The 228,468-nt window shown below is 44.4% G+C and overlaps 2 protein-coding genes across 2 annotated transcripts; one reads left to right on the forward strand and one right to left on the reverse strand.

Annotated features, from left to right (window-relative positions):
- The first annotated feature begins 869 nt into the window (after positions 1–869).
- On the forward strand, positions 870–68,767 carry LOC146059945 (amine oxidase [flavin-containing] B-like). The gene is made up of 15 exons (XM_083172663.1): positions 870–1,027; positions 8,127–8,221; positions 19,107–19,244; positions 21,517–21,621; positions 23,645–23,736; positions 26,713–26,854; positions 38,219–38,368; positions 40,402–40,561; positions 43,889–43,985; positions 45,896–45,949; positions 53,051–53,108; positions 56,681–56,778; positions 59,976–60,087; positions 62,325–62,387; positions 68,503–68,767. The coding sequence occupies exons 1-15, from the start codon at positions 982–984 to the stop codon at positions 68,680–68,682; spliced, it is 1,590 nt and encodes a 529-aa protein (XP_083028789.1). The 5' UTR covers positions 870–981; the 3' UTR covers positions 68,683–68,767.
- A 20,840-nt stretch (positions 68,768–89,607) lies between these two features.
- LOC146059946 (amine oxidase [flavin-containing]-like) lies at positions 89,608–198,108 on the reverse strand. The gene is made up of 15 exons (XM_083172664.1): positions 197,821–198,108; positions 164,522–164,616; positions 161,045–161,182; positions 154,188–154,292; positions 151,614–151,705; positions 148,492–148,633; positions 142,265–142,414; positions 135,743–135,902; positions 132,104–132,200; positions 129,390–129,443; positions 121,477–121,534; positions 117,964–118,061; positions 114,631–114,742; positions 109,630–109,692; positions 89,608–96,247 (listed from the first exon to the last, which is right to left on the reverse strand). Exons 1-15 carry the CDS (start codon positions 197,909–197,911, stop codon positions 96,092–96,094), a joined length of 1,611 nt encoding a protein of 536 aa, XP_083028790.1. The 5' UTR covers positions 197,912–198,108; the 3' UTR covers positions 89,608–96,091.
- Between the last annotated feature and the right edge of the window lie 30,360 nt (positions 198,109–228,468).

Genomic DNA, 228,468 nt, shown 5'->3' on the forward strand with positions numbered 1-228,468 from the left:
GGGACTGTTCTGCGAAAATCGGGACAGTTTGGAGGTATGATGACTCCAACACATTTGTTGCACTTGCAAATTAAGTGTGGGATGCACTAAAATGAAAATGCGGTAAAAACTCTGTTCTCTAGCGGGGGGGGTTACTGCATTTTTAAATGCACCAAAACCGCCTGGGTATCACTGTGGGGGATATCGCCTGCAAGAGCCTATAGAAGCCTATGGGCTTCTCTCTGCATCGCTGTTTGAGGGATCTGTCACAGATCCCTCCCAGCATGCCCACGCGTCCGTCACCGTCACTCTGCGTATGCGCTTAGGGACTCCCGGGTCTCAGACCCAGAAGTCTAAGGCCAGAGCCGCATCGCAACAGACAGCTCTTATCACAAGTGCATTAATAATTACATAAGTTATGCATATGCAATTATTAGGAATGCCGGTAGTCTGCAAATGCCGGCTGTGTGCGGCGGTGGATATTAGTGCATCCCCCCCTAAGAAGGGAAACCAGGATCTGAGCATTTTGTACCTGATGAAAGCAGTCATGTTTGAGGGCTGCATGTAGTATTTGTGAGCATTTTTTAATTGTAAGAAATAAAGAATCTAACAAGACAGTATAAAGCTGAGCATTCTTTAGTGGAGTATAAACTACAATAATCTCCTGTTCTGCAATAGAAGCGGAGAGAAAGTAAAGACAATGCAAACAAAGGAAGATAACATCTTTACCAGAATATACTGTGCTACTCATAGGATATAATGTTACATAAAATAAACCCTGTTACTTTAAAACAACTGAGCAGGCATAACATAAAGAACATCCTAATTCCAGGTTCCTCCACCCCCGCACCACTCCAGCCAATCCCGGCGCACTCTGGTCTTATACAGTGTAACCAGCAGCAGCGTCCCTGTCACGCTGTCACATACACACCAGCAGTCTCCCTCACACACTGAACATACTGAAAATACCAGCAAGGCTCCTTGGAAGAAGACAGAAGAACCATGGCAGACACTTACGATGTGATTGTCATTGGTGGAGGCATTTCAGGTCTGTCCTTGTGTAGCAGCATACATGCAAATGTAATCGTTGTAGAGACAGCAACAAATATATTTAACTACATTTACAGCCTAAGGAAACGGGTTGCAGTTAAGTTTGGCTATTGCGTGAGAAAACTAGTTTTATACAGAAGTGATGCCAATTTAGAAGGGAGGGGGTGTGCCGGCAGGTCTGAGTAAAAACCAGACTGCTGCTGACAGTTGCAGTTGAGATCCATCGTGTGTGATCTATTTTAAATATTGCATTTGCTTTGGGTCCGGAGGCTGCTCCATGTCTATCTGCACACATGTGATTATGGTTGTTACTATATTTGATCTTGTTTCTGTACAATTGTTACATTGTCATGGTTACTGGCAGCTGCTGCTGGCATAGTGTATAATGTCATGTGTGCATTGATGGAATAACGTATATAACATACTGTATACTGTGATATTGAGACCAGAACATAATGTAAACACAGAGGCGTACCTAGATAATCGTGGGCCCCATAGCAAAAGTTTGTAAGGGCCCCCTATTTATCAACTGATGGTGATAAATGTATGTAAAACATATACTTAGACAGCAAAGATGGGCCCCCTTCAGCTCTGGGCCCCATAGCAGCTGCACCCCCTGCACCTATGGTAGTTACGCCCTTGTGTAAACAAGTTTGTGGAAAGTATGTATAGCACGATAGATACTAGAGAGATTCATCCATATTTGGATAGGATGTTGCACTAGTACTTCTGAAGAGAGCACTCATTTACCAGCTGTGAGTATATTACTTATCAGAATAAATACATTGCACATAGGGGCCAATTCAGACCGACCCCGTTTTTAATGCGCAAGATTTTCACTCACCGGGCGGTTTGCAATAGAATGGCAGCCAGGAGGTGTTCCGCGGTGGACACTGTGCGTTTTATGAGTGTGCCCTGTAGATTTATCTGTCCAATCTGTCTGGTGTGTACTCAGGGTTTGGGAAACACTGGTTTAAGCACAAGACCCATATAGCCAGTGCTATTTTTCAGCAGGAACCAGCAGGAACTCTGGGTCTTATTCAGCTTGGTACGGTGGGACCGTATACGAACGGATCAGGGTTTTTTTTTATCTGCGCATGCGTAGCTTTCGCTATGCGTATGTGCGGCGACCTTACACCGCTCACGGACGGGTCTCTCTGTGCGAAAATACCTGTCCGCAAGAGTACGGTCATTGTGGGCGGTATGGGGGGCGTTTTTATGGGAGCGGACGGAAAACTGGGCGTAAACATGGGCGTACACGGGGGGTGCACCAAAAATGTACGATGCTACAACCGCTCGATCGGCGAACGCACCATGCATTTTGGGCCAAAAACAGGCGGACGCCAAAGATACCTCCAGACCACCCCTAGAGATACCGTATGAGAGCGGACGCCTGGGTCTGCTAATTAACGCTGATTACTACACCTGAATGTAATAAGCAATGCTGCAGCCTAATAAGTGAAAACCATGATTTCACTACCTGCAAGCCACAAACAGCCCTCAAACACATTGGAAGCATATATTTCTACACTTCTCTACATGTAAAGGTTGTTTTAATTTTAAGTAAGATTCATTCTAAAGGTGGGCATACATCAAGCCAATTTAGTCCGATTGCGATCAATCGGCCCGATAAATCGGACCAAATCGGTTCTTCGTGACATGGGGTCGGGTCCGATGCGCGGTCCCGTGCGTATCGGACCCGGCCCCAGGGGTCGGACCGGCGGGACATACGATGTCAGATCAGTCGGGGGCGGTTAGGAGCAGTGGGGGCGGGCGGCTGGGGAGGAAGCAGTGGGGCAGCAGCACGTTACCAGATCAGTGCTGGGGCGGGCGGCGGTGACCATCAGTCTCACTCTCCACTGTCCGTGTCCAGTGCTGTAGCAGGCGGGCAGCCGAGGCTATTACATCTTTAAAATAACACAAGCAGGAAAAAAACATTTAAAATTACATTGGGTGAAACGGGTTGAATCTGAAGGTACAAAAACGGTATTGAAACTGCAATATACTTTTACAACATGCAATATGAAAGGGATTTAACTGTCTTTTGACCCGTTTTAACTTTAAGACACGTTTACAAAAAAACGGGTTGAAAGCAGGTTTTTGCAATGTGAAACCAGCTTTAGTGATTGGCAACACTGCTGATATCATTATTGGTAACGGCGGTGCTCCCAGGACAAACTATATAAGGTAGGCACACTGAACGATATCATAAACGATATCGTTCACTAATGTGATCGGGCCCTGCACCATACATGCAGTCCATGTAGTCCAAAATGAGATATATCGCTTACAATTAAAATTAATGCAGCAAGCAGGTTACACATAAGCAGCCCATACACGGTCCTTTTAACGGATCCGTTTGGGACTTAATTAGCACACATCGGATCGGATCCCTAGTGCATGCAGTGTGCATGCACTGCGATCCGATCCGATGTGTACCTAGTACAAAAAGTATGTGCAGCACATACTTTTTGTACCGTACTATGTGATGCGTGGGAGCGCGCATCGCATAGTACAGAACGGAGCCATACACAACGGACCGTGTATGGGCTCCTATACTATAAAATGTGCTGTAAAATGTGTTGTGTGTAAGTACTGTATGTGCCAGTATACTGCAACCTTAAGGTCATTACCCTAAAGTCCCACATTTGAATTTTAGAAGCAAGTGTACACACATGTAAACATAGAACTATTTCTGTAGGACAGATCCAATGTGAAGCAGTGTTCAGCTATGAATATTGCTCAGAATTATGGCAGACCACCTTACGTGTGTGACTCTTTTGGCATGCCATGTAAAATTAGCAACAATGTGGTCACAACGTACTGTCCTAAAAAGTATGCTGACACCAATTCCTATATCTAATCTTTACCATACTGTTGTGTCAGGTTAGTTTTGGTATGTCTTATTGGCCTATCACACTATTCCTACGCACTTTATGTATTTAATTAAAACCAGCAAAAAATACATGACAGGTTTCAAGATTTTATTATGCACCTATATTTACAAAAAAGTACCTGGTGTTATCACTTTTACAAAATTAATTAATACATGAAAATTGGGGCCAAATGTAGTGAGGGCAATTTTCCCCTTGAGCATAACCATCTTTTGATTATGGAAGAATAAACCTGTATCGGAATCAAGGAAATTGGATGATATTTTTGAATGAAGGAACATCTTATTCACAAATATGTTTTGCTTATATTGGCTTTTCAATAACAAGGACAATAGAGAACTCATTGAGTGATTCATTTTCATGATTTTGAGGTGGTTCCAGGTATTTATTTTACTTGCAGTGCTTTAGCTATTGTTATGGATTTGGTAAACCTTTTTACATTTTTTTATATATAGATCTTGGAGAGTCCTGTTTACTGGCCATAATGGGATCAACCGTTTCTCAAGCCACATACTGTAAATTCTCAAAGCCAGTCTATAAGAAAAACCTCCTGCCATGAATAAGCCACAGGTTTACTTGCCTCGTGGTCATTCTGAGGCATACGGCGGACATCTACTAGTGCGATATGGCCACTTTTTATGTGATGGATCGCATGTAAAGTGACACATCGCATGTCATTTTACTCCGATTGCGATATGAGGCGCATTCCGGTGCAGATCGCAGTCGCAGATCCTATATAAATATTTTCCGCAGCCCGTAGTAGACCCTGCTAGGATCACCTAAGATCAGGGCTTAACGTGGTCATACAGAGGTGGGGGAACTAATTTCTCTATGCCACCTAATTGCCCCCCTCCCCTACCCCCATTTGGCAGAGACAGGGCCAGTGGTAAGGTTTTTGGAATCCCCTGCATACTAGAATGCTTTTCTGTCAGAATTACTGTGCAGGGCCAATGTGGAGGTTAAAATGTTCCACCTAACCAACTCAGTTCCAACCCATTCTCCTCACTTTAACCCCTGCCTAAGATACATTGGGGCAAGCCTGGTGAAGAGATAAAGGGGAGATAAAGTAGAGAGTTGATTGGCTGGTGCGTTATCACCTTCCACTTTCCATAATATCTCCATATCATCTCCAGTTTACCTCTTCACCTGGCTTAATAAATCTGCCCCATTTGTATGCTAAATGAATGCAGACAATGTATCACATGTGATCATGCAGCCCAGTAGCTGTGGGGTAAGTTGGTGGGGTATTGCATGCGAGGTACTGCATGCAATACCTCATCCTAATGGATGGGGGCCTTTAGAAGATACCCGTACAGCTCTTCTCGGTCAGAGTATTGGACTGAGTACATGAGATGGATATATTGTAGAGGTACTTTGTTTTGAGCAGAATGCTGAGTCATCATCGCTGCCTAGTGTGCCTCAGTGATTACTGAGTTTTCTGCTGAATCTCTGCTAGCGCTTACTTAATCTTTGCTTTATCATGTATCAGTCCAAAGATTACCCTGGACCACACACCTTGCTTTATTGTGCTAACTTAACAGTTTCGTTACCTGACTATAATACAGTATATTGCTGCCAGCTTAACCCATCTTTATACTGTGTTGCAGATCTTTAGTTGTGACGTTCTACTTTTGCTACCAAATCCAGGCTGTAGCTCTTTAGCCCCGTCTGCATTGTTTTAGGCAGCAAATTTACTACACTACTGTGATTTCTATCAGTCCTTGTGAATAAGTCTGACACAGAAGTATGAACGCTTCCAGTGTTTCTAATGATGCACAGAGTGGCCAGCAGGCACTAGGGTCCGATATCACATATAAGTACAGCAGCGCTGGCTTAAAAAAAATTTAATGGCCTGGGACAGATGACATACAGTAGGATGGGTGCCCTTACCCCCTCCCCACATCTACCAGAAAAAAATGAAAAACAACCTAAAGCCCCCCAAACGGAGCACATGACCCACACCACTGCCAATATAGCAAATGATATTGGCCGTGGGTGGACAAATTGAGCATACACACTGGATGGTATTGGTAAACAATATCGTTCAGTGACATCATTTGGGACCAGCTGAGTATTAAGGTCTTTAGCTATACAGCCAAAATCGACCTGCATGTTCAGCCAATGGGCGGGGTCATTAACAATGCGCTGGAGCGAGCATCGTTAATGATATTGATATTGAGTGTTCAGACATTGTTTTTAAAGATATCTAGTGTTTGTATGGGGCTTTACACTATGTTCATTTAGGAAACAATGATGGAGAATAAAATTCTGTTTACACTGAAAAGCATATTTCTCATTCTTATCTATATTATTATATAATGAAAGAGGGGTGTTGGCACAGCGCAGGGAAGCCTAGACTAAGGGTTAGTCACAGGGCAGTTACACTGGACTTTAGGGGCACAGAGCAGGGAGGACAGGGCTAGGGGGCACAGGACAAGGAAACCAGGGCTAGGGGGGCACAGGGATGGGAGGACAGGGCAAAGGGGGCACAGAGCAGGGAAGGCAAGGTTAGGAGGGCATAGGGCAGGGAAAGCAGGGCTAGGGGGGCACAGGATAGGGAGGAAAGGGCTAGGGGGCACAGGACAGGGAAGGCAGGGCTAGGGGGCACACAGAAGGGAAGGCAGGAATAGGGGGCACAGGGTAGGAAATGCAGGGCTAGGGGGGGCACAGGGCAGGGAACACTGGACTAAAGTAAGGCTTTAAGAGGATATTGCATTGAAGTGCTATTTTTTCAACAGCCACTTCAGCCAACTTACCTATTTCTCTTGTTTCCGTGGGGGCTCCTCCTGCAGCAGAGATATCATGAAGCAGCTTGCAGGCGCACACGCTGAGAGCTCTTCCCTGTTCCCAGCAGTGCTTTTCTGGAGGCGGGTCTCAAACACACACAGCAGCACTGCCGGTATGGAGAAGCGAGGGGGAGAGGCAGCTGAGCTCTCTCCTCCCTCTGCAATCTGCTGCTTCCTCTCCCTGGCGGTGTCTCACTCTGTTAGGGCAGGGAATAATGTTCCCACACTGCACACAGCAGCATCAGGGAGCTGTGTGTTACTAGCGATCATCGTGCCTCCCCGGGACAGGACAGTATGTAACCTGACCTCCTTCCCATCAATGTTTGTGACCAGGACCTACATCTGTACTCTCTGGGGCCCCCTCTGAGCCCTGGCAAGGGACAGTGGTACCGGCAGTACCCCCCTGATGGTGGCCCTGAAGTACAGCAATTCTTTGTTCACTGGGAATACTGCAGGCCTGCCCAAACTCTGGTATGGTTTCAGTAGTGTAGGCCTGACCAATCTGTGGCTCTTCAGGTGTTGTGAAACCACATATCCCAGCATGCCCTGCCACAGATATAGCATTCCCACAACAGCTGGAGAGCATCCATGCAGACTTTTAATGTATCCTCTCTGGGAGAAGCCCAAAGAGGAGATGCAGCCTGTCACTATGGAGGGTTGTGCCGGACTGCCATGTCATCAGACCCCATGCCCAAGATGGGGTAAAAATGGAACTGATGCATTAAGCCCCACCCCCTTTACATCACTGCTAGTATGTTTACAATGCTTTTATCCTCATCCTGCCTGCTATACTAGGAAGCAGGCAGGGTGGAGGAGAGTCACCTACCTCTGGAACTACAAGGGACTACCCTAAACACCAAGAACTTCCCACAGAAACTATGCTGTAAAGGTGCCACTTTTACAGCTTCACTTTACTGCATCGGGGGTCACAGGAGCAGCAGAGAGCCCAGTGATAGGCAACCCTCATTGGAGCACCAGACCCCAGCGAGCTGAGTATAATTTGGCTGGCGTTATCACAGGGCTCACTGCATTTTTTTTTTTATTAAATTTTTTTTCCCGTAAATTTTCCCAGAACACATTTCCCATTCTAAGTATGGGAAATGCAATCTGCTTACTTAGAAAAAAAAATTAAATAATGAAAGGGCTTGGACACATTTTTAAAGAAAACTGCCCGAAAAGTCCCTTAATACATTCAGGTGATACTAAAATAACATGAAATAATGTTAATAAATGGGCCCCTAAGCCACATGTTTGAATCCTCTGCAGGATTATCTCTATGTAATTTAATACATACTGTAGAATGATGTGCGCTTGTATGTTCTTCTAATAATGAATTTCTCTCGATATTTTTTTATTTGCATCTATTTGAAAAAGAGAATTACTACATATTAAAATTTTGCGCTTTTTTAAATTTTAGGCCTTTCCGCAGCTAAACTGCTCAATGAATCTGGACTTAATGTTGTGGTTTTGGAGGCTCAGGACAGAGTTGGTGGACGGACGCATACTGTACGAGTGAGTATTGTTGTATTATGCTGTAGACTTCATAATTACATCTATTGCTACTTACTGTAACTTCAATGTCTCCTGCAGTGTTGCCTACCCTCCCGCATTGGCCAGCAGGGTGCCGGAAATCGGGTCCTCCTCCCAGCTCCCCCTGAAAGGTGGACAAACCTCCCAGATTCTGCCAGGCCCACCCATTTACCCTCATTCCCCATATTAAATACTGCAACTCATGGCTTTTTGGGGAGGGGCGTGGCTAAAAAGACATAATTTTAGCCCTGCTTCCTCCTCAGAGACCTGCAAATCCCTGTATTTGCCAGACTGGGGCGGGGATTGATGATGCTGATATCATGCCCCACCCCCCGCAGTTCTGCTGACAGTCTCCTCTCCGGGCTTCTCCAGGAGAGGAGACTGTAAAAGTAGGCAAACCTGGTCTCCTTTCTCTTCAGTTGATCTACTTACACTCAGAAAGTATCAGTGCAGAAGTGGAGTTTCACCGTTATAGTGTGAACAGAATACAGAGTGTCATCTGTGTTGAATGCTTCTGAAACTTAACGTGTAGGTGAGAATTAGGCAGCATTCTACTGTTTTCCTGTTTTCCACACAATATTCCTTCTTATCTGTATGACTATCAAGGTCAGTGCAGTGAGTCATGCTCAAAATGTATTGTTTGTTTTCATTAATATATTTTCAGCATTCATCAATGTGATAACTGCCTGGGGCTTCCATTACCATCTTTTGGCATACAGTAATTGTTACTTTCCCTGCCATCTAACGGGTCTACTGCAATTTTAAGGGCTTAACTCACCCCAACAGTACTCTAAACTTCATGCCTTCTTTAAGAATTTGAGAGTGGATCCCAATATTGTTCAGTAGACCCACTTTATACAGCTCTCAACCAAAAATCAAATTCAAAGGGTTTCCCTTCACTTTGATGTTTGTGATCATGTAGCAAAAATATGTGGTGGCTATCCTTTTTGCCCACATTACCTTTTGACCCCCATGAATCACAACAGTGACACTGTATCACATCAATTATGCCCTATATTTTCTTCACATAAGAGAAAGCAGCATGTGTTGTCCCTAGGCCCCCACTGCTTCATTGCTTCTCCTATAAAACATTCTAGTCTACCAATTCTGCAACCTCTCTAATTTCTTCTACTGTGGTCTAATGTTGGTTAGAAACTTGGATTATGATTGTCCTCAAGGAGGCAAGGATATTCTTAGCTGTTTTAGCTATTGTTTGTTCTTTGCTTTGTACCAACCTTAGTCATTATACTACTCTTCTAGATTCAACACAGTTCTTATAACCGGTTGGCTTTTGTTCCTAGTAGGCACCTAAGGGACAACACCATGAGGACAATTTACCTTTTCCATGTGCTGAACTCAGAAACTCCTCTTGATTGTTCTCACTCTGGGTGGGAAGAATACATTAGACCAGGTCTTGGGGTACTTTATATTTCAGCCATTGCAGTGTTTTGGGTTGTATGGAAGTTTTCAATATATTAAATATTGATTTATTCCCTTTCCATAGTGAAGATTATAGTTATTGGTTTTCCTTATAACACTGTTTCCATTAGAAATGGAGTGAGCCAGGACTGCCCCATTACTTCTCTTCTCTGCCCTAGTCAGATAGACCCTAGTGACTATCTATAGAGCCTCCTCTATCAATCAGGGAATTGTCACTAGGGACCCAGAAATGAAATTCTATTATATCTATTATGAACAATCAGAGAAGGGTTTCCCTTCTCTGATTGTTCAAAGTAATGTACCAATGGTAAACTCTTGGACTACAAAATTTGTGAAAGTCAAAAATCACTCCAAAACACTGTGCAAACCAAATGTCGGAATTCAATGTTCCTGCTGTTGAGTGTTGGAAAGTCTGTGGATCGGCGAAAAAAACTGTGGCTTGTCGAACAATGGCCATGAATTTAACAATCCGCAGCCTTTTCCGCCAAAATAGATGGATCTGACACCCTTCAATGCTGTCATTAATGGCAGCATTGAATAGCTGAGTGCCTATATTTCCTCTGTTGGGAAATATCAGCAGTATTGAATACCCCCTTAAACCTGCTCTAAGGATACCTTAACAGACCTAAACAGTATGGTAGAAACATTCCATAACAAACTTAACCCTTTGAGTGCCAAGTGAATTTGTCAAAATAGGTGTGAAAATTGCCAATCAAACATTTATATTCATCATAATGACCTATAATGTTTACCTTATATAGGAAATATAATCTTTTTTTACACAACAATTTTTATATGTATTTATATAACATTATATGTGAGCGATGCTGGAATTTTTTGCAGATCTTTTGCACATCTCTCACAGAGATGTTGGCACTCAAAGGGTTAAACTGTTTAGACATGAACCCTACCAGACAAATAGAGCTAAAATTGGTTTTATCAAGTCTTAGTCACTATTTTTTAAATGGATTAAAACACTGACCGATTAATAAATTATTCATTTGAAAAAGTCCTTATTGGTTTGCAATAAAAATATCGAACAAGCTGTGTGTTAGGCTCCCTGCGCGCAGCTCCGATGCTGGCGCAGGGAAGCCGCGGCGAGACGTCCCGGCTGTTGCTAGGCAGCCGAGACGCCGCCGCGTCACTGAGCGACGCCGCGTCGGACGGGGGCACGTCGGTGACGCGCATCCCACGTCCGACGTCACGGACGGCCGGGGAGCGCACTCCCGGCCGCTTCCGCAACGCCCAGGTTGCCTAGGCGATGGGGACGCCAGGCGCCTGGGGCGGGAAATTCAATTAATTAAGCAGCCTTTATTAGTGCAGACGCCGGGACACTCAGGGCCGGTTATAGTTCAGTGCTCCGTGTCCTGAGTGTTCCCGGTCCCTGGATCTGTCTGCCTGCTGGTAATCTGTCACCTCGCTGTGGGTCCAGTCTGCCTGCCTCCAGTACCAGTCCGTTGCCGCTTTCTGTTCCAGCTAAGTGTATCTATATTCATTTATACTGCATTGCTGCTGGTTATCTTATTGGATCATCTTGTGTGTATTGTTACACTGGTTATCTTATTGGGTCATCTTGTGTGTATTGTTACACTGGTTGTTTTATTGAATCATCTTGTGTGTATTGTTACACTGGTCATCTTATTGAGTCATCTTATGTGTATTGTTACATGATAGGGTTTGTGTATCATCTTCCGCGTATTGTTACCCCCATCGCCCGGGGCCAGGGCAGGCGACAGGGGGGGTCAAAGGGGTCACTCGTACCGGGCCCCGACCAGTTGAGGGGCCCCAAAGCTTTGAGGGACTCAGGGTCTGTAAGCATGACTGCCTAATCACCTGTCTGGCTACCCGTACTAATGAGTTTAATGACACAACACACCAAACCACACAGCGCACAATGCTGTGCCCTCCCATCTGCCCTTCCCTATTATATTGCATTGTGAATATTAATTATCTGTTTATTTCTATTAATTAAAAAAATACATTCAATATGCAATGTAATAACAATCCGCATTCGGTGTTGGGGGGCCTCAGAGATATCAGTGTTCCGGGCCCCAAGATTTCTGTTGCCGGCCCTGCCCGGGGCCAGTTAGGTGCCACTTCACATCTTCACTAGTGGTCCCCCACTCCAGAGACCTGTCAGGGACCTCGCCTGGGAGGGTTCTCAGTTAGCTTCTCCCCTTGCTCATCTCTGGCCTTGACGTGAGAGTTGTATACCCGTAAGACCAGGTGGCATCGAGGTGGGAGCCTGACTAACGGGCTCCCACGAACGCGGCTATTAGTGGTGAAGCTTAGCCTCGCACACTCTCGTCAATTACAGCCGATAGCAACGGAGTCAGGTTGGCGAGGCTGCCCTGGTCCTGTCAGTATCTCCTTCCAGCCAGTGCCACGTGGTGTCTCGCCAGACAGCGTGGCACAGGAGATCCTAACATTATAACCGGCCTCAACAAATATTCACTTAGCCGCTGTTCTGATCAGTCATGGATCCCTCTCAGCAGGCCACAGGCCATGCCCTAGTGGGCCAGATGCATAACCTTACACAGAAGCTCCAGGAGCTCACACTCAGGGTTAACTCACAAGAAGAACAGGTCCATGGGGTCCTTTCCTCTTCTAGACGCCCTGAGCCTAAACTCAATCTCCCAGATCGTTTTTCTGGAGATCGTTCCCAATTTTACAACTTTAGGGAGTCCTGTAAACTCTACTTTAAGTTACGCCCCATTTCCTCTGGTTCCGAGACTCAACGGGTAGGAATTATTATTTCCCTTTTACAGGGAGACCCCCAGACTTGGGCTTTTGGACTTCCCTCTGGGGATGAAGCCCTCTCCTCCGTTAATGCCTTTTTTACGGCCATGGGGTTATTATATGACGATCCCGATAGATCCGCTTCGGCCGAGGCCAATCTTCGGGCTCTCAGGCAGGGGCAAGGAACTGCAGAAGGGTACTGTATGCAATTTAGGAGGTGGGCTAACGATTCTGGGTGGAATGACCCCGCTTTACGCAGCCAATTTAGAATTGGTCTTTCAGATAGTCTGAAGGACGCTCTGGTCCATTACCCATCTCCCAGCTCATTGGATGAAATCATGCAGTTGGCCATCAAGGTGGACCGACGCTTTAGGGAACGTCAGAGAGAAAGGGAGTCTGGAGTCTTTCCCTCATCTTCCCCGGGAGAGTCTGCAGACCCATTAGGGGAAGAACCCATGCAGGTCGGGGCCACTCGTCTCTCCGCCTCCGAAAAGAATCGGAGAAGACTTAAGGGGTTGTGTTTGTATTGCGGGGGTTCAGGCCATCGGGCTTTGCTGTGTCCCCTTAAGGCGGGAAAAGACAGGGCCTAAGTGGTTTCGGGGGAGTTCACTTGGGCCTTACTCACTTTTCTCCCATTGACTCTATTTATATTAAGACCACGGTCTCTTTTGAAGGACTATCCCTGGAGGTCTCTGCCTTTTTGGATTGTGGGGCGGCCGGTAATTTCATCGATGCCGCTCTGGCTGACTCTTTCGGGTTTCAGCCTGTGCCTCTCGAGGGGTCATTGTCGGTGTGCGGTTTAGATGGCTCTCCACTTTCCAACGGCAGCATCTCCTTCCGCACTCCTTCCTTAGGATTGACCATTGGAGCCTTGCATTCGGAAACGATTTCCTTTTTTATTTTCCATTGTCCTTTTTCTCCCCTTGTCCTGGGACTTCCATGGTTAAAACAGCATAATCCCGATATTGACTGGGTTACGGGGGAGATCACCCGATGGGGGTCATCTTGTCATGATAATTGTTTGTCCTTACCTCTGCGGGCCGTTTCTCCTCTTCCTTCTTCATTGCCTGTACCCTATCAAAGTTACGCGGACGTTTTTTCCAAGAAAGAGGCTGAAACATTGCCGCCTCATCGGTCATTCGATTGCACCATAGACCTAGTTCCCAACCCTAGGTTACCCAAAGGGCGCCTGTATGCTTTATCCGCTCCTGAATCTCAAGCTATGGATAATTACATCAAGGAAAGCCTGGAAAAAGGCTTCATTCGGCCTTCCAAGTCTCCGGTAGGGGCGGGTTTTTTCTTTGTGGAGAAGAAAGACGGGTCCTTGCGGCCCTGTATTGATTATCGTGCTTTAAACCAAATTACCATCAAGAACTCTTATCCGTTACCTCTTATCTCGGTTTTATTTGATCAGATCCGAGAGGCCGTCATCTTCACTAAGATCGATTTAAGAGGGGCATATAATCTCATCAGGATCAGACAAGGAGACGAATGGAAGACTGCCTTCAATACCCACTCTGGTCACTATGAGTATCTTGTGATGCCGTTTGGCTTGGCCAACGCCCCAGCAGTCTTCCAAGATTTTATTAACGAGGTACTCCGGCCGTTTTTAGGGGTTTTTGTTGTTGTCTATCTGGACGATATTTTGATTTTTTCTCGGTCTCTGTCTGAACATAGGCTACATGTCTGTATGGTTCTCCAAGAACTTCGTAAAAATCATCTGTATGCCAAACTGGAGAAATGCGAATTCGAGGTACCTCAAGTCTCGTTCCTAGGGTATATCATTTCCCCAAGGGGATTTTCCATGGATCCCAGTAAGGTCCAAGCCATTTTGTCGTGGGCCCGTCCCGCTAATCTCAAAGCAGTCCAGAGGTTCCTTGGATTCGCCAATTACTATCGCAAATTTATCCGGTCGTTCTCAGATATAGTAGCCCCGATTGTGGAGCTCACTCGCAAAGGAGCTGATCCACAAAACTGGTCCCAGCAGGCCATCACATCTTTTGAACGGTTGAAGAAAGCTTTTTGTTCGGCTCCTATTCTTCATCACCCGGATCCTAGGGTTCCCTTCTTAGTAGAAGTTGATGCCTCTGATGTCGGGGCTGGGGCGGTACTCTCCCAGACCCAGAGCTTGGACAATAAGCTCCACCCTTGTGCCTATTTCTCACGTAAATTCTCCTCCGCTGAAAGGAATTAAGATGTTGGAAATTGAGAGTTACTAGCCATCAAGTGGGCCTTCGAGGAATGGCGTCAATGGCTAGAGGGAGCGCGGCATCAAGTTACCGTCATCACGGATCACAAAAATTTGGCATATATTCAGTTGGCCAAGCGACTCAACCCACGGCAGGCCAGGTGGGCCTTATTCTTTACCAGATTTCAGTTTGTCATTACCTATAGGCCCGGGCCTAAGAACACCAAGGCCGATGCCCTCTCCCGAAGTTTTCAGCCCTCTCAAAGCCCAGGATCAATGGATGAACCCATCATTCCACCTGATATCATTCTGGCTGGGTTAACCCAGGATCTGGCTTCTCGAGTACTCGCCGCTCAGTCCTCGGCGCCTCAGTTGACCCCTCAGGATCGGCTTTTTGTCCCCCAGATCTTACGAGATCTTGTCCTCAAAGACTTCCATGCGAGCAAGATAGCGGGACATCCTGGCATCATCAAGACATTGAAAAGTATGTCTAGAACGGTTTGGTGGCCCTCCATGAAACGGGATGTCACCCGTTTTGTTTCAGCCTGTCCAGTCTGTACCCGACAGAAGACACCCAGAGTTTCTCCCACGGGCCAACTTCTTCCACTAACCATTCCAGTAAGACCTTGGTCCCATATTTCGATGGATTTTATTGTCGATCTTCCCCTGTCTTCCCATTTTTCCACCATTTGGGTCACGGTCGATCGATTCAGTAAGATGGCTCATTTTGTACCTTTACGTAAGCTTCCTTCGGCTCAAGAGTTGGCTCGGCTTTTCATCATTCATATCTTCAGATTACACGGCCTCCCCACAGATATAGTCTCGGACAGAGGATCTCAATTTATTGCCAGTTTTTGGAGGAGCTTTTGTTCTGACCTAGGTATTCAACTCAGCTTGTCCTCTGGATATCATCCTCAGTCTAACGGACAAACAGAAAGGATCAACCAGGCCTTGGAACAATATCTGCGCTGCTTCGTGTCCAAATGTCAGACTGATTGGGCAGATTTGGTGCCGTTAGCTGAATTTTCTTACAATAATGCTTTTCATGTGTCTACCAAGTCTTCTCCTTTCCTCTGCAACTTCGGATTCCATCCTAAATGTAGTTCTTTTGATAATCCAGTATAGGTCCCTCAATCACCTTCTTCAGCAGTAACTACCCTTAGGAAGTCCTGGAAAAAGGTACATCATGCTTTGAATCTGGCTTCAGCCCGATCCAAGACATTCTATGACAGACATAAGAGACCTTGTTCATTTAAAGTCGGTCAGAAGGTCTTTCTTTCCACTCGTCATATCAAGTTGCGCCAGAGATGTCCTAAACTGGGTCCTAAATTTATTGGCCCTTTCCTCATCACCAAACAAATCAACCCGGTAGCCTTCCAATTACTATTACCCAAATCCTTGAGGATCAACAATGTCTTCCATTGTTCTCTTCTCAAACCAGTTTCCCCTTTTTTCCGTTTAAGGAACTCCAGTAGACCTGTGATGGTCAAGGGTCACAAGGAATTCCTGGTAGAACGGATCCTCGACTCCAAACTCGTCCGAGGTCAACTTAAATTTCTTGTACATTGGAAGGGATTTGGGGACGAAGAAAGGTCATGGGTACCAGACAGATTCCTGCATGCACCCAGGTTAAGGACAGAATTTTTCAAGAAGTCTCCGCTTAAACCTGGGAATAAGGGTTCGGTGACCCCTCCTCAAGGGGGGGGTACTGTTAGGCTCCCTGCGCGCAGCTCCGATGCTGGCGCAGGGAAGCCGCGGCGAGACGTCCCGGCTGTTGCTAGGCAGCCGAGACGCCGCCGCGTCACTGAGCGACGCCGCGTCGGACGGGGGCACGTCGGTGACGCGCATCCCACGTCCGACGTCACGGACGGCCGGGGAGCGCACTCCCGGCCGCTTCCGCAACGCCCGCCCAGGTTGCCTAGGCGATGGGGACGCCAGGCGCCTGGGGCGGGAAATTCAATTAATTAAGCAGCCTTTATTAGTGCAGACGCCGGGACACTCAGGGCCGGTTATAGTTCAGTGCTCCGTGTCCTGAGTGTTCCCGGTCCCTGGATCTGTCTGCCTGCTGGTAATCTGTCACCTCGCTGTGGGTCCAGTCTGCCTGCCTCCAGTACCAGTCCGTTGCCGCTTTCTGTTCCAGCTAAGTGTATCTATATTCATTTATACTGCATTGCTGCTGGTTATCTTATTGGATCATCTTGTGTGTATTGTTACACTGGTTATCTTATTGGGTCATCTTGTGTGTATTGTTACACTGGTTGTTTTATTGAATCATCTTGTGTGTATTGTTACACTGGTCATCTTATTGAGTCATCTTATGTGTATTGTTACATGATAGGGTTTGTGTATCATCTTCCGCGTATTGTTACCCCCATCGCCCGGGGCCAGTTAGGTGCCACTTCACATCTTCACTAGTGGTCCCCCACTCCAGAGACCTGTCAGGGACCTCGCCTGGGAGGGTTCTCCCCTTGCTCATCTCTGGCCTTGACGTGAGAGTTGTATACCCGTAAGACCAGGTGGCATCGAGGTGGGAGCCTGACTAACGGGCTCCCACGAACGCGGCTATTAGTGGTGAAGCTTAGCCTCGCACACTCTCGTCAATTACAGCCGATAGCAACGGAGTCAGGTTGGCGAGGCTGCCCTGGTCCTGTCAGTATCTCCTTCCAGCCAGTGCCACGTGGTGTCTCGCCAGACAGCGTGGCACAGGAGATCCTAACACTGTGTAAGTGTAATTTCTAATAAAGACAAATCTTTTGACTTCTCAGGGTGTAGAATACTTTTGCAGGTCACTGTACTGTACATGTAATAATCTTCCTTGCCCAACAAGCCTATTCCACAAATGTGTAGCCCTAGACTCTTCTGCTCTGTTAACCACTCCCTCTCAGTTTAGTTATGTAGTCCATATTATTATAAGATATACGGTATGCTACTGTATGTCCTCTTTATAGAGCTGATGAAAAAAAAATGGGTACTTATGTAGTATCTGGGCTGCCGATTTTTTGATTGTATGCCTTAAGTTAAGGCATACAATCAGATGCGATGCGATGCGATATCGCGTCGCATCGCATACGATGCGATGCGATGCGATGCGATGACCCGATTTTTCCATAGGATTCAATGTTAAAATGGACTGAGTCCATTTTAACATGGAATTCAATGGGAAAAAGGGGTCCTTTTCATACCCCTACTATCCAAGTGGGCATGGAGTTGGATATAAACCTGTGGCGAGCGTAGCGAGCCACCGAGCCCGAAGCGTGGCGAGCGAAGCGAGCCCCGCGAGGGGACGGTATTCTGTGTCCCCTCGCGGGGCTCGCTACGCTCGCCACGCTTCGGGCTCGGTGGCTCGCTACGCTCGCCACAGGTTTATATCCAACTCCATGCCCACTTGGATAGTAGGGGTATGAAAAGGACCCCTTTTTCCCATTGAATTCCATGTTAAAATGGACTCAGTCCATTTTAACATTGAATCCTATGGAAAAATCGGGTCCATCGCATCGCATCGCATCGCATCGCATGCGATTTGGTCGGGTGCGATGCGATGCGATGGACCCGATTTCAAAATCGGCAGCCCAGTTACTACATAAGTACCAAAAAATGTTCTGGAATATGATTTACAACTCAACTTTTTGTGGTCTTCCAAATTTTGAGGCTAAATGGATATAATTAATAAGCATAGAGTCACGACGCACTAGGATTTGGATTACACACACACTTTTATTAAAGTAAATGACCGTACTTCATTTTTGTTTTGTCTTTATCTTCTAATGCAAAAAATGGCAAGACTATGTAGTCTGTGTTCGTTGGTACAGTTTGGGTAACAGGCATTTTGTACATTTTGGGGTCCACTATAAAGCTGCCAATACATTGTGAGGAGCATTGGTGTTGCAGTTTTTGTGATAACTCATGTTGGAATGAGCTTGAATTGGTATGCAGTCTAAAATCAGAACATTCAAAGAATCCTGGTCCAGATCTTTGGAACATTCAAATAATTCACCAGGTCCTGATGAAGCTGGTAGCGACACGCACGTCATTACATTTTATTATTGGTCCTTATTTTCTCCAGGTGCACCACACTCATGACAATCTTTTCTTTAATAAAAATGTATGCTTTAATAGTCTGAGCCAGTGGCAACAAGAAAGGTGCCCATACACTAGTAAGATTTATCTTCAGATCTCGCTGGTTGGAACAAAAACATGGTTATGGATGAGTGTCAGTTTGTCAGTTTTCCAGCATTTCCAAGCAAATGGTCAACTGTCATTTGCTCTCATCCATAACCATGTTTTTGTTCCAACCAGCCAGATCTGAAGATAAATCTGCGTGTGTATGGCCACCTGAACAGTGTAAGTACGACGGGCCTCTAATACAATATCAATAATGTCATAAAAAGGGATTACATTGTGATGAGCAATGTAGATGCAAATGTCTAATGTATTCATTCATGAAAAAAGAAAGAAGAGCATGGATGCTTTGTTCTTATTTCTTTATTTTTCTTTCTAAAGAACAAAGAAGTTAAATATGTGGACCTCGGTGGTGCATATGTGGGGCCAACTCAGAATCGCCTGTTACGGATGGCAAAAGAATTAGGTGTACAGACTTACAAAGTGTACTTAAGCGGCCACCTTATCCAGCATTCAAAGGTAAGAAAGTTATTGGTGAAGACACCATAGAGTAAATGTGACACCTTCTCCTGGATAGAATATAGGAAACTGTTCTTCTGTATAGTACAGTAAGATGAATCTTTTTATATATTATTGGTGATTTAGATGTTAATATCAGAATTATAGGGCCAAATGTAATAGGGTGAGAGTTTCAGAAAGTGAGAGATTTTGGGAGAGTTTTCCCATATTTTTTAAAGCAGAAATCAATTACATGGCAAAATCAACCTGGTTTTGCAATGTAATTGATTGCTGCTTTAAAAAAACATGGGAAAACTCTCCCAAAATCTCTCACTTTCTGAAACTCTCACCCTATTACATTTGGCCCTGAGTAGTGGACAAAATGACAATAACTTAGCATTATACAAACAGGTGACTTTATGAATATCATATCAAATCAGTGTAAGATAATACGTGCTAATGAAGATACTGATTTCTCACCGCATTGTGACATCATATAACCGCATACAGAATCTCCTGTCCCAGCGCTACAGAGGCTGGGCCAATCAGGGCTGAGCAATGCGTCTCCATGGAGACGCATCGGCCAATCACACTATCAGCCTCTGTAACGCTGGAACAGCACTACAGAAGGTGTTAGCTGCGCAGGAGAAAGCTGGCTCACCCCGCTGTCAGTGCGGGGTGAGCTGGCTATGCAGGAGACAGACCAGCGCTGGATCCTGGATTGGTATATTGGTGTAAAAGTGAGGTGTGTGTGAAATAAAGTTATACTTTTCTGTGTGGGGGGGGGGTGTTTTATTTAAAAATTCTTTTTACAGGTGGACTACAAGTCCCAGCGGGCCCATTAAGGCCCCGCATGCTGGGACTTGTGGTTCTCCAAGTCTCAGCATGCGGGGAGGTCTGCTGGCACTTGTAGTTCTCCTGCATAAAGCAATGTTAGGTATGTGAGATTTAATCCTATCAGACCAGCGTCCACTGGCCACGGAGGCCGGTGACAGCCCCAGGCTTAAGCCCTGGACAGGTGAAGCCTGGGGGGGGGGCCCTTTATTGGGGGGTCCCCACTCCTCCAGGTACCCCATCCAAGGCTGACCAGCCACGGTGCTCATGTTTCGGCCCAAGATAAAAGATTTTGCCTGAAGATTTGCCTGGACCATATGCTTCCTGCTAGCCTTAGATAAGCGGGAAATTAAGAGGTACAGTTCATGACCATATATGTAGTCATCATTTGTAGCTGTGATGAATATTCGTACTTACACCATTTTTACTAACATCAAAATTACCAGCCAGTGGTCTGTCCCAAGCAGGGGCGTAACTTACAATGTTTTGCCACCAAGCCCAAAAAAATCTCTGGCGCAGCCCACGCAGATTCTGGCAGCGCTTGCTCCTCCAAGCAGTGGCGGGGGCTGCCTCATGGTGGCTACGCCACTGGTCCCAAGCTAAAAGATTTTGCCCGAAGATTTGCCTGGACCATATGCTTCCTGTTAGCCTTAGATAAGCGTCCCACAGTAAATTAAAAGGTAGTGGCTAAAGTTTCTCCATTTTGACCTTCAGATGTTATGCAATGTGTCCAGGATAGAGAGAACCCATACCAAGTTATTCTTGGCTGGTTGGGCTTTGCTTAGTGTTCTCAGTGGACACACTTGTGCAGATGGTAATTGTATCTACAGTAGTAGGCATGTAACCCACTGACCCAGTCGGTGCATGGGGATATGGATATACAGTAAGCGAGCATAATTGTGTCTAGTAGGTACATGCACTGAGGAAAGTGGTGTAGGTAAGCTTGGTAGGAGAAGGTGCATATGTCCATTAAAAATATATGTGGTTTAAAGAAAATGACCCTTTGCTCTACTCCAGGGGTAACCAAACCAGTCCTTGAGATCTACCAACGGTCCACATTTTCCACATCACCTAGCTGGTGCACAGCTGCAGTCATTACTAACTGTCACATTTTCAAACATGCTGCATTCATTCCTACTATAGATCCACAGGTTACCTGCAAAACATGCACCGTTGGTAGATCTTGAGGACAGGTTTTGCCACCCCTGCTCTACTCTCTCCAAACTCTGGTAACATCATTGCATACATACATAGAACCAAATGCATCCAGGCAATACAGCTTCAGTGCCATTGTAAAGTGCTCATTGGTCATTTGCCTCGGCTGTTCTCTGGTAGACAGTGCTGAGTAGATAACTATTTTTTTTCCTACAAATTATGGATTCCAATGAATTGCTGCACATACAGTATTATAGAACAGTATTATAGAACACTTTTAATGAACACAACTTTTATATTACAGGGTAAATCAAACAAATTTTATGGAGCATTCCCACCTGCATATAATCCACTAGTGTTCCTGGATTATAACAACTTTATGAGGACTATGGATCAGTGGGGCAGTGAGGTAAAGTATAATATGATTATTTTTGGATCTGTTTGGAATGCGGGAAATAGTAAACACAATTTATTGAATGCATGTATAGTTCCTGAGTAAGACATATCTGTCGGTCTCTGTCTATCTCTGTCTGTTAGTTAGTCTCTATCTCTCTCTGTCTCTTTCTGTCTGTCTCTGTCTGTCTGTTTGTCTTTGTATGTTTCATCTCACCAAATTGAATTAAAGGCTATTAAATCGTTAATTCTCAGGGATTACTTTCATGCTCGTCACTTCCAGTGGAGCACAATATTCAGTATGTAGAAGTGTTTCCTCATCACTCATGTGAGTGATGTGCTGCTTTGTTGGGCTACATATATTCCAATCAGCACCAGTATATTCAGGGCCTGATTAAAGGTTCCAGGTGCCCTAGGCTAATACACAAGTATCTCACCTTGTATATCTGCTAACACAGATATATGGGCTCTCAGGGACTCACCATTCATACTGCACATGTGCATGCAACAAAGGTTATACATCTGGCATGTAGGATCTAATGCTTGTGGCGTGTGAAGGAGACTTTGACTTTAAGCTGACCAGCCGGCACTGTAGCACAATGTACATAAAGTAATGGTTCCATCAGTAAGTTACACTGGCACAGCCATCTGGCAGTCACTTTAAGAACTTTACCCCCTCCGTACATCGGGACAGGTGATATATAAAAAGCATGGAATAAATTAGGCCTTGATTTTATTCCTCAGCTGTCACCTGCAAGGTGTCCCCCATCCTGGCACCCTAGGCTGCAGCCTAATCAGCGTATTGGTTAATCAGGCACTGAGTATGTTACATGATATGACCACTGACCTTACTGAGTCCAGCAGCTGAAATGAAATATTAATTCAGTAATTGTTTGAACCAAACTCATCCTTGGTGTACTTATTTCCAGTTGAGTAAATTGTACATACAGTAGTTCTTAAACTGACTACACACAGGCAGATCCTGGTGCTCCTTCCAAGTGCTGAGTTGCAGATTAATCATCAGAGACAGTGTCTAATTTAAACATGGGATGCGTCAGGATCCCAAAATTCATACTGCAGCACCCCGACAGTCAATATCTTGACAGTAAGTACTACTGCAGTAGGGGGAGGGTTAGGATTACACTGTGGGAGGGGAGCAGAAGTACCTCCACATCAGTGGAAACACTCTGCCCAAATACAGGAAAATCTGGCATCGCTGGATTGAACTTTTTCCCGAGACAGAGATATAAAATCTGATTAATTAAGCGCCCCATAAATAGTGAGAACCCCAAATAGAATTGGCTCACATTAGTCCAAAGATACTTGAGGATATACGGAATACTTAATTTCCCTTAAATCGCTTGCCACTTTGCAGTATTCTTACAATACTGCCGTAAAACAACACTCTACATTGTGTAAATAGATAGTAACAATAAATATGTTAGTAAATTACACTCTCAACTAGGGAGAAAATTCCCTATTTCGCAATATGCACTTTATTCCTCTTTAAAAATCTCGATTTTTACAATACACGATTATCACCTTCCAATTATAAACGGGGGGGGGGGAAGGGAGGGGAAAAAAAAAAAAATAACAACTTTATTTATGAGTAATTCCAAATTGGCAGAAGATGTAAATGTCCTTAAGAAAACTGGGACATATGGGGGTCGTTGGCAAGGCTTCTAGAACTTTGTAGACTGATTGTTTATTTGTAGCAGCTGCCAATATGACTGATGCATATTAAAATCAAAGTTGTTGACATTTCTATTCCAATAACAATAATATCCAGCTGTGCCATCAGTTGCCTGCATAAAATGCAAAGTAACATTGTAAAGAGAAAGAGCCCAGGATAATTCCTTCTCCATCTTCTGAATATTGTCATGCTGGAGCAAGTACTATTGTTAAAATGACCAGTAAGGCATAGGCATCGTTGTTATAAGTATTATGGGAAAATGCTGAAATCATTATTTTCTAACATTGATTTTTTTCAGTATCATTATATTTATGCATAGAAGTGAAATTAATGTTGTTATTGCCAGATTCAAGCAGATGCTCCATGGAAAGCTCCTCACGCTTTAGAATGGGACAAAATGTCAATGAAAGAATTCATAGACAAAGTGTGCTGGACAAGGTAAGCCGTTAATTCACATTCTAAGTGCATTAAATTAATTACACAGTAACTGAAGATGATGTTAAGGGGCAGTAACAAAGGTCAGAATACATAAAAAAAAGTGTGCCTGCATTTATGTATTGGGTACAGCATGCATCATGCATTGGCTTTCTCTGACTCATTAAGCAGCCATTGCTTTTGTACTAAAATGTGTTCCTCGGTCACGACTGATAGTGCTTTTTAACTATTTGGAGTACTTTTGTTTGTGCACAATATGGGAATTGTGCTCTTCAGTTATAAAAAAATGTGTGTACCCTAGTTCAAATTGGTACCAGATAAAAATGTTGAGTCTATGGCATTATGAAAGCACAACTGAATTACCTTCCAACAAGCATAATTCAAATGTTGTGAAATAGATTCTCACTTTGCCCAAACTGTATTAGGTTATTTAATTAGTATTTATAGTTGTTATCAATTGACTTGGGGTGCTGTTATAGTAGTTAGCATTTAACTAAATTTGCTCTCATAGCAGTAAACAGTTGACTAAGGGTTCCCTCATAGTTGTAATCAGTTGACTAAGAATGACCTCATAGTAGTTATCAGTTCACTAAGTATTGTCTCATTGTAGTTATCAGTTCACTAAGGGCCTTATTTTGGTTCACTCTTTCTGACAAAATCCTTCTTAGATGGACAAAACCATGTGCACTGCAGGGGGGCAGATGTAAAATGTGCAGAGAGAATTAGATTTGGGTGAGTTATTTTGTTTCTGTGAAGGGAAAATACTGGCTGCTTTATTTTTACACTGCAATATAGATCTCACTTTGAAGTAAACCCCACCCAAATCTCAGAAATGAACCAAAGGTGATATGTTGGAAAGCTTTAGTAAATTATACACTTAAGCATGAAAAGTACCTCCACATCAGTGGAAACACTCTGCCCAAATACAGGAAAATCTGGCATCGCTGGATTGAACTTTTTCCCGAGACAGAGATATAAAATCTGATTAATTAAGCGCCCCATAAATAGTGAGAACCCCAAATAGAATTGGCTCACATTAGTCCAAAGATACTTGAGGATATACGGAATACTTAATTTCCCTTAAATCGCTTGCCACTTTGCAGTATTCTTACAATACTGCCGTAAAACAACACTCTACATTGTGTAAATAGATAGTAACAATAAATATGTTAGTAAATTACACTCTCAACTAGGGAGAAAATTCCCTATTTCGCAATATGCACTTTATTCCTCTTTAAAAATCTCGATTTTTACAATACACGATTATCACCTTCCAATTATAAACGGGGGGGGGGGAAGGGAGGGGGAAAAAAAAAAAAAAAAAATAACAACTTTATTTATTTTTCTCTGTTTCACTTCTTCTCACTACTTTGCACGGCACAACTAAAACACTTTAATAAACACAATGCGGACCAATAGTCTGTTAATGGCGAACTTAGTATCAGAAACAGGAAGGAGGCACTCTGCAGGGGAAAAATAAAAACATATGACATGGTAAACAAGAATAGCAATTAAATAAAACATACAGAACTACAACATAAATACCAAGCGGGGGGGGGGGGGGGTTGGGAAGGGGGGGGGAACCAGGTGCAGTTTTTTAAATAACAAGACACCGAACGTTTTGCACGTAGTAACATGAAAGTATGCACTATCAAACATTTTCTATATATTATGATCTGTACTGTTTAAAATTTATATGTACGTGCCATGAACACTCCCTTTTCTTTTATGTATGCATATATGTGTCGGATCTATGTTTTGCTTCAGTAAAAAAAAAAAAACAATAAAGAATATTTATAAAAAAAAAAAAAAAACCCACCCAAATCTAATTATATCTGCACAAGTTACATCTGCCCCACCTGCAGTGCACATGGTTTTGTCCATCTAAGAAGGATTTTGTCAGAAAGAGTGAACTAAAATAAGGCCCTAAGTATTGTCTCATAGTAGTTATCAGTTGAATAAAGGTAAACTCATAGTAGTTATCAGATAACTAAAGGTGAGCTCATAGTAGTTATCAGTTGAATAAAGGTGAGCTCATAGTAGTTATCAGATAACTAAAGGTGAGCTCATAGTAGTGATCAGTTGACTAAAGGTTAGCTCATAGTAGTTATCAGATAACTAAAGGTGAGCTCATAGTAGTGATCAGTTGACTAAAGGTGGCTAAGGTTCCCCTAATAGTAGTTATCAGTTGGCTAAGGGTGAGCTCATAGTAGTTATCAGTTGGCTAAAGGTGAGCTCATAGTAGTTATCAGTTGGCTAAAGGTGAGCTCATAGTAGGTATCAGTTGGCTAAGGGTCCCCTAATAGTAGTTATCAGTTGGCTAAAGGTGAGCTCATAGTAGTTATCAGTTGGCTAAGGGTGAGCTCATAGTAGTTATCAGTTGGCTAAAGGTGAGCTCATAGTAGGTATCAGTTGGCTAAGGGTCCCCTAATAGTAGTTATCAGTTGACTTACGGTGCTCTCATAGTAGTTATCAGTTGACTAAGATGTGATTTAGTGTGCTCTCTCTTATGGTAGGGTGAACAAGCTGTGAAACCACTCAGCCAAAGGAAAAAAGTACCTATTTTAATGACAGAAAGGTCCTGACATCTACAGTAGTAACCATTCCAAAATGGGCATTATAATAAAAATCTACTTATAACTCTCTTGTACGTGATCAATGATGTCTTTATGACACAAAGGTTACATGAAACATGAAGGTATAGTGGCACCGACCAGCTTCTGCTGAAAAGCTTTATATTCTTAAATACAATAATTATAATTTATTTGTAACACTTCTCCAACACATCACAGAAAGCAGTGTTTTTGATCAACACAAAAACAAGTTTACAGTAATAGTTTTATTTCTACAATTAAATTTCCCTCCCAATTCCCAGATAAAATATCATCCAAACTGCCCACACAGATTCAGAAGACTTCCGCCCTCTGGCTGTATTTGGCAAGCTAAATAAATTTTTGTGCCTAAATGTATGTTTTTCAGTGCTGCAAGGCGGTTTGCAGAGCTGTTTGTGAATTTAGTTGTAACTACGGAGACACAACAAGTTTCTACACTGTGGTTCATCTGGTATGTAAAGATTTGTGGCGGAACAACAAGGATTTTCTCAACAGACAATGGAGGACAGGTGAATAAAATGTAATACTGAATGAAAGTGCTGTATTTTAAAATAACGTGTAATTAATAAATAAAGGAAATTAATATAGAACACTAAAAAAAATATATGTCTATATATATATATATATATATAGTTCGTGGGAAAGACCGCACTCGCACTATGTCTTAATACATCAATCTGGGGTGCCAGACAAGGGAAAATGTGTTTTAACACACAATCCCAATTGTAGTCCGAGGGTATCCTCTACAGTTGTTTGCAGAGGATGTCGGGCACTCGCCTTTATAATTCAGATAGAAGACTGATTATAAAATCCAATTTGGGTATTTTTAATTTCATCCAAAGAATTTTCAATCAATTAAACAGCAATCATTTTGTTTATACATCCACATATGCCCCGACGTTTCGGTCCATATAGCGGACCTTTATCAAGGAGCTTGGTTATGTAGAGGTTATAGCCATCAACGATGCAGCAGCAGGAGACCCATGGAGCTGCTGCTCCTCTCACCATGGGTCTCCTGCTGCTGCATCGTTGATGGCTATAACCTCTACATAACCAAGCTCCTTGATAAAGGTCCGCTATATGGACCGAAACGTCGGGGCATATGTGGATGTATAAACAAAATGATTGCTGTTTAATTGATTGAAAATTCTTTGGATGAAATTAAAAATACCCAAATTGGATTTTATAATCAGTCTTCTATCTGAATTATAAAGGCGAGTGCCCGACATCCTATATATATATATATATATATATATATATATATATGTGCAAATACAAAAAAAAATGCGCACTAGAGATAGATAGCAGCACCTCTGAGTGTCCCCTGTTAGCCGGGACCAAAGGAGATTGAAGATAGAAATGAAAGGTCAGAGTGCACTATGAATGAAAACACAATTTATAAAAAATAATACACAATATTTATAAAATAGTGCCTCAAGGGCTACATGATATACATAATAAAACATTCAATATACAGAATGAATGGTTTTTCAAAGATTTGGTCTCTCCAATGAAGTAACAGGCCCAACACGTTTCGTCAAAAAGGTGACTTCATCAGGGGCATTGGAAGTATTGCATTTAGTAAGGCAGATTTGTAATGTCGCCGAAAATCAGATAATTGATTTTAGATAGGGCCAAAGACTGCCCGAAGGAACTCAGTTTTTTGGATTAGATGAGGGTACTGTCAAACCTAGGACCAGGGAACCATCAGTATTTAAAATGATAGCCCATATAAATTTAGATGACAGGTGGGGTCCCACATACAAGAGTCAGCAGACGGTGGCACTCCCAGAAAAAATGCAATATAACGCAGGTATGTAGAGATAATGTTTTGAGGCCCTTTTAATGCCTCTTCATCAGATCTGATGAAGAAGCATTAAAAGAGCCTCGAAATGTTATCTCTACATACCTGCGTTATATTGCATTTTTTCTGGGAGTGCCGCAGTGTGCTGACTCTTGTATGTGGGACCCCACCGGGGATCTTTGGATGTGCACCCTAAAAAGTATTTGTTCTTGGCAGTTTAGTGCTGCTCCTGTGGATTGTGTGTATGTATGTATATGTGTGTGTATGTGTATGTGTATATATATATATATATATATATATATATATATACACACACAAACCAAGGTTTCGTACACCTTGAAAAAGGGGCAGTTTGGAGCCCCGAAACGTTGGAAATTATAAACCATATTTGACTTTTTCACAAATCCTGTTGAGTGCCATTGCTTGAATTCTTGCCGTTCCCTATACAAAATTGACTGAGGAGGCACCCAAGTATTTGAAGACATCGATCCATGGCCCAGTTGCTGTGGCTGCAGTTGTCACCTTGCCAGCATGGTGCGATCTGCTAATCAGTATCTGGCGGCTGCTGGCGGGACGGTATAAAGTTATATTTTAAGTAAAATAACTTTATACCTAATGAGGACTGTCAGCCATACTTAAGCTAGGAATGATATGGTCTATTATGACTTTGGACAGAGCCGAATTTCCCATTAAGCACGTGAGGCACGTCCCTAGGGGCGGCACATGTTTGGGGGCGGCACTTGGATGCCTGTGATAGTACTGTCAGCCCAAAATGTACCAATAACTGCAAAATATCCACTATACTGTACTATATTCCATCTTAAATAGAGTGTAAATGGATGGGACACGCAGATACTGCCCCTGTAACTGTCCTACTTAGTAATATGTTTACATAATAAAAGAACATGTCACAGTTAGTGGCTTTTTTTATAAATCCATTAAATTGGCTATTATCAAATGAGGGCTTATAAGTAAACAATAAAAATAATAGACAGGGGGTGGGGGCGGCGTTATTGTTGTGCCTAGGGGCGCCGTCATCCCGAAATCCACCCCTGTCTTTGGGAGCCAAATATATAAACATAAAAATATTTATGCATGTACTATGTTCTTAGTCTAATACAATAATACAGAACTAGTATCTTGCTGAAAATATAAAATACTTCAGAAGTATAAATAATGTAATTTATCATTTTAAGTTTCTGTCCATAGTGGGATTTGAACCTACTTCCTGCATCTGGAAGTCTATCTCATGTGAGCCTGAACACATAGCCACTAGGATATGTAGGACAGACAATGGTCAGAATAAACTTAACTATACAGTACTTGGAGGATTTAAGGGCTAAAAGCCTAATTAAATGATTAATGGATACACCGGTCTCTGCACATTCTTTTTGAAGTGCACGGTCGTATATTTATATTATATTTTAGTGATGCCATGGTTCTTTTATATTTATTTATTTATTTATTTTTTATATTTTTGTTTTCTTTATTCATGCACTTTTATATTTTGTGTAATGTATTGTTTATATACTAAGTATCAACAAACCACGCTGATGAATGTATCTCAATCACATCTGGTGATTTTATTGAGACTAATTACCAACAAATCCGGATAGGCTACTTGGCCTTTATAAACCTCACTAGCTGACCACAGAGTAAACCACCTGAAGAAACCGCCAGGACCTAGGGCGGAGAAACGCATTGATAGTGGTCCACACGTGGTGATCTGGTGCCCGCTAATCCACTTACTGCATGCCTCAGACCCTGCCCATCCCTCTTCTTCATAACTTCACCTGACACGCAGGACTCCCGAGCCGCCTGCTCACGACGGCTCTCCACTGCATGGTAGCCGATGCCCTCTGACACCGAGATCCCTCTTAAGTGAGGTCGATCAGCTGGACACTGCACAGATTTCCGGCCTGTGCAGAGGCTCATGCGTCTGGGACCAGTCAGGGATGGGTGAGCGGCATCGCTACTCATGCTAGAAATATTATAGCACATTCCCAAGTTCATGCGAACTGTTCCTAATTAATTCCAATTAACTGTGCTAGCTGAAAGCACATTTGTCTGGAGAGACTCCCTTTACAGTCAATTTGGGACACAATACAAGGTTATCCTGAGGACTATACAATATATGATATGCTATTTTGAATTGCGACTCAAATTGGATACCAATTACAGCACTTGGGCAAGTATATTTGAGTGAAACCCTGCAGGCTATGTTATCTAAAATACTAACTAAATGCAGACTATGATCCTCCTTTTTTTGGGCTATATATTCACCAGACCAGATTGTGTGGTTTTAAATATTTTGCTTTATTTCTAATATATGTGTTGTTGTTTTATTTAAAAAAAAAATCTGATTAAATTTGAATATTTATTTTAATCTTAAAGCGCTCTCTTCTTAACTATTCACATTTCCCAGTCTGACATTGCCCTCAGGACATCCTTTCCAGGATCTACAGCAACAATTTTGTCAAGCATTAATACAAGTAATATATAGGGAAGGTTTTTAAATGTTGTATGGTTCTACCTAGAAGCAACTTGTGATTATCATGATACCATGGCAGTTATTACATTGTTTCATCGCGCACAATCTCGATCAAATGTTATTGTTGGTTTTTTTCTTGTTTGTTTTCTGCTGATTGCACCCATAACTAAAATGAATGTAAAACAGCTAAAAACTGGACCAAAGTGCTGGGCACAATGCAAAAAGTGCTATTTGGGTGCCCATTTTCAAATTTCTACTTGCCAGCACAGGGGCCTGCAAGCTGAAATGTGTCTCCCATGGCTAATCACGCCCATAAGGAGAAACAATTGAATTTCTTCATTGAGTGAAAGAGTGGAAAACTACAGTACATACTCCAAAATCCTGTAACTTCATTTTTAATAGTTCCCATAAGGAATTCCAAAATAGTGTACAGAGCTGTTAATTAGAACACAACAGTATAATTTATGAGTTAGCTGGCACAGATAGAACAGAGAACGCATTAACTGTGCTGTTACTGTACAGCATTTCGCAACAAGAGATTTTGAAATATTTCAGAGCTATATAAACAAACTTTGTAAACCTTTCGCTTAAGAACATAAAACAGGAGCTATTCATTTACTTGTCTTATCTCTCAGACATCAGTAACTGATCAATGTTTTCACCTAGCACTATGGAATTTGTGCTCACTACAAACTATTTTAATTGGCACCAGGACAATGGCAATTACATAACAGTGTCAAAGTTCAACCCAATAGAGTTTGGGGTTTGGGGAGAGACATAAAAAAAATGTATGGGTTAAATAAATAGATTAAAGCCCCATACACACACTAGGCCATATTGTTTGCAAAATTGCTCAGAAAGGGCGATATGGTGAACAATATCACCTAGCGTGTACACACCATGTCATTAACAATGCGCGCTCCCACACATCATTAACAATCTTCTCCCTTGCTCACATTTGGATGAGGGAGTGCTTATTAAGGACGGTCTTGATACAGCCACAGCATGACTGTCACTCACCCCGCCATCACCACCCTCGTTCCCGGCACTCGCCAATGCGGTCCCCCCGCTAGGTCCCCGCTGCCGCAATCCAACTTTGTTGATAAAAAAACACAAAGACAATATTGCTCTACTGCAATTCTCTTTGGAGGATGCTCATTCTCCAAAGGCAAGCTTCTTTTCCTTGTTCACTGCATGAATTTTTTTTTTCACGATTGTCATTAGCTGCGTGCGTTTCCAACACTCAGTCAGCACAGTGAAAGCAAATGTTTTATTACCTTGATGTTTCTAGTTACGATCCTAGTATATTTCTAAAGCTATAATTGTAAATAAAAAATATAAAAAAAAAACTAATCTCCTGTTCCACCGTGCTGTGGAGTCGCACGTGTGTTTTACTCTTGCAGCTCCTCCCATGATGTCATTCACTGGGTCCTGCCCCAGCCAATCAGCAGCAGGCGCCAGAGGAGCTCCGCACCTCTTTGGCTCTACACAGCCCCATAGAAGCCCATGTTATGAAGTTAACATTGGCATCTATGGAGCCACGCAGAGCCAATCAGCTTCCCCAGAGCCCGCTCCTGATTGGCTGGTGGAGGACCTGGAGAATGACATTCCGTCATTCTCGTGGAAGAGCTGGAAGTGTAAACATTGAGAGCTTCTGGCCATGCCCCCAGCTGCACAGCATGAATAGAGAGGGGCAGCACAGCAGAGCATGGGGGACTCCTAACTCCCACAACGGGATACTGCCAGCCCCTGGTGGGACGATCAAGCAGAAATTAGTACAGTTGGTAGGTATGGTCTATGGCAGTGGTAGCCAACTCCAGTCCTCGAGAGCTACCAACATATCACATTTTCCAGACCACCTAGCTGCTGCACAGGTGCACTCATTACTCACTGACACATTTGAAAAGATCCACAGTTGGAGCCAATTACTTCACTTGTGATTCTGTGAGGAGAACTGGAAAAGGTTAACTGTTGGTAGCTCTCGAGGACTGGAGTTGGCTACCCCAGGTCGAGGGTGTAAGGGGCTTAAGCTTGAGTCTATATGCAGATTCAGTCACATGCAACATAAAGATGGCTCCCTACGTTTACAGAAGCAGAATTGAGGTGAGGAGGGCGGTTAGGCTGAGTACAATAGGAATATATTTACCAAAATGTGACAAGTTTGGACAAAGAGGTATATATATATACTGTATGCTAGTAAGCCTGCTCTAAGCAAATGCTTCGAAAGCTAGTCTGCTACCTTGTGATTGCCTCTGTGTTTGTGAGAAAGATGTAGTTTTGCTTGCTGCCAACAGATGGCAGTGTTTTAGAGACACACAAACTGACACTAGACATATATCTAGATGATATACCGTATACTGTATATATCTGTCAGGAGGAATATCTGTTCCTGCCATATAGTATGGTTATGGTGTAAATCCTAGATAGACTCATCATAGACAGTCATATGGTTGACCACTAATGGTCGACAGTCACAAGGTCGACAGTGTTAAAAGTCGACATGTAAAAGGTCGACATTTTTAAATGGTCGACATGAAAACATTCAACATGGTCAAAATGTCGACATGGTTAAAAGGTCGACATGAAAAAGTTTGACATGGTCAAAAGGTTAACATTGAAAAAGGTCGACATGAGTTTTTGATGTTTTTAGGGTGTCTATGTCGTCATGAACACTAAGTGTAACGCGTCCCCTCACATGGGACGCGTTACACTTAGGGCTCGGGCTCGAAGCATGGCTATTTTAATACTCCCTCCACGCCTTAGTGAATGGTAGGGCATGAAATACCTCCTGTCGGCACATGTCGGCTGAAAATTTAGGGTACTTGTTTCCTATCTGGGCGCCCACGATTTTGATCGTGGGCATCGCAAGCAAAAAAATTGCGTCGGTCGCGTCGTGTGCTGACAAAAAAACGCATGCGATACGACCGACGCGATTACCGCGATTTTACATAGGGAACAATGTTAAATGTCCCAATTGACCCGATTTTACATAGGGAACAATGTTAAATGTCCCAATTGACCCGATTTCACATAGGGAACAATGTTAAATGCCCCCCCCAATTGTTAACGCCACTCCACGATCAACGTCAACCCGAAGCGTGGCGAGCGCAGCGAGCCCGCGAGGGGCGGCGGTACGCGTCCTCCGACCTTTTCATACCCCTACTATCCACTAGGGCGTGGAGTGAGAATAGAATAGTGTGGCGAGCGCAGCGAGCCACCGAGCGCGAAGCGTGGCGAGAGGACGCGGATACCTTCACAGGTATCCACATCCCCTTGCGGGCTTCACAGGTGTCCGAGTCCCCTCGTGGGGCTCGCTGCGCTCGCCACGCTACGGGCTCGGTGGCTCGCTGCGCTCGCCACACTATTCTATTCTCACTCCACGCCCTAGTGGATAGTAGGGGTATGAAAAGGTCGGAGGACACGTACCGCCGCCCCTCGCGGGCTCGCTGCGCTCGCCACGCTTCGGCTTGACGTTGATCGTGGAGTGGCGTTAACAATTGGGGGGGGGGCCATTTAACATTGTTCCCTATGTGAAATCGGGTCAATTGGGACATTTAACATTGTTCCCTATGTAAAATCGCGGTAATCGCGTCGGTCGCATCGCATGTCATTATAATGGCATGCGATGTACACGCGATGCCCGCGATGGGCGCCCAGATAGGAAACAAGTACCAAATTTAGTAACAAAAAAAAAGGCATGTCGATATTTTAACCATGTCGACCTTTTGACCATATTGACCTATTGCCTGTCAACATTTAAAGCCTGTCAACCATTTCCATGTCGACCTTTAGACCCTGTCGACCTATTGTTTGTCAACCTTTAAACCCTGTCGACCTTTTGACTGTTGACCTTTTGACCCTGTCGACCTTTTGACTGTCAACCATTAGTGGTCGACCATATGAATGTCTATGATGAGTCAGTCTATGATCAGTCCAGATACCATATATTATATTCCCATTATATACAGCTGTCATGTCTTCCTCAAAGGAAGAGGGGGGGGGAGCTGTGAAAGGGTGTCTGTGCCCCAACACCAGAGAGAGACCCCCAGTGTGCGGTAATGTGTCACAGTATAGTTGGCATAGTGATTACGGTCGCTGTTAAGACCCGCAGCCACTACCATAGCCATGTGGTGGGCCTAATAGCAGCACTGACAATGATACTCCTTTCACACCTGTGATAGGCTGGTCCCTGCGTTCTGCCTGTCTTCAGGGGATTAAACAGGTTGACTGATGTGAATGGTATTTAAACAGTATTTAAAACGGTAATTTACTGCAATGTGAAGGCTCAGACCCGTTTTAAATACTGTTTCAAAATACCTTTTTTAAAACCGTTAGGCAGTGTGAAAGTGGTATGACTAGTAGTTCCAGTTTAACACTGATCGCATTGCTGTGAATAAAAAGGTTTACAGAGCATTTGCTGTGTGTACCATAATGCAATAATACAATAAAAATACAGGCAGTCATGTCAGCTGGTTTTTTAAACATAGTAACCTTTGTACAGAACTTAATGGGTAATACATGCACAAACTAGGTCATAAAATGTTACAGTATTCAAGTTTAATTTAAGAATAACTGACTTGCAAAAACATGTACTGTATGTTCTGTGTGTGGGTGGAGGGAACTGGAGAAGCTACAGTAGCATAATACAACGTACAGTATAACATTGCAGGCCACACTTCCTACTGTGGCAACAGAGTACATACATAGTTACATAGTAGTTTAGGAAAAAGACATTCATCCATCAAGTTTAACCATTGGTTAGAGCAGGCATGTCCAAAGTCCGGCCCGGGGGCCAATTGCGGCCCGTGCTGTCATTTCAAGTGGCCCACTGCCTCCAGCCAGAAGCAGGTGGAGCATCAGATGCGGGACACACAGCACTAAAGGTGGGGCCCCAGGGAGCGTGCCTTTACCTTGCGGTCTGCAGCAGTGAGGAGGTGCCGGCCGCCACAGTGAAATGTGTTTGGCGTCTTTCAGGTGAGTATGCATCCAACCCCTGCAGCTGCAAATGTATATCACCCTCCTCCGCAATCACAGTGACAGCAGTGTGTGGGGAGGGGGTGCAGCAAGGGGGAAGCTTGCTCCCATAACATGCAGAGTGGAGGAGGGAGGCAGTGGGAGCCCAAGCATCTCCTGTCCTTACAGTTCCTGCTTTGCTTCTTCGTCCTCTGGCTTAAACAAGGGGCTGGGAAACATACAGAGATGGGAGGGGTCAGGCAGGGGGACATACATCAATGGGGGCAGAGAAAGAATGTTAGGCTGAATGGTCAGTCCCCCACATTTTCACCTTACCAAAACTGGCCCTCGTCGCGAAAAGTTTGGACACCCCTGGGTTAGAGGGTATGGTCTATTTGTTATAACCCCAGATATTAATTGTGTATTTTGCTTTAATTTTGGACAAATTACGATTGTTGGTTGTCCCCCTGGATGTTTTTAACCAATAAATGTCTATCCAACCCTATTTTAAATGTATTTATTGTGTCTGCTGACACCACCTCTCAAGGAAGAGAGTTCCATCATTTCTAATTGCTCTGACTGTAAAAAGTTTTTCCTTCTAAGGATAAGAAATCTTATCTCCTCTAGACTGAACGCAAGCCCAAATGTCCTAGACTCCTTCCTTAAATCAAAAAGGAATGAAAACTTCTCTGTGTAATCCAACCCTATATCGTTAATGAACATGTTAAATAAAAGGGGCCCTAGCACCGAACCTTGTGGTACTCCACTTAATACTGGTATCCAACCTGACACTACACCATTTATAACCACTCTCTGTTCACTATCTTGCAGACAGTTTCTTACCCATCTACAATTTTTTTAACCCTAAACCCAATTCCTCCATTTTAATGATCACAGTATCAAAAGCCTTAGTAGAATCCAGGAAGACTACAGAATTTCCATTATCTAAACTCTTGCTCACTTCTTCATAAAAGCTTATTAGGTTTGTTTGCACAAGCGATTTTTTACAAATCCATGTTGGTTATTACTGATTATACTATGCATCGCTGAATATTTTACCATCCCTTAAAATTTCCTCAAATAATTTCCACACTATTGATGTTAAGCTCACTGGTCTAAAATTTGTTGGGTAGTCACTTTTTTTTCTGTTTTGAATATTGGTACTACTTCTGCTATTTTTCAGTCTTTTGGCACTGTACCATATGAAAATGATTTAACAAAAATGTAATAAAGAGGGTTTGCTAATTCCTCCATCAATTTCATTAGAACTGGTGATTTGTTTGTTTTGATTATGCTGAGCCTCTTATTGATCTCTTTTGTAGTGAATTCAATATTAAGTTCTAGTGGTGCCTGTGGGTTCCACTTTCTGCTCCTCCCCACTAAAGAGAGATGAAACAATTATATTGAACAGTTCTGCTTTGTTCTTATCCGCAGTAAAGCTATTTCCGATAATATAAGTTAAGGGGCCTTTGCTCTCTTTTATTATTCTTTTGCTATTTATGTATTTGAAAAACTTATTGGAATTGATTTTATTTTCAGTGGCTATGCACTCTTCATTTTCCCTTTTAGCTAATTTGATTACCCCTTTACAAATTTTATTTCATTCTTTGTACTTATTGAATTCCACCTCGTCCCTGTTAGCCTTGTATATTTTAAATGCTCTTTTCTTATTGTTTATTGCTATTTTTTTTACTTTTTTGTTCAACCATGGTGGCTTTTTCCTTTTGATATTACCCTTATTTCCTTTTGGGATATATTTAATTGTTAGTGTATCTAGCAAATTTTTGAAAATTTCCCACATCTCTGGATTTCCCCCCTCAAATAACACATCCCACTCAATTTATTTTAAAGATTCCCTGAAAAGTTCAATGTTAGCTTTCCTAAACTTTTATATTTTAGATGGTCCCTTATATTGTTGTTTATAGAAGTTGATTTTCAGTGAAACCATTTTGTGGTCAGTGTGTCCCAGATGTTCTATTACTTTGGTATTTGATAGTAAATGTATATTATTTGTTAATACTAAATCCAATAGTTCCCCATTATGAGTTAATGTAATATACTGGTACTTCAGTAAGTTTAGGTATCCCCCACATTTAGCTGACGTACCAGTCTCATTTGACCAGTCCATTTCTGGAAAGTTAAAATCTCTTATAAATTAATATCTCCCCTTGATCTGCCGATTATTTGGACTAAAATCATTCCTTTCATCAATGTTAGGTGGTCTGTAACATACACTTATTAGAAGTTTGTTTTACTGTATTTTTATTATTTTCAGTTATCTCTGCTCACACGGTCTCTGTTATATCCTCAGCTATCCCCGAGCCCATTTCCTTTATACATGGTTTTAGGATTTTCTTTACATGTGGTTTTAGAAGCAGTGGTTGAATGGATGCGTGTTTAGCATCACTTAAGAGCCACCAAAAACTGGGTAACTGTACTAACCCATGGAAAATTCTCGCAAATGGAGTACACTCCTGCAAACTGTAGAAGAAACAAGTTAACCCTAGAACAGCTGGATTTATATTTTAGGTTTACAAGTCATACATTACAGTGGCATATTTATAATTGGTGCAGTGTGTGTGTGAATGTCGCAATAACTGTTGTTGTTTTTTTGTATGTTCTCAGGAGAGAAAATTTGTTGGGGGGTCTGGTCAGATAAGTGAGAAGATAATGGAGCGCCTTCAGGGTCGGGTTAAGTTACAAAGCCCAGTAATCAGACTTGATCAGACAGGTGAAACGGTCATCGTGGAAACCTTAGACCATGAAATCTACAAGGTAAACTGACAACGCAGAATAAACAGCAAAAAGCATAATTTTATAATCTGTCTATCCTGTATAGATGCTTTTAAAATCTGATGTTCAATGCAGCATTAAAGGAACAGGTGTATGGGTTAAAGGCCCCAATAACAGTATGATTCGGGCAGGTCACTGATCCCCTAACGCCTGATTGGATTGGAAAATGTAGGGAATATTAGCATGCCAAATTTCCCAGATGGATTATTGAGCATCGATGTCTGCCGTCCAGCGCCTTCAATTGGCGGATCTTCAAAATGGAGTGGATTCGAAAATTGGGGAAAGCCATCACAGATTTACAGTATGGGGGCCTAAAACTTCATAAGTAATTAGCTGAAGAATCAGATTTGTACTTGGTTTCTTTACATTTGTATATAGCAACTAAAGCAAACATAATTTGATTTGCTTCACAGAAAGGGTTTATTGGATATTTGTGAATATCGATAAGTAGTTCACAATCGCCTCTTTTCATTATACTTTTTCACAATCTGGAATATATTCATGGGTGTTTGTCCAGTTTTTGTTAGTGATCTTTTTAATAAGTAATGTATAATATTATTCTATATAATAAAAGGCTAATTCTGCTCCTCACCTCTATGGGGGAAGCCAAGTGTTGCTCCACCGGTACTGCCATTACTTTCATGTTGTGCCTTCATTATGACAGAGAGAAGGTAGTATGGTTTTCTTTATGACATTGGGCCTAATTCATTCCTGATCACACGGCTGTTATTTCGCAGGCCGGGCAATTATCGATAGACTTCACATGCGTACGGCCCTTACTACACATGTGCGACACAGTCCTGTGATAAAATCCTGCTACTTTTTTATCGCTGGCCATAGGCAATTTGACTGACAGGAAGACAGCATTTTGGGGTGGCAAATGGCTGTTTTCTTGGAGTGTCAGGGAAAATGCAGGAGTGCCCAGGCATTTGAGGGGAAGGCATGTGACATCCATTCTGCCCTCCATTCAGCCTGCTTCTATTGGAGTGCTGAGTAAGTTCTGGGCTACGCACAGGTTGCACACACTAGAAAAATCGGTACTTGTTTCCTAGCACGGCGCCCACGATTTTCATTTTATGCCATTGTATCGATCGCATCACATCACATGCGACCTGATCGCATGCGATGCGATCTGACCCGATTTTTAATTGTACAGGCAATTGTGAAGTAATCCGCGTCCCCTCAGCACGCTTCGGACTCGGTGGCTCGCTGCGCTCGCCACACTATATAGAATCAACTCCACGCCGACGTGGATAGTGGGGGTATGAAAAGGTCGGAAGACGCGTACCGCCGCCGCTCGCCACGCTTCGGGTTGGCGTTGAAAGTGGGGGTGGCGTTAACTGTGGGGGTACATTTGACATAGTAATCACCCATCAGGGTGACTGTACAATTAAAAATCGGTCTGATCGCATCGCATGCCATTGTAATGGCATGCGATGCGACGCGATATTAAAATTGTACAGTGCGGGTCTTAAGACCCGAAAATCAGCTCCCATCGCATCCCATCGATGGCATACGATGGGCGCCATGCTAGGAAATAAGTACTGAAAAATCATTTGATGGTGATCAGCAAATTTTCGCAAGCCCTGCAAAGCAAATTGCAGGTTAGCATGGGGTGGGATTACACTCTGGTGGGGCGGAGTATACCTGATCGTAGGGCTCCAAAAATTAGCAGCTCATTGATCTGGTCTGAATTAGGCCCATTGTCTTATACATGGTATTTGTCCTAATAATCTTGCATTATAATTAATCTTTTACTGAAAGTGTCTAAACTCCATAGCCATTTCTTTTTAAGGGCGATAAGCTACAAAGGTGACTGAGTGTTTCATCTCCGTTGTTTCTGTCTATGTTTATAAAGAGATTTTGTTAAAATTTTTATTTATATTCAGCTTTTCACCAAAAAGGACTAATGGCAATCAGGGAACCTGTTGTAACTATAGGAATGGGCAAGTGTGGGTTTGTACTGATAGTTATTTATATACTTTTAGTAACAGAAATAACATTTGTACTTTCAGAGCAACTATGTTATTAGTGCTATTCCACCAGTACTGACTACAAAGATCCACTTTGACCCAGAGCTGCCTTCAGTCAGAAATCAGCTTATACATCGCCTTCCAATGGGATCTGTTATCAAGTGCATGGTGTATTACAAGGAAGCCTTCTGGAGGAAAATGGGTAAGTGGTATATCAGAGCAGGGTAATCATTACAGATTGTGCTAACATCACATGCACATATGGCCAGGGGCGGATTTAGGGAGGAGGGCGCCCCTAGGCACTACAATAATGTTTACTAAGTAGGACAGTTTATAGGGGCAGTATCTGCATGTCCTATCCATTTACACTCTATTTAAGATGGAATATAGTACAGTACAGTGGATATTTTGCAGTTATTGGTACATTTTGGGCTGACAGTACTATCACAGGCATCCAAGTGCTGCCCCCAAACATGTGCCGCCCCTAGGCTGGTGCCTCACGTGCCTAATGGGAAATTCGGCTCTGCATATGGCATTCACTATGAAAGTCACTGATTTTGATAATGAGCCTGCAGCAGTCACAGTCCTTACTCTGTAGAGTATATGGTAGTGGTGTCCTATAGGAATGTACAGTACATAGTACACTATTTTGCAAAAGCAAAGATCAATGACCTTCTGGTTTTCAGTACTCATGTACATGTAGCAGTATACTGAAGTATGAAATCCTTAAATGAGGTTTTATTTCCACTTGGATAAAACATAAGCTAGTGTGACAGAGACAGCATATCTCCACATCAGAGTAATGTGGAGGATCCAGACCAGAAGCAAGGTTGGGTAATCAGCAGCACTTGTGTCCTGATATAAGGCTTTCCAGGGCAAAGGGTAAAGGCTCTTGATGGTGGATTAGCTGCCCAAGTGATAGGATGGGGTGTGGGCTATGGCAGGGACCACTGGAGTATTTTAAAGAGTCTATTATAAGCTGTGATTACCTGTATGCTGCTGCCTGTAACTACACTTGCCTGTAGAAATGAACTGGTATGTTGTGACCTGCTTTTCAAAATAAAGACCCAAAGACTTAAGGGCCCCACACACAGCGCGATATACAGGCATATTCTGAGCGATTTTAACAAATCACTCAGAAAATGACTGAAAACGCATGTAAATCGCTGTGTGTATAGCCCACACAGCGATTTACATGCGCGCCCCCGCCGTTCTGAATCTGTCCAAGATTCAGAACGGACCCGCCGTACAATTCAGAGCAGTCGCTCAGAAAGCTCCTTTTTTTGCTCCCACTGCACCACCAGCGATTGTTTGCAGGGGATGGGGGGCAAGGGGGATTCCACTAGCCACCATTAATTTAAAAGTTTTTTTTTGGGGGGGGGGGGGGGGGGTGCCACTGGCCACCAATGATTTAAAAGGGTTTTTTGGGGGGCCACTGGCCACCAATGATTTGAAAGGTTGGGGTTTTTTTTTGGGGGGGGGGGGGGGGGGGGCACTGGCCACCAATGATTAAATAGTTTTATTTGCCACTAACCGTTATTTGCTTGGGGGGGGAGGGACATTATGCCGCCAATGTTTATTTACTAAGGAAATGTATTTTATTAAGTGTATTTAGGAATTGCCATATAACATTATTTTTGTGATGAAGTGCAGTATTTAACGTCACTTTCTGTGACAGTTGTAACAGATTTTAAATCTCCCGTGCTAAATCTCCCGTGCTGAATCTCCCGTTATGAATCTCTGACACATATCTCACTGTATGTGGCCCATTATCTGAAAGAGTGAAATCTCTTGTGCTAAATCTCCCGTTATGTATCTCTGGCACAAATCTCTGCGTAATTTGTGTGATCCTTTTAACACGAGCCCCGAAACGTCGGAAACTGCATTACTTGTTAATGCCTTAAATACACGTATTTGAAAGTCCTCAGAGTGCCGCAGCTTGTTTGTCCTTTGAAGAAATATATATATATACATACCCCAGCCCTCTGACGAAGTCCTAGTGACAAAACGCGTTGGGGCGTGGCCTGGCGACGGAGAAAGACTGAGAGTGTAACCGCTCCAACTTGATCACTGCGTGAAGCAGATCGTGTATGCTGTAAATCACCAGCGGTTTTGCTAACCGCCGCTTGCAGTACGTGATATTTTATCCAGTTCATTCCTGGAAGGATTTTTAAAACAATAAACCTTTTATCAAATGATGCTGTGCACTATGGAGCGCTTCTTTGTTTTGTTGTTCTAGGATATATATATATATATATATATATATATATATATATATATATATATATATATATATAGGAAGAAGGAAGGTGGCACTCGGAGACGGTAATCAATCACAAAGATGCTGCTTTATTGCAGGTTTAGGTGTAAGCACCAACACAGTGTTTCGAGCCGCAGCTCGTCGTCAGGGTACAGACGACGAGTACCCTGACGACGAGCTGCGGCTCGAAACACTGTGTTGGTGCTTACACCTAAACCTGCAATAAAGCAGCATCTTTGTGATTGATTACCGTCTCCGAGTGCCACCTTCCTTCTTCCTTATTGAGGACCTTGTGGTTTGTGGAGGGCACCGGGGCAAGCTGCCATTTGTTTCTATTGTGGAGTGCCGGATCTACATCTCTGTCTATATATATATATATATATATATATGACACAATCCTGTAGAATGCAGTTTTGCTTGATTGCCTTTTGGTATAGTAACACCAGTGCTAGAATGCTATATGTATTTCCTTGTAATAGACCAGTGGTTCCCAAACTTTTTTGATTCATGGCACCCTAGAGTATCAGAGTATTTTTCAGGGCACCCCTAGGTCAAAAGTTTGTTACCAAGAAAAAAATAAAATAATAATTAAATTAAATAAGTTGTGCCTAAATGTCATCCTTAAGTCCAGTTATGTGGTGAGGAACATGATTCACTTCTATTTATCCACATATTTGCCCATTACATTGACCATAAACAATTTGAATTGGTTCTGGACCAGCAACCTGAGGCACCCCTGCAAGTGCTCCGAGGCACCCCAGGGAGCCTAGGTGCACAGTTTGGGAACCACTGTAATAGACAATTAACCTGTCTCCTCTAGTAATTCAGATAAAACATTATGGGTGAGATTTAGTAGGATGAGAGATTCAGAAAGTGAGAGATTTGGTAAGAAATCTCCAGTTTTTTTTTAAAGCGGCAATCAGTTACACTGCAAAACCAGTATGATTTTGCAGTGTAAATGATTGCTGCTTTAAAAAAACTGAAGATTTCTTACCAAATCTCTCACTTTCTGAATCTCTCATCCTAGTACATTTCACCCTATGTCCGCTAACTACTTAAAAATCTTTAGTTTAATGGAAAGGGAGTTATTTTAACTGAAATATACATATATATATATATATATATATATATATATATATATATATATATATATATATATATATATATATATATATACGAAACGAATTGCAGCTCTCCAGCCAGTGCAAGTATTTTCCTCTTACAGTATATCTTATGCGTGATACTTTTCTATTTTGCTACATTTAAAAGGTTACTGTGGATGTATGATAATGGAAGATGAAGACACACCAATTGGATATACATTGGATGACACTAAACCTGATGGTTCTGTACCTGCTCTCATAGGGTAAGACGGGATTAAACGAAGGATTACATTTTCACAATTCATTAATATAACATGGCCCATCTGTGGGCTAAATCCACCGACCCATTGTCACTGCTTTTCCCACTGACTTGATGTGCTTATCGGCTGTTAGCAATGATCAGCAATCCACATGGAGATAGGGGATAGTTAGCATTAGGGTGGCCATCCCGGGATTGGGATCGGCGGGATCCTGGGATTTGGCCCCAAAATGTCCGGGATTTCAATCTCAGGATTGGAGTATCCAATCCTGGGATTTCGTGATTAGACTGCGCATGCGCAGTCTAATGCCGGGCAGCGTCTGAGCACTCGCTCAGACGCTGCCCGGCTGTCCCCGACCTGGCGTGCGGCCTGCGCAGCATGATTAGGTCACAGGTCACACTGCGCAGGCTGTAGCACTACACCCCCACCGTCGGAACCCAATCGCCGCCGGACCTTCCCCAGCCGCCTGCCTCCTCGCCGAAGCCGCCTGCTTCCCAAAAGTAAGTGTGTGGCCCCGGCACCTGCCTCCCGCCAGGCCACCCACATAATACCCGCCGCCTGTCTCCGCATCGCTGCCACCTGCCCCCCTCCCCAAAAGTAAGTTAGTGTGGGGGGCACAGGGGCAATTTTCTTTTAGGCATGCCAATCCTGGGATCGAGCATTTTTCAATCCCAATTCCCGCGATTGAAAAAATGCCCCTGGATTGGCATTCCTAGTTAGCATGTTGAAAAGTCCAGATTAAATGATCCCCACAGGGATCGGGGAATCAGGATTCTTAAGCATGTTTAATATCCCTGATTGCCCAGCACGACTGTCAGTAGATCTGAGATTGCTTCCATAAACCCCAGGTGTATGGGCCACTTAAATCAATAGGGTCATTTTCAATGGGATACGGTCACTAGGTCTACAAGCATTATGTCGACAAGCATTATGTCTACATGCATTAAGGTAGACATGACTGAAGGTTGACAGATCATTATGTCGACACAAGCATTAGGGCGACATGGGGAAGGTCGACAGTCAAAGATCGACATGGGTTTTTTTACCCTTTTTTTGAGCTGTTATATGCCAACAGGTATTTCATGCCCTACCATCCACTAGGGCATGGTGGGAGAATAAAATAGTGTGCTGAGCATAGTGAGGCACCGTGCCAGAAGCTCGGCGAGCGAGGGGACGCGGTGCTACGTTCAGTGTCCATGTTGACCCCATGTTGAAAAACCTCATGTCGACCTTCCCCATGTCGACCTAATGCTTGTGTCGACCTCTTGACCTGTCGACCTATCCCATGTTGACCTCCAGTCATGTCGACCTAACCCATGTTGACCATCAGTCATGTTGACATTCCTGCATGTCGACCTTCAGTTACGCCAACCTTAATGCATGTCGACCTATTGGTGTTGACCTAGTGCTTATTGACCTAGTTGCTGTCTGTCCAATGATCCATACCCTATTTCAATTAGTCATGGGGTTTATCGTGAGGTAAATACAGTGGGGATTAACATTATACCTTTAATAATTTATTTTTCCTTGCAACTATTCTATGGTCTATATCAGGGATGGGGAACCTTTGGACCACCAGCTGTTGTTGAAGTACACATCCCAGCATGCTTTGCTAGTTTTGCTATTTGGCTCTGCTAAAATTGTTGCAAGGAATGCTGGGATATGTCTAAAATTGTTGCAAGGAATGCTGGGATATGTAGTTCAACAACAGCTGGAGGGCCGGAGGTTCCCCATCCCTGGTCTACATGGAATCACTGAGTTTCCATGCATTAACCCTGAGTTTGCCAAGGGGGAAAGGCTATTTAATTGAATACACCCCCCCCCCCCCATACATTTTTCATTTTATGCACCTGTTTCTAATGCTGCTTGCATAGGTACATATTTTATTGAAAGTGTTATTTCTTTTACTTTAGATTCATTTTGTCCAGGAAAGCAACTTCATTGGCAAATCTGAGCAAGGAAGAAAGGTATTTGGATTAAGTTTAGTGCTCATGTATGTTTGGCATTTACAACATTTACAACAGCAACATAAACATTTGCTTTTGAAAATACATATATTTTTTTATGTATAAATGTAGAATGAGTATAATCGTGGCATCACTAGGAGAGTTCAGGGCACACCTGGATGTCACTCTACAAAGGAAATTTGTAGAAAGATGGCAACTTTACCTCAGTTACAGGTGCCAGGTGCCATTATGTGCATCACTCGCCTCCAGTCACAGGGTAGAAGCCAGCAGTGCAGTCAGACGGGTCTACAGGTGCATGTTGGACATACCTGCAGAGTATTAAAAAAGGAGTCCAGGCCATACTCCTTGCGATGAGACCACACCCCTTCTTCAGGCATTGGAGCCATTGGTGTGCTTTGGTGGTGTGATTAAGTTATACAAGATGTCACGCCCCCTCTAGAAAGAAAGCGCTTAAATATTCTTCCCTCTCTGACATCACAAAACTTACCTGGAAAGACAACACATCTCAAAATGTATAGCAGAGAAAGGGAAAAGGGGACATGATAGAAACTTTCAAATATATCAAGGATTTTAACAAGATCCTGGAAGGAAACATTCTTAAATGAAAAGAAGTATTAGAACACAAGGACATGCACTACAACTGGGGGAGGGTGGTTTAGGGGAAATCTGAGGAAATATCACTTAAGCAGAATGGGTAGTGGACAATTGGAATTACCTCCTATCAGAGGTGGTAGTGGTAAAGACAGTATAGCAGGGCTGACCAAACCAGTTCTCGATATATACCAACGGTCTATGTTTTCAAAATTACCTAGCTGGCGCACAGCTGTAGTCATTACTAACTGTCACATTTTCAAACATGCTGCTTTCATTCCTACTATAGATCCACAGGTTGCCTGAAAAATATGAACTCTTGGTAGATCTTGACAGCTCTAGGTTTGTCACCCCTGCAGTAGAACAATGTAACCAAGCATGGGATATAAATAAATATCAAATAGGATTTGATGTATATACTGTAGGCTACACTCCACAGTTTACTAGGAGAGGAATCTGTAGGATCATTCATTACTTGCATGCAGATGGAGCAGCTCACATTGGAGCTGCTCCTGGCGATTCCATTGCCAGCCGCCAGCCGACAGAAGGGGGCTCACGCGCCACATTATAACGGAGCCCACCGCCGCCCTCCACCAGCTCCTTGTTGCTCACCCGTAGCTGCCCCCACTTGCCCCCCTACTTGCCCTGCCCGTCTTTCTGAAGTGGAGAGGGGCAGGGAATCCACTTCCCGCCACCGTGCTGATGGGGAACGCGAGCATGTGAGACGCTCACGTGTCTCCATCAGATTGAGCTCCTATTCGCCAGCCTGTGCCAGCTCAGGAGATCTGGCGATACTTCAGGTTGGCTGACAGGTGCTCCATCTGTATGTGTGGCCAGCAAAACCACATTGGATTCCCTAAGGATAAGCGACACACCTCAAAGGGAGGCTCTTATGGGGCCTACACACGTAGCGATTTTAGCTTATTTTCTAAGTGATCTGACTAGATTTGAAGAGATGACTTAGAAATTAAGCACAAATAGCTGTGTGTGTAGAGCCCATAGCCATAATGATGCATGGACCTGCACATCACTATCACCGGGCTAGATATTTCAAGCATGCTTGAAATATCTAGTCATCGCCCCTGATCTCTCTGTTGAGAAAACGTGCAGTGACAGATCGCTCAGCACACATCGCTGGTGCTTTCGGCGAACAGTGAACATTGAATGGAGTGAATCAGATTTCCAGGGGAAAAGATTCACCACAGAGAGTGAAAACAGCCCGATTCGCCGAAAAAAACGGTGAATCGGGAGCATTGAATACTGCCCTAAGTATATTTGAACATACAACCTAAGCTGGAAATAAAGGAGTCCAATAGGGTAACATGAGATAATATTTGATTTTATCAGTTCCGTCTCCACATAGCTTTTATCTCAGATAGAGGTGGAATTTTACCCTATTGGACTCATTTATATAATTTATATCTGACTATAGTCTGTTAGTTCACAAATATGTGTTTGCAATTTTATCAATATACAGTAATGTTTTATATTAGTAATAGAAGTAGTCTTGTGATCTCTTGTAATCTCAAACCATTAATTTGTCAATTTTACTTAATATTTAATTTATCACAATTGCGACAACACTCCTTGGCAGGTATTCAATGCTGTTTGCAAGTGGTGACAGCGAGCAGGGCTTCCTGCTCGCTGTCACCACTCACCCTGACAGCATTCAACACAGCCTCCACATCCGCCAATTCCCCCTCGCTCCGTTTTTTTAAACGAGGGGGAATTGGCGGATGCGGCTCCAGAAGCAGCGAGACCCGCGGCTAAAAACTGCAAGTTTTCTGCAGCAGCCGTGGGTCTCGCTGTTTTGGGGAATTCTCGCCGTCCTGTGACGGCGAGGATTTCCCCAGTACGTGGAATAGAGCGAGCGGCCGGCGCGGGGGTTAAACAGCGAGGATCGCTGGTTTTCAGCAATCCTCGCTGTTTAACCCCCTCGCCGGCCGCTCGCTGCGGCATTGAATACCCCACCTTGTCTCTCTTTTTTTTTTTTTTATTGTTGTACTTTTTAAACTTCTATCAGGGGCATATGTAGGAGTAAATTTACTAATGCTCGATTTGAAATTGATTTCAGATCAATTAAAATGAATGCTGGGCTTCCAGGGTTAAAGCACACAGTTACTAGCAGATATATATATATATATATATATATATATATATATTATTTTTTTTTTTTTCATTTTAATCGTTAAATGTAAGCAAATGTGTGTTTTAGCCCTGGGAGCCCAACATCAATTAAGACTGATTTTGATTGATGTGATTTAGACAATACTAAAGTTATACAATTTCAGAGAGTTTGAATGCGCCTATATTCTTTCCTTTTTATTAATTTTCTCATAACTGCTTACATTTATCATTTGTACTATATAGGTTATTTGCTGAACTTGAAATATTTCTATTAACTGGTAAATGGGGGTGTTCTAAAAGGTTTACCATTAACTAATGCACTTAATTCAGTGTTGATGATGTGTCTGTCTGTGTGTGTGAGTGGGTGGGGGTGGGGTTAGGGGAGGGGGGGGGGCATATAACATTATATTTCCCCCAGAATGTGAAAATAAACGATATCCCAATTTGTTGTTGTGGACACCGACTCCTATTTTTTGATTTTAGAAGGCCTCCTCCTAAGACCCTGAGCCTATGCTAAATAAATGTAGTGTAGTAATGGAAAATGTATTTAATAAACAAGCATACACATCCATTAAAATAAAATATAGCTATATATATGTTCATTAGCGTTCAAGAAAAAGCGTTGTAAGCTGAACTGAAAATTATTGCAAATGTCATAGTAACAAGGGAAAAACACTCCAAGTGCCAGAAATGCCCATAGACACATTAACCCTTTGAGTTCCAATATGTGAGAGATGTTCAAAATATCTGCTAAAAATTCCACCGTCTCTCACATTTGTTATATACATTCAAATAAAAAATGTTATGTAAAAATAGATTGTATTTCCTATATAAGGTAAACATTACAGGTCATTATGATGAATAAAAACATTTGCTTTACAATTTTCACACCTATTTTGACAAATTCACTTGCCACTCAAAGGGTTAATAAATTGAATGCCAATGGGTCAAAAGGAGCGTAGCTGGATTTTTGTGGGCCCCATTGCAAAAGTTTGATGGGGCCCCCATACTGTAGATTCTAGAGGCAGATAACTGGTGCTGTGCTGAGTAGGGTTATAATCTAAGGAAACCGGAAAAGTAAGCTAGGAAATAAACATGTGCATATAAATATTAATGTATTTAAACAATATTTATTTCAATAGATGTGATTATAACCATAACAAAATAATACTTTTTTAAATTCCAAAGAAGAAGGGAATATGTAATATTTGTAAAACACAATACAGTATTCTACGTAGAACATATAATACTTTAGATGGAGTGTGTATCAAATCAACCAGCAATAGGTACAGTATATACTTCATTCACTGGCTACCAATAAAAGTATAAAATATGCATACATATAGGGTGTGTGTAAAATTGTCTATACAGCTTTGTGTCACTATCAAATTCAAATGGAAGAAATGAGTACTGTTAAAAAAGGGTGGGTTGTTTAAAACCATTAGTGGCAATAGTACATTTCACTTCCTGGAAGTTTTATCTGGATTACCCTTTCTCACAGTGTCACGTGTTCAAGAGATATGGGGGTCGATCCTATTGGGTGCAGTTTAGGGTGGCCAATCCCAGGATCAGGATAGGCAGGATCCTGGAATTTGGCCCCTAAAATGCTGGGATTTCAATCCCGGGATTGGGGTTTCCAATCCCGGGATTTCGGGATTAGACTGCACAGTCTAATGCCGGGCAGCATCTAAGCGGGTGCTCAAACACTGCCCAAATTCTAGATTGGCATCCCTAGTGCGGATGATCACAGCACCAGGCACACTTTACGGCGGGTTGAATTTGCTTAAAAGCACTCACACCTCCATAGGGGTGCAAGCAATTTTAAGAGAGTTTGTCCCAGCGAAGAGTGCGAGATCGGGCTAAATCGTTTCCGGCATTTAAATGCATGAAAATGGCACCTGAATGGCATCTCGCACCCTTCGGACCTAAAAGGATCTACCCCATGGAAGTTAACAATAAGCTGTTGCATTATTATTAATATTAAAAAGCCTTAAAAAAAAGAATGACCTTTTACTTTAATTATTATTCCTCATATCCATACATTTAAAATACACGTACTTGGAGCCACATTGACATTAAAAAAATTAGTAACCAATACCTTTAACTTTCTGTCTATGCTATAAGCTACCATTTATTTTAATTTGTTCCTTTGCAAAAATAGTCTTTTTTTTTCCCACTGGGAAAATACACAAGGTTCAAAAAAATTTCAAATTCTGAATAAATCTACATTGACTACATTAGACTTTTTTTGTAAATAAAAAAATATATTTGGTACTCTTTACTTAGAAGGGCGCCCATCTCGGCCATCTCGGGCATTGAATGCACTAAAAAATCAGGTGCGATGCGACAGACGAGATGCCCAAGATTTCCCATAGGGAACAATGTTAAATGTCTCAATTGACCCGATTTTCCTGTTCAATGCCTCAATTGACCCAATTTTTCCATAGGAAACAATGTTAAATGGGCCACAGAGGCCAAATAGGCACCCTGAAGTGAATAATGGCCACCCGAATTGTTAACGCCACCCCACGATCAACGTCAACCCGAAGCGTGGCGAGCGCAGCGAGCCCGCGAGGGGCGGCGGTACGCGTCCTACGACCTTTTCATACCCCCACTATCCACGTCGGCGTGGAGTTGAGAATAGAAAGTGTGGCGAGCGCAGCGAGCCACCGAGCCCGAAGCGTGGCGAGTGCAGCGAGCCTCGCGAGGGGACGCGGATACCTTCACAGGTATCCGCGTCCCCTCGCGGGCTTCACAGCTGTCCGCGTACCCTCGCGGGGCTCGCTGCGCTCGCCACGCTTCGGGCTCGGTGGCTCGCTGCGCTCGCCACACTTTCTATTCTCAACTCCACGCCGACGTGGATAGTGGGGGTATGAAAAGGTCGTAGGACGCGTACCGCCGCCCCTTGCGGGCTCGCTGCGCTCGCCACGCATCGGGTTGACGTTGATCGTGGGGTGGCGTTAACAATTCGGGTGGCCATTATACACTTCAGGGTGCCTATTTGGCCTCTGTGGCCCATTTAACATTGTTTCCTATGGAAAAATCGGGTCAATTGAGGCATTGAACAGGAAAATTGGGTCAATTGAGACATTTAACATTGTTCCCTATGGGAAATCTCGGGCATCTCGTCGGTTGATCGCACCCGATTTTTTAGTGCATTCAATGACCGAGATGCCCGAGATTTTTTACTAACGATGCCCACGATCAAAATCGTGGGCGCCCTTCTAAGTAAAGAGTACCATATATTTTTGGAAACAGATTATTATGAATATATTATTAGATTATTATGAATATATTTAAACTCCCAGATCCTTATAAAAATATAAAACATTGCAAATGTTAGCAAGAAGACTGTGACCATTGAACACAAATCACTCAGAAAAAAGGGTCTAATTAATAACTGAAAAGTAAAAAAAATATATAAAACATCAACTGGAAGATTAAATTCATGTGCCCTACTTTAATTCTAAAAATGATCTGTGCCTACTGATATATGTATAAACGAAATATCTGTAAATATGCTGAGTGAAAATTTAAGTATTTCAATCATATGAGTAGCTGTCAGCTATTTACTGTACATGCAAGGCCTGTAACTAGTTTGCACGCTTGCTGGTGTGCTCTCCTTTATATTAATACATAAGGTGAAAAGAGTGTTATGGGGAATACACATGGGGCAATTGTAGACCTTTTTCTAAGTGATGTAATGCCTGATTCTGGTTCACTCGCAAAAGCAAATTCTCTCTCTAATAGACAAAACCATGTGCACTGCCGGGTTCAGATGTAACATGTGCATTGAGAGTTAGATTTGGGTGTTATTTTGTTTCTGTGCAGGTAAATACTGTACTGGCTGCTTTACTTTTACACTGCAATATAGATACTGTATCAGTTTGAAGTACATGTTACATCTGACCCCCTCCCAGCCCCCCCCCCCTCAGTACACATTGTTTTGTCCATTAGAGAGAGAATTTTCTTTTGCAAGTGAACCAGAATCAGGCTCTAGATTTCTTAGAAAATAAGCACGAATCGCTCCGTATGTAGGCCCCCCAGCTCCGGCTATGCAGGTTCCTGAGCTTCGCAATCGCTGGCTAGATTTAAAATGCATTATAGTATAAATCTAGTCATCACAAGTGTTCTTTTCACCAGAGAACACTGGCCATGCCAGATTGCTCATCACACATCACTGGTGCATCGCATGTGTTCCGGCAATGTGTGCTGAGCAATCTGTGCTACACTACATTGCTCAACTCGGAGGTTCCGTCGCTCCGTGTGTATGCCGCATTAGACTTGAATTTCTACAACCTTACATATATAAGCACTGCCTTTTCACATTAATTCAATCTAATTGCATATAAATTAATGTTATCATTTGACCAATGTTAACAGAAAAAGAAAAATATGTGAATACTACGCCAAAGTCATGGGAACTGACGATGCATTACATGTAAGTAATTATTGTAGCATTATTGTAATATTTCTGAACATTTGCTAAATATTGGTCAGTAAAGCGAAAAAAGATCTATAATCATCTACAGTATCCATCCTGATGTACAGTTATCATATTAGGGTGATGTGCACATGATCAGTGCTACCTCATTTAGTAGTTTTGGTACTTGTTTCCTAGCATGGCCACAATCGTTGGGATCGTGTACCTTTAAGTTAAGGTACACGATCCCAACGATGGACCCGATTTCCTTTGAAATCAGGTCCATTTTGCCGGCAAAGGTAAAAAATCGGGGGCATCGCGTCGGTCGGGACCATTAACATTGGTCCCGACGCGACCGACGCGATGCCCCCGATTTTGCCATAGGCTTCAATGTTAAAATATTTTTTAACATTGAAATCTTGAGCATCGCGTCGGTCTTGTGCCATTATAATGGCACAAGATGAGATGGACTTGATTAAGTCCATCTCACATTGAAAAAAATGTGAAAAATGTGAAATTGGCCAATATGACCCATTTCACATTATATATGGCCCCGTCGTCACCCCACGATAGACGCCAACCCGAAGCGTGGCGAGCGCAGCGAGCCCTCGAGGGGCGGCGGTGCGCGTCCTCCGACCTTTTCATTCCCCTACTATCCACGTCGGCGTGGAGTTGAGAATATATAGTGTGGCGAGCGCAGCGAGCCACCGATCCCGAAGCGTGGCGAGCACAATGAGCCCCGTGAGGGTATACCTGTGAAGTTATACACGTCACCTCGCGGGGCTCGCTGCGCTCGCCACGCTTCGGGCTCGGTGGCTCGCTGCGCTCGCCACACTATATATTCTCAACTCCACGCCGACGTGGATAGTAGGGGAATGAAAAGGTCGGAGGACGCGCACACCCATAGAGGGACAAAGTGTCGGGATTTTGGCTGTCGGGATTCCGGCGTTGGGATTTTGACCACCGAGATTTGAAATGCATCCCGTTCAGCACTACTGTTGATGCCTTTCAATCCTAAAATTTACATTGACAATGGGGTTCACAGGGGGAGGGCTTTCTCCCTAGGATAATGCACTCAGTACTACTCAGGGTCAAGCACCAGTTCCTTAAATGTTCTGTCCAGGTGTAAACCTGCGGGAGCAGAGTTGCGGTCAGTGGCAGCCCTGTCGGAGCCCGTAGCTTCAGCAGTAGTGAAGGAGCGCTAGACCTAATGGTGCCTACACACAGAGCAAGTTGAAGGACAATGTGGGCGTTCCCGATCGATTGGAATGACCAATCGTTCAAATCTTTCCATGCCTTGTTAACGATGGGCGTACCAGCTGATCGTTAACGATGGTCTATGATCTTCCGTGCATGCAGGAAGATCATAGACCAATCTTTTGTGAAGTGTATCAAATCGTTCCGTGTACACGCATGATGAACAATTTGATACACTCGTGAACGCTGTCGACATCGTGTATGCACCTTTAGAGTAGATCTTATGGTGTAATGTGGCATTATACAGGTGGGTGGCAGCACTACAGTGCTAGGGAATGTGTAGCTCGGCTCCTGCTGCTATTATGGAAAATCTCCCTAACAAAATGTCCACCCCCTTACAGCAGACCCTTTTTTGTGATGCTAGAGGAGGCCACATTTTGTGAGGGAGATTTTTCATAATAGCAGCAGGAACCGAGCCAGGAGGAACGTCGGGACCGCAGACAAGTAGATCTGCATGTCCTGGTTACAGAAGTGGCTGCAAGCGGCAACGGGGGTAAGGCAGGCAGCAGCGGAATAGCCCCCACAGACCCCCAGCACCCACACTTTACTCAGCGCCTCCCTGCTGCCGCTGGTTCTGCGGGGCTATTGTTACACCACTGATTATATTGTGTTGCAGCCAGCTTTGGCCCGTGACAAAGGTGGTTTGTCTCGACCTCTCAGGATATAAATAGAAACATGAGGAAGGTGGGCCAAAGTAATTGTAGGGCATGTTCTGTGATATTGTCTATAGTTTATATTACAGTATAATGTGTGTGATTCCACTTACCAAGCTGTCATTTTCATGTATCTCCAATGTACAGATAGACAATTACCATGTAAAATGTTGTATATAATTAACGGTACTGTAAAATCTAAATTGTGCTTTTCATAAATTATCCTTTTTGTCGTTTCTTTATATATACAATTAAAAATATTAATGTTGTGGATAATGCAATTTAGCCTATACACCCTAGGTATACTGCAGAGTGTAACATACTCCTGTTGGCATTGTCTTGTCCGTAGTGCACGCAAGTACAGGAGACACATTTGTACACATTTTGATTGCATATACACTTCAGACTGAAGGGGCATAGCTGGGCTTTAGTAGGGCATTCTCAAATTTGCCATATCAGTGTAGTTGTGGTGACAGAACCGCGGTCTATGCAGTGTTTGATGTAAGTGAGCATACACCTGTTTATAGGCATATCTTTTGCACGTATTATTAGGTAGGTGCAAGTGTGCATACTTACTGACCTTTCTGTTGCCAACTCCAGGAGGGAGCATCAGGTTGTCACTGCAGGGGACAGGAAGTGTCAGAATAAGGCGGTGCTTGGGGTGTGATCATGTCCTCTTGGCCCCGTCCCCACTTGGCAATGCTGAGATTATTCTGGCATTGTGAAGCAGGGATGGAGTCACATCATCATCATCTGCATGTACCACCAACTTTCAAGAGCCTCCCAGCTATTAGGTTAGTATTATGTGCATTGGTGAATGATGGTTAGTGCCAAGCCGAGTGTATGCACACCAGGTGGGTGTATTGCAAAATATTTATAACTCTGCACAAGGGGCCTTATTTTGGTTCACTCTTTCTGACAAAATCCTTCTTAGATGGACAAAACCATGTGCACTGCAGGGGAGCATATGCAAAATGTGCAGAGAGAGTTAGATTTGGGTGGGGTTTTTCTTCAAAGTGAGATCTATATTGAAGTGTAAAAATAAATCAGTCAGTATTTACCCTGCACAGAAACAAAATTACTCACCCAAATCTAATTCTCTCTGCACATGTTACATCTGCCCCCCTGCAGTGCACATGGTTTTGTCCATCTAAGAAGTATTTTGTCAGAAAGAGTGAACCAAAATAAGGCCCAAGGTTATAATATACTTCCACCCCAAGCATACATCTGGCCATCTATGTCCAATATTATACACAGTTTGGTTGTTTCATTCTGTAGATACTAGTTAAATTAAACTGGAAGCTTCAACTGTGAATGACATTATCGATGCTTGTCTTATTGGTGAGGCATGCCTCATATCATAGTTGCCGACTTTGTTGCCACTTTTTCTGAAAGATTACTGGAAATATGCAGCAGGGGGCGTGGCTATGATGACATGATTCAGTGAGGAACATTTCATTGGCTAGCCAGATTGCCCACTTTTCTAGCTAAGTCGACAACAGGACAGGATTTCAAGTTGAAATCAGGAGACTTGCCCACTATTCCTGGGACCAGGAGGACCACTTGATTTCTACCTATAAGTATTATATTACTGTGCAGATATAATGAAAAGAAAGGCCAAAGGACTGTACATTGGTAGTTGCTTCTCTTTTGAACACATATTAACCTTTGTTTTAATAGCCAGTACATTACGAGGAGAAGGACTGGTGTAAAGAACAATACTCAGGTGGATGTTACACAGCATATTTTCCTCCAGGAATCATGACACAGTTTGGAAGGTACAGTATGTACTGAAAACAATCTATACTGTAGGTAAAACACACCCACTATTTTGTAGACTGTGCTGTCCGGTAAATGTCATGCTGCCGTTTCCCATAGCATGTTTTGCATTAGATATGTTGCATGTTCATGTACTTAAGTAACAATGCAACATGTGATCACATACAGATGGAGCACCTGCCATCCTTGGCTGGGGCTCGCCAGACCCTCCCCGCTGGCAAGCGCTGGCGGCAGGGGCTACACTGAACTGGGACGTGCGTGCGTCTCACACGCACGCGCGTCCCAGTCTCTCGGCGGGGACACTGCGTGTCCCTGCCCGTCTCCGCTTCAGGGAGATGGGCAGGGTTAGGGGGTCACTCGGAGCGGGGAGGGCGACAGGCGTCGACGGCGGGGAGGCTCCGTTGCCCAGGGGGCACGCGAGCATCTCGTCCGCGCGCGTCCCCTGGCGGGGCTGGCGTGATGAAGCCAGCCCCATCTGTAAACATTTGTATCTCTGCATGGGGGTGCTGGCGTGATGAAGCCAGCCCCATCTGTAAACATTTATATCTCTGCATGAATGCAACTCCCTCCCTTGTCATCCCTGATTGAGAAAACACAATACGGCTAAAGGTGTGATGTGATTTTCTTTGTCACTAAAATCCACTGAGTGCAGTACAGTGCTGCCAGTGTGAAACTATCTACTGTTTTGGACCAGTGAATGTAACTTGGAGGGCACCAGATTGACATTGTGATATATTGTTCTGGTGTACCAGTAGTATGACTTGGAATGTCTTTTTTGCCATTAAAATGCATATTATTCCCAAAGCAATGAAAATAGAATACACAAGCAACATATGCTGATTAAAATGGCATGTGAAATCAGGACCATCTTAGCGCATGGGCTTACTGGGTGGCTGCTCTAATGCCCCACAATACTAGGGGCTTTTGAGCAGGGGTTTGCCGGTGCCTCTGGAGTTTCTTGTAAGCAGGGCCAGAGGGGCCGATGGCCAGATGGGTTGATTTCTTCTTGTAAATGGAGGCTCCGCCTCCTGATCGGCACACAGAGAGACGCTGGCGGGTCCGGCGGCTCTCTCTGTGTGCTGTTGGGGTCCAGGAGAAAGGGGGGCATCACACACCGCTATTCCCCTCTCTCCTGTAAGCCAGGAGAGGCAGCACATGCATGCACAGTGCAGGCGTGCACGTGCAAACGTGTGTTCGGTGTGTGCACTCACGTGACAAAGGTCGCTTACGCGCACAAATGCCTGGGCCGATTCGGTGGCCCAGTCCATTGCTGCTAGTGAGGCTAGTCTAGAATGTCCCCTGGCTGTTTTGGTTGTGAATTCCACAAAATCAGAGCTGCTGGAAAACATTCCCTACCGGCCTGTAGCAAAACAGTTACTGGCTTTAAACATGCTAATTGCTGGGTGGCAGATAGTAGGTGGAGAGACACCGCAGGAAGTTGTTATATTTTATTTACTAAAGTAGGGGCCCCAGTGCATTGCTTTGCCTAGGGCCCACAATGATTTAAGACTGCTATGTGTGACATGCATATATTCTTTGTGTAACCGTGGCTGTGCATGCATAAATGGTCACGGTTACACTCAGAATATGAGCATGTCACATATAATTTTAATCAGCATAGGCTGCTACTGTGTTCTGTTTGCGAATGTATTTTAATGGAAAAAATTGCCTGAAATAGTACCCAGCACTGCCAACTCATGCCACAGCATGGCGGGACCAGAAGAGCTGTTTTAATTACATCTATCTAATAATACTATTTAAACATTTTGGGCTTTATTCAGAGTGAGTTGTAGATTAGCAAAGATTGACTAGACTAAAACTCCCAGCACTAGGCTGTGGGGGGGCACCCAGTAGGCATATCTGGAGCACTCCCAAAAAATGCAGAATTACCATTTTTATGAGAAGCATCAGGTCTGAATCGGGCCCTGTGTCACCTGGCTGCATTGTAACGTTTGCAGGTCGGAAAATTGAAAAAGGTTAGGTAAAGTACCGTAATTATTACTTTGACATGAAGTTACTGTTTTATGCTAAGACCTTAGTAAATCCTTGATTCCGTGCTGCTTTATTGCAGTTAATCAAACTGTACTATTTGTAAATCTGCAGGAGTCACAACCAGTGGTGGCTCTAGAGGTCAAAGTTCACATTTCAAAGTTCAAATAGGGGAAATAGAACAGCCACCAACTGCCATTCCAAATTGACTCACTGTCAGCTGGTGCGGCTCCCCTATTTGAATTTTGAACTTCTCTGGAGCATCCCCTGGTCACAACATAAAGTCAGGGTTGCCGACTTTCTTATTCTCCTCTCCGGGAGAAGCCCGGAGAGGAGAGTTTCAGTAGCCGCTCAGGGGGCGAGGCTTAAGCGTGACATCACTAAGCCCCGCCCCATGCTGTTAAACCAGCGAATTCAGGGATCTCCGTGGAGGGGGCGGGGCTAAAATGACGCGATTGTGACATTTTAGCTCCGCCCCCTCCCTCTGAGACCCGAGGATTGCGGCATTTTAATGCCGCAATCCGGCGGACAGCGGGGGTCCCCCCTGAATCCGGGAGGGTTGCCCACCCTTCCGGGGGGCCGGGAGGGGGACCCGATTTTCGGAAGACTCCCGGAAATTCCGGGAGGGTCGGCAACCCTGCATAAAGTCAGTTAGATTTATGTTGTTTCATTTGGAACAAAGTATTCAATATGTGTACTGTAAGTGGGACCTTCTATTCCCTGGAAGCCTTTTTCATCTAAATTATCCCCTCTGAATTATAAAGACATTCATATAACCAAAGCAGAAAATATTGTCTCTTTAGGAATTATGTGTAATCGTACAGTATATAAACTTCAATAAAGTTCATAAAATGTATTTTTGCAATGGGACTTCTTTTTATCCCCTATTTTATAATACTCACAAAACATAAACATATTAGATAGGGAAAAGATCTCATGTGTAATTGTATTAATAATTAAATTGTTTAGTATCGAATCTGCCAGGATAAAATAGTAAATACCAAATTTTACTTCACTGAAAATGATTCCCTCAAGAGTGATTTCCAGAAGGCAACTGACACATACAGTATGTCAGACCAGAGCCTTAGCTGCCTGTGACATAACTAGGATGACTTCTTGTTACTGCATTATGACATAATGAAAACATTTGTATGAATATCATAAGAAATACCAATTTTATTGTTGATTTATGTTTATTCTCCTACAGTGTGATCCGAAAGCCTGAAGGAAAACTATACTTTGCTGGAACAGAGACAGCGACATCATGGAGTGGATACATGGAAGGGGCTATAGAAGCTGGGGAAAGAGCAGCCCGAGAGGTAAAGAGAGAAGCATGTAGAGGGTGATTCAGGTTGGTTTGCAAAAGCAAACTCTTCTTTAATGGACAAAACCATGTGCACTGCAGGTGGGGCAGATGTAACATGTGCAGAGAGAGTTACATTTGGGTGAGTTAATTTGTTGGTACTTGTTTCCTATCTGGGCGCCCGCTAAGTTAATTGCGCACCATGCTATTCTCCGTATCAAAATCGGATCGAATCGCATCGGATACCACAAATGCACATACACGATATTGAACGATGTGATGCGATCCGATCCGATTTCGTTCCCGCTTTTATGGTTGGCCCATAGGATGGGCCATCTGTAACACTACTGTATTTATTAACCCTTCAAGGCCCTCCCCTTGTCACATCTGCACAGAAACACAGTATTGCCGTCAACCCGAAGCGTGGCGAGCGGCGGCGGTACGCGTCCTCCGACTTTTTCATACCCCCACTATCCACGTCGGCGTGGAGTTAAGAATAGAATAGTGTGGCGAGCGCAGCGAGCCACCGAGCCCGAAGCGTGGCGAGCCCCGCGAGGGGACGCGGATACTTCACAGGTGTCCGTGTCCCCTCGCGGGCTTCACAGGTATCCGCGTCCCCTCGCGGTGCTCGCTGCGCTCGCCACGCTTCGGGCTCGGTGGCTCGCTGCGCTCGCCACACTATTCTATTCTTAACTCCACGCCGACGTGGATAGTGGGGGTATGAAAAAGTCGGAGGACGCGTACCGCCGCCCCTCGCGGGGCTCGCTGCGCTCGCCACGCTTCGGGTTGACGTCAATACTGGGGTGGCGTTAACAATGGAGGCGCATTTTAAAGCATCAGGGGGGGTTTCCTATACAAATCGTGGGTTTGCGGGGTTATTACATTGAAATCAATGTAAAATCGGGTCTCAGGGACCATTTAACATTGATTCCAATGTAAAAATCGGGGTTGATTGCGTCACCGCATGCGATGCGATCCGATTTTAAAATGAAATCGGATCGGATCGGATAGCATCGTATGCCATCGTACATCATCGAGTACCGAATCCGATGCGATCCGATTTCATTACGGTGCCGTACGTAGAAAACCTGGGCGCCCAGATAGGAAACAAGTACCAATTTGTTTCTGTGATGAGTAAAGGCCCCCATACACTAGTCTAACTTGGCATATGGACAAGTTGGACCCGTTTGGACATGAGAGCCCCCCCCCGGTAGCTCCCCGGGAGGCTAACTTACGATTTGGCCAGACACTGATTGGCTGATTTGGCACCTGACTGAATTCTCTCAGCCAATCAGGTACTTATGTATTATCTGGGCGCCCGATTTTTTTCATTGCACGCCACTACTTAAGGCATGCGATGCAATGCGATTTTTCATTGTAAAGACCCGATTTTTAATTATATAGTCAAACATGGGTGATTTCATACCCCCACTATCCAACTACGCATGGAGTTGATTTTATATAGTGTGGCGAGCGGACGCGGATTACTTTACATGTATTCTGCGTACGCTCGCCACGCTTCGGGCTCGGTGGCTCACTGCGCTCGCCACACTATATCAACTCCATGCATAGTTGGACACTGGGGGTATGAAATCACCCATGGGTGACTATACAATTAAAAATCGGGTCTTTACAATGAAAAATCGCATTGCATGTATTGTATGCCACTATATTGCAAAAATCGGGCCCCCAGATATTACATAAGTACCGCCAATCAGCATCCATCCAGTCCTTTCAAAATATGTTTTTAAATTTAACAGCGCTTCCTGCCCGGCAAATAGCACTACAAGCTCCAAGCCGCTGCTGCCTGGACCCCGCTGCCTGGATGTTGCTTCCTAGACGCCGCTGCTGCACATAGGTGTGTGCCAGCGATGCTTCTCCACTGGCACACACCTACAGATCGGACCGACATATCGTGGGTGCTAAAAAGTACCTGAGATGTGCCACTGATGAATCCGATAGATTTAATGTACAGCCAGTCCGAGCTCGCCACTCCGACGTGATGCACGCAGGACAACTCATAGGGTCGGAGGGGATGTCAAACACATCCGATATGGCTGCTAAACCTGAATATTAATGAGTGATATATAAATTAAAGATTCAAACATAAATGATTATGCTCAATGGCTCTGTAATATTGTACTTTAGAGTTGTATCAAGTACACATTGTAATATTTTTAATCATACAGTACTGGCATTTTTCAGGATTTCACTTTAACAGTTGATGATCTTGGATTTATTATATAATTGCAGATAATGTGCAAGATGGGACTAATCACAGAGCATCAGATATGGGTACCTGAGCCTGAATCTACGGTATGTTTTAAGAACAAAAATAATGTATCAGCAATTTGTGTTATGAAACAAACCAAATGACTGAGGTAATTGGATTTGATCTCTCCTCCAACTCTATCTCTAAATGTAACTATCTTAGATTACCCCGGCAGATTACGGTATCTTTTATGATAGATTGCTTATGCATTTGATGGGTTGTTAATAAACTGGAATGTTTGCTATCTTCTGACTTTTGGAAGAGGGCATGAGCCTTTGCTAAATCATAGTTGGTATGATTTAGTATGCGCAATTAATGTGGGGACAGTAAATTCACAATCACTGTGGAGTAGGATACTGGCAGATAATACATACCTGCTGGAGTGTCCATACCAACCCCTTCGATACTGTTTCCCCGTGACTCTGCCACATAATCTCTCCTACAATAAGCAGCAAATACATTTATTTGAGGGAAACCGGATAACACTGATTGATATACTTACCTCTAAAATTGTGTGAGCCTGTAGACAATATCTGTACAATCTAGCCAAGGTCCTAGCATCACTTATATATAACAGAGCCTAGAGCTGTGTAACCAATCTGTACGTTTGATACACTCCATATAATCTTTATAATTGTTGCCAATTATCCTTTGAGTTACAGAACACAATGTTACCAGTGCTTATTCAGCCAACAATATAATAAAAGTGTCTGTTCAAGGGAATCTTATAAATTCCCAGGTTGAGCCACAGCCAGGACTTGAGCTTGTCCAATCTCCAAGATGTATATGAACCTCTGTTTACACCAAGATGCTAGCTAAATGTACATGATTTTAATTGCATTGTACCAAGTGAATAGATTGACAGTCTGCACGCAACTTACAGCTGAATACGTGCAACATTCTGCCTTTTTGCAGTCACAGCCGCACAGGCTCTAGACCAGGCATGTCCAACCTGCGGCCCTCCAGATGTGCTGAAACTACACATCCCAGCATGCATTGCCATCATTCTAGCATTCCCTAATAGCCAAATTGTGGCAAGGCATGCTGGGATGTGTAGTTTCAGCACATCTGGAGGGCCGCAGGTTGGACATGACTGCTCTAGACTGAGATAATATCTAGTCTGTGCTTATAGTCATCCAATATCTGTAAAAACTGTGCAAACTATGTGGGGACAGTAAATTAACAATCACTGTGGAGTAGGATACTGGCAGAGAATACATAGCTGCTGCAGTGTCCATACCAACTCCATTGAGACTGTTTTCCCGTGACTCTGCCACACAATCTCTGCTACACTAAGCAGCAATCACATTTATTCGAGGGAACCCAGATAACAATTACTTATACACTTACCTATAAAATTGTGTGAACTTGTAGACAATATCTGTACAATCTACCCAAGGTCCTAGCACTATTTATATATAACAGAGCCTAGAGCTGTGTAACCAATCTGTACGTTTGATACACTCCGTACAATCTTCACAATTGTTGCCAATATCCTTTGAATTACAGAACACAATGTTACAAGTGCTTATTCAGCCAACAATATAATAAAAGTGTCTGTTCAAGGGAATCTCACAAATTCCTAAATTGAGTCACATCCGGAACTTGAGCTAGTCCAATTTCCAAGATTGTATATGAACCAGTGGAGCACACACGACACGCCCGCACGTGCCTAGTTTTAATACACACTATCTGTCCTTTGTATGTTTATTCGTGTTTTTTAATACATTTTTCGCTTGCTTCTAATAAAAATAAAATTAAAAGTTACGTTTTATGTATGAAAATTCTTGTTGGTGCACCACACCAGGACAAATCCTTTCTTTCCTTGTTTTCATTGTTGATATTTATTCTGCTCATTGTACAAACCTTTCATTGCACATAATACCCGTAAGTCATTTTGCTTTAGACAACATTAAGGAAAGGTAATGAACTAATATTGGTACTTATGTAGTATCTGGGCGCCCGATTTAGAAATCGGGTCGGATCGGGCACATCGCATCGCATGCGACCAAATCGGATGCGATGCGATGCGATGGACCCGATTTTTCCATAGGATTCAATGTTAAAATGGTCTGAGTCCATTTTAACATGGAATTCAATGGGAAAAGGGGTCCTTTTCATACCCCTACTATCCAAGTGGGCATGGAGTTGGATATAAACCTGTGGCGAGCGTGGCGAGCCACCGAGCCCGAAGCGTGGCGAGCGTAGCGAGCCCCGCGAGGGGACACAGAATACCGTCCCCTCGCCACGCTTCGGGCTCGGTGGCTCGCTACGCTCGCCACAGGTTTATATCCAACTCCATGCCCATGCTCCATTTAAACATTGAATCCTATGGAAAAATCGGGTCATCGCATCGCATGCGATATGGTCGTATGCGATGCGATGCGATGCGATATCGCATCTGATTGTATGCCTTAAGTTAAGGCATACAATCAAAAATCGGGCGCCCAGATAATACATAAGTACCCTAATATTACTTTTGCCTTCCAATATTAACTTTAGCTTTTTAGCTGACAGCATGCACTCCAAACTACTCTTTTTCATATAGTGTCATCGAATTATTTTAAAAATCTACTCATCCTACACTACCCCTACAACTATCCACTTTGTGCACATTTCTGCTTCCATTATTCACTCCCTACTCTTAACACATGAGCTTTTTACTTACTTCTCTACATGCAATTTAACAGAAATCTAGCTAACCTCATAAATATCACATGTATCCCATCACCCTCCAATTCACTAAAATGTGCCATATTGAATGCATGCTGTTTGCAACATATTAACATCAGTCCACGGCCTCTTCATCTCTGGCAACTTCAATCTGCTGGCTATTACTGAGACTTGGCTCACACAATCAGACATGGCCTCCTCTGCAGCACTATATCATGGTGGTTTCCACTTCACACACACATCCAGGCCTGGTAACAGTAAAGGAGGTGGGGTAGGTATATTGCAGTCCCAGTTGTGCAAATACACAGTCCTACCAATGGTTCCATCACTCACATTCACATCATTTGAAGTTCACTCTATCAAGGTTTTAACCCCTTTCTCTCTGCGTGTTGCAGCTATCACCCACCTGCATCCCAAACAACAAATTCTGGCAGATTTCTCTGCCTGGCTCCCACATTTCTTAACTTCTGACATCTCCACCATCATCGTGGGTGATTTTAATATTGCTATTGATAACCCACTTTCTCCTCATGCCTCTAAACTCCCCTTTCTAACTGCCTCTCTTGGTCTCACCCAATGGTTCTACTCACAAGTAGGGCCACTGCTTTGAACTTGTATTCACCAGGCTATGCTCTGTTTCTTAATTCATTAACACTCCATTCCCTCTCTCTGATCACAACCTTATCACCTTCTCAACCTCCTCCATTGCTCCAAATGCTATAAAACCAAAATCATTCAAGCCTCCTCTAACCCGCAGAAAACTAATGCTATTGATTTTCAACAACTTTCTACCTCTCTGCAACAACTGTTCTCACCCATTTCTACACTTGCCTGTCCTGACACAGCTGTATTCCACCTGAACCAGACTCTACAAACAGCCCTGGATGAAGTTGCTCAGCTACTCATCACAATCCACCTAGGCTTAGATGCCAACCATGGCACTCTAAATAAACAAGACATCTGCAAAACTGTCAAAACTTGCTTCTTTCTTCACGGACAAGAATGATAAAATCCAAAATTAAATGGCATGCACTTATTCAGCCACTAACTTGCTTACTTCCTTTCCTCAGCCACTTTCTCCTTATTTGACCCCACAATTGAGTTTGAAGTATCAACACTCTTCTCATCCTCCTACTCCACTAACTCCTCTCCATCCTATACCCTTACAAGTCAGTAAAGCTCTGTCTCCTGTGCTTATCCCAAACTTAACTAAAATCTGTAACCTCTCTCTCTACTGGTATCTTTGCTTCTCTGTTCAAGCATGCACTTACTACTTCCATTCTAAAAAAAATACAATTCTGATCCAAACTGTCTCTCTAACTACTGTCCTATCTCTCAGCTCCCATGCCTCTCCAAGCTACTTGAGAGACTTGTCTACACTCGCCTCACACACTTTCTTAACTCCTACAACATATTGGACCCACTTCAGTCAGGCTTTTGCTCTCAACACTCCACAGAGACAGCACTGACTAAAGTAGTAAATTATCTGGCCACTGCTAAATCTAAAGGCGATTTCTCTTTTCTTATTCTTCTAGATCTCTCGGCTGCTTTTGACACAGTTGACCACTCTCTTCTCATACAAACACTACAATCCCTAGGTCTTCAGAACACAGTCCTTTCTTGGTTCTCATCCTACCTATCCAATTGCTGTTTCAGTGTTCGCTTCTCGGATTCTACCTCCTCTTCACTACCTCTGTCAGTTGAGTCCACAAGGCTCAGTCTTAGGTCCTCTGCTTTTCTCAATCTACTGTATACCTCCTCTCTTGTCAAACTAATCAACTGTTTTGGATTTCAGTATCATTTGCACACTGATGATACTCAAATCTATCGATCCTCTCTTGAATTGTCACCATCAGTATTGCTCTGTGTCTCTGAATGCCTTTCTGCCATTTCATCTTGGATGTCATCTCGCCACCTCATACTCAATATTTCCAAAATAGAAATAATAATATTCCCACCAGCCAATAGCAGTTACCAACCTGATATCTCTATCACTGTTGAGAACACAACAATGAATCCTACTCCACAAGCTCGCTGCCTAGGCGTCATCCTTGACTCTGAACCTGTCCTTTATTCATCACATTCAATCTGTCTCTAAATCATGTTATATGCATCTAAAAAAACATATCCAAAATTTGGTCTGCTCTCATTATATCACGCGTTGATTATTGCAATAGCCTTCTTACCAGTTTTCCTAAGAAAAGACTCTCATCACTACAATCCATTTTGAATGCAGCTGCCAGGCTGATCTTCCTGGCTAGACGTTCAACGTCTGCTGATCCACTCGGTCAGTCCCTCCATTGGTTGCCAGTATTTTACAGCATTCATTATAAAATACTTCTACTTACATTCAAGGCCATTACTCTGACTACACTGACCTCTATCTCTTCACTTATCTCAAAATATATCCCCACCGACCTCTCCGCCCTGCACAAGATCTGCATCTCTCATCCACACTCATTACTCGCTTCCACTTCCACTTGCAGGATTTTTGGCGGGCAGCACCCACCCTATGCAATGCCCTTCCATGCACATTAAGACTCTCCTCTAGCCTCCAAACTTTCAAGCGTTCCCTGAAAACTCACCTCTTCAGGCAAGCTTATCATATTCCAGAACCCCCACATAACCTCCAGTAGCATGTCTAATTGCATTACATCAGGACTGTCTTGTAATCTGGTGGGACTGCCATGCTATGGAATTTTATCCTAACATATCTCTCCTATTATTCCTATAGATTGTAAGCTTGTGAACAGGGCCCTCCTACCTCTCTGTTAGTTTGTTTCTACCCAGTTTGTTTAATCACTGTTGTTTTCAATTGTAAAGTGCAACGGAATATGCTGTAAATAAATAATAAATAAATAAATGACTAAGGACGGGATGTACTAAAGAAAAAATATGGTTAAACCAGGGAAGGCTCCAGAGGAGGGGATGCAGTCCAGTTCAAAATTCAAATAGGGGAGGCACAGCAACTGCCATTCTAAACTAACTCACTGGTAGAGGGTGAAGCTCCCCTATTTGAAATTTGGACTGTGCTGCAGCCCCTCCTCTGGAGCCACAACTTGGTAAAACTCACATTTTGCGGTTTTTTAACACATTTTCCAAAGTTTAAGCTCCTTTGGTGGTGCTCCGATGCAGGCGATAAAGCCTAGCTGGATCTGGTACTACCGCACAGAAGCTGGTAGGCTCCTCTACTAAGCACTGCTTTGTAAAGGAATTTGACAAGGATCCCTCCCAGTATGCCCAGTGGCCACCGACGTCTCTATGCAGTGCAGACCCTGGGCCCCTCAGATCTTTAAAATAATTTTTTTTTTTACAAGCCCTACGTCACCTCACAAATGCTGCAGCATAACTGACTGGGGGCTGCAAGCGATATCATATGACCCTTTCTGCATTTGCACAGCATGTTTGCATACAAATATAAATCGGGTCCATTGTGAAATCAAATTAAATGAACAATGAACTAACTCATTTGTTTTATGCATCTAGGATGTTCCAGCTCTGCCAATCACAACCACCTTCTTGGAAAGAAATCTGCCCACATCTCAAGGCTTACTGCGGTTCTTTGGCTACTCTGCCGTCTTTGCAACAGCTGCTGCTGGAATTCTTGCTTTGAAAAAGGGCTATTTTACTATTGAATGCAAACATTTTAGCAGTTGGAAACTTTAACTTATTTTTATTTTATTTTTAAAGTCTATTAACTCATATGTGACTGTCAATTTACACTAGTAAATAAAGGTCTCTCTTAATCTGGTGTTTGGTATTAGTGTATAGCACTTTCAAACTATTTTAAAATACAGTAGAGTATTTATTAAGTAGAGCATGCATAATTGATCGAAGCCACCAGATTTATCTCATTTAGACACTTCCTACTGGGATTCTATTAGAATAAATTGTGTTTATAATAATGTCCATCTAAATGATACAACACTAACTTAAGATATCCAAAGAGTATTATAAGAAATAAATATATATATTACAGTTACTGCATATATACAGTATGAGCTGAATAAAGGGTTTTATTCTGTTAAAATTGCCAATGCACAGATAAACCATGGTAACTTATTTAGCAGTAGTTATCCTTATGCCGGTGATTTTGCTCTCAAACCATTAAGGCCCATACACACTTGAAGATTTTCATCTCAAAAGACTTTGCCAAAATCTTTGATAGATATATCTTTCACCAAAGTAGTGCGTACACACTGAGCTATTTTCCCCAAAGAGCAAGAGATTTTCAGGAGGCGAAAGACTGTGCTGAAAATCTTCCATTATAAATGGGCTGGGTTTGAATTCCAAGGGTTCCATATATACCGTACATTGGTGGCAGTGGGCACATAAATATATGAACAGTGGTGGGCAATGTTGGCGGTAATGGATACATTGCTGGCCTGTGCAATAATGTGGGCAGTGTTGGGGCAACTCCCCCCGCGTCCCCGGAGCGACTCGGCGGCCGCATCACACCCCCCTCCCCAGTGGAGCGAGTAAGCGCCAGAGCTTATTTTCAAATATAAATGTGTAAATTAATATCTGTGGCTCATTATATAGGCTCATTATATATTTAAATAAAAAATGTACCACCTAGTTATAATTAATAATTGTAGATGAAATGTATAAAGAGGTATGTAGGGGTTCTCTGATGGCATATAAGGGGGCATATGCAGGGCCATCTGAACAGCATTATGGGCCCCCGGGAAAATTAGTGCAGTGGTGCTCCTCCCTACTCAATCTCACCTCTCTCTGCGCTCCTCACTGATAACGTTGGACTGACATTCAGTGCAACCACTGGAGGAGGACAAAGGGAGGAGGGATGCCGGCCAGTGCTGGCCAGCACAAATGGCATTACTGCAACATTTTATTTTTCATTTTTTATTTGCCGTGCCTTAGGCTTCTCTGGGGCCCTATGCTTGTGGAGCCTCCATGCAGTAGCCCACCCAGCCAGGTGGAAAAGATGTTCCTGGGCATATGTCATATAAGGGGCATGTTGAGGCAGGCCCTTTTACACCGCACAAATAAACCCGGGTCCGACCTGGGTTGTGGCCGGGGTGAGCCGGGTCTCTGTACGGTGAGAAATCGCCAAAAGGAAAAACCCGGGTCCAGCAACCTGCATTCCATCCGGGGTTAAAAGAAGGGTTTTACCCAGGTCAGATGCAGGTTGCCGGACAGTGTAAACGGGTCCATTTACACTATAGAGAGAAGGGAGCATCAGCTCCAAGCGTTGCCTCCTTCCCGCCCCCGATGATGCGCTGCCCTTCCGCCCATCCCATGTGACATCAGCAACCCAGCTTTTTGATGAGGAGAGCGTCACTTCGCAAATGCTGGGTTGCTCCCGGGACAGACCCCGCCCAAATCCCAGGTGTGACCTGGCATTTGCAATGTGAAAGAAGCGTAAGGGGTAATTTTACTCTATTGCATCCTAGAAAAAGACAGAATCTGATTGGTTGCTATGAGCAATATCACCTCTCTTTTCGGTTTAGAAGCTTTAGTAAATCTACCATTAAATGTTTCTGGTATGGGGAGCTTAAGTGCTTAAGTGAGAAGACCACAATCTTCCTTTACCAAAACCACTGGCAACATGTTATAGATACATGCATTGGTGTGATGTGGAAAGCCTCTATATGAGTGTTTATAAAAAGGACATCCATGCAGTGAATACTTTTTAGAGATGGAAATAACCAACTAATTTATCAAATTCTTGCTCACACTGTTGAAATTAGTTTTTACCAGAGACTTCATTGGGTGCGATTCTACTTCTGGGTAAGAGGGTTGTCAGGTGCTGGACTGGGGCATGAAGGGCCCTCCGGGGAATAAAGTTATAGGGGCCCACTTTAGGGGTGTGACCAGTCTCCAGAGGGGGTGTGGCTAGCTGCCACAGATGTTTGGCTAACCAATAGATCCTAAATCCTATAGTAAAATATAGTAAATACTGCAAGTGCATGCATGATAATGTATCATATTAATAACAGTAATGCACTGTAGAAGATACACCATAGTCATTTGCAGTTATAATGTAACATATGTATAAAGTATAATTCATATACACAGCCTAGAACCTGATCATTATAATTGGAGGTGGGCCTTCAGGCAGTGGGGCCCACCGGGGGTTTCCTCTGTACCCCTGTGGTCCAGTCCAACACTGGAGGTGTCAATAGTGATCACATTGTCCCCAGCATACATGTACTTTACCTGGAGTGGCTAGTATGTGAGTATGTGTACTGTAAAAAAAAAAAATCTAAAATACCAAGAAGAACCTTTTTCTGCAATTCATTCAACAGTAAAACAAATTTATTAATCGCCTAATCAGAGATGAGTCAGGATAATTAATTTCCTAGACCTGACATAAAAATCAAAGAGAATGGAAATCTACACATACCTATTTCATAAGACAAACCCAAAAGCATATTACGTTCCAAAATCTCCCACTTCCCACTTCCCACTCCTACTGTACAATCAAAAGTGTCATCAAAGGAAATTGTTAAGAATAATATAAAATTGGGTACTTGTGTATTTTGGCGGCGCCCATCGCATCGCATACCATAACGCATACGATGGTATGCGATGCGACGCGATATCGTACGATAGTGCACGATGGCATACAATTTTGAAATTGTATGCCATTGTACATGGCATACGATGCCATGCGATGCGATTAAACATTGTGTAAGCACCCTAATGGGTGCTTATACAATGTAAAGCACCCAAATGGGTGCTTACAATGTTAAATGCACCCCCACGCCACCCCCCCACTATAAACGTGAACCCGAAGCGTGGCGAGCGCAGCGAGCCCGCGAGGGGCGGCGGTACGCGTCCTACGACCTTTTCATACCCCCACTATCCACGTCGGCGTGGAGTTGAGAATAGAATAGTGTGGCGAGCACAGCGAGCCCCCGAGCCCGAAGCGTGGCGAGCGCAGCGAGCCCCGCGAGGGGACGCGGATACCTGTGAAGCCCGCGAAGGGACGCGTTTACCTGTGAAGTCAAACACAACATGGCTAATTTTAGACACATAATTATTGACCATGTCCCTTTAAGTAAGAGACGAGGGGATAGACATTACCAGCTTCTTCGTCTGGAGTCAAAATGCAGCAGCAGGGGAAATCCCTGCACCTCCCTCACTGAGGTGCCGAGACAAAATCATTGCCCTTTTAAAGAAACCCCTACATTTTTTGTATTAGGATATTATTATATTTTTGCACAGGTTTATTTACCTGATTTTTTTTTTAGATCTATAGCTAGACCGGTATACAAAATGTGTACATTATTGCATTTCCTGTGGCTTATATCGCCGGTGCTATGGGAGAAGCATGGACTGTACACATTGGCCGATATTGTTCAGTATATCGGTCAGTGACATCAGCCACTCCCCGCTCCGTACATGCAGTCGCTGATGACATTGTCAGATTGAACTGTATGTACATGTTAAAGACCCGCTGCCAGGCATATAGTAGCAATATTGACCGTACTCGCTGCGCTCGCCACGCTTCGGGCTCGGTGGCTCGCTGGGGTTTTTTGAACACTGGATAATGCCTAAGTTAATTTGTTTAGATATATATTTTTGAACAACTCAGGTTAAAGTATTTATACTCCTGAAATATACTTATGTCGCTAGTTCAATGATAAATACTGTACTTATAGCTGGTTGACAGCCTATCAAAATAAAGGAACAACATAACAGTAATGTCAACACCGGCGGCTGTACCCGGTGGCTGAATGGAGGAGCACAAGAATGACTCCATTGCAGTATCTTAAGTATTGCCCAAAAGCAAGATAAATATTGGTGCCCCCCCATTTATTATAAAAATATTTTGAGATAACACCGAAGCAACACATTAAAATTATAACATGGAATAAAAATGTTGTGTCTGTTACAGTTATTTTGTTATAATTTTTAATAATTTTCCTTTTTAACCATCACAAATCATTATTTTTGGATATTCACTGGTAGTTTATATTTTATAGGAAATGTATAAAAGTTATATATTAATAATTTAACCATTTTTTGTGCACCACACCAGAGATAGCTTGCCTTTTCTTATTGCTATCTGTAGGTTCCTCACAGCAGGCCACGGTGCTTTCAACTCAGTAAATGGAGCACTGCTGTCCCCAATAGGAATCTGCCTTTGTATAACTAAAGAGCTCAGGGGTAGAAATATCCTGGATAATTCCAACATACAGTATGCACTTTGATTTAGACATATATGGGTGGGAAATAGCTGAGCATCAGTTACTATTATAGTAGCAAGGCTTTACCTTTCTTAGATTAAAATCTGCTCAATATTAATGTTTAATGATCAGTATAAGTTAGCAAGGAACTCTCAAAATGAGACTTCCATTTCTATAAATAGCTTTTTCTCAAGTCCTTAAATGCTGAATCTAATGTCTAACTTCAAAGTATACAACTGGAAATAAAACCCGCTAAATTAAGTAGAACCATACCATTTTGCTTTATTTTTGTACAGTCATATGTTAATGTTTCAGCAAGTTTTTTTTTACCCTGACCATTTCATGCTGCTTTCAGACCGCAAAACTGGCTTTGACCAGGTATTTTGAAACGTTTCTAAAAACGGGTCTGCCAGGTAAAACCGCTTGCACACCGCATCTCTTAAACGGGATATTACCTTTTAAGTGCCGTTTTTTGACACTGGCAGACCCGTTTTTGGAAACTTTCCAAATACCGGATCAAAGCCAGTGCGGTCCTCAGCCACCCCCCCCCCCTTGTAACACGCTGTGTGGCAGCGTGTTACAGTTAACACCCCCCCCCCCAACCAATAGGGCTAACACCCCCCCCCCACCCACCCAATGTGTTTAAGAAAGCCCCCGTGCAGCCAGTACCTCATGCCTTGCGGTATCCCAGCTGTGCAGACTCCTGCTGCTTATAAAAATGTGACTTTCGGAAAATGGCTGCCCCCATACCAAAGACAGTTTTTTAAACAATCTTTCCTATGGGGCAGCCATTCTCCGAAAGTCACTTTTTTTTATATAAGCAGCAGGAGCCGACAGGAGCAGGAGCCGACAGCAGGGATCGTAAGGCACGAGGCACGGGGGTTTTCTTAAACACATTGGGGGGGGGGGGGGGTCCCCTCTGAACTAGGTCCCCTCTGCACTGGTCCCTCTGAACCAGCGCAGTGCATATTTAACGAGCCGGCCGTGCATTACATATGCGCATATGTAATGAGCGGCTAATTACATATGCACATATGTAATTATCGGCTAATTACACAAGCGTATATGTAATAAGCGGCCGGCTCATTTGATATGCAGGCACTGGGGACCAATAGTGCTCACTGCTGCCTGGGTACCATTTCAGACCCGTTCAGACAAATTTATCCAATGTTTGGGGTTTTTTTGCCCATTTTCAAGCTTTTGGAAGCAAATGGTTATTTATCTGTTGCTCCCATACATTACCAGCATGTAACATTTCTTGCAAAGATTTTAAATGTTCTTCATTAGTAAACACTATCCATATATGCATATTTCAGTCAGTTTAATCCAACTGTAACAGAGTGCAAAAAAAAAATTCATATTATAAATGCTATTCCAGGACAATGTACTGTACTGTTCCTATAGGTATATGAATAATTATTGGTTAGGTTGATTGTAATGTAAATTGAGTGCTTGAGAAGCATTGTCAGAATACTGTGAGAATATAGCTGTGCACATTTATTCAGAGATTTATAACTGTATCTTTATATAATAAGTTGAAAAGTCTGTGTGCGTGTGTGCGTGTGTGTGTGCGTGTCCGTTGCATTGCGGGTACACCGTGGCACTCAGAGCTGCCAAATTTGGCAACAAGGTACCTCTGGACCTGGTGGTGTGCACCTCGAAGCCGTTTTTGTGAAATTTCACTTAGAAATTTAAAAAACACCAAGTTTAAATTTCCCTTCATTGATGATCTGGGGAAAAAGATTGACGATCGGGGAAACCGTAGTCGAAGGAACAACTCCACACCTGATATCATTGCTGTCATTAAGTATGAATGACACATTCTAACATTATGGTGAAGGGTTTAAAAAATTATTAGGAATAACTGAGGATATACATAGACCACACATCACACACACACGTACATATAGTACACGCACACACACACAGTACACCACATATATATAGGTAGCGCACCTCACACACTTACACATTGGACAGATACACACAACAAAACACACACATAACAAACCACATGCAGTACAACACAAACCCATATACACTACAACACACACCCAAAAACAGTACAACAAACACACAGAATACACACTTAAACATTGTGCAGATACAGAAACACACAGAACACACACACTTAAGCATTGTCAGGATACGCACAGCACACTACACGCACATATATATGTAGCGCACCTCACATTCAGCAGATACACATAACACAACACACACACATAACACACCACTCATGGTACAACACACATCCACATTCACTACAACACGCACCCAAAAACAGTACAATACAAAGAACACACACAAGCATTGCACAGATACAAAAAGCACACTACACACACACACACACACATTTATACGTAACACACCTTACGCACTTACACATTGGGCAGATACACACAACACACACATAACATACCTCTAACAGCACAACACACACCCACATTCACCACACTCACACACCCAAAAAACAGTACAACACACAAAACACATACTTAAACACTGCACAGATACACAAATGCACAACACACACATACACATACTGTATATACATAGCACACCTCACACACTTACGCATTGGAAAGATACATACAACACAACACACAACCACATACACTACAACACACACACAAAAACAGTAACACACACAAACACATAAAAAATTTATTTGCCATTTATTTAACAGTCTGTACCGGCTAATAAAAACTGTACCTAATGTACCAGCTTTTCTTTTTTTCCCATATCCATCTCTGCGCACCCCGGCCAGTTGCACTGAGAAATCTTTGTCCTGGCCAATGCACCCGTTGATCAATACAAAGTGGGTACACTGCACTCACCCTGTTAGTCAGTTGGATGTTAGGCACTGCTCTGCCTTAAGGGTTTCCCAGACTCTTTTGGTTCATAGATAATGTTTGGTCGATGGGCATGAGCGCTGCATGTATTTGTTTGAAGTTATGAGTGTAAGAAGTCGAAGAATAAGACTGAGATGAAGATTTGTCACGTTATAGTGTACAATTTACTCAATAAATCGTGAAATAAATATGTGTACATAGAAGTACAATCCAGAAATGAAAGTAGAATTAAAAAATAAATTCTGATTCAAACTGATAATTGTTTGGATGGGGTGGGTTGTGAAACAAATCTATAGGTGGAGGGGGTATGGATATTGTGGGCATAATTAGTGTTTTTTACACCCACAGGGGGTCCCCAGTTGATGAGAAATTTTCACTTCAGTGTCACCATAGGGGTATTTCCAATTGGGGTTCAGGTAGTCTTTTAGGGGTCCCTTTACAATCCCTTTGGTCTCTTCTCCTGGAGCCTACGGTCTCCCTCAGTGATTGACTACGGGATTGTAAAGGGACCCTAAAAGACCACCTGGACCCCAATTAGGAATCCCGCTATGGTGACACTGTGACCGTGACACTGTACTGAAAATCCCATCAATTGAGGACCCCCTGTAGGTGTACCAAACACCAATTATGCCCACAATATCCATACCCCCCCACCTATAGATTTGTTTCAAAACCCACCCCCATCCAAACAATTATCAGTTTGAATCAGAACTTATTTTATAATCCTACTGTCATTTTTTAATTGTACTTCTATGTACACGTATATATTTTTTCACAATTTATCGAGTAAATTGTACACTTTAACATGGCAAATCTTTATCTCAGTCTTATTCTTCAACTTTTTACACTCCAAACCTTATCAATGCACCCATTTATGATTGCGATGGCTGGATCGGTGTATTGGCCCGTGGGTGTAGGGAAGAATTTGGCCCATTGCACCCGTTCCCAGTGGTGCATTGCAGTGGTGCGGTTAGCGTGCATCGTGTCATAATGTCATGTGGCCAGGCCCGCGGACCTGCTCCCACACTCAGTGGCTGCCCCACTGTTTGGTAGAGATGCCCGGTGCATGTGCTTTATAGATCTCCAGACCTCAGAGACTGTTGCAGGCAGGATCGGTGAGGGGAGCGGCACTGGCAGGGAGCGTTGAATTTTTAATTAATTATGGCATGGTAAGTAATGCCCACCCCGGTCTCCACGCACTCAGCGCCTGTAATTACACACCCTAGAAACTGTACCATTAAAAGTATAGAAATGGAGGTGTGGCCACGTCCCTTTCTGATTTTGTACCAATTTCTGACCCTCAGATGTTGGAGGATATGTCATAGGTGCTAAATCTCATGAGTGGATGTGGAATTCATCAACACATACAAGTTATCAACTCAGGAGCATTGTGTTTCAAACAACAACACCACACCTGATTTCATTGCCATCATTGAGTATCAATGCAAACACATTCTAACATTATGGTGGAATCTATAACAAATTACAATCTTAGGTCTTTGGCACAGCATACTGTAAGATGACATTTTTCAGCAATTTTGGAAATAAAAAAACCCCAAGGTTTTCCCGGGCAACGCCGGGCGGGTCAGCTAGTTATAAATAATTTAGCATTAATAATAATTGTCCAGAACTTGTCTTCCGTGCATTTACTTTAGGCACATTGCATAAGTGTCTGCTCATGTTTTATTAATGGAGACGTATTGGGGTATAAGCCTCGTCTTCAACCCAACCTACAGCCTGGGCTTATACCACGAAATGTCCCCAATACATTTGCTTCATCTGTTTAACCATCTCCTGAGTGCCAGTTTGTCCTGTTTGGATTTGGATCTCTACAAATGTATTTATTGGCACCGGGGGCAAGATGCTTCATTTGAACTGAGAGTGCCAGCAGAATTGGACTAGTGTATATATATATATTAATATATATATATATATATATTTATATATATATATATATTTATATATATGTATATATGCCCCAAAGCGATCCAGTACTCCAACTAAACCAAGGGAAGAAAGGAGGGTGCCTTGGCGGGTCCTGTATAGTTTTCCTGCGGGATGTGACTCCCCGTGCCCGACACTCACAAGCAACCAATAAAGGAGACCTCACAACGGTCTTACGACAACGTTTCGGGAATTTTTATTGATTCCCTTCGTCAGGACAACAATGGTAGCAATGACAGTACAACAATAAATAAACTTACCACCTCCACCGTGATGAGCGCTCCCTGCCGCGCCGTTCCCCGGAGTCGCGATGACGTCATTCTCTTCCGACCACCTGACGTCTCACGACGGCTGACGTGGTTCTAGGCGCCGCTTGAGGTGCAGTATCTGACCAACACCTAAGTGACAGCAAAATGCATAGTGTGAAATACGTAAAACACACAATAACATAAACAAAAACAAACAGCGCAGCTGCAGCCAGTTGATGGGTGTTGTATGTACACAACTAAGGAGGCAAGTCAGACTATTATCAACATATGATTTAAGTGTCATGGCAATTTACTGCTGCAGGAGCTGGATAGAACATCCAGGATGTACTCCTGCATGGGGGTATTACCATATGCATGGGGGCACCATATAATGTACTGAGGTCTGACTCTTGCCCATCAGTGTTAAATCACTGAGGTGGTGTCAAATTGACATAAGGGTAAGTATGTGTCGCCAAGGCTGAAGGCACTGCTAGGGAAAATATATGTGTATATATATAATTATATAATATATAATGTCAGCAATCTAAACACAATTTAGCTGACTGATCATGTCCCAATTCGAACAGTGCAACAAACAGCAGCTTTCTTTAGTATTTCACAAGAAGCAACAAGGCAAAAAGAGTGAAATGGAGTGATGATCACATACTGGTGAAATGAAATGAAAAGAGGGGAAAAAATGAGAAGAAGGGAGAGTTTTTTTTTGGGAGGGTAAGGAGAGGGAATGGGGGGGGGCAAAAAGGGGGGGGGGGACATCAGATTAAGCCATAAGACTGCAAGAGATTATTCCAAGAGTTCACAAAAAGCATTTCAGTGACATTAGCTCGTTGAGGCCTAGGGGATGGACCGTTTGCAAGATGTGCATCCATTTCGCCTCTTTCTGTAGTAGGGCCTTATTTCTGTCACCTCCCCTGTAATTTGGGGGGACCCAGTCAATCATTTTATATTTTAGGGATGCCAGAGAGTGGTCCAGTTCCCTATGTCTGGCCACAGGCTGTTCAGATCCTCGTCCTTCCAGAGCCTGTCTTATGCTGGAGCGGTGCATTCCCATCCGCTCTTTGAAAGTCCTGGAAGTCTTCCCTATGTAGAATAGCCCACAAGGGCATCGGATGTAATATATGACGAAAGATGAGCTACATGTCAGGGGATAGTTGATCTTGTATCGTTTTCCGGATCTAGGATGTGCAAAGCTGTCTCCCGTTTCAAGGTAACCACAAGTGGTGCATCCGAGGCATTTAAAGTTACCCGGTTTACGTGAGAGGAAATTAGTCACTGTTTTGTTTTTAACTTGGTTAAATCGTTTTTGACAATCTTGTCTTTGATATTAGCTACCCTCCTGTAACCTGGGACCAGCCTTGAGTCTTTAAACATGGGCAGCAGTGGCCACTATAGACGTGGTAAGCTTGTATACAAGCATTCCCCACGAGCGGGGCTTGGAAGCCACAAGACTCCTGCTCCAGACGAGTGAACATTATAAGGGCCCAGATGTCGAGCTGTTCATAGAACTACTATCCTTAACATTAACAAGGAACTATTTCACCTTCAATGGTTCGCTGTTTCGGCAGAAGCAAGGGTGTGCCATGGGCTCTTCGGTGGCACCGAGCTTCGCCAAAGCGTTCATGTTCCTGGTAGAGAAGGAAGTATTCTTTGAAGACCCGAGCTGTGCACCTTTTCTCACCTTTTATTGTCGTTACATTGATGACATCTGCATCTTCTGGAGAGGCTCTGAGGAAAATCTCAAATTACTCCTTGCAAACATCAATCTGCAGGATGTCCACATTAAATTTACCTCAGAATACATCGAAACCTGCATACATTACCTAGATGTCCTAGTGACCTTGGACAACAACGTAATCAGCACTTCGGTCTTCCACAAAGATGTGGACAGGAATACCTACCTAAGTGCTTCAAGTCACCATCCAGCAGCTCTCAAATGCGGCCTTCCTTTTTCACAGTTTTTACGCATGATCCGTATATGTAGTGAGAGGAGAGATGCCAAAAGACAAATTGAAAATCTGGTGACAAAATTCCTACAGAGGGGCAATATGGCCTATGGAATTCACAATGGGTTCCAGCCATATCACAAAAAACAGCGAAAGATCTGTGGCCCAGTGTGACCAGTGACCCACTGCTGCCCATGTTTAAAGACTCAAGGCTGGTCCCAGGTTATAGGAGGGGAGCTAATATCAAAGACAAGATTGTCAAAAACGACTTAACCAAGTTTAAAAACAAAACAGTGACTAATTTCCTCTCACGTAAACCGGGTAACTTTAAATGCCTCGGATGCACCACTTGTGGTTACTTTGAAACGGGAGACAGCTTTGCACATCCTAGATCCGGAAAACAATACAAGATCAACTATCCCCTGACATGTAGCTCATCTTTCGTCATATATTACATCCGATGCCCTTGTAGGGAAGACTTCCAGGACTTTCAAAGAGCGGATGGGAATGCACCGCTCCAGCATAAGACAGGCTCTGGAAGGATGAGGATCTGAACAGCCTGTGGCCAGACATTTTAGGGAACTGGGCCACTCTCTCGCATCCCTAAAATATAAAATGATTGACTGGGTCCCCCCGAATTACAGGGGAGGTGACAGAAATAAGGCCCTACTACAGAAAGAGGCGAAATGGATGCACATCTTGCAAATGGTCCATCCCCTAGGCCTCAGCGAGCTAATGTCACTGAAATTCTTTTTGTGAACTCTTGGAATAATCTCTTGCAGTCTTATGGCTTATTCTGATGTCCCCCCCCCCCCCCCCGTTCCCTCTCCTTACCCTCCCCAAAAAAAACCTTCCCCTTCTTCTCATTTTTCCCCTCTTTTCATTTCATTTCACCAGTATGTGATCATCACTCCATTTCACTCTTTTTGCCTTGTTGCTTTTTGTGAAATACTAAAGAAAGCTGCTGTTTGTTGCACTGTTCGAATTGGGACATGATCAGTCAGCTAAATTGTGTTTAGATTGCTGACGTTATATATTATATAATTATATATATACACATATGTTTTCCCTAGCAGTGCCTTCAGCCTTGGCGACACATACTTACCCTTATGTCAATTTGACACCACCGCAGTGATTTAACACTGATGGGCAAGTCAGACCTCAGTACATTATATGGTGCTGTAATAACCCCATGCAGGAGTACATCCTGGATGTTCTATCCAGCTCCTGCAGCAGTAAATTGCCATGACACCTAAATCATATGTTGATAATAGTCTGACTTGCCTCCTTAGTTGTGTACATACAACACCCATCAACTGGCTGCAGCTGAGCTGCTTGTTTTTGTTTATGTTATTGTGTGTTACGTACTTCACACTATGCATTTTGCTGTCACTTAGGTGTTGGTCAGATACTGCGCCTGAAGCGGCGCCTAGTACCACGGCAGCCGACGTAAGACGTCAGGTGGTCGGAAGAGAATGACGTCATCGCGACTCCGGGGAACGCTGTGGCGGGGAGTGCTCATCACGGTGGAGGTGGTAAGTGTATTTAATGTTGTACTGTCATTGCTACCATTGTTGTCCTGACGAAGGGAATCAATAAAAATTCCCGAAACGTTGTCGTAAGACCGTGAGGTCTCCTTTATTGGTTGCTTGTGAGTGCCGGGCACGGGGAGTCACAAACTATATATATATATATATATATATATATATATATATATATATATATATATATATATATATATATATATAATTTTTTCTATTTAAAATAATCAGTTAGGAATGTTTTCATATATAGCTTAACTGGTATTACCACTTCTAGAGTTTCGTAAATGTGTATGTGATGTATATAAATTGATCAGATCAGGAATGAAACCTTAATTCCTGTCTAATCTACTATTTGAAATGTAACTCCACGGATCGCTGTTCAGCATGATATGTGAAATATTTGTTTACACATAAGATTTCTGCCTTCCTTCATATCGGAGTCATTTAAGAACTGCTGATCAAAAACATCTTTTCGCTATGTTGAGTTTCAATAAGTGGGCAAACTAACTGTTTTATGGTCACCAGTGTTTACACAATGCAAATAACATACTATAAAGCTGGGTACACATCTATACAATCCCTGTTTTCTTGCGACCGTTCGATCGACTGTAGACCCGTCCACAAACAACAGCCGATACGCACGTACGCACCTGTACAATTTTACTTGCGATGTCCGATGTACTCCCGTCCAAACAGTGCGAATGACCCGACGATTGTATATATGTGTACCCAGCTTTAGAGTAGTTTAAAGAAACAAATCACCAACTTTACCCTTTTGCAGGATCAGATTTCCAATGGAGTGAATGGAGCTACAGCAATCTCCCATCCTAGCCCTCTGTTTAGTGCCCACTGGCTTCCATTACTTATACTAGCTTCTACTCCATACTCCCTTCAATGGCACCTAAACCTTGGTTTCCACCACCCTGCTGCACTGATGCAACAATGTTTATTAACCATGTATTGCAAGTCACTGTTTTTCCTGAATGTACATTTGTACATGTTAGGTGCTATGGTTCCCTGGTGGTGTCCTATACATAAAGAATAATAAAATTATATTAAGACCTAAGACCGTTGACCTACACATTGTCAGTGGGCTACACCACACTATTTTTTATATTTGTAGGGAGACAGTGGGGCTTATAGTGTTGGGAGCAAACAAATCCATGTCTCTTGGGTCATACCTACACAACACTGACCTCAGCTCGACTTTTTGAACACCAGATCTCTTTATGGTTCATAATCTGGCTCTGACCTTTAGGCGCGTGCAGCACAGGGCAATACAGGAGACCTCCAATGAGAGAGCAGAAGAAGAAGAAATAAATGTCTATGTCTTAATTGCTAGACACATGCAGATCTGCACTGCTATTGTGGACAATTGTCTTTTTCTATTTTATAGGGGTGCGGACTGCACCTGTGTATCACTCTCTAAGGGAGTGACACCAAAATGCTGGCTCCTCGATAACGAGGAGTCAGGTGCTGCACTGTGATATTGTGAAGCTGTATCTGGCTCCTGTCACAGAGGAGGAGTCAGAGTGCAGCCCAGCATCTCCTGGAATGCTGGGCAGGGGCGTAGGGAGGGCGGAGCCACCGGAGCACGCGCTCCGGGCGCAGAGAGAGATAAATGGCGCCGGAGGCGTGCACTGGTAGCTGTGTTGCCGGCTCGCCCACTCGCTCCCCCGCCCGCTCCCTGCTCTGCCCGGCGGAGGCTGAGCTGCCCACATGAACGGCTGGTGAGCAGCCAGTGTCAGTTTATTACAGTCTATTGCTATTTCGCTCCAGCGCTCCCAGGGGAACCCAGTAGCTTTCATTACCGCTGCCGTGCAGACTAGAGCGCACTGCCACTGCATGTCATGTTGGCCTGGCAGTGGCACCTGCATAAACGGAAACTACTACCTTACAACGGGGAAGGGAGGGGGCGGAGTCCAAGCCGGGGGCGGAGCTACACGGCACTGTGCTCTATTGTGCTGCAGCATGGCGTGTGAGAAGAGGAGCTGCTGAATGTACACACCCAGTAACCACACAGCAGCCCAGCCAGGCCTGTTACTGTTAGAGGTAGGAGTGAGGCTGGCACACTCACTATATATGTGTAGAACTTAGAAGTGTAACAATATGTATTATGTGCTACATGTATATGTTTATAACTAATGTATGTGTGTGACATTATGTATGTATGTATGTATGTGTATAAGTGTGTATTTGTGGATGTGTGTGTGTGTGACAGTATGTATGTGTGTGACTGTGTGTACAGGCGTATGAAGAGAGGAGAAGACCCGTGTGCAACTGCTGGTCTCTGGGAACATTGCACTGATTGCGCTTGTTCCCGGGGACATATCCAGTGCGCCTGCGCAAATCACTCGGAAATGGCCGCGGCGGTTATTTTTGGAGTGATTTGCGGCTCCTGTGGGCTGGAGAAAAGGTAGGGAGAGAACACTGCTATCTGCTGTGTGTGTGAGGCTGGGGACAGCACAGCAGCTAAGGAAGTGATGTACATGCCCACAATGACATTTGTGGACATTGCCGCCCTTGTTATGTACATGCTGAAGGTTTGTGTACTATGGTCCTGGTTCAAGTATATACAATCAGGTAAATGCCACCACACTGACCGCACACCCCCCACCCCTGTGCAGGCTGTGAATGGGTTCGCATCCGTGCAGACTGGGGGAAATCACTCACCATCGAATGATTTCCCCCTGCTTGCAGTCTAGACTTACTGTGGGGAGAAGGAGGCCGCTGATGATGTCCGCAGCCCTCTCTCCCAACGGCCGCAGAGCGCATGCATTTTACAGGACACTCCCGGAAAATGCTACGTTTATGCCTCCAGAGCCCTGCAGGGCTAGCCATTGCAAGCTCCTGTCATATGAATGGCTCCTGCATGCGTACTGCGGGCAGTACACCTGCACGGGCACTTGATAATCGCCCATAAGATCATGCCTGAATTGGGCCCTATGGCCCATATTAAGATGAAGATGGAGTAGCGGCCCATACAGAAAAGTACGATGTTCTGTACTTTGCACATATCACGGACACATACTGCACATGTGCAATACGGGTCTATGATGGTGAATGCAGAACAGCATTGGACTTTCAGTGATTGACAATCTGATGCCGTTTGAGAGTAGCAACAGTCCATTTCTCCAAATGGAGGCCTCTACCATCCACCATTGCAGGGAAGGGCAGAGGCCAGGATCTTTATCAGAGGATGTAGATTCCTAACCTCTTGGTAGGTATTGTGGCAGCTGGCTTGCGCAACCCCATGGGCTGACTGCTACACCAGCCATAAAGTTGACAACCCGCACCTCAAGTGTACACAGATTGCATACAACGGGGTGGTGACTGTGCAGCTATTTGTAGCACAGAGAACTAATGGGCCCTACACACATGCCGATGTGTGCAGGGCTACCTAGCTATGCTAGGTCGGGCTGTGCTGCGCCGCAATCGCATAGCACACAGAGCTGACAGCCCACACACAGAGCGAGCGGTCAGCTCTGTGTGCTAAGCGAGCAGACAGCGCCAGTGTTCTCCGGTGGGAGAACCCTGCCGATGCCGAGATTGATGGACACTGTCCATCAATCTCGGCCAGCGATAAAGACGCGCGGGGACACGCACGGCTGCCGATACAGCCCCCACACATACACGATGTGAGGGCATTTGCTAAGCAACTTTGCCAAACTAAACAAAATCGCTTAGAAAATGCCTTAATATCGGCATGTGTGTAGGCCGTATAAGAGGCAATAGCTAAGGACAGGATAGGGTCAGTTTCTGTCTTCCCAGCACAGCTCACTCATGCACCTGCAATAAGCCATTTATATATAAACTTTGGTGGTTTTTTGTGTGTAGCTACCACTAAAAGGTGTTTTCATATTAACTTTTGATTGCATTTTTTCTTATATTTAAATTTACAATTTTTTGTCTTATTTTGTTTTTATTTTAATGATGCTTTGCTTCTATTTTTATTTATTTTACTTTTCTATTTGACACTCCCACATTTAATTATTTATTAATATGCTAGTCCTTTTTTAATCTTAATTTTATTTTAAGCTGCTTTCTACCCATTCCTGTGTGAATTACAGCGGGCAGTGCTGAGCATTCTGAGTCTTTCTCCCATATGCTCTGCAACCCCTTTTCCCTCTTTACCAACTTTTTCCGGGTACTGGAGCACAGCAGCACACAAGATTTTGTGTGAGTCTGCCTGTGTAATTAAAGTGGCAATAATTTACAAGGCCACTTTGGCACATGCTGTCCCCATTTAAAATATGCAGATGGGAGTGCTAATGCACTTGCTGGCACAGTGCACCAAAAATTTCTAAGTTATGAGTATTGCTATGGGTGAGGAGTGATGGGTGTTGCTGACTGCTGCGATCTGTGCTGCTGGGTTATGGGTGCTGTAATGTGACGGGGTGCTGTGCTGGTAGAGAGTTGCTGGGTCAGAGGCAGAAATAGCGTTGGCGTTAGGGGGCACCAGCCAAATCTTGCCTAGGGCATCAAATTAGTTAGGGCCGGCTCCGTATAAACTAGTGCGTCTTACTCATAAGAGATTCATAGGTCAACATATGTACATATAGATACAATTTGTAGCAGTGGTGAGTGTGTTGATACAATTTTCACTTTCCTTTATAATAGATAATACCACAATGGGACTGAAGTGATTTAAGTATCAAACTCGCAGTGGGCAAGCTCGTGTCAACTTTTGAAATTGAATTTTGATCTGTATAGTTTAACTTGGCGCGCCTCATTAAATTAGCTGTCTGCGTGAACCATGAGACAGGGACACATCTGCTCCGGTCCACAGACTATAAGGGAACCAGGTCACTCCATCTACCCAGAGCACACTTTACAGTGTCCGGGTAGTGGCAGACGGGAGATCACAGTGGCTGTACTACCGCTGCGTCTATCAGTGTTGCTAAGGGTAGAGACACCTATTTGACCCCGGAACTTACCATCTACTTGGAATCACAGCAGCGTAACCCACTTGTCCTCTGATCTGCCTTCATGGGAATCGGCTCTGTAGAAGGGAGAGATACCCAAACTTCCCAGGTGCCTGTCACCAACCCGAAGTCACAGCGGCATTATTGTACTGCCCGCTGAGAACCATCTGCTTATTCAAACATAAATACAATAGCCTCAAGTGACAGGACACCATTCATATGTATATGTTTGCCAGGGCCGGTGCTGGGGTGTCCGGCGCCCTCCTGCAAACCATAAATTTTGCGCCCTTTCACATTGACTTTTACATTGCCATTGCAGCAAGCGGCAGCTCGTCTGTGGGAGCGTATGCACTGTCCACCGTCCCTGCTGCCTATGGCAGAAGGACAAGATGGAAGAAGAGGGGAGGATAGATAGAGAAGTTTAGATGAGTGCAAGGCACGGCACTGGCTGCACAGGCTGTACAGAGACTGGGCAGGGGGTAGGAAATATAGCACTGCCACACCGCACGGCCACTGCCACTCTTTGTTATTACAGCTCTTCCTGCCACAGCACAAGAGTCCGACGACCTCCGTTGAGGAAGAGGGGGAAAGAGGAGGACTTTGGGGGACAGTGTGTGTGGTGTGTGCACTCGGGGTGAGGGAGCAGCTTTTCATACTGCCGCCCGCTGTTAGACAGGCGCTGCATGCAGTGACAGTGAGGGCTGAGGCAGCTTTAGCAGAGCAGCATGGCGCCTTTTCAGCATGGCGCCTCCCTGCTTTGCAGGAGCTGCTGAGTGGGTAGCGCCGGCCCTGATGTTTGCAAGTGTTACCTCAACATTATTATTGCCAGTCTGATCCTTGAATCACCTCAGTCTCATTGTGGTATAACTTATAATAAAGTAAAGTGAAATTGTATCAAGACAATCACCACTGCTACAAATTGTGTTTACATGTACATATGTTGTTATTGTCTAACCTGTGAATCCCTTATGAGTAAGATGCACTAGTTCATACACCAAACAATTCCTACAATAAACTGGTGACATTGGATGCTCACCACCAAGGATTTTTTTTATAATTTTTTAAGACACTCTTTCATATCTTGTTCACACTTCTTACTGTTCTTTTTTTTTAAAATATTGCAGAATTTTTAAACAAACATTTAATAAAAGTTCATTTTTATTCATTATGGTTCGTTATATAGTACGTAATAGGCATCATGTGTGTCCTTCTGTGTAATGGGCATTACGGTAAGTGGCTTTATGTGTAATGGGTATTACAAAGTTTGGTAAAATGTGCAATGGGCATTAGTGTGTGGTATAATGTTAGGCCATGCCCCCTTTTGCCGCACAAGAGCCCCGCCTACTACAATTCGGCGGGGGGGGGGGGCGTGAAACATGCCCTTGCTCCGGGCACCGTGGCACCTAGCTACACCACTGATGCTGGGCATGCCTCCAGCATGATAAAATTTGGGCAGGTCACAGGGACACACCCATCCCATGAGACAGTACCCCTTTTTATACCACATGCATTTGATGTACCCAGGGCATTGGTGCACTGGGTGTCACCAGCCACAGTGACACCACTGACATACTGTCATTAATATTACCACACAGCAAGTACCATGGGCCCATTTCAGACCTGCACGCTGGGCTGTGAGTTTTTGGAGCCCAGCGAGCAGGTAAACGCCACCTCACATGATTGAAATCCCACCCATGTGCATGGCTGCGAATGCGTTCTGAGCCGTGCACACATGGGGAAATACAATTACTCACCATCAAATGAATTCCCCCCCTGTTCGCAAGCGACAGGTAAGTCTAGACTTACTCAGTGCTGGGAAGGCCGTGGGGAGAAGGAGGCCACTGATAAAGTGAATGGCCCTCCCTCCCAATGGTCAGGGAACTTCTGCATTTTCGAGGGAAATCCCACAAAACGCAGAGTTTCCACCCCAAACAGTTGCAGGGTGTAAATCCCCTGCGAGCAGCCAGCCAAGGCTAGACTTGGCTGGCTGTGTTTGTATGGATGGCTTGTGCATACACACAGTGTACCATATACATGAGCGGTCGTCTGAGAATCGCACAGACATACTTCTTTCTGTTTAGCACTAGATTAAGTTTAAAATCTGTTGAGGAGAATGTCCTATCATGGGATGTATTTGCACTATTTCATCAGTATGGATTGTTTGCACATATCACGCTATGAGTACTCTTCCTTACTATTTTTTCAGATTAAATGCAGCAACTTCACAAATTTCTTGCATATGATATTTAATATATTTCATTAAACTGCTATGTATCTATATATCAATAGCAGAAGGAAAATTGTTATGAATGACATCTTTCTATGATGCATGTAAATAGGGCACCTCATATACCAAATGAAAGGTCTTGGTCTGTTGGCATTGTAATTGGCAGCTTTTGTATCGTAATTATGTGTAAAAAAATCTGCGTTCCATTTACAATTTACCATTGTGACAATTGGTGAACTCTCCTTGTGCACCTGCTGGCTGACCTGGGACATGCAACCTGCTGGGTGGTCTGGAAACAGTTATTTGCAGACACCCACTAAGCAGCACAGACAGTGCAATGGTTATCATTACCGCCTCTCAGCGCTGAGGTCATGGGTTCGATTCCCACCATGGCCCTAGAGTTGTATATTCTCCCTTTGCGTGCGTGGGTTTTCTCCGGGTACTTTGGTTTCCTCAGACAATCCAAAAATATACTGGTAGGTTTATGGCTTACAACAAAATTAACTCAAGAGTGAATGTCTGTGCATGTACATTTGGTAGAGAATATAGATGGTAAGCTCCACTGCTGCAGGGACTGATGTGAATATTCAAATATTCAAAGACTGCATGACATTATTAACAACGTTTGGCAAACATTTGGACCAAATCTTCTAGATTCTTCAGAAACGACATGATGTGGCTCTAAATTAAAAATGCTGTTAAAACAAAATTCAACAATAAAAAGACACAAGTTCATTTGTATTTTTTTTATTTCTAAATGCAAATTTGTTCACTTCTCAAAACTATAAATGACTATGCCCAACAGTACATTTGTTAACAAGTCAGTTTATAACACTGCCATAGAGGCACTTGAATAAAACACAATCCATTTAAGGCACAAGCTACTGTATCACAAAACAACTGAATACAAAGGGTGCGTGTATTAGAACAAATATTGTACAAATATGCTTAAAGTGGTTGTTTTCTTTCGATATGAGCTAAAGCTATATATTTATATAAACTTTTTATTTCAAAGAGACCCTGGCAGATTGCACTTTTATTAAGGGATTGATAGCAGTAGGCTGCAACAAATGCACTTTATAGCAAAAACAAATGCTCTCCTTGCCGTTTAATTCTCTCCTGCCTATGTCACCCTCAATCTCTCTATGTCATCCTCTGCCCTCACCTGCCTTACACTCTCGCCCACTGCCTCTCCTTGTCACCTACTGCTGTCTGGCATATGATGAACTTGGGTTCAGGGGGCCCAAATTATATACTTACACAAGGGGCCATCACTTACAAGTTCTACCACTGGTAAAGTCGGGGTTAGACATGTGCTAAACCAAATGCCTATAATCATTTATATTGTGGATGTGCATGTAACATAAAGTAAATTAGTACTACTGTATATACAGCATATGCTTTGTTTGGTAGCAAACAAAAATATTGCTATGGTGCTATAGCTTATAATTTCAAACTATATATTTACTACAAATAAATGATTGATGGCATGGATAACTCTATTGCAAAATATTTGTATCTGCCTAAATAAATAAATGACCTTGGCAACCAATGCTATATAATTAAAAAAAATAATGAAATGCATTTTAATTAGACATGTAGATTATATAGATCATGTAGATCATATAGCTATCGTTTTTGCTAAACAACAATTATTTAGGTTTGAATATTTTCTCTCTTTTATATAGTATTAAATGGAAAATAGAATAGAAAAATTAAAATAATGTTAGAACGAATATCCAATTGTTACAGAAACCAACTGCATTCAATAGAGTAACTAAATTAACCTTTTGCAGTCCAATTTTTTCTTTTTTTGTAATTCGAACAGTCTGTTTTAAATGTTAAATGAATTGTAATTTTTTTTTTCAAAAGCGTCTACATTGAATGTTGAATGGTGTTAATGTTCTTATTCAAAGTGACTCGCCATTGGATCTGCTACTAGCGCTAGGGCTGTTGAGCCTGACTAGACACTGGACTTAAAAGGGTTAAAAGTTTAATATCGATTAGTAAATGCTAATAAGTTCTGGCTGCCTAGCGCTAGACAACTAAGTTTTCAGGCTAAAATACTGCTCTTTTACTGTGCTTGCTGACAATTCTGGGTATTGATGACTTTTTGTTTATACTGGTTCAGTGGGTGCAACAGGGTGTGTTTTGATATTTCTGTTTGAAAAGCAGGTGGGATGATTGCTGACCCAGCAACATAGATTACATTAAATGTGTAGGATTAGAGAAATCCACAAAACATGACCTGTTGGGGTAAATCAGAAGTGTAATTGAAAACCACTGGTGTATAGATCGCCACCGGAAGTACAGAGCCGAAAACCAGAAGTCATCGCAATTGTGGAGAGAGGAGAGCCGCAAGTGTATCACAGCGGCAGGACAGGACAGGACCGCTTACCACTACACCATCCTAGCAAGTAAGGGACAGTTAGTGTAAATGCTCCCCCAGTGCTGTTGCACCCACAACGGACTAATACTAATACTTTCAAGGGAAAAACATTGCTCCAACTCAGTCCAGGCCAACTCACATTACTGAAAGAGTGTAAACATACTATTGCATTTTTGTTTTATTTTTATTCTTATTTTTATTTTAATTTTTTATTTATTTATCCTCACTTATTTATTTTTTATTTATTTCTTATTATTTTTTATTTTATTATTTTTTCTTTTTCTTTCTTTCCTTTTCCTTCTCCCCTATTCCATCACGTTTGTCTTACCTCTCCCCCTTCCCCACCATCAGCACTTTGTATCCGTGCTTCCCAATATCTTTGTATGCTAACAGAGCAGCTCCACACGATCCCTAGGCGCACCAAGCATTATCTTTATGTGCTTTAAGAAGGTATCCATATAAACTTAACTTAAACTATACAGTTTTTTTTTCTTTTTGTGATAATTATATAAATTGTAATATTCAATGATCAATAAAACTAGAATATTAAAGTACACTCTATGAAAGAACACATGGATGTACTATTGTATGTAATGTATGCTTCAGTATTTATGCACATACAGTATGCGTTCACACTGCCAGTGTCACATAGGTCTGCACTAGTAGCAATAGCACTAGTAGCGTACAGATGGACACACTGCCAGTGTCACATAGGTCTGCACTAGTAGCAATAGCACTAGTAGCGTATAGATGGAGCCAGCCTCATTCTATCGCCATCTGTCAGAAGGGGGTGCAAGAGCATGAGATGCTCGCACGCCCTATTCCAACAGAGCTCCCCTTCAGTTTGCCGCCAGTCCCCATCGATCTCCGCACCTCCCCCCTCCAACCCTGCCCATCTCCCTGAAGTAGATATGGGCAGGGTCCCGCCGCCCAGCCGCCAAGTGACTGGGACATACATGCGTGTAAGACGCTCGCACATCTCAGTCTAATGGAGTCCCTCTCAGCCAGCGCTCGCCAGCGGGGATATTCTGGTGAGCGCCGGCGTTGAATGAGAGGGGCCCCATCTGTATGTGCCTTGGTTACAATATGCATTCATCACATAAACTTAAGGGGCATACACATGGAGCGATTTTCACCATATGGAGCAATGATCGCTTTGTGTGTATAGCCCTGAGTGACGGCAATGCACGGTCCCGCGCGTTGCCATCGTCTGCAGCGATAGGCAATATCTTGCACTGTCTTTTCTGCTAGATTGCGAGCTTTGCCTATAAACAATAGGTAAAGCCCCGCTCTGCACAGATCGCTCAGCACACATTGTGGTGTGCATCACTGGTAAATTGCAATGTGTGCTGAGCGATTGTGCTTTAGCCCGTCGCTCAGCACAGGTTCCCCAGTCGCCCCGTGTGTACGGGGCTTTACACTCATGTCTTTAGCAATTTGTATTACTTTTGAAATAATGATTTACTGTTAGGTTTCAAAAAAGCCTACATTTTCTCTAAAATTGCAGACATAATTCTATATTATTCTATTCTATATATGCTATTGCAGGCAAACAAAACATAATAAACTGGATGCATGCTTTAGGAAAAAAGTATCTATCAACAACAAAGATGAATTTACAATCAACCAATAGAAGCGGCTAGGTAGTGGCAGTACGGTTGTTTTACTGTCCCTGTCTCCATCTGTTTGCAATTAAGTGATAACAACTCTGCCATCCACAATCCCATTTCATCAACCCCAATGCTTGTGTCAGACTCACACAAATATGCATTCTCGCATATGCAGAGGCAGAACTACCAATAGTGCAGCAGGTGTATTGCACCAGGGCATATGAGAACTAAGGAGCCCACAGTTGTCCAGAACTGCAATGAGTTATCCCCTGACCCCCCATAGAGCATTTTAAGCAATATCAGAAGAATCCAGGGTACTTGTGTAGTTTCACGGTGCCAGCATGGCGCCGTGCTACTTCCGGGTGTACGCTCGCCACGAAATATGTCCAAAAAAGTAACTTAACTCCATGCCAACATGGATAGTTCATACCTCCACTATCCATGTTGGCATGGAGTTGATTTTAAATAGCGTGGCGAGCGTAGCGAGCCACCGAGCCCGCAAGGGGACTCAGACCCACAAGTACCGAATCCAGTGCAAAGAGCAGGGTCTACCTTACTGTCTGAAGGCCCTGCCCCTTACCTTAGGGCTGCAGAGCTGACCTTATGTGTTTCAGACTGATAGAGGAGCCCTGCCACCTCTCGGCACTGATGATCACAACCATATAATCCTCCTAATTACAGACCACCATACTTTTTTTAATAATCCACTGCTGTCTGTGAATTTACGGCAACTCAGTGTAACTGCGGCAGACAGTCAATCCAAGTGCCAAACTGATTAAAACACAAGGGGCTCCTGTCACAGAAAGAGCTGAAACTTCTGTGTTCCTGCCCCCACCAAGGTGCAATGCCCCTTGTTATCTGCACCAGGATATTGTGCTTGTACCATTGTCACCCACTGTCTCTCCCTGTCAAACTATGCCTCCCCCTGCCTTACCTTGTCACCCACTGCCATATGACATATTGGTTTGGGGTGGAGGAGGGGGCCAAATATATATTTTTTGCAAGTTCCTTTACTCTGCATACTGTATGTGTTAAGACCTAAATTTTAAAATAAAAACACACACACAAAAGGGCAGATTAAATAAATATGTAGGCTCCTCTCAATCATCCTATATTTCCACATTTCTATAAATTAAATTCATTAACTACTTTTGTAATTCATTAACTTTATAACCATATCCTTGTATGACTATTTTTGTTAGTGATGATTGAAATTTGAAATACTCTGCATAAAGTATAAAGTAATTCAATTTAGTTGTTTACACAAATAATTTAGTTTGTTTTTAAATAAAGTGCTTTACAGAATTTAAAGTCCATCTAATGTAATTGATTTTGCATACTTAAAATAAGTAAAATATTTGTTTTAATACATCTCCCAAGATAAATAGTTGTGCAACCTTTATTGTATTTCAGCCACAGGATCAGAACATATGTTACACTAATGCATCCAATACACTCTCTATTCATTAACATACTGTAGTATTTTATTATTTTGAAACATTTTTTCCACAAAGCTACATATTGTCCTATTGTGGAACATCAGTACATTTCACAATTAATAAACAGTACCCATCCAAAAATCCAATAATAAGAGATTCACCAATGTCATAATTATTTTCCTGAAGAATATTGTATTTTTTTTCTTTATTGTATTAAATGTTTTAAGCATCTAAGCACCAGTAAGTTCAGACAAGGAGTACTTGGATACAAAACTTGTCAAGGTACTGTAGTTACACAAAATTAATCTTTTGGATTTTTTGTTTATTACTTGTTTACAAAGTCCACTTCTTTAGATGTTACTTTTTTAATACCAAAAAATATTTCAAAGAAGCAATATTTAGATTTTTTGTTTATTACTCATTTACAATGTCCACTTCTTTAGATGTTACTTTTTTTAAACCAACAAATATTTCCAACAAGCAATATCAATCACAATCACTTTGTACTTGTATAAATGGGCCCTAGTAAATTGACCAAAAGATCTAAGACATTGTTAAATTTGAATAAAGCTGCCCATACACGGAGCCGTTCACCGGCATCCGTTCTGTACTATGCGATGCGCGCTCCCGCGCATCACATAGTACGGTACAAAAAGTATGTGCTGCACATACTTTTTGTACTAGGTACACATCGTATCGGATCGCAGTGCATGCACAATGCATGCACAAGGGATGCGATCCGATCCGATGTGTGCTGTTTAAGTCCCAAACGGATCCGTTAAACGGACCGTGTATGGGCAGCTTAAGAAAGAACTTATGTATAATAATATTCATATACTCCCCTCAGGACAATCCAAACAATATTACTTAATTGACTGTTTTACTAATTAATTTGCTACAGTATCTTCCTCTTTACAGTATTTTTTCCATTTTCACTCTTCCAAAGGAAATCTGGTTTATTAGGCAATGTCTTTCTTTGTATATGTTTTAAGTACAAATAATTGCGCTATGTTTACAGCTGTCTTATGTGATCATTTAGATTTGAAAACAAAAATAGAGATGATTAGTACTTAGAATGTTTTAAATAAAGACATTTGCAGTGCTATCAGGCAGGCTAATTAATATAATCATTGGCTCATTAACATGCTTGTGTGTCATGTAACCAAAACCCCTTTCTGTTGTTTCAACTGAAGTTAAATACAGTACACAATGGATATTTCGATCTCTTAAGGAATCAACCCAATTTATATTATTGGGTTTTGACAGAACAATATAGGCTGGGGTAATAGTGACCACTCTTTCCAATAAAAGAGTGGTTTCTGCTTTTTGTTGATCTGCATTTTGTTCAATAAAGTTATTGACAACATATGGTATGTCGATCTGTTATATCCTGAGGTAATATATAAATATAATAAAAATAAATATATAGATATATAAATACATTTTTATTTGTGGTTTGGTTGTTCAAACGTCCCTAAATGCATTAAGTTTGTTATATTACCAAATGTGTCACCTAAGTTACCTTACAAAATCAGTATTGAAAATAAAATAGCAAAATGAATAGTGTGTTATAAAAAGAGAAAATTGGAAACTATCAATTGCAATAAATTTAGAATGACATACAGTATGTCCAATTATTAAACTAAAAATGACATTTAAACTGCTAGGAGGTATTTTAATCATTAAATTGCACTGTACGTATATGCAATTTATTTGGAAATATTTCACAAACTTAGTTTTTAGATTAGATTGTAGGGATTGAGGCATACGGCAATGTTTACTTCCGAATGAGAAGTCCCTTTTGGTAAATCATTACACTTAATGTAGCTGTGGATGTAAGCAGTGCTGAAAATCCCAGAAGCTTTAGCAAACTCTCCACAGATGGTAGGTTTCTTTCCCAAAAAGTGGTAGTAATGGGAGTTGCTGGAATATCCTAAAATAACATCACAAGTATACAATTAAATTATACAAAGTTCATATATTGGTATAAAAAAAATTACTGTGACTTCTTTAAATAGCATAAAATATTACCAGTCATAAAACATATCTAAGCTACTATAAATTGTACTTGTTTTCCAATTTTATGTGAATCAGAAAAAGAGTCAGTGTCCTTCAGTCACTAAATGAATAGCTTTGACTTGCTACATAGCATAAGTAGAATAGTGGAAAAGTGATAGGAGCATGGCTCTGAAAGCACCCTTGGAACAATATGCAAATAAGTGTCTCTGAAAGAAAGATGAATTGCTAGGTACCATTATTTACACAGCAGCCATTTGCTGTCAATGTGACACCAACTTAGATTTATGTTAATGATGTAGGCTTGCGGTGACACAACACATCCATCTGGAGAAGGAAGTTTATTGCCGTTACTTAGGTGAAATCAGGACAAAAATAAGGCCACACTGGGGGATTGATTCAGGCCCAGATGCAATGGTGATTCAGTCACAATAAACCAATCGTAGTAGAACTGCACATGTGCATGTGCAGACCTGGTCCTCGATAATCAACAGTGCGGCAGCAGATGACTGTCTGCTGACATTTGATGTCGGAAGGGGTAAAATGTCTTCCTCATTTTTAAGGCATCCTGAAGCCAGTGGCTGTGTCTTCAGATGCAGAAACACTGGCATCAGCAGCTTAATTGTGGCAGGCATTCTGAGCTTCCGTAGGGTTGCTCAGACACTCTATAGTCCACCCACTGTTGCTAATGACGATCCGATACCGTGCCTTTGGACACATGCAACAGATCTGTGTAGCCAGCGCTGGGTGAACTTCTACAAAACATGCCCCCTTCTGAATTAACAGAACCTCTCAGATCCAGTGCTACCAAAGATGCAGCATCGACCCCATGTCATTTCTGATTAGGCCTTTTTCCAGAAAGTCCTCTTTTGAGATCTCCAAAGTGTGACTGGCCTCAAAAATTGGGTCATTTGGGAGGTACGGTATGAAAAGGCTTAAATGCATTGCTTGTATAGAATTTATAAGCTAGCCTGTATGGTTACTATAATGATTAATGCAAATTACAGTATGTTCCTAAATGACTGAGCAAATGTAATGTAATATCTTTATACAACACATCTCTTTATTTCCTTTTTTTCTATTATACTTTTTTGATAGGTGGCTCCAGGAGATGTTTTTGTTATTAAACACTTTTATGAGGTTGACCCATTAACCACTTACCTGCCATGGCTGCACGGGATGCAACTATCAACTGATGGGCTTTTACTGACAAGGTTGTTTTCCATAAGACCGTGCCTTCCTCCATACACTGCTATATTAGACAGAATATCTGTTCTGCAGATGAGCAGAACAGATTGCCTCTTGCTGGCTTGCCCTCCAGTCTCTGACCACCAACATCACATGTTCACGTTGTGTCCCACAATACTGGACAAATGGCATTCTGGTGTACATGCACCAAGTACAGAGAGCCACTGGGAAAATGTATTGGCATGGAGGTTGGGTAATGCCTCTGAAGTATTTATTGCCAATGGCATGAGGCATCTGTTGCCACAGAGAAATCTATTGTCAGTGTGGGTTCGGGGGTGTATTGTTTCTCTGGGGATTTATGAACAATAGAGGATGGGGGTAATGCCACAGGAAGAGCATGGGCTTGGGTGGGTGGATAATGCTACAGATTTAGAGGGAATATGCAACATGTATCAATACTATGGAGGCATCAATACTATAGGTTGGGAAAAAATGGGTATTGTATAGCTCACGGACAATGTCTAGGTAGAGAGCCAATAGGAAAAAGTTGACATGCACAAGGTTGACAATGACAAAAAGATCAACACAAGCAAAGGTCAACATGGAAAACGTTGACTCATGAAAAGGTTGAAATGAGTTTTTCACATTATTTTGAGTAGGTGGTCCCCCAATTAGGGTACCACATTCCCTTGCATGACTTGCTTCACTCCCCATGCTTCAGACCAGGTGCCTCACTCCACTATCACTGCTTTTGGCACACAGACAGCATCCGGTGGGGGCATCCTCGGCCCCTGGAGGAGAAGTAGTAGTGCAGAGGAGGTGGACGGAGAACGGAAGAGATCAGAGGAGGTGGACAGAGGCGGAGGATGCAGGCGGATAGAGGGCTGAAGTGCCGATGAGGACTGATGAGTGTTCCTGTGGTGCCGCCCCTTGGGACAGGCGACGTCATCAGCCACAGCCTGAGCAATGACCACCAGCGGATTACCATTGCCCCCCTCCCCCCGGTGAGTCCACCATGACCAGCAGGATCCCCTGGCTGCATCAACATTGTACCTGTGATATATATATATATATATAGAGAGAGAGAGAGAGAGAGAGAGAGAGAGAGAGAGAGAGACTGACTGAGTGAAGTTGCCACCCTGGAGTGAATCACTCGCACGGCACATCCAGGTCCACTGTGTGCTTGGCAACGGGTTGCAGCGTCCTTGGAGGTTACCTAGGTGATGCCAGATACCGGAAGTGAGTCAGCAAGCGTTCCCTGCCAGCGGCAACTTCCGGCTGGACACAGACGGCCGTGGATCTCCGGAACAGGGAGGTGCCTTCCATTACTACATGCACTTTAAAGGTAGGACCCTAATGTATTGTTTCTTGTTATGCTGTCTGCCTGAAGAAGGGGCTCACCCCCCGAAACTGTTGCACTAATAAATTGTGTGCCGTGCGAGTGATTCACCCTAGGGTGGCAACTTCACTCAGTGTCTATCTATAATTCCTGCAAAGGCACCCAGGTACATTGTGTCAGCACCGAGGGTTCTTGTGTACTCGGCTGTGACCGTGGTGGGCCAGTGGAGGGCGCTGGGTAGCAGGATATAGAAGGTTTGGTATGACCTACACAGGGAAAGCAGGGCACAGTAACTCAGTGTTGGCTACTGACAGTGAACAGTCTGGAAGCTGCGGGAGTTGTCGACGTAGGATGTCGACAGTCAGATGGGAGACGACTGGAGGCACAGGTATAGCAACTGGATGGATTCTCAGATGAGACTGGGAAGCCTGGAGTCTTGGGAGCCTCGCTGACACAGGAGGAACTCTGGGAGTAGATTTGAGCAAGAGACTTTATATCTGACATACACTGGGAACCCGAGCAGAGCGAACCAGAGGGTTGGCGGAGACCAGAAGCAGGGGCGCGGAGTCTAACTTACCAGCGGTGTTCACCAGGGAGTCCCGCAAGGAACTATGGGCTTGGCTGCGTCTGGCAAGCAGGTCGCGGCCCCCTGTCCTGGTCCTCTGGACGCGGGCTGGGAGTGAGGACACTGGAGAAATGAGGAAATGTCTTTGGAGACGGCCTGAGAGCCGGGGAAGATAGTTGACAGCCTGGAAGCTGTGAGACAGCCTGGGAGCCAGAGATGACAGTTGGCAGCCTGGGAGCTGCGGGATGGCCTGGGAGCTGGAGTTGTAGTTGGCAGCCTGGAAGCTGCGAGACGGCCTGGGAGCCGGAGATGACAGTTGGCAGCCTGGGAGCTGCGGGATGGCCTGGGAGCCGGAGTTGTAGTAGGCAGCCTGGAAGCTGCGAGACGGCCTGGAAGCCGGTGATGACAGTTGGCAGCCTGGGAGCTGCGGGATGGCCTGGGAGCTGGAGTTGTAGTTGGCAGCCTGGAAGCTGCGAGACGGCCTGGGAGCCGGAGATGACAGTTGGCAGCCTGGGAGCTGCGGGATGGCCTGGGAGCCGGAGTTGTAGTAGGCAGCCTGGAAGCTGCGAGACGGCCTGGAAGCCGGTGATGACAGTTGGCAGCCTGGGAGCTGCGGGATGGCCTGGGAGCCAGTGGTGATGACCTGGGCGTCGTCAGTACATGATGTAGATAACCTGGAGAGAGTGACAGAACCTCTGGAGACACTTGGGAAAACAGTTGACACAGGATGTCGACAACAGATGTAGGTGTGACAATGCTTGAATGCGGCAACTGGTGGACGTCGGAGATGACACGGATGTTGTTAGTCACCAGGAGATGACGGAAGCACAGAGTCTCTGGAGGCCCTTTGGGAAACAGTTGACACAATGTCGACAATAGATGATAACGTGACAATACTCAGATGCTGCAACTGATGGACGTCAGGGATGACACAGATGTTGTTAGTCAGGAATAGACGGCAGAAGCTGAGTGTCGACTGAGGTAGACAGTGCCTGTCGGCAGATCAGGACTGAGATGGAAGAAAGTCACTGATAGGTCTTGAAGGTAGTTTGGCCTGGGAGCCAAGGGGTCTAGCCTGGGAGCTAGTGGAGATTGCTGGCCAGTGCCAGTGGTATCCTCTGCAGGGAATAGCTTGCTCACTCAACCGCAGGATGGAATAGCAGGAGTCTCTGGAGATGACCGGAACCAGGTAAGTAGCAGCAGTAGCAGCAGCAGGACACTTGGAGATGGGATCACAGGAGACTGGATAACCAGGAGCCTTGGAACTCTCTGTCTCTGGGGTAACCACTCAGGAAGCAGAATGAACAGTTGTTCAAGGCAAGGAGGACTCTGGGAAGCTGGCTTATATTCCTCCAGGTGATTGCTAATTGTCTGCAGCTGCAGCAGCAGCCAGAACCAAGAATTATACCTTGAGTACCTGGAACATGTGACTGGTGCAGAACTCAGGAAGCTTCATTGGAGTTGATCACTGAGGAATGGAAAGCAGCTGCAACAGCAGCAGCTAGGAACCAGGCCAGCATCAGGAAATAAATGTGAATCAAGTCAGGTTTGTGACAGTACCCCCCCTTTTTAGGGTGGACTCCGGACACCCCAATGAACTTGGCAGGAGAACTAAAGAACTCACAAACTGAGTTTTTCACATATCTTCTTAGTCTTCATCTTCGGAACAGGTGGACCATCCATCATCAAAAAAAACTGAATTTATTGGAGTATCGTCCTGGAGAAAAACATGGTCGGGAAGAATAAAACCTCCTGGATAGGGAGTTTCATCATAAACTGGGTCATAATCGGAATCTGAGTCCAATTCTAGTGGACATATATGATCCTTTCTCTTGGAGATATCAGTTAGAGAGTCATGTGAATAATGTAAAGTAGAAAACCCAATACAGATTGCAGACTCTGAATGATCAGTATTCTTCTCTTTAGGGACCGAAGTGATGTTAGCTGGTACATCCATGGGGCTAGAATTCCTAAAAGGACCTGCCGAAGAACAGAGTGAAACTACACCCAACCTTAAGTCAGGAGAATGGGGTATAGAAACATCTTTATTTCTGGAGATATGATGACTGTTAATATATGGATCTTGTAGTGTCTGGTCTTGTTCAAGTTTGGACACTCCAGAAATTTGAGACTGCTGATATACCGTGGAGGCATTCCAATTTTTTAATTGAGAAATGTCTTGATTCAATATAACTTGATCTTGTTCGGAAAGTGATGGTGCAGTAGTGGATAAGCTCTTGGTGACCCTGGTGGAACCTTTCAAAGGTCCCAAAGGAGCTGGTTTTGGAGGGAATTCTCTTTGAACTGTTTTTAGAAATGCCGGGAGGTTATTGGGAAGACCATTACTAAGAGAATCAGACTGAAGTTCGACACTGGGAAAGGCGGAGTCCGGGCTGGACCCGGAACGGACAGAATCCGGGTATACAGATGGTCCGTCTTGGACCTGGACTACACAGGGTGTAGACATAATAGCACAGGAAGAAGGCTGACCTGGAGTAAATGGCTTGGGTGCCATTTCTGGAACTGGAGAAACAGAAACCTCTTCTGGGGTCAGAGCATCAGATGCCTCGCTGGAGGCTGATATTTTCAAAACACTTCCTTGGACTGTAGCTACAGATGTCCCAGCACAAGCTACAGGATCAGGTACCTCATCCGAGGCTACGGACACAGATGTTTTATTTGGGACTAAGGAATCGGAGACCCTTTGAGTGACGCGAGACTTGTACATCCTCTTCTGGTTCTCAAACTTGGAACTAGGAATATGCGTGACTGAGGCAGAGATGGCGGGAGCAGATGTTTCAGAAGTATTATGCAAAAGAGCAGTGCGGTATTGGGACTTGTCACCCCTCCTGGATGTACAGAGGTTACAGTCTCTAATAAGGTGACTAGCACTACCACAATAGAAGCATAGGTGGAGCTGTCTGCGACGCTGACGTTCAGCTTCCGAGCATTTGGAATGCGAGGACCTCCTGACTTTGTCTTCACACTGCATGGAAGAGAATAGATTATTTCTAAGAGAGTTTGTAACAGGAGATTGTTTCGTAGCAGTGGTTCGCACGGAACTTCTTGCGGTAACTTGTGTACTCTGAAGAATCTCTGGTATTAGCAGAATTATAGTGGACAGAAGACTTTGTAGCTGTTCCAACAATCTATGAAGAACGCTCAGAGGCTCAGAATCCCTTGGACAAGGGGACTGGGAAATCCGCGGACAATCCATAGGGGACCGGGGACAGGATACTGGAACAACCGGTGTTGAATTGGAATATGGACTAGAAGTACCCAGAAATTGCTGGAGATCATCCAAACTAGAAGTGGCAATAGGTGACGCAAAAAATTTTTTGGCAGTCGACGCAAGAGGTGCCAACGACTGCTGTATAGTATCCAATCGGGTGGATACTCCCTGGAGACTCTTCATTATCCCTTGCTGAGTGGCTTCTTGGATCTTCATACAGCCGGAGACACCTGGAAGAGCCGCTGGTCCCACACTTGGGTCGTGAGCCAAGTACATCAGCCTTGAACAATCTGTCAGCACCGAGGGTTCTTGTGTACTCGGCTGTGACCGTGGTGGGCCAGTGGAGGGCGCTGGGTAGCAGGATATAGAAGGTTTGGTATGACCTACACAGGGAAAGCAGGGCACAGTAACTCAGTGTTGGCTACTGACAGTGAACAGTCTGGAAGCTGCGGGAGTTGTCGACGTAGGATGTCGACAGTCAGATGGGAGACGACTGGAGGCACAGGTATAGCAACTGGATGGATTCTCAGATGAGACTGGGAAGCCTGGAGTCTTGGGAGCCTCGCTGACACAGGAGGAACTCTGGGAGTAGATTTGAGCAAGAGACTTTATATCTGACATACACTGGGAACCCGAGCAGAGCGAACCAGAGGGTTGGCGGAGACCAGAAGCAGGGGCGCGGAGTCTAACTTACCAGCGGTGTTCACCAGGGAGTCCCGCAAGGAACTATGGGCTTGGCTGCGTCTGGCAAGCAGGTCGCGGCCCCCTGTCCTGGTCCTCTGGACGCGGGCTGGGAGTGAGGACACTGGAGAAATGAGGAAATGTCTTTGGAGACGGCCTGAGAGCCGGGGAAGATAGTTGACAGCCTGGAAGCTGTGAGACAGCCTGGGAGCCAGAGATGACAGTTGGCAGCCTGGGAGCTGCGGGATGGCCTGGGAGCTGGAGTTGTAGTTGGCAGCCTGGAAGCTGCGAGACGGCCTGGGAGCCGGAGATGACAGTTGGCAGCCTGGGAGCTGCGGGATGGCCTGGGAGCCGGAGTTGTAGTAGGCAGCCTGGAAGCTGCGAGACGGCCTGGAAGCCGGTGATGACAGTTGGCAGCCTGGGAGCTGCGGGATGGCCTGGGAGCTGGAGTTGTAGTTGGCAGCCTGGAAGCTGCGAGACGGCCTGGGAGCCGGAGATGACAGTTGGCAGCCTGGGAGCTGCGGGATGGCCTGGGAGCCGGAGTTGTAGTAGGCAGCCTGGAAGCTGCGAGACGGCCTGGAAGCCGGTGATGACAGTTGGCAGCCTGGGAGCTGCGGGATGGCCTGGGAGCCAGTGGTGATGACCTGGGCGTCGTCAGTACATGATGTACTGTAGATAACCTGGAGAGAGTGACAGAACCTCTGGAGACACTTGGGAAAACAGTTGACACAGGATGTCGACAACAGATGTAGGTGTGACAATGCTTGAATGCGGCAACTGGTGGACGTCGGAGATGACACGGATGTTGTTAGTCACCAGGAGATGACGGAAGCACAGAGTCTCTGGAGGCCCTTTGGGAAACAGTTGACACAATGTCGACAATAGATGATAACGTGACAATACTCAGATGCTGCAACTGATGGACGTCAGGGATGACACAGATGTTGTTAGTCAGGAATAGACGGCAGAAGCTGAGTGTCGACTGAGGTAGACAGTGCCTGTCGGCAGATCAGGACTGAGATGGAAGAAAGTCACTGATAGGTCTTGAAGGTAGTTTGGCCTGGGAGCCAAGGGGTCTAGCCTGGGAGCTAGTGGAGATTGCTGGCCAGTGCCAGTGGTATCCTCTGCAGGGAATAGCTTGCTCACTCAACCGCAGGATGGAATAGCAGGAGTCTCTGGAGATGACCGGAACCAGGTAAGTAGCAGCAGTAGCAGCAGCAGGACACTTGGAGATGGGATCACAGGAGACTGGATAACCAGGAGCCTTGGAACTCTCTGTCTCTGGGGTAACCACTCAGGAAGCAGAATGAACAGTTGTTCAAGGCAAGGAGGACTCTGGGAAGCTGGCTTATATTCCTCCAGGTGATTGCTAATTGTCTGCAGCTGCAGCAGCAGCCAGAACCAAGAATTATACCTTGAGTACCTGGAACATGTGACTGGTGCAGAACTCAGGAAGCTTCATTGGAGTTGATCACTGAGGAATGGAAAGCAGCTGCAACAGCAGCAGCTAGGAACCAGGCCAGCATCAGGAAATAAATGTGAATCAAGTCAGGTTTGTGACAGTACCCCCCCTTTTTAGGGTGGACTCCGGACACCCCAATGAACTTGGCAGGAGAACTAAAGAACTCACAAACTGAGTTTTTCACATATCTTCTTAGTCTTCATCTTCGGAACAGGTGGACCATCCATCATCAAAAAAAACTGAATTTATTGGAGTATCGTCCTGGAGAAAAACATGGTCGGGAAGAATAAAACCTCCTGGATAGGGAGTTTCATCATAAACTGGGTCATAATCGGAATCTGAGTCCAATTCTAGTGGACATATATGATCCTTTCTCTTGGAGATATCAGTTAGAGAGTCATGTGAATAATGTAAAGTAGAAAACCCAATACAGATTGCAGACTCTGAATGATCAGTATTCTTCTCTTTAGGGACCGAAGTGATGTTAGCTGGTACATCCATGGGGCTAGAATTCCTAAAAGGACCTGCCGAAGAACAGAGTGAAACTACACCCAACCTTAAGTCAGGAGAATGGGGTATAGAAACATCTTTATTTCTGGAGATATGATGACTGTTAATATATGGATCTTGTAGTGTCTGGTCTTGTTCAAGTTTGGACACTCCAGAAATTTGAGACTGCTGATATACCGTGGAGGCATTCCAATTTTTTAATTGAGAAATGTCTTGATTCAATATAACTTGATCTTGTTCGGAAAGTGATGGTGCAGTAGTGGATAAGCTCTTGGTGACCCTGGTGGAACCTTTCAAAGGTCCCAAAGGAGCTGGTTTTGGAGGGAATTCTCTTTGAACTGTTTTTAGAAATGCCGGGAGGTTATTGGGAAGACCATTACTAAGAGAATCAGACTGAAGTTCGACACTGGGAAAGGCGGAGTCCGGGCTGGACCCGGAACGGACAGAATCCGGGTATACAGATGGTCCGTCTTGGACCTGGACTACACAGGGTGTAGACATAATAGCACAGGAAGAAGGCTGACCTGGAGTAAATGGCTTGGGTGCCATTTCTGGAACTGGAGAAACAGAAACCTCTTCTGGGGTCAGAGCATCAGATGCCTCGCTGGAGGCTGATATTTTCAAAACACTTCCTTGGACTGTAGCTACAGATGTCCCAGCACAAGCTACAGGATCAGGTACCTCATCCGAGGCTACGGACACAGATGTTTTATTTGGGACTAAGGAATCGGAGACCCTTTGAGTGACGCGAGACTTGTACATCCTCTTCTGGTTCTCAAACTTGGAACTAGGAATATGCGTGACTGAGGCAGAGATGGCGGGAGCAGATGTTTCAGAAGTATTATGCAAAAGAGCAGTGCGGTATTGGGACTTGTCACCCCTCCTGGATGTACAGAGGTTACAGTCTCTAATAAGGTGACTAGCACTACCACAATAGAAGCATAGGTGGAGCTGTCTGCGACGCTGACGTTCAGCTTCCGAGCATTTGGAATGCGAGGACCTCCTGACTTTGTCTTCACACTGCATGGAAGAGAATAGATTATTTCTAAGAGAGTTTGTAACAGGAGATTGTTTCGTAGCAGTGGTTCGCACGGAACTTCTTGCGGTAACTTGTGTACTCTGAAGAATCTCTGGTATTAGCAGAATTATAGTGGACAGAAGACTTTGTAGCTGTTCCAACAATCTATGAAGAACGCTCAGAGGCTCAGAATCCCTTGGACAAGGGGACTGGGAAATCCGCGGACAATCCATAGGGGACCGGGGACAGGATACTGGAACAACCGGTGTTGAATTGGAATATGGACTAGAAGTACCCAGAAATTGCTGGAGATCATCCAAACTAGAAGTGGCAATAGGTGACGCAAAAAATTTTTTGGCAGTCGACGCAAGAGGTGCCAACGACTGCTGTATAGTATCCAATCGGGTGGATACTCCCTGGAGACTCTTCATTATCCCTTGCTGAGTGGCTTCTTGGATCTTCATACAGCCGGAGACACCTGGAAGAGCCGCTGGTCCCACACTTGGGTCGTGAGCCAAGTACATCAGCCTTGAACAATCTGTCAGCACCGAGGGTTCTTGTGTACTCGGCTGTGACCGTGGTGGGCCAGTGGAGGGCGCTGGGTAGCAGGATATAGAAGGTTTGGTATGACCTACACAGGGAAAGCAGGGCACAGTAACTCAGTGTTGGCTACTGACAGTGAACAGTCTGGAAGCTGCGGGAGTTGTCGACGTAGGATGTCGACAGTCAGATGGGAGACGACTGGAGGCACAGGTATAGCAACTGGATGGATTCTCAGATGAGACTGGGAAGCCTGGAGTCTTGGGAGCCTCGCTGACACAGGAGGAACTCTGGGAGTAGATTTGAGCAAGAGACTTTATATCTGACATACACTGGGAACCCGAGCAGAGCGAACCAGAGGGTTGGCGGAGACCAGAAGCAGGGGCGCGGAGTCTAACTTACCAGCGGTGTTCACCAGGGAGTCCCGCAAGGAACTATGGGCTTGGCTGCGTCTGGCAAGCAGGTCGCGGCCCCCTGTCCTGGTCCTCTGGACGCGGGCTGGGAGTGAGGACACTGGAGAAATGAGGAAATGTCTTTGGAGACGGCCTGAGAGCCGGGGAAGATAGTTGACAGCCTGGAAGCTGTGAGACAGCCTGGGAGCCAGAGATGACAGTTGGCAGCCTGGGAGCTGCGGGATGGCCTGGGAGCTGGAGTTGTAGTTGGCAGCCTGGAAGCTGCGAGACGGCCTGGGAGCCGGAGATGACAGTTGGCAGCCTGGGAGCTGCGGGATGGCCTGGGAGCCGGAGTTGTAGTAGGCAGCCTGGAAGCTGCGAGACGGCCTGGAAGCCGGTGATGACAGTTGGCAGCCTGGGAGCTGCGGGATGGCCTGGGAGCTGGAGTTGTAGTTGGCAGCCTGGAAGCTGCGAGACGGCCTGGGAGCCGGAGATGACAGTTGGCAGCCTGGGAGCTGCGGGATGGCCTGGGAGCCGGAGTTGTAGTAGGCAGCCTGGAAGCTGCGAGACGGCCTGGAAGCCGGTGATGACAGTTGGCAGCCTGGGAGCTGCGGGATGGCCTGGGAGCCAGTGGTGATGACCTGGGCGTCGTCAGTACATGATGTAGATAACCTGGAGAGAGTGACAGAACCTCTGGAGACACTTGGGAAAACAGTTGACACAGGATGTCGACAACAGATGTAGGTGTGACAATGCTTGAATGCGGCAACTGGTGGACGTCGGAGATGACACGGATGTTGTTAGTCACCAGGAGATGACGGAAGCACAGAGTCTCTGGAGGCCCTTTGGGAAACAGTTGACACAATGTCGACAATAGATGATAACGTGACAATACTCAGATGCTGCAACTGATGGACGTCAGGGATGACACAGATGTTGTTAGTCAGGAATAGACGGCAGAAGCTGAGTGTCGACTGAGGTAGACAGTGCCTGTCGGCAGATCAGGACTGAGATGGAAGAAAGTCACTGATAGGTCTTGAAGGTAGTTTGGCCTGGGAGCCAAGGGGTCTAGCCTGGGAGCTAGTGGAGATTGCTGGCCAGTGCCAGTGGTATCCTCTGCAGGGAATAGCTTGCTCACTCAACCGCAGGATGGAATAGCAGGAGTCTCTGGAGATGACCGGAACCAGGTAAGTAGCAGCAGTAGCAGCAGCAGGACACTTGGAGATGGGATCACAGGAGACTGGATAACCAGGAGCCTTGGAACTCTCTGTCTCTGGGGTAACCACTCAGGAAGCAGAATGAACAGTTGTTCAAGGCAAGGAGGACTCTGGGAAGCTGGCTTATATTCCTCCAGGTGATTGCTAATTGTCTGCAGCTGCAGCAGCAGCCAGAACCAAGAATTATACCTTGAGTACCTGGAACATGTGACTGGTGCAGAACTCAGGAAGCTTCATTGGAGTTGATCACTGAGGAATGGAAAGCAGCTGCAACAGCAGCAGCTAGGAACCAGGCCAGCATCAGGAAATAAATGTGAATCAAGTCAGGTTTGTGACACATTGACAGAATTACAAGGAGTGCCAGGTCGCCAAACGTGTATATATATATATATATATATATATATATATATATGTGTGTACCGTCGCTGTTTTACTTGTTCCCATTCTGGCTGTTGCATATCAATCCAAATCTAACTCCTAGTATACGCACGTATACCTGGTCAATAACGCTGATTCTGATTCATGATTCTTCACCTTTCCTAAACATGTTTTAGCAAAAGTATGAAAAAAGGGTACTTATGTATTATCTGGACTCCCATGTTATATGCACCCCATTTTTTCATACCCCTACTATCCAACTACGCATGGAGTTGATTTTATATAGTGTAGCGAGCGCAGCGAGCCACCGTGCCCGAAGCGTGATGAGCGCAGCGAGCCCCGCGAGGGGATGCGGTCTCATAAGAAAAACGAGAGTCCAGATATTACATAAGTACCGAAAAAAGTTTATGAAATGAAAATACACCTCAATAAATCATGTTGGCCTTTTCATGTGTCGACCTTTTGCTTTTGTTGACCTTTTGTCAATGTCATCCTTGCGCAGAACAAACTTTTGTGTGTTACCAATTTACTGTTGACCTTAACATTGCCTGTCAGCCATCTGGATACCAAAAAAAATAAAACAGGGGTGTCAATTACTATGGTAGTCTATAAAAAAAGTTGTTCCATGTAGTTTGCATTCAAACAGACCAAAATTCCAGAAAATAAAAAACCCAGGGATTTACAAGTACAGTATGTATGTCAACAGCATATAATACAATTTCTTTGTCTATAGCTAAAAGTAGGTCATGGAATTCCTTAATATTCTGCAGCTCTTACCAATGACTGTGGTTCTGGCATCCAAATATCACTCTCTCGAATTTTGCCCAAATCAAATAAAATCTTAAAATGCAATAGAAATGCAATGTTATAAGCTTTGGTAACAAGTGTAAACAGGAACTTAATAAGAGATCATAAAATAAAAACATTATACATACATGGTACATTGAATGTAGGTTATACTGTACATAAAAAGTACATTCAACTTATAAACAAAGTAACCCTGGCACAGTGTGCTCAATAAGTATGGAATACATAAATTAATTAATTAGTAGAGACAGGATTATATGCATTTGCATATTTGCATATGCATTTGCATATTTTAACCCATTCTCACTGGTTGTTGCATATTTTACCTAAAATCTAGTGATGGTGCATATTTTAGGCCCAGCCCTCTTCCCACCCAGGGCCGGATTTGTGCCTAGACCCGTGAGGCACCGGCCTCAGGGCGGCACCAATTAAGGGCGGCATGCAGGCTGACATTCGGTTAAATGGCAGAGCGAGTGGACAGCAGCGAGTGACGAGCGCCGCCGCCGCAGACATGAATTATCATATGTCCGTGGCAGCGCCACTCATCACCCGCCACTGCCCACCCGCTCTGCCATGCACATTACATCACACGCTAGTACATTTTTATGAAATATATAAATAACAATGTATATACATATATGTTTACATTAAAATAGGGGGAGGGGGCGGACACAAAAATGTTGTGCCTAGGGGCGGCCTGACCCCTAAATTCGCCCCTGTTCCCACCCGAATCACAGCACTGCTTGCCCTGCTGCTGCTGGCCGGGTAGTGGTAGAGTGTGCAGGCTGGGGCAATATGTGCGCAGTGTGGGGAACGCTATGTCTGACACTGCTCTAGGCTGCCAATCCATGTTGATAAAAGTAACTTAGGACGGATGCCATTACAAAGCTCCTGAACCTTTGCCTGCCCCTGGCCTGGGACTTTACACCAAGAGATAGACTTCTTCAGCAGAGGAGGTGGGCAGAAGGGTTGTGACAACACACGGCGCGGAGGAAATGCCTTGTCATAGTGAGTATGCAGCGCAGGGAGGAAGCCTTCCACTGCGCCACCCTCTTACACTATGCTGACATTTGGTCCATCGTCGCTGGAGATGAGGGTCCATGTAGTTGATGCAAGAAGAGCTTTGGACGCTGCAGTCTGCTGTAGCAGCCAGGAAGAAAAGAAAAATCCTGTGTACAGCACTAGACATCTGCAGAACTAATTGTATGCTGATTTTTAAATAAATAAGTTAAAAATTACTTTTTTTATTATTTAATGTATCATATTTTAACACTTTTTATGCATATTTTAAGTATTTTTTATGCATATTTGCATGCATATTTCAAGCTTTTTATGTTGCATATAATCCTGTCTCTATTAATTAGTTGCAATCAGCAGCTGGTGTTCAAATTCGGGGCAAAATGTCTAAAGCAAACCAAAATACATTAAAACTTTAGCACAAAAAATATATATACACTCAGAGATGGAATAGTAAAGATTATAATTAATTATGTTTATAAGACATTAAAATACATATAAAACTGAAAATAAACATAATAAAAACACATGTAAATAAATAACTTCCAGTAAAGGTAAAGAAATGTTAGTACAATTATGACATTTTTATCATGCAAAAAGATGCATTTGTTACTAATGCTGCTGATAATAAATCATACAGTATATAAAGTGCAAAGTAAATTGGCAATGAGCATGTAAGTGCTTCAGTGTACAACTCTTTCAAGAATCCTGTACCTGATTCCTGCTGTCACTGAGTTCTGTTTTACCCAGGCATTTTTCTGTTCTGCTCCCATTTTATGTCCCTGTTCCAGAGTCTCCCATTTAGTCCTGACCCAGTCTGTCCACTCTACTACTATACACCTCACAGCTACATGTTCTTTCTACACTAGTCTATAGTAGTTTCATATTAAGGATCCAGACAGAGGGCCACAATCTGTGTGAAACACAAACTCCCTTGTGAGGGTCCCTGATGAAAACCACCAACATGTTAGACTTCTCTGTTCTCAAAGTATGTATCAGCAATATCCATCCATGAATTGTGACAGTGCACTTATGAAACTTGACTGGCCTTGTGCAAGTCTTAAACAGGGAATCTGGCTGAAGATTTTTATGTTGATACAACAAAAAAATATTGTCTTCAAGAGTTTAAGATACAGTAATGTGGTAGCAGAGAGAATGGGGTGTAGTTATTAGGTTGGCAGTAACAATTTTGACATTCATATTGTTGACACCATACCATACTGTCAGTTATTATTCTGACATTGGGGTCGATTGTGATTTAATCGGTCACCCGCAATTTCGCACAGGGGATCGATTTTTGGCGACTGCTCATGCGCATAGTTATTTATGCGCATGTGCAGCCACTGTGCGCGAGCGGCCACATCGCTCGCACACAGAAGTCCATGTGGGCGCATGGGGTGGTGGGTCGGGGGATTCGCCCATGGGAATGCCCAGCATTTCATGGGCATTCCCATGAAAATGCTGTGTGATCCAAAGGAAATTCCCTGATGACTCCAATGTGGGAAGCGGACAGCTGACATCAATGTCCGCCCACTTCCCACACAGGGCGCTCAGAGATCTGAGATACCACAGAGATTGCTGACCATCGAATGATTTCTTCCCTGCGGTGTGCGAGGGAAGGGTGGGTAGCCGTGCGGGCGGCGCCTGGGGTCTTGCAAGGCTGTGAATAAGGTCCACTGTTTAAATGTCAACAGCTAATACTAATGCCCACATTGCAAGAATGTCGACATTAGGTTTATGCTGTGGGACAGGAAAATCCGTCAAGATAGGTAATGTTACTGACAGGGGGACTGTACATATTGGAATGCTGGCACTTCAGATCGTTACACAGGAACTGATGGTTACATGACTGCAAGGACCTGGAAGCCTCCGCTGGACATGCTGCTGCTGGAGCCAGGTACAATAGTGCCTGATGCTGCACCCGGAACAATTTGTTGACATTCTATTATGTTGATCTATTATGTTGATCATCATGACCATGCTGACAATCTCATGTCAACATACAGTATCATATTGTGAGGTGATGATTTGAGGAAAAAGAGAGACACAGGGAGTGATGATGGAGAAGACACATGGGTGATGAGATTGAGAGCCACATATGGTAAGGTGATTTTATGAGTCACTTTAAGCCACTTTTAAATACTTTGGGGGGAAAAAAAACAAAGTAACTCCCAGCTGCTAGTGTAATAACTCCTGTCCCATGATTAATAATAAAAATAAAAAATAATTATAATAATATTAATAATAATATACAGATGTGTGGCTGCATAGTGTGGCTTTGCTGCGATGCATAGCACAGCCTTCTGCAGCCTCAGTTTTTCTAATGTGTGCTGTGGGAGAATACGTATGCATGCTCCTGGAACCACCACCTTGCAAACTCACCAGTCGTGGGAGCACAACAGCCTACTACCTATGCAAAGCCACCGCTAATGGATCCATTTATGAGCGGGCAGCTGTAGGATCGTTGCCTGCTACTCCATGCAGCTTCCCCTGCTTTTTATATATTTATGTTAACAGGAAAACGGGTCTGGGCGCTCATGCGATTATACGCTATTACGTGACTTTTAGTGTAACAGTGCTTAACAGATAGAATTAATACTGTATAATACAGTATTGAAGCACTGAAGTACAGGAAAGCTTTTCATAAAATACAGAATCAAAGGTACTTAAGACAAGTAAATAGGAAAGTCTTGCATTTGTTTTTGAAGGATTCTAGAGTGGGGGCCTCTCGAGCTGTGCAGGGAAGGGAGTTTGTTAGAATTGGTGACACGTGGCTAAAAGAATGACCCCCAGGCGAATAACAGATTAAAGTACTGCTACTGTAAATGTCCTTTACAGCTCTCAGTAACTGAGTGGGGCAATATCAAATCAGAAGCTCCTGCAGGCACCTTTGGCCCTGGTCATGTAGGAATTTAAAAGTCTGTAGCGATTTGCTATCTTACAGGCAGCTAGTGGACAGAGTAGAGAAAGGGTCTGGTTGGCTAGCAGCCTGGCAGCTGCATTTTTGAACCAGCTGTATGATCAAGAAAGATACCATTGCAGTAGTCTAATTGAGAAGATACAAATGCATGTATGACTTTTTACAGATGAGGAAATGAGGGGCTTGATTCTGGCTATGTTTCTCAGATAAAAGAATAAAGAATTGGTTGTCTAGAACCAATAGTTGTCTAGAGTTGGATATCTGATGTTTGAGTGTCATGCTGTTATAGCAACTAGGACATTGCCAAGAGTCTTCACATATGCAGTATTTGTAATTCTGAACCCCCAGTGTACTGTAAGTGCAAGTACAGTAGTAGACTAGGCCATGGTGAATGATTATTTCACCCATTGGTAGCATGTATACTGCAAAAAGCAGTGGGGATAGTATAGAACCTTGTGGCACACCACATGGCACTGGACATTAGTTTATTCCAGATGAATTCTCTGTGACCTACAGGTGAGAAATAATTTGAACCAGCCTAGAACTGTGAAAACACAGCTGCATTAACCAGCATAAACATGGTATCATGGTTAATTAGATCAGTACGGATGGTGTAATGGTAAGCATTACTGCCTCACAGCGCTGAGGTCATGCGTCCGATTCCCACCATGGTTCTAACGGTGCAGAGTTTGCACATTCTCCACGTGCTTCAGTGGGTTTCCTCCGGGTACTGGGGTTTCCTCCCACAATCCAAAAATATACTGGTAGGCTAATTGGCTCCCGACAAATTTAACCCTACAATGTCTGTGTGCGTGTATATGTGGTAGGGAATAAAGATTGTAAGCTCCACTGGGGCAGGGACTGAGGTAAATGTTCAAATATTCTCTGTAAAGCACTGTGGAATACTGTATGTGTGCGCTATATAAGAAACTGTTAATAAATAAATACAATAAATAATTAACTTCAGCTTAAGACTATGAAGCATTTATTACTAAATTAATATATATTTACTTAATTATAAATAATGTTGATACCTCTCTGACAGCTCTCTCTCCAGCCTGGATTGCTCCTTCAAGATATCCACTCCATTCTGTTGCTGTCTCGGTGCCAGCAAAGAAGATCCGACCATAAGGTTGGCGAAGAACTCTTTAATATAGCCCAAAGACTGATTAATGTACAGTACATAATTCTAGAACAATATATCTATATGCAGCAGTGTCCTTAGCCAAAATAGGGGGTATTCAATGTTGTTTGCTTATCGGACAATTTGCGCTGCGTGTTGCAGCGATGTATCGCCCACCTGGGCAGCCCACATGATTTCTGGAAGATTTTTCTTCCTGGCTCCCTCACTTCATTTCCTCTAAAATCTCAACCATCATCATGGGTGACTTCAATATTGCCCATATATTTAATATAGCCCAAAATCTGCTGCTCATGCCTCCAAACTACTATCTCTAACTTCCTCTCTCGGCCTCTCCTAATGGATTGACTCTTCTACTCAATGGGAGGGCCACTGACTTGTATCTTGTATTCACTAAGCTATGCACAATGTCTGAATTGCTATGCACAGTGTCTGAATTCACCAATACAACTTTCTCTCTCTCAGATCACAACCTTATGACCTGCATGCTCTCCTCTATTACTTCAAACTCTAAGACACTGAAATCCCTCAATCCACCTCAAGCCTGCAGAAATATTAATGATATTAAGGGGGAAATTTACTAAAGGAAATTTGTAAAATATAGGTGTATTTGTATCCAGAAATACACTTATTTTTGACATTTACTATCCCGAAAATACGGCAATTCGTATTCGTATTGATAGCACATCAATACGACTACGAATTGCCGTATTTTCGGGATAGTAAATGTCAAAAATAAGTGTATTTCTGGATACAAATACACATATTTTTTTTTACAGATTTCCTTTAGTAAACTTCCCTCTAATTGTCAAGAACTCCCCTCCTCTCTGCAATAACAGCTTGCACCTATTTCTGCATTCACTACTCCTGTGATGGCGGTATCACACCTGAAACTAACTCTCAAAACAACCCTTGAGGATGTGGCTCCAGTTACAAACCACACTCCACGTAGGCCTAGATGCCAACTGTGGCACTCGAAATTAACAAGACACCTACAAACTCTCTCACAGAAAGTTGAACGTAAATGGTGTAAATCTAAATCCAAACTCTCATTTCTGCTCAAGCTTCTAACCCAAAACATCTTTTAAATACATTAAAATCACTTCCCAACCCCCCCTCACCCAAGCCACCAGCCACTATACGTGCACAACATCTTGTTTTTTTACTGTACTTCAGGGATAAGATTGACAAGATCAGAGATGAATTAGCATACTCCACTCGGTCGGTGATCTGCTCAATTCCCTACCTGAGCCCTCTGACTCATTTACTTCATTTGATCCCGCAAATGAAGATGAAGTACTGTATCTGCACTTTTCTCTTCCTCCCACTCTACTACCTCTCCTCTTGACCGTATACCCTCACAAATAAGTAAATCCCTATCTCCTGTGCTCATCCCAACCTTACCTAAAATCTCTAACCTCTCTTTCTCTACTGGTATTTTTCCTTCATTGTTCAAACATGCAGTTATTACTCCAATTCTGCCCAGGTGTCATCCTTGACTCTCAACTTTCCTTTATTCCTCACATTCAATCTGTCTCAAAATCATGCCACATGCACCTAAAAAACATATTCAAAATTCACCCTTACCTTACACAAGACACTGCAAAAACTCTAATCCATGCTCTCATCATCTCACGCTTTGATTATTGCAATAGTCTCCTCACCACTACAGTCCATCATGATTGCAGCTGCGAGGCTAATCTTCCTAGCTAGATATTCATCGTCTGCATAGCTCCACTGTCAGTCACTTCATTGGTTACCTGTATTCTACCGTTTTTACTACAAAATTATTTTACTTACACACAAAGCCATAAACCAAACTACACCAACATACATATCTTCTCTTATCTCAAAATATCTCTCAACACGACCTCTATGCTCCTCCCAAGATCTATGTCTCTCGTCCACACTCATTACTTGCTCCCATTCCCTATTGCAGGACTTTCTTTGAGCTGCACCAACTTTGTGGAATGCCCTCCCAAGCACAATAAGACTCTCCTCCAGTCACCAAACCTACAAGCCTTCCCTGGAAACTCACCTCTTCAGACGATCTTATCAAAATCCAGAACCAGCCACTTAACCTTCATATACAGTTCCTATCTAATCACATCCCCACTATACAGTCCACACATATCCACTCTCTTATTTTTCACATTTTTCAACCTCCTGACCCATGGCCAAACTGCTGGGTCACCGTATCATACAGCACACCAGGAACCTTTGCATTCTGGTGGAATTATTGCAATAAAGAAATTATATCCTTGTGTATAAATGCCTATTTCCCTATAGATTGTAAGCTTGCGAGTAGGGCCCTCATTCCTTACCCAGTTTGTTGTACAGTATCACTGTCTCCTATTTTACAGTGCAAATCTATTGATTTCGGAAACTTTCCAACAGTCAGAGTATTTTGTCGAAAATGGACGCAGATTCTTCAATACAGTGTCGATTTTCAACAATGCAGATTTGACTTTTTAAAAAGTCAAATCTACACGGCTGTAAATGTAGTAAAAAAAGGCCACATTGAATAAATGTGTGGCTATTTATCCAACTGTCAGAAATATAGGCACACATTGAATACCCCCATAGCCTTTCCATCCATAACACAAAGTCAAACATTTGTTCATGTGTTACAGTCATTATTAGATTTACCAACAAATACCAATACTAGTTATTTATATATTTACTATTATATTATAATTAATACCAATTATTTTGCTGTTTCCTAAAGCCTGTTGCCTTATAGTGTGTACATGTGGCTTCCGATGTTGCCGATATAGTGAACATCGGAAGCCATATCGCATGCAGATCGCATGCTTTTTTAGGGCTAGCAAGCCCGATGCGCTGCCGATGCGCGCTCCCGTGTGAGTGCAAGGCGGCGGTCAAATAGAGAGGGCAATCAAGACTATATAGTGCAGATCTGCACTATATAGTCTAAATTGTGCCACTGCATGCATGCCGTGCGATGCGAGTCCCGAAGCTACCGTGTGTGCACACCATTAGACAGCTGTCTTGGATGCTTTATTGCTTTTTATAACAATAAAACATTAATTCCATTTTAATATAAAATAACATATTAATGATGATAAAAGGAAATACTAGAGAGATTAAAAACTAAATGAAGCATTATATATTGCTAACAGAATATAAAGTTGTTGATGTGTTTTTGAAACATTTTGTTTTGCACATTGTAATACATAAACTGCTTATTAATATATCATTTTCCTACCTTCCATACTGAGTCAAGATTCCGGGTGGAAAGTAAGCGGTGTAACATCCCCCAGAGTACTGCTCATCACACCAGTTCTTTTCTTCATAATGTATCGGCTGATGAAATTCTCACAATTAGCATTTTGCATTAACTTTTATATATACTCTAAATAAATAAATAAATATATATATATATATACACAGTATATACTAGTAAGCCCGCTTGAAGCTAATGCTTCGAAAACTAGTCTGGTACCTTGTACATACACTTGCCCCTGTGTTTGTGCATGTGTGAGAGAAAGAGATGAAGTTTCACTCACTGCCAACAGATGGCAGTGTTTCCTAGACACGCGGACACTAGACATATATATATATATATATATATATATCATCTATATATGTCTATTGTCCGTGAGTCTCCGAAACACTGCCATCTGCTGGCAGAGAGTGAAACTATATCTCTTTCTCTCACACATGCATAAACACAGAAGGCAGGAGAGTAGATTTTGAAGCTTTTGCTTCGAGCGGGCTTATTAGTATGTATATATATATATATTTATATACTGCATACAGTATATAGCTCATTCACTTCAATAAAAAGTGTGGCCATTTAATAATAAGACATGCTATAATTTTAATTTAATTATATTAAGTTCATTTTAGCTAAGTTTTCCATCTCTGTACTCTCTTTCTGCATCCACACTCTGCTACATTATTATTTTTCATTTGTCAAAGCCGTGCTATGGCTCATTATCTGGCAGCTGTCTCAACAGCTCTGTCGTTTTCTTCTTTACACAGTAACTAATGCAAATTAGGTTCCCTTAAATACAGATTTGACTTTTGAGAAAAGAAAGAATTTGCATGGTGCTAGGTCTGGGGAGTATGAAGGTTGTTCTAGTACTACAAGTATTTTCTCAGATGGTGTGTTGTCCACAACTACTGTATGTCCTTTTCTCTGACTCTTCCCAGCAAAGTTTCCACAACATTTTTTACAGCAATGCTGATTCACTGTTGACCTTCTGGTACCCAGTCTACCAAATTAACCCCCTTGATTAATAAATCAATTAACATGGCTTTGAATTTGGATTTGCTTTGTCATGCTTCCTTCATTCTTGGTGATAATTGTACTTGTCAGTGCATGGACAGCCATTTTGTCTCAGGATTATAATGAAAGATTTATGTTTCATCACATATAACTTTATCTATAACATGCAAATCCACTTGAAGTTGTTCAAAAATGTCTGTACAAATTCACTTCTAAAGTTCTTTTTGCTTAACAATGAGAAGCATTGGAATCATCTTAACAAAATTTTTTGACTTTTTTACATAATTATACAAAACTTGGCTATCAGTTTCTTTGTCAATGTTTACAATTTCTTCTATCATCCGGATAGATGGTCAATTGAAAAGTTTTTCTGAACTTTTCCCACATTTTCCTTTGTTTTTGATGTGCAAGGCTTTCTAGGATGTTCATCATCTTCAACATCCTAATGATCATCACTAAAGTGGCACTCAAATGCACATGGATGGGACATACAATCTTCACTGGAAAGCCTCAGATAGCATAAGGATAGACTAGATATACATTTTACACATGGCTCTACTGTTAGACTAAGCATTTTTACAACGTATGTGAGAAATACAACTTCTTTGAACGCTGGGCCACAGCAAGCTATCTGTGCAAAAAAAGGCTGAAACTTGCTAAACTGTTTTGGAATAGTCCAAGCTCAATGTTCCCCAGCTCCATTTTAACTTACACAGTAGGTTTTTTTTACAAGTAGTGGGGCAGATGTATTAAGCCTGGCGAAGAGATAAACTGGAGATAAAGTGAAAGGAGATAACGCACCGGCCAATCAACTTCCAACTGTCATATTTCAAACACAGCTGATTGGCCGGTGCGTTATCTCCTTCCACTTTATCTCCAGTTTATCTCTTCACCAGGCTTAATACATCTGACCCAATGTGTGGTTATTTAATAGCAACAAACATACACATACAAATATATATATGGATGGGAATTACTCTGGCTCAGATTTCATATACAGTACATCAGGGCTGGGCAATTGTGGCCCTCCAGATGTTGAGGAACTACACATCCGAGGATGCTTTGCATTAGTTTTGCTATGTGGCCATGCTGAAACTGATGCAAGGCATGCTGGGATGTGTAGTTCCTCAACATCTGGAGGGCCGCAATTGCCCAGCCCTGCAGTACATCAACACCTCAAGACTAGTAATAAGCTCAGATGATAATAAGAAGTGTTGGTAGGTCAATACTATAGAGACCAAGGCCTGCCCAACTTTGCTCAATAAGTAATAACAATAAGATGAGAAAATCAGAGTTTGTTCTATATGGGACATCTTACTTCATATAGTGCTTCATTCTGTTCAGTATTGGAGAAGGAGATGTAAAATATTTAAATATAGTAATGTAGAGCATTTCCAATTCAGTCATTTACTGTATATATTAAAGTGATATTTGCTGCACTTCTCACAGTGGCTGATGCAGATTATTTTGTACACAAATACGCTTTGTGGATGGATGTTGAAGTTTTTATCACTGTACATGCTGTGCACATAGTTAAGCAGATGCAAAGTTGTATGCATCATTGTTTCTGGGAAGTAATGGGGTGAGTAGATGCAATTGTGGGCTGTGAGGATTAGTACATACTATGGTTAGATTTGGGTGTTATTTTGTTTCTGTGCAGGGAAAATACTGACTGCTTTATTTTGACACTGCAATATAGATCTCACTTTGAAGTAAAACCCCACCCACATATAATTCTCTCTCCACAAGTTACATATGCCCCACCTGCAGTGCACATGGTTTTGTCTATTTGAGAAGGAATTTGTCTTTGCGAGTGAACCAGAATAAGGGCCTATATACGGGATGCAGTTAAAATCCCGGCGTTCAGAATCCCGACGCCGGAATCCCGACACATTCTCCCTCCGTGGGTGTCCACGACACCCCTGGAGGGAGAATAAATTAGTGTGCCGAGCGTAGCGAGGCACCGGGCCTGCTGCGTGGCGAGCGCAGCGAGCCCGCAAGGGGGGGGCGATCCACGTCCCCCCCTTGTCGGGATTTTGGCTGTCGGGATTCTGAACGCCGGGATCCCGACCGCCGGGATTCAGTACTGAATCCCTATATACAGTGATCAAATGCCTCGCAGTGTACCAAGGGTAGGGCTCGTAAGAGTGCACTAAAAATGTTGATGGCTATCGATAAGGGAAATGTGACTATATAAATTTGTTCAATTGGCATAGGAGAAAGTATCTACATGTAGTTCTGTGCATCTAACTTTCATACAAGCTTATTATAAAGAAATGTAACAACTAACTTTATTGTTTTATTTAAAAAGAAAACAAATGTTATTTAAAAAGTTTCACCATGATCTTGAAAAGTCCACATTGTAGTACCCAGATGTATATATTTTGGATTCTACAAATGACACAGTAGCATTTACAGTAGCTAGAATCGATATGATCATCCGTTAACATGTACTGTATACATATTTATTTGATAACATGATCTTACATGCAGAGCATCTTCAGAGTCCAATACTTTTGCATAAAGCTCACAGATTTTTTGCTTTCTAGGAGAAAACATAATTGTTAGTAGAGTAACTGAATGCTTTTTTCATCTCAATACTATAAAGATATGATTTATATGCATTTACAGCACTTTAAGGCTTTATTTCTAAACCTGTTAAATTGACATTGAATATAGTGCCTACATAGACCACAATGCTGTACAATCAGGAGAACCAATTGAAAATATTGTACTGTGAATAACAATAAAGTAAGAAACAATGAAGCAGAAAACTGTTTAGGATGCAGCCAGCTTCCCGACAGTCACAATACCGACAGTGGGATCCCGACTGCCTGAATCCTGACTCATTCCACTAGTAAATATTAGGGTCAGGCTGCGAGGGGAGGGTGAGGGATTAGGGTTAGGCGATGACATATTGAGGTTCGGGTTAGGTTGTGTTAAGGGGAGGTTGTGGTTGGACTGTAGGATGTGTGTGTTAGGGTGGAGGTTAAGAGTAATGCTTACATTAAATACCAACATGTGTCAGGATTATGACTGTCAGGATCCTGTACACAGCCCTGAAAGGAATGAGCATACTATGTAGCTAGTTTCTGTGCACATACAGGGTCTGATTCTGGTTGGTTTGCAAAAGCAAATTCACTCCCAACAAAATGAACTCTGTTGTTGTTCTGCATCATCTTTCTATTATATTTTGATAACAATGTTTACCACTACTTATTGATAAAAAAAAAAAGAAAGAAATGGAAACCTCCATAGGAGCATACAGCTTTTCTCATTCATTTCAATACACCATGTCATTCTAATAGGGTTACCGGGGGACTCGTGGTAACAACATTGAAATGAATGATCCCAGCACTTGTGTATAAAGTTTTTGACAAAAATGTATCTAAATTCAGTTGGTATAAACTTATTTTTATTGTATGATATTAATAAAATCATTTGAGTACAGAGGTAATACATAAAGGGGGTTATTCAGGTTGATTCGCAAGGCTGCGAATTCGCACCCTTGCGAGTCCACCAAACCCCGCCCGGCGAACGCACGCCTCCCCGCCGCCCCAGCAAAGTGCGGCTTTGCAGCGAATGGATGTTTTGCATAAACATCCATTCGCTTTGCTGGGGTGTCCGCCCACATCATTCGATGGTCGGTGACCATCGAATGATGTTTAGCGTGCACGCTTATATAAGTGACTTTTGAGTTACTTAGTTTAGCGTGCACACTGGCGTGATATGGGCGGGCAGCTGACATCCGGTGATGTCAGCTACCCGGCCCACACACCCGCGTCACTGCCTCATTACCATGAGAACGCCCAGCGTTCTCATGGAAACGCCCATGGAACGCTGGGCGTTCCCATATGGTAATGGAGCAGCCCGGCGCTCCCCGCCCATCTCCGCCCCCCCCTCGCTGCCCGAAAGGTCGCCGTGGGTGCACGCACCATGCGCCTGCACATGCGCAGAAACACGCCTGCGCATGCGCACAACATTGGTACTGCGTGCGAATGCGCGCAGTACCGATGAAATCTGAATAAGGCCCAAATTGTGGAAAGAAATGCAGAAATACTTTTATCTTGTGGATAAAGGGCAGAGACAAGAGTGATTTATAGTGGAGATTGGGGAAGTGCCAATATACCCATATAGGGGTACAGTAAACACTAGTAAAGACATGGGTGGGTTTCGAGAAAGCATTTAAAGACGTAGGTGCTAGGGGAGAAATTGAACAGGCGTAGTAGGGAATTTCGCAGGTGAGAAATCTTGAAGGTAATTATCAGAGAGGAGGAGAAGTGCAAATGAGTTAATCACATTGAAAATTGAGTATATACTGTATAATGCAAATGTGCGGAGATCCAGCAGAGAATGAGAAAGATCAGCCTTATCACGGTATTTAACCCTTTGAGTGACAAGTGAATTTGCCAAAATAGGTGTAAAAGTGGCTAAGCAAACATATTTATTCATCATAATGACATCATAATAAAGAAATATAAGGTGAAATGGATGAGAGATTCAGAAAGTGAGAGATTTGCTAAGAAACCTCCAGTTTTTTTAAAGCGACGTTCATTTACACTGCAAAACCAGTTTGATTTTGCAGTGTAAATGATTGCCGCTTTAAAAAAAATGTAGATTTCTTACCAAATCGCTCACTTTCTGAATCTCTCATCCATTTCACCTTATATTTCTTTATTATGATGTCATTATGATGAATAAATATGTTTGCTTAGCCACTTTCACACCTATTTTGGCAAATTCACTTGTCACTCAAAGGGTTAAATACCGTGATAAGGCTGATCTTTCTCATTCTCTGCTGGATCTCCGCACATTTGCATTATACAGTATATCCTCAATTTACATTTCACCCATAATCTTTTTTCCCCACATTTTTTATTTGAATTTATATAACAAATGCAGTGGCATAGCTATGCTGAGGCAGACCCCACGGCTGCTTGGGGGAGCCAGTTCTGCGGAGTCTGCCAGGCGCGCCGGGTGCCTGATGCTGCTGCGGCAAGTGGCAGTCGTGGGAGCTACTGTCACCTTTTTATGCAGCAGAGACCGAACTCTGTAGCTGTGCACCTGCTTCCATCTGCCTTCTCCCTCCAGACTGCACACCACGGGCATAGGCGTGCACACTGTAATGCGCACAGCCGCACACCTATCAGTGCCGAATTTTTGCTGCTCCGCCGCCAGGCCGTCCACTTTTGCTCACACATGGACATGCTGTTTCTAGCAGCCATCTGAGGGGCTGGCTCCTGGCGCTGGACTGCGGCCACTCTTCCTGGTTCCTGCCTGCCTCCCAGACACTGAGGAAATGCCAGCGCTCCTGCAGCTGCCCAGGCCCGCCTCCTGCTCTTCCCTCTGCTGTGGTTGCCTGCACACAGCCAGGGCTCCCACAGCACCTGTCAGTGACAGTGCTACCCCACAGGACCACCATAGTGTTTCATAAAAGGTCAGTCAGGCCAGCAGCTTCTCTAGTGGGTTCTAACGGCTGTCCACGAGATGGAGCATGTGGGGTTTGAGAAAGGGGGAACCCCATGGAGGGAGACGGTTTTAAAAGTTTAAATATTATTGGGAGAAAATAAATGTAGTGTGTAGTAGTAAGGGGGTGTAATGTAGTGTAGTGGTATAGTGCAGGGTGTAGGGGGATGTAGTGTGGCATTTAGTGTAGTGGTATAGTGCAGGGGCCATGTGACTGAGATGATTGCCTAAAGAATTGTTGCAACATTTCAAATGGCCGAGCGCCGCTGGAGGCCTTGTACCTGAAGCTCCATAAGTGCAGGTGGTACAGGCATGGTGTCTCCCCTCTGATGGATAACACTTGGGTGCGGACAGCACTCTGCTAGTCAGCGTCTCACAGAAAGCCAGTGGCCAGCAGCAGCGGTGGAGGTCGGCCCAAGAGGAAGGGGGGGGGGGGGGTCATTTATTGTAAAGGTAATGATGGGGGCACTGGTGGAACATTACAGTGTGTGTCATAATGTGTGAGGGGCATTATGGTGTGTGGCATAATATGAATAGTCATTATGGCGTGTGGAATAATGTGTAATGGGCATTACGGTGTATGACAATGTGTAGAGGGCATTACGGTATGTGGCATAATGTGTAATGAGCATTACAGTGTGGGGCAAGGCGAGGGGGGCACACATGTTTACTGTTCGCACTGGTAGCCAAATTGCCAAGAAACAGCCCTGTTTCTATTGCCAAAATGTGTGTGAGCAGGAGGGGGGGGGGGGGGGGGGGCGACGCCAGAGACTTTTTTGGGAGAGGGGAGCAAAATTTCTAGTTACGCCACTGAACAAATGTGAGCGACGCTGGCATTGATAGCGGATATTTTGCACATCTCTCACAGAGATGTTGGCACTCAAAGGGTTAAGAAAGATAGAAACACTGAATGATGTATGTGGGAATAGGTGAAAGGAGAATATTGCAAAATGCAGAACAGAAGATGATAAAAGCAAAAATAGATAGTTTTTGTTGCATGATGAATAAGAAAATTTGATTATTAGCTAATTATTAAATGATAATAGGTGAAGGCTTCTGCATTGTGATAAAGTGGACGTGAGACATGTAAAGCAGAGAGTGGAATCAAAGGTGACACAAAGTCAGCAAGCTTCAGAGATTGAGGAAATTGCTGTGTTGTTGAGGGTGAGAGAAATATCAATGGATGTTGTTACTGGCGGAAGGGAAGATAAGTGGTGTTTTTAAAATGTTGGTCTTTGGTAAGAATTTAGATATCCATCTGGAAATAGCGGAGGCTTTTAGTCATGCAGGTTGATGGAGAGTTCAGGGAAATGAAGATGTTCAGTACGTGAGTCATTCAGTACATACAGTGTGTGGTACAGGAAGCTGCGGCTGATGCTTAGTTGAGATGGAATGCAGTCATTAGGGTGACACTGTCTAGGTTGACAGTCATTAGGTCGACCACTACTGGTTGATAGCCTTTAGGTCGACACATGAAAAAGGTTGACCTGCATTACGTCGACATGTTCAAAAGGTCAACACAAGCAAAAGGTTGACATGAAAACGGTAAACGCAAGTTTTTCATGATTTTTTCTTTTAAACTGACTTGTTCATACGTTACTATCCCAGTGGGGATAGGGGGAGAATAAAATAGAGCCTGAAGCACAATAAGCGCAGCAAGCCATGCGAGGTGACCCAAACACTTATATGGTGTCAGTGGTTATCACATAGCCACATTGAAGCACACCAGATACAGTGTGTTGCCTTGTTCATAGTCATGTACAGTAGTCATCTGACCTTTAGTATTAAAAAAATGTTATTTCTGCTCTTAATGAAAATACTCACATAACAGAACACAAAGTGACCAGGATGAAATATTGATACCAGAATGTGGACACAGTCTGAATGCTGAAATTTAGAATGTCGCTGTAGAAACTGGGCCTAATTCAGATGCGGTTGGAGGTGTGGCAAAGCACAGCACCAATGTCCATGAGAAACACAGGTCTTTGACAGTGGCGTAACTATAAATGTTGCTCCCCCCTGCCAAACACAATTAGGGCGCCTCCCCTCCCTCCCATTTTTGGTCGAACACATTACAGTATAGGAGATAGAGATTTTACCCGTGTGCTGGTGCAGGTCGATGCACAGCGGTATCTCTTCAACGGCTGGCCACCGCTCTCTACAGCTGTCATCATTGGAAGGGCAGGGTGGACAGGGAAGCTGCTGTTCGTAGGAGGCTCAATGACCCCAGTCCCGGCCGGCAGAGAGGTGACGACGTACACGGCGTGCCTGGCCCTGCTACGTGTTTCCTTTCCTGCGTCCCCTGTGCAGTGAGTGACAGGGGTGCGTGCGGGGGCCGGGACTGAGAGCTGGGCATTCATTAAGGGGGGGGGGGGGGGTGTCGGTAATTGCCGGGGTGATAATTGCTGGTCAGCGCCCGGCATGCAGGAACATGCTGGGGACTTGGAGGCTGGAGCCGATGATTGTCAGTGCACCGAGCCGGCGCCCACGCAGCCCCCGCTCCCCCAAGCGGCAGCGGGGGCTGCCTTACAGTAGCTACGCCACTGGTCTTTGATGTTGGACAGAATTTGTCAGCAGACTTTCAGTTACTGACAATTTATAGCCATTTGGGGACTGTGAGAGGACGACAATGTACTCCGTTTCCCAAACCAGGGGCATGTAACTGCTGTTGTTGGGGAGTGATGAAGCCTGGATCTCCGTCAGTAGATGGAGATTTCCTGGCCTCTTTGTTCTGCGACACAATGATTTATACGGCTGACTAAGGGCGAGATGGACAAAGCCCTGAAAAGTGATAAAATGGAGAGTGATAAGCCATCAACCAATCAGCTCCTATCTGTCATTTTTCAAATACAGTCTGTGACATGGCAGGTAGGAGATGGTTGATAGGGGGGGTCAGTGTTTTTTTGGGGGGGCCACAAAAAATAAATCCTATATTTTATAAAAAAAAAAAAAAAGTGGAAAAGGAGGGGACCCAAAACCTGGATTTTTGTATTTTGCTCTTCTGGGCAGCTCAGATAAGGCATAGCCCACAGCCTAGAGAGACGCTGTGACAAGACATCATACTGTACATTGTCCTCATATACTATAGCTGCCGTCAATCCAAATGGCCCCTCTTGCCGCACCAGGTGCCATGCATTTCGGCAAGAGCCAGAGACGACTAGGATGAACTGGGAGAATGCACTGATTCATTTGTTACTTCACACATGTATATCTGTTGGCATATGAAGTGCTATACAGTGCAGTTTTTTTCCATAACAAGTGCGCGATTCGGATTTAATTGCTAATGTGAGAATTTGCGGTGGACTACGAGGAATAGGCCACCACCCAGACAGAAAGAGAAAAACCCTTTGTAAAATCGCAAGAGAATTGTGTACGGATTGCTATTTGCATCCACTCGCTAATTTATACGCAATTCCCAAACCATTTAAAGGATTTTACTGTCTGTGCAAAATGTGAGTAGATTTGAGTTTTCCACTAATCTGCAACTGACACAGGGTGGAAGTGGTCATCGCTGATGTCACAGAACCTCCTCAAAACCACCTGGGTACGTCTGTGTTTTTCAGACATACCCAGAAAACGGCAGGTTACCACCCCTAAACACCAGCTTCCTGTCAGTGAAACTGCTAGAGGATTACAATTAGGATCCACGGGTATTTTCTGTCACTTTCTGTGCGATAAGACTAAAAGAATTAGCAAATTCTCTAATTAGCGATCGGTACTTGTTTCCTAGCAGGGCGCCCACGATTTTGATCGTGGGCATCGTTAGTAAAAAAAAATCGCGTCGGTCGCGTCGCGTGCTGACAAAAAATCGCATGCGATGCGACCGACGCGATTACCGCGATTTTACATAGGGAACAATGTTAAATGGCCCACAGACCCCAAATACCCACTCTGAAGTGTGAAATGCCCCCCCCCCAATTGTTAACGCCACCCCACGATCAACGTCAACCTGAAGCGTGCCCACGAGGGGCAGCGGTGCGCGTCCTCCGACCTTTTCATACCCCTACTATCCACTAGGGCGTGGAGTGAGAATAGAATAGTGTGGCGAGCGCAGCGAGCCACCGAGCCCGAAGCGTGGCGAGCGCAGCGCGCCCCGCGAGGGGACGCGGACACCTGTGAAGCCCGCAAGGGGATGTGGATACCTGTGAAGGTATCCGCGTCCCCTCGCGGGGCTCGCTGCACTCGCCACGCTTCGGGCTCGGTGGCTCGCTGCGCTCGCCACACTATTCTATTCTCACTCCACGCCCTAGTGGATAGTAGGGGTATGAAAAGGTCGGAGGACGCGTACCGCCGCCCCTCGCGGGCTCGCTGCGCTCGCCACGCTTCGGGTTGACGTTGATCGTGGAGTGGCATTAACAATTGGGGGCATTTAACATTGTTCCCTATGTGAAATCGGGTCAATTGGGACATTTAACATTGTTCCCTATGTGAAATCGGGTCAATTGGGACATTTAACATTGTTCCCTATGTAAAATCGCGGTAATCGCGTCGGTCGCATCGCATGTCATTATAATGGCATGCGATGTACATGCGATGCCCGCGATGGGCGCCCTGATAGGAAACAAGTACCTAGCGATCAACTCTGAATCAGGCCCAAATTTGTAAATATGCATCAAGTGGTATTTCTGTATATAAAGACTAAAGGGGTGAAATTTAATAGGATGAGAGATTCGGAAAGTGAGAGATTTGGTAAGAAATCTCCAGTTTTTTTAAAGCGGAAATCATTTACACTGCAAAACCAGTTTTATTTTGAAGTATAAATGATTGCTGCTTTAAAAAAAAAAATTTTTACCAAATCTCTCACTTTCTGAATCTCTCCTCCTATTAAATTTCACCCTTAAAGTGGGGATCTCAGTCCTTCTACATTTGCAGCAGCATTTGAGTCAGGTCCATTTTGTTTTAAAAATCCCTCCCCCCAAAAAATTAATTTTTACCTTTCGTCTTTTGTGAGATGTACTAGTCTTCTTGATTTGCGAGCAAGAATGAATCTGCAGTCATAAATATAAAAATAAATCATTATTACAGTATTTTCTGATTTTTTTCAATTCTACTTCCATTAACTTAAACTATTAATTAGAATATTTTTATGTATGAATTTAATGCATGTACAGATGGAGCCTCTTTCTTCTTGGCCTTTAATTGGATTAACTGAGAAAGACCAGTCACACTAATCCCCTGTTAATCCCGTTGCTGTATTGTTCTCTCTATTGTATTGCAGCTGAGAACAATAGATGAAAGGAAGCATTTTCTGCGCCTAGGTGCAGAAACTTAGACAAGAAGAATCGGGCTCTATCTGTACCTGTGAGTCTATTAGAAATGCTGATTCGTAAGACTTACGGTGAGTTTGCATGACTTTTCTACAAAATGTGACCTAGGAGAGTCCATCCTGGACCCCAAAAAGTGTCACCTGAAATACTGTAACAGGACAATATAGAAGATCACTAGCACATGCAGGAAGGGGGTCCAAGTACCCAGAAACCCGCCTGACAAACCAATTTTTTTTTCAAAGACAGGCTTGGTTCTGTGACTGCAATGGCGGTCGACCACCCACAATCACAGCTGCCCAGTCACTGCTGGTCCAGCTAATAGCGCTTCCGCATCATGTGGCTTTCATAGCCAAACCACCTGATTTGAATTGGGCCCTAATGACCTAACCCACATCATTTAACCCATTAGCTTTTTTAGAGAAATTCACCATAAAATGTGTTTTAATGCCCAAATGATGATGCTTAAACCCCACCAATTCCATTATTATTAATAGTAAGGGGTGCATCAGAGGTTCTATACTTTACAGTTAATAGTTCCCTACCTTTTCACCTGCTCAGGGGTGTGTGCACAAAAAATGCAATTTACTCTGGAAAAGCAATTCAAGTTCTTAATTGAATTACAAATAAAATCCAGTGTGGGTTCACATTGAGAATGGCTCGCAGGACCCAACTCACTCCTTATTAAATGTATCACAATATGTGTCACTGAGCACAAGCAAATGCTAGACCTGAGTCTTTCACAGGACAGACTGGATACAGAGTTCAACACACTGTCAGTCAATCAGCATAAGATACAGTCACAGCTGTGACAAGTGACAAGCACAGGTGCCGCATGACTGCCCGAAAATCGGGATCTTGACAGTCAGTATACCGACATCGGAATCCCAACTGCCTGTGCTCCAACAGGGGGGATCCTGACTGACAGGGGCTATTCTCCCTTGTGGGGTCCTCGTAGTGGGGGAATAGAACCTGTGGTGAGTGAAGCGAGCCACCGAGCCCGCAGCATGGTGGGCGCAGTGAGCCCGCAAGGGCTTCTTTGCACTCGCCTCCCAGTCGAAGCACCGGCAGTCAGGATTCCGATGTCGGTATACTGACTGTTGGGATCCCGATTGTCGGGCAGTCATACCACACCCACTGAGCACACAGTAGAATTTGTGTAACCAAATCACTCTCCTCTCTTCCTACAGGAAGAGTTGAGCCTTTTTGTTAGTTTCCTATAGTAATAGTGGCACATTAATTAGCATAGTATAGATTTCTTAAGCAAACTGAATTCCTATAGGTTGATTAGTATCTCTGCTCTCTGCGTCATAAGTACAGAATCCCATGATTGTCTGCAAATGCAGACATTAGCAAAATTTGTCTTGATACTTCCATAGATCCATTTCTAAACCAGACATATGATGCCCTTTGTCTGAACTTATCAGGTTTCCTGTGGCTTCCCCACACCATCCTGTTTTCTAAACTAAATCTTGTGTAAGACGTGCAAAAGAGGAATTGACCCAGTGTAGAAATATTTAGGCAAAAGGTCAGGTCATCAAAAGAGTGGTAAGAATGGATTCCTGTGAGCAAAATGGAGTTAACTTTATCACAAATATTTATATTTTGTATTTATTTGCTCACTGACACATACTGGAATTGATTCATTTAGGTGCATTTGGGTCCTGCAAATTGTTCTGTATCAGTGGTTCCCAAACTCGATCCTCGAGGTACTCTAACATTCCAGGTGTTAAGGCTATTCATACTTCAGCACAGAAGGTTAACTTCAATTGACTGAGTTATCAATTAAACCAGCTGTGCTCTAGCATGGATTTCCTTGCACCTGGATTGTTAGGGTGCCTTGATGACTAAAGGTGGCCATACACCTGAACAATATTAGGTCTGAACGATCAATTTTGGCGGGTCATGCCATCAACTGATAATTTGCACATCGTGAGGTATGTCGTTACGATGCATAGTCCTGCTGGTCGAGAGGTCGCTCCACTGATTATATCTGCTTTTAAAGCACATACGATCACTCGTTCGACCGCTTTTATGACCTGCACATGACCAGGTCATTTTCAGGTTGCACTAATGTATGGCCAGTTTAAGCAGGCCAGTGGAGAAGTTGACTATAGCAACCAATCAGTTTTGAGGAAGCATTAATCAAGTACATTCTATAACTAGGTAGATGCTGAATTTTCCACTGGCCTATGTCTTCACTCTTATCACTACTTCATACATCTCACCATGAGTTTTGAAACCACTGTTTTATATAATAAGTTTGCATAGGCACAATAGCCAATAATAAATAGGTTTATCACTTCACATATTCCATTAGATAGTAAAATCTGTACAACCTGTAGAACCAATATATATTTATTAATTGCTGGAAAACATTATACCCCATAATAGCAGGCACTGTGCCATCTGGTTTGGTATCATCAAGGGTCAGACCAATCGGTGCATCTTCATCTTGAATAATCATGCTTCCACAAAAATCTATTGAAAAATTGACATAGCAGAAAATGTATTAATTATAAAGCAGTTAAGCAACTAGACTCACTAACACTTTATAGCAGTTTTGTCTTTTCTAAGAACATTTGAATATCAATAACTTAAAGCAGTGGTTCTCAAACTGTGGGTCCTGACCCCAAAGTGGGTCCCGACCTTCTCAACATGGGGTTGCGACTCCATGTTGCTGACCATCAGGCTGATGACTTTTCTCATTTAATTGGACTAAAACAGGGCCGACTTAACAGCAGTGTGGGCCCCTAGGCAAAGCAATGCACTGGGGCCCTTACCCATTCTCCCCTCCTAGGGGTGGAGGGTGCTATCAGCAGCAGCTTTGATGTCCCACGGGTGGCAGGGGGTGCTCTATCTTCCATTCAACATGTAGGACCCGGAGCAGTAACTTCTGCTAATTACTCCCTTACTGCACAGGTGGTGGGAGGGAGAACACTAACGTGTGAAAGGGGGCACTGTGCTGAATGAAGGGTCCCTCGTAAATGACTTCCAGGGAGGTAGGGGGTGTTTTATATGCAGGGGAGGGTTGAATAATGGAGTCGGCTTAATATTCATCATTTTCTGGTGGAAGGGCAGCTTGTTTGACTGCAGATATCGCCATTATCTGGAAATAGATTTCTTAGCCTTCAATAGTATAAAAACCTAGAGTCCCAACTTTCAGGAGGTGCTGGGAACTTGGGGATCAGAGATCAGGAGCCGGAGCAATCATTGAAAAAAATATAAAACTGTACACCAGATGTTTAGAGCTGGAGCAGGGACCGACTGCTGGAAGGCTGATATCTCTGGTTCTGGGCATGATAGAGACAAGCCGCTAGTGTCGACAGAAAGGGGAGAATCCCAGCTTTTGGAATATACTCTAAGAGAAGTCAGAGAGAACCTGAGAAATATGACTGGAAATTGCAATTAACAGGTCGGATGGGGACTGCGGCTTTGAAGTTGGATATCTCCAGTTCCCCAAGGCCGATTTTCAAAATTCTGGTATGCCTAGAAAAAGGGGATCCTCAGCTATCAGCATAGGGCCCTTATACACCTGGGGCCCCTGGGCAAGTGCCCATTAAGCCCATACGAAAAGGCGGCCCTGGACTAGAACAGCATTTTTTAGGGCTGGTATACTATGAAACTAATAAAGCTTAAGCTTCAGGGCCCCTAATCCTAGTGGGGCCCTGAAGCAACTTTTTCTATTAATTAATTTTTTAACAAAATCAATGATGTTTTTTTAGTGTATATTACTAAAATAAGGTTATTTTAGTGAGAGAATCGAGTATTCTTAGATCATTTTAACACAAGAAATCACAATTTGAATATATTGTATTCAGTGCCAGATTAAACCATGTGGAGTCCCCTAGGCTGTCAAAGTCTCAGGCTCCCGTTGAAAATTATCTGCTAATATATTTTTATTTTACCTGTCTACGATCTGGTAACTGTAATGTGAATCTGATATCTATAGTTTATGTACTTCAAGTTGTTAATGGGCAAATTACATTAGTATAGTATTTTCTCTGCACAGTGTTTAATGTAACATTTTCATTTCTTTGCGTTGATTCATGTTTTCTACCTTTTGGAAACAATTTAAGAAATCTTTTCTCCAAGATCAAGTCAATATTACTTTGATCCATAGCAGGACCCCAAAAAGTCACATAGCCCATAGCCTGGTGCCTACTCTGCCTATTTGGTAATCCGACACTCACTATAACAACCAGGCTTCAGGCACAACATAGCTGCTTTTACAGCATAGATGCACATCACTCAGTACCGCAGGAGCTGTTGGGAGTTGTAGTCTTGCTCTTTGGCTTGTGCTCTGTATATAGGACCTTATTCAGGTCCGTTCGTTGCGGCCGTTTGTTCCCTTGGGGACCGATGTTGTGTCACTGCGCATACGCAGGGTGTGTGCACCCACTGCAAACAGTCGGATCGCTGGGTGCACACACCCAGGACAGCAGGCACAGGTAGAGAGGGGCATGGGGTGGTGGGCGGCCCCATTAGCATATGTGAATGCCAATGCTAATGAGGCGGTGATGTGGGCACCGGGGGTGGGCAGCTGACATTGCATGTCAGCTGCCTGCCCACTTTCTTCTGCACGTGCACACATATGTAAGGATGCCACAGAGCACCCTTACATATGTGTGCATGTTCCACATCATTCGATGGTCGCCCATGTGGTTGTTCCCCTGCAGGCTGGGAATGGATGTTTATGTAAAACATCCATTCGAAGCCAGTGCATAGGAATGTGCCTTGCGAATGGTGGGCCAGCGTACCACCATTGGCTAGGCGGGGTTAGGTTGACTCTCAAGGATGCAAATTCGCACCCGAGCGAATCAACCAGAATAACCCCCATAGTGTGAAACATATATACGTTGTAAACAATTTCTGACAGCCTGCAGAACTTCTCTTTGTGACACTCCCAGGAATGGCAGAGCCTGAGAGAACCCATTCTAGGAAGGAGGCTGGGAGCAATGAAAGATGAGAAGGAGCCTGGGACAAGGTGTGTCTAATAAGTAATGATGCTGGCGCTAAACGGTGTGTGCTGTCAGGTGTTTATTTTAAAGAGGGGGGGGGGTGCTGTGAGATGATCAATGAAGTGGAGGTTCTCTGAGGTAATTATTGAAAGAGCGGTGCTGTGAGAGGTAGACCTTTGGATTTTGCCCTATTGTTGCTGGTTGTAAAAGGGCCATTAAAAAAGGTCAAAGCTTTGGGGGTTCCAAAAAATGTAGGACTGCCACTAGCAATTGTTCTGTTTTTCTTTATTTCTATTAGGCATTATGTGTAAATAATGACAGCAGTAGAGCCTTTTCCATAAAACACCTACTGTATGTGTTGAAGTTGCATTTTGATATAACGGTCTCTATTGACAATAATTCTTTGAGTATACTACAAAGGGGTACTTGGTGACAACATCAAATTCAAAACGAACACTGCTCTGTTTTATTTTGCTTTATTATTCCTGTATGGACTTGACTATGGGCCTAATTCATGTTTGTATGTAATGCCAATGTTTTCATAACAAGTATCAGTAGATACAATCTCTCTGAGCACACACCAAAGTAGTCTGGGATGGCGCTCACACTGACAATTTATACACAGACTGATTGACAGAAAGGTTCTACATGGGAAATTAACTTGATGATTGCAAAAATGCGGGTGTGTCATGCCTTTTTTCAAGGTATGTACCTGCCTTTAGATGACTCCATTTACCTATAGAAATATGGCACCAGAGTCTTTACTGCCACAGTCGGTCTGCATAGCAACAAATGAACCCTACAAGTCAATGTTCCTTGTTATTGTGTTGATGCTGCAATTTTGGTGCCCTTTGCGATAGCTCCGGTAGGTATCCGTTCCGTAACCTACAAAAACGCAGCTGCGTATACATTTGTTTACAAACATGAATTGGGCCCTACAGTATATACAATATCTGCTAATATGTGATGTTTTAACTATTGTCTCTTGCTGATTAATACACCAGTAATGTCTATATATGTTTACAGAATATATATATCTATATATAGTCTCTTTGTACACACCTTTCTTTCTCCAGAAGGCTTCCTTGTAATAAACCATACACTTAATTACTGATCCCATAGGCACACGACTAATCAGCTGATTTCTTAGTGGAGGCAATTCAGGGTTGAAATGAATTTTCATACAAAGTGATGGTGGAATGGCACTGATAACGTATTTGGCCTAAAATGTAACAAATACAGGGTTTTAGGCAGAATTTCATCTGGTTTTGCATAAACTTTCATGTAGATAAAACAGGAAATATTTTTTAGAATAAATCTTCTAAGTAAGTGTAAAGTTTAATAATAACTAGAATAGAGTTGTCCAAAACCTTAAAAGCTTGTTTGTTATTCCCGTTTCCTTAAAAGCTGAAGAAGCTGTTCAGTGAGATAACTTTTTTAAATATTCAGCCAGAGGGCAGTATTCAATGAGGCTAATTCGCCATGTTCCACGGCGAATGTGTGCTATTTTTCGTGTTGGAAGGCGATTTATTTGTGTCAAAAAGTGAATCACCCTATTCAACGTGCACTATTCGCCGACGGCGAACAGTGAATGACGGACAATTCGCGGTCTGATAGTCACCGCAATTCGCTGTGGTTTTTCAATGTGATTCGGCGTCAGTGTATTCAATGATCAGATGGCGAATTGCTTTCTAAGTGATTTTCGCTGTGTGTCACCATGTAGCAATCACCATCTTTTTATGGTGAACTGGAATATGAACTTTTAAAATAAAGTTTTTTTTTTTTTTTTAATTTGGTGTAAAAAAAAATCAGGAATTTTATTATGTGAAGGTGCATGCTATTTCTATTCATGTGCTTACAGCACATAAATATATATTTAATTGAAACTTTAAAAAAAAAATTTACACATAACAGCCAGCAGGGGGCCGAGAGCCGCTCATTAGATATTCATATATTCACTGCTCCCGATCATTACATATGCACGATCGGGAGCAGTGCTAGCGGCTACCTCCCCGTGTCCCCTGCTAGCTCTCCCGGGGGGGCAGCTTCTGCTGCCTGTGCCCCTGGCAGCCCTGCTTCTGCCCCACAGTGTACGGCGCAGGCAGGAAGGCTTCCATCTCCCTGTCGTGCAGCGAGCCCCTGCGGCATTGAATAGGGTGACAGGGAGGGCTGGGAGCGAAGGTTACAGCCCTCTGGAACACGGCGACTGTGCAGCGAATCCTAAACAGGAGTACACAGGGGTAGATGTATGTACCCCAGAGAACACAGGGGTAGATGTTTGAAGCAGTGATAAGGGAGGAGAAGTGATCAAGTGCCTGGTACTTTATGACCGGCCAATCAGCTCCTGACTGTCCCTTTTTAAACCCAGCCTGTAACTTAACAGTGAGGAGCTGATTGGTCGGTGATAAAGTCCCAGGCACTTTATCACTTCTCCTCCCTTATCACTGCTTCATATATCTACCCCACAGTTCTAAGCTGTATTACTCTTTATGGAAAGTACAGAACACTGTGACCGTACTGCACTAGGGTTGTTAGTCAGACCTGTTCGCTGTTGTGTGAATTAGCAAGCCAATCAATTATCAAACAATTGCGCATGTGTACGGATCAAAGCGCAAAAGTGCGAGACCATAGAGCGATAAAATCAGCAATTACTGTTTGCGCAATCCAGTTGCAACTTGACTGACAGGAAGCCGCCATTTGTGGCTGGTACTCTGCCATTTTCTGGGAGTGTCAGGAAAAACGCAGGTGTGCCCTGGTGATTTTAAGTGACAGTATGTGACGTCAGCTCCAGTCTCAGAAGAGTCAGAGTTACACACACTGGCACAGACTGGGATATCCACTCGATGGTGAGTGAGTTACATATGGATTTTCCAGCTGGGTGACGATTGGCAATATTTTCCCTATTCATTCGCAGATTTGCACAGGGCGGGTTTTCACTCTGTCTGGGTGCTGACTATCTGAACGCGATCAGGTCTGAATCAGGCCCTTGGATCAGAAGATTCAGTGAATTTTTACGGTACTTGTTTCCTAGCACGGCCACACCGATTTCCATCGGGGTGGTCGTGTCGGAAAAATTGCGTCGGTTGCATCACATGCGACCAAATCGCATGCGATGCGACCGACCGATTTTTTTATTGAATCAAATGTGAATAGGGTCCCTGGGACCCGATTTTACATAGGATTCAATGTAAAATATTCCCTAGACCCCCAATTTTACACCCTGAACCCCACTCCACGATTGACGCGAACCCGAAGCGTGGCGAGCGCAGCGAGCCCGCGAGGGGCGGCGGTGCACGTCCTCCGACCTTTTAATTCCCCTACTATCCACGTCGGCGTGGAGTTGAGAATATAAAGTGTGGCGAGCGCAGCGAGCCACCGAGCCCGAAGCGTGGTGAGTATAGCGAGCCCCGCGAGGGGACGCGTAGAACTTCACAGGTATACTTGTCCCCTCGCGGGGCTCGCTGTGCTCGCCACGCTTCGGGCTCGGTGGCTCGCTGCGCTCGCCACACTTTATATTCTCAACTCCATGCCGACGTGGATAGTAGGGGAATGAAAAGGTCGGAGCACGCGCACCGCCGCCCCACGCGGGCTCGCTGCGCTCGCCACGCTTCGGGTTCGCGTCAATCGTGGGGTGACGACGGGGCCATATATAATGTGAAATGGGTCATATTGGCCCATTTCACATTGTTTCCTATGTGAGATGGACTTAATCATGTCCATCTCATCTTGTGCCATTATGCTCCCGATTTCAATGTAAAAAATTATTTTAACATTGAAGCCTATGGAAAAATCGCGGGCATCGCGTCTGTCACGTCGGGGGCAATGTTAATGGTCGCGACCGACGCGATGCCCGGGATTTTGCCTTTGCCGGCAAAATGGACCTGATTTCAAAGGAAATTGGGTGCATCGCGGGCATCGTGTACCTTAACTTTAAGGTACACGATGCCCGCGATTGTGGCCGTGCTAGGAAACAAGTACCATTTTTACATTTTTAATTAATTTTATAATGTTTCAAAGTTTGATTAAACCATGTGCGCTGTAGGTGGGGCAGATGTAACATGTGCAGAGTTACATTTGGGTGAGCTATTGTGTTTCTGTGCAGGATAAAACCTAGGGATAAGCGGGTTCAGATCCTAGTGATCCAAACCCCTGAACTTACTTGATTCGAGGCTGGATCCAAGGAGTTCGATGGGTCCCCACCATTTTCCGAGTCCAAAACTAGGCCGAACGTCATCTTCCTGCTGTCGGATTCTCACGAGACCGCAAGATACTGTATATACTTCCCGGCACTCAGCGCCATTTTCAAACAGGCTGGTGATTTCAGACAGCACGGATGTGTCCGTGCTGTCTGCTGAGAAGGGGAGGGAATCCTGCAGGGGAGGGGTGGCCGAGGGGGGTGATTTATGCATAGAAGGGACTGCTACAGTGTAAATTACTGCTGTTAGTGTATCAGGTACTTGTGTAATATCTGGGCGCCCGATTATTTGATTGTATGCCTTAACTTAAGGCATACAATCAGATGCGATGCAAAGCGATTTTCGGCAAAATCGCATCGCATTGCGACCAAATTGCATGCGATGCGATCGACGCGATTTTCCATAGGATTCAATGTTAAAATGGTCCTGTTCATTTCCCCACTATCCAAGTGGGCATAGAGTTGATTTTATATAGCGTGGCGAGCGCAGCAAGCCACTGAGCCCGAAGCGTGGCGAGCGCAGCGAGCCCCGCGAGGGGACGCAGATTAATTAAAATGTATTCCGCGTCCCCTCACGGGGCTCGCTGCGCTCGCCACGCTATATAAAATCAACTTTATGCCCACTTGGATAGTGGGGAAATGAACAGGACCATTTTAATATTGAATCCTATTGAAAATCGCGTCGATCGCATCGCATGCGATTTCGGTTGCATGCGATGCGATTTTTCCGACCCAATCTCCAAATCAGGCACCCAGTTATAACACAAGTACCGTGTATCAGGATAAGTCCATGGTGCCCGCATGTGTGCTGTATCATTCCAGGGGGGCCCACATGTGTGCTGTATCTGTCCAGGGGTACCCACATGGTGCTCCTTATCAGTCCACGGGTGCCCGCAAGTGTCCCGTATCAGTCCAGGGGTGCCCACATGTGTGCCGTAAAATACCATGGTTGCCCCCATGTGTCCCTTATCAGTCCAGGGTTGCCCGTATATGTCCTGTATCAATCCAGGGATGACCGGATCTGTGCCGTATAATTCCATGGGTGCCCCCATTTGTCCCGTATCAGTCCAGGGTGCCTGCAGGTGTGCAGTATAATTCCAGGTGTGCCCCCATGTGTCCCGTATCAGTCCAGGGTGCCTGCAGGTGTGCAGTATAATTCCAGGTGTGCCCCCATGTGTCCCTTATCAGTCCAGGGGTGCCCACATGTGTGCCGTATAATACCATGGGTGCCCCCATGTGTCCCCTGTCAGTCCAGGGGTGCCTGCATCTGTGCCATATAATTCCATGGGTGCCCCCATTTGTCCCATATCAGTCCAGGGGTGCTCGCATGTGTCCCGTATCATTCAAGGTGTGCCCCCATGTGTCCCGTCTCAGTCCAGGAGTGCCCGCATGTGTCCCGTATCAGTCCAGGGGTGCCCACATCTGTTCTGTATAATACCAGGTGTACCCCCATGTGTCCCGTATTAGACCAGGGGAGTTGCCCTTTTTTTAATGAAAAGAAAAAAAAAGTGTTTTTATTTTTTATTTTTACTGCAAGTGTGCTGTATCAGTCCAGGGGTGAGCCAAGAGTGCTGTATAATTCATGGGGTGTTGCTACAGTAAGTCTGCCATATATAATTCCAGGTGTGCTGCTCTTTTTTTTTAATTAAAAGAATAAAAGTTTTTCTTTTTCTACTGCAGGAATGTCACCATGTATAATTCCATGTCTGACGCCATGTGTGCTGTATCAGTCCAGGGGTGATGCCATCTGTGCCGTATAATTCCATGTGTGCTGTATCAGGTCAGGGGTGCCCGCATGTGTGACGCATAATTCGGGTGTGGTACAGGGTTCCGACAGTCGGGATCCCGATCCCTTGCTGGCTCGCTGCATTCTATTCTATTCTCCCTCTATGGGGGTCGTGGACCCCCACGAGGGAGAATAGCCGGTGGCCGTCGGGAACCCGTGCGTCTGTATTTTAACAGTCGGGATCCCGACGCCGGGTAAATGACTGTTGGGATCCCAACTGTCGGGACCCCGTCCAGCACCCCATAATTCCTGGGGTGAGCCAAGGAATATGTGTCATATAATTCATGGGTTGCTGCAAAGTCTGCTGTATAATTCATGGGGTGCTGCTAAGTGTGCTGTATCAGTCCAGGGGTGAGCCAAGTGTGCTGTATAATTAATGGGGTGCTGCTAAGTCTGCTGCATCAATCCAGGGGTGCTGCCATTTTTTTATTAAAAGAATAACTCTTTTTACTGCAGGAGTGTCATTATGTGTGCCGTATAAGTCCATGTGTGCTGTGTCAGTCCAAGGGTTCCGCCATCTGTGCTGTATAATACCATGTGTGCCATCATGTGTGCTGTATCAGGTCAGGGGTGCCACCATCTGTGCCGTATAATTCCTGGGGTAAGCCAAGTCTGCTGTATAATTCATGGGGTGCTGCCAAGTGTGCTGTATTAGTCCAGGGGTGATGCAAAGTGTGCCGTATCAGTCCAGGGGTGAGCCAAGTCTGCCAAATAATTCCTGGGGTGAGCCAAGTCTGCCGTATAATTCAAGGGGTGATGCTAAGTGTGCTGTATCAGTCCAGGGGTGATGCTAAGTGTGCTGTATCAGTCCAGGGGTGATGATAAGTGTGCCATATCAGTCCAGGGGTGATGCTAAGTGTGCCATATCAGTCCAGGGGTGCTATTAAGTGTGCCGTATCAGTCTAGTGTTTGTGCCGCTTATCATAGTTATCCAGCTACTTTTTGGCCTAAAAACAATATTGTGAGGTGTTCAGAATAGACTGGAAATGAGTGGAGATGAATGCTATTGAGGTTAATAATAGCGTAGGAGCAAAAAAAAAACTAAATTCTGTGATTTTAGTGTTTTTTATGCTTTTAAAAAAAAAATCAGAACCCAAAACCCAAAACGTTGAGGGGTGTTTTGGCAAAACCCAGTAGAATCCAAAAGCTGTAGGTAATCAGAACCCAAAAAGCGAAAAGTAGCCAGTGCACATCCCTAGTAAATACTGGCTGCTATATTTTTACACTGCAATATATATATATTGCACCCAAATCTAACTCTCTCTGCACGTTACATCTGCCCCACCTGCCTTGAACATGGTTTTGTCCATTAGCAAATGTGCTTTACGAATGAACCCCCCTATATGCTTTAAAAAAAATTATATTGAATTCTCAAGCTTCAAAAAGTGATACAATAAATAGTGATAAACAGCCAGCCAATCAGCTGCTAACTGCTATGTCACAGACTGTGTTTTAAAATGTCAGACAGCAGCTGATTAGTTGGCTGTTTAGCTCTCTCCATTTTATCACCTTTTGAAGCTTAGTGCATCTGGTCAACAGTCTGAAACATTTTGTAAGGCACAAAACACTCATTTACATTCATAAACAAAATAGAATATCTTACCTCAAATACCTCATGAGCCATTGTTTCCAGTCTAACACTATCTACTGACTGATCAATGCGCACTACAGGACTTTGTAATTTTACTCGACCTTGTAACTGTTCTGCCATTTTTTCACTTATCTGCCCAGCTCCACCAACAAATTTTCGCTCCTATGGAAACAATATAAAATTTTATTACATATATAAAGCAACTTCACAAAATAAAGGTAGCAATGGCATTGTTTTATTAATATTTAGAGTGTATAATGGATCTATTTAGCTAAATTGTCATTTATTGTGGAAAGTACAGTACACTAGTATATGTTTTGAGAGGAAAAAAGTGAGTGGAACTGTTTTCTTCTGCTACAACACATAGAATGACATCCCTTAACATAGTTGTTCATTATTATTAACATTGAGAATGAATTAACAAATCAGTATGTTTTATGAATAGCGAGTGATATGTATGTATAATATAATTAGTTTACAATAGAAAAGGAGTTTTATTTCTCTGGTTAAAATGGAAAATACAGTACATTCGCAAGAGCTTAACGACGGTTAAAAATGGAATGAGTAATATTCAATTATATGTAGTATACTATTAAATGGTCAATAGCATATTTATGGCCTGATTCAGACCCAATCGCTAGGCAGCGTATATTCAAGAGCGGGTAAGCGCCACCCCGCCAAACACCCCAAGCATGAAATGCCACCTCTGTAAATGCCACCTCTTCCCATAAAATGATGGGCATTCCCCTGATGCCGACCCCTGTCGGCCCCCCTCCCTCTCCTACTGGCCTGCAGCCAGTGTGTCCAGCCAGTGCTGAAAGTGTCTCTGGCATTGTAAAAAAATGATCCAGACTAGAGGTACTACTGGTCCTCCAGCATCCTTCACAACTGTCTCCTATGAGGTGGTGGCCTTTAAGTAAGGTGTTGCACGATATTGTCTATGGGCACTTTTGTGTGGTGCATAAGGTGTAAGAGGCACTTCTTGTTATAAGTGGCATTACAGAGATTGTGTAAAGGGCATTATGGTGCATTGCATATTATATAAGGGGCATAACAGTGTATATAGTATAATGTGTAAGGGGCATTATAGTGTGGTGCATAATGTATAATGGGCATTACAGTGTGGCGCATAATGTGTAAGGGGAAATGACAACTCATATAGGGGAATTTTTGTCCTGTGAAGGCCAATATCTGGGGATGCAGGGGGTAAAAATGGGATCTTTAATTTTCCGGCAAGGCCACACCCTTACACTGAGACCACTAGCTTTTTGGTGCATGCAAATGTATATGGATATGCTACATTTTTTAAATAATCATGGGTGCTGGGGTGCATATTGTTTACAAATGGCCCTGAATTAAAGGCCCTTTATTTATCATATGCACTATACAACTATTTAGTATAATGTGTATGTATTGTGCACTGTAATGTATACCATTGCGTGTACTAAAACTGTAAGATCTGAATGCTGTTATATTTAACCAACAAAAAAAAGAAACAAAAATGGATGAAAATAAAAATGAGCTGACATGAGTGCTGAATTGCTCGACGGTTTTTCCAGGTGGAAGAGGCTTAACAATGCACACTTACTGATCAGCATGTATACAGGATGCAAGACACTGCTCTAGAACATGATCAGCAGATTATACAGCTTCATTTACAGATACTGGAGAATATTAGTAATGTAACAATATATGAATGAAAGGCATAACAGCGGTACTTGTGTAATAGCATGGCACCTGACTATACTACATTTTCAGCGTAGGCTAAGCAACGCTGTCAGCGTAGCCCAACGGCTGCCTATCGTAGTTAACGTAGTGACTCCGCGGCAGCCCAACGGCTGCCTAGCGTATTTAGTGTAGTGACAGCCCAACGGCTGCCTAGCATAGTTAGTGTAGTGACTCCACGGCAGCCCGGCTCTGTCCCCGGCATCCATGGCTCTGTCCCCAGCGTCCATGGCAAGTCTAGTGAGTGCCTCTCACACAGCGCCGGTAACCGCCAGATCCCCTGCGCTGGCGGACGCCAGTGGAGAGGGGATCATGCGGGCACCGGTGGAGAGGCGCTCCATCTGTCTGAGACGCAGGTGCGTCTCAGACGCTGCTGCATCTCAGTAATTATTGCGGCAGGGTATGGAAACCCTACCCGTGTCCGCTACAGGGAGATGTTGTTCGGGGGTTCGGTAGCACGTGCGTCTCGTGCACAAAGGGGGAAAGCGGGCGCAAGTGCGTCTTATGCACAATAAAGGAGGCATTTGCCAGTGCTCCATGTTACATACTGGCAAATGCCTCCTTTTCAAACCCCCACTATCTACGCCAGTCTGACCCCTGGAGTTGATTTTATAAAGTGTGGCGAGCACAGCGAGCCACCAAGGCCGAAGCATGGTGAGGGGACGCGGAATACATGTAAAGTAATCCGCGTCTGCTCGCCACGCTTCGGGCTCGGTAGCTCGCTGTGCTCACCACACTTTATAAAATCAACTCCACGCCGACATGGATAGTGGAGGTATGAACAGGTTGGGGGGACGTGTAACGCGTCCGCTCGCCACGCTTCAGGCTGCTGTGGATAGTGTAGGTGTTTCAGGAACACATTCACACCTGTTGCGTGATGTCACTAAACTCATTAGTACGGGTAGCCAGACAGGTGACTAGGCAGCCATGCTTACAGTCCCTGAGTCCCTCAAAGCCTTGGGGCCCTCAACTGTCCCCTTTGACTCCCCCTGGCATCTGCCCTGAAGACAGAACATGCTTACTCAGCATTACAAACATAACTAGACATATTAAGGAGAGAAAGAGAGAGAAAGAAAGAAAGAAAGAAAGAAAGAAGAGAGAACAGTTTGATTTGTAATGAGTGATAACTAACTATTTATATTATTATAACCTCTCAGCGATCTAAGACATGAGCAACTGTCAGCCAGGCTGCAGGATCGGCGGATGTCCTGAGCTGGTGCAGGCTGGCAGACAGGAGCTCTATCTGACAGGGATGCATGAGCATCTCGTGCGCGCGCCCCCCCCCCCCCCTTCTGTCGGCTGGTGGCAGCTGGCGGATGGCGATAGAATTGAGAGCTGCTCCATTTGTATGTTCTCCAGTTAATGGCCTTTGTAAAGCCTTATTTTAAAAGTTGCAAAGTTCTATTTAACAATCTTTGATAATCTGATATCAATTTGTATCAAACCACAAAATATCAAAGTCCCTCTGTTATATCTTTCTATGTGTAATTATCTTACTATGTCTGAATCCATGAGGTGAGGTTATAGTATAGCGGATCTAAGCAGTTATGGTTGACAACCCTTAGCGAACCCATCTAGTTAGACGCCTAAGATAGTTGACTGCATCTAGATAGTCAGTAACGGAAGTTAGATGCCAGCATTAGAGCGACAGGAGCATGGTCGATGAGTTTTTCACGTTTTTTTGTGCCAAATGTCACGAGGGTCCACATGTGCACAGTGTCCCCTCACATGGCTCGCAGCGCAAGCCATGCTTCGCACACGGTGCCTCGCTGCACTCGGCACACTATAATAAACTCACTCTATGTCCATTTGGATAGTAAAGTATGAACCAAGGCGACCTGTGACATTCGACACCAAAAAAAACGTCACCGGCGACCACGCACTCGTCGCTCCAACGCTGGCATCTAATTTCTGTTACTGTCGATAAAGTCACTAATCTCTTGTCAGTGATTATTTGGCTAATTACCCGATTTATATGAATGTCCTGGCCAGTGCACTGAAAACCATGTGCATATATGAAACGTTCATGCTAGGAGCTCCCTCTAGATTGCATTGCTCTCCAGGCTGCTGGATTTCCCAATTAGAACAGCTCAATAGTGCTGGGGTGTCTACTGGAGTATTAGCGACTTTCCCTGGGCACTTCTTGTGCGAATAATGGTCTGACAGGTCGTCTCCAATAGCTCATTGGCAGGGCTGGCAACAGAAATCTTGGGGCCCAGTACATGGATATCTCTGACCCCCCAACGGCACACCCATATTTTAATTACATTGAATGTATTTTTATTATTACATAAAAACTGACAATTAATATTTACTATGCAATATAATAGGACAGATAGGAGGGCGCAGCATTGTGTGTGTCGTGTTGTTCGCTGTGTTGCGTAATGTCACTTAATGCATTAGTACTGGTAGCTGGACAGGTGACAGACCAAGAGCGGTACTGGATTGGGGTCAGTGTAATTTTCCTTCTTGGAACCCAGGTGGGCAGGCAGAACCTTTATAAACCATTGCTAGGGCTGCACTGTCGCAGGCATGTTTACAACCCCTGAGCCCCTCAGAGCCTTGGAGCCCCTTACAAGGTTGGGGCCCGGTACGAGTGTCCCCTTTGACCCCCCCCTGTCGCCTGCCCTGCTGATTGGACTTTGGCATACAGTAAGTGACCTTATCTTTGTTTAAATCCAATATTAGAGAATCGGATCTACAGTTCATAACTCCCTAGTGACAAAATTCTTAAAAAGACTCATTTGTTTCATACATAGATCATTTTATGAATTATTAATATGTGTGTGTTTATTTTTATTATGTCATAATATGTATGTTGATTAAATGATATATTAAATCATAAAAAGATTACTCTCAGAAGTGATTGAGCAGCGCTTCATTTTGTATCCACAGATTTATCTGTTGATTCATATTTCTATAAGAATTGGACAAGACAGCTAATGGTAAGTGACAGTTCTCCTTATTAATAGCTAGGTCACTTAGCTCTGCCACAGGTGCCAATGGCAACATGCACTCAGAAAGCAGAGAAAACATTTCAAACTCATAAAACATATCAAAATGTGACATGTACAGGACTTTTTCTGCCTCTCTTGTTTGTCCCCCTTATCTCCCTTAGTTCATGGACCCACATCCTGTAAAATGACAGTTTCAATCTGATTGGCTGGTACTTTATCACTCAGTTTTATCTTTCTCCAAGGTTTGATATATCTCAGTGCAGTGAGGCAGTAATTCTACCCAATACACCATCCGTAGTACACAGCATAACTCCCAGCATTTGAATTTAGATATCAGGACGCTGGAGCGGCTATCCGAAAAAAGGGACATGGGGCTATGTCATAGGGGGTGTGGCCTTATGCAGATGCCGCAACTGCAGGCCATGCTCCCTTTTTCTGTCACTACAGGATCATGGCCAGTGCTGTGTAAACTGCTGGCCATGCTCCCAGCCCCTCTGCCTCTCTAAATAGCGCGAGGCCTATGGGTGGCAGCTGTTGGGGGCGGCAAGGCATTTCCCTCTCCTTGCGGGTCGCCGGAGAGAGCGGCCCCGCTTCAAGAAAGGAGACTGTGATACACAGGCTGCAACGATCCCTGTAGTGCCGGGAGTATGTGTACTTCCGGCGCTAGCTACAAGGGTTCATGCTCTCAGTACCGCATAGCTATGATGGCAGCCCGGAGCCTGCTCCCACCGCACAGCCGTTGGCTATGTCTGGCAGCTTCTGTATTTCTTTTCCCTGGCTGCTGGTAAGAGCCGCACGATGGGGCAAGTGGGTGCGTGGGGAGACGTGTGCGGGCCCTGGGCTGCTGTAATAGCTGTGCACATTTGTGATAGTGTGTGTAGCAGGGTGTGCTAGTGTATGCCCGGGCGTGCTGCATGTCTCCTGGTGGTGTGGGTGGGAGCAGAAGCCAAGGTCAGTCAGTGTGCGTAGGAGGTAAGCTCTCAGTATTGGCACAGGGGGCTGCCAGGGTGTCTGTCCTGCTACCACACTGCCTTGTATGTAGGTGTCCTGCTGCCACACTGCTGTGTGTGTATCGCACCACATGCCTAATAGGAGGGGGGTGGCCAAAAATTTTGTGCCTAGGGGCAGCCTGACTCCTAAATCGGCCCCTGCCAATCGTGGGACACTGCTGGCCCTGGATGGGACGTGGGACTGTCCCAAAAAATATGGATGGTCCTGCAAAAAACGGGAGAGTTGGGAGGTATGATACAGTCACTATTTTATTCTATGCTTGCATTCAGTTAGGTTGCTAATTTACTTCTACTGTATATGCTTTTATCAGCCAGGCCAGAGTATACCAGATTGATCAATGTACAGTTTTATCTTTTATGGCTAAACTTTTACAGTCAGTAGAGGAAAGCAAAGCAGAACAGCCAGCTGAGGAAATGCCAGCCCATAGTTGTCATGCCATCCTCATTTTAAAAACATGATTATCATGTGGTCCTGTTCCAGGAAAAAACAGGACATTTACCATCAGGAATAAAACATATGCTTATAAAAAAAAGTTGTCAAATTTACCTGCCCTCCATTAGATGTTGAGAAAATTCTTGTTGTACCTCCACACTGCTTCACATACCACAAGAACCAAAGAGCTGACACTTCATGAGGTTCTGATGTTACATTTACATTCACGAAAAGTGTTGCAAACTTTTTTGCTGAGCTGTAAGGTCATGGGAAGAATGAGATCATATAGGGTAGAAGCCACCAAGCGAAAATTACTAAATGTGAAGCAATCAATCAATAAAAATGTAGTTATATATGAAAAACTCTGGGCCTAATTTAGATCTGTACTGTTGCTCACAATGCCTCAAACGCTGAAGCATGATGGACAGGACAGGAACCATCATCAGAGAACTGTTCTGTTTTCTGGGCATGCAGATGCCAGTGCCTTAGTCCCCTGATGCAGTTCCACCGGCCGTGGCACCATAGAGTTAAAAAGGGCAAGGGGAACTTGGCCCCGGGACTATATATTCAAGACATCATGGGGTTTATTTACTAAGATGGGAGTTCAATAGAATATGGTATGTTTCCCATAGCAACCTATCAGAATCTACTTATTTATTTAGCAACTTCTAGAAGATAATAGATAGAATGGTTGCCCACAGCAACTAAATGGTTGCCCACAGCAACATCCCCTCTCAACAGAACTCCCACCTTAGTAATTAAACCCCCATGAGTAACCTGAAGGTTACTCAGATGTCTTAGGTTCACGCAGCTGATCTGATGCTGCGTCTTCAGGCGCAGCAGCGTATTAGAGAAGATGGTAGGATGCATCTATTACATAGGACGCCTACTGTGGCATTTACATGTTGAGCCACAGCTGCTGCGTACACAGAAGCATCAGCAGCGAATATAGTGTCCACATCTGAATCAGCCCTTTACTAAGTAAAAAAATACATATCAGTATACAGTAAATGTGTAATTTTTATATTTTAAATGGGCCAGATGCACTAAGCTTCAAAAGTGATAAAATGGAGAGTGATAAACAGCCAGTCAATCAGCTCCTACCTGATAGTTTTCAAACACAGTCTGTGACATGACAGGTAGAAGGCTGATTGGCTGGCTGTTTATCACTCTCCATTTTATCACTTTTGAAGCTTAGAGAATCTGGCCCATAGTGTGGTAACTTTACATTTGCCAGTAGTCAACCCCTTCCACTCCGCATACCGCTTAAAAAAAAAATCCAAAGCCATGTTGTAAGTGCACACTTATATAAGGTGTGCCCAAATGAAAAGGAGACTTTTGCTGCGGCAGCGTTGTATCTAATTGCAGTGAGTTAATGTGTTTGCCAATAGATGGTATGGCGGTTTTCCCAGTTGCGCATGTGCAGTGATCGGCTTCTCCAACGATCAACGGTTTACCTGTCACAAGGAAGTGCAGGACATTGTGGAAAACTGGAGCCTTCAACAACCCAGGAGTTTCTACATTGAACCCATCCACTCCCTTCCTACACGCTGGGATCAGTGAATCAATGTCAATGGCAATTATTTGTAGTTGGAATATTACACATGAACTGTAATTAAATATTCTTTATTTAAAATATTCTTTACATACAACCGTAGTCTCCTTTTCTTACAACTGTTGTCTCCTTTTCATTTGGGCAATTTCTGAGTCAGAAAATGTGATAAAATTGCCAGTAAAATGTACAGATCTAAAGCAAAAAATCTCTGCATGCTTAAATCTTAAGGTCAATGGAGCAATCAAAAGCTTAAAATATAAGCTCTGCAATGTTGCTAAGCAACAGCCATCTTTGCCTTTGGTATCAAAATACTTAGTCCTGACAGTATTCTGGAGACCAATGTCAGATGGTATGGATAAATGTTCATATTAAACACAGCATTTATTGGCTCATACACTGACACTCAGCATTTATTTAAAGTTCAAAATAAAGACCTTTTGACTGTTGACCTTGCCCATGTTGACCTAATGCTTATGTCGACCTAATGACCTGTTGACCTAAACCCATGTCGACCGTGACCCACGTCGACCTTGACCCATGTTGACCTAGACCCATGTCGACCTAATGGTGTCGACCCAATGCTTGTCGACCATCATGCTGTAGACCTAATGACCGTATCCCGGCTGAGGCTATACATAGCGGCACACCAGGTCTCCTATCCCAAATGTTTTGAAGTATGCTCTAGAAAAGGGGTGTTCAACATGTGGAACTCCAGCCATTGCGGAACTACACATCCAAGCATGCTCTGCCAAAGTTTTAGCATTACCTAATAGCAAAATTGTGGCAAGGTATTCTGGGATGTGTAGTTCCACAATAGCTGTTAGGACTGATGCAGAGTTGTCCAGACAGAGGTAATCAAACAACTGTTTTTAGGTTGTTTATACATAAAAAGTATTGAAGGTCAACTATGGTTTAGTTTAGGTAAAGAGCTTTTTTGGTGGGTTTGTGGTTTGAAAATTTTACTCTGGGTCCTTGAACTTCTAGTAATGCCACTAGTATCATGAAAAATATGTAACCATTTGACTGTAGTTACCTTTGTTTTTAGATCCTTTTTCATGCTCCATTAATAGGATGCTCCACAAGAGAGCCCCGTCATGGTTGGCCAAAGCTATATTCCCCTTTATTAAAATATACAGAAAGTCTGAGTTTACAGGTCTGTAGAGATCAGTGATGGGCCCTGATGGTGAAGGAGGAGTAACCAAATCCTTAAGTCATGGTCACGCCCACCAAACAAGTTAATCAAAATTATTCTGCACACCCCTCCCAGCACCCCTTTCCCTATATAGTTTTGTTTGTACTGTATCTTACCCTTACAGATATGGCTTTATTCACACTTTAGTTCTGTTGTGCTCAGTATACTGTACAGACTCGGGCCTGATCGCAGGGCACTGCAGGTGGGGTCCTGTAGTATGGTGTTGGAAACGTCCAGTGGCTGATGATGTAGCGAAGCCTGACAGTCTGGTGTATGACATGAGGTATAAATGTTGCACTTTCATAAACTACTGTAAGTACATGTTTTGGAATTGATGATGAGGCAGCGTTGCACGGACACAGCTGTACGCACTCTGGGCACGTACACTATTTTGATTACAAATAATATGGATGATGCGTACTATCTTAATTGTTTGATTTGTTTGCTCTGTGACCCCAAAACTCATGTATGACCCCTTTATAGTCTTACTTGGTCCAGCACAGCTTGTCAATCAGTTCTTTCATAGTAATTTTGTCCCATTCCTCTGCATGTGGTGCCATCCATGGGGCTTCATTAGGAATCTGTAACACACACACACATATATACTGTATTATTTTAATGGAACTAATGAGTTTTCTGTATATCCAAGAAACTTGTCTAATAATAGTATAAGGCAGTTTCGTTACAGTCTTAATGAATGTTCACACCATTGGAACAATGGGCTCCATGTTACCACATTATGGAATCATGATTAATCTTTATACAAGGACACATCTTACCCACAGAGAAACTTAAAAGCCTCAACAAGTCAAATCAAGTTTAACTGAATTGGTAATTATTTAATTAGCCCCCAAAAATCATCCATAAGCAGGTGATATAAACTTGTGTAATTGCCAGATTGTGTGATTGTAGTGTAATGCATGGTATTGAATGTTAGTTCTTGCATAGTGTGTATTTTACTACATATACTGTATGTGGCTTTACCAATAGGTGGTTAGCAGTAAAGCTAAGGAACCATTTTCAATAAAAAAAAAATTGCAATTAGAAACTTTTAAATTAAGATCCTAAGACAAAAATCTACTATTTATTTCAGATGGGATGTTGTTATGGGCAACCAAACAGATTCTATCTATTATCTTCTTGAAGGTTCTAAATAAATAAGTAATAGATTCTGATTGGTTGATTCTGGCAACATCCCCTCTGAAATAAATAGTAGATTTGGTACTTATGTAATATCTGGACTCCCGTTTTTCTTATGAGACTGCGTCCCCTCGCGGGGCTCGCTGCGCTCGCCACGCTTCGGGCACGGTGGCTCGCTGCGCTCGCCACACTATATAAAATCAACTCCATGCGTAGTTGGATAGTAGGGGTATGAAAAAATGTGGTGCATTTAACATGGGAGTCCAGATAATGCATAAGTACCGTAGATTTTCGTCTTAGTATCTTAATTTAAAAGTTTCTAATTGCAATTTTATTATTGGAAATGTTTCCTTAGCTTTACTGCTAACCACCTATTGGTAAAGCCACATAAAAAAAATGGAAATTCTGAAACAGAACTCCCATCTTAGTAAATGTACCCCCGATTCTAATTAATTGTAAAATGTTTGCATACTGTACATTTGTTTACAATTACAATAACTTGGACATATTAGGATGTGTACTGCATATACTAAAATACACATATCTCCAAAATACTGTGGTTCCGCTATATTAAGGGGAGTGGACTAGCGACAAGTTGGCATGGCCTCTTAGGGAATGCTAAACCCACAAGCCGTGCCCCTATTTTTCGGCATGAGGGGGGCTTTCCTAATGCTCAGGGAGTTGTTGGACAGCCCCCAGCCTCTTCCAGAGTCTGCAGCATTAGTGTGGATGATGAGCACAGGCACCTATCATCCATTCAACACTGTGCTGCAATGCTATTAAAGTGTCCCCCTAACTTCCCCCCACCTGCGGGACACTGTGGCCTGTGGGTGGGACAGTTCCAGAAAAATCAGACTATCCTGCTGAAATCAAAACAGTTGGGAGGTATGACATACATAGGATCCATAGTCAGAGCCGGAACTAGCATTGGTCCAGCAAGTGCATTGCACTAGGGCCCCTGAGGACTAAGAGGGCCACTTCTGCCCAGACCAACAATGATTCCCCTGGGCAGCCCACAGACCATTTTGAGCAATGTCAGATAAATGGCCTAATGCAGAGAGCAGGGAGGACCTTGAATGCCTGAGGGACCTGCTCTTACATTAGGGCAGAAGGGCTGACCTTTTCTGTGCCAGCTGATAGAAGAGTCCTGCCACCTATCAGCACCATTGATCACAGCCATATATTGCCTCTAGTTAAAAGACCACTGTTCACTGCTGTCTGTGAATTAAAGGCAGCTCACACCCAGAAAGCACTAAGGGCAGGGGCCCGTTCACAGACAGAGTAGAGACCACTGTGTTCCTGCTATCACCAAGGTACATGCCCTCTGTTCTTCGCACCATGCAGGATATTGTTGTTGTACACCTCCCACCCACTGCCTCTCACTGTCAAATTCTCCCTGTAAACCACTACGCCCCATCACCTTCTGCCTCCCCATGCACTTTGTTGTCACTGTCTTCCTCTATATGTCAACTTCTCCCTGCAATACGCTGTCAACCTCTGCCTCTCCCTTTCACCCAGTGCCCTCCCCACTCCCCTACCTTCTGCTGTCAACCTTTTCCTCCCACTGCCTTATGCTGTCAACTTCTGCCTCTCCCTGTCAACCGCTGGTTCTCCTTGCCATTCTTACACCCCTGCTTTCCACTGCCACCCTCTGCCTATCCCTGTCACCCACTGCTATTGTGAACTAGGGTTGGAGTGGAGGACGGGAGCCAAAATCATATTTTTCCACCTCGGCCAACCACTTACAAATTCCAGCACTGACCATAGTGCTTTGGTGCAAAGCGGCAACATGTAACATTTATTTATATCACAGCAGTTTTGGTTCAAAATGGACCCGGATGTGGCAAAGGATTTGCATCCGTGCACACCCTCTTTCCATTATATTTGTCTTAATATGTAGACTGCATTGTATGCATGTATTACCTCCTTTCCCATTTCATCCATGGTTCTCCATAGATTGTTGTAATCCAAGTAGACAATCGGGTTCCACATTGGAGGGAATGGACCTTTAAAGGCATAGGATTTACCCTAGAACATAAATTTAAAATAAAAATCTGTTAATTATTATTAGAATTGCATAGAAAGAGTGTGCTTATCTGAAGAAGATTATATAAACTTAAACAGTTTTAAATTAATTTAACTGTAGGTTATTACCTTGAACATGAATTTGATTACTGAAGAGTCACAGTAGCATACAGTTTGCTTTTAGCACTTGGAGGTCTATTTACTAAGCCTTGGTACACACTGGGTGATATATCAACGATATGCATGATACTGATATCGCTAACAATACATTGTGAACATCGGTCAGTGTGTATGCTCAATTTGTTAATGATATTCGCTAGCCTAAATACAGTTTCCACAAATCCAGACGGTGTTTCTTATGCAGGCACCAGAGGTCTAGTATAAAACTACAAGCTAGTGATGATGACTCAATTGCATTACATGGCAGCTTTTGATTGGATGCCAGTGTACTGACCCCTCCAGCTGGTAGCATTGTGGCACTTTATTATACAGGAAATAATAGGTGTTGGGTGATTTGTGCACTTCTGCGCACGCCGGAGCTTGCATGTACAAGAGTTTAAACTGCAGCATTTTCTGGGAGCGGCCTGGAAAATGCAGGAAACCGGCATACGGGGCAGACATGTCCTGTACTGGGCAGCATCCCGAAGTCTCGCAAAAGTACAACGGAGTCCGATTCAGGCTGTATGTCCATACATAAGTGGTGGTTATTTGCAGAGCACTCTGATTAGTGAGATCATTTTCCTGAGTAGATCTCATTTAAAATGCATTTACACTACAGGTAGTTCATGATATCAGTCACAATATTATTTAGTAGCAATATAAAAAACTCAAAATGATATTTAATACAAAATATATTTACAGCCACTAAATTGATAAGCAGTTGTGTTCTCACCACACTGCTCAAAGTTCACAATTAACAATAAAAGAACCTATCAATATGAATCAAATGATAATGAAACATAAGGGGTATGCTCATGTGGGCACTGGATATTGTGTGGAGCCTGCTTGCATACTGTGGAACAAGCTTAAATATTTTATAACTTGGTTGACTGTTCTTATATTATAACCCAGTCTAAAATTGAAATTTTAGAACAGGATCAAGAATCAAATTACGACACATACACTTTTTTAGTGCATTTATTTATCTATTAATTGTTTGGTTCCCTAGTAGCCATTTAAAGGATATACTTCACCAGCTTCTGGGTTTACCTTCAAATACTCTTTGTACTTCCAGTTTTTACAACCACCACTTCAATGCTAACAATGCTAACAAATCCAAATACAGTAGCTTCACAGTGCAAATGCTTTGTTTCCTAATTTATCTTGACATATTTTCTGTGACTATTATTATTATAATTAAATGTATAGGATACTTAAACGTAAAAGGCATACAATACAGTACATGACAATAAATCACACGTTATATATGTTTTCCACTAGATGGCGCTATGGGCTCTTACATACAGTATAATTCTGTAAACATGATCTATACCTCTTCTATTCTATTTATAATGCACCTTTGCTGTCTTCAGCACTTTTCAGCTTCTGGCCCTCATTCTGGTTGACCCGCAAAGCTGCAAAATTCCCAGCACAAAGGTGTGCCCGCCGCCCGCCAGCAGATTCCACCCACATATAAACAAATGGATGATTTGCATAAACACCCATTCACAGCTTGTGTGCAGGGCAGAAATCATTTGATGGTTGCCGACTATCGAATGATTTTTCTAGCGCTAACAGATCTAAGACACTCTCTGGTGTCTTAGATATGAGGCGCCCTTGTATGGGAAGAGGGTGGGCAGCTGACTTCAGCGTGCCACCCCCGGCACCCGCAACACCGCCTTATTTCCATGGGAACACCCAGCCTTTTTATGGGAATGCCCATGAACGCTGGTCAATCCCATGGGCACTATGTATGGCCGCCACCCCACACCCCCTGCCCACACTGCTAGGTGCGAACGGGTCAGTGAATAACCAATTTGACGCGTCCGCTCGCACAAAGCAGTTGCACATGCGCATAAAAGTTTATGCACATGCGCAGTCTCTAAACATTGATCCCCTGTGCAAACGTCCGGATTATTAGAATGAGGGCCTCTGTACGCTATGATCATCTCTAGCTTCCTCATTATCCCTTATTTACCTACCTTTTAATTCATTTCTCTTTCTAATTTCAGTGTCTGCACCAGTAAACAAAAATTCAGTGTGATCTGTGTAGTACAGTAATGTAATGTATAACACTAACTTAAGGTCAACAGCTTTTGAGCATGTAGAAAGCAGAATGCATTTATAGAAGATAAATAGTATGTCTTCCAGAAGAAGGAAAACCAGCCACAAGGACAAAATAAACAGGGGCCAGCACTGAAGCTTGGTTGTGGTAGAGCAGGTCGACAAGGTGTAGATCGACCATGGTATGGTCGGCCACCCTTAGTCAACCCGGCTTACTGTAGTTACACATGTAAAGATAGTCATCGGCTGCTAGAGTGGCAGTAACGCAAGCTGATTGGTGGGACCATGGTCAATGGACACATGGTAGACTGGACTTTTTCAGGATTTTTTTGGTGCCAGCTGTCACAGGGGTCCCCAAGGACACTATATATATGCACAGTGTCCCCGGGAACACTGCTTGCTATGCTCGCCATGCTTCGGGCATGGTGCCTCGATATGCTTAGGACACTATTCTTTTCCAACATTATGTCCACTTGGATAGTAAAGAATGAGCCAAGTGGACTGACACCAAAAAATCCTGAAAAAGTCCTGTCGACCATGGTCCTGCTGACCACCCGCCGGCGTCTAACTATTGTTACTGCGTCTAACTAAGCCGGGTCGATGAAGGGTGGTCAACCATACCATGGTTGATCTAAACCTCGGCGTCCCGGCATCCGGATTCTCTCATGTTACTTAACAGTGTTTTACAGAACTTAATCACAGACATGAACAGCTGAGATAATAATAATAATTATTATTATTATTATTATAACATCATAATTTGTCTTAAAGATTAGTTGCTGATCTGTTTGACTGTCTAGGTGTGGAGTCTGAACTTTAACACATAACATGCCAAATAAATAAATTGACCGAACTGCACATGTAGTAATAATAATAATAATAAAAATTTGTGGTACTTGTGAGTTATCCGGGCGCCCGATGTGGTCATCGCATGCCATTACAATAAGCATACGATGCGACGCGATGCAACGCGATTTGACATCGCATCGTATCGCGTCGCATCGTATGCTTATTGTATGGTATACAATGGGATGCGATGCGACGCGACGCGATTTGAACACTTCCCGCCCATTTTTAAACCCGCCCTCTGCCACATCTGGCAGAAAATCAGTGTGAGGTAGTTTCCAGAGGAGAGAACAAGTGATTTACAGTGTTGGTGTATTTGTGAGGTGAAATTTCGGACATTTGCCCCAATATTGCCCCATTTGGCCCCTTACACCTGCCCCATTTTGCCCCTTACACCCTATTTCCCAATATGGCTTTGGTGGATGGTATCTTCAGCCTCCCTAAAACTGAAGAAGAAACAGTACAATTCCTGCAGGACAAAGGGCTGCTTCCTTCTACAGCCACATGTCCAAATGGCCACCCTATGCGCCTGTCTATAAAAGAGCGCAAATGGCGCTGCTACATAAAAAGTTGCGGGAAAAAGCAGAGTCTGCGGGCCTCGCTATTCTACCCCGGATGCAGGCTGCCGTTCATGACAATACTGCGCTTCATATACTGTTGGTGTGATGAACTCACTTCTATAGAGTTCTGTACTAAGAACTTGAAAATCTGCAATAAAAGTACCATATTTTATAATGCATTGATGCGGGAGGCATGTCAATGCGACCTGATGTCACAGCCTCAACGCCAGATTGGTGGCCCAGGGCAAATAGTGGAGGTGGATGAGACACTCTTTGTGAAAAGACAAGCCAATGTTGGCAGAGTTCTCCCACAGCAGTGGGTGTTCGGAGGAGTGTGCCGGGAAACTGGGGACTGTTTTATGCTAGCAGTTGCCAAGCGAGATGCGCCAACTCTCATCAGTTTAATTGTGGAGCACGTCGCACCTGGAAGCACGATTGTCAGCGATTGCTGGCGCGCATACAAAACTCCAGAACTGGAGCGGGCTGGTTACAGTCACTTGAGAGTCAACCATCGCTACAATTTCGTAGACCCAGAGACTGGTGCACACACCCAAAACATCGAGAGACTGTGGGGTTGTGCAAAATGGCGCAACAAACGCCAGCGGGGCACAGCCCGCCATCACCTTGACTCCTATATGCAGGAGTTTGTGTGGCGAAAGTGCCTGGCGGGAGACAGTGCTTTTAACCGCATTCTACATGCGCTCACTTTGCTAGATAAATAATTACGGTGATTAATTATTGTGTGGTATGTGTTGATTGTTATTATAATTTATTTCTGAGAGATGTTAATTACACAGTTATTCCCTTAAATTCAATTGTCCTTAATGTGTCAGATATGAATGATATTGATGAATGATATTGGATGTTCACAACCACTCCACTATCAACGTGAACCCGAAGCGTGGCGAGCGCAGCGAGCCCGCGAGGGGCGGCGGTACGCGTCCTCCGACCTTTTCATGCCCTACTATCCACTAGGGCGTGGAGTGAGAATAGAATAGTGTGGCGAGCGCAGCGAGCCACCGAGCCCGAAGCGTGGCGAGCGCAGCGAGCCCCGCGAGGGGACACGGATACCTTCACAGGTAAGCGCGTCCCTTCGCGGGCTTCCCAGGTGTCCGCGTTGCCATGGACACCTGGGAAGCCCGCGAAGGGACGCGTTTACCTGTGAAGGTATCCGTGTCCCCTCGCGGGGCTCGCTGCGCTCGCCACGCTTCGGGCTCGGTGGCTCGCTGCGCTCGCCACACTATTCTATTCTCACTCCACGCCCTAGTGGATAGTAGGGCATGAAAAGGTCGGAGGACGCGTACCGCCGCCCCTCGCGGGCTCGCTGCGCTCGCCACGCTTCGGGTTTACGTTGATAGTGGAGTGGCGTTAACAATGGGGATGGGACTGACATTGTGTCACTTTTTGTGTCACTTTCTGGGGGTTTTGCCCTGCTAAAATCGGGTGCTGTCGCATCGCATCGCATCGCATGCCATGTGGTTAACATGCGATGCGACGTGATCACATTACATGGTACCCGATGTAAAATCGGGTTCGGATGGTGATCTCGTCGCGTCGCATCGCATGCCATTTGGTTAACACACGATGCGACGCGATGCGAAATCGGGTTCGGGTGGTGATCTCGTCGCGTCGCATCGCATGCCATTTGGTTAACATACGATGCCACGCGATGCGATGCGATGCGTATACGACCAAAAATCGGGCGCCCGGATAACTCACAAGTACCAAATTTGTTCTCAAAATGAGCAAAACCATGTGCACTGCAGGTGGGGCAGATGTAACATGTATAGAGAGAGTTAGATTTGTGTTGAGTTATTTTGTTTCTGTGCAGGGTAAATACTGGCTACATTATTTTTACACTGCAATTTAGAATTCAGTTTCAACACACATCTGCCCCACCTGCATTGCACATGGTTTTGCCAATTTTGAGAACAAAATTGTACTGCGATCAGATCTGAATAAGGGCCGTAAACAGGACCGACTCCTAAGGACTTTATTTTAGCTGTTTTTATCGATTTTTTTTACTGTTTTTTTATTTTTTATAATGTTTATCAATTTAAAATTCATCGCAAAACCAAAACTAGAACACTTAAGGGTAGTTTTGCCTAAATCAAAAACATGATGTTAAATTAGAACCAAAATCTAAACCCGAGTGTATAACACATCTCTATCATTATTATTATTATTATTGTTAGTACAGGTCGGGTATCCCGTATCCGGGCATCCCGTATCCGAATTATTTAAAAAAACGTGGGTTTTTTGGAATAATTCAAAAAAAAATTTGTTCCCCCCCCCCCCCCCTAACCCTCTTTTAATACTTACCAAGTCCTCCGGCGTCCATAGCAGGCCTTCAGCATCCTCTCCGGCATCTCCAGCGGTCCCAGGAGTGCTTTGTGCAAGTGCGCGCGCGCGACGGTGGCGTCACCGGTGCGCCTGGGAACTTGCGCAAAGCACTCCTGGGACCGCTGGAGACGCCGGAGACAGTGCTGGTGGCCTGCCGTGGACGCTGGAGGACTCCATGGACGCCGAGGGACCATCGGGGACCCACCAGGGGCAGGTAAGTATGGCTAAATAAAAATTATTCCAAAAACCGGAATATTTCCTTATCCGGAATGCTCGTGGTCCCGAGCATTTAGGATAAGGGATACTCAACCTGTATTATTATCAATAATAAGAAGAACAGCAGCTAGTTTTGTATGTAGCAATAGGTAGAAATAGAGGGATCTATGTTAAAAATGGATTAGCGGCAGTGAACTATAGTATATATATATATATATATATATATATCAGTGAATCTAGGTTGCACCCAAAGTACCAGTTTAGAAGATACGGTACTTGTGTAGTTTCACGGCGCCGTGCGTCTGAGTCCCCTTGCGGGGCGCGCTTCGCTCGCCCACGCTGCGGGCTCGGTGGCTCGCTACGCTTGCCACGCTATTTAAAATCAACTCCATGCCAACATGGATACTGGAGGTATGAACTATCCATGTTGGCATGGAGTTAAATTACTTTTTTAAACATAGTTTGTGGCGAGCGTAGAACCCGGAAGTAGCACAGCGCCATGCTGGCGCCGTGAAACTACACAAGTACCGAAGATACTGTATTCACTAATATGGCATTACACCTTACCTTAACATAATGGATAAGGCGTTGCTCTTCATTTACTTTGTATGTTTCAACTCCAAGTTCTTTGGCAATTCTTAGAATTCTGTTTTGAGTTGGTCCCACATATGCACCACCAAGATCAACATATTTTGTTTTGCTATTCTGATAATGAAAATAAAAATAAGGAATTATAAATTGGTGTCATGCGAAAGCAAATAAAAACTTTATAAAGTTGAGTAGGAAATTAAATTATTGAAATTATTGTAGAAGAAACATCAGTGGTGAAAAATCTGTTTCTTATGATTTATCCCAATGTATCTCTGAATACCTTTGTGCCCGTCTGTATCTTGCACCTGGCGGACTCTACGCCCATGCCACAAGCCAGCCTGGACTCCAGGAGGAGCGAGCAGTCGGGCAGTTGATCATATATAGTTTGGCGAGCGCAGCGAGCCACCGAGCCCGAAGCGTGGCGAGCGAAGCGTGCCCCATGAGGGGCCGCGTAATACATGTAAAGTAATCCGCGTACCCTCGCGGGGCTCACTGCGCTCGCCACACTAAATAAAATCAACTCCACGCCGACGTGGATAGTGGGGGTATGAAAAGGTCGGAGGACGCGTTCCGACACCCCTCGCGGGGCCCGCTCCGCTTGCCACGCTTCAGGGTGGCATGGATAGTGCTGGTGTTTTAGGAACACATTCACACCTGCACAATCATACAGCTGACACAGTAATGACGACATGTGTTGCTCTGAATCCCTTTGTGCCCGTCTGTATCTTGCACCTGGCGGACTCTGTAGTCCCGGAGCGACAGCAGCCTACTATACGCCCATGCCACAAGCCAGCCTGGACGCCAGGAGGAGCGAGCAGTCGGGCAGCATCCTCCGACCTTTTCATACCCACACTATCCACGTCGGCGTGGAGTCGATCATAGATAGTTTGGCGAGCGCAGCAAGCCACCGAGCCCGAAGTGTGGCGAGGGGCCGCGGAATACATGTAAATTAATCCGCGTACCCTCGCGGGGCTCACTGCGCTCTCCACACTATATAAAATCAACTCCACGCCGACGTGGATAGTGGGGGTATAAAAAGGTCAGAGGACGCGTTCCGACACCCCTCGCGGGGCTCGCTGCGCTTGCCGCGCTTCGGGGTGGCATGGATAGTGCTGGTGTTTTAGGAACACATTCACACCTGCACAATCATACAGCTGACACAGTAATGACGACATGTGTTAACTAATAACTAATTTACTTAAATAGGAGCGGGAAACGGAAAATCGCAAAGCATGCTACTACTATACGTGATGCGATGAAATGCGATTTCACTACGTTTGTGTACGTAATAAATCTGGGCACCCTGCTAGGAAACAAGTACCTTTTTTAATTTTAATTATTAATTGCTGATTTTTATTGTTATTTGTGTATAATACATATACTTTTTATAAGAATTAAAACTGGTCTTGCGCTCTCTCCCATAAAAAACGATTATCCATACTTGAATACCTCCCGGTACTGCTACCAAAAATTATCTTGCCCTACTGTCCACCGGTAATGTAGACAAGTCTCCTGAATCTCAGAACCCTCACTGCACCCAGCCGCAAAAGTGGATGGTCCATGGCCCGGTGAAATGAATCTTGCTGAATCGCTTCAATGTAGCAGCTAGGGATGCCAATCCTGGGATCGGCGGGATCCCGGGATTTAGGGCATTTTTGGCCGGGATTTGAATCCCGGGATTGGAGGCTCCAATCCCGGGATTACGGGATTCAAATGTGCATGAGCGGGCCGGGGAGGAGGCGGTTAATTTGAAGTCCGGGCAGACACGGCAGTGTTTTAACACAGTGTGGTTACAACAAGGTTGTGTGGCTACGCAGCATGATGTGAGAGATCACATCACGCTGTGCAGCCACACACTGATTCCCACGCACCGCATCTACCCGGACACCGAGTTACCCGCCTCCTCCTCCGAGTGACAGTCACCTCGCCTCCTCCACCATGCCACCACGTCTGGTCTGCCCGGACAGTGTCACCTCGCCTCCTCCACCATGCCACTGCGTCTGGTCTGCCCAGACAGTGTCACCTCGCCTCAAATGCCGCAAGCCGCCAGCCCGCCGCACATTTCCTCTATGCTTAGAGGTAATTTATTATTTATTGGGCATATCAGGAGGCCAATCGCGGGATCCCGGGATTGACAGTTTTTCAATCCCGGGATTGAAAAAATGGCCCGGGATTGGCCTCCCTAGTAGCAGCACCTCCACTTTCAATGAGTAATCTGGTCAATGTAGAGGGGGAAATTACTGCAGTGACTTAAACGAGCATCCATGCCCCCACACCGCCCACCTTCCATGATATGATATCCTCTGCTGCACCGACCTGGCTGTCCAGTTCCAGAAGGGAAAGCCAGAATGCTGGTACGTTAGTAGGGATGCCAATCCCGGGGCATTTTTTCGATCCCGGGATTCAGGATTGAAAAATGCTCAATCCCGGGATTCCCGGGATCCCGGGATTGGCCTCCATGGTAAAAAAAAAAAGAAAAAACCACGTCCCTCCTCCCCAAACTGGCTGACCTGCACATTAACACGGCAGACTAATCCCCACTATCCCTCCTGCCCTGCACTGCGCTGTCACTTACATGATGGTGGTGACAGGCAGTAGCAGGACCATCTCCAGCGGGCATGCGGGTGGGAGCTACTCAGCTTGGCTGGGAGCTGCTCAGCGGGCGAGCGGGCGGCTAGGTGCTGCGCAGCGGGCGGGCGGCTTGGAGCTCCTTAGCGGGCGGGCGGCTGGGAGCTCCTCAGCAGGCGGGCGGCCAGGTGAACAAGTTCAGAACAGTGTCTGTGTGTGCTGCAGCGGCATGACGTCGGCCAGGCTGTGCAGCGTTATGTGATGTCAGGGGTCACGCTGCGTAGCCCGGCCACCGTCATGCCGCTACAGCACACACAGACACTGCTCCAAACAGCCATCTGCTGGATTTTTACAAACAGGTACTAATCCCGCAATCCCGGGATTGGAAGGCTGAAATCCCGGGATCCCGCTGATCCCGATCCCGGGATTGGCCTCCCTATACGTAAGGGATTATCCCATGTCTTCTTTAACAAGAGACACTGCAACAAGCAGCTCAATATTATACATTAAAATAGAATTTTGCATGTCAGGACTACAAAATAGTGAAATGATATGTTTAACCGTTTAAGTGCCAACGTTGCTGTGAGAGATGTGCAAAATATCCGCTAAAAATGCCAGTGGTGCTCACAGCGACTGTTATTTTTTGGTGCAATGTTTAACAAAACTTAAAATAATTGACTTCAGATCATTTGCCGGCAATAACTAAAGTGATCCATATTCCTTGACTTCTACCCTGGCATTTTTAGCAGATATTTGCACATCTCCCACAGCAACGTTGGCACTCAAAGGGTTAATTTACGCCTAGTACATTTACTCCCTGCATTTCTGGCCCATTATTCACAGGTCATTTAAGAAACAACACTGTGTGCAGCCGAGTATCCTCACCTTCACTGTGAAAGTTCTTCCTCCAACTCGATCTCGAGCCTCTAACACGACCACACTCAATCCTGAGTCTACCAGCAATTTAGCAGCTGAGAGACCTTTAAAAAAAAAAAAAAAAGTTTTTATTTATCCATTTAGCATGTCCTAGTATACTGTACATGTCATTGAAAATACTCACACAGAACACTGGTTGTTTCTTTAAAAGTAACTCCATTACAAAATAAACTAGTATTTTCTTCAAATGTAATCAAACACAATACATTGTGTTTTATAATATTGCATAAGTAGATATAACTTCTGAATTTATAATGTACACCATTCGCATAACACATTTTATAACATTCTTAGTGCCTTATTCAGACCGGATCGCTTATCTGCAAAATTGCAGATGACTGCGAGTGGTTAGTAGTTAGACATTAAGAAAACCCACGCTGTGTAAATCTGCAAGTGAATTGTGAAAATATTGCCATCTAATAACATGTCACAAATCCATATGCAATTCTTAACAAACTAATTATTTTTCCAGTCTGACCCTTTTACAACTCTGTGACATGCCGGGGCTTGCCTGCGTTTTTTCGGACACTACCAGAAAATGGCCGCAAACCACCCCCAAATGCCAGCTTCCTGTCAGTCCAATTGCGAGGGTATGTGTTAAGATCCATTTGCTACTTCTGTTGCCAGGGACGCCGGGGACAGAGATGCAGTTCCCAGCAACAGTACGGTAGTTACTTGTGTAGTTTCATGGCGGCAGCCTACGCTGATAACGTAGCCAGGGACGCTTAAGCTACTTCTGACTGAATACGTTAACTAAGCTGGCTGCAGGAACACTACGCTGATTCTGGCAGGAACTCTACGCTGATGGCGTAACTGCCGCCGTGAAACTACACAAGTACCAAGAAATGAATGTAGTTCCTTTGTTGTTGGGATCACATGTATCTTTTTTGTGCGGTCCTATCAGATTTGTATGTTGTGTCACAGTGTTATACTGCATGTACTTAGTTTATGCACTATGTATCAACCAGGCCAATCTTTTGCATATATGATTTTATATATATATATACATATACACACACACACAAATCTTTGCACTTTTACATGAGACAAAGCAGCTGTGCGACAAGTGTGAGAAACTGAGCTGGCTCCTGGCAAGCCGTAAGGGTGAAGGTGCAGTGCCAGAAACATAATGCTGACCTGAACATAAATTATTTACAGACAAAAGGGCACTGAGCAGGCAGAAACATTTACATACTGTATATCAAGTGGATATAAGTTATGGTTTAAATTGTATTGTATTTATTAGGAACATATTTTATAGGGAGAGTGCGTCTACTCTATTACAATGGAAAATGTACCTATGACCAGGCATAAAACGTAGGTTGTGAACTAGCTACATTGGTAACACAACAGCAAGCCAACCAGTGATACTGTACTGTACATTGCTACACAATCATGTTCTTCTTTCTAAACAATTTAACTTCTGAGAAATAAGATCGGCAAGTGATTAAAGAGATAGAGAGACAGAGGATGTAATGAAGACCGAGTTGAGCGGAATGCCTTCTGCACTCTGACTTTTATCAAAGGGGCAATCATTTGCAAGTCAAAACCATGCCTTGTAAATGAGTGCCCAATTAAAAAAAGTCAGAGTTTGGCCAAACCCACTCGGCTGCTCAACTCAATTCTTCATTACATCTGGCCCAGAGAGAGAGATAGAAAGAGAGACCAACTGTCACTATTGCTATTTCTTTGTTGACCAGAACATTCGGTACTTGTTTCCTTGCACGGTGCCAGTGATAAAAATTGTATCCATCGGGACCTAAAAAATTGCGTCCCTGAGACCCAATTTTACATTGGCCCCAATGTTAAATGCCCCCCAGACCCCAATTTTCATTGTATCCCCACCCTGATGGGTCAAATGCCCCCCCCCCCCCATTGTTAACGCCACCCCAGGATTAACGCGAATCCGAAGCGTGGGGAGCGCAGCTAGCCCGGGAGGGGCATCGGTACGCGTCCTCCGACCTTTTCGTACCCCAACTATCCACGTCGGCGTGGAGTTGATTATATAAAGTGTGGCGAGCGCAGCGAGCCACCGAGGGGACGTGCATAACTTCACAGGTATTACGCGTCCGCTCGCCACGCTTCGGACTCGGTGGCTCGCTGCGCTCACCACACTATATAAAATCAACTCCACGCGACGTGAATAGTGGGGGTATGAAAAGGTCGGAGGACGTGTACTGCCACCCCTCATGGGCTCGCTGCGCTCGCCATGCTTCGGGTTGGCGTTCATCGTGGGGTGGCGTTAATGATGGGGGGGCATTTTACATACAAAATACCCATCAGGGTGGGTATACAATCAAAAATCGGGTCCATTGGGCCATTTAACATTGTTCCCTATGTAAAATTGGGTCCATCGCATCGGTCGCATTGTATGCCATTATAATGGCATACAATGGACCCGATTTTACATAGGAATTTAACATTGAATACAATGCATTCAATGTTAAATCGCGTCGGTCGCGTCGGTCGCATCGCATAACTTAAGTTAAGGCATGCGATGGAAAGCGATTTTTTAATTGTCGGGGTAAAGGCTAAAAATAGCCCTAAAATCATGTCGGTCCCATCCATCGGATACCTTAACTTAAGGTATGCAATGACCCACGACAGGTGCCAGGCTAGGAAACAAGTACCGAACATTCTATCCTGCAGTGAAGTGGGTACTTGTTTCCTAGCACGGCCACAACGATCATAATCGCGGTCATCGGGGGTAAAATCGGGGCCATCGCGGGCATCGCATGCGCAAAAAAATCGGGTGCGATGGGCCAGACGCGATGCCCGCGATTTCCCCATAGAGAACAATGTTAAATGCCTCAATTTACCCGCGATGACCCCCATTTCCCATAGGAAACAATGTGAAATGGATCAATTTACCCAAATTATCATAGGTAACAATGGTAAATGGGCCAAAAAGCACCCCTGAACATTAAAATGTCCCCCCAAAAGTACTAGACGCCACCCCGCGATCAACGTGAACCCGAAGCGTGGCGAGCGCAGCGAGCCCACGAGGGGCTGCGGTACGCGTCCTCCGACCTTTTCATACCCCCACTATCCACGTCGGCGTGGAGTTGAGAATAGAATAGTGTGGCGAGCGCAGCGAGCCACCGCGCCCGAAGCGTGGCGAGCGCAGCGAGCCCCGCGAGGGGACGCGGATACCTTCACAGTTATACGCGTCCCCTCGCGGGCTTCCCAGGTGTCCATGGCGCCACACTATTCTATTCTCAACTCCACGCCGACGTGGATAGTGGGGGTATGAAAAGGTCGGAGGACGCGTACCGACGCCCCTCGCGGGCTCGCTGCGCTCGCCACGCTTCGGGTTCACGTTGATCGCGGGGTGGCGTAAACTACTTTTGGGGGTACATTTCACTGGTCAGGGTTTTTTTTTGGGGTTTCTGGCCCATTTACCATTCTTCCCTATGATGATTTGGGTAAATTGACCCATTTAACATTGTTTCCTATGGGAAATCGGGGTCATCGCGGGTAAATTGAGGCATTTAACATTGTTCCCTATGGGGAAATCGCGGCCATCGCGGGTGGACCATTTAAGCATTTTTAGGCGCACACGACGCGACCGACCCGATTTTTCACTGTTTTCAATGCATTTCAATGGAAAAATCGGGGGCATCGCGTCGGTCGCGTCGCAGGCCACTAAAATTACCCCCGATGGCCAAGATTTGTGGCCGTGCTAGGAAACAAGTACCGTGAAGTGGCCAAATATGGGTGAAACAGCCTGTCTCAGTGGATGTTACAGAGGGGTAGATGTATAAATATGTGTTATGTGCTTTATGGACATAGTGCTCCTTTAACTGCATACAGTTCTTTAATGTTTTTACAAATGTATTAAATTAATATGCGCAAGGTGCAGCCCGCAGCTTACCGCTGGGCAATATTGCCCCAAGGTAGCCACACTCCTTTAAGCAGCTCAATCATAAAAGCCACTCTGTTCCTCTTCGTCAGTCCCGGGCAGGCATTGTCCTCTCCCAGTAGCAGGGAAGGTGCTGTCCCTGATGCTGGCTCCAGGCTGTGCATGAGATCTCACAATGAAAGCTAGATCTCTCGCATGCCCACTTTGCCAGCCAGGGGGGATAGCGTGCAGGAGCACACGCAGTCCTGACAGGGGCGCCGATAAGGACAGCCGTGGACTTGGGACATAACGGTTCTCCTTGTTGGTAGTGGGCTGCATTGTACATTTGGGTGATACGGGTGCCTGCTTCTCCAGTTTCAATATCTCCAGATATCTTTCTCAGGGCATCTTGTGAAAGATGAAAAAGATATCTGGAGATATCGAAACCGGTCAGCTGCTACTACAGAGGTGAATCCCAGGAACTCATCTCTTCACAAGCACCGCAGTGGCACCTGTTGGGATATTACATCAATCTGTGTCTGCTGTTATATACGCTGTTTTTATGATAATAAAAACGTTATTACACTATATGATGCCTTCCATCCTATGGGGCGGCGGATGTATTAAGCCTGGGGAAGCGATAAACTGGAGATAAAATGGAGATAAAGTGAAAGGCGATAAAGCACCAGCCAATCAAATCACAACTGTGATTTTCAAACACAGACGATTGGCTGGTGCTTTATCTCCTTTCACTTTACAGTATATCCACTTTATCTCCAGTTTATCTCTTCTCCAGGCTTAATACATTTGCCCCATGTTTCTAATCCTGACTGGTTGTAATTGGTGGAGAAAGAGAAGGTGTAATCTGGTGGTGAAGTGTATGTCCCTCCCTGAGCATTTCTATCTACTTTAACCCCTTGAGTGGTGGGTTTTTATGTGGCAGGACAAACCTACCAGGGCAGGTTTATCCTACCCCAGGAAAATCCACCACTGGCTGCAGCCACTACCTTCTGCAGGTAATGGCACTGCAGTCAGAAGAAGCACCAGCAGCAGCGTCCCCGAGCAGCCAATCAGGAGAGTTCGGGACCACTCGGGGGGAGGAGGACAGTGCCTGGCAGTGACAGCAGCGGCGAGAAGTGCACTCGGGTGTTCGTGCGCTCCTGTGTTCAGGCACTCGAACACACGAACAGCTGAGTGTTTCCGAGAAGCCCCGAACCTCCGGGGGGAGCAGTGATTGGTGGCAGAGGGGAGTTATCACGATTAACGGCAGCGGCGGCAAGTGATGATTAGCGGTGGGGAGTGCCCAGGGGGGACAGGACAGATGAGGGGCGGGGGTCTACAGTATGTAGGTGCATGCCAGTGCTGAAAGCACAACTAGTCCTATTATCATAGTGAATTATCTACAGTATTACACTATTGCACTTTTATTTTTCTCTTTAATAGCTTCATCATCCTGAGGAAAAAAAAACCCTGAGATGCAAAGGGAGAAAAGAAATGTACCAATCCAAGAGTCAAGGGACCTTCTGATATATTTTTGTTTGGTATTGTATGTGAATGGAATTACCCAGGAGTCCTTTCTCCTGTTGGAGAGGTTTCATTTTGAATTAATTTTTAAGGACATTACCTACATGATATAATTAATTAGGACAACTATTGCTTACTGTAAGCTATTTTTAAATGTCAGTAAAACGAATATAGAAATAATCAGCATAAGACAGATTTGCTACAGTTATTTTTTATGACTCTGGCTAAAACAAATATTGTTATCTGACAAAGAAATGTTTAATGCTGGCTGTCCATGTCAATTTCCTGCTTTACTGAATGAACCATTGACCTTTCCAGCAAACAGCTCACATGTAATAAAGGCTCTGTGTATTTTCTGTGTAAGGTGCGAATTCCTGATATTTACGCTATAATATCTGAGTAAACTGTGATGATAATAAGCTTACCTTGCGCTGCATGTCTTCTAAAGGAAATGTTCAATGTACTGTATCAGCAAAGACCAAAAAGGCAAGATATGAATAAATGTGTACTGTAAACACTACAGGGTCAATTTACTAAAGCTTTTCTAAAGAGGAGATGATGCACATAGCAACCAATCATATTCTAAATAATCATTTTCTATGATGAAACTGCGAAATGGCTGATTGGTTGCTATGGGCAACATAACCTCTTTTAATTTTTAGAAAATCTTTAGTAAATTTACCCCACCAATGAATATGTGGGCCGGTCGGGGGGGTTGCATGACTGACTGCATCATTGTGGCTCCGAGCCCGGTTCAGGGGTGCCTTCTCTCCCGGAATGGGGTACCCCTCCCAGCCCCACGGAAAGGGGGGGGGAGCCTCCCAGAATGCAGACAGACTTCCGTGCCCCCCCTCTTTGGGCGCTAATGACAAGATTCACGTCATTGTAGCCCCGCCCCTCCTTTCGCTGTGCAATGCCTAAACTACCAGCATTGTGTGACGGGGGCGTGACCATGAGGACGTGATTGTGTTGGCCACGCCCCACACCAAATTATGCATTGACTGCCCCACCCCCATCCCACCCCATCAGTGGCCCTGCCCCCTGCCTCACTGGACTGGCTGCAAATATTGCAGAAATTTATTATATTTAGCCTCCTGGAGCAGAGCTTGCGAGAGAGATCTTTCCCTCTGAATCCCCTCCCCACAAAAGCAAAAGGAGGAATAGCTGGAGAATGGTCTGCCTGCATTTTTCACTAGATTTTGCATTTCAGTATACCTGAGTGACAATAAGATATTTGTCATATAAATGGTATGTGATCATATCCGTATATCATATAAGTCCTATATGTGCTCTTTGAGCTGTCTACGCACACAAATCTGCTCGCATGCGGACGCACAGAGAAAAAATCATAAGATTGTCGCGCATTCATCAGTAAAGAAAAGTAAGCCAGGACTTACTTTTCATTTGAACGGTTCCTGACAAATTGGGGAGTGGGCGCTGACGTCATGTGATGTCAGCAGCCCACCCAGATAAGGCAGGGGCATGCCTGCGTGTTGACGAGTCTGCCCAGCATTTCTAAAATGAAACGATGGGCGGGTCTGTCAGAATGCCCCCTGCCTGTCACTCAGACAGTGAGCGCCCCGGCGAATGATAATTCATAGAAGGCGCTCGCTGTTGGGGTTTGCACATGCGCATAATCGCGCATGTGCAAACTCCAACACAGATTTAGGATTGCTGTTAGAAATTCAGATATTGGGCAACCAATCACATCCTGCCTACTATCTTCTAGAGGGTGGTAAATAAATAAGAAGTAGCTTTTGATTGGTTGCCCATAGCAATATGACCTGTGAAGTGTATTTCACATCTTAATTTCGCCCATTGTATTTTTAAATAAAAACATTTAGAAAGTCTGCATTTTTTATTATCCGTCCCTTTTCTCTTATAGTTAATAAATATATATTTTTAATCCATTAAATGTTCTCATGTTATTGAAAAGAATTGTTATTATATAGCACAGTGGTTCCCAAACTTTTTCAAATCACGGCTCCCTAGAGTATCAGAAAGTTTTGCTTGGCACCCCTAGTCCAAATTTTTCTTATTTAGTAATTTAGAAAAAAAAATTACATTAACTAAATGTTTATAATCGTGTTCCTTAGGGTCAGAAATGTGGTGAGGGACAGGATTCTCTTCTGTTTGTACAAATATTTTTTGATAGGAAGCCACAAGCACTGGTTATGCCTATTATATTAACTACAAAAATTAAATTGTGCCTGAACCACCAACCCAAGGCACCCCTGCAAGTGCTCCAAGGCACCCCAGGGAGCCACGGCACACAGTTTGGGAACCACTGATATAGCAGCTTGTTTAACATTTTAAGGATTAGTATATTACATCAGATACAGTAATTGATTGAATAGCTGCACCTTTATTTGATTTTCTATGTATTAAATTACATTTCCTTGTATTTCCTTTATTAGCACTTGGGGGGATGTTTTATTCTATATTAGTCTAATGGCAAAGATAGCGGTTCATGCCAGGGGCGACTAGTGGCTCAGCTTTAATTGAATAATGCTTTAAGACAACCATATTACATCTGTCCTTTGGTATCATTAAATACTATTACTTTTATTAAGAAAAATGGCCCATTGCTAAATAAGAGACTAGAAAGTTGGAACAGAACCTCTGTGAATGAGCTATTTGTCACCTTACCAGTAATGAAACAAAAATCAATACCAACAGCTTTCATTTAAATACAAATTAACATTGACAAATATATATTAAAGTTTTTCTCTACTTGTTTAACCCTTTGAGTGCCAATGTTACTGTGAGAGATCGCATATATATTATATATACTAAAAATGCCAACTTCGCTCAGGGGTCAATTTATGAAGCTTGGAGAAGTGTTATCTATCCCCATAAAGAACGTTATGAGCAAGGTGATAATGGTTCAGCCAATCAGCTACAATATGTAAATTGACAGGTAAGAGCTGATTGGCTGAACCATTATCACCTTGCTCATAACGTTCTTTATGGGGATAGATAACACTTCTCCAAGCTTCATAAATTCACCCCTCAGTCTGGTGTAATGTTTAACAAAACTTCAATTCATTGACTTCAGATCATTTGCCGGCAATAACTAAGGTGATTCATATTCCTCGACTTCCACCCTGGTATTATGAGCAGATATTTTGCACATCTCACACAGCAACACGGGAACTCAAAGAGTTAAATACTAATATGTATTCATGATTTATCTTAGGCTGTAGTATATTATGTTGTAAAAAAAAAGTAAAAAAAAAAATAGATTTGCAAGGTTACAAAAGTTTATTTATTTTATGAAAAATCTTTTTGTCGAGATGTCCTGATTTGTAAGTCAATAGCAATTGTCAAGAGGCGGGTACAGAATCATCCTCTGTCTATTAGGTTGAAAGTATCTAGGTTGAAGGTCAATAGGTCCACCACTATCGGTCAACAGGCAGTTGGTTGATACGTGAAAAGGTCGACATGGTCTATGTGGTAATGGTCAACACCTGAATTTTTTTTTTAATGGGTTTGTAGTGTTTATATCAACATCTGTCGACATGGACATCGTGTTAGGGTACCTTTGCATACTATTATATTCCCCCTCTATGCCCACTTGGATCAGGAAGTGAGTTGGTTACTTTAAAGTTGGTTTAAAAAAAAAAATCATGAAAACCCATGTCAAGCTTTTCATGTGTCAACCATTGATATGTTGACCTTTTTTTTGTGTCAACCTTTTGTCAATGTCAACCTAGAACATGTCGACCTTTTTATGTGCGTACCTATTGCCTGTTGACCATTAGCGGTCGACCTATTGACTGTTTAGCTAGACACTACTGACCGTCCGTAACTGTACAGTAACCGTGTATGACGGCATCTGCCATAGCAACTGTATGGCTTCTAGAATGCTGATTGATGTAGGGCACTAGCTACTGTATTCACTCACAGTGTAGGCTATGTACTAAGCCTTGGAAAGTGATAAAATGGAGAGAGATAAAGTAAAAACCAATCATCTCTTACCTGTCATTTTTCAAGCACAGTTTGTACCATGGCAGTTAGGAGATGGTTGGCTGGTACATTATCTCTCTCCAATGTATCACTCTCAAGATTCAGTAAATCTCCCCCATGGATTGGTGATTATATCCGGTCTATTGTGTATCATTACATCCGCAAATAGACAAATATATATTCCAATACATTTAGAGACAGGGTAAAAACATAAGGAATGGGATCATTCGTCAGACTGCATTTAGGTCTACACCATTAGGTCGACTTGCATTTAGGTCGACCTAACTGAAGGTCGACATGGGTTAGGTCGACAGGGTCATTAGGTCGACATGTGTTAGGTCGACAGGGTCATTAGGTCAACAGGTATAAGGTTGACAGGGTCATTAGGTCGACAGTGAAAAAGTCGACATGTTTGTTTTTTTGCTTTAAATTTTTTTTTCCTTTTTTTCAAGCGTCGACACAGTCGACATAGCACCGCGTCCAATCGAATGACTCGCTGCGCTCGCCATGCTTCGGGCATGGTGCCTCTCTCCGCTCGGTACACTATTTTATTCTCCCACTACGCCCTAGTGGATGGTAGGGCATGAAATACCAGTCAAATGACCCCATGCCAACCTTTTGCCTGTCGACCTTCCCCATGTCGACCTAATGACTCTGTCAACCTTATAAAAGTCGACCTAATGACCCTGTCGACCTAAATGCATGTCTACATAAATGCCGGTCGACCTTAATGCAGGTTGACCTAGTTGTGTAGACCTAATGCTTGTAGACCTAAATGCTGTAGACAATATGACCGTATCCCAAACATAGAAGGGGTGTGTAATTTATTTGGGTTGTCACCAAATATCTGGGATCTGTGTTTTGTCACCAATAGAAATAAGGGGGTTCTTAAATCATAGAAATGACGTTACGGTACTTGTGTATTATCACGGCGCCCACTAAGCAATTTGCTTAGTGGGCTATTCTGCTTAGGAAAATCGCATGTGCGATGCGATTTTCCTATGTAATTTATTCACTGCACTCTCAGCCCCGGGGGGATCGCATCGCATGGCATCGCACCTCCCGCAAAATCGCATGCTATAGGGTGTGCGATGCCATGACATTACCTATACCATAAAATGATTGTATGACATACTGTACAATGATGTTTTAGGGCCCCCCCACACTATCAACACCACCCCGAAGCGTGGCGAGCGGCAGCGGAACGCGCCCTACGACCTTTTCATGACCCCACTATCCACGTCGGCGTGGAAATGATTTTATATAGTGTGGTGAGTGCAGCGAGCCACCGAACCCGAAGAGTGGCGAGTGCAGCGGGCCCCGCGAGGGGACGCGGAATACATGTAAAGTAATCCACGCCCCCTCGCCAGACTATATAAAATCAACTCCACACCGACGTGGATAGTGGGGGAATGAAAAGGTTGTAGGACGCGTTCCGCCGCTGCTCGCCACGCTTCGGGGTGGCGTTGATAGTGGGGGGGGGGGCCTAAAACATCATTGTATGTCATACAATCATTTTATGGTATAGGTAATGTCATGGCATCGCACACCCTATAGCATGCGATTTTGCGGGTGGTGCAATGCCATGTGATGCGATCCCCCCGGGGCTGAGAGTCCAGTGAATAAATGAATAAATACAATGATATTATAGTACAGCTAATCTTATGGCATCGCACACCCATTACAATCGCATGCAATCGCATGCAATCGCATGCGATTTTGCAGGTCATACGATGCAATGCAATGCGATGCCCCGGGGCTGAGAGAGCAGTGAATAAATTACAGTAAATGCGATGCGATTTCCCTACGTGCCGTATGTAGCAAAACTGGGCGCCGTGATAATACACAAGTACCGACGTTACTCTCTGTACTGTATACAGACATCACTATAATGATCTGTATATTGTAAGCTAGTCACTAGAATACACATAATACCAGGCCCACCTGAGACCATACATATCTGCATGGTTTACTTTACACAATTTTTCTGTTGAAGAGAATTGGTCGTAGAGCCTGGGCCAATAGCCAGCACTCACATACCAGGATACAGACCCACTGGACAGATTCATACATCCAGTACTGTAACTCATTATTGTAAAACTCCACAGTGCAATAGCCTTGTAAGGCAATAGTGTCTAACACCTACTATCCAGTACAGCAACAAGGTCAGTATACTGAAATTAATCTGTACCAAGCTTGATTTTTATATGGCTGGTGTGGCATCATGCAGGTGGTGACTGGTGGGGACTAATCATTAATCTGTCATGCTCTACTTTTTGCCACTGGTCTCATTTACAGGGTCCTGGTTCTCCGCTGCTGCTGCCCCAGGATTGTTGGATGGTGTATTGCCTGTAGCAAAGGCTGGGCACAATGTCTGTGTACGTTGGTCTGGTGTGGGTTTTCAGGGAGTCCCTGTTGAGCAAGAAGGGGGGAGACCACCTTGTGGTGATCTCTTCCATTAAATAAGATCTCTCCCTGTGCAACAATATTATGGAGCTCTTTGGACCCCACACAGTTCATGTTTGCCAGGTCAACTGCAGATTTTTAAAATGTGACAGTCGGTGATTCCAGGGCCGGATCTACCATTAGGCAGCTGCCTAGGGCGCCAGGATCTTGGGGGGCACCACCAAGTCTGCCTACCAAAAAATTGAGAATGTTTTTGAGGATCCTTGTTGTACTTAATGCAGGTGGTGGCAGTGGAACCTCTAATACCTCACCTCCATACTTTTGCTTGAGGCATACTTCCCTACTTTGCTGCCCCTTCCTCCTTGTACTCTGTTGTGGGTGGCAAAGCGAGGCCTCCAGGGAAAGTAGGGGACTTTCCCACCTTCCTGGGGGCAACGGGTTGGAAAGTGGGTATTGGTGGCAGTATGGGGGTAGGGGTGGGGGGGACAGTAGGTTGAAGTTTTGCCTAGGGTGCTGAGAAGCCTTAAACAGGCCCTGGGTGATTCACAGAGGACCTGCTAGGTGACCTGGAAAATGTAAACTGTTTGGGGCCCTGAGGACAAAGTTTGAGAACCATTGTTATGGAGGATACATTTAACACTAATACTCTGCAGTAGACCTGAGGATTGCCCGGGACATCTAGTAAGTGAGGAATTGGGGGGTAGCTGAGGAATTGGGGGGGGGGGGGGGCGGCTGAGGATTCTTACTAGCTACCTACTGTGCTTATGTTTTCTACATTTTCAGACAGTTCCGATATGCTGACCCTTATGAGCCATTTTGTAAAAAATAAAAAAAATAAGCTTCAGCAACAGCATTCCAATGTGTTCCACCCAGTATGGCTGCAGCCCAGTCTAAAATCCAAAGAAGGGACAAGTGCCCCTGCCCCAAAATGCTGCCAAACAATTAGCTGCTCTCAATGGCACCTACGGTATTTGAATTTTGTACTGTGCTGTCCCACCTCTGCAACTGCCATTGGTTTCACCGGAAACAGGGCACTGTATATATGAAATTAAATTAACATGTGGAGAGTTCAAGTTATACAGAGCTATTATATAAATATATTTTATCCTTGTCTAGACTTGGTACATTAGGGAGTAGATTTTTTTGACTTATGGCAGCAATTTAATGTCAATGTCATTCGATAATGTGAATTAAATTGTTGTAAATGTATATGGATTCTTGCTCAAAATGACCCTCATATCATTAGTTGAAAGAGGAAAGTGGCACATATCTCTTTTTGTAAGCCTAAGGCTTATTACAGGCATATGCTTAGATCATCTTTGCAATGCTATTGTCGCTTCAGGTTATCATACGTTTCCATAGCAACATTAAACCAAGATCTGTCCACTTGTAGATGCAGTAACAGGATTTTATCTGCAGCTGCATCTCTCATTCTGCTTCACATGGTATAATCAGGCTGCCAGCAAACTTTCAAGAGCATAAGACACATTTATTAGTATTTGAAAATCAAAGCATTGCTTTTTTATTGAAAATCAAATCATGTTATATTGGATACAAGTAGTCATTTGTAAATAAATTAAAGGAGGCTTTTTAGTCAATTTGTACTACAACCAAAATAATAAGAAGAAAGGTACTGGTTTTTAATGTCATTTTTTCAGAGCTACAAATTCACAGTAATGCTTTTAGCTAGACATGCAAGTATCCATCAATCTGGCATCAAATGGAAATATGATCACAAAGAACCCACTTATCAGGGAGATGCATTTAATGAGGCAAGCTGACTGGGGGATAATGTTTAAGGAGGAAAGAAGTTGTAATACAATTGCATCCATCCTTTGATCTATTTATTTCTAGATTCTTCAACCTCCTTGCTTTATCAGCAATGTAAAGGCCCTTATACATTTGTATACATTTGTACGACTTGTCTAAAGGATTTTTTACATGCGATAAATGTCAGAAAAAGTCAAATTTACACTTTGCTGCATCTCGCCCAGTGTTTTCCAGGAAAACTCTGTTACTTTACACTTTGTGCATCCTATTCCCATAGTGATACGAATAAGATGTATTTTCAAGGGGAAAAATGCACAAAAAGTCACCAAACATAAGTAAACATGCTCACGACCAAGCACAGCTAGAAGAGCTCTTTAACGTCATTGCAGCAAGTATGCAGGAGGACACATCTGTATCAGGTTCAGTAATAATTATCTTTGTGTACGTGCAAAACAGGACAGGACATTTCATCTCAACAACTGCAAAATAATAGCATTGTCTGACTAGATTCCAGGTTTAACTCACCTTTGTGATACCAATGAGTTATTTCCCGTGCATCTATTGTTTAGAAGAAAATCCTAACTCCACTCCACACAGAAAACAACCCCTAAATTAATGAAATTACTGAATTATTCAGTTGGACAATATGTTATGGATAAAGGCCCTTATTCTGATTGAGTTGGACCGCTGCGTGTGAGGTTGGACAGCCGATGTTTGCGCATGTGCAGAGGCGTTTCTGCGTATGTGAAGGGATGTTTGGGCTCATTGCCATATACGTACGCCCCGCGTTTCATGGGCGTTCCCATGAAAACACTGGGCGTTCGTATGGTAATGCGGCCGTGACGCACGTGTGGGGGGCAGACAGCTGACATAGCCGGATGTCAGCTGCCCATATCCCTGCTTTCATACGGAAACATGTTCGAGTGGTCTGGAGCACTCGGTGCTGTCTCACCACTCGGTCCATCGTTCGATGGAAGGCGACCATCGGAGGATGGGGGAGGTTCCCACAGATGGAGGAGGTGTTCACATGAAACATCCACTCGCGGTCCGTTCGGTCGGCATTTTACCACATTGAGCGATCCGTAAGGTAGGCGGGGTTAAGAACACTCAGTTCCTGTCCGAAATATGCATCCAGAATCAACTAGAATAAGGGCCATTGTGCAGTGGTGTAGCTAGAGGGGTCAACGTCTCATCCAAAAATGTAAACCTTGGATCTGTTCCCAATCATTTGCTTCTTGCCAATGATCCTAATCCTCCTGTCATGTCAAGAATTCAGGGACAATGCTAGGGCCAATGAGAAGTCAGCAGGGTACTAGGGGGCGTGAGCAAATATGGGCGGCATCGACAGGGGCGGATTGGCCCACCGGGAAACCGGGCCATATCCCGGCGGGCTGGTGTAGATTTCCCCCTGGCTGGGCTGCCGACTGTTCTACCAGGGCCAGTGCCGGCGTCATCCTGTGGAAAATATATGCGGCGGCCATATTTGATTAGGGCTGTAATGTCCTTTGTGACTAGGATGCGGCTGCTGGTCGCTGTTCGGTGACGTCGGAAGCAGCTGCAGCACGGAAGGAACCTGCATGGAGCGCCTCTCCCCCCCATGGTCAGTAGCGTTTCCAACCCCCCCACCTGTAGTAGCATTACCACGCGCCTAAGGCAGTAGCAGTAGTGTTACAATCCCCCCTCCTCTCCCCGGTCAGTAGCGTTTCCACCACCCCCACCACCGGGCACCACGCGCCGAGGGCAGTAGCGTTATATCACCCAACCCCCCCCCCCCCGGCAGTAGCATTAGCAAACCCCCCCCAGAAGCGATAACACCCCACCCCTGGGCTGCTTCCAGTTGTTTCCCGGGCCGGGCCGGATTTCATTATCAATCCGCCCCTGGGCATCGACACATTCCCGCCAGAAAAAAAAAACAAAAAATACTATGTCTGTATTATTACGCGCTACATAGGGTAACATCTGTCCCCCTCATCAGCTGGATGGTGTGTAAGTATCCAGCTTAAGGATACAGTAGCTCTTGCTGAGTGTGACATAATTAGACATACCTCCCAACATGTCCTGTAGGGACACAATGCTCTATTCCTGGACTTCCCGCTTAATTTACAATTACCATCACCTTTGTTGATACACCTTTCTTATAAATAAACCTGTTTAAAACAGGTGATGGCAATCATAAATTAAGAGGGAAATCGAGAAACAGAGCATTGTGTCGCTCCTGGAAAATACACGGGCATAACCCCTGATATAACCTTATGGTGGCTAATGCTGTGGGTGTCAGATGGTTGATGCATTGATATACAGTATAGTAATGTAGATAATTTTATCACCAAATCTATCTGCCTGAATTTTATTGGCTGATTGCATTCTGAGCTCTTCGGCTGATATCAAATAATTATAAGTGCTGGCATATTTTCCCTTACATATTTAGGGGAGCAGCGGCATATAAAGAAATGGCTCATGTGCAGGCCCCCAGCGAGTAGACTCTGGCTTTATGCCAGAATCTACTGCACAAGTGCAGCTGTCCGAGAACATGGCACCCCTTGTTACCGGGGACATGTCTATTCAGTGGCGTAACTATAGCACCGCAGCCCCCGCCACCGCGGGGGGCGCTGTGCATGTGGGGACGCCGGGGGCTGCGGTGCTATAGTTACACCCCCCCCCCAATCCCCCGCAGACTTACCTATCTCGCTGGTCCCGGCGGCTCCGTTCTTCTGCTGAGGACCACCACAAAATGGTCGCCCCCATATAGCACACATTTCTTTGAAACTGTCTGCTGTATGGGGGCAGCCATTTTGTGGTGGTCCTCAGAAGAAGAACGGAGCTGCCGGGACTAGCGCGATAGGTAAGGCTGCAGGGGATTGGGGGGGGGTTTGCATGGGCGGCGGGGGATTGGGGGTGCTTGGCGGGGCCGCAGCGGGGGGCCCCCCCTAACGGCGGGGGGGCGCACAAAACTTAGTTACGCCACTGTGTCTATTGCATATGTGCAAATCACAGAGAAAGTGTCCGCAGTGGCCATTTTCCCTCTGATTTATGTCTGCAGAACTGGCCACTGCAGTGGGACTCCAGAGGGGTAAACATAATTATATTGGTGCAGGGTGTGCACCCATTGTAGGTACGACTACAATACAGTGGCTAACAGGCATTTTTCATTTAGAAGCAATACTACAGTATGCCATGTTTTAATAATTCCATACTTGCCGACTTTTCAAATAGCCTCTCCGGGAGAAGCCTGGAGAGGACAGCCGGATCTCCAGGTTGGGGGGGGGGGGGACAGGGTTGATGACTGAAAGCCCTGTCCCCGATCCATGTTAACACCACGATTCGCGGGTCTGCGAGTACAGGGCAGGGCTGAAATGACAGGTAGATGCGATTTGCATCATTTTAGTCCCGCCCCTTGCCACGGATTTGCGAAAACCCGGTAATTAGTGCGGCATGGAAGGGGGTGCGAGAGCTGCCTGGCAATTGAGGGAGGATTGCCAACCTTCCCTGGGGGCCGGGAGCCTCCCTGCAATTCCGGGAGGGTAGGCAAGGCTGAATAATTCCATTTAGAATAATAAATTGTGTTAATTAATAATTCATAACTAACTTAATTAAACTCATTTAAACATTGATTCATATTTTATTCTTTAGGAGCGCGGGTTAATATAACCTGATTTCCATACAGAAGTTTTCTAAAATCTTGCTTATGCATACTATAAGATGATGATCTTGTACAGAACTCGTCTCTAATGTCAGTTCTGAAACAGAATGATCGAGCACAGATGTGTAAAATCCAGGATGATTTGGCATAAACACAGATATGTTCACAGTTAAATTACAGATTTTTTCCAAGCATCAGTATACAAGTGGACTAATATTTGGCTGCAAAAATACAAATTCAGCATATTATTATGAGACTTTTAGTAAATAAATACACAAAAGTCGAAGTGTCACCTACAGTATGGGGTAATTCGGTACATATGTAATATCTGGGTGCCCGAATTTTTGCATCGCATCGCATCGCATGCAATATAGTGGCATACAATGCATGCAATGCGATTTTTCATTGTAAAGACCTGATTTTTAATTGTATAGTCACCCATGGGTGATTTCATACCCCCACTATCCAACTACGCATGGAGTTCATTTTATATAGTGTGCCGAGCGCAGCGAGCCACCGAGCCCGAAGCGTGGCGAGCGCAGCGAGCCCCGCGAATACATGTAAAGTAGGCCCTTACGGTTTTGCATAAACATCCATTCGCAGTCTAGGGGCAGAGGACCACATCATATGATGGTCGCTGACCATTGAATGATGTGGAACGTGCACACAAAACGAAGAAACTCTCAAGTGCCTTAGCTTTGCGCACGCCCTGTGCGAGGGCAGGGCGGGCAGCTGATATCCGGTGATGTCAGCTGCCCGGCCCGCGGGAGCCGCATCACAGCCCCACTTCCCACTTCCCTGGGAACGACCTGCATTTTCATGGGAACACCCATGAAATGCTGGGTGTTCCCATGGGCGCGTCTATCCGCCGCCGCCCCACACCCGCGCTGTTGGGTGCGAATGGGGCTGCGAACTTGCAGTTTGCCGTGCCCGTTCACATCCAGCATCTGCACAAATGTGTATGCACATGTGGAGACACAAAACATCACGCGGGGGAGTTATCAGATTAGAATAACCTCCATTGTATACCACATCAAGTGAACACATTAAGTGAACTTAACACAACATGCAACAGGTTATTCTGGAACATCATTTCACAGCATAAAAAAGGAAGTGATTCCCGCTCTATAAGTCAGTCTGTACTAGTACAGCAGTTCCTCATTTGACCAAAAAGCTGTACAAATAGGATTATTTTCAGAATTTAAAAATGTATTGTGTCATTATGCATCACAAGAAAATGTGACAGAAGATATGAAAAAACCTTAACTTCTCATATTCTGCCTATACCTAACAGATACATTTTTTTGTGCATTTCAGTGGTGTTCATCCCGGTCGCCCGCAGACAAGAAAAATGCTGGTTCCCCATCCAATAGATAGCAGTTGGCTAGCTGGCTTTGGTGCAAAAGCTTCTAAGAGCTCACTGATGTGTCCCTAGTGTGTCCGTCCACTCTCAGCCATGCAGCTGAACTGATTAATCACATTACCCTTCATATGGGAATTGATGATGCCATAACTGCAAGTACCATAAGGTTAGGCTGTGAGAGTGGAGGTTAGAGGACAGGTTAGAGTAAGGCTGCTGGAGGAAAGGTTAGGGGAGAGGTTATATAAGGCTGTCAGACAGGAGGTTAGGGTAAGGCTGCAGGAGGGAAGTTTATGGGGGACGTTGAGATAAGGTAGCAGGAGGGAAGGTTAGTGGTGAGGTTATGCTAAGGCTGTGGGAGGAGGGAATATGGGGGATATTAAGGTAAGACAAAGGGAGGGGAGGTTAGGTAAAGTTAGGTTAAGGCTGCAGGAGGGAAGGTTAAGGTTATGGGAGAGGATAGGGTATGGTTGCAGGATAGAAGGTTAGCGGAGAGAATAGGGTTCTACATCAGCAATCACAATGAATGGATTTCCAGATCCAGGGATTTTTTGGCCAGATAAATGGATTCTACAATCTATTTGACTTGCCCACACATTACAGATTTATTTCAGTGATCGGCAGATTTTTGCATCTTCATATCTGGAAATTGCCCAATTGATTGTCATTTCAGCTGTTCATAATGTAAATAGATGAAGAAGATGAATTGGGAATGCCCACACATATAAAAAAGATCCGCAGATAATACCAGATTATTAAGCATGTTTAAAAATCTGATTAAGCAATCCATTGGCGATCCCTATTAATTTTTTGGCAATCATCTCCAGATCTCAGGATTGTCACAATTATTTGCTGATGTATGGGGCCCATTAGGCTGTAGGAGAGGAGGCTATGGATAGGGGAGCAGTTAAGGTAAGGCTGAAGGAGGGGAGAGGTTAGGGTAAGGCTGCAGGATGGTAGGTTATGGTTAGGGAGAGTATAGGCTAAGACTGTGGGAGAGGAGGCTAGGGATAGGGGAGCAGTTATGGTAAGGTCTCCAGGATAGGAGAGCAGTTATGGTAAGGTCTCCAGGAGGGGAGAGCAGTTATGGTAAGGTCTCCAGGAGGGGAGAGGTTAGGGTAAAGCTGCGTTATGGGAGGTCAGGGGATACGTTAGGGTAAGGCTGCAGTAGAGGAGACATTAGAATAAGGCTGTGGGAGGAGGGGCTAGGGTTAGGGGAGAGGTTAAGGTAAGGCTACAGGATTGAAGGTTAGGGGAGAGTAAAGGGTAAGGCTGTGGGAGAGGAGGATAAGGATAGGGAAGCAGTTAAGGTAAGGCTGCAGGAGGAGAGGTTAGGCAAGGCTGCAGGATAGGTTAGGATAAGGGTGTGGGAGGAGAGGCTAGGGTTAGGAGAGAGGTTAAGGTAAGGCTGCAGGATTGGAGGTTAGGGGAGAGTAAAAAGGTAAGGCTGTGGGAGAGGATAGGGATAGTTAAGGTAAGGCTGCAGGAGGAGAGGTTAGGTTAAGGCTGCAGGATGGGAGGTTAGGGGAGAGAATAAGGTAATACTGTGGGAAGGGAGGCTAGGGTTTAGGGAGAGGTTACAGTAAGGCTGCTAGAGGAAAGAGGCATATCCAGCCTAGAGCTGCTGTCACCCACCGCCCCCTATAATGCTCAGGCACGCCTAGCATTTTATTGGAAATTCCTAGCGGTTTCCTAGGCAAGTGTGTGTTTTTCTTAGCACTCCCACTAAGTGGCCAATTTCAACCACCAGATGCCTACTTCCTGTCAATCACCTTGCAAATGACTTGCGAATAGCAAAAGTAGCAAGATTTCATTGCAGGATGGCCTCAGGCATGCGTACTATGGGCTGTACACATTCACAGTGTATTGATAATTCCTGTCCATGCGATCAGGTCAGACTTACCCTTATAGACACACAAAAACTTTTACACATGGGCTGAGTCTGAGCAAAACATTTTCATTTCATTTTATTAGATCTGTATTTGCTGGTCTACTGTATGTTGCATTTTCTATTTCCTTTTCTAGCATCAAGAACTTGTGGCGGCTGCAGCGTTTGCAAAGCAGTTGGTGTGGCTCATCTATTTGAATTTCGGACTTTGCTGCATCACCGTCAGGATCTAATATGCAATATGTCAGTTAAGCCTGCTTTAGCTGCGGTGCTCTATCCCCCTGTGTCTAAATCCTTCAGTTTTCTTTACTTACTGAAGAACTAATCTTTGAGAGAGCTGTGAACTAAATGAGCTAAACGAGCTACAGTAGTTCACTTTTAAGATGACCTCACTTTGAACTAATAATTTAATTAGTGAACATCACTAGCTGTCGCCATCTTTAAAAAAAAACAACAACTTCTCAACAGACCTGAAAAAGTACCAGTATGTCCCTACACAGTCACACTCAGTTATGTAAGCAACCAGTGGCGTAACTACCGAGGGTAGTTCTGCCCTTTAAGGGGTACAACTGCTATGGGGCCCAGGGGGATTGGGGGGCCCGGCAGGCACTCTTCTGCACCCTCTTGTAGTTTTTTCCCACTCCTTTCCCTATGTACAGCGGGGAGCAGATGGTCTGGCGCAGTAGCGGTATGCAAAGAGCCAGGAGCAGTGAGGAAAGCAGGAGGCCCAGAGGCGCCGCATGTACAGTACAGTGGAGGACAGAGGCACAGCAGCAGCGCCTGTATGCTTCACAGCCTATCTGCAGGGAGAAGGGTTTCTGGTGGCAGCAGCGGTGAATATCGGAGCACAGTGGCGCCGCCTGTACAGAACAGGATAGAGGCCTGGCATATGCAGGGAGAAGAAGGTCCGGTGGAGGCAGCAGTGGTGAGCATAGGAGTAGGCACCGTGTATACCTGACAGTATTGTCTTTAGCTTTTACTGTGGTGGTGGGGAGGGGGTGAATTAGGGACTTTGGAGTACTGTGCAAGATGCTAAGCTCTCCCTCTTTGCTTTCCTCTCTTTTTCCCCTCCTGTGATTACTCTCCTCTTTTTCTCCCTCCCGTGCTCCCGCAACGCCTTCCTCCCCACTCTCTTTTCCGTGTGCTCCCTGCTTTCTGAACTTTTTCTCCTTCCTGTGCTCCCTCTCCCCTTCTTGCTCTCCTTTTTTTCTCTCCTCCATCCCTTACTCCCCTTTTCCTTTTCCCCGCCCCAGTCTCTTTCTCTACCTCTTATGCTCCTCCCTCTTTTTCCATGAAGCACTTTCTCTCTCTCTTTTGTGATCACCCATCATCCCCCTCTCTTTCGCTCTCCCTTTCCCCAACACCATCTGTGTGTCTCTCTCTTTTTTTCTGCCCTTTAAGGGGCACTGTATTGACAATGACGGAAGGGGGGGGGGAGCCCTCACAAGATTTTTGTTTTGGGGCCCACAATGTACTTGTTACGCCCCTGTAAGCAATGGTTACATTCAGAATGATTAGGGAGGTGGGGCTTATCCAGTGATTCTCAACCATCAAGTTTTCCAAGTCATGTTTTGAGGATTCTGTCAGTGGAATCAGATGAGATAAATACTGACCCAGCAATGAAGATTTTCTCAGTTGGACTAATTCTCACGTGTACAATAAGAAACTCTGAACGTGGCTTTGATGTTGTACAGTAGGAAGGATTTAGAATTCCTAATAAGTTTAATTTAAGCTTTTCTAGATTATTCATATACTGCAATATGCTAGTTTTCTGTAATATGTGGTTACACAGTACCTTTCTTGGTTTTCTTTTTAAACCTATAATGGACACATCAGTTCTGATGCAGAGTTGGGCGCAAATGGGCATATTTTCTCAAAAAAATTTGAATTGGAAAATATGGATGCATATGCACCTATTCGCAGAGCTATACGCATTTGCCTATATTTTACCATAGTCAATATAAAATACATCTACTCACATATAAAGCTATTAACCATACTACACCAATGTATATCTCTTATCTCTAAATATCTCTCAACTCGATCACTCCGCTCTGCACAACATCTGAGTCTCTCTTCTGCACGGATCACTAGTACAGCCCATTCACTATTACAGGACTTTCATCGGGCTGCTCCCACCCTATGGGATGCCCTTCCACACACACAGTAAGACTCTCTACTAGCCTCCAAACTTTCAAGCGGTCCCTGAAAACTCACCTCTTCAGGCAAGCCTATCATATTTAAGTACCACATACATAACCCTCTAATGCCCCTTTCAGACCGCACATATTAACCGATATTTTGCAGTTTTTTCACCGTTTCAAAGCGGTAATATGTGAGTGTTTTACCGTTTCCAAAAAAAGTTTTTGGGAAACAGTAAAAAAGCAGGGTAGTACCCATTTCAGACCCGTTTTTTTTTTGCAGTCTGAACGGGTCTGAAACGGTATTTAGGACCCAGCCAATAGTGGTCCTGCTCTGTGCACATCTAATGAGCGGACCCAGTGCAGTGAATATTTAATCAGCGGGTGGGGGCCCGCTCAATAAATATGCACTGTGGTCACTAGATATGCACAGAGGAGATATGCACACTTCCAAACCTCCCCCCACCCCCTGGAGGCATCCCCCCCCCCCCACTTCATACTGAGGCATCCTTTCCCCCTACCTGGGCAGCGAAGGGAAGGGAATGATCACGCTGGCGGGCAGGGGGTCCCTGCAGCGTATGTTAGATCGGTGGCGGGGTCCCTGTAGCGGATGGGAACTAGTAGTTCCCATCCGCTGCAGGGACTCCGCTGCTGATCCCTTCCTGCGGCATATGTGAGATCGCGCTGGCGGGCAGGGGGTCCCTGCGGCGTATGTGAGATCAGCGGTGGGGTCCTTGCAGGGGATGGGAACTAGTAGTTCCCATCCACTGCAGGGACCCCGCCACTGATCTCACATTCGCTGCAGGGACCCCCTGCCCACCACCACAATCATTCCCTTCCCTGCGCTGCCCAGGTAGGAGGGGGGGGGATGCCTCTTTAACAATAGAAAACATGTTTAGAACTGGTTTAAGTGCGGTCTGAAAGGGGCATTAAGCCTGCTTTGACCAGTTTTAGGACCCGTTTTTAGACCGGTTTTAAGACCTAAGCAGGTTTTGTGGTGTGAAAGCAGCATAAGGCACTTGTGTATTATATACCTTCCCTTCAGGACCTGTAACTTGGCGGGACTGCTATGCTATTACTGGTGCCTGTCCTTGTGCTTCTCTCCTATTTCCCTATGGATTGTAAGCTTGCAGCAGAGCTCTCCTACCTCCAAGTCTGTCTGTTGTTACCCAGTTTGTTCAATCACTGTCTACAATTGTAAAGCGCAAAGGAATCTGATGCTGCGCTATATAAGAAACTGTAAATAAATAAATCTGCATTTAGTTTGCTACAATGCTTGCTCATGAGTGAGTACTTGCAATGGCCCTATATTAGGGCACCTACAGTAACAGGCATATATTTACTTTCATTAAGGTCTGCAAAAGATAACAGGCAGAATGCGGGCACCGTGGCCTTGCTGAGAGGGGATGTGGACTCCAGCGAAACCTATGTTTACTTAAATCTAGGGGTGTGGCCTAACAGGGTGGGGCATGTGCTTGTGGAAAGCCCCTGTTACATCTCTGCAAGGGGTGTACCCAGCATTCCTGGAGACACTGGCTGCACTGCAGAATTCCCTTCAGTGGCAGGAGCCAGGCACTACACGAGAATGTCAAAGTGCAACACCCAGATTCCCCAGAAAGGTGACACCTAGCAAATACACACCCCTTCCACCTCTCTGGTAGATGTAAGCAAAAAGCTTGACATTGTCATAGTTGTGTGCCCCAATTATGGGCAGAGTGAATATATCCAAGATACAGTACACTGCACATATAGATGTATATTAAACTCTGCATCAGCACCAATATATGCCTCATGGGGGGGGTGCACCGTCAAAGGGGTATGCCTAGCACCACATCTTGGGCATGTATAACACCGCCCATTGGGTGTGTCTAACAGCGCCAATCAGGCGTGTCTACCATCATCTATTGGTACTCGCTATAATATAAAACGTCTCTCAGTATAATAATACATGCAAATAAAGTAAAAAACATATATGGATGATGTGTAGTGATCTGACAATGGTCTGGTACAAGTAACAATGCAAAACACACATAATTGATTGATGGGCGCTTCTTTCAATGGAATACAGTTCTAAAAAGCAAAAGTCTTTGCTAAAAGGTATTGCTGGTAGGGAGGTGTTCATAAGGGTGGGCACAGCATTAGGGGGTGCCTGTGCACCCATAAGACTCAATGTGCGCACAATTATGCTCACAGGCCTAGTTACAAATCCAGTCCTGGGTGCGGGCAGGTGCAGGGAGAAGGAGGGGTGTGTGTGGGTTTAAAATAGTAGCACTGGAGATGCATAAGTCAAAAATCATTATTACACAATAAATAGGTTAGATACACTAGAGGTACTGTACATATAACCTATTATAGGCATTAGTACACTATCTGGCTTTTTGTGAATATATCACTCTGTACTCATGTCATGATATATCTGAAGAGAAAGATACAGTAGTGTTTTAATGTCTGTATGATAGACTAGACAGACCTAAAGTGACCCCTTCCCCCCATCCCCGCCCCCTCAAACAAAAATTATATATTAGCACTGGAGGTGCTAATCTAGTCAGGATAAAATTATCATGCTTATTAACATTAACTTTTTGGGTTGGAGGGGACACTGAACTCTACTTGCAAGAAAAGAAAACCTGCAAACTAAATATTCTTACCTGTAACATCTAGAGGAGAGTAAAGGGGCTTACACACAGGGCGATCACTTAGAAATGAAGCATGGATTCCTCCATATGTATGCGCCATTGCTCGCAGACGTAGACAGTGCATGGCCTGCCTATCCTGCTTAGATCGCACTGATTTGCCTATAAGCAAAACACTGCATAGGATAGGCTAAACACTGCTCAGCACAGATTGCTCAGCACACATCGCAGGAGCATGGCATGTCTACAGCGATGTGTTCTGAGCAATCTGTGCTTAAGCACCTCGTTCAGCACGGGCCTCAAGTCTCCCCGTGTGTACAGGGCTTTAATGCACAATACTCCCATGGGGGCATTTAAGTGAATCACTCCATATGGATTTGTTTTCCATTCCACTGATTCAACACAATTAAAATTCAATTTACCAAGCCTGAGGTTCTAAAACTGGGAACCTCCTCCTTATATGTTTATGCCTGAAACATACAGTAATGATTTGATTAGCTGTTTTTTTCTAGTGTAATCATTGAGTTTTTACATTTCCGGCATATACAAAGTCAGGGCATAAACAGGTTTTAGAACCTAAAACGTATTTGTTAAAATAGACACATGCAGTTCAGTTCTCCAAAAATATAAATCCACCTGCACTTTTTGTATATCTGAACCAAAATCCGTCCCCAAGGAGCTTGGTTTGGATCATCTTGCAGTTTGTAATTCGGAGGTTGAATCCAAAGATTTTATTAACAGATTTTTTTGTTTTGGGGGGGGTGGGGGGGGGTGGGGGGGGGGGGGGGTGGTGGTGGTTTGCAAAAAAACGGAATGCAACCCAAAATGCTTGACGGTGGTTGGTGGTTTTGCCAAAGCCAAAACATGATGAAATGATGAAATAAAACAAAACATGGGAGTAAGCGGAAAAGAAAACTCTGTAGACCAGTGGTTCCCAAACTGTGCGCCTAGGCTTCCTGGGGTGCCTCGGAGCACTTGCAGGGGTGCCTCAGGCTGGTGGTCCAGAACCAATTCAAATTATTTATGGACAATGAAATAGGCAAAATCGGTGCTTGTGGCTTCCAATTAAGAAAATGTGTGTAAACAGAAGTGAATCATGTTTCTCACCACATAACTGGACCTAACAAAAACATTTAAATCACAACTTACTTAATATTTTTTTGTGAAATTAGTAACCAACTTTTGGCCTAGGGGTGTCGTGAAAAATATTCTGATACTTAAGGGTGCCATGATTCAAAAAGTTTGGGAACCACTGCCGTAGACGTAATGAAGGGCTAAAGCAGATTAAGTTGTTTCAATATAAAACACTGAGATTAAATAAATTGCATCTCCAATCCATATGGGCATGCATATTGCTCTGTTTAGCAGTCACCACACCCATACTCCCAAACTTTGTAGGCCATAATTATTTTTCTTCATCAAAATTGTGACTTTTAAAGTTATTATATAGAGGTATCCTGAATTTTGTTTTCTGAATAAAACCTGGCCTTAAAACATATTTTGATAAACTATTTCTAAAAGTTACTAAAGGCTGGTGTACCGCACATTACAATTTGGATGTGCTACATAAAATAATTTATTAGGTGTATATAACGGGCTGGGTTAATACACCAGTATGTACCTAGAATTGTGATTAGTATGGCAAAGGACAGCTCACCTAATAAGAGCTGTCCTTTGCAATATAATTAGACTTCCAGGATTCTGCATATGTGCCTTTCTGCAGGGGACACTGGGGAGGAATCTGATTGGATCCCTCTCAGAAAAAAATGCAATAATAGTTAATAGCCTTTGCCTACAGACTCAAAGCTCCAGAAACGATTGCATTCTGGAGCTTGGTGCATATTGGAAATGCCTCCAAAACTGCAGTTGTCAGAGTTTGGCTGCATTTTCACTTTAGTACATCCCATCGTATCTAAATTTAACACCAGAATATCATCCCTGCTTGTTTTTAGATTGACCAAAAATTCTAGTATTGATGAATATAAGGGTTCCTTCCTCCAAATTCTATCCCAAGTCCAAGTAAACACAATGTAATGATTTGAGGGTTCTATCTGAACAGGAGGAATATTAATATCCCTTTCACATTGCACAAATAGCCGGGTTCGACCCGGGTTGTTGCCGGGTCGATGTGCCGTGTGAAAGGGCCTTTTCAAATTATCCAGGTCCAGCAATCTGGCATTCCGACCCTGGACTAAAGAAAGTTTAATCCGGACTCGAACCCGGGTTGCTGTGCAGTGTAAATGGGTAACCCAGGTCGAGCGACCATGATCCTGCTCAAACTATAGGGTCGGAGGCAGCATTAGCTCCAAGTGCTGCCTCCCCCCCCCCAAATGATGCTGTACCACTCCACCCCACCCCCTTTCTGACATTAACGACCCACCATTTGCGATGTGAAAGGGGTATAACTGACCCAGCCACATAGATATATAACCAGACTTGCATTTATTCCCAGAAGGTCAGAAAGATTCCAAAATTTTGCAGAGCTTTCCCAGACACCCAGTCCAGGGGTGTAATTACACATTTCACAGTGGTCATGCCCTCTAACCTGCTGCAAAATAACACAAATTGTAATATTGTGTAGCATGTGGCAGGCTGCAGTTCCAAAATCCCCATACCTCCCACCTGGGCCTCTTTCTACAGAATCTACTCTTGGCGGTCCAAGTGCTTAGAGGGCAAGCAAAAAAAACCATGAAAAATTCATGTCAACTTTCTTTTATGTTGACCTCATGTCGACCATTTGCTTGTGAATTTGCACGGGAGTACAATGTTTTTGCTTTGAGCATTCAGTGAAAAAACGGTGAACAGTGTGTTCGTCAGGCACTCGCACACAACAGTGCTGGAGGGGGCATCGGGTGGCGGGCCGGGGGATTCGCCCATGAAAACGCTGGGCGTTCTCATGCTAATGTCCCAGTGGGTGTCGGGAACGGGCAGCTAACATCACCAAATGTCAGCTGCCAGTCCTGTCCTCGCACAGGACACACACAAAACTAAGACACCTGAGAGTGTCTTTGTTATGCATGTACTCGGCAACCATCGAATGATGTGGGTGTTGCCCCATAGGCTGCGAATGAATGTTTATGCAAAACATCCATTTGCAGCCATGCAGGTGAATTTGCCCTGCGAAGGGGGGCGGGCGGCAATGCGAGCGGCGGGCTAAAAAAGACTAGAAAAAGAATAACCAGAATAGGAACCATGATGTATTGAATGCCCGACGACTCTCCGCCGGCCAGTATCCAAGGATTGCATGCGAGGCTACATTCAATACTGCAGCTTTGTGAATGGGGGGGGGGGGGCTTAAGAGACAGCAGAACAAACTGAATATGATATATGCTACCAAATAAAGAAAAATATTGGGATTGCTATAAGTGCTGGGATATGTAAAGTGATGTCATTTTCCTATACTTATCTTTTCATGAAGATCCTTCTTAATTGATGGTACTCTTTACTTCATTATTCGTCTCCGATAAGATAGGTACATGAAAAGATAAAATTTTGGGAAATAGAACGGTGTGATGATCTATTTTTTTTCACGGAATGATTAATAAGAAGAACATCCAGTGTCAGCAAGGGGGCGTACCTTACTTACAATGGAATATTGTATGGTACATATATAATGGTATCTTTTAGATGATGGGTGGGTACCCGTACTCACGGCGTATCAGATGATGACACTCCTCAAAAGGTTTCTTTCAGATATCCTCATTCAAAGAATAAAAATGTGTGCGATTCTCTTATAATAAAAATAATTTATTTTTGTATAAAACACACTCCAAACTTAAAAATATATTTAAAAATGTGTCTTTCGTTTCTGTGGTGTAGTGAGGGAGGTAAGGAGATAGGGTCTTGATCCACAGTGTAGTATCAGTATACACCCAGATGTCAAATAGTGGGATCTTACCTTCTCTCCAACATTCACCTCAAACACTTTCAGATGGAAAGGCACTGTCCTCCTTCCAACGCATTTCGAGCTATTGCAAGGCATGGAGGTAATGCTGGCTGAATTCATATTTATAGGATATCTTAAAAATGGCCGAACTTCCTGTTCCTGTCTATTAATTAACTTTACTTTTTATAATTTCCTTTTTTATGGCACATTATTTATTTTTGTTAACCATTATGCACTCGTTATTATCATTTTACAACAAAAAAATTTAGACTTTAGTTCAGATTTAGCGTCTTTTTCCCGCCATATAATCGGGTTCCGTCCGGGGTATCTGGGAAATGTTTCCCAAGAGGGGATTTAATTTCATATTACTCTCGTCCGCTACGCGGTTTTAATACATGCCAGGTTTTTGGGAAATGTAGTTTCCAATCATCCATAATAGCTCCGTGACCGGAAGTTGTCCCGGAAATACATCATTCGATATGGCATTCTGGGGATCGTAGTTCTCATATGTGGCTCCCTCTGGTGTTGCCGGAAGTGCTGCCGGAAGTATGTAATTCACTTTGGCATTCTGGGGATCGTGGTTCATCATTCCCGGCTCTATTAGATGCTGCTTCCTATTCGCAGCTCTGTCTGATCTTCCCGGAAGTTGTCATCAACTGACTAGTGTATATTTCTGGGTATTGTAGTCATTGGCGCCGTGGGTTATCTAGATATTACCTAAAGTTTTATAAAGCATATAAGTCAAAGACTTTAGGTAATATCTAGATAACCCACAGCGCCAATGACTACAATACCCAGAAATATACACTAGTCAGTTGATGACAACTTCCGGGAAGATCAGACAGAGCCGCGAATAGGAAGCAGCATCTAATAGAGCCGGGAATGATGAACCACGATCCCCAGAATGCCAAAGTGGTACTTGTTTCCTAGCACGGCCACAATCGCGGGCAGCGGGTGTAATTTTTAGTGGTCTGCGACGCGACCGACGCGATGCCCCCGATTTTCCCATTGAAATGCATTGAAAAAAGTCAAAATCGCGTCGGTCGCGTCGTATGCGGCTAAAAAAGGCTTAAATGGTCCAGACGCGATGCCCCCAATTTCCCATAGGAAACAATGTTAAATGCCTCAATTTACCCGCGATGCCCCCGATTTCCCATAGGAAACAATGTTAAATGCCTCAATTTCACCAAATCATCATAGGGAACAATGGTAAATGGGCCAGAAACCCCCAAAAACACCCCTGAACAGTGAAATGTCCCCCCAAAAGTAGTTTACGCCACCCCACGATCAACGCGAACCCGAAGCGTGGCGAGCGCAGCGAGCCCGCGAGGGGCGGCGGTACGCGTCCTCCGACCTTTTCATACCCCCACTTCACAGGTAAACGCGTCCCTTCGCGGGCTTCACAGGTATCCGCGTCCGCTCGCCACGCTTCGGGCTCGGTGGCTCGCTGCGCTCGACACACTATTCTATTCTCAACTCCACGCCGACGTGGATAGTGGGGGTATGAAAAGGTCGAAGGATGCGTACCGCTGCGCTCGCCACGCTTCGGGTTCGCGTTGATCGTGGGGTGGCGTAAACTAATTTTGGGGGGACATTTCACTGTTCAGGGGTGTTTTGGGGGGTTTCTGGCCCATTTACCATTGTTCCCTATGATGATTTGGGTAAATTGAGCCTTTTAACATTGTTTCCTATGGGAAATCGGGGGCATCGCGGGTAAATTGAGGCATTTAACATTGTTCCCTATGGGAAATCGCGGGCATCGCGTCGGTACCATCGCCCCCGATTTTTCCTCACGATGCCCACAATCATGATCGTTGTGGCCGTGCTAGGAAACAAGTACCGCCAAAGTGAATGACATACTTCCGGCAACACCAGACGGAGCCACATATGAGAACTACGATCCCCAGAATGCCATATCGAATGATGTATTTCCGGGACAACTTACGGTCAGGGAGCTATTATGGATGATTGGAAACTACATTTCCCAGAAACCTGGCGTGTATTAAAACCGCGTAGCGGACGAGAGTAACATGAAATTAAATCCCCTCTTGGGAAACTACATTTCCCAGATACCCCGGACGGAACCCGCTCATTTGGCGGGAAAAAGACGCTAAATCTGAACTAAAGTCTAAATGTACATTCCTTTTTTGTTGTAAAATGATAATAACGAGTGCATAATGGTTAACAAAAATAAATAATGTGCCATAAAAAAGGAAATTATAAAAAGTAAAGTTAATTAATAGACAGGAACAGGAAGTTCGGCCATTTTTAAGATATCCTATAAATATGAATTCAGCCAGCATTACCTCCATGCCTTAATAAAGAGCAATAGCTCGAAACGCGTTGGCAGGAGGACATCTGAAATTGTTTGAGGTGAATGTTGGAGAGAGGGTAAGATCCCACTATTTGACATCTGGGTGTATACCGGTACTACACTGTGGATCAAGACCGTATCTCCTTACCTCCCTCACTACACCACAGATGCGAAAGACACATTTTTAAATATATTTTTAAGTTTGGAGTGTGTTTTATACAAAAATAAATTATTTTTGTTATAAGAGAATCGCACACATTTTTATTCTTTGAATGAGGATATCTGAAAGAAACCTTTTGAGGAGTGTCATCATCTGATACGCCGTGAGTACGGGTACGCACCCATCATCTAAAAGATACCATTATATATGTACCATACAATATTCCATTGTAAGTAAGGTACGCCCCCTTGCTGACACTGGATGTTCTTCTTATTAATCATTCCGTGAAAAAATAGATCATCACACCGTTCTATTTCCCAAAATTTTATCTTTTCATGTACCTACCTTATCGGAGACGAATAATGAAGTAAAGAGTACCATCAATTAAGAAGGGTCTCCATGAAAAGATAAGTATAGATATATTCTTCATTCAGCGACACTTTTTCCAGAACCCTAACCCCCCTTTTTTCGCTTGTATAATTAATGGATCAATAGGGATTGATCCACGGGCTTTGGAAATACAGGCAGCAGAATCACAGGAGCGATACATTTTAATTCCATCCTTCTAGAAAAATTGATGTCATTTTTTCTCCCTATAATATCAAAGCTGTTTTTATAATTTTTTTTATGTATATATTTTATAGCAAACACCTTGCATATGGAATCTGAGATAAGCCGAAGCAAGCTGTTCCTAATGGACTAAAGGGCAATATTTAAACAGTGCATCTTTTGTCACATAAGGCCTTATTCTAGTTCACTCTTTCTGACAAAATCATTCTTAGATGGACAAAACCATGTGCACTGCAGGTGGGGCAGATGTTACTTGTGCAGAGAGAATTAGATTTGGGTGGGGTTTTACTTCAAAGTGAGATCTATATTGCAGTGTAACAATAAAGCAGTCAGTATTTTCCCTGCACAGAAACAAAATAACTCACCCAAATCTAAATCTCTCTGCACTTTTTACATCTGCCCCCCTGCAGTGCACATGGTTTTGTCCATCTAAGAAGGATTTTGTCAGAAAGAGTGAACTAGAATAAGGCCCATAGTGCTATCCCTGTGCTCCACCCTACTACACAGCCATTCATGTATTTGAAATGCAACAGACAACTTGTTGCTATGTACCTCATTTTGCCCCTGATTAAAGCAAGCAGTCCTTTTGTGCATATGAACTAAAATGTAAATCATTATATGTTCCCATTCAAACTGTCTGAGCATAGCCCCAATCCATAATGTGCATCTCGCTGCATGTAGCGTTTGTGCATATTGATGTACAGTACATCCCTTGTTGCATCCTTGCAGAATACAGACCTAATAAAAAGAGAACAGCTGGCTGGACAGACACATTTATAAACCTCTACATTCAGATGATAGAACCAAAATCCTGTATAATACTTATTGGCACCTGCTGTAAAACCCTATATGTTGCAGAAGAACAATAATCTCACTACACTGATGTTCTTTGTCAGGTTGAGCCCTGCAGCCTAGACGGATTAGGAAGATAGTTCCTAAAGGATCACAGTGGATTAATCAGTGTGCAAAGAAAAAAATAGCTCCTTATTTTTACTAGCAACAAGGGACTATTTATAGTGCTTGGATATTTAAGAAAAAACTAAATGAAACAAATTGTAGTAAAGTTAGCATAACAAGTTAACATAACAGCATAATCAGATTTTTTTAAAATTATTCAATAGTAAAATGATTTTATTTCTTACGCACCTGATATGCCAGCTCCTATCACCACCACGTCGTATTTGTTGCTCATGGTGTATGTTGTTTTTCTTTCTAGTGGATTTGCTCCTTTATTCATGTGCAGCTAACCTGATGCTAGAGAGCAGAGTGAAGCTTTGCCAAGGATCTCCCCTTATCAGCTGTCAGCAGGTCTATCTTCCAGGAGGTGGCTGTATTCTTCACAGCCTTCCGCCTCTAGACTCCTCCTTCTCCCACAATGATGTGGGAACTGATCCTCTTAGAGAAACCTAGAAGCTCCAATCTCCTGTGCTGAACAGAACTGTCTGATTGTGCACCATCTATTCAGCTAATCTCCTGTAGCAACTCCCTCAAGTGGTGAAGCCACACACACACACACACACACACACACACACTCTTTCTCTCTCTCACACTCAACATTACACAAGAAAGGTGATATAAGTACACTACATATACATTTTTCTGATAACCATAGAAAAGGAGTTTTGCAAATGATGCTGTGTAATATGTGTGCGCTATATAAATAACTGATAATAAATAAATAACAGAAGTCCTTAATCTGTGTTGTAAACATGACTTATCGAGTCTTTTGTGCATTTATGATCTGTATTTATTGGGCACAACGGACTTATCTGCAAAAGTTGAAAAAAGCTCTTTCGCAAACCATTTTGTTAGGTCATTCACCTGTTTTGCACAAATACATTTAACTGGAAGAATTTTGCATCTACTTGCGTACGCATCTTATATTTCTGTTTTAACAAGTGGCTGTAGAGGTCCTGTGCCCAACCAAAAGAGAAATGGAGTTTAATTGGGACATCAGGGAAGAAATTTAATAGCCTGGGGAGGGGGGCACTCAAAGAAAGGGGGACTATGTAAAAACCGGACCGGACTAGACTCCGGACCGCCGGACAGGACATCAAAATCTGCAGTCCGGAGCTTATAGGGTCCGGTCCGGGGGGTGTCCTGTTCGGGGGGGTCCCTGTGATAGCTATTATCAGGGACATGGGGAAGGGGAGATTACAGCCTCCCCCTGTGGTCCGGACCGTCCGGTTTTTGCTACATGCCCGGACCATACAGGGAGACTTTTTTCTACCCCTCCTCCTCTACCTGGTGACAGGTGTCACAGGCAGAACCCCCAGACAGGACACCCCCGGACAGGACACCCCCCGGACCGGACGCTACAAGCTCCAAAATGCAGAGTTTGATGTCTGGTCCGGGGGTTTTGTCCTGGTCCGGTTTTTACCCATACCCAAAGAAAGGTCCCTGCTCATGCATGTGTAAGTCACGAATATAGAAAAAAATTACAATTTGCAATTCATAATATAAATGGTTCTAAAATGACAATAGCTTGGATGGTGGGGAGGGGGTCTTGTAACAGCATTCTCCTCACACCATTTTTTTTAATTTAAAATAATGTTGTATTTGTTTTTTAATGTAAACATTCAAAGTATCAATAAAGCTTTCCCAAACTGAAGAAAAAATGTTTGCCTTTGCCTTATAAAGGAATACCACCACCCAATCTCTAGTATTTTAAAAACATAAATGACTTATCTTTGAACAAAGCTAAAGAAGAAGGGGTAGGTTGGAACCACTAATGGAGAATACATATTTTAGCTACAGCTGAAAGAATTAACAGTGGTTATTTTTGCATTTGATACATCATTGCCAACTGTGTTAATAAATTTACATTTTTGTTGTCTTTTAAATCCTCTTATCAAGTTTTATTATAGTGGTATCATGATTGCTACCAATAAGCTTCTGAGAATCTAATCAGCAAAGCAGCTTAGTGTGAGCATGAAAGTGCGTGCAGTGTGTGCACACATGAGTAGCGCACAGGTTGGCAGGTTAGTGGTTGGCAGGTTTGGTTCAGACCAATTTGGCCCCAGCCCGATGCTCAGGGTATGCGCATGCGCGATTATGCGCATGTTCATTAAACCCTGGGAGCAAACTCCCTACACTCCGTGGGTGGCCAGGGAAGGCCGGAGGTGGCCAGGGGGTGGCAGCAGGAAAACGGCCAGTGTTTTATGGAAATCCCCTTAAAAATGCTGGGAGTTCCCCTACCAATGCAGGCATGGCGATACCTGCATGGGGCGCCCGGCTGAACATGACGTTAGTACTCACCCCTAATTTGGCGGATAGCACCCAGAATAAAAGTCATGCTGGGACTTGTGGTTCTCCAAGTCCCTGCATGCGGGGGAGGCTTGCTGGGACTCATAGTTCCACAGCAATATCCAATAGTTTTAATCTATTTTTTTATACTTTTATCAGCCCGATGCCCACCGCATGGGCATTGGGGACAGCCCCAGGTTTCAGCCTGGGCGGGGAAATTCTGGAGGGGGGGGGTCCCCACTCCCCCAGGACCCCTATCCAGGCTGACCGGTCAAGAGGTAATGTTTTGGCCGTGGGACCTTATATAATAAGTGTCCCCGGGCTTTGACATTACCCTGCTGGCTGGTTGGGCCTGATGCTAGTTCTTAAAATACGGGGAACCCCTCATTTTGTCCCCAGTATTTTGGGAACCAGGACCGGCCCCTGGGCTTGGTGCTGGTTTTAAAAAATCAGGGGAACCCTAGTCGTTTTTTTCCCCTGATTTTTTACAACCAGGACGGGCTCTGTGAGCCTGGGGCTGGTTACGGCCATTGGGGGGGGGACCCCACACCGGTTTTTTTTAAGTTATTTATTTATTTTTTACACACGCTTAGTAAATTAGGAATCACCTAATGGTGATTCCTATTCGTATTCTGTTGATGGCGTATACATTCGTATTTGTAAATATGAATACGTGTGTGTGTGTTTGTCTTGTACAGAATGTATATTGTAAACTCCAGTGGGGCAGGGTCTGATGTGAATAATACAATATTCTCTGGAAAGATCTGTGTTATATAGTGGCACTATACAGATATTCAATAATACTATTTACTCACCTTATCTATCTTATGTATCTAAAGAGCCAGAAACAGCTCTATTCCTTGGCCATTTAGCTAAGATAATATAGCTGAGATGGAAAGCAGTACTTGCTGTCATCAATGAATCAATGAAAGGGAGGTGGCCACATTTACAATTAGTTTGATCAACTGTAGCTTGAGGCCAATAGAGAAATGTACGTACAGCACTTGAAGCTTGAATATGTTTCCAAACATACTTTATTTAACTGTTCACATACTGTATGCCTGAAGCTTTGTAAACGCCTCAACATTTTTTTATGTATATTGCTGGCATGATATCGAAGATCTACAGTAATTAGGTAGACAGTCTTTAGGTTGACCTCATTTGGACGAAATGCATTAAACTGACATGGTCAAAAGGCTGATATTGAAAAGGTAGACACATTTTTGCAGTGTGGGTCCAATCCTGGACCTAGGAGCCTGTGTGTGCCATATACATTATAAATACACCATTGGACATAAACACACTCAAACTTGCTGTTAGATCACAATCCTGGTGTCCTTGTCCCCTAATGAGAAATGTCCCGTAATGGCGCACAAACGCGTACTATGGAGGCAGACACCCGGACATCCAGGACAGCAGGTATGGCTCCTACACCGGGGCAGCAATGGTGGACCTCAGCCCAGGGGGTCCAAGCTCAAACTCCTGGCCTACTGGCCTCACAGCTACTTTCTGACTATCCCCCTCTCCCTGCATACTGGCTCCCCCCCCCCCCCCCTAGCTGCAGTTCCAGCATGACCGAGATGGCGCCGCAATATGGCTGCCACTCAGCCACATGTACCCCATGTCTCCCCTGTTTCATACACTGCATAGCAACAAACAACTGTACTATCTCTGCATATTTGTTACCTTCCTGGCTGTTGCAATGACCAGTGGCGCCGCTGATGGCTGCCTAGGCGCTGTGCAGCTCAGCGGGTATATGTTCCATGTGTGATAACTGTACTGTCTCTCCTTATATTATTACCTACCTGGCTGCTGCAATGACCAGTGGCGCCGCTTATGTCTGCCTAGGCACTGTGCAGCTCAGCATGTATGTGTTTCCTGCATGATAACTGTACTGTTTCTGCTTGTATTGTTACATGCCTGGCTGCTGCAACAACCAGTGGTGCCGCTGATGGCTGCCTAGGTGCTGTGCAGCTCAGCGGGTATATGTTCCCTGCGTCTATAATTCCCAGGGTACATCTAGCATATACAGTACCTATATGTGTTATGTATATCTGTACTGTCACTGCTTAACTGTTACCTAACCGGCTGTTGCACAGCAATCCAAATAATATTCCTAGTATACGCAAGTATACCTGGCCAATACAGCTGAATCTGATTCTGATTATACTGCTTCGATGCTGGATGGTGATTGCTTTACTAATGAAAACTACAGTACAGTGCCGCGGATGGATATGGCACTACAGAATACAATGTATAGGTACAATAATGTGCTGTATGCCTGATAAGAGGCTCGGGGCACTGCAGAAGGGGACTAATAAATCACAAATTAAGCTATTTGGAAACTTCCATTGCTTAGATTGTGATTAGCAGGGGGTGTCCAGGAGGGTTACAAATATTGCAACACAGAACAGGAGTTCGGCAGTGTGAGTACCTTCCTGGAGGAGGCGCGGTCCTGTTACAGCAGGCTGCATACAGCACCAGACTAGAGGGTGCTGCAGGTGCCTTTGTCCAATTGCCTGGCGCTCACTGAGATACCAGCAGGCGCCTGGTGGCTCTTTCACATGAGGAGCAGTTTTACACGGCACAGGGACATCGGCGGGAGGGCAAGAGGGTGCCTCCCAGTCAGTGGCGTAGCTACGTTTTGGGCGCCCCCCCGCCGCCGCCCCGCCCCCCGTTGCCGCCCCGCCAAGCACCACTACCCTGCCGCCCCGCCGCCAATGCAAACCCCCCCTCAATCCCCCACAGCCTTACCTATCGCGCTGGTCCCGGCGGCTCCGTTCTTCTTCTGCTGAGGACCACCACAAAATGGCCGCCCCCATACAGCAGACAGTTTCAGAGAACTTTGTGCTATATGGGGGCGGCCATTTTGTGGTGGTCCTCAGCAGAAGAACGGAGCCGCCGGGACCAGCGCGATAGGTAAGTCTGCGGGGGATTGAGGGGGGGTTTAACTATAGCACCGCAGCCCCCGGCGCCCCCACATGCACAGCGCCCCCCCACGGTGGTGGGGGCTGCGGTGCTATAGTCAGGGCTGCCAAGAGAAATCATGGGCCCGGGTACAACAACTTTCCGGGGCCCCCATGGAGGGCGCTCCCAGCAGATTCCGCCGGCACGGACTCCCCCAAGCCACCGCAGAGTCTGCGGACCCTTCGCTATGCCAATGCTTCCTAGGTGGGTGCTTACTGAGTGGCAGCTAATATATATATATATATATATACTGTATATATACTGCCTGATTAAATTTATATGTCTCCTATACAGTATATATATATATATATATATATATATATATGTAGTCCTTAGGCAGGCACTCCACAGTAGCAAAATAATTGTACCCTCCGTGGGATGGCTGGCAAGTCGGTGCCCTCCGTTGCTGCCTGAAAACAGGCAGAGTTATAGCAGGATGCGGGGGCGGCGGCACTCGAAATAAAACACAGCAGACAGATGTCCCAACGTTTCGAGACCTCTAGGTCCCTTTATCAAGGTGCATGTGAAGACTTCACCTAGAGGTCTCGAAACGTTGGGACATCTGTCTGCTGTGTTTTATTTCGAGTGCCGCCGCCCCCGCATCCTGCTATATATATATATATATATATATATATATATATATATATATATATATATATATATATATGGTGCAGCGTTGGGGTAGGTGGCACTCAGAAATAAATACAAACCGACGTTTCAAAGGAACATTCTTGCCAGCACCTTGATAAAAAAGCCCACAGGCTTTGAAGAGTCGGTAACTCACACCGCCTGCAGTCTTGTATTTATTTCTGAGTGCCACCGCCCCCAACTCTGCATAGTATATCACTGCTAACCCTGCACCCACTCCCCATGCACACCATCCTATCACCGCTAACCCTGCACCTGCGCCCCATGCACACTATACTATCACTGCTAACCTTGCACTTGCTCCCCACACACACACTATACTGCCGCTAACCCTGCACCTGCTCCCCCACACTATAGGGATATGGTCATCTGTCAGACCAGACTTAGGTCGACAGTCATTAGGTCGACCACGGAAGGTCAACTGTCCCCAAGGTCGACAGGGTTAAAGGTCGACATGGCTCAAGGTCGACATTACTTAAGGTCGACATGGGCCAAGGTCAACATGGTTTTAGGTCGACAGTCATTAGGTCGACATGAGTTTTTCACTGTTTTTTGAGCTGACATGTGCCGACAGGCGGTATTTCATGCCCTACCATCCACTAGGGCGTGGTGGGAGAATAAAATAGTGTGCCGAGCGCAGCAAGGCACCGTGCCCAAAGCATTGCGAGCGATGCAAGGGGCTGCGGTTCGACTCCAACTGCGTCCATGTCGACTGTGTCGACATTCGGGTAAAAAAAAACAGTGAAAACCTCATGTCAACCTAATGACTGTCGACCTAAAACCATGTCGATCTTGGACCATGTCGACCTTAAGCAATGTCGACCTTGAGCCATGTCAACCTTTAACCCCAGCAGAGTTAGACACACAATCATCAATATAGGTACATAAGTTTTTTGTGTATGCAAGAGTAGCAGGCAGGCAGGCACCCCTCCTCTCTCTTTACCTTTCTGTCTCTCTGCTCCAGTCCATGGGTCTCTCTTCATGACCAGGATGCAGCTTCTCTTCTTCTTCCTTCATTTGCAGCAGACTCCGTTAAGCCCCGCCCCCTATTTCACTCTTGTGTTGCCTGGAAAGGAAACCTGGCTCCCCATTAGTCAACGGCGGCCATCTTTTTGTAGCCTGGCATGTAGGCAGTCATTTTCTGTTAGCCCCGCCTGCCACATCTTAGCTGAGCTGCGCAGAGGAGTCAAGAGTCGGAGAGCAGGAGAATTCTCCTACACTGAAGCTGCCGCTGTACACACTGTAAGTGACAGCTGATCCCGCCGCTCTCCTATTCCTCCAGTATACATTCAGCGCCCGCCACGCTCTCCCATCTGCGCGCCCGCCACTACACACGGGCAAAATCATAAAAAAAAGTATGTGTGTTCCCAGCCCGGGACCAGGGCCCCCCTGCCAAGCCCGGGCCCAGGTAAAATGTACCTGCTCCCCTCCCCTCTCGGCGGCCCTGGCTATAGTTACGCCGCTGCTCCCAGTACCTTCCACTGGAAGCGCAGCAGAGGGGAAGGCCGCTGACAGTTTCACCCAGTGCAGAGCCACAGGATGCAGGTAACTGGTTAGGGGGTAGCCTGGACAGTGAATGCTACTCCTATTTCACACACACCCTAAAAGTGACAGACCCCCCCCCCCTGCAAATGACAGCATGCATTCCCCCCTCCCCAGCTTTCTTGTGTGTGCCTGAAAGTGACAACCCCAGGCTCTCGTATGTGTGCCTACAGCCCCCCCCCCCCCCCCCGCCTGCAAGTGACAGCCTCCCCTTCCCTAGCATCCTTTTGTGTGTGTGTCTGTGACCCTCCCCAGTCCCCCACGTGATAAAAAATGATCAAAAAGGAACATACTATCGATGGGAGATTACTCATCAGTGATGTTTGAAGAAGAGGCTATCTATAGGTTCATAATGAAGTATAGATTGGCCCTGTTTTTTCTCTGTATCCACTTGAACCATTTAATATGGATCGACGAAGCAGAGGGTGAATATTTGATGTTGGCTGTCTCAAACAAGAAATGTTTATGTATCTTATTTGCAATGTGTCCAATTGAAGGTATTACAGGGGATTTCCAATGTTGGCCTATGGCCGCCTTGGTTGAAATCAGGGTGTGTCCCAGGAGGTATAGATCTAGGTATAGATCTCCCACAGAGAGCTGTGTGTTATGATGTAATTGCGCTACTACAGGGTCGGGCGGAATGTGGATTCTCAAAAGTTCACAGATGAAGGAGAATACTTCTGACCAAAGCGGGCGTAACACTGGGCACTCCCAGAAGATATGGTAAGTGGTGCCAACTCCTCCACAGTTCCTCCAGCAAAATTTTGAAATGGAAGGCCAAATGCCATGTAGCCGCTGAGGGGTGAAGTATTTATAGAACATTTCTGAATGTTGGAGACATTTGGACATTTTAAAACCAGAATAGGAAATAGAATCCCAATCCTCCTCAATGAAAGTGGTAGATAGGTCAAATTCCCATTTTATTTGTGCTGGTAGTTTCCCTTTTTTAGATTTTGATATTTGATACTCGTACCATCTGGAGATCCCACCTATACTGTATGTAATTGGGAGGACAATCTAGAAAATAGAATTCTAGGGAAGGATGGTACCACGGATGGGGTTTTGCTGATAACCAGTGACGTATCTGAAGGAATTTGTAAAAATCTTGCTTAGGTACCCCATGTTGTTTCTGAAGAGTGGAGAATTGTAAGAAAGTATCGTCGGGGAACAGCTGTTTCAGGGATACAAGGCCAACCCCAACCCAGGAGTCCAACTGCAGATCAGAGATGAGCTTGGCTCATCCCCACTAAAAGTCATCATGAGCGATGGATTGTAGTGGTAAATCAGGGCCTAGTACGGAGATCATCTAAGACAGTGGTTCCCAAACTGTGTTCCGTTGCTCCCTGGGGTGCCTTGGGACACTTGCAGGGGTGCCACGGGTTGGTGGTCCAGGACCAATTCAAATTATTTATGATCAATTATTTATGGAGAAAACCAATGCTGCCAATCATAACATGTGTACAAACAGAACAAATCATGCCTTTTAACACATAACTGAACCTAAGAATAACATATAAACACAATTTACTTAATCTTATAGATGTTTTGGGGGGCCGAGGGGTGCCATGGAAAAATTCTGATACTCTAGGGTGCCGTGATTTGAAAAAGATTGTGATTGAAGATATTCCTATGCCATACAGAGATTGTAGCTCTGATAGCTGCACCTGGGCCAGACCAAGTTGGGGACGCGTGAGAAGGGATCCAAAAAAGGTAAGTGAGATGGAATTTAGGTACAAGAGCATTGCATAATTACCCAAGGCTTGGGGGAGTGTGATTCGAACCAGTCTCTGGCCTGGCTGAGCAGACATGCCATTTGATAACTATCTATATCCGGGTAGGCAACGCCACCAATGCACTTGGGAAGTGAAAGTTTGTGTGTGTGTGTCTGTGACCCTCCCATCCCCCATGTGCATCGGCTTTCTTGTGTTCGTGCCTGAGATACCCCTTTCCTTGCAAGTGACAGCCCTCCCAGCTCTCATGTGTGTGCCTCCACCCTCCATATCTAATAGCATGGGAGCCCCTTTCAAAATTTTGCTATGGGTCCCACAGTTACGCTTCAGTCATGGTGTCTCGCTGCACTCGGCACACTATTATATTCTCACTCTATGCCTACTTGGATAAAAAAGTATCAACCAAGTCGGTCTAAAAACATGAAACATTTTTGTTGACCTTTTGAGTACCATCCATGTCGAGCATAAGCTTGTGTCAACATTCTCTCAATGTCAACCCTGTACCACACAGAGTTTTTCTGCACACAGTTGATTATGAATGTTTGTGTTTATTCAGATTTGAGCATAGCAGGCAATTCAGAATCAATTTGTTTTAAGAATTTGTAGAGTTATTAGAATTAGATCTCTATCAATTAACAGAATAGTATTTTATATAGTATAAGGTGTTGATCCGATTAGGCAATGGTCTCATTTGTTGCACAGGTAATATCATTGTGAATATATAGGCTTACTTGCGATCAATTAATTTATTAAATATTTAATTTAATATTAAAAGGATTAAAAACTCATACATACTGTAGATCAAAGAGTTCCAAAGCTTATCTCAATAGGTGATGTTTGGATAACAGAACTCTTCCAATGTTTTCCTCAAAGGCTAACTGGAGCGTTGTTTACTCTGAGCAGAACTAAAGGTGCTGACCAGGGAGGTGATACCATCTCATGTATCAAAGAGGAAAGTACTGTAGTCTGCAATGCAGATGTTGTGTGCTGGAAGAAGCAACATATTAATTGGTCTATTACAGGGATCCTCAAACTATTTTGCTCTGGGACCCCAACAGACAATAAAAATAATGACAGGACCCCAGCAAGTTACTGCAGAAGGTCATCACACCACATGTGTAGTCAGCAAACAGCACATACATGGCAGCATTGTGGAGGCACAAAATGATGGGAGGAGTCTAACATAACAGACAATTCAACAGATTTCTCAGACTCCTTGAATCACTGACTGAGATTAGAAAAATCATCAGCCTGATGGTCAGCAGCATGGAGTCGCGACCCCATGCTGAGAAGGTCGGGACCCACTTTGGAGTCAGAACCCACAGTTTGAGAACCGCTGGTCTATTAATTTTAAACTGAATTTTATTAAAGTTGTAGTATTATATTAATATGTGCTACTGCTAAATATGTTTTTGTTAACATTTGACATTAGTACCTTTATATTTATATATTTTTTTTATCACAGATGGGTTTTGTTTTAATAGTGTTTTTATCTTGTGTGTATAAAGTATCTGTTTCACTGTTGAGATGCACATTCCATAACATATTTGTTAGTGTTTCCATATTTATTGTGCAACATTTAATTTCCTGTGTTATTTATTATTTGTCATACAGTATAGGTGTCTAGTCAACATATCAACAGTCAAAAGGCTGACACCATAATGCCATCACTGTATGTTGACATACAGTGGCGTAACTATAGCACCGCAGCCCCCGCGGTCGCGGGGGGGCGCTGTGCATATGGGGGCGCCGGGGGGGCTGCGGTGCTATAGTAATCCCCCCGCCCCCCATCCCCCGCATGCTTACCTGTCCGCGCGTCCCGGCTCCCCTCCTGGCTTCAAACAATGCTATGGAGATGGACCACGATAAAATGACCGCCCCATAAAGCAGACTGTTCTCTGAAACTGTCTGCGGTATGGGGGCGGCCATTTTATCGTGGTCCGTCTGCATAGAATTTATTGAAGCCAGGAGGGGAGCCGGGACGCGCAGACAGGTAAGCATGCAGCAATGGGGGGAGGGGGCACAGGGGGCAGGCACGGGGGGCCGGCCGGACGGGCGGGGAGGGGCGCCATTAACGGCGGGGGGGGGGGACCCCAAACAAAGCTACGCCGCTGTTGACATAGTTAAAATGTTGACACTTAACATGTTGACAACTGTAAAATCTTTATACTGTACATGAAAATAGAGAGAAGGGGGGGGGGGGGGCAGGGCAAGCAACAGAAATCTTGGGGCCCTATACACTGTTATCTCTGGGGCACCCCACCCCATCAAACGCTATCAACCCCCTTCCATATTGGAACAAACTGAACGCACTCCCTTACCCTGCATTTTGTGCTATATCACACAGACGCACTCCCCCACGCTGCGGCTTGCACTCTATCACACCAATGCACTCCCCCACCCCGTGGCCTGTGTTCTGTCACACTGATGTGCTCCTTCACCCTGCCGCCTAGGCTTTATCACACTGAAGCACTCCCTAACCTCACGGCCTGGGCTCTATCACACTGATGCGCTCCCTCACCCTGCACTCTATCACAGCACAATCAGCCTGCAGCCTGTGCTCCCTCACCCCGTGTCCTGGACTCTATCACACTGAAGCACTCCCTAGCCCCGCAGCCTGGCTCTATCACACTGATTCTCTCCCTCACCCTGCACCTTGTGCTCTATCAGACCAGCATGCACCATCAGTCTTCAGCCTGTGCTCCCTCACCCTGCGGTGCACCTTCACCCTGCAGCCTGCGCTCTGTCACACCGACACCCCCCCTCTTCCTGTACTCTATCACAATGATGCGCAGCGCACCCTTGCCCTGCGCTCTATCACAATGATGTGCACCCTTACCCTGCGGCCTGCGCTCTATCACAACGATGCGCACCCTTACCCTGCAGCCTGTGCTCCCTCACCCTGTGGCCTGCGCTATAATGCTGATGTGCTTCCTAACCCTCCATCCAGACCCCCTGCAGGCTAGTTCTGACCCTCCCCACTAGTGCTGAACTCTCGTATCCTGCAGCCTAACCCTAACCACAACACATATATACATACATATATACACTCAGTCTGAGCTACAGCACTCAGTCGGAGCTACCATTAGGCAGCTTTAGGCAGCTGCCTATGAGCGCTGCCCACTAGGGGACCTGCTGATTTCGCTTATCACAAGATAAAGACATCCTTCATGGTGGCCATATGACTTACCAGCCCTCTGCAGTCACCAGTCTCTAGTGTGATCACCACAGAGCCAGAGATGTCACTGCATATGCAGCAATCAGTGCAATGCAGCTTCCATGCACTGCTGCCTCTCCCCCTCAGCCAGGCACAGAGAAGCTCCCAGCCAGACATATGCTGCCCATACACGCTGCGATCCCGGCGTGCGTTCTGGACTACAATAGCATCCATCACATCACATTGCATGCCTTGTGCATGCAATGCAATGTGATGAATATCAAGTACAAAAAGTATGTGCAGCACATACTTTTTGTACTGTGCGATGAGGTGCCGCGGCCGTGGCCTGAACTGGGGAGCTGCATGATCATCATGTGAGGATCTTCAGGTTGCAGCAAACAGTCAGAGGAGACCCCAGCGGCCAGGGCTCAAAGTTGAAGCTGGCCTGACACAGATCCATGGCATGAACAACCCATCTCATCTGCCTCCTCCTTACCTGCTCTGCCCAATGTAGCTGCAGTGCTGTCGCTGAAGCTGAAATGCAGAGGTGAGCTGCGAGCAGGTTGATGTCTAAATGTCTGGGGGGTGTCCAGGTGTCCTGTATATATACCTACATTTTTCCAGCATTACTTAAACTAGAGTCCCACCATACTGGGGGAAATTTACTAAAGGAAATTTGTAAAAAATAGGTGTATTTGTGTCCAGTAATACACTTATTTTTGACATTTACTATCCCGAAAATACGGCAATTCCTATTCGTATTGATAGCACATCAATACGACTACGAATTGCCGTATTTTCGGGATAGTAAATGTCAAAAATAAGTGTATTTCTGGACACAAATACACCTATTTTTTTACAAATTTCCTTTAGTAAATTTCCCCCCACTGTGTCAGCTGCATGTGCTAGTACTTCTAGTGCCACTGCAGGAGTATGTGTAATTAGTACATCCTGTGTCAGCTTTTTTTTTTTAACCAGAATTATTTTACTTAATTTCTGCATACTGTATGCAGGGCAGCCGAGAGGTATGCCGGGCCCTGGTAAATTTTTGGAGGTGTGGCCTAATCACGGAAGGCATGGTCACATCCCGCAGTTGGGGGTTGATAGATTGTACTCCCCCCACAGCAGCAGCAGCACAGCAGCAGCACAGCATGTGCAGTGCTGACAGCAGGCTCAGCATGAGCTCTCATGCTGTCAGTAGGTGTGTGCTTCTGCTGCTTTTGCCCAGGAGGAATGGAGGGGGTTTGGCCAGGGCCCCCGCTGGGCCCCTCCAGCAAGCCTGGGCCCGGGTAATTAGTATCTACTCCCCCCCCCTCTCGGCAGCCCTGACTGTATGCTTGGATACATGCAGCATTCCAATGATCAGGATGCCAGAGGTCATAATACCTGATGCATCCTGACAGGGGCTCCAATGACACCCTAACCTGCTCCTCTACCCCCCTAACCCTTCTTTCTAAAGCTCAACTCAGACCCTAACCTTACCGCAACTGCTTAACCATAACCCCCACACCATGACGCCTAAATCCTCTGCATCGTGCAACCTAACTCTAAAGCCCCGTACACACGGGGGGATATATCGCTGAGCGATATATCGCTCGCGATGAGCGAGATATCGCTCAGTGTCCCGTTTGCATCAGCGACCAGAGATGGTCGCTGATGAAAAAGAAACTGCCCGGGGAGCCCAGCAGTGGAAATCAGCTGGTCGCAGGAGCATGTTCCTGCGACCAGCGATCACTACGGGGTCGCAGGAACGGTATAGCGACGGTGATATAGTGCCGGTGCACACTCCCATCGCGGGCAATATGGTCGCTCAGCGACCATATTGCCCGTGATATTAGACAAAATCGCCCCGTGTGTACATAGCCTTACCCTAACCACCCCTGCAGCCTAACCCTAGTCCTACCCACTAGTGCCTAACCCAACACCCCACCACCTACACCTCACCCTCACTGCTTGCAGCCTAGCCCTAACACCCCTGCACAGCCTTACTCTAACCCTTAGTGCCTAACCCTCACTGCCTAAACCTAACCCCCAAACAGCCTGTTCCTAACCCTACCCACTAGTGCCTAAACCCCGCACCTCACCACCTAAACCTAACCCCACATTGTATGTGCCTAAACATAATACCCCACCTCCCCACAGCCTAATCCTAAACATTCCCATTACCACAGCCTAACCCTACGTCCCCCCAGGGTTGCATTAACCGAACCCCCCATTCCGGGGTGCTTGCTAGCAAGCACCGCACACTTACGAACCAGGATCCCGGCAAATGCAATAGCAATTTTGATTCTCTAGGCTAGGGGTCCTCAAACTATTTTCTCTGGGACCCTATCAGATACTAAAAATAATTACAGGACCCCAGCAAGTTACTGCAGAAGGTCATCACGTCACGTGGGAAGTCAGCAGACAGCACATACATGGCAGCATTGTGGAGGCTCAAAATGATGGGAGGAGTCTGAAGTAACAGACAATTCAACAGATTTACAGACTCCTTGAATCACTGAGATTAGAAAAGTCATCAGCATGTTGGTCAGCAACATGGAGTCGCGAGCCCATGCTGAGAAGGTCGGGACCCACTTTGGGGTCAGGACCCACAGTTTGAGAACCGCTGCTCTAGGCCGTGGAGCTGCTAATATTTACAAGTGAAGCTGCCGCCCAGGATTGTAAAGATACGGCCACAGGAGCCATCGCAGACTGTGTCCACATTAGCTGATTATATGCAATTATGGAAAACATCAAAAGTAAGAGCTGGTCTATGACTATGCAAACTGGCCACAGCAGTAGAAGATATACATCCCCAAAACAGCCATGGGACATCTGCGTTCTCCCAACCACTCCACTTAAACTCCCCATCACCACCTCAAAATGGCCACTTCCTGTCAATCAATCTGCATGCACATTGCGAATGCAGCACATTCACAGTTTGACCTGTGTAGGCCTACAGGGCAGGAGTGAGCATTTATGTGGGTTATGGCATGAATGGTGACAGTGTGTAGGTCATCAGTCACTAGGTCGACCACTAATGGTCGACAGACAGAAGGTTGACATGCATTAGGTTTAAATGGTCAAAAGGTCTGCATGGAAAATGTTTACACGGAATAAGTTTCACTTTTTTGTTGCCTATGTCAACATAAGTCGACATGGAAACCATCTAGTGTGCGCTCGACACACAGATTGTAAGCAGGGCCCTCCTACCTTTTGACTGTCTGTAAAAACCCTGTTTGTTGTACCACTGTCTCCTTTTGTAAAGCGCAACGGAATATGCTGCGCTATAAGAAACTGTTAATAAATAAATATTATAATCTAAAGGCCCCCTTACACTTGTTCAACTTATTGTTCAACAAATTGGACCTGATTGACTCGAGATTTATCCTATGTGCAGGAGGATCAATCTCTTGGTTATACACAATGGCACAGGATTGAGCATGGTGTCCTAAGATCCCCATACACTATGCGATTTGGTCCCGATTTCACCCGATTCAGATGGATCGGGCAGGGAAACGGGCCAAATCGCATGTCCAGACACCCGGCCCGACCCGATGCGCGGTCCCACGCGCATCGGATTGGAGTCGGGAGGCCGGACCGGCTGCACATAGAATTTGCTAAATCTTATGTGCAGCCGGGCAGGGGACTCCGGAGCAGGGAGCTGTGCTCCGGGAAGGTGGAGGGAGCAGGGTGGCTAGGACGCTACGGGGCGGATGTCGGGGAGAGGCAGCTAGTAGGGCAGAGGCAGCGGACGCTGCGGGGGACAGAGGCGGCAGTAATGGAGAGCAGGGCAGGGGGAGCCGGGATCTGTCAGTGCTGGGAAAAAAAAAGCCCATTGTATGGGCAGCCTGGGATTGGCTGAGCGCTCTCTTAGCCAGTCAGCAATTGGCTGAGAGAGCGCTCAGCCAATCACAGGCTGCCCATTCATTGTATGGCCTTTTTTTTCTCAGCACTGACAGCTCCCGTCTCCCCCTGTCCGGCTCTCCCCCACAGCGTCCCCTGCACACTGCCCTTCTAGCAGCGCAGCCCAGGAGTATCGGCGCAGCTCAATGTTTTAAATAGGCTTTTCTCCCGCCGCTCGCCGCTACACCGGACCCTGTGGCGAGCGGGAGAATAGAAAAAATCCTATTCAAAAGACTGGGCGGCCGCCGATTGGCTGAGAGCTCAGCCAATCAGTGGCCGCCCAGATTTTGAATAGGATTTTTTCTTCCAAGCTCCCGCCGCTGCTGACTCCCCGCGACACCCCCTGCCCCAGACCCTCTCCTGCAGCCCCCCCACATCCCCGTTTACATGAGCCGAGCCGATTTATCACATGTAAAAAATGGCACATCAAGTGGCAAATCTTATCAAGCTCCCCCAGGGAGCTGCCAGGGAAGTTATGGGAAAATCGGGGCTGACTTGTCCTTAGGACAAGTTGCCCTAGTGTATGAGGGCCTCTACACATCAGGCACATACTGTAAGATTTTGTCAGACAGGCACATCAGATTTTGTCAGATAAATTGACTCAATCCACTTGAATTGGGTCAAATCTCACAAGTGTAAGGGGCCCTTTAACTCTATTCCCACTGGAATGGTAAAGTATGAAGTTTTTTTTTTATTAAAAAAAATTCACGAAAAGTTATGTTAACCTTTTTCCATGTCGACCTTTTGATTGTGTTGACCCTTTGACTATGTCAACCTAATGCATGTTGTCCTTTGTCATATGTCGGCCTTCTGTCTCTCGACCTAGTGACTGTCCACCTAATTACTGGAAACCATTTATGTGTATGTGAGGCTTTGGCCAGGGAGTGTTTGAAAGGAGCAGGAGTGGTATTATTTATCTTTGCCTAGGGAGCCAAGAAACCTTGCACCGGCCCTGCCTATGAAACATTCAAAGAGTGCAGGCTGCCTGGGCGGGCCTGGAATACAGCAGCCTCTCCTCTCCCTCATGCTCAGAAAGCAGCAGTGTCCACCTGTAGCTCCACCCCCGGCCAAGTCCCCTTTAGCGCCATCCCATCGGGTCCCTGTTGCCCCGCCCACCCACCCAGCTGGGCAGCGGAGCTGTTGGCTATCCGGATTCAGTATGAGATCCCGGCGTTCAAAATCCCGACGCCGGAATCCCGACCGCCGAAATCCCGACAAGGGGGGGACGTGGATCGCCCCTCCCTTGCGGGCTCGCTGCGCTCGCCACGCAGCAGGCCCGGTGCCTCGCTACGCTCGGCACACTAATTTATTCTCTCTCCATGGGTGTCGTGGACACCGACGGAGGGAGAAAGTGTCGGGATTTCGGCGGTCGGGATTCCGGCGTCGGGATTCTGAACGCCGGGATCCTGACCGCCGGGATTTTAACTGCATCCCGGCAATCCATCTGAGGGGGAGAGTTGGGGGCAGAGCGGCATGATGACTAACTTTGTCCACCTTTTGACTGTCGACCAATAGTGGTTGACCATTTGATTGTAGAACTAGACACTGTAGATCTAATATACAGTACCATAACCATAGCAACATGTCTTGTGCCAGACACAAAGGGGCTGATTCAATCTTGCTCGCACAGGTCCAAATTCATCCGCGTCCCCAACGGTGGGGGCCTCTACATGCAAAAAGTTAAAGTTAAGGCACACGATGCCCGCGATGCCCGCGATTTCCTTTGAAAAAAGCAGTACTCGGGTTCATCGCGTCGGTTGTATGCCTTAAGAAGGCACACGACGCGACCGACGCGATGCCCACGATTTCCCCATAGGCTTCAAAGCATACCTGTCTACGCTGATACCTGTGAAGCCCGCGAGGGGACACAGGGATCTGTGAAGGTATCAGCGTCCGCTCGCCACGCTTCGGGCTCGGTGGCTCGCTGCGCTCGCCACACTAATCTATTCTCAACTCCACGCCGACGTGGATAGTAGGGGAATGAAAAGGTCGGAGGACGCGCACCGCCGCCCCTCGCGGCCTCGCTGCGCTTCGGGTTCGCGTCAATCGTGGGGGTGGCGGCCACAATGGGGGGCCATTATTTTTTACACGCATGACGGGGCCATACCCAATGAGAAATGGCCCATATTGGCACTTTTACCATTTTTTATTATGTTAAATGGACTCAGTTTCAATGTTAAAAAAATTTAACATTGAAGCCTATGGACACGATGGACCCGATTTCTCCATAGGCTTCAATGTTAAAATAATTTAACATTGAAGCCTATGGACACGATGTACCCGATTTCTCCATAGGCTTCAATGTTAAATTATTTTAACATTGAAGCCTATGGAGAAATCGGGTACATCGCGTCGGTCGCGTCGTGTGCGTTTTGGTATGCACCCGACGCGACCGACACGATTTTTTCCGACACGACCACCACGATAGAAATCGTGGTGGCTGTGCTAGGAAACAAGTACCGTTAAAATAAAATGAAATAAACCTAAATAATGCTAAATACGTCAATGTTTTTTAAATTTGGGAGTCAGATATTGTTGTTTCCGGGTCCTTGGTAGATTATTCTGGAGGTGAGGCCATTTGCTCTATTAAGGAGGAAGATGGTCTCTATCCTAACTGCCCCTTCCTACCTCATTCCTCTGACGACTGACCCAGATCATTTCTTCTCCTTCTGCAGTAACGGTGCTTCTCCCCGGCCAGGCGATGATGTTACTTCTGGTAATTGAATGAATTGAATAAAATCATATATTTTGTTCCACATAAAAATCAATCTTCTTTCCTCTTGGGGCTGCGGCCCTAACATTTCAAATACTGACACTTCTACCTATTTCTCACCCGCTCCAGGCTTCCTTTCCTCCTCCCCCGCCCCACTCCTCTCACCTGTCTGAGATGGCTCCTCTAGACTGCCCCGCTGCTGCTTCGCCACATATCAGCTCTCCTGCAATATTCCACCTCCAGTGCTCACCTTGCCTCCCGTCCTTCTCCTACACGCTCCACGATTAGAGTGGCTTGCCTCCATGTGCTAGACAGACCCCTACATGGCATGCTCCCATGTGTCACGGCTGGCGCACTGCCTGCTCTGGTGTGACAAGGTGCAGGGGGAGCAGCGGCCCTTGGGATAGTCCAGGCCCCATAGCAGCTGCACCCCCTGCACCCTCGGTATTTACACCACTGGCTGCCACACACCCTCCCCTAAAATTCTTAGGACGCCTAGCTTTTTCCCAGCATTTTCCTAGGCATACCTGTGTTTTTGTTGGCACTCCCACTGAACGGCTGGTTTCCAGCCAGAGGCCTGCTTCCCGTCAATCACCTTGCGTACGGCCAGCGAATAGAAAAAGTAGCTGTATTTTATCACAGGATGGTCTTGCGCATGTGTACTATGGGACTTCCACATGTGCAGTGTATCAAGAATTGGCCACTGTGTGAATTTGTAGCTGTGCGATCAGGTCTGAATTACCCCCTAGTTCCTAATTATATGCACACTTGCATACCTGTTGTTGTACCTCTATCCCTCATGGAATGGATTCTTCTACTGAAGTCCATCCAAGATATTTGCTACTTTACTCATATGTAGGATGATTTCAATTTTACAACTCACCTAATTCTTACTTTTTGGGGACTATTCCTGTTTCAGTATTTGCATTTTTGTGACCTTCAACTGCTCATTTATACTGTTTTTTGCTGGCATCTAGTGGCCAGATGGATACATTACTCCACAAAACCAGCCAGGGTTTCATGTGCCAAAACGGAGAAGAAGGGTGATGATGGGACATCTGGTTCTACTGATTCATACTCTGTCGGGCTACCCCCCAAGTCCACCGGCTGTTTCTATGGACTTTCAATCTATACTAATTAATACACCCTGTCTACTGAAGCGCCTTCATAACCTCTATATAGTGACATGGTTCATGCAATTAAAGAGACTATGGGGCAGATTTATTAAGCTTGGTGAAGTGATAACGTTTCTGGTCTTTTTATCACCGGCCAATCAGCTCCTACCTGTCATTTTTCAAACCAAGCCTGTAACTTCACAGGTAGGACCCTGATTGGCTGGTGATAAAGTACCAGCCACATTAACACTTAACCGAGCTTAATATATCTGCCCCTCTGGCTCCTAAGTGGCGGAGCTACCAGAGGCAATGAAGTCGCCTGCCGCCGGGCGTCTGCTCCGGAGGGGGCTCATCTCCTCCATTGTCTCCGGCTCCGCTGTACTCACAGCCCAGCAGTGGCCCCTGCCTCCCTCCCAAAGTAGAGGAGCAGGAGGGACCCATCTTCTACCAGGGATTACCTCTGCTGCAGCCTCCAGGTGGCCAGGGCAGCACACAGTAATCTGTGCACTCCTAGGTAAAACAAATCCCAGGAGGCACTGCAGTGGGGTCAGAGGAGCATTTGCTGAGCTCTGATTGGAGGAGAGTGCAGCACATGCTCCTCCGTCCTCTGGACATATTCAACAGCAGCAGGAGATGGGACCCCCCCCTAGTCAGCACACAGCACCCAATGCAGCTTCCAGCACCCTGCAGGCACAGGAGGAGACCCCACACTGTGAGCAGTACAGATGGTGTAATGGTTAGCATTACTGCCTCACAGCACTGAGGTCATGGGTTAAATTCCCACCATTGCCCTAACTGTGCGCAGTTTGTATATTCTCCCTGTACTTGCGTGGGTTTCCTCCAGGAACTCCGGTTTTCTTCTGGTTGGTTCCAAACAAAATTAACCCTAGAATGAATGTGTGTGTGTGTGTGTGTGTGTGTACATGTGGTAGGGAATATAGATTGTAAGCTCCACTGGGGCAGGGACTGCTGTGAATGTTCAAATATTCTCTGTAAAGCCCTGCAGAGTATGTATGCGCTATATAAGAAACTGTTAATAAATAATAAATACCACCAGCCACAGCCATGTGCTCCTTCCCTATCACTTCTCCTGTCTGTAGCTCACACAGGTTAGTGAGATTACATACATAATGGGCATTATATTATTATTTAAATTATACAGAGCAGGGAGAGGGCTGCAGCCTCTCTCCTAACCCTATCCTCCCCTCCTGCAGACTTATCCTAACCTCTCCCCTCCTGCAGCCTTACCCTAACTTATCCCCTTACCCTAACCTATCCACTAACCTCTCCCCTCCTGCAGCCTTACCCTAACCTATGCCCTAACCTCTCCCCTCCAGCAGCCTTACCCTAACCTATGCCCTAACCTCTCCCCTCCTGCAGCCTTACCCTAACCTATGCCATAACCTCTCCCCTCCTGCAGCCTTACCCTCACCTCTATCCGTTCGGGAATAAAACAATTTGACGGTCGGCAACCATCAAATGATTTTTCTCTCGTGCGGCCACATGCGAAGGGCTGTGTAAGAGCAAATGCTTAGATTCGCATGGTGGGGGGGATCACGACAGGCACTTGATCGGCCGGCGGGCATCGGGTAGTTTTTTACATAAACATCCATTCGCAGCCTGCGAGGGAACACCCACATCATTCGATGGTCACCAACCATCGAATGATGTGGAAGGCACGCGCACAGAGCAACCTTAGGTGTACGTGTGCACGTGAGGGAAGTGGGCGCGCAGCTGACATCCGGCGATGTCAGCTGCCCGCCCCCTGCACTCGCATCATAGGCCCATTAGCATGAGAGCGCCCAGCGCATGAAATGCTGGGTGTTCCCATATGCTAATGGATCGCCCTCCACCCCATCTTCCGCCCGCAAGGATAGGTAACAGTTTGTTCACCATGTGCATGCACCCTGCGTATGCACATGCGCAAATATATACGTGCAAACATACGCGGCCTTGTGAATGGACCCGAAAAAGGTCCTTTATTCACTAGAAAAACACAACACGTTTGTAGAAAAAAAAATGTTTGTGTAAAACTGCTGTACTGTGCTGCCCTCTACAGGAAATATCGGGAATTCTCCCTAAATAACCAATACTGTATGATATGATTTAATCATATTTTGAGCCGTGTGCCTTGCTCTGCTAAAAATATTTGGCTCGGAAAAGGAATTTTAATGCATTCTACCTTAACGAGTCTAAATGTTCTATGTATTATTTTCAATCCACCGGTACAAATATTTCTGTCTAGTAATAATGATTGAAATTCAATGGTCCCATGGAAATAAGATATGTTTGCAGGATGTCTGCCAAATAAATAATATTTTACAATATTAATAATTTGTAGAATGTTTTACAGTTTTCTATATTAACTTATTTATTTTAAGAGTGCCAGTTTACTATTCATTTTAAAACTAATAAAACAATACAGATTTATTTTCCATATAAATGTGGTCATGTTTAATTTTTTTCATAAAAGAAGAATTTAGTATAAATGTGTAAAATTAATTTAAACTTAACAAGCTTGTGAGCTGGAAAGCAGCGAGAGGACTGATGGGGTTGGACAGCTGGAACATTGTGAAATCAAACCAGATGTTTACAGCAAGGAAAAAAGGAAAAGAAAGTACGAGAGCACCACGGGAGCCTCTGCTTTGTGACTAATGGAAACATTGGTGTATAAACATGAAAGTGCGTGTCATCTCAAAGAATGTGTGAGCTTTGTAACAAACAGCCCAACAAGAACACAAAACGTACATGGTATCGGCCTCTTCATTCTAGTAAAATTGCTACACAATTGTGCTTTTATTTCATCCTGCGGATAGGTGGTATTTTATAGTATAGTATGAATTGGGATGCTTCCAAATATAATTATAGACTTTATGTAACTTCCCATCGTCCTTTGGTCATTGATTGAAAGCTTCTGGTTGCCGGAGAATTTACAGTTTTTATAGCTACTGTGAATTGAGATGGTGAATTTTCATGGTCTTTTTTTTTTTTTTTAACTAGAAAACCAGACATATGACTATCACACGCGCATTCCATTCCTTACATCTTTTTATTAGTTTTTATCTATCTACTTAACCACAGTGAGACTCCTTAATGGAACAAGTGGATGGCTTAAAGGACAGCTGAACAGAAAATTGTATGTGCGTTGTGATAAGTTTACAAAAATGAGTCTTCCTGTTCATGCTATGTATGTAGTCATGTATATCTTCCCATTCACACTACGTACTGTATGTAGTCATGTACATCTTCCTGTTCATGCTACTGAATGTATGTAGTCATGTATATCTTCCCATTCACACTGCGTACTGTATGTAGTCAGGTACATCTTTCTGTTCATGCTATGTATGTAGTCATGTATATCTTCCCATTCACACTGCGTACTGTATGTAGTCAGGTACATCTTTCTGTTCATGCTATGTATGTAGTCATGTATATATTCCCATTCACACTACGTACTGTATGTAGTCATGTACATCTTCCTGTTCATGCTATGTATGTAGTCATGTATATCTTCCCATTCACACTGCGTACTGTATGTAGTCATGTGCATCTTCCTGTTCACACTACGTACTGTATGTAGTCATGTGCATCTTCCTGTTCATGCTATGTATGTAGTCATGTACATCTTCCCATTCACACTACGTATTGTATGTAGTCATGTACATCTTCCTGTTCAACACCACGTACTGTATGTAGTCATGTGCATCTTCCTGTTCACACTACGTACTGTATGTAGTCATGTACATCTTCCTGTTAAACACCACGTACTGTATGTAGTCATGTGCATCTTCCTGTTCACACTACGTACTGTATGTAGTCATGTACATCTTCCTGTTCAACACCACATACTGTATGTAGTCATGTACATCTTCCTGTTCAACACCACATACTGTATGTAGTCATGTACATCTTCTCGTTCACACTACATACTGTATGTAGTCATGTACATCTTCTCATTCACACTACATACTGTATGTAGTCATGTACATCTTCCTGTTCACACTACGTACTGTATGTAGTCATGTACATCTTCCTGTTCATGCTATGTATGTAGTCATGTATATCTTCCCATTCACACTACGTACTGTATGTAGTCATGTGCATCTTCCTGTTCACACTACCTACTGTATGTAGTCATGTGCATCTTCCTGTTCACACTACAGTACCTACTGTATGTAGTCATGTGCATCTTCCCATTCACACTATGTACTGTATGTAGTCATGTACATCTTCCTGTTCACACTACCTACTGTATGTAGTCATGTGCATCTTCCCATTCACACTACGTACTGTATGTAGTCATGTACATCTTCCTGTTAACACTACGTACTGTATGTAGTCATGTGCATCTCTCGTTCACACTACCTACTGTATGTAGTCAGGTACATCTTCCCGTTCACACTACATACTGTATGTAGTCATGTACATCTTCTCGTTCACACTACGTAATGTATGTAGTCATGTACATCTTCCTGTTCAACACTACGTACTGTATGTAGTCATGTACATCTTCCTGTTAACACTACGTACTGTATGTAGTCATGTGCATCTCTTGTTCACACTACCTACTGTATGTAGTCAGGTACATCTTCCCGTTCACACTACATACTGTATGTAGTCATGTACATCTTCCTGTTAACACGATGTACTGTATGTAGTCATGTACATCTTCCTGTTCACACTACGTACTGTATGTAGTCATGTACATCTTCCTGTTAACACTACATACTGTATGTAGTCGTGCATCTTCCTGTTCAACCTACGTACTATATGTAGTCATGTACATCTTCTCGTTCACACTACGTACTGTATGTAGTCATGTACATCTTCTCGTTCACACTACGTACTGTATGTAGTCATGTACATCTTCCTGTTCACACTACGTACTGTATGTAGTCATGTACATATTCCTGTTCAACACCACGTACTGTATGTAGTCATGTGCATCTTCCTGTTCACATTACCTACTGTATGTAGTCATGTACATCTTCCTGTTCACACTACGTACTGTATGTAGTCATGTACATCTTCCCGTTCACACTACGTACTGTATGTAGTCATGTACATCTTCCTGTTCAACACCACGTACTGTATGTAGTCATGTGCATCTTCCTGTTCACACTACCTACTGTATGTAGTCATGTACATCTTCCTGTTCACACTACGTACTGTATGTAGTCATGTACATCTTCCCGTTCACACTATGTACTGTATGTAGTCATGTACAGATGGAGCGGGTCTCTTCCTTGCAGGGGATGGTGACGCCAGCCATCACCCGTCTCTGCGCCATGTACATCTTCCTGTTCAACACCACGTACTGTATGTAGTCATGTACATCTTCTCGTTCACACTACATACTGTATGTAGTCATGTACATCTTCCTGTTCACACTACGTACTGTATGTAGTCATGTACATCTTCCTGTTCACACTACATACTGTATGTAGTCATGTACATCTTCCTGTTCACAATACATACTGTATGAAGTCATGTACATCTTCTCGTTCACACTACATACTGTGTGTAGTCATTTACATCATCTTCTCAGTCACTGTGTACTGTATATAGTCTTGTACTGTATATCGTCGCGTTCACACTACATAATGTGTAGTCATGTACATCTTCCCGTTCATACTACATACTGTATGTAGTTATGTACTGTACATCTTACCGTTCACACTACATACTGTATGTAGTCATTTACATCGTCTTCTCATTCACACTGTGTAATGTATTTAGTTGTGTACTGTACATCTTTGCCGTTCACACTACATAATGTGTGTAGTCATGTACATCTTCCCATTCAAACTCAATAATGTGTGTGGTCATGTACATCTTCCCGTTCACAATACATACTGTATGTAGTCATATACTGTACATCTTCCTGGTCACACCACATACTGTATGTAGTTAAGTACATTTTCCCGTTCACACTACATACTGTATGTAGTCAGGCACATCTTCCCGTTCAGGCTACATACTGTATGTAGTCATGTACTACTTGACATATATGTAGTCATGTACACAGAGGCAGAACTCTGGGAGGCAATGGAGTCATCTGCCGCCGGGCTCCTGCTCCCAAGGGGGCACCTCTCCTCCCCTGCAAGTTTAAATCAGTTAATTGAAAGACATCAATATCGCTTCTGTGATTGAGATCTGAAATGTATGTGTCCTCTCTACCTCTCTCTGGGCCAGATTCTCTAAGCTTCAAAAGTGATAAAATGGAGAGTGATAAACAGCCAGCCAATCAGCTCCTACCTGCCATGTCACAGACTGTGTTTGAAAAATGTCAGGCAGGAGCTGATTGGCTGGCTGTTTATCACTCTCCATTTTATCACTTTTAAAGCTTAGAGAATCTCGCCCTCTATCTCTATATTTAGATATACAGTACATAGAGATTAAATATACATTTCAGAATGGACACACATATAGATTGCATAAGGATGTGTGTGTGTGTGGGGGGGGGGGGGGGAGGGGGATATACATGTATTGCCTCCGGGCAGCTGGGATGAACTTGCGCCACTGCATGTACATCTTCCTGTTCATGCTATGTATGTAGTTATGTACATCTTCCTGTTCCCCCTACATACTATCTGTAGTCATGTACATCTTCCTGTTCACACTACATACAGTGTGAGACATTACTAAGACAGGGGAATACTAATGATCCACATTATAAATGGATACGTCTGAGATATTCCGGCAAAGATGTGAATAGGGCAAATTTACTAAGATGCTGTATTCACCTGATTCATATGTTCCAATGGCGTAGATGATTTTTGATAAACCTTCCAGTACATATAAACCCATGCTCAGTTAGGCTTTAAGCCTTGGAGAAGATAAGGTAGATGGGGATAAAGTATCATCCAATCAGCTGTTAATGGCCATGTTACGGGCTGTGTTTGAAAAATGACTGCTAGGAGCTAGTTGGTTTGTTCTTTATCTCCATGTACTTTTTTGCTTTCAATGGCTTAGTACATAGGGCCACAAGGAACGTACAGTATGCCTTCTTTTGTGTTTAGCAGTATTTTCATATTTGATTTATGTCATTGTTAACTAGGATACTGGTATGTAGTCTACCCCTTTAGTCAATAACCACCTGCTATGATGTAGAATTAAGAATTAAAACTTGTTGAAGCACCATGGGCCTTATTCTAGTTCACTCTTTCTGACAAAATCCTTCTTAGATGGACAAAAACCATATGCACTGCAGGGGGGGGGGGGGGGGCAGATGTAAAATGTGCACAGAGAATTTGATTTGGGTGAGTTATTTTGTTTCTGTGCAGGGTAAATAATGGCTGCTTTATTTTTACACTGCAATATAGATCTCACTTTGAAGTAAAACCCCACCCAAATCTAATTCTCTCTGCACAAGTAACATCTGCCCCCCTACAGTGCACATGGTTTTGTCCATCTAAGAAGGATTTTGTCAGAAAGAGGGAACTAGAATAAGGCCCCATGTGTAGCTGAACAATACTGTCTCATTATGTGATAACTGTCAGAGATTTGCATACATTTCAGAAAAAAATTATTCGGGGCCTGATTCAGGCCTGTATGTTCACAGCCTAGCGAACATATAAATGCCACCAGCCCACCGCCCGCTCGTCTGCACCCCCACTGCGAAAATTCCTGCATTTGCATAAGAGGGGAGGTGTACTCTTACACATCCCCTCGCATGTGGCCGCAGGAAAAATTACTGACCATCAAATGATTTTTTTTCCCTGGTCACAAATAATAGACAGTCTAAACTGACTTTTATTTCTGGCGGACATGGCCGAAAAGGCGCTGACATCATGTGACAGCAGCTGCCTGCCCCGAGCAAGTATCAAAACGGTGGGCGCTCCCCTACCCGCCCCCTTTCCCTCCCCTGCCAGCAGGGTCGGTGCAAGGCACCGGAGCGCCCCAGGCGAGTCGGGGTGGGGGCGCCCCGGTGCCGGGGGGGGCGGGGGTACCTGTCCTGCGGCGCTGTGTATTTCAATCCGGCGGCGGAGGCAGCGGGGGTCCCTGCAGTCCATTAGAAATCACGAGCGCTATCCGCCGGGCTATGCGGAAGCGCTTCTAGTGTGAAAACACTGGCAGCACGCTGATTGGCTGAGATCAGCGTGCGCCGTGCTGCCAGAGTTTTCACACTAGAAGCGCTTCCGCATAGCCCGGCGGATAGCGCTCGTGATTTCTAATGGACTTCAGGGACCCCCGCTGCCTCCGCCGCCAGATTTAAATACACAGCGCCGTAGGACAGGTACCCGGGCGGCACAAAATGCCGCCCTCCAGTGGCCGGCGCCCTAGGCAAATGCCTAGATTTGCCTAGTGGTGGCGCCGGCCCTGCCTGCCAGTGAGAATGCCTCTGCAAATGTGAAACGGCGCCAAATCTGGCCCAATCCGATTGAAGCTGTATCAGGCCCTTTATGCGTGATTGCTGCTTTAATAAGTTTGTATTTATTATATTGCTTTTGTTTGTTACTTGCTAGATTTTATTTGAAGAGAGTGGAATTTAACTTTTGCTCTTAGCTAGATCTATTATGCCAAGGTACACTGGCTAATATTACTACCATTGCTGATTTCTACAGTTTTCTTCCCTTCAGGCACATTGTAAAATATACTAATACTATCAGCAAAATCAGGGATATTTCCGCAATACACAAACCACAAACAATATTCAAATAATCCTTTTGAAAAAGAGAAGGAACTTCTGGGCAAAACTGCTTACTTGCCCTCCGAATTGTCCAACTATAATAGTATAAATGAGACCCTTTGTATCCATTCCAGTACTTCATCCAGTCCTCATGTAAATGCAGATGTTTGGGCTTTAAAGCATGTGGCTGTTTTAAACTTGGCTGAGTACCGAGAGGAGGTTCCGTGATGTATTCGTTGATGATTACCTGTAAGATTTGCAGTACTGATGAGTGAAAGGGCCAGGCACAGAGTTATACTGTATGCACACTTTAAATCTACAACACCTGCTCAGTTTTTTATAGTCAGTTTGCCAATTCGAGAAATTATTATTACTATTATTATGTTAGCATTTATATTATGTGCATGCAGGGACGGATTGGGCCGCCAGGACAGCAGGTGTGTTACCGCTCCCTCCTTAAACTACCTGCCTGGCCCATTCTGCCTACCGGCCGGGGCTGCTGCATGCATCTGGCCCAGACGGTTGTCACACTGTGGAACTCAAACAGAAGGTTTCATCGGATCAAAGATAGCAAGCACTTCTGGGTGCTGATAGCTGGGAGCAGTGGCAAAGCATTTTATGCTTCTGCTCACTTGCCTTATTATTAGCAGAATGCTCCTCCAGGCAGCCAACAGCCGTCACCTTGTAACAGCCTGGTTGACCCTGTATTCCTTCACCTGTCACAGACCTGTGCCCATGCCATTATTGTAGCGTTTGTGAGACCCATGTTTTTTTATTGCAGTTTGGAGGTGGGGGGATGTGGAGAAGGTCCAGGAGATAGACAAGGTGGTTGCAGGGGTGACTGTAATAATAATGCCACTATCCTCTGTCTGTGTTACCTGTCTGTGTTACCTCTCTTCATAGTGCCTCATATGCCTTCCTGGTGCCTCTCTCCACTCTGCGAATGCACAAACCCCGACCATCGGGGCTGGGGCCGAGTTTATATCGCAACGAGCAATCCTGAATCGGCCCCTAAGTGTAGTGGATCCATGATCGAGCTTTCAACTTAGGGCAGTATTCAATGTAAAAAAATGCAGTGTGCAGCAAATCCTGTTTAGGATTCACTGCAAACTCGCTGTGTTCCGGAAGGCTAGCTGCCACTCGCTCTCCCAGTATTCAACGTTGCAGGGGCTCGTTGCCCCTCGCGGCGAATCTTAACCCCTGCAGCGGACGAGGTGGCAGGGAGATTGCAGTCTCCCTGCCTGCCCCAGAACGTATGTGGAGGGGAGGGAGGCTCCCCGGGACCCAAGCTGCCCCCCCCCCCCAGAGCCAGCATGGGACTGGGTATATTCACTGCTCCAGATCGTGCATATGTAATGATCGGGTGCAGTGAATATATGAATATCTAATGAGCAGCTCTCGGCTCCGGCCCCCTGCTGGCTGTTATGTGTAAAAAAAAAATATATACAATTTTTAAATTAAATATATATTCATATGCTATAAGCACATGAATAAAAATAGCATGTCCCTTCACAGAATAAAATTCCTGATTTTTTTTACACCAAAATTAAAAAAAAAAACTTTTATTTTAAAAGTTCACATTCCACTTCTCCATGAAAAGATGGAGAATTGCTACATGGAGAGGCACGGCGAAAATCACTTAGAAAGACGGCGAAAATATCACATTGAATAGGGTGGTTCACTTTTTGAGACCAAAATTCTCCGTCCATAAAACACAGCAAATTTTTCTCATTGAATACTGCCCTTATTCGTATGAGCTCCTACATTTCGAAAATTCAGGGGCAGATTTATTAGGTTTGGTGGTGTGATAAATAGGCCCGATGATAACGCAGCAGCCAGTCAGCCCCTAACTGTTGTTTTTTAAACCTAGTCTACAACTAGACAGTTAGGAGCTGGTTGGCTGGTGCATTATCACTGGCAGCTTTATCACTTCTCCTGGCTTAATAAATCTGCCCCTCAGTTTCTGAGCTATCACACATACCTAAAATATGCCATTGGCTTGCTTTGTCAGATTGCAATAATAACAATAAATACAAATATATATACACTGTATATATAATGTTAATTAGAACACATAGGCTTTATTCTGGTTCACTCGTAATGGCAAATTCCTTCTCAAGTGGACAAAACCATGTGCACTGCAGGTGGGGCAGATG

Source organism: Crinia signifera, chromosome 2 (assembly GCF_055691185.1).
Source record: "Crinia signifera chromosome 2, ASM5569118v1, whole genome shotgun sequence".
Lineage (NCBI taxonomy): Eukaryota > Metazoa > Chordata > Amphibia > Anura > Myobatrachidae > Crinia > Crinia signifera.

Bases quoted from the DNA above. Each gene is read 5' to 3' on its own strand.
- LOC146059946 (XM_083172664.1), bottom strand. From the start codon at position 197,911: ATGAATAAAGGAGCAAATCCACTAGAAAGAAAAACAACATACACCATG. The intron at 142,415-148,491 runs GTAAATTTGACA...TTGTTTCCATAG, and splicing joins CAACATCTAATGGAGGGCAG to GAGCGAAAATTTGTTGGTGG. The intron at 135,903-142,264 runs GTAAGATATTCT...GTTACATTTTAG, and splicing joins TGGCTCATGAGGTATTTGAG to GCCAAATACGTTATCAGTGC.
- LOC146059945 (XM_083172663.1), top strand. From the start codon at position 982: ATGGCAGACACTTACGATGTGATTGTCATTGGTGGAGGCATTTCAG. The intron at 8,222-19,106 runs GTGAGTATTGTT...TTCTTTCTAAAG, and splicing joins GACGGACGCATACTGTACGA to AACAAAGAAGTTAAATATGT. The intron at 53,109-56,680 runs GTAAGTAATTAT...TTGTTTTAATAG, and splicing joins GAACTGACGATGCATTACAT to CCAGTACATTACGAGGAGAA.